This window comes from Aplidium turbinatum, chromosome 3 (genome assembly GCF_918807975.1).
Source record: "Aplidium turbinatum chromosome 3, kaAplTurb1.1, whole genome shotgun sequence".
In the NCBI taxonomy this organism is placed as follows: Eukaryota; Metazoa; Chordata; class Ascidiacea; order Aplousobranchia; family Polyclinidae; genus Aplidium; species Aplidium turbinatum.
In genome coordinates, this window is record NC_137474.1 from 23,693,049 (window position 1) to 23,981,406 (window position 288,358).

General features: G+C 37.6%; 3 protein-coding genes across 6 annotated transcripts; 1 reads left to right on the plus strand and 2 right to left on the minus strand.

Moving 5' to 3' along the window:
- Nucleotides 1-48,584: 48,584 nt before the first annotated feature.
- LOC145767516 (vam6/Vps39-like protein) lies at nucleotides 48,585-227,557 on the minus strand. 4 transcript variants are annotated; one of them, XM_082579352.1, is made up of 22 exons: nucleotides 227,455-227,557; nucleotides 212,368-212,450; nucleotides 192,224-192,439; nucleotides 162,643-162,753; nucleotides 152,468-152,600; nucleotides 150,108-150,251; nucleotides 144,167-144,287; nucleotides 123,168-123,285; nucleotides 102,155-102,287; nucleotides 98,533-98,675; nucleotides 98,183-98,308; nucleotides 95,658-95,799; nucleotides 89,361-89,447; nucleotides 89,200-89,273; nucleotides 67,385-67,483; nucleotides 63,295-63,406; nucleotides 54,159-54,269; nucleotides 53,726-53,874; nucleotides 52,478-52,585; nucleotides 49,829-49,963; nucleotides 49,449-49,540; nucleotides 48,585-48,867 (listed from the first exon to the last, which is right to left on the minus strand). In XM_082579352.1, exons 1-22 carry the CDS (start codon nucleotides 227,525-227,527, stop codon nucleotides 48,771-48,773), a joined length of 2,607 nt encoding a protein of 868 aa, XP_082435478.1. In that variant the 5' UTR covers nucleotides 227,528-227,557; the 3' UTR covers nucleotides 48,585-48,770. The 4 variants fall into 4 exon arrangements, with proteins under 4 accessions (XP_082435478.1, XP_082435479.1, XP_082435477.1 ...); XM_082579353.1 differs by having other exon boundaries at nucleotides 63,307-63,406; nucleotides 98,183-98,311; XM_082579351.1 differs by having other exon boundaries at nucleotides 98,183-98,311.
- A 36,274-nt stretch (nucleotides 227,558-263,831) lies between these two features.
- On the plus strand, nucleotides 263,832-264,632 carry LOC145766641 (uncharacterized). The gene has a single exon (XM_082578355.1). The coding sequence runs from the start codon at nucleotides 263,832-263,834 to the stop codon at nucleotides 264,630-264,632; it is 801 nt and encodes a 266-aa protein (XP_082434481.1).
- Nucleotides 264,633-276,804: 12,172 nt separating this feature from the next.
- LOC145766642 (uncharacterized) lies at nucleotides 276,805-277,392 on the minus strand. Its single transcript, XM_082578356.1, has one exon. The coding sequence runs from the start codon at nucleotides 277,390-277,392 to the stop codon at nucleotides 276,805-276,807; it is 588 nt and encodes a 195-aa protein (XP_082434482.1).
- Nucleotides 277,393-288,358: the final 10,966 nt, after the last annotated feature.

The window sequence follows — 288,358 nt, forward strand, 5'->3', positions numbered from 1 at the left end:
GTTTTTTTTAATCCTGAAAGTGAACATTATTGAAAAAAATTTTGTTTTCAAACAAATTTTTCTAAGACATTTCATACATTGAAAAATAATTTTTTTTGCGAAACTATATAATTTGTTTGGTTTGAAACTAAAGTCTTTAAAATTTGTCTAAGAAACTTTATTTACGTACTAAAAGTGAACATTATTGAAAAAAAATTTTGTTTTTAAAAAAAATTTTCTAAGACATTTCACACATTGAAAAATATTTTTTTTTGCGAAACTATCCAATTCGTTTTGTTTGAAACTAAAGTCATTAAAAATTGTCTAGGAAAGTTTTTTTTCGTACTAAAAGTGAACATTATTGAAAAAAAATTTTTGTTTTCAAAAAAATACATCTAAGACATTTCATACATTGAAAAATAATCTTTTTTGCGAAACTTTCCAATTCGTTTTGTTTGAAACTAAACTCATTAAAAATTGTCTAAGAAAGTTCTTTACGTACTAAAAGTGAACATTATTGAAAAAATATTTGTTTTCAAAAAAAGTTTTCAAAAATTTTTCTAAGACATTTCATACAGTGAAAAATAATTTTTTCTGCGAAAGTATCCAATTCGTTTTGTTTGAAACTAAAGTCATTAAAAATTGTCTAAGAAAGTTTTTTTACGTACTAAAAGTGAACATTATTGAAAAAAAATTGTCTTTTCAAAAAAATTTTTCTAAGACATTTCATACATTGAAAAACAATTTTTTTTGCAAAACTATCCAATTCGTTTTGTTTGAAACTAAAGTCATTAAAAATTGTCTAAGAAAGTTTTTTTACGTTTAAAAGTGAACATTATTGATAAAAATTGTCTTTTAAAAAAAATTTTTCGAAATTTTTCAAATACATTTTTTACTGTGACAAATATTTTTTTTTTTGCGAAACTATCCAATTCGTTTTGTTTGAAACTAAAGTCATTAAAAATTGTCTAAGAAAGTTTTTTTACGTACTAAAAGTGAACATTATTGAAGAAAAATTTTGTTTTCAAAAAAAATTTTCCAAGACATTTCAAACATTGAAAAATAATTTTTTTTTGCAAAACTATCCAACTCGTTTTGTTTGAAATTAACGTCATTAAAATTTGTTTAAGAAAGTTTTTTTACGTACTAAAAGTGAACATTATTGAAAAAAAACTATGTTTTTAAAAAGTTTTTCTAAGACATTTTATACATTCAAAAATAATTTTTTTTTTAAAAACTATCCAATTTGTTTTGTTTGAAACTAAAGTCATTAAACATGGTCTAAGAAAGTTTTTTACGTACTAAAAGTGAACATTATTGAAAAAAAATTGTCTTTTAAAAAAAATGTTTCAAAAATTTTTCCAAGAAGTGAACATTATTGAAAAAAGATTTTGTTTTCAAAAAATATTTTTTAAGACATTTCATACATTGAAAAATATTGTTTTTTTGCGAAACTATCCAATTCGTTTTGGTTTAAACTAACGTCATTAAAAATTGTCTAAAAAAGTTTTTTTACGCACTAAAAGTGAACATTATTGAAAAAAAATTGTCTTTTCAAAAACTTTTTTCCAAGACGTTTCATACATTAAAAATAAATTCTTTTTTACGAAAATATTCAATTCGTTTTGTTTGAAACAAAAGTCATTAAAAATGGTCTAAGAAAGTTTTTTTACGTACTAAAAGTGAACATTATTGAAAAAAAGTTAAGTTTTTAAAAAGTTTTTCTAAGACATTTCATACATTCAAAAATAATTTTTTTTTTAAAAACTATCCAATTTGTTTTGTTTGAAACTAAAGTCATTAAACATGGTCTAAGAAAGTTTTTTTACGTACTAAAAGTGAACATTATTGAAAAAAAATTGTCTTTTAAAAAAAATGTTTCAAAAATTTTTCCAAGAAGTGAACATTATTGAAAAAAAATTTTGTTTTCAAAAAAACTTTCTAAGACATTTCATACATTGAAAAATATTGTTTTTTTTCGAAACCATCCACTTCGTTTTGTTTGAAACAAAAGTCATTAAAAATTGTCTAAGAAAGTTTTTTTACGTACTAAAAGTGAACATCATTGAAAAAAACTTCTTTTTAAAAACTTTTTTCTAAGACATTTCATACATTTAAAAATATTTTTTTTTTGCGAAAATATTCAATTCGTTTTGTTTAATACTAAAGTCATTAAAAATTGTCTAAAAAAGTTTTTTTACGTAATAAAAGTGAACATTATTGAAAAAAAATTTTCTTTTTAAAAAAGTTATTTTAAGACATTTTATACATTGAAAAATAATTTTTTTTTGCAAAAATATCCAATTTGTTTTGTTTCAAACTAAAGTCATTAGAAATTGTCTAAGAAAGTTTTTTTACGTACTAAAAGTGAACATTGTAGAAAAAAAACTGTCTTTTCAAAAAAAATTTTCAAAATTTTTTTTAGGCATTTCATACATTGAAAAATAATTTTTTTTTCGAAAACTATCCAATTCGTTTTGTTTGAAATTAAAGTCATTAAAAATTGTCTAAGAAAGTTTTTTTTAGTCCTGAAAGTGAACATTATTGAAAAAAATTTTGTTTTCAAACAAATTTTTCTAAGACATTTCATACATTGAAAAATAATTTTTTTTGCGAAACTATATAATTTGTTTGGTTTGAAACTAAAGTCTTTAAAATTTGTCTAAGAAACTTTATTTACGTACTAAAAGTGAACATTATTGAAAAAAAATTTTGTTTTTAAAAAAAATTTTCTAAGACATTTCACACATTGAAAAATATTTTTTTTTGCGAAACTATCCAATTCGTTTTGTTTGAAACTAAAGTCATTAAAAATTGTCTAGGAAAGTTTTTTTTCGTACTAAAAGTGAACATTATTGAAAAAAAATTTTTGTTTTCAAAAAAATACATCTAAGACATTTCATACATTGAAAAATAATCTTTTTTGCGAAACTTTCCAATTCGTTTTGTTTGAAACTAAACTCATTAAAAATTGTCTAAGAAAGTTCTTTACGTACTAAAAGTGAACATTATTGAAAAAATATTTGTTTTCAAAAAAAGTTTTCAAAAATTTTTCTAAGACATTTCATACAGTGAAAAATAATTTTTTCTGCGAAAGTATCCAATTCGTTTTGTTTGAAACTAAAGTCATTAAAAATTGTCTAAGAAAGTTTTTTTACGTACTAAAAGTGAACATTATTGAAAAAAAATTGTCTTTTCAAAAAAATTTTTCTAAGACATTTCATACATTGAAAAACAATTTTTTTTGCAAAACTATCCAATTCGTTTTGTTTGAAACTAAAGTCATTAAAAATTGTCTAAGAAAGTTTTTTTACGTTTAAAAGTGAACATTATTGATAAAAATTGTCTTTTAAAAAAATTTTTTCGAAATTTTTCAAATACATTTTTTACTGTGACAAATATTTTTTTTTTTGCGAAACTATCCAATTCGTTTTGTTTGAAACTAAAGTCATTAAAAATTGTCTAAGAAAGTTTTTTTACGTACTAAAAGTGAACATTATTGAAGAAAAATTTTGTTTTCAAAAAAAATTTTCCAAGACATTTCAAACATTGAAAAATAATTTTTTTTTGCAAAACTATCCAACTCGTTTTGTTTGAAATTAACGTCATTAAAATTTGTTTAAGAAAGTTTTTTTACGTACTAAAAGTGAACATTATTGAAAAAAAACTATGTTTTTAAAAAGTTTTTCTAAGACATTTTATACATTCAAAAATAATTTTTTTTTTAAAAACTATCCAATTTGTTTTGTTTGAAACTAAAGTCATTAAACATGGTCTAAGAAAGTTTTTTACGTACTAAAAGTGAACATTATTGAAAAAAAATTGTCTTTTAAAAAAAATGTTTCAAAAATTTTTTCAAGAAGTGAACATTATTGAAAAAAAATTTTGTTTTCAAAAAATATTTTTTAAGACATTTCATACATTGAAAAATATTGTTTTTTTGCGAAACTATCCAATTCGTTTTGGTTTAAACTAACGTCATTAAAAATTGTCTAAAAAAGTTTTTTTACGCACTAAAAGTGAACATTATTGAAAAAAAATTGTCTTTTCAAAAACTTTTTTCCAAGACGTTTCATACATTAAAAATAAATTCTTTTTTACGAAAATATTCAATTCGTTTTGTTTGAAACAAAAGTCATTAAAAATGGTCTAAGAAAGTTTTTTTACGTACTAAAAGTGAACATTATTGAAAAAAAGTTAAGTTTTTAAAAAGTTTTTCTAAGACATTTCATACATTCAAAAATAATTTTTTTTTTAAAAACTATCCAATTTGTTTTGTTTGAAACTAAAGTCATTAAACATGGTCTAAGAAAGTTTTTTTACGTACTAAAAGTGAACATTATTGAAAAAAAATTGTCTTTTAAAAAAAATGTTTCAAAAATTTTTCCAAGAAGTGAACATTATTGAAAAAAAATTTTGTTTTCAAAAAAACTTTCTAAGACATTTCATACATTGAAAAATATTGTTTTTTTTCGAAACCATCCAATTCGTTTTGTTTGAAACAAAAGTCATTAAAAATTGTCTAAGAAAGTTTTTTTACGTACTAAAAGTGAACATCATTGAAAAAAACTTCTTTTTAAAAACTTTTTTCTAAGACATTTCATACATTTAAAAATATTTTTTTTTTGCGAAACTATTCAATTCGTTTTGTTTAATACTAAAGTCATTAAAAATTGTCTAAGAAAGTTTTTTTTAATCCTGAAAGTGAACATTATTGAAAAAAATTTTGTTTTCAAACAAATTTTTCTAAGACATTTCATACATTGAAAAATAATTTTTTTTGCGAAACTATATTATTTGTTTGGTTTGAAACTAAAGTCATTAAAATTTGTCTAAGAAACTTTATTTACGTACTAAAAGTGAACATTATTGAAAAAAAATTTTGTTTTTAAAAAAATTTTCTAAGACATTTCACACATTGAAAAATATTTTTTTTTGCGAAACTATCCAATTCGTTTTGTTTGAAACTAAAGTCATTAAAAATTGTCTAAGAAAGTTCTTTACGTACTAAAAGTGAACATTATTGAAATAAAATTTGTTTTCAAAAAAAGTTTTCAAAAATTTTTTTAAGACATTTCATACAGTGAAAAATAATTTTTTCTGCGAAAGTATCCAATTCGTTTTGTTTGAAACTAAAGTCATTAAAAATTGTCTAAGAAAGTTTTTTTACGTACTAAAAGTGAACATTATTGAAAAAAAATTGTCTTTTCAAAAAAATTTTTCTAAGACATTTCATACATTGAAAAACAATTTTTTTTGCAAAACTATCCAATTCGTTTTGTTTGAAACTAAAGTCATTAAAAATTGTCAAAGAAAGTTTTTTTACGTTTAAAAGTGAACATTATTGATCAAAATTGTCTTTTAAAAAAAATTTTTCGAAATTTTTCAAATACATTTTTTACTGTGACAAATATTTTTTTTTTTGCGAAACTATCCAATTCGTTTTGTTTGAAACTAAAGTCATTAAAAATTGTCTAAGAAAGTTTTTTTACGTACTAAAAGTGAACATTATTGAAGAAAAATTTTGTTTTCAAAAAAAATTTTCCAAGACATTTCAAACATTGAAAAATAATTTTTTTTTGCAAAACTATCCAATTCGTTTTGTTTGAAATTAACGTCATTAAAATTTGTTTAAGAAAGTTTTTTTACGTACTAAAAGTGAACATTATTGAAAAAAAACTATGTTTTTAAAAAGTTTTCTAAGACATTTTATACATTCAAAAATAATTTTTTTTTTAAAAACTATCCAATTTGTTTTGTTTGAAACTAAAGTCATTAAACATGGTCTAAGAAAGTTTTTTTACGTACTAAAAGTAAATATTATTGAAAAAAAATTGTCTTTTAAAAAAAATGTTTCCAAAATTTTTCCAAGAAGTGAACATTATTGAAAAAAAATTTTGTTTTCAAAAAATGTTTTTTAAGACATTTCATACATTGAAAAATATTGTTTTTTTGCGAAACTATCCAATTCGGTTTGGTTTAAACTAACGTCATTAAAAATTGTCTAAAAAAGTTTTTTTACATACTAAAAGTGAACATTATTGAAAAAAATTGTCTTTTCAAAAACTTTTTTCCAAGACGTTTCATACATGAAAAATAATTTTTTTTTGCAAAACTATCCAATTCGTTTTGTTTGAAACTAACGTCAATAAAATTTGTTTAAGAAAGTTTTTTTACGTACTAAAAGTGAACATTATTGAAAAAAAGTTAAGTTTTTAAAAAGTTTTTCTAAGACATTTCATACATTCAAAAATAATTTTTTTTTTAAAAACTATCCAATTTGTTTTGTTTGAAACTAAAGTCATTAAACATGGTCTAAGAAAGTTTTTTTACGTACTAAAAGTGAACATTATTGAAAAAAATTTTGTTTTAAAAAATGTTTTCAAAAATTTTTCTAAGACATTTCATGCAGTGAAAAATAATTTTTTTTGCGAAACTATCCAATTCGTTTTTTTGAAATTAAGTCATTAAAAATTGTCTAAGAAAGTTTTTTTACGTACTAAAAGTGAACATTATTGAAAAAAAATAGTCTTTTTAAAAAAAGTTTTCAAAATTGTTTTTAGGCATTTCATACATTGAAAAATAATTTTTTTTTGCGAAACTACCCAATTCGTTTTGTTTGAAATTAAAGTCATTAAAAATTGTCTAAGAAAGATTTTTTTAAGTCCTAAACGTGAACATTATTGAAAAAAATTTTGTTTTCAAACAAATTTTTCTAAGACATTTCATACATTGAAAAATAATTTTTTTTGCCAAACTATATAATTTGTTTGGTTTGAAACTAAAGTCATTAAAATTTGTCTAAGAAACTTTATTTACGTACTAAAAGTGAACATTATTGAAAAAAAATTTTGTTTTTAAAAAAAATTTTCTAAGACATTTCACACATTGAAAAATATTTTTTTTTGCGAAACTATCCAATAAATTTTGTTTGAAACTAAAGTCATTGAAAATTGTCTAGGAAAGTTTTTTTACGTACTAAAAGTGAACATTATTGAAAAAAAATTTTTGTTTTCAAAAAAATACATCTAAGACATTTCATACATTGAAAAATAATCTTTTTTTGCGAAACTTTCCAATTCGTTTTGTTTGAAACTAAACTCATTAAAAATTGTCTAAGAAAGTTTTTTACGTACTAAAAGTGAACATTATTGAAAAAAATTTTGTTTTCAAAAAAAGTTTTCAAAAATTTTTCCAAGACATTTCATACAGTGAAAAATAATTTTTTCTGCGAAACTATCCAATTCGTTTTGTTTAAAACTAAAGTCATTAAAAATTGTCTAAGAAAGTTTTTTACGTACTAAAAGTGAACATTATTGAAAAAAATTGGTTTTTAAAAAAAATTTTCTAAGACATTTCATAAATTGAAAAATGATTTTTTTTTGCGAAACTATCCAATTCGTTTTGTTTGAAACTAAAGTCATTAAACATTGTCTAAGAAAGTTTTTTTACGTACTAAAAGTGAACATTATTGACAAAAATTGTCTTTTCAAAAAGAATTTTCAAAAACTTTTCTAAGACATTTTAATCAGTGAAAAATAATTTATATCTGCGAAACTATCCAATTCGTTTTGTTTGAAACTAACGTCATTAAAAATTATCTAAGAAACTTTATTTACGTACCAAAAGTGAACATTATTAAAAAAAAATTGTCTTTTTAAAAACTTTTTTCTAAGACATTTCATACATAGAAAAATAATTTTTTTTGCAATATATTCAATTCGTTTTGTTTGATACTAAAGTCATTAAAAATTGTTTAAGAAAGTGTTTTTACGTACTAAAAGTGAACATTATTGAAAAAAATTGTATTTTCAAAAAATTTTTTCTAAGACATTTCATACCGTGAAAATAATTTTTTTTTGCAAAACTATCCAATTCATTTTGTTTGAAATTAACGTTATTAAAAGTTGTCTAAGAAGGATTTTTTACGTACTAAAGGTGAACATTATTGAAAAAAATTGTCGTATCAAAAAATTTTTCAAAAAAATTTCTAAGACATTTTATACAGTGAAAAATATTATTTTTTCGAAACTATCTAATTCGTTTTGTTTGAAACAAAAATCATTAAAAATTGTCTGAAAAGGTTTTTTACGTACTAAAAGTGAACATTATTGAAAAAAAAATTTGTTTATAAAAAATATTTTCTAAGACATTTCATACATTGAAAAATAATTTTTTTTGCGAAACTATCCAATTCGTTTTGTTTGAAACTAAAGTCATTAAAAATTGTCTAGGAAAGTTTTTTTTCGTACTAAAAGTGAACATTATTGAAAAAAAATTTTTGTTTTCAAAAAAATACATCTAAGACATTTCATACATTGAAAAATAATCTTTTTTGCGAAACTTTCCAATTCGTTTTGTTTGAAACTAAACTCATTAAAAATTGTCTAAGAAAGTTCTTTACGTACTAAAAGTGAACATTATTGAAAAAATATTTGTTTTCAAAAAAAGTTTTCAAAAATTTTTCTAAGACATTTCATACAGTGAAAAATAATTTTTTCTGCGAAAGTATCCAATTCGTTTTGTTTGAAACTAAAGTCATTAAAAATTGTCTAAGAAAGTTTTTTTACGTACTAAAAGTGAACATTATTGAAAAAAAATTGTCTTTTCAAAAAAATTTTTCTATGACATTTCATACATTGAAAAACAATTTTTTTTGCAAAACTATCCAATTCGTTTTGTTTGAAACTAAAGTCATTAAAAATTGTCTAAGAAAGTTTTTTTACGTTTAAAAGTGAACATTATTGATAAAAATTGTCTTTTAAAAAAAAATTTTCGAAATTTTTCAAATACATTTTTTACTGTGACAAATATTTTTTTTTTTGCGAAACTATCCAATTCGTTTTGTTTGAAACTAAAGTCATTAAAAATTGTCTAAGAAAGTTTTTTTACGTACTAAAAGTGAACATTATTGAAGAAAAATTGTCTTTTCAAAAAAAATTTTCCAAGACATTTCAAACATTGAAAAATAATTTTTTTTTGCAAAACTATCCAATTCGTTTTGTTTGAAATTAACGTCATTAAAATTTGTTTAAGAAAGTTTTTTTACGTACTAAAAGTGAACATTATTGAAAAAAAACTATGTTTTTAAAAAGTTTTTCTAAGACATTTTATACATTCAAAAATAATTTTTTTTTTAAAAACTATCCAATTTGTTTTGTTTGAAACTAAAGTCATTAAACATGGTCTAAGAAAGTTTTTTACGTACTAAAAGTGAACATTATTGAAAAAAAATTGTCTTTTAAAAAAAATGTTTCAAAAATTTTTCCAAGAAGTGAACATTATTGAAAAAAAATTTTGTTTTCAAAAAATGTTTTTTAAGACATTTCATACATTGAAAAATATTGTTTTTTTGCGAAACTATCCAATTCGTTTTGGTTTAAACTAACGTCATTAAAAATTGTCTAAAAAAGTTTTTTTACGCACTAAAAGTGAACATTATTGAAAAAAAATTGTCTTTTCAAAAACTTTTTTCCAAGACGTTTCATACATTAAAAATAAATTCTTTTTTACGAAAATATTCAATTCGTTTTGTTTGAAACAAAAGTCATTAAAAATGGTCTAAGAAAGTTTTTTTACGTACTAAAAGTGAACATTATTGAAAAAAAGTTAAGTTTTTAAAAAGTTTTTCTAAGACATTTCATACATTCAAAAATAATTTTTTTTTTAAAAACTATCCAATTTGTTTTTTTTGAAACTAAAGTCATTAAACATGGTCTAAGAAAGTTTTTTTACGTACTAAAAGTGAACATTATTGAAAAAAAATTGTCTTTTAAAAAAAATGTTTCAAAAATTTTTCCAAGAAGTGAACATTATTGAAAAAAAATTTTGTTTTCAAAAAAACTTTCTAAGACATTTCATACATTGAAAAATATTGTTTTTTTTCGAAACCATCCAATTCGTTTTGTTTGAAACAAAAGTCATTAAAAATTGTCTAAGAAAGTTTTTTTACGTACTAAAAGTGAACATCATTGAAAAAAACTTCTTTTTAAAAACTTTTTTCTAAGACATTTCATACATTTAAAAATATTTTTTTTTTGCGAAACTATTCAATTCGTTTTGTTTAATACTAAAGTCATTAAAAATTGTCTAAAAAAGTTTTTTTACGTAATAAAAGTGAACATTATTGAAAAAAAATTTTCTTTTTAAAAAAGTTATTTTAAGACATTTTATACATTGAAAAATAATTTTTTTTTGCAAAAATATCCAATTTGTTTTGTTTCAAACTAAAGTCATTAGAAATTGTCTAAGAAAGTTTTTTTACGTACTAAAAGTGAACATTGTAGAAAAAAAACTGTCTTTTCAAAAAAAATTTTCAAAATTTTTTTTAGGCATTTCATACATTGAAAAATAATTTTTTTTTCGAAAACTATCCAATTCGTTTTGTTTGAAATTAAAGTCATTAAAAATTGTCTAAGAAAGTTTTTTTTAATCCTGAAAGTGAACATTATTGAAAAAAATTTTGTTTTCAAACAAATTTTTCTAAGACATTTCATACATTGAAAAATAATTTTTTTTGCGAAACTATATAATTTGTTTGGTTTGAAACTAAAGTCTTTAAAATTTGTCTAAGAAACTTTATTTACGTACTAAAAGTGAACATTATTGAAAAAAATTTTGTTTTTAAAAGAAATTTTCTAAGACATTTCACACATTGAAAAATATTTTTTTTTGCGAAACTATCCAATTCGTTTTGTTTGAAACTAAAGTCATTAAAAATTGTCTAGGAAAGTTTTTTTTCGTACTAAAAGTGAACATTATTGAAAAAAAATTTTTGTTTTCAAATAAATACATCTAAGACATTTCATACATTGAAAAATAATCTTTTTTGCGAAACTTTCCAATTCGTTTTGTTTGAAACTAAACTCATTAAAAATTGTCTAAGAAAGTTCTTTACGTACTAAAAGTGAACATTATTGAAAAAATATTTGTTTTCAAAAAAAGTTTTCAAAAATTTTTCTAAGACATTTCATACAGTGAAAAATAATTTTTTCTGCGAAAGTATCCAATTCGTTTTGTTTGAAACTAAAGTCATTAAAAATTGTCTAAGAAAGTTTTTTTACGTACTAAAAGTGAACATTATTGAAAAAAAATTGTCTTTTCAAAAAAATTTTTCTAAGACATTTCATACATTGAAAAACAATTTTTTTTGCAAAACTATCCAATTCGTTTTGTTTGAAACTAAAGTCATTAAAAATTGTCTAAGAAAGTTTTTTTACGTTTAAAAGTGAACATTATTGATAAAAATTGTCTTTTAAAAAAAATTTTTCGAAATTTTTCAAATACATTTTTTACTGTGACAAATATTTTTTTTTTGCGAAACTATCCAATTCGTTTTGTTTGAAACTAAAGTCATTAAAAATTGTCTAAGAAAGTTTTTTTACGTACTAAAAGTGAACATTATTGAAGAAAAATTTTGTTTTCAAAAAAAATTTTCCAAGACATTTCAAACATTGAAAAATAATTTTTTTTTGCAAAACTATCCAATTCGTTTTGTTTGAAATTAACGTCATTAAAATTTGTTTAAGAAAGTTTTTTTACGTACTAAAAGTGAACATTATTGAAAAAAAACTATGTTTTTAAAAAGTTTTTCTAAGACATTTTATACATTCAAAAATAATTTTTTTTTTAAAAACTATCCAATTTGTTTTGTTTGAAACTAAAGTCATTAAACATGGTCTAAGAAAGTTTTTTACGTACTAAAAGTGAACATTATTGAAAAAAAATTGTCTTTTAAAAAAAATGTTTCAAAAATTTTTCCAAGAAGTGAACATTATTGAAAAAAAATTTTGTTTTCAAAAAATATTTTTTAAGACATTTCATACATTGAAAAATATTGTTTTTTTGCGAAACTATCCAATTCGTTTTGGTTTAAACTAACGTCATTAAAAATTGTCTAAAAAAGTTTTTTTACGCACTAAAAGTGAACATTATTGAAAAAAAATTGTCTTTTCAAAAACTTTTTTCCAAGACGTTTCATACATTAAAAATAAATTCTTTTTTACGAAAATATTCAATTCGTTTTGTTTGAAACAAAAGTCATTAAAAATGGTCTAAGAAAGTTTTTTTACGTACTAAAAGTGAACATTATTGAAAAAAAGTTAAGTTTTTAAAAAGTTTTTCTAAGACATTTCATACATTCAAAAATAATTTTTTTTTTAAAAACTATCCAATTTGTTTTGTTTGAAACTAAAGTCATTAAACATGGTCTAAGAAAGTTTTGTTACGTACTAAAAGTGAACATTATTGAAAAAAAATTGTCTTTTAAAAAAAATGTTTCAAAAATTTTTCCAAGAAGTGAACATTATTGAAAAAAAATTTTGTTTTCAAAAAAACTTTCTAAGACATTTCATACATTGAAAAATATTGTTTTTTTTCGAAACCATCCAATTCGTTTTGTTTGAAACAAAAGTCATTAAAAATTGTCTAAGAAAGTTTTTTTACGTACTAAAAGTGAACATCATTGAAAAAAACTTCTTTTTAAAAACTTTTTTCTAAGACATTTCATACATTTAAAAATATTTTTTTTTTGCGAAACTATTCAATTCGTTTTGTTTAATACTAAAGTCATTAAAAATTGTCTAAAAAAGTTTTTTTACGTAATAAAAGTGAACATTATTGAAAAAAAATTTTCTTTTTAAAAAAGTTATTTTAAGACATTTTATACATTGAAAAATAATTTTTTTTTGCAAAAATATCCAATTTGTTTTGTTTCAAACTAAAGTCATTAGAAATTGTCTAAGAAAGTTTTTTTACGTACTAAAAGTGAACATTGTAGAAAAAAAACTGTCTTTTCAAAAAAAATTTTCAAAATTTTTTTTAGGCATTTCATACATTGAAAAATAATTTTTTTTTCGAAAACTATCCAATTCGTTTTGTTTGAAATTAAAGTCATTAAAAATTGTCTAAGAAAGTTTTTTTTAATCCTGAAAGTGAACATTATTGAAAAAAATTTTGTTTTCAAACAAATTTTTCCAAGACATTTCATACATTGAAAAATAATTTTTTTTGCGAAACTATATAATTTGTTTGGTTTGAAACTAAAGTCTTTAAAATTTGTCTAAGAAACTTTATTTACGTACTAAAAGTGAACATTATTGAAAAAAAATTTTGTTTTTAAAAAAAATTTTCTAAGACATTTCACACATTGAAAAATATTTTTTTTTGCGAAACTATCCAATTCGTTTTGTTTGAAACTAAAGTCATTAAAAATTGTCTAGGAAAGTTTTTTTTCGTACTAAAAGTGAACATTATTGAAAAAAAATTTTTGTTTTCAAAAAAATACATCTAAGACATTTCATACATTGAAAAATAATCTTTTTTGCGAAACTTTCCAATTCGTTTTGTTTGAAACTAAACTCATTAAAAATTGTCTAAGAAAGTTCTTTACGTACTAAAAGTGAACATTATTGAAAAAATATTTGTTTTCAAAAAAAGTTTTCAAAAATTTTTCTAAGACATTTCATACAGTGAAAAATAATTTTTTCTGCGAAAGTATCCAATTCGTTTTGTTTGAAACTAAAGTCATTAAAAATTGTCTAAGAAAGTTTTTTTACGTACTAAAAGTGAACATTATTGAAAAAAAATTGTCTTTTCAAAAAAATTTTTCTAAGACATTTCATACATTGAAAAACAATTTTTTTTGCAAAACTATCCAATTCGTTTTGTTTGAAACTAAAGTCATTAAAAATTGTCTAAGAAAGTTTTTTTACGTTTAAAAGTGAACATTATTGATAAAAATTGTCTTTTAAAAAAAATTTTTCGAAATTTTTCAAATACATTTTTTACTGCGACAAATATTTTTTTTTTTGCGAAACTATCCAATTCGTTTTGTTTGAAACTAAAGTCATTAAAAATTGTCTAAGAAAGTTTTTTTACGTACTAAAAGTGAACATTATTGAAGAAAAATTTTGTTTTCAAAAAAAATTTTCCAAGACATTTCAAACATTGAAAAATAATTTTTTTTTGCAAAACTATCCAATTCGTTTTGTTTGAAATTAACGTCATTAAAATTTGTTTAAGAAAGTTTTTTTACGTACTAAAAGTGAACATTATTGAAAAAAAACTATGTTTTTAAAAAGTTTTTCTAAGACATTTTATACATTCAAAAATAATTTTTTTTTTAAAAACTATCCAATTTGTTTTGTTTGAAACTAAAGTCATTAAACATGGTCTAAGAAAGTTTTTTACGTACTAAAAGTGAACATTATTGAAAAAAAATTGTCTTTTAAAAAAAATGTTTCAAAAATTTTTTCAAGAAGTGAACATTATTGAAAAAAAATTTTGTTTTCAAAAAATATTTTTTAAGACATTTCATACATTGAAAAATATTGTTTTTTTGCGAAACTATCCAATTCGTTTTGGTTTAAACTAACGTCATTAAAAATTGTCTAAAAAAGTTTTTTTACGCACTAAAAGTGAACATTATTGAAAGAAAATTGTCTTTTCAAAAACTTTTTTCCAAGATGTTTCATACATTAAAAATAAATTCTTTTTTACGAAAATATTCAATTCGTTTTGTTTGAAACAAAAGTCATTAAAAATGGTCTAAGAAAGTTTTTTTACGTACTAAAAGTGAACATTATTGAAAAAAAGTTAAGCTTTTAAAAAGTTTTTCTAAGACATTTCATACATTCAAAAATAATTTTTTTTTTAAAAACTATCCAATTTGTTTTGTTTGAAACTAAAGTCATTAAACATGGTCTAAGAAAGTTTTTTTACGTACTAAAAGTGAACATTATTGAAAAAAAATTGTCTTTTAAAAAAAATGTTTCAAAAATTTTTCCAAGAAGTGAACATTATTGAAAAAAAATTTTGTTTTCAAAAAAACTTTCTAAGACATTTCATACATTGAAAAATATTGTTTTTTTTCGAAACCATCCAATTCGTTTTGTTTGAAACAAAAGTCATTAAAAATTGTCTAAGAAAGTTTTTTTACGTACTAAAAGTGAACATCATTGAAAAAAACTTCTTTTTAAAAACTTTTTTCTAAGACATTTCATACATTTAAAAATATTTTTTTTTTGCGAAACTATTCAATTCGTTTTGTTTAATACTAAAGTCATTAAAAATTGTCTAAAAAAGTTTTTTTACGTAATAAAAGTGAACATTATTGAAAAAAAATTTTCTTTTTAAAAAAATTTTCCAAGACATTTCAAACATTGAAAAATAATTTTTTTTTGCAAAACTATCCAATTCGTTTTGTTTGAAAAAATAACGTCATTAAAATTTGTTTAAGAAAGTTTTTTTATGTACTAAAGGTGAGCATTACTGAAAAAAAATTGTCTTTTAAAAAATTTTTTCTAAGACACTTTATACATTGAAAAATAATTTTTTTTGCGAAACTATTCAATTCGTTTGGTTTGAAACTAAAGCCATTAAAAATAGTCTAAGAAACTTTACTTACGTACTAAAATTGAACATTATTGAAAAAAAATTTTGTTTTCAAAAAAACTTTCTAAGACATTTCATACAGTGAAAAATAATTTTTTTCTGCGAAACTATCCAATTCGTTTTGTTTGAAACTAAAGTCATTAAAAATTGTTTAAGAAAGTTTTTTTACGTACTAAAAGCGAACATTATTAAAAAAAAATTGTCTTTTAAAAAAAATTTTTCAAGAATTTTTCTAAGACATTTCATACATTGAAAAATAAATATTTTTTCCGAAACTATCCAATTCGTTTTGTTTGAAACAAAAGTCATTAAAAATTGTCTAGGAAAATTATTTTTACGTACTAAAAGTGAACATTATTGAAAGAAATTGTTTTTTCAAAAAAATTTTTCAAAAGTTTTTCGAAGACATTTTATAAAATGAAAAATATTTTAAAATTGTCTAAGAAAGTTTTTTTACGTACTAAAAGTGAACATTACTAAAAAAAAATTGTCTTTTAAAAAAATTTTTCTAAAACATTTCAAACTATGAAAAATAATTTTTTTTGCGAAACCATCCAATTCGTTTGGTTTGAAACTAAAGTCATTAAAAATTGACTAAGACACTTCACTTACGTACTAAAAGTGAACATTGTTGAAAAAAATTTTGTTTTCAAAAAAACTTTCTAAGACATTTCATACATTGAAAAATTTTTTTTTTTGCGAAACCATCCAATTCGTTTTGTTTGAAACTAAAATCATTAAAAATTGTCTAAGAAAGTTTTTTTACGTAATAAAAGTGAACATTATTGAAAAAAAATTGTCTTTTCAAAAAAATTTTTCAAAAAGTTTTTTAGGCATTTCATACATTGAAAAATAATTTTTTTTTGCAAACTATCCAATTCGTTTTGTTTAAAACTAAAGTCATTAAAAATTGTCTAAGAAAGTTTTTTACGTCCTAAAAGTGAACATTATTGAAAAACATTGTCTTTTAAAAAAAATTTTTCGAAAATTTTTCTAAGACATTTTAGACATTGAAAAATAATTTTTTTTTGCGAAACTATTCAATTCGTTTTGTTTAATACTAAAGTCATTTAAAATTGTCTAAAAAATTTTGTTTACTTACTAAAAGTGAACATTATTGAAAAAAAAATTTGTTTTGGAAAAGAATTTTCTAAGACATTTCATAACATTGAAAAATATTTTTTTTTTGCGAAAGTATCCAATTTGTTTTGTTTCAAACTAACGTCATTAAAAATTGTCTAAAAAAGTTTTTTTACGTAATAAAAGTGAACATTATTGAAAAAAAATTTTCTTTTTAAAAAAGTTTTTTTAAGACATTTTATACATTGAAAAATAATTTTTTTTTGCAAAAATATCCAATTTGTTTTGTTTCAAACTAAAGTCATTAAAAATTGTCTAAGAAAGTTTTTTTACGTACTAAAAGTGAACATTATTGAAGAAAAATTGTCTTTAAAAAAAAACTTTTCTAAGACACTTTATAGATTGAAAAATCATTTTTTTTGCGAAACTATCCAGTTCGTTTTGTTTCAAACTAACGTCATTAAAAATTGTCTAAGAAAGTTATTTTACGTCCTAAAAGTGAACATTATTGAACAAGCTTGTCTTTTCAAAACAATTTTTCTAAGACATTTCATACTATGAAAAGTAGTTTTTTTGCAAAACTATTCAATTCGTTTGGTTTGAAACTAAAGCCATTAAAAATTGTCTAAGAAGCTTTACTTACGTACTAAAATTTAACATTATTGAAAAAAAATTTTGTTTTCAAAGAAGCTTTCTAAAACATTTCATACAGTGAAAAATAATTTTTTTCCGCGAAACTATCCAATTCGTTTTGTTTGAAACTAAAGTCATTAAAAATTGTCTAAGAAAATTTTTTTACGTACTAAAAGTGACCATTATTGAAAAAAATTTTGTTTTTAAAAAATTTTTTCTAAGACTTTTCATACATTGAAAAATATTTTTTTTTGCGAAACTAGCCAATTCGTTTTGTTTGAAACTAAAGTCATTAAAAATTGTCTAAGAAAGTCTTTTTACGTACTAAAAGTGAACATTATTAAAAAAAATTGTCTTTTCAAAAAAATTTTTCAAAAATTTTTCTAAAACATTTTATACTGTGAAAAATAAATTTTTTTTCCGAAACTATCCAATTCGTTTTGTTTGAAACTAAAGTTATTTTGAAAACTGTCTAAGAAAGTTTTTTTTACGTCCTAAAAGTGAACACTATTGAAAAAAATTGTCTATTAAAAAAAATTTTTCGAAAATTTTCTAAGACATTTTATACTGTAAAAAATAATTTTTTTTGCGAAACTATCCAATTCGTTTTGTTTGAAACTAAAGTCATTAAAAATTGTCTAAGAAAGTTTTTTTACGTACTAAAAGTGAACAATATTGAAAAAAAATTTCTTTTTTAAAAAAATTTTTGTAAAACATTTCATACATTGAAAAATATTTTTTTTTGCAAAACTATCCAATTTGTTTTTTTTTAAACTAAAGTCATTAAAAATTGTCTAAGAAAGTTTTTTTACGTACTAAAAGTGAACATTATTGAAAAAAAGTTTGTTTTCAAAAAAATTTTTCAAAAATTTTTCTAAGACATTTTATACATTGAAAAGTAATTTTTTTTTGCGAAACTATCCAATTCGTTTTGTTTGAAACTAAAGTTATTAAAAATTGTCTAAGAAAGTATTTTTACGTCCTAAAAGTTAACATTACTAAAAAAAAATTTTGTTTTCAAAAAGTTTTTTCTAAGACATTTCATACAGTGAAAAATAATTTTTTTTTGCAAAAGTATACAATTCGTTTTGTTTGAAACTAAAGTCATTAAAAATTGTTTAAGAAAGTTTTTTTACGTACTAAAAGTGAACATTATTAAAAAATATTGTGTTTTCAAATAATTTTTCAAAAATTTTTCTAAGACATTTCATACATTGAAAAATAATTTTGTTTTGCGAAACTGTCGAATTCGTTTTGTTTGAAGTTTTGTTTAATAAAGAAGTTTTGTTTGAAGTTTTGTTTAATAAAGTTTGAAGTTTTGTTTAATAAAGCGTAGGAGTTGCTGTTCTTGGAACCGAGGTCACAAGATCATAATCCAAATTGGTGTGACACGCGTTCTGAAATCTCATTACTGCATGTCATTGATGAAGCATTGTTCTTTTAGTGAAGGAGCGAGCTTTAATTTGAACGTGGGAAGAGTTATTATTTTGCTTGAAAAGTATAGATTCAAATTGAGATTATGTAAAAAAATTTAATCACAACATTGCAATGCATGTTCTTCATTACTCTACCAAAAAATAATGTGTAAACTAACGCTACAATTGCTTTAATCGCAAAATGATCCAAAAGTCATAAGTCACCTCAACATTTCAACGTCTATGAGCAGTTCTAAAATTCACATAGGTTTAATTTTCGGATATGCTCAGCGTAAATAATTTTACAAAGTGAATCCCAAAGTTTGAAACCGTACCTTAAAAAATAACAGAGATATCACTCCTAAAGCATAAGAAGAATCGACAGCCCCCCCCCCCAAACTAAGCAAGACTCCAGGGAGCCCAACCTCGTAAGGGTTAACTTGGGCTCAGGGTCTGCTCCAAATACTCCTGCAACAGAATCAACGCGCATAGCTTTCTTTTCTTGTTTTTTGCGTAAAGGGGTGCAGAAAAGTCCTCTGTGGCTCTACTTCCACTAAATCCACTTCAGTGTCGCTGCTACTCCCCTCTTCAGCAGAGCAGTTTGCTTCTTCGATTGCTACTGTAGAAGCATGTTCTATTTTATTTTGGTCATCAATTCAGCAGTGTCGCTTAATTGTCAGCCATTAAACACAGGTAAGTCTAAATCGTGGGTGGAATGCAGTCGCAAGCTGAAAGTCGCTGTCCTCGAACCAATGACCAAATCTGGTTTGTATTGCTTCCACAAAAACGTCCACCAACGGCAAGCAAACAGCAATGCTGTTTTTGGTTTTGATGTCAGACAATCTTTTTAGAGGCATTGCAAGCGTTACACTAAACTCAATAAATTTCAACTTCTTGAAAGTAACTAACTAACTGACTATAAGCATCAAGAAATTGCTTTTAATCGGTGCGTGTTAGTTAGTTACCTTCAAGAAGTTGAAATTTACTGCATTTTTATAAATATTTTTAGATTCTTGATGAGGGCTTAAGTTAAACCGAAAACGTTTGACTGTTAAACTACTTGTGAATATGTAAAATATATTGTTATAATGCTCAACCTGTTGTGATGTTGTGTCTTGCCTGTCTTTGGGACATATTGATTAACCGCCAAAAACAATTAATTGAGCCAAATCAGTTATCAAAAATCGCCAAAAAAGAGACAAATCATAAATATGAAGCTAAACGTCTTAAAAAATTGCCAGATTTCTGGATTTTGGCGGTAAATTTGCCAATATGGCAACCCTTCTCCACAAGACCACAAAACAAAAGTAGAACCGCACATGCGCAGTGCTGTGCCGATACAGCTGCGCCGAACAGCTTTATTGCGCAAAGCGCAGCAAACACGCACAAAGCAAAACACAAACACGTGCAGAGAAATAAACGGCAATTAGAAACTGAAATTTCAATGCAAAAGTAACTTGTAACTGTAACTGTTGAAAAAGTGCTAAAATAGGAACTAGTTACCGCGTTTCGTTACTTATAGAAAAGAGTAACGAAGTTACCGTTACTCAAAAAGTAACTAGTTACAGTAACTAGTTACTTTTGTAACTATAGTTAATCGGCCACCCCCACTAGTGGGGAACAAACCGACGATGGATTATGATGAGTTACTGCCCACTTTTGGATATATAGCAATTAAAATATATGTTATCACATCACACACGTGCACGCACACGTGACTTTGCCGCACTGTTTATGTTATCACATAAACAGTGCGGCAAGTCATCGCTCCTAGAGTACTTCACGCTTGATTGGTTTTCAACAATATGTGCTGCTTAGCACTTCTTTTAGTTATTAGTATGGAGGACTAGGCTTTGTCTGTGCAATTTTTATTAATCTTTGTTCGGTTTGTTTCACTGTTAGTAAATTTAAAGGAGCCTAGAAAAAATGTTTTTAGTCAATGTTAGGTTGATAGAAAAGTTGCAGGCTATTTTGTGTACTTGCCTTGTTGCTTAAAGTATGTAAACAAGCCAAAAAGTAAGACTAGTTTACGAAAGAACTTTAGTTTCATGAAGTTTTATAAAAATGGCGGAATTGAGGACAAATGAGAACAAGTGCCTGTGTTGTATTGAAAATCACTATCGAAAATTTTTTTTTGGGGGGCGGCACTTTTCTTATCTGCCTAGGGCAGCACTTAGGCTAAATCCGGCCCTGAGTCCAACCGCTTGTATGCTGCCGCATATATTTGGCAATCTAGTAATTCTACCCAAAACTTGCGCCAACCAGTAATGTCAGCCCCCGACACACGTGGTCCAAATCGGATACTCTTAACACAAGCCTCAGAATTAAAACCGCCGCGAACAGAAAATCTTAAAGACAAACGTTCCAATGCCATATTAGCACGCATTGCTTCGTTGTAACCTGGAGTGCTACTTATCACCAAGCTCATGTCTTGTGCAGCAGTTTTAATACACGCTGCTCTAATCAAGCTCAATCTCATATCCTCTTCCGGGCATTTTTCTAACGAAGCATTTATCTCGTTTCTAAAAACAATAAAGGGCATAGAAAACCCGTCATATTTTATGAGCGAGGCCATATCAAGATAGTCCTTCCTTGACGCTCTTTCGCACGCTCCGTCGTAGGCTAGGGGCGGTTGCTGTTCTCTCCTTGCCATTACGTCACCTTCATGCACGGGAAAGCTATGATACCCATCATGGACTGCACGACCCTTAGGGATATACCTCGTAGTATCAGTAAATCCTGGCGGAGGTCTAATAGGTCTCTCATAGACAGGTACATTTAAGCTAGGAGCCATTAACTTGTCTGCTTCGTTAGCAGCCTCCATATGGGCACAGAATTTAGACAACACTGAGTTAGGGGCTTTTTTGGTTTCTCGCTTTCCTTGAAATGGGGACCATCTTTCACCTGGGCGCTCGTCTTGGAATCCCGCGTGCGATAACCCCTCAAGCTATGTGTCTTCTCTGTAGCCTATAGCATTCCGACATGGCCATCTGCTTCTGCAAGCTTGCACGTACTTGTAACTCCCTGTGCTCTCCAGTGGCGTATATTCAGGGTGTTCAAGGTGTGCACTGAACACCCCAAGAAATCCAGAAAAAAAGAAAATTTCCATCGGTTGTCGATGTTCTTTACTTTCATAATATTCTAACATCTTGCTGCATGCTGATTGCTTTCTTTACAATTGCAAAACTCGTCCTCTTCTAATTTTAATACTCCAACGTTTGAGGTCATTGCCTTTAATTTTTTTCGGTCATTACCTTTAAGCTGGGTGTGCACTGACAGCTTGGCGAGTGCTATTTAAAATAAACAATTAAGAAAAATGACGTCACAAGGCAGCGAAAACAGCAATGGTTTTAGGTCAGCCAGGCTGTGCACTCGCTGATCTGAACACCTTGGCGCGTCATTGGGGGAATCCCAGGCAATAGCAAGTTTTAGCTTGTTGGATCAGAGTTTGAGATGATCAGAGTTGGAAACAAGATAAGATAAATGTTTTTTATGCACCAAGTGCCAGTAAATTAGGACTAGCTTGTCTGAATCTGCAACAAAGCTTATGGCAACAGCCAATATCATTGATGCACCATTCTAAAACAATACATCTAATCGTTTTGTAATTTCCACACATGGACAAGAAAGACTGAGCTTGCTCAGCTTGTTTTCAATAGAGAAGGAACTTTTGCTAGAACTGAAGCAAAAGCAAGCTTTCTACGTCGATGTAATTCAAACATTTATTGCACAAACAAGAAGAATCGAATTATGCTGTAGATGAATTTTCCTTCTGTAGTCGAGGTGTTAAACATTTTCGTTTTTACTAAGTAGTACGGCGGATAAAAGTACAGACGACCAACATAGCAATCGACTTTTTTTTCTTGTTTATTATCGAGTTGGTTTGCTATTGTTTTTTGTTTTAACTTTCACCTGTTTGTTTTTAATTCGCTTGTACATTTCTCAAGGTGTTGCGACCGTGCCTAATCCTTGCATGAAGTAATCATTTCCATCTCGAGCACGCTTTAACTTTCGCGTTTTTTCAGACTCCTGCTGTGTTATGGCAAGTAATATTGTTCGTTTTGATGGTCGGAAATAAAAACTGAACTGAAGTATGTGACTTTAGAAATGCAACTTAATGTTTGATATTATTAAGTCTTTCATTCAATAGGCGCTGTCAAATAAATATCTATTTTGTATTCTTCTCCATTCCAACAACATTATTTTTGTCAGTTCTGTTCATGTTCAGAATTTGTGCTGAAAATGCTCTCAGAACGCATCAAATTCAATGTTAATTTTAAAAATGTTTTGGGGGAGGCCCCCCAGACCCCCCGCTGTTGCTTTGCCGTCACTGAAAACCCTGTCAAAGTGGTCACGGTACGCCACTGAAGCTCTCTGGCCAGCTTACGCTCTTCTCGGACTTCTAGTTCTCGGGCCTCCTTTCGGTTCTCAATTTGTGTCTGTTCTAATTGAGTTTCTAGTTCAATCTGAGCTAAAATATGCGCAGACCTTCTGCTTTTCCCTGCAGATGAGGGAGGGACCCCAATTGTTATGTTTCGCAGGGAAGCTGAATTGACTGGGAGCGAGTCTGTTAGCTCCTCCCATCGTTCCTTACATCTCCTCACTAACATCTCAAACACGTGGGCGACTCGAGGTTCGGAGTCCTCTTTCTGCGTAATGGCACATAAGTCTCTAACCCTCCAATCTAGAGCCTTGACATGCTGTGATTCAAATTCTATGACTTGGTCTCTGGTTCTTAGTTCCCCAAGCTGTCTCGTGGTCGCACTGATGTCACTAAGTAGCTGACGCCTTCGTTGACAGGCTTCCCTGTCATTCTTTAGCCCTAACACTTCCTGGTGAACCTCCTCTCTACCGACCTCTGAGGGCAGTTGTGATTGTACTACTGGTCCACTCACCGGAGGCCGCCCTATGGTGGCCCCACTCTCCGCGACAGATCCACCTCGCCCCATCAAAGAGCGGCGGACCAGCCCCTGTACACTCCCCAGCCCGCCCGAGACCCACAGACAGTCCTCAAGGGAAGTGGCACTCATAGTTATTTCAGTAACTTCGTAAATAGATTAATGTACGGTAATCAAGAAATTAATCCTTCACTACCGAATATCAGTAGGCTACACAAATTTAATTCACTATAAAGCTTGATAATGTACACAAACAAATAATTAGCACACTGACCAGAGGCAGGAAATAGTCCTCGCACCACTGCCCTTTCGAGAAGCGTCGCACCCTTTGTCCACGTGGTTCAACTCGTGGACCAGTTTAAAGATGGCGTCGCGCGCTTCGTCTTGTGATTGGGGGAATGACAGTTGTGATTGTCAATGGATTGTTGGTCTGGTTGTAGTTACTTTTATTTTATTGTCAATGGATTGTTGGTCTGGTTGTAGTTATTTTTATTTTAGGTAACTTTTATATATGTGGTAATTATTTATTTAGGCCTATTGTTATTTAAGGCCTTATGTTTGTTTATAAGTTGAATTCAGATTTAGGCTGTCTGATCTGACTACAGTGCCTGATGAAAATTCTATTTACCTAAATTTATCTAATTTAGTTATCTGACTCCATGAACTAATTTCCACACAATTGTTTCCGGTACTCGAATTATAATTTTAAGTTATCAGAAGGTGTTCATATAATATTGTAGGTCTCTAACACAAATTGAATTTAAACATTACAAAATAGTGAAATTGCGGAACAGGGAAACATTATTACGAATTATTACATTTTTAACTAAACAATCAATTTAATGTATTCTGAGAGCTGAACTGGTCTAACTGAGCTCAGCTTGAGCTGGTCTGATTGAGCTTTTTGTCTAATTCAGCTCTCGTCAGTTCACTTTAGTAAAAGAAAGGGAAACATATATGACGAAATAATGGATCGCTACAGAGGCCCCCCCAAATTTGGGCTAAATTGGAACCAAGGGTACCAAGTTTAGTTCAAATTTAAGGAGTTAAAAACGTTATGGAATAAAATTGTAACAGATATAGTATAAACTAGGTATGTTTAGTGTTGGTGATAATAATGTGGTGCTGTGTTTGTGATATCGTGTCGCGAAGTGATTCTGCGTGGTTCCACCGCCTTCCGCAAAGGAATGTCTGAGTTTGTGTCATGTATTTGAGTCCGCTGCATGAAAAGTTTCATTGCTTTATGAGCGCCGTCGCAAGTCCTAGGAGGCATTCATTGTTTGTCTGACTCTTTTCGTTAAAGAACAGCCAAGGATTTGTCGAACGACGTCGTTTGGCGTCATCATAGCAAGACAGCTTTTGTATTCGTTCTATGGCTCTAGAGAGACGCTGCAGCATTGGCTCTGAAGGCACTTTGTTTCTTTCCGGCCGTGAGAGCGGCATAACACTCGCGTTTCTGATCTGAGTGGTTCATGATGGTTTCTGAGAAAAGGCAAAATAAATTCAATTACACGTCCGACTATAGAAATATTTGTCGACTTGGTTTGTTAGCCGACTTGCATGAAATGTGAAGGTACTATTTGTAATGCGAAAAAAATTAATATATAACAAAAGAATACACGCTTCGATAGGTCTAAATACCATTCACAAATTGGTAAATGTTCATTAGTCTGAACAGTCGTTCAGCAACTGCAAATAAAACACAGAAATAAAAAAGATACAGTACATGATTCAAAACCATGCTGTAGTTTCATGCAGTATGGTGAGTAATGTTTCGTGGGCATATGCATGCGTGCCCAGCATAGGTTAAATAGGTTAGTAACATGCCATGCCAACCGTTAGATACGCGCATTTGCATGCCACACTCTCAGTTGCAGTCATATTCAACCATACACAATAAAACAAAAACGTTGAGCAAACAACTTATACAGAGAGAAAGGTTGAAATTGACAACCACTAGGTCTGCATTGGAAAGAATGCAGACAGTTGGAGAAAAAGACAACGATTTCGTATTAATGCAATATTTGCATTTTTCCTGCGATGAAGTTATATATAACCTACAGTGTAGGCAATAACTTCTGAAAAGCAGATTGGCCAGCTTGTATTCTACAAGCGACTTGAAAAAGAATTGCCAATTGGCTGAGATGCATCTCGTTTCGAACTAGGCCTACTTGAGATGGCTATACTGGAAGACGCTGTACTTTCCTGTAAAACACTACATGGATTAAACACACGTATTTAGAACAAACAAAAATAACCTAAATTGCTGCACTGCAGACTGCAAAATAAACAACCGGACGAATGGTAGACTGGCCATTGTGGACAATCTTTAAAGTGATTCGTCGTAAAACAACAGCTTGGCGCTGTTAAAAATACACAAACACTACAGTAAAAAGTTGCATTAGTACAATATTAAGATAACGTAATGTAAACGCAAAGATTTGCAGCTTTTAATCACATGAGCTGTCCGTCGACTGTTCGGCGGATGACGTCACTGATTGATTGTGTTTTCGACCAGTTACAATTCCGGGGTCCGAGAGTTCATGCGATTGCTTTTCACAGCGTGTGACATCACTGGTGGTGATAATAGAACTGTTGAGAAAAAACGTTAAACAGCAACATAACTAAAACATCAAAAACTGTTCACGCAACGTAAACACAAGATTTGCAGTCAACCATGTGGGTTGTCGGGAAGATTTTCAGCGATATGCTACAATACGGTTATTAAACGTTGATCGGCCATATTTCGATACAAAATTACAAATGGAAGAAATTATATAGTGTCAGTTGAGTGGAGGCGAGTGATGTCATCAATGGATTGTTTTGCTGAGTAAAAGTTAAGTGTGATAGATAATGCTGTTTTGTCGATCTCAGCACCAGAACACGTGACAGCGATTCTGCCTTTTCAAGAGACAAAAGATATGGCCAAATGCCAAGCAAGCTTACACAAAAAGTTCCATTATCAGGGTAAAAAAAAATTGTGCATACACAGTAATGCAATGCAAACAAAAAACAGCGGCCAAAATGGCTAAACAAAGTTTCTTAAATCATGTTAGCTCCTAGAGTTATACAAACTGATTGCTTCAGCTGAAAACATAAAGGTAGCAAAGTTGTGAAGCAAAGTCTTCACAATGATTTCTCCTATTTGGAGATTCTCCTTGTCGGAGTAAAAAGACGCACAAACTCACAGATGGTTGCTTGGAAGCGACACCATAACGCTTTGCAGAGTTGTGCCTGCACGTGCACGTCTGTATAGAAATGAGATTGAGGCTGGAACCTCGCTATCTCCCATGCTGGTTGCATGTAGGTTAAGGCAAAAATAAAAAAAAATATTAAAATGAGCTGAGGATTTCAGTTACATTTGAAACTGCGATAATTCTAGAAAAAATTACATGATTACGTTTCCCTGCAAAGGCACCTTGTTGGCAATTAGCATATCTAAGCAACGTTTAAAAAACAATAAAATTGGCAAATGGCGCTTCAGCATAAAATGAAATGGTAGACATCGGCAGTTTAAATGGGATGTCTGCCGCTGAACAATTAGCTTCGTTACAGCGATTGATTGTACAACAACAACAAAAATCAGTCACGTTTGACGAGCAATAAATTGCCGGCATGGTGCTTTAAAAAGTAGGCTACAATGAACTGCAGAAAAATTGTTGGCAACCCAACGCGTGAAAGTTTGTTAACATGCTTTGAGAAGATAATTATGAGCTCGTGTTGTTGTCATTATTATTTTTTTTTTACATAGAAATAAAATTTTGTATAATATTGCACTTAGCCTACCAGATTCTTCACAGTTTGGTAATCTTGTTAAACTTACTTTTTATTTAAAAAAAAACTACTTACGTGCGGGGTAACCAATGTGGTAACGTTTATTTTACGCGTAAGAATGTTAAGCGATGGTTTAAAATGTTAATTTATAAGGTAATGTCTAATGAAATTCTGTTTGTCTCAAGGATATTCTAACTAATTTGTCCAATTTAGCTATCTGACTTCATGAACTAATTTCCACACAATTGTTACCGGTACTCGAATTATAATTTTAAGTTATCAGAAGGTGTTCATATAATATTGTAGGTCTCTAACACAAATTGAATTTAAACATTACAGAATAGTGAAATTGCAGAACAGGGAAACATTGTTACGAATTATTACATTTTTAACTAAACAATCAATTTAATGTTTTCTGAGAGCTGAACTGGTCTAACTGAGCTCAGCTTGAGCTGGTCTGAGTGAGCTTTTTGTTTAATTCAGCTCTCGTCAAATGCGAACAAATCGTTTTATATTATCAGTTCCCTTTTTCTTATTTCAACAGTTTAAATGGAAAATTACAGAAACACTAGGAAATAAATTTAAGTTAAAGTAGTTCACTTTAGTAAAAGAAAGGGAAACTTATATGACGAAATAATGGATCGCTACATGGTGACCCCAGTCGCTTCAGGCAGTATTAAGTCCGCGTGCTGATACTGCCACGAGTAGAAGGACAGCTCGACAATTGTGATTGTCAATGGATTGTTGGTCTGGTGACCGTTCCCCAGTCGCTTCAGGCAGTATTAAGTCCGCGTGCTGATACTGCCACGAGTAGAAGGACGGTTCGACAGTTGTGGTTGTCAATGGATTATTGGTCTGGTGACCGTTCCCCAGCCGCTTCAGGCAGTATAAAGTATCTGTATTTATGCTGCCCCACAGTAAAATTAGTGACTTCTCGACCTGGAGATCTGGTTTCGCTTTTTCGATTGCTCTTCTTGGCCGCTTCGGTTGACCAGCAATGTACGTTTCATGTAGCTAGAGCCTGACGATTGAAGTGACCAAAGCAACAATTGAAGATCGGTAACTACAGACTCACGATTGAAGTGACCAGAGCCACGCAATTGAAGATGTTCTTTCTTTCTGATAACAGCTATGTATGAACTGCTATCCAACCTGTCTTCTTCCTAACTTTCGACTCAAGTTCCACATGTGTTCAGTGAAGATTGATTGTAACTTATATTGTTAACAAGAGACGGGTTCAATTGTGATGAGGAATGGTCACTGCATAGTGCACACTCTCATTACGGCACGTCCGTCCAATAGATTCGCACATCGTAAAAAGAAGCCGAAACACATTTGGAAATACGAGTTAGAAAAATAGAGAAAGAATAACGAGAGATTGTCGCTCAAGCGTGACAGTGCATCGCAATGATGACGTCACGATTGCGCCACGTGAACAAGGGTATTCAACAAGTTAGCCTATAGGAAGTGCTAGTCCAGCCTAGGACACCTCAAAATCACTTGAAACTTGTATGCAACGACTAGGCTAGTCAAGACTAAGCTCAATACTGGTAAAGTTTGTCTCCAAAACAATACCGTTAGTTTTTTTTAAATACAGCTTAGGAATAGGCCTATCAACTTTTCAACCAAGTTTGAATGCATTTTTTCAAAATTTGGGGTAAAAACATGCTCAGAACGCATCAAATTCAATGTGATTTTTCTGGGGGAAGACCCCTAGCGAAATCGTTTGCCTTCGGCTTGCTCGGCGACGGTCTTTGCCCCCGGCAGGGGGGGGGGGGGGGGCGATGTCGTTGACATTCAGGCAAGTAATCAGCCCGGCATAAACAACGACGGGGGTCTCCCCTAGAAAATCTAGGTTGAATTTGGTGCGTTCTGAGAGCATTTCGAACACAAATTATGAGGAATTCTATAACTTAAAAACCCTCAACAATGCTGTTGTTTAACAAAGGGAGGGATGAAGAGTTGGTGTGCCCTTGCCATGCCAAGTTGAAGCCTGAACAACTTATAGCCGCATTTATAGTTGAGACTGAAGGTTTCACTCTTGATTGTTTCACAGCAATTTAAAAATTGACCACGGAAAAATAATAACAGGTAATTCTGTCTTCGTAATGTCGCAGCATAATATTGATACGGACATTGAGGTTGTTATAGAGTAGACTTAGTACTGTATATCTTCGAGGTTTTATTCCTCTGACAAGTTTTGAATTGTTAGAAAGAGCAATGAGGAAAGATTAAAACACTGGGTCATGCTCCACCCACCCGTAGAATCTCTACTAGCATAAAGGCTAGGCATCGATTGTAAATTTTTATTTTAGTCCAGCGAAACACTACAATTTGTACATTAAAACTATAGAATGGGGTAGGCACTTTAACATCACCCACTCGTCGAAGAGTGCCTGCTTTTCAATGTGAAATTGCTTTGTGTTTTGGTCACAATTTTCCTTATAAACTCCATTGATTGCAGTCATTAAGATCCTTCTTGCACTCAGTTCAGTTGCAGAAGAAAAAATAGTATTAGCAGAGGATGGAAATCGAACCCACGAAATCGAAATTACTACTCCTCTGCCCTAACCATTAGGCAACGCTGGTTGTAGCGAAGCATTCAGTTAAATTTCTTTGTATCAGAATTTTTCGATCAGAATATCACGTGTTGAGTCACATGACTGAAATCAGCTGAATCGCGAGTACGCTTTTCGACGAGTGGGTAATGTTAAAGTGCCTACCATAGAATGGCAGTTAAACATAGTGAAATGACGATCAAATGATAGGGAATTGTATTCCTTAAAACGTGTCATGCACGGTCGCTGCACCAGACAAAGAAACTAACAACTACAGAAACAACTATTTCTGTGGACTTCACAAATAAAACGAAAATAAAAAGGCTACTTTGCCGGTACGGGTAATACTAACAGGTGTCGTACATTTGACTAGGCTACAACACAAAGTCAAGTTTGCGGTTTCTACTGTTGGCAAATCGATTTATCAAGGAGTCTGTGTCAATTAAAAAGTCCCGATGCTGGTATAGCAAGGTCAATCCATTCAGTCTTTCCTCGCCGATGTTTTTCCTCAGCCAGGTTTTCAACGACCGAAGAGATGAAAAGCTTCTTTCGGCTGATGCTACGCTGACTGGCTGGGTTAATAGTATTTTTAGAAGAGAGTGTACGATTGTGTAGGCCTACACATCTTCATCACACTGTTGTAAAGCTTCTTCCGCAGTCATCGGTAAGACTGCAGCAGTCGCCGAAATAGTTACTCGTCCGGGTTCGTTCCTACGTGTTTCAAATAATTTTGCAAGATTATTAATTTTGTTATCTGCATCTCAAATGGTACATGCTCTGTTTTGCAGTTCGAGGCTTAGGCTATCGGTACTTCGGATAATTCTTGCAAGGATTCGTACATATCAAAGCCAAGTCCAACAAAAAATCCGTGGATGTTTTCTTCGACAAGAGTCCTTGATATTTCGCACGTTCCCGAGAATCTCTTATGTCGCTACTAGCTCCCTTTTTGGAATGTTCAACAAGTGTTGGAAAATCATTCCAGACGGCATTAACTGTGCAGAAACTCAAGACTACCAACGTGTGTCCAGTGCCTTTCCGATGTTCAACAACTGCACTTTAACAGCCGCTGCACATTCACCCAATTCCCTGCTATTGTTAGGAGAAGCGTGGTAAAGGCTATAGCGCTTGTCCATAAACATCGAAATCGATACGTATTACTGACTGATTTTACAACATCACGAACCGATAGTTCTAATCTATGGTTTGCACAATACCACACCACAATGTCTGAAAATTTATCACGAAGCAATTTTGCCACACCATTTCTGCGACCTAACATCACAGCCGCGCCATCACATACAACACCAATCAAACAAGAGAATAAAAATGTCGTAGACATGCCATATTATTTTAGGCAGCTCTTGATGAGTCGACCACGTTAAATCGCGTATCCACTCGGATAATATATCTTCGTACCAGTCTTGACGGAAGCGAACCTGTGAATGTATTTGTAGATCTTATTAAGCTCGCTAGTCTTACGGCGAATGGCATCTTTGATTCCCTGAACAGGGCAAAGCATAATAAGAGTAAAAAATATTTGAGCTTCCGGAACGCCGTTCCGGACAACTCAACTTTTTTATCGAGCTTTCGGAGCGGCGCTCCGGACCGTTCCGGCTGAAATCCAGCCCTGGTTATATTTGCCCACTTCTCCTTCCATAATTAGATTTCTGAACATTGAGCAGATTCCACACGATATATCTGACCATGACGTAACAAGCCGTTGTAGGCATTGCAAATGACTTTTGTCAATGCTATCGGGTCGATACTTGAGCAACTTCGTGGTAGCAATGATGTTAGGTGACAAGATGCTAAAGTTTCGGCTAGTTCCACATCTGTCCGCCAAAGTTGCCAATCACCTGCTCTGTCAACCAACTTATCTAGGCTAAGGGATTTATCGCTATGCTGTACAGTGCCGGCAAAAAGTTTATAAACTTTTTAAATTTTAGTAATTTCGTTCGGTAATTAGACTTTGTGAGGAAATAATAGCCTTATAGGCTACTATGTTATTATTATAGCCCACCTTAGCCTAACCTAATCTCAGAGGTGGGCAGTAGCGCGCTAATTTTGTAGCGCGTTACTAGCGTCGCTACTATTTTGGTAAAAGTAGCGGTAGCGGCGCTACTTTTTAGTTCGAGTAGCGGCTGCAGTAGCGGCTGCAGTAGCGGCGCTATTTTTTTCCAAAGTAGCGGTAGCGGGAGAGGCGCTACTTTTTTCAGTCGCACTCCTGCTACCCGCTACTTTTTAATTTATAGTAAAAATAATACTCGTTTTTTTCGCAACACTGGCGTGGTCAAGCATCAGTTATATTATATAGCCTATAGTCTTATATGATCGGTTTGGTTGCAAACTTTCGGTCTTTTGGGAATCTCGTTTTCTGGTGTGGAGCTGCGATGCTGCGATCAAGGTATGAAATCGATAATGTTCATGTTAATAATAGTCGAAGTATAGTTGTATATGGTTTATAGAATATAGACTACATGCAGTGAGCATTGCCTCATCAGTCATCACCTATGCTAAGATGTTCAAAAATAAGGTTTTATCGTATCGGTTAAAGTAAAACTGTTGACAAATGCCAATGGTTAGCTAACATAGGCGTAGCCAGGGGGGGCGAAAGGGGCCATACCCCCCCCAAATTTTCAAAGTTTGGACTCCGAAGTTGAGCCCTTTGTTGAAAATATAATAAAATTTGTAGAAATTTATAACGTTTTCAAAGACATCTGGCTATTAACACCCCAAGGACTTGTTTTAGACACACAGAAAGACACCAATAAATTTTGCAAATCGCGCAAAATTTACTCGATTTACGTTTCTTTTAACTAATCTGTGGAAGCAATTTCAGAATGGCTTGCTTTGTTGGGTTTTTGTGTAGCTGAGTTTTTGGTGTTCTCTAATTTTAGCCGCAGATTTTGCCCATTCGTGTGTAAGAGCTACCTTTAATAAGTTAATAGCTGTTTATCTGCTAATAAATTTCATACAAATATTACCCTAAAAGTGTTTCCAGAAAGCACTATAATCCATTATTTAAGTGTAATTTTGCAAAAATTTTTCGGGGGGGCACACCCCCGGACCTTGAATACGCGTGCCTTCGGCACGCTCTAACCCCCACCAGTTTCATTGCTTCCCCTTGCTCAAGCCACCAGGATACGCCACTGCACATCAGGTGGCGATGTCTTAAATCAAACACTTTGTCGTTCTCTTCAATTCATCAAATATTTGCCCCCCACCCAAATTTTTTTCCTGGCTACGCCACTGTTAGCTAGGATATTTGTTGCTGATAAAAAAATTTACACGATAGTTTTTGTTAAACGAAATCATTACAGGGCAATTTTGTGTGATTTCTTTTTCTTACAACTTTGAAGTTACAAGATAGTTTGTCTTATTTCTAAACAGCTAATTTATTTCTAGCTGACGTCAACTTCCTCGGCGAATATCTCCGTGTGATGAAGCCAATCTGCCAGGCTTTAGACATTCTCCAGGGCAAGTCCAAGGCGTATTACAGAGTCTTGCTTCCAAGTTCCAACCATTACAATTTGCGCGAAGAAGTTGATCGAGATCAGTGATCTTGTGAGCTGTAAGGAGTTGAGAGTGAAAATCCTTGAAGGGGTGAAGAAACGATTCAACAAGTGCTTCAACGACATGAAATGCGTTATAGCATCATGTCTTCATCCCTTCTTCAAGACGTCGTGGCTACAATTTCTGCACTACGTTTCCATGGATGATGCTGACGCACTGCGAGAAAAAGTCAAGACAGGTGTAATTCGACTGTTGCGGGAGACATCAAGCCAGGTTGATACTGAGAAAAGTGACACCAATACCAGTCACGACTCCGATGATGAATGTTTTGGTGTGTCGGCGCTATCCCGTGAAACGTCGATGCAGAAGGAAACAGCAATTGTGAACGCCTTTTTTTTTGGACAGGAGCAAGTCCTTGAGCTTTTCGAATACCGAGTTAAAACATCTGTTCATTAAATACAACACCCCCATTCCTTCCAGAGACTTTTCTCTGTTGGAAAAGATGTGCTTAAGCCAAAGCGGGCAGGACTAAGTGACTCTCATTTTGAAATGCTCGTGTTTTTGAAAGATGCGTAACAATACATTTCCCTTAGAATGTGTTTTCTATAACGACGTTAAAATGACAGTGTAAACCAATGATAACATTCGTTTTCCAGGTCATTTTTGCGTCACTAGGGTCTTGAAGAGTGTTTCCTAACTTAGTGCCCTTTTAGACAAAAGTAGCGGAAGAAATAGCGGTAACGTGCGCTACTTTGGTCCGAGTAGTGGTAGCGAGTAGCGCGCTACTTTTGTAAATTGGTAGCGGGTAGCGTGCGCTATTTTGGTCCAAGTAGCGGTAGCGCGCTACTTTGAAAGTAGCGGGTGCCCACCTCTGCCTAATCTTTGAACATGGCGAAAGACTTATTCAGCAGTGCTTTCGATATCAGTTCAGTTCAGTTCAGTTGTTTTTATTTCTGACCATCATATCAAAAACAATACACGTCAACATAGCAAAGGTCGAGAAAAAGGTAGAAGCGACAAAACGCGAACGTTAAAACGTGCTTGTGACCAAAGTAAGTTATTGAGTTGAAAAAAAATTTGGCACGGTCGCAACACCTTCAGAAAAATTTAAGATGTAAAGGGAAAATAAAAAAATAAAATGTTACAAAAAAATAAAATAAAAAACATAAATTTAGGCTATTGCTTTATTAGCCCACATAGCTTTAGCTGATATATTTAAGATTTGTATGGACAATTGCTATGAAGATCGGCCATGGTGCGTTATCAAGAGTGCTGATGGTCGTAAGGGGAACACGTCTTGATGCGTTTAGCTCATAGCAAATAAGAGCAAGGCAGGCAAAGAAAACCCCACAAAGAAATCCTACCACGGGCAAAGCCATTTCAAGCGCAACGCACCATGCCTTGCACGAATCACAAAATAGATAGGCTATAACTTGACGACATGAAAACAATGACAAACAAATAAAACAAACTAGCAAAAACAACATCGTCATTTTGCGGAAATCCAATTATACCCAGGAAAGTACTTATGTCTTGAAGATATCAAGCGTGCTTTGTTACAAAGTTGCGTTGATAAAGCGATAATTTTAGACCCCAGTCAGCTAAACTCGTCACCTCCACACCGATCCAACGTTAGCAAACGTTGAATTAATGCAAAAATGACAGGCATCGCTGGCGGGGATGTAGTAGTGGCATGTCACAGTAATATGCGAAATTTGGGTTAGGCCTACCGTATGCTTTACACGTTAAACCAAAATAAAAGTAAAAAAAAATCCAATTCGGCATATTACGTAGAAAAAAATTGCAGACAAACAGATAATAGCATGACGATCCAGTCCAAGACATTAATATAAAAGAAAACAACTGGTTGGAGCACATGGCCACCGCTTCACCGAAAGATGGCGATTGGTCGAAGAGGATGGAAAAACTTCTGCAGACTCTGTAGAACTTCTGTGGACAATAAACACAAGAACAAGAAAGCCAGTAGGAGTACCTACAACCTTACTATTTTGCTAATAAATCTACACACATTGGCCTATCATTGCCGGGCAAAGAAATATTAGTATGTTTGGTGTATGTAATACTTAGATAGGATTATTTCAAGGAAGATTTAGCTTGTTCATTTTTGATTTAAAGCCTTTTACAGTTTTACATTCATTTCTTATGGTAGTTGGAAGCTTGTTCCAAACTGTTGGCCCCATGTACCGTATTGATTGTTTGCAGGTGTCAATTCTGCAATATATAGGAATATATGGAGAGTTACTTCTTGTTGTTAGGCTATTTGATTGTTTACACATAATTATATCATTGAATGTTGTGGGAAGTAGCTTTTTTGAATATTTAAACATGAAAGTTGCAATCTCTGTATTTTTCATGTGGTAAATTGATTTTAAATTATTGAGTTCCATTACACCTTTTATGCTTTCTCTGCGGTCAATGTCAAATACAGTACGAAGAAAGTTATTGCATGTACGTTGTAGCTTTTGCAATGTAGTTTTGTTTCCATGACACCATGTTGAGATACAATATAATATCTGACTCTCAACTAGAGAATGGTAAATGGAGAAAAGTGCTTGTTTGTTTAGGAAAGGTTTAATTTTTTTTGTCACGCAGAGTGTTGATCTTATTTTTTGAAGCAAGACTTCCATATGAGATTTCCATGACAAATGCTCGTTTACAATTATTCCCAGAAACTTTATTGAGGCAACTTGTTCTATGTAGTTTTTTCGAATATTCAAGGGTGGGTTGCATGATAGTGACTTGCTACCTTGACTTGAAAATAATATATGTTTGGTTTTGGTGACATTTAGAGACAATCGATTTGTTGATAGCCATTGATCTATGCATACAAGCTCTTGGTTTGCCAGATCATATACAGTAGAAATGGTTTTATTTTTATATATATAATGGTGGTGTCATCTGCAAACATAATTGCAGTTCCGTGTTGAAGGCATTTACGAAAGTCATTTACATCAATCAGAAATAAAAGAGGGCCTAAGATAGACCCTTGTGGGACACCCAAAGATATGTTGTTAACATTAGAAGATAGTGTGCCATTGAAAACAACTCTTTGTTTTCTATTACTCAGGTAACTCATGAACCAATCATAGGCCACGCCTCTTGTTCCGAAATGATATAATTTAGCTAGCAATATTTTATGGTCAATGGTGTCAAATGCTTTAGATAAATCAAGAAAGATTCCTAATGCAAGATGGTTGTCATTGAGTATACTGGTGATACTTTCTATTAGCATTGAAGCAGCATGGCTTGTGGAATGATTTTTTCTGAAACCAAATTGATTGTTATAGAAAAAATTGTGTCTAATCAAAAATGAGTATAATCTGTTGTACATGATTCTTTCTAATATCTTTGAAAAAACAGGTAGTAGGCTGACTGGTCTGTAGTTGTTTGAATCTTTGCAGCTACCCTTTTTAAAGATAGGTATCACCTTCCCCAACTTAAATGAATTTATGAATTTTCCACTTGTTAAAGATAAGTTAAATATATGAGTTAAAGCATGCAGTATATTGTCTGGGGTTGACTTTACAACTATGGATGGTATTTCATCGATGCCACTGCTAGTTTTTGCTGGCATAGCATGAATAATATTGTTAATTTCATTCAAAGTAGTTTAATAAATATAAATTGTCTCAGAGGATGGAGAATCAAGATATGTTGAAAATATTGTATTTGATTTGGGAATTTTTTTTGCAAGGGAATGGGCAGCACAGGAAAAGTGATCATTGAAGTGATTTGCAATAGTTAATCTGTCAGTGACTGTACTATCATTTATTTTGATGCCATGGTTAGTCTTAGACTGGAATTTACCTAATAGATTGTTGATTGTTTGCCAAGTAGCTTTCATATTAAATTTTTGCTTTTCAAATTTAGATTTATAAAATTCCTTCTTTTTTTGTTGAACTGTATGAAAGTATAAGTTTCTTGCAGAGGTGTAGTTCTGTTTGGAGTGAATAGTTTTATTGGATATGTAGCCTACTTTTTAAACAAACGCTCTTTTCTTCGTAATAGATGTAGTAATTCTTTATCAAACCAAGAATTATTCTTTTTTAAAGGTGTTTTTTGTAAAGGAAAATGCTTATTAAATTGACTAGTATATTCTCCCAAGAATGACTCATAAGCTTCATCAGCATCAGTTTGATTTAAGCAACAAGTGATGTCCACATTTTCCAGAGCATTTGAGAAATTTTGTATGTTTGAGAGATTAAATAATCTGGTATATTGATGACATATCAATGTAGGCAATTTTACAGACTTAATGTTTTCAAGTTCTTTTTACCCACTAATTAATAAACCTACTAGAATTACTGACACCAGTGCAACAGTCTTAGATCAAATATGGTCCAATGTGCAAACAGGTAATGAAAGTCGGTGAGGAATTCTAATTAATGCAATCTCAGACCACTTCCCAGTAATGCATTGTACAAACATTGGAAAACCCTCAGTTACATGTCATCAATATACCAGATCATTTAATGTTGTTTTCCAAATCGTATACATATAACTGAAGAATAAATCCACTTTCTTAGGTTTTAGGGGGGGGGGGGGGGGCGATCGCCCCCCTGACTATTTATTGCAGCCCCACTGCTCACAAACACCACCAGCCGCCACTGGTAGAGGGAGCTGCAGCTCCCTTTAATGAGCCGCCACTTTCTTGTTGTGTGCTGACTGCTGATGCTAATTTCTTATGTCATGGTAAAAGCATTTACATCACTTTTGCGTTGATTGATTAAATCTTTATCATCGGACTAGGAAAGCTTCTTGCAGAGCTTAATCCTGGCAGTTTCGCATACTTGTAGAGGCTTTGAATCACTGACGCAGGCCCGGTCGCGAAATTTTTTTTCCCACGAGATTTTTGTCTCATTGATTCTAGTCACTCTAAAAGTAAGATTTTCCGAAAGTGTTTTGAGAGATTGGTTAATTCAGATTGCGAAATAACTATTTGCCAATGAAATTGTGCAATAATAATAAAATATAAGCTTTCCCTAACCCTACTTTTTTGAAAAGCTCTTGTGCACCGCAAAAATTAATTTAAAGAAAAAAAAAGCTTGACTACGACGGGCGTCGAACCCCCGTTCTCCCGATCAGTAGGCAGAGGATGAAACCACTGAAACAACCGTGCCAACGAGAAAAAGTTGCATTCACACGGTTTTAATACAAACTTTTACCAAAATATGTAAATGAGACAAAAATCTGGTGGGAAAAAAATTTCTCGACCCGGTCACCGAGATTGACAGATTGTTGCCGGGGAATTATTCCATCCATCAGATGCCGCTGAATGGAGAGCGATCCTTAACGTGTGTTGCTCAAGTGCACAATTCGAGAGTCGATCCAGGCCCCAGTTGGAGGTAATCTGTAGTGACCACATTGCCTCTTAATGAAGCTCTGCCAAGCGTGAACTATCACAAACGTTATGTTTTTTCTATTCGTCAAAAAACGGGAGAATCGAAACTAGCGTCATTGAACGCAGGCCTCGAAATTCGTTTTTGTTGACGGCGGACAAACTTGTCCGGTCTGAGCAGATATCTCGACGGACAAATTAAGTCTCACGGCGGACACACCAGTTTTAACGTCGATCGTTATGCTTAATCACTTTATCTTGATAACTATAGGCTAGTTATGGTTTAGAAACCTTTTTAAACTTTCAGCTAAGTCACTCTGAAAGGCTTTCATCTGACCAACGACGTGCGCTTGAAGAGTCAAAGCGCCGTGTAGCTGCTTAATGCGCCGTATAACTTCCACCGAACGAGGTCATGTGGCTTCTTGCGTCACAATGCTCTGGGCAGGAGTCGGAAAACTTCTACACTAACGCTACTATTTTCTGCTGTGCAAAGTATTATGTGAGCGAAAGTGAATTTTTCCTGGGCCTTTTCTTACTGTAATATCAAAGCTTAACAAATTTTGCTGCATCTTGCTGTAACAGCCTACTCGTATTTTCAATTTTGTAACCAACCTTTCCTTTCCAATAGTACTCGGAGATCAAAGCTAGACATTGTGACGTAAGACTTGAACTAAGTTGCGCGTGGTTAGTGTAGAAGTAGCCTACCGGTACTCCTATCGATTCTTAGCGAAGAATTCACCTTTGTTACAATGATTTAATGTCATCAATCGTTGAAGCAACATAAATCAAAAGTTTTCCTGCTTGAATGGAAGCTAAGGGATACAGTAGGCTACCGTATTCACATTTTCTAGAAGCGCGCTAAAAATTGTATTCTCGCAACAATTGTTCGTGCTATGCAATGACAATTTGTATCGCTAGTTCTTGTGTTATTTCTCGGCGGACAAATATGACCGATCTAGATGATAGCCTACTTCCCGCGGACATCACATGCTATGAATTTCGAGGCCTGGAACGGTGTTCTTGAATACGAACGTAGTTATGAATATACAGTGAAGCAATAGCCTACAATAAGCTCATTCATGGTCTGTTACGAGACTTATTGAGTTGTAGTCGAGATCTACGACAAGAATAGTTCGGTTATGCGTCTATTCAAAGCCGATAATTCAAAGTGGTAAATTCAAAGCCGATAATTCAAAGATAACAATTCAAAGCGGTCGATTGAAAGCCGATAATTCAAAGACGACAATTCCAAGCGGTCAATTGAAAGCCGGCAGTTCAAAGTTGACGATAATTAATCCGCTTGATTGGAAAAGTCAATAATTGAAATTAATTAATCTTATTGTGATGTGATAAGAGTGCGAGCTCGTACTTTGTTTGTTTATCTTTATCCTGCATTGCGAGAAAGCGGACTTGAGCGCTATGCATCGGTGTACGGCTTCCGACGTACACCTGACCCACGCTGCAGCCGACGGCAATGTCTGTTTCCGGTTGTCTACTCTATTTATGACTTAAATTTGGTACTACCCATTACTCGAAATCGATCACTGGGTAGAGGCAATTATCGTAAAGTTTCTTGCCCAAAGAAACAACAGCAAGTGCGGGTGGCTGGAGTCGAACATGCAGGCTCTCGACTGCGAGCCCAAAGCGCTAACCACTCGGCCATTGCTGTCGACTGTACTCAAAAGTCCATCGTTTTGCAATGCTGAAGTTAGTCAGAAGTCGAACAAGGAGTAGTATGGATGTTTCTTTCACGAAAACGGAAAGAGAAAGGAATAAAGCATGCCATGGCGGCTACTGCTATAATCACGACAGGGATAGTAAGCATGGTGAGGGGTTAAGCTTCTGGTTGTGTGAAGAGTATTGGAAGGAAAATAAGCGCAAAGCTAGAATGCATGTCTGCAATGAAAAGGCAGTGAAATTTGTTGGAGAACATAACCACGCTCCAAATGGTCAGTGTAAGCAGGTTTCGGACGTTTGTGCCCAGGTTAAGTTGCAAGCAGCGACGTCTTACGCTACAACTCAGCAAATCATTACGGCGGCAACAGCAGATTTGCATCCAAATGCAGCAGCTTAAATTCCTGAGGAACGTGTTTTGAAACGCAGCATTCAGCGAGCCAGAAGGCAAGTACAAAATATTCCTGTGGAGCCGTCAAATGCTGAAGAACTGGTAATTCCATTAGAATTCAAGAAATTGGATGATGGTACTGTGTTTCTGCTTTATGATTCTGGGCCTGGAAATGATCGCATATGCATCTTTAGTACCCAGCGTAACCTTGAACTTCTCTCTCAGAGTCAAAGCTATTTCTCTGATGGAACGTTTAGCACAGCTCCAAGCCATCTCTTTCAACAGCTATATACCATCCATGCTATTGAATTATGCACAATTGTACCTCTTGTCTATGCTCTTCTTCCGAACAAAGCTGCTCAAACCTATTGTCGACTTTTGCAGGCTATAAAAACCTTCGACCTCAAATAAATCCAATGTCCTGGATGACAGACTTTGAGAAGGCTGCAATCAATGCCATTCAAGACAATTTTCCCGCAATTTCACTGACGGGCTGCTTTTTCCATTTACAGCAATGTGTTTGGCGTAAAATACAGCAATTTGGATTGGTAGCAGCTTATAAAGAAGATGATGGAAAGTTTGCAATGAGTGCGCGGAGCCTGGCAGCACTAGCTTTTGTACCAGAACAAGACGTTGAGAACGCATTACAAGCCCTAGTGATAGATGAAGAATTTGATCACCGAATTCAACCTGTAGCTGATTACTTTGAGGACACTTGGATTGGTCGACCAACTTGCCACGGGCATCGAAGACCTGCTGTGTTCCCAAATGAACTTTGGAATGTTTATCCGCGCACTTTGCGTGGAGAGCATCGTACCAACAATAGCATTGAAGGGTGGCATAGATGTTTTCAATCAACTGTCGGTTGCTTTTGTCCGTCCATCTTTCGCTGCATCAACGCTCTTAAGAGCAAAAACATAACGAAGTCTTAATGGAACGTCTTGTGGCAGGCCACAATCCTCCATCTCGAAAAAGGAAATATGAACAACTAAATGAACGGATCCTTCGCATTGTGCAACAGTATGATGCTCGAACAACGTATCGTATCTGCGTGGAATTGCTCACAACTTTGGCATGTAGTTTTCTTGCGAACTATTTTTTGTTAGAATTGTCGGCTTTTGGTATGTAATTAAATTGAAACTGTTTTCTTATGAACTATTTTAGGTTTGAATTGTCGGCTTTTCTCTGTTTTGTTTTTTGTCGTTAATCTCAGCTTTGAATTATCGGCTTTTAATTGACGGCTTTGAATTTTCGTCTTTGAATAAACGCTTTGAATTGTCTGCTTTAAATTGTCGTGCTACCGAATAGTTTAACCAAGATTCCTACACATGTGGAAGTTAATCAGCTAAGTGGTTAGGCCCCACTTGAGATCTGGCTCGGATCTCGAGGTGTTAGCTTGAGCAACGCACTTTAGGAGTGCTATCCATTCAGCGGCACCTAGTGGTTGGAATAGTTATCCTGCAACAATAGGCTACTTCAACATCAGTTAATTGGGCCTGCGTCAATAGCCCAACACTTTTCTCAATTTTTTGCTTACATGCTGTCACATTAGCAAAAAAGGAAAGCATTTGTGCAACTCCGACAGGCCAGTTATACAGGGATTCATCCCTGGCCTCTTGATCTCAATCAGAATATTGCATTAGGCTAACCTAAAACCTGTCTACTTTTTTAGAACTGGTTGCGTTTCCCAAAATTTCACGTTATTAGCCAATGTGAAAATTTCTACAAATAAACTTACGTGTTTCACATTTTTCAATAAACGTGGTAGCATAGCCTACACTACGGTACATATTAAATTTTGAGGCTCCCTTAATCCCTAGGCTTCAGCCTTTCTAGTCCAAATTTTAGTCGTAAATCAAGCACTGGGTCATAGACGTAGCCAGGGGGGGAGGGGGCGAAAGGGGCCATGCCCCCGCCCAAATTTTCAAAGTTTGGATTCCGAAGTTGAACCCTTTGTTAAAAATGTAATATAATTTGTAGAAATTTATAACGTTTTCAAAGACATCTGGCTATTAACACCCCCTAGGACTTGTTTTAGACACAGAGAAAGACACATATAAATTTTGCAAATCGCGCAAAGTTTACGCGATTTACGCTTCTTTTAACTAATCTGTGGAAGCAATTTCAGAACCACTTAGCCTACTCTGTTGGGTTTTTGTGTAGCTGAGTTTTTGGTGTTCTCTAGGCTAATTTTAGCCGCAGTTTTTGCCCATTCGCGTGTAACAGCTACCTTTAATAAGTTAATAGCTGTTTATCTGCTAATAAATTTTATACAAATATTACCCTAAGGGAACGTTCAAACATTACATAACGCCTTCAAGGGGGAGGGGGGTTTATGCAAAGCGTTACGTTAGCGTCACATCGGGGGTTCAAGCAAAACGTTACGTAACGCTTTCGAGTACGGAATGGTAGTTTTTTGTGCTGAATTCGTAGTGAAAAAGCGTTACATGGGGGAGGGGGGGTCAAAAATTCGGGAAAAAAGCGTTACGTAATATTTGAACGTTCCCTAAAGTGTTTCCAGAAAGCGCTATAATCCATTAGGTTATTTGAGTGTAATTTTGCAAAAATATTCGGGGGAGCATGCCCCCGGACCCCCCTAGATTACGCGTGCCTTTGGCACGCTCTAACCCCCCACCAACTTTATTGCTTCCCTTGCTCAACCCACCAGGATACGCCACTGCACATCAGGTGGCGATGTCTTAAATCAAACACTTTGTCGTTCTCTTCAATTCATCAAATTAGGCTATTTGGCACCCCCAAATTTTCTTTTTGGCTACGTTACTGCACTGGGTTGCAGCAAATGTTAGCATTTTTAGTCTTCGTTTTCTTGGTGATTAAAGTTTAAATGAGGGTTGAAGGTAGCCATGAATATTATTTGGGAACGTTCATCTGTTTTAATATCTAGGCTATAGCATACGTTATAAAAGAACCAGCAGAGATTTTAGACTCATAAAAAGTTGCATTTTTGCCAATTAACATTTGAAGTCGAAACAAGAGTGCACTGCAAAAGTTGTCTTATGACGGTACTTAGTGAAAACTAGACTTGTGTTAAAAAAAGTTTGAAATTGACTCAAAACCTTTGAAAAGACTTGTAGTTTTGAACCTCTGATTTACAAAAGCACATAAAATCAAATAGAAATTGCGAAAGTCATGTTCAATAGGATGTTTGCTGTTGCTGAAAGCGAGGAAAGCCTTGAGCAATTTTTCGAATTCGAGTTGACTTCAGAGCCAATGTCGATGTTCAAGGAAGGCATGATGAGAGAGCCTGACAAACCCTCTCTTCGAAAAATTCTTTTGCCTGGTTCTTCGTCGCATGCCTCAGAGGAAATCAACTTCTATTATCGACGGTGGCGCATTAAAAGTTTGCTGGAAAAAAGGAATGAAGTTTTCGAAAGTTTGAAATTCGTATGTGAAATATATCCAAAACCATTATATCCATGCTGTTGTTGTGTTTGATGTCTATCATGACGAAAGTACTAAAAGTCACGAGCACTTGCGCCGAAATTCCGTTCCACAGAGCACGTTTGTGAAAATTAATCCGAGCAATTCACTTCCTTTTACTCAAAATCGCTACCTCAGCTGCACCGAAACCAAGGCTGAATTCATCAAGTTTGTTTCTACCCTTCTGAGACAATCCGAAGTTGAAGTTCACAACTGCTCTGATGATTTTACAATAACATCTACATTGAAAATAACTGATCTACACAATGAATATTGAAAAACGACATGCACAAGAATGAAACTGCAAAGCAGAGGAGAAAGGCACATCGCATGGCGGTTAATTACGCGAAGCAAAATGCTCTGATGATGCTGACGGTTCCATTGTAGCGAAATCCCTTGATTATGCTTCTCTTCGAAATGGTCCAGTAAATGTCATTGCTGATGATACTGATGTAGTTACTACGTTACTGCATCATTGGAAGACTGACACTCATGATGATATTTACTTCGACCAAGGAGCGCTTCGACAAAGCCTGGAGAATCAAAGAAGCTAGCCCAAGTATTAAAGAAGATCTTCTTTTCCTCCATGCATGGTCAGGATGCGACACAACGTCATCGATATTTGGAAAAGGGAAAAGAAGTTTGCGAAAATCAGAAACGTTGAAAGAGAATTCTGCAATTATCAGCAATGTCTGGAGTTCCCAAAACGAGGTCGGAGAAGCCTCTATAACTGCATTCCAGATCTGGTATTGTGGCAATGAAGATTCAACGCTTACTAAACTCAGGTATGTATTTTTACATAGGGATTATATAATAATGTTTACACTATTATGATATTGTCCAATTCTAGATACCCTGTATGTAATATTTATCTTTGTTTACTTTTAGACATAATTGCACCGGAAGAGCTACCACCGAGCCAAAGAGCAGCCTACTTCCATGGGTTACGTATTTAGAATTTAAATTCAATGTTTGTGAATGGGGATGGAGAAACAATAGCAACAACGAACTTGTCCCAATAATGACGGATATGCCCAGTGGCGTACGCAGGATTTTCTTAAGGGGGGGGCCATTGAGAGTAGCGTAGCCAGGAATTTTGAAAGGGGGGGCTTTGACGACGGCGTTTTCGCTTAAGACGACACCTAGCTGCGGGGGTCTGGGGGGCCTCCCCCAGAAAATTTTGAAAAATTACTTTGAATTTGGTGCATTCTGAGAGCATTTTCAGCAAAAATCTGGGTATGAATATTCCTGTGAAATGGTGCTGTCAGGTGGCATAGCAAAAGGATAAGATCATGTTTTCTTCGGCATTTTTCGGAAATAAAGCTAAGTCTCTATGTTTTCTTGTTGTTAATTCCTGGCTGAGATGTTTGAATGTTTGGTATTGGCAAAACTCGCTCTTTCAATGCAGTTTTGTTTAAAATTTGGCAATTTTTTTTTAGACTGAAAGCATCATTCTCAATATCGTGACGTCACACGCGTGCCAAAGTGGGGTTGTAACCCTCCCCCCTTGGCTACGCCACTGGCCATTGATATCCCAGACGTCTTCATGATATCCCAGTATGGTTTTAGTTTAGACTTTATCCATTTCTCTCTCACTAATCACTATAATAGGCTTACAGAACACTATTCTACATTGGCATACCTGGGGTGGGGTAGGTGGATTGGGTCATGTATTTCGTATTGGCTTAGTCTATAAAACAACATTGTTACAGTGATTGCTTTGACAGAGCAATGCAAAACATATTAAATGCCTTAATCTACGTCGTTAACTACTAAAACATTTTTAAGGGGGGGGGGGGGGGGCATGGCCCAATGGCCCCCCCTGCGTACGCCACTGGATATGCCTATAGCACCAGAAGCAATGACCAAAGTAATTACATGCAGATGTAAGAAATCAACGAAAAATCCATGTGGAACGAAAACTTGCACCTGTCGCAATTATGGAATGGCATGTGTTTCTTCGTGTGGTGAATGTCATGGTGTTGAATGTAGTAGTATAGTAGCCTGAGTATGCTTGAAATACAAAGATAGTTTCACATCTTTTTCGTATCTAAGTAATAATTTGTATGAACGACATATTCCAGAGACTAGACGAAAAACTTAAGAATGAAGACTTTTTTTTACTTTTGCATAACGTCGATGTTGGTACCGAAGAAAAGGAATTCTCGTACAATGAAGATATGAAACGGGACAAGACGAGGAGGAAAGCAACATGTTTGTCGTTTTTGATGATAGCTTTAATTTACGTTTCGCTTACTTTGTTTAATTTTTGTTGTAGAATATAGAAGAATAAGTCCAACAGTGACGAATAATTTCAAATTTGCCTGAAATTCACAGATTTATCCTTTTGCTTAATCGGTAATAACTCTTTTTCTGTATATTTTCAGGGTTCTTGTTAACAGAAAAAGTTGTCCCCCTTGAAAAATGATGTATAATACGTCCTATTTTGAAAAACTTGAAATTTTTATAAAGGGATTATGACGTCATTTGGAAAATGGGTCCAAAAGGGGGTTTTCCATCATCCCATTGATGGGGATTTTTTTCTGAGCCATCTGCATAACATGGGGAAGGTCTGAGAAAAGTATTAGCTTGATAAAAATTTTTTTCCACAAACACCACTTTTTAAGTTCCCACGACTGCACTATACATTGTATGCATTCATGTACAGTACCGGTAGGGTTTATAATAGCCTATAATCTACCGTAGGCTACTATTATAATGCAGTATTTTACCTCAGTAAACTTTTTTTACATGAGTACACCAAATAAATTTTTGAAAATAACAAAAGATATATCAAATATCATTGCCTTGATATTTTTAACGATACTGATAGGTAGGACCTTGTTTGCAGTACAAACTCCATTTTGCATGGGTAGCCTACCAATATCGGAACAGTTTTTAGTATATCCCCGAAACGAGGTACGTTTTAGACCGTCGCTTGAGCCCCACTTCATACACCTGCTGAGACACATTTCCGCGATTGGTTTTCTTGATCTGATTACTTAGGGAGCGTTCAAATATTACGCAACGCTGTTTTTCCAAATTTTTGACCTCCCTCCCCCATGTGACGCCAACGTAACGTTTTTGTCAAACCCCCCTCCCCCACGTGACGCTTTTTCATTGCAAAGCCCGTATATATCAAAATTATGACGCGGAAACACGTGCTGATAAAATATCTTGGTTTGTATGCACTTAAAGCTTACGTTTGAGACATGAAACTTTAGCTACATTCTTTTTTAGGAATTAAAACGTTATGTAGCCTACCTACTGAAAACGTTTAGTAGCCCACCCGGTTCAACTCAATAGAACCACCCTGTCCACAGCCAACACATTCTCTACATTAAATTATTAAACAGGAGTTCCTCGAGCTTTTGGAATGTTTCATTGGGTTCCGTTCCACCAAAAAGGTTGAAAACCACTGCTTTAAGTGATGATCATTGATACTTTCATTTGCAATTGATTTAAAATAATCTGGCCTTATTTGCATCAATTTTTTTTAAGCCAACTGCAATTTAAAAAGGACAGATTTTTGAAATTTGGCCTAAAAAAAGGCCATCTGGCAACCCTAATGTTGTTCACTCACATCAAAGCAAGCTTTGTGATGTAAGAATGCTGCCTTGCAATTTCGCAATGCGAGGTTTTGAGCACTTAGAACCTGTATGGAATTACAGTACCGTAGTTGATACTTGATGGAGATTTTGTTGGTGCTGTTGGATATGATTTCAGCTTAATTTAGTATCCAAACGACGATACCAGTCAGCACAAATAAACCACGGTACTCGTAAGCGTTACGTAACGTTTTGTTTGAACCCCTTCCCCCCGATGTGACGCTACCGTAACGCTTTTCATAAACCCTCCCCCTCGATAGCGTTACGTAATATTTGAACGGTCCCTTACCATTATTTTATTATTAAAATATGGGTTAGGAACAAGTTGTCGCAATCTGTGGCATGAAAACGATGTTAGGAAGTGAATTATTGTTATAGATCGCTTAATGCTGATGCAAAGCCGCGATTTACTTACTTTGGATACTTGATACTTCAATCTTGAAAAAATAAGTCATCGTATTAATTAGTCCGGTATGATTCCATATAATACCTCATAAAGGCAAGTTGGCCATGGTGGCCAACGTACCCACCCACGAAATGGGCCAACTTTCCTGCATGGCAGCCATATTGTAAAAACTCAAATTTATGTCAAAATATCGAGCTTCTAACAACGGCTTCATCGTCAAAGTGAGCCTTAATAACTAACCTAGTGATGCACTCACTAAATAATAACCTTTCTTATATACTGTAGTAAGAAAAAACTCACTCGACATCTAAAAAATTATAAAATCCAAAAAGTTTAAAAATCATAATTTTTCATACAAAAATCGTGCTCACATGTTTATATTGCTTGCTAGAGCCTCCTAACCTGGTGATAAAGTAGTTTCAACAGCACTTTCTCGGTATACGTATGATACGTCACAATAAGTATTGTACTTAAAAATTTATTTACAGTGGGCCAACTTATCTGAGTCTCCCATAGCCTACATACGAAATTTTATTCAGAAACTTGTCACCGATATTGATTCAATAGTCAGAAAAAAAAAATTATTGTTAGTAATATTCGTAACGTTGAATATAGCCCAGATCATCGGTTGCTTTGGTGCAAGTGACCTCATATTTGCTGTCTGCTGCCATCATGTGGTTGTAAGTTTCTTCCTTTGCTGCAAAAGTAGTGGACAATCGTGTCGTCTGGGTTCCTTGCGAACGCACTGTGCCGATCAATCAGTGGTTAGTTGTGAAAAACAAGTTTAATAATTTAAAACGTATCAAGCAGTGTTGGTACAATGAACTCTATTGAGCTTAAAGTGACCAGAAACGCGGCTACAAATGCACTTGGAAAGGACAAAGCCGTAGTTGGAATCGACTTGAAATCCCGTTCCGCACTGACGGGTTCGACTGTAGGAATGCATGTTGGGCAATTGTTTTATTTTTCTGCATGTAGCCTATTCTCCTTACTTGCTTATTTCCAAGTTGTCTTAGAATTATAGTTTTACTAAAGGTTAGAAATCGCTGATAATACTATTTATTTATAATTCTTCAAATGCACTTTGAACAATTCTAAGTTAGGCTATTAATGCTAAAATTCAAAGCTGAAAGTGCACAAACTAGAATTTAACAGGATAAAAGATTGCCTTTCCACAGAGTGCCATTAAAGTGTGCAACTGTACAAAACCAGTCTACAAAACAGGTGTTGTTGTATATTAGCACATATCAGACAAGCTCTGAGAGATGTAGGCAATTCAGTAGCTCGGAAACAAAACTTCAATCTACCATCGCTTCAGGAACTAACCTGACGCCAATTTTCTTCTTACATACTCGGCACACCCGTTCGTCGTTGATGACACATCGCGTGCTCTCATGGAATATCCGATGTTCATGCACCTACCAAGAGATTTGACATGATATTACTGCATTGTTGCATTTTAATTCACCATTTCTCTGGTTGACAACCTCTTCTAGAGAGCGTTGGTTCAGGAAAAATTAATTTTTGAGGTATGCACCTAATGGGTGTTTTAAAGGTGACTTGACTGTGGTCAGATTCAAAGCTTATTTGCCCATTTAGCTTGTGACTGCAAGCTCAAAGTGACAAGAAATTTTAACTCAAAAAGAAACAAAACATAAACCAACAGTTTGTGGCACATTTTTCATTTTGAAAATTTGTTTACTGACCTGCTGATTTTCAGACAGCAGTAGATTGTTAAGCAACCTCACTCGCTTGGATTTGACAGAGAATCTTTCCAGGACGTTGTGAAGGAAAAAATTGATTGTCGATACACTGACAACGTCAGGCAATGAAAGTAATGCCTGTGTAAAACTGAGTAATATTTACATACAGAGATGGGCATGATCTTGAACAACAATAAAAACAAGATCACTTTAAAATTGAAGTTCACTTACTAGACAGAGACATTTTTTTAGAACTCGTACTGTACAAAGTAATTAGTGGCAATGGTGACTACGGAACTGTGTTGACAACTAGTGCAAACTGCTATTACTACAGCGAACTCGAAGCATCAGGCTTCGAGTAAACAGCGAAACTCAATCTTATTGCAATTAGTGGCAATGACTAACATTAAGCCACTGTTAATATGATATTGATATGCGTCTAAGAAAAGACGATTCGAAATTTCCATCTAATTTGGTCAGTGTTGCCATTTCAAAATTTAATAAGCTTTCTGTGTTGGTCATAATAAATAAGTCAACTTCCGTATACACTTTATGTTGACGTATGATCAAAAATGATTCAACCTTGTTCATAGTTCTGTTTTCTAAATTCGAAAAAAAAAAATGTTTGCCTTCTTTGACTCAATTTGAGATGTTTAAAAAGTTTAGAATGACGGTGCTGAAAAAAAACTTGACTATAGCCGAGTTAGGTCATGTAAAGCGGTTTATTACAGTAAATTTACTGGATCAATAATTGTTTAGGGTCTGAGTATATAAACAAGTATATAAAATGCTGCCTCTTTTTTGCATAGCTTTTGTCATTTTATGTGGAGGGGTTTATCTGACCGCAGACCTCTGAACATTTTAAGAGCGCAGACAACAATATCAAGGCTGCCAAATGGGTAAACGGTGCAATAAATCAAAATAAAATCAAGTGAAAGTTAAAAATACTTACTAGCACGAATGAAAGCTACCCATATGAACCAGACAAAAATTTGGTAAAAGTGGTGCAGTTTAAAAGTGATTTTTTGTAAATAAAAAGCATCAGACCAATTGCAAATTTGGTAACTTTTTTTAGTACTGTAATTACCCTCGGCCATGGGTGTAATGTTGCGATTCTGCGCAAACTACGACAACCATTGAAAGGCCCGTGGCCACCTGTGGAGATGATTTGTCACATTTTGCAGATTCTGATTACCGCTACTGTTAGTGTCTGATTGAAATTTTCTGAGGTTTATTTACTTTTTGTTGACTCGCAATGATATAAAAGCTTTTTGTTACCTTTGGGAAACAATAAAAAATGAGACAAAGTAAGTTGAAAAACGTTCAGTGAAACTGTTAAAAAGCGATTAACAGTCTGACTGAAATTTTCGGAATCAAGTTGTATTTGCTTTTCAAAGTCTGATGATGTTCCAACCCACTGTGTTAACTGGCAGACAGTAAAGAAAACGTCAAAAAATAATCTGTAGAAAAATTCATACAGACAGTCACCAAAAGTTGACAAAATCTAGAAAATTTTGCCGAATGTGCCAAATCAGGCAGTATCTGTAGGTAGCCATGATAGGCGTAATAGAAACAGTCACTAACTACCTTTAACCAGGTTGCTTACAGTATTTTTTTTGCAACGTGGTTTCCAAGCGACGTTAAAACACTCGGCAAAACATTCAATGACATGCTCGAAGTAGGACACGACGGTCGGCTTATTTGCTGAATCCATTTAGTCTAAACTTTTAGCCTCCAGGCATAAGCTTGGACACGACATAATTAGTGAACTTGTAGTACAGTTGGTGATGCTGAGTGCATGCAGTCAATATGAATATTGCAGAGTAGACAGCACTGTGACACAAACGTAACGTGTAGCACAAACGTTCGTGTTTCAAACGGGAAAGCTTTGCAAGTATAGTCGCGTTACAAAAGAAATAGTATGTGGATATGTACGTGTTTCAGAGGGACATATTCTGTGCTGGTGTCAAATTTATCCACAACAGAACAATGTAGTGGCCAAACTTGAAGCTCCCGAACAGGTGAGTCATTTGTGTTCGTAAAGTTTTTAAAACTTTGGTGGAGAGGTTACATCAATATTTTACCATTAATCAGAAATTTATAGAAGTATCGGATGTTCAACTACCAGACAAGCAAATAGTGCGTTAAACAAAAGTGTTGCCAGATGTTTTTCAAACTTTTTGAAGCAATACCAAAACTTGTCCATAAAAAAACTATTTCAAAATTAATCTAAAGTAACTTTATTACCCACTTCTTGCCATTACAACGCTTGCAAAGTTAACCTCTCCTAAGCATAGAACTTACAACCTGAAAATAAATTATAGGCTTCAATACTTAAAAAAATAATTCTATATTTCTGAGGTGGATTTTAACTTTTTTGTTTTTATTAGTAATATATTTAATAAACGTGTAACTTCTTTTCAATTTTAGTTTTGTAAGCAATTTGCAATCTTATTGCAAGATAAACACACCCTTTTCTTGTCAGATACCGTGGCCGAGTTGTTCATCCCATAGTTCTATGAATTCTTGCCATAAACATACAAAACCAAGCAACACAAAACGAACCCGACTGCTGCTTGATGGCACACTGCTGGGGTTAAGTCAGCGGCCTGAGCACACAAACAAACATGAGAGCGACATCCAAAACGTTACCTCGTGAGCGTTCAGCTTGCTCGGATGGTGCTGCAGCAACAGGAGAGCGCGGCGAGGAGGATCGGACGGCGAACTTGCAATGTACTTATTCAGCAGATGCAGGAAAACCTGGGGAGGGGGGAGCGTCGACAAGCCGAAACGTTAGAAATGTTCTTTGATCGGATGAGATTTGGAAAAGAATTTACTGAATTTTTTTTATACCGTAGTTGTGCTGGAAGCTAATGTTGTATGTAAACGTACAAGTTAATTTTGAATCTGGAATATTTTCAACAAACAAGCTAATATACTTTTAGCAAAACCTTGAAAGCCGATTTTGTAATCTTGAAAATCTCCAAAGAGTGTTACGAGTGCTTAAGATAATTTTACAATCCCATTTTACACAATGGGTATTCAAACTAAAATAGACGACGCCATACTCGAGTTTCACCCTTGTTTGGGGATCATCAGCGGTGCATATTCATGTGCCTTGAGCGGGAATCAAACTTCCAACTTGATGTTCGATTCCACTCGTCAAGGACGTTCAAAATTCCCATCAAGTTGGAAGTTCGACTCCCGCTTAAGACACATGGACATTGGACAATTGGATATGCACCACTGATAATCCCAAACAAGGGTGAAATTCGAGTATGGCGTCGTCTATTTTCGTTCGATCGGCCTTCATGTCTTATTCACTTTCAGTATGACAAATGGATGCATAACGTAAGCAAGAACCTCAAAGAGACTCGACCATTGCACCACGCACCATCGTGGCGTGTGGACACAACCCGTTGCAAACATTGGAATCGACATGGCGTGACGTCCAACCCTCAAATCTAACCCAGTGCGATATCAAATATTGGCATCGAGCACTTGCCAACGTTTGGAGATCCGCACAATATCATGTTAAGCAATCCATAATAACAGAAATGAGGAACCGCTAAGTACAGATCCTTGTTGCAACCCGACCGTAACTTCGAACTCCTGAATGTTTTCTGCTCCCACACCTCACTTCCGCCCGACTTTCTTGGTACGTGTCTTGAATCAGACGGAAACTATCGTTAAAAGCTTAGTCATGAAAATACATGGGGTTCCCCATGGTGGCAGTGATCTCAAGGTGAGAATGATATTTGCATCGCTGCCATCTTTCCTTGAACGCTTCTGTTCTTTTATTAGATTGCAGGTATGCTGGTATAGCCATCGCAACGTTGTATTCATGTTTTTCTATCCTTGCTTTGCTGTAATCAGGTTGAATTCTAACGTAATACTTACGTGATTGTTTGCACTCGGATTGGTGGCAAACATTTTTGCACAAAATCTCTCTGCGCTGTCGTAGTCTTTAAGTGTGTTGACGTAAATGGCAATAGCTTGTTGGAAATCTCCCATTCTCCCAAGCAGAATGGCTCTTTCTCTGTACAGTTCTGTAGATCAAACGGATTATCACGGATAAACTGAGCTGTATTCTACTTTGTTGTACAACCAACATATGAATGTAATTAACACAACAGGATTTAACATTTTATATCTTCTTCAATTGTCACGGTTGAACCAGATATAGACAACCTCACATGAATATGTAGTCTAAATCACTCTTTTATAAGAGTTATGAATGATTGTTTTTCCTTTGCTATTGAATTTTCATTATTTTAATTGACACAGAAAAATGAAATATTTCACTTTTTGTTGAAGTAACCAAACAACTAACTATCTTGAGGAAAATCGTGCAAGATGCGCTCCGGGTCATAATGTTCGGATTGCTCAAGGAAATTCAAAAGCTTCATCTTTGTCTCCTCAACGTCGAGCTGCAACTGACCACCTGTGTACGACATGAGATGAATGCGGACACAACAACATCAGGGTAATTGCATTCTAGAGACAAATTGAAAATCAAAGACGTTAAAACTGGGTCCATAATTGAACATAGCTTAGTTGAGATCGGTGAACCATTTCAGTCATTAGCACTGACTTCTCATATGTGATGCTGGTAATTCAATGGTAGATATGCAAACAGATTCAGTGCTGTATACTACACCATGGAACTTTGTGTTGAGATTTGGTATGCTATAGAGCAGCGATTCTCAACCGGGGGTAAGCGGACCCCAAGGGGTCACAAAGCGTTTTCAGGGAGTCCCGGGAGCGAATTTTTGTCTCATTTGTATATTTCTGTAAGTGTAGCCATTACTGGTTACTGCACGGTGCGCGTAACTGTTTTTACCGATTCATTTTTTTCGCGCGGTTTTCAAAGTCAGCAGCTGATTTTTGCCTTCCAGGTCCATATCTAAACATTGAACGTGAAAAAAAAAACGTAGCCTGAAAACACACCTAGTCTAGTCAAGTTTAAAAAAGTTGAGAAAAGAAAATGATTCTGGTCACTCTAAAAGTAAGATTTTCCGAATTGATTAAGAATTAACCCTAACCCTACAAACTCTATGCGAAGTAACAAAAAGTTCGTGAGAAAAAAAATTCCGCGTCCCGGGAAGTTTTCAAATTTGCAATACGATTTATAAACAACATTTAAAAATTTGTTGTGCTTTATTTGTGCACACAATAGTACAGTATTACAGTGATTTTTAAACTTTTTGACATGACGGCCTGGTGCGTTGTTTGAAAACTCAAAGGGGTTGATTAATACTCAGGTTATTATTGATTAGTACTTAATTAAGAATAATAATAGTAATATTGTGGTTAGGCTAAGGTCTTCTAGCGACAGCACCATTTTAAATTTTATATCAGGTTTACGGTGTCATCACATTACTACCAAACTTATTCTCACTGCGCTATGCAAGAAAAAAATACAATTGGTACCATTTTTAAAGTCTTCGGTTTGACCCAACCTGGTATCGATCTCAGGTCTACCGGCGCCATAGCCGAAACCAGTCGGCCACTGAGCTGGTACTTAATTTATAAACGAAGAGTGTAATTTTAAAAGTAGTTAAGTCCAAGATTTCCAAGTTAAGTTTCAACTCCAATTGAACAAAATGTGACTTGGATACTTTAAAAATTACACTCTTCAAAATTTCAGGTTAGTAAGAAACGATCTACATACATTTCATCACTCTTAGTATATTTGAAATGCAAACGTGAGTCAAAGTTTATTAGCATTCACAGTTTTACAATGAAAGTAATTACAACAAAATGTTGATTACAAAAAAAGGATAAGTTCTTGGTAAAGGTCGCAAAATTCTATTTTTCTTCAGAACTTATGAAAGATTTGTTTCCGTTAAGAGACGCGATATACTAAAATTTCAGATAAAATTATTTAGGAGTCGGCAAGCGCTTTGAGGCACCAAAATGGGTCCGCCAAGACAAAAAGGTTGAAAACCACTGCTATAGACGGGGTTGCCATCGACATGGACCTAAAAATAAGGACAACCGAAAAATTAGATTAGCATTTAAAAAACGTTTTTGGACATACTTTGTATTTATACGAGCCGTGTCATATCACATTCCATACTTTTTGCAAGAAGCAGTCTGCTCCAGCAACTCCTTGTTATTAGAAATTGCTTCATGAATATCACCGCAGCTCAGATATGGGTTTATCTTTACTTGTAGCTGAGATTTGACTGTCATTTCAGTAAGTCTGTTCCTTTCCTTGGTCCACTGCGCCAAAACAAGAGAGAACACTCTTTCCACAAACGCATTGCTGACCGGTAGGGAAAAAATGATGCTAACCAGCATGTAGAGCAGCGGAAAAGAATTGTTTCCGGTAAAAATCTTCATCCACTTGGCAGGTTCATCCTTGCTGAACACATCATCTGGAATCTTCTTGAGCAGAGCGTTAACAGCCGAGACCTCATCGAACAGCTCATCTTTCATTGCCATTAGTGGATCAACTTGCTTCGCCAACCCCTTGACTTCCTCGTACTCGATTGCTTGATCTTTCAGCAGGGTCCAGTTGATGTGCGTTGGGTGCTTCTGAAGTCGATACCACTTGTTGATATACAGTATTCCAAAGTAATGGTGCTGAACTCCTGAAAGCTCGCTTTGAAAACCTTAGCATGCTCTTCATCGACTGATCTTAGTTTGTTTGTCTGTTGTTGCTCCGAAAAACCCTAAACACTGGCGTTGCAATATTTTGATCCTGAAAGATTCAATTATCTCTGCCAGTTCTGGAAACAATACAGTTGACTTTTGCAGGAGTCACAGTGGTTTATTGAAGAGCAAGAAAGCGCTGTGGAGGAATGATACGATGATTAGTGACTCTTCTGATTTAAAGAAATCCTCCAATATTCTTGGTGGATGTTTCAGCGAAAGAAAATGCGCTTTGAGTGGTTCCCAGAGATCGATCATTCGCTCCAGTACAGGATCAAGTGTGGTCCATCGAGTCGGCGTGTGAGTTGGCAGAGTCGAGTAGTTGCTATCAAGCTCCTCGCAGAAATGCTTGAGCCTCATCGTTCTACCAGTTTGGCTTTTGAAGTTGCAACCAATCTTCAGTACGATCGTTTCTATGTCAAGTGTGAGGTGCTCTGATCCCTTCTCTGCTGCATTATACAAAATATGAGCAGGGCAGCCGACTAGGATCAGATGCAATGTTTGCTTTTTGAGACGAGAGAAGACGTTGTTTTTTTCACTATGCTGTGATCCTCCAAAATTCACTGGTGCATTATTGGTACAAAAGGATGACAGCTGTTTCATGTCTAGGCCATTCTCTTGAATAGAGGAGAGAATAAAGTTCATGATCTGTGCCGAGGTCTCGCCTGGCATCAATCACAGGTCAAGAAGATGCACTCGCACTCCAACTTTGGCGTTGAAGAATCTGATGACTAGAGGAAACTAATTAGACTAATTTTAGACTTTTATGCAACACCGGATACCAGAGGAAAACGATTGAAGTTCTGTAATAGTTGAAAGTAAGACAAAACAAGGACGCAGGTCGAAAATAAGGACATTTCTTAGAAATAAGGACATTTAAATTTTCTAAGACCTGGCCCTTCAAAATAAGGACAAATCTTAGAAATAAGGACGGTATGGCAACCCTGGCTATAAAGTTTATCAACCGAAGCTGCTTGAAATCGAACTAGAACTGACAATACCATGACAGCTTTAGTTGTAGAACATATCGGTTTGTTTAATTTGAAAGAGTTAACCTATAACTCAATGCTCTTTAACCTTTTTTCTCGTGGTATACCTTTCATAATTCTTCAAAAATTTTGCATACCCCACAGGCCCACAAATGGAAACGTCAATTGCCCGTGGAAACAAACCCTTAAAAATGAAAACTAGCAATAGATGGCTCGTTAAATTATAAAAAAATGATATTGAACTAGCGAAACAAACTCGAGCAAATGCTATTTCAAATTGGTATTGTCAAAAATAGATTTTAAATCATTTGGACATCGGATTGTAGTTCTTCCACAGTGTTAATACACGAAAAAGAGCAGATTTAGAAAAAAAGCTTTTGGAGGATACCAGAGTTTTATCAAGACAAAATTTTTACGAGAAAATAGATTGATTGATTGGCGTTTATTTTTGTTGCGAGTATAAATACACACATTCAAAGCAAAGTCAAATAATACAAACGATCACAGAGAATGTGTGGATACTGGATATAGACAATATGAAAAGTGGAAGTCCTGAAAAGTAAGCCGATTGGCAGGAGGTATCGGGGCAACCCAGACATATTGATTTTGTTTTGGAATTTTTTTTGCGTATTTTGTGGCACTTAATGCTTTTTTCTTAATGTGCACATTTTGCATTTGACAAAATTCAAATTAAATCTACATTTGTGTAGACGTTAGAGTTGTGACAGAAAGATTTCCATCAATAAATAAAGAGCCCAAAATGTAGATACTAAACTCATGTTCAGCATATGTTTCGAAAACTATATGGTCTTCATCTTCAGTGATATAAATGTAAGCAATCCCTGATACCGCATAGTTTTATATATGCCTTATAGTCAAAAACTATACGGCATCAGGGATTGCTTACATTTATAGCACTGAAAATGAAGACAGTATAGGTTCCGAAACGTTTGCTGAGCATGAGTTTTGTGCCTACATTTTGGGCTCTCTATGTTTTGATTAGATTTCTATCACTTTTAGTTTTTAACATAGTTTGAATAACCTAGCCTTGTACAGAATTGTAGGATACAGTCCTCCATTGCAATTTGAATTTCTTCCAAGGTCTCCCCGATTTCCCCTATAAGCTTAGTAGGACATACAAGACGCATTTTACCTCTGACCTATATTATCACTGGAATAAGTTATAGTTTAACAGTTGATCGGTTTGAGCAAACATTGTCTCAACTTCGAAGTGTTGCACTATTTTCTCAGTTATTTACATAATATATAATTAAAGTTATTTACAATTTACATTTAAAGGGTATTTACATTAATCAATTTCTTGAATGACGACGCTACAGTCTACAGTGAATAAACAATTACATATCATTTACCTCATTTGATAAAAGTTATAGACTCTCTTGTTTTCTACTCTATTTCAGTTTATATGTTACGTTTCTTCATTAGTTATTAGTATTCGATTAAATCAAATATAGTTATCACTATGTGAAGCCTTTACAAATTGTTTCACCTAACGGATTATCAGAAGGTCTTATTCAAATAGAATCAAAATTCAAAATGAGTATTCGATTATATATTTTGTTTAATTGTTTCCATGGTGGCACAATATGCAATTGTTACGCCACAATACCTAAACTTGAAACTTTTGAAGAATTTTATTATTATCTTTGCTTTTGACATGATCAAACTGAGGATGCTGTGATGGCGCATTCGACTTATGATAATAAGTGAAGCTGGTAAACTGTTCGTTAAGTGATTAACAAGACTTACACTATACAGTATATGATAGGTTCGACGTCCGTTAGGAGCAGGAGACTATGTTTTGCTAGACCAGTGTTTCTCAACCCCGAGTCCGCGGACTCAAATGAGTCCGCGGAAGGGCCTGGATGAGTCCGCGAGCACTGTTGCTTTTGCTAGTAGTCAGTTCATATTGTATTACAAATAAAACGTAAAGCTCACAGCTCTTTAAAAGACACGAAACTTCGTCGGCACCTACAATCAAACCATGGAAATTTTGTTAACAAATCTCTTGAAGTATTTAAAGAAAAAGAGCATCAGGTGAAGCAAAGTCGCATTGATCGCCCAACTGCTTGGGGAGGAATAGTATATTCTCACAGTCATGCAGTGCGTGCTTCTTTTGCGGTTGCATGGAAAATCGCTTGTGCAAAAGCACCTCACACAGCTGGAGAAAATTTGATTAAACCAGCATCTGTTGAAATGGCCAGGATAATGTGTAGTGATGCTGTTGCTAACAAACTGGAAATGGTTCCTTTGTCAAACGACACCATGAAGCGGCGTATCGAAGAAATCTCAAGAAATGTTCTGCAACAAACAATCGCGCCATAAGATGCTGTGAAAGATTTAGTTTGCAACTGGATGAGACAGCCGATATCGGAAGTGATGCACAGCTCATGGTGTTTGTGCGATATTTTGACACAAATGATTTCGTTGAGCAGTTTCTGTTTTGCCGTCCACTTGCTAAAAATACCACAGGAGAAGAAATATTCAAGAAAGTGGATTACTTCTTTGAAGAACATCAGCTTGAGTGGTCTAATTGCATGTCTGTTTGTGCTGATGGTGCTCCAGCCATGATGGGAAGTAAGAAAGGCTTCATGAGTTTTGTGAAAAAGAAAAACAATAACATTTCGGTTGTTCATTGTCTTCTCCACAGAGAAAATTTGGCAACAAAGAAAATACAAGAAAATGTTGCCATAGTTTTCAAAGAGGTTGTATCTGTGGTAAATTATATTAAATCTCGTCCTTTGAACACTCGCATTTCGTGCTTTGTGTGACGAAATGGGAGCGGAACTCAGTGGGCTTATGTTCCATTCAACTGTTCGTTGGTTGTCACGAGGAAAGGTGCTTGAGAGAGTGGCTACTCTTAAAGAGGAAACCCATGCTTTTTTAAAAGAGCAAAATCATGAACTTGCTGATCGCTTTCGTGATGATGAATGGATTGTAAAGTTGCTATTTTTGGCCGATGTTTTCAGCCATGTAAACCAACTGAATGGTTCTATGCAAGGAAAAGAGAAACTATTTTTTGATGTTTTGGAAAGTATTGATGCATTCAAACGTAAAATAAAGCTGTGGATGCATCGAATGAAAAGTGGGAGGTTAGCTGCTTTCCCAGGATTGAACTTATTTGTGGAAGAGAAAGATATCAATTTGGGCGTCATTCTTCCCATCTTTCTTGAGCACCTCAACACATTTCTTTCTGAATTGGATCGTTATATTCCTTCCAACGATTATTGCAGGATCTTTAATTGGGTTCGGAATCCTTTTCAGGTGTCAGCGCTAGAACTTCATTCAGATATGGACTGCATTGCTGAACATTTGCTTGAATTGCAAAGCCGACAGATGTGGAAAGACAAGTTTAAAAAGGCTTCTTTGACTCAATTTTGGGCAAATGTGCAGTCGATGGAGCCTAGTCTTTCAGATGACATCAGATGTGCACTGACAACCATAATTCCGGAATTCGATAAACTTGTCAAGCAAGTTCAAGGACAAGGCTCTCATTGAGTATGTGTTGAGTGAAAAACAGTGCTTGCTTTTTTCGTTGATACCGTATTAAACTCTCTTGGATAGAAATCAAAAAAACTATTTTTTGTTAATATATAGCTTGAGTCCGCGGATATATAGGCGAGCTTGAGAATAGTCTGTGGGTCAATAAGGTTGAGAACCACTGTGCTAGACAATGGCTTCACTGCTTCATTTTCGAGGTAGGCGGTAAAAGAAATGTGATGAAGCGAGCAAAGCCACCAAATTTTTTTTGCAAAAAGCGGTGAAAAATAACTGTTCTTTCTCAATTTTGGTGATAGACATGACCAAGTGCTCCCCTTGGATCTGCTACTGTATACGAATATAAGCTTTAATAATCTTTTATAGTTATTCGTGTAGAAACTCAACGTCTGCATAATTGAAAAGGTGGTTGCTTGACTCGAAGACAATAATTGTTGATCTCTTCGCAACTTCTAGTTGCTCAATTTCATTCCATTTCTGTATTGACAATTATGTGCTTGTGGCTGTTATTCTATGCCTCTATGGGCTACTGCGCTCTGTATTTCGCCATCTATTCGATACATTTTTGTTTGTTTTTCATGAAACGAAATAAATCAAACGACTGCTACATATAATGTTAACACAATCAAACCTGAACCTGTTGCAGAATCTATGGGACCATGTCTAATGTCAAAAAAATGTAACAATAAAAAGTTATACCACAAAAGAATTTAACTTTTTCGTGGACCTTTGCAGTGCTGTTGATGTATTTTGCTATGGAAATTCTATCAGTGCACGCCTACGTAGACTTGAGTATCACAAACTTACAGCATCCACTGAAACTGCAAAATGTTCAGTTTTTCCATTGTTCCTAAACCATGATAAACTCGAAAACAGTTTTCCAAATTGGGAAAAATATGAGACATATTTAGTCTCTCGATGAGCATGACTAGAAGCTACAGATGGTGCCGAGCCTACGTAATGCTTGAGTCATTATCACTGAAGACCATCTGGTTATACATTAGATCCACCATAATTAGAGAAACCGGCAAAAATAAACAAAATCAGACAGAAATTTCAAATATTTGGTGCAAGATGACGGCAAAAAATTTACATATGAAATGAACTGGAATGTACAGTTTGTACACATTTCAGAAAGAGTAAAGAAATGCAAATTCCAATAAAAAAAGGATTAAAGACGGTCCAATACTTGATTCCAAGCTTCGAGGTTGAAAAGATAAGGCATTGAAGCCTTTGACACTAAAGTGGTCAGTTCATTTCTTTGAGGCACCTCTCCTTCAGAAACTATGCTATACGTGTACAAAAGCAGTGCAAGCATGACGCAACCAGTGTTGCCTCTAAGGCAGTGGTTCCCAACCTTTTTGTTGTCACGGACCCCTGTAGACAAATTATTAATTCTGCGGAACCCTATCTCAATTTTTGCCTGAAACTCAATTAACATACTATTGACTATTGTAATAATTATACTACCCAACTACTGTACTGTGTCACATTGCACTGCCGCCATGACTCCTGCGGCAAATATCAGGTTAAACAGTTGCTCAAATAAGAAAATGAATGAATTGTTTAAGAAATGTCAGCAGTATTTGAATATTAAGGTTACCCAAAGTGCCATGCCGAAACTTTTTCAACGTAAGCAAATTTAATGAGATGGCTGCTGTTGTTGCCTTTCCTGAACTAAACGACTGAGCTGAGGTTGAGTTTTTGACAATGCAACATGCATGTCATCTTCAACGTCCAGGCGATGCTTGAGCTTGACACATTTGCATTTAAAGAGAGAAATGAAAGTAAAATGATCGCTTTTCGTTTTTTTTTTCCAAAATTCATCAAGGTAATCACGGACCCCCAAATGCTCTCTCACGAAACCCCAAGGGGTTCGCCCACCCCAGGTTGGGAACCACTGCTCTAAGGTGTACAACAGTGCATTACCGCCGGACCATTTGTGCAGTGAAGCTTGATTCTTGCACACTTAATAACAATATAATTTATTTTGCACCAGTTAAAATAGCATTGAACAAAACTGTCCAAAATTGGAAATTTTCAGCCAATTGTTATAGTTCCTTTGGGTCATGTTCTGCAAGGGATTGAACTTTTCAAATAAAAGTTTGCAAGTTAATCAGTCTAGAGAATAGGAGAGTTTCATTATAAACTGAGTCATTAGATGTCGTATTCTATGTCTAACTAACTAAAGAAGTCAACTTGTGGTGACTTGTTGAAGTAGGGGCGTATATCCTACACCACCATGTGGAAAGTCATTGTTCAGTTCATGAGATTTTTCACTTCACCTATACCGATCCTCACCTGCATCCTTACCGGCCATGCCCACTGCAGCAACCACTTTGTCAAGATAGGCTTGAGCCAATGCATTGTGAAATTCATTTGTGTTGTCTTTCCATGTGAAAATGACGTGTTCCTGAGACATAAGAACTGAGCAGTCATAAAGTCATAGCCGTAGGAGAATAAAAAACATTTTGGGGAGGAAAAAACAAAATTTGCTCAAATTTTGTCGTCGCAAATATCTTTTTAAAAACGCAACATTTTTATAATTTCTTAAGTAGTATAGCCTAATAACTTTACAGCCATCAACTTGGCAGTGTACGAAACCACTGGCAACAAAACAGAAACAACAAGGCTGAATTAACTTTAAGTGATATTCATATATTTTTGTGGTACATAATATATATTATCTCGATTTAACAACAATTTGAAATGAGACTTTAACAATTACTTGCCAGCAGCAGCTAAATATCGATAGAGCCAGAATAGTTTGTACAGGGTCATCAGTATTTATCGTTACAACTTAAATTGGTTATATTTATGAAATGAAAGAAAATTTAGAATTTTTGCAAATGTATTTTTGTGGAAAAAGCAATAGAGAGTTAATACACAAAATATTATTCAATATGTCCTCCATCTGCGTCAATAACTAGTTGAAGACGTTTAGGAAAAGCCTTGCATGTGTCACGAATTACTTTCTGAGGGACTTTGGCCCACTCCTTCTGCAGTTTCTTCTTCAGAGCTTCCAAACTTTGATGGTGAGTGGCCGAGACCTTGCTCTCAAGGTATGACCAAGGAGATTCAGATCGGGGGAAGATGGGGGCCATTCCTCTTTGGGAATGAAGTGCGGGACATTCTCGGAAAGCCACTCCGGAGTCTTTTTAGCCACATGTGATGGTGTAGAGTCCTGCTGAAAAGACCAGGGACGTTTTTTGAAGTGCTTCTGGGCCCAGTGCAACAATGCGCCAATGAGAATGTCATCTCGATAGTTTTGCTGGTTCAATTTCACCCTCTGGTCAACAAAAAAGAGGGGTCTTTTACCGGACTCTGTCACAGCTGCCCAGACCATCACTGAGGCGGCACATTGTTTCCTTGTCACCACTCGAGATGCTTCATCCCCATCCCTCGACCAAACCCGATCGTTTTGGGTGTTAAAGTGATGTTCAACATCAAATTTCTTTTCATCACTGAAAACGAGATCAGTAGCATGCCATCCTGAATGCAGGAAAGAAGAATCTAGGATCTTTGGAGTTGTTTATCAACAACTTGAGCAGAAAGTTGCTGTTTCTTGGCATGCTTGAATGGAGACATCTTCAGGTCCTTTCGGAGTAAAGTTGACATGGTCCCATACGACACTCTCGACTCTTTAGCCAGAACCTCGATGGATGAAATAGATTGTAACGCTAAATATTGATGACCCTATAATTTCCAGCCTAATTGCCAAAAAAACAGACCAAAACTAGCTCAATCATTTCATTGTGAAGATAGTCAAAAAATAACTCAATATTATTAAATTTGCACAAAAATATTTATAAATAACTTATCAAACCAGTGACATTAATCAATCTATGCTACTCCAAACCTTTCAGCTTGCAAGAAACTGAAAGTCCATCATGCTATGTGCATCATATTTGCACATGTTTAACAAAAATACTTTTAAAATCATAAATACTTGATGTCATATGAAAAGTGCAAATAATTGATATTCTAGCTTTATGATGAATTATATACTGAAATCACAAGAATTGAACAAAAAGGACTGATGGGCAGAGTTTACATAATTATAATAATCGATATTGAGATATTTTGTTGTTGTGTAATTGCAATTTCAAAAAGATATGGGTCCACATTACAATTTGATTCACAATTACATTATGGGATAACTTCAATATCAAACCCATCAGAAAAACTTTTGTCTGTGGCTGGTAACTTTTATACCCAAAAAAAGGAAATTATTGGGTACAGACTATTTTGGAAACTTAATCTTTATCAACTACAATTTTACTGTTTTTGATATAATCATACTATAAAAACATATACACATTAGGCAAACCAAAAATAAAAAAGAGACATGATGGCTAGAATGAGTAGGTACAGAATGCCATTAAGAAAAATATTAATGTTGCGAAAAAATACTTCATAAAATTATTACATTTAGCCACAGAAGGCATGTTCCTGTACAACAATAGTTTGTTTCAACAGATAGATGGCGTCACCATGGGTTCCCCATTGGGCCCAACACTGGCAAACTTTTTGTTGGCACACATCGAAACCAAAATATTTGAATTTTATCGTGATTTTTATCCCAAACTGTATTTACGTTATGTTGATGATATTTTCGCCATTTTTGATGATGATGAATCGTGCTCAAAATTTTTGAACCTTTTAAATTCGCAACATAAAAATATCGAATTTACACTTGAAAAATCCAATGATACCATCGCTTTTTTAGATGTTGAAATTGAAATTAAAGGCTTTTGACACCTGGATTTGGCGGAAACCTACCAACACTGGCTTGCTTTTAAATTATAACGCTCTATGCCCTAGGAAATGGAAATCTGGTTTAATCTTGTGTCTGTTATCTCGTGCTCGTTTGGTGTGTTCTGATGATCAGTTGTTTCAGAAAGAAATCAAGAAATTAAAAAACATGTTTTATTTAAATGGATATCCTTTTCACTTTTTCAATAAAGTCTTAAACATCTTCATGGCTGATGAACCAAAAGACACGCCTGAAGAAGTAGATTTTAGTTATTTCATTAATATACCCTACCTAGGAAAAGATTCAACAATTTTTGCGAAAAACCTAGCTAAACTTATAAAAAAGAAATTTTCATGTGACATTTATCTTGTGTATAAAACATTTAAAGTGCACCAATATTTTCAATTGAAGTCGCCTACCCCCTTTGCTCTTTCTTCAAATGTTGTGTATAAGTGTAGTTGTTTGCGTGACGCAAACCAGACATACATTGTTATGTCAACCAGACATTTGTTGACAAGGGCCGGGGAGCACTTAAACCCAAACCTAACAACTAAAGGTGCAATTAAAGAGCACATCGGCTCTTGTGAAACGTGCACTGACAATGTCTCGATCGACCAATTTAAAATCATCTCTCGAGGCAGATCTGATTTTCAGACTAAGATCATGAAAGCCTTAAGAATCAAACGTAACAATCCATCTCTCAACCGGCAGTTATTCGCCTGTGGCTCGTCGTTCCTTTTGTGTGTGTTCTAATTGTTTTGTCCAATGCCTGTAGTCTACACCTCACGTGATCTGTTTCCTACCGCATAATTTACTCGCAATCATTCTCGTATCATTTGTTCAGTTTGTGCTTTCAGTCCAGAGTGTCGTTACAGTTACAGTGCATAGTCAAATTTATCTTACGATTTTTCATTTTATGTATTGCAGATTTAATTCCTGATGAGGACACACGTACGTGTCGAAAACGTTTGAGTTTATTTTATTTAATTGTGTTATATTTTGTGTGAAATAAAGTATGCTAAACCCGCTAAAGTTACTATGTTTTATTTCTCTATGGTTCAACAAAGCAAACTCTCTACCAAAGCTTGATCAACATGTTCTCCACATTTTCATCTCTTCTATGATCTATCAAGTAACTGAGAAGGTGTTGGGGTGTTTTGACTTCACTAAGTGCTGGAAGATATCAGTTGGTTTGCAAGCTGCAATTTGAACTGAAGCAATTAGTACAACAGCACAACACTGACTGGCGTGGTCCTTGAGCTGGAGGTAGACCATCTGAATTCAATAAGAAATTACTATTGGTAGTTTGGTACTGCCAGCAGACAGTGAGTCAGTACGCATTGAGAAAGTGTCAAAAGAAAAACCTGAAATATCACTCTGTGATTTTATCTAAGTATTGATGCAATTTAGATGGAAAACGTCATGAGATAACAGTTAAACAGCTGGCTAGTCACTATATTGCATAAGAAACTCCACAAACAACCCATTTAGAAGTTTTGGGGGTTTCCCCAGTTTTCCCCCGTTTTACTCAGTTTCCCCCAGTTTTACCCGGGGAAAACTGGGAAAAACCTCCCAGAGGTTTTACCCAACCAACCCTGCTTGTAAGCAATAGTATTCAACAACATTGTGACTAACCAAATATGCAACAACCAAACTCTTTGATATCCCCTCAAGAAAATGAAAAACTTTCTCTTTTGGAAAAGACTCGACCTCAGACGTATCGCCAGTAAAAATCTGAAAAACAAATTACTTTTATAAGAAAAATAACTTTACTTGCCAATCAGATTTTATAATAGTACGATATACAATAAGCTTACATCACAATAATAAACAGTTCATGAACATAGAGGAACGCATAAGTACGCTCAGTGTTAACAAATTCAATCTGATTAACCAGGAGCAGCGAAAGACCATTTGGTCATTTAGTCAGCTTCTCCCAACTGGTCATTAATGAAGATGGCATTAAACATTAAACAATAATGGCATTAAACAATAAACGGCAATAAGTCAGTGTTTGATATAATCAACTTAAACAGCGTAATTGTTTGTAGAGGTAGGCTAAGTTGCTTTTCATGTAAGGAACTGATTTGTCGTCGTTTTTATATAATGTAATTTCAGTTTATCACTGAAGGCTTTGACGTTGGAAAGTGTGCGTGTTTCGTGTGGGATTTCATTCCATACTTTTGGACCTTGCATTTTGAGGTTAGAGCTTGACTTCTTCGTTTCAACTCTTGGCAAAAAATAGTTATTCTGTTGAGAAGATCTTGTGTTATGGTAGTGTATTTTTCTTTGAGTTTGGAAGTATCCAGTAAAGATTGTTGGCAGATGTTCACTTTTGTACTTAAACATAATTTTTGCAATTTCATGTTTATAGATGAGGTTTACAGGTAGTAGGCTACACAACACTTCTGATGGAGCGGAGTTGCTGTAGTTGTTCGTTCGCTAAATGTTATGGCTCGTATGATTCTGTTTTGCAAGACCAATATTCGATTTAATTGTTATTTTGAAGCTGAACCCCAACTGACGATTCCATAACTAATAGTAGTATGGGCCATTGCAATGTAAAGGCTCAGTAACACTTTTCTGTTTAGGTATTTTCTTATTTTGAAAAAGGTTCCAGAAATTTTTGAAAGTCTTTGGCATATGTCATCAATATGCACTTTCCAATCTAAATTCTCGTCAATGTTAATTCCGAGGTAGTTTGCAGAAGTTGTTCTATAAATAATATCATTTGCGTTAACTTGTATTTTAAATTGTTCATAATCAAAGCTTTTTGTTTGATGCTCCTCTAATAGTAAGAATGATGACTTAGTGCAATTTAAAGTTATTTTGTTCGCTTTTAACCAATCGTTGATATGCAGCATTTCTTTGTTTACTTCCACTTGAACAGCTTCCAATGTTTTACCTGAAGTAAAAAGAACTGTGTCGTCTGCATACAGCCTAACACTCATTTTAGTACTGCAGGGCAAGTCGTTGATATACTGTACAGAAGAAAAAGAAGTGGGCCTAGCACCGAACCTTGTAGTATTCCGCAAGTAATATCTTTAAGGTCTGATGAAGTGTCTTCATATTTTATAAACTGCTTTCTTTGAGACAAATACGATGATAATAATTTATTCGTTTGTCCTCGAATGCCATAGTGTTCCAACTTGTTCAATACTATGTGGTGGTTTACAGTGTCGAAGGCTTTGGTTAAATCCAGGAAAATTATACACGCATTGTGTTCGCATTGTTTTTCTTCTAGCAGTTTGTCATAAAAGTCAGCAACAGTTAGGGTTGTGGTTCTTTCTAAATCCGAACTGTAGATCACTTATAGCATCATATTTGTTGAGAAAGTTGCTTAGCCTGGTATGAATAACTTTTTCGAACAGTTTGCCAGCTTGCGGGAGTAGAGAAATTGGCTGATAATTATTTGGATGTGTTTTACAGCCTTTTTTAAATACTGGCACAATCTTTACTAACTTCAGAATGTCCGGGAAAACACCTACTGAAAAAGACTGATTAAAAAATTGAGCAAGGACAGGTGCAATGATACACCTTGAGATTTTGAGTAGTTTTGCTGAGATGTTGTCATGTCCTGGTGCTTTACTAATATTTGTTTCACTTATAAGACTGCTGATTTCATTGCTATCTGTTTCAAATACAAAACAGGTTTCAGCGACTGACTTTTCCATGAATGACATAATAGCCTATGTGCATTGGTGCTTTGAGTTTTACTTGCTAGTCTTTCTCCTACAGTAGCGAAATGATCATTTAATTGATTACAGATGTCCATTTGGTTTTGGTATTCAGTATTTTCCAGTCAGTTGTCGCGGCAAAGTTACAGCTTTACATCTTTTTCCAGTAAGTTCCTTGATTATATTCCATGTTTCTTTTGTGTCTGTGCGGGAATTATCCACTCTTTGTTTGAAATAACTTTGTTTTGCTATGTTTCTAATGTGTGTGAGCATGTTTCAATACTTTTTATACTCTGCCGTTTTGATTCGGTTGTGTTTTTAGTAGCATTTGTTGAACAGCTTATTTTGATGTTTAATAGATACTAAGATACCTTTAGCAATCCAAAGTTTTTTATACAGTTTGGACTTTATTCTACTTAACATTCGATATAGGAAACGTTCTTCAATGGTTGCTCTCAAGATGTAGGTGAAGCTAGTAAAGTTTTCATTTGTATTAGTTGTTATTTCCAGTTTTTGCATGGATGTTGACAATTGGTCCAAGTACTTGGCCACATTTTCTTCATTTACATCTCTTCTTACATATCTTATTGTTAATTATCAAATATGTTGGAAGGTGATCGGATATGTCATAAGTTAAGATGTGTGGAATGGTTGATTCAGAGTTATTAGTGAAAACATGATCCAAGAGTGTTGATGAAGTTGCAGTAATTCTATTGGCTTTGTCGACGTTATTTTCACATCCAAGTTGCAGTATATTGATTAACATTTTTGTCGGTATCAGCAGCTTGTAGGTTGATGTTAAAGTCTCCAAATATGTAGTAGCATGCATTTTCCGCTTGTATATTGAGTTTGCAAACTTGTCTAAAAAGTCATCGTAACAATATGATGGATGTCGGTAAACTACTCCTATTACAGATTTGTTTGTTGTGCCTTTAAGTTTCATTTCTAGCCAAAGATTTTCACATCCAGCAATAGAGAAGTGAAGGTCATGTCTTTCAATATGTTCAATAGTTCTAAATTAGATGCAAAATCGGGTTTCTGGCAAATCAAACTATCAACGCAGTCAAAACTGTTGACAACGTTTATTACACCGTTCGGACGATTCTGCTTTAATCGTTTGCCATTCGGGATATCAAGTGCCCCAGAGTATTTCCAACGACGAATGTCCCAAATCGTTGGAGGTATTGAGGGAGTGGTTTGTGAAATGGACGATATTTTAGTTTTTGGAACTACCAAGAACAAACATGACGACAGGCTGCGCAAAACAATGAGTAGAATACAAAAGTGTGGATTAACATTAAACGAAAAATGCGAGTTTTGTAAAACGTCGATAAAGTTTCTAGGTCACGTCATCGACAGCGAAGGAATCCGTGCCGATCCAGACAAGGTGAAAGCCATACGCGATATGGGTGCTCCAAAGAACGTAAGCGAAGTTCGAAGATTCCTCGGTATGGTCAATCAATTAGGGAAGTTTTCCTCAGAAATTTCAGAAGCAGCTAAGCCGCTGAGAGAATTACTCACCAAGAATTCTGTGTGGGCTTGGAAAGAGGAGCAAGAGAAGTCCTTCGTTAAAGTGAAGCAGTTATGTTGTTCCACAAAAGTATTGTGTTTTTACGATCCAACAAGAGAAACAATTGTTTCAGCAGATGCTAGTTCATTTGGATTAGGGGCAGTTTTGCTTCAGAAACAACAGAATGGTGATTGGCGCCCTGTATGCTTTGCTTCGCGTTCTTTGAGTACCACAGAACAGAACTATGCTCAAATCGAAAAGGAGGCCCTAGGTGTCACTTGGGCATGTGAGAGGTTTTCTGATTACGTCATAGGACTGAAGTTTGTTGTCCAAACCGATCACAAGCCATTAGTTGCAATCTTAGAAGCAAAGTCGTTAGCAGAATTGACGCCACGACTGCAACGGTTTCGGATTCGCCTAATGCGTTTTTTTATTCTGTTTTGCACATTCCAGGAAAAAACCTAATCCTTGCAGACGCACTCTCTAGAGCTCCGGTAGAGCCACCTTCCAAAACAGACGAAGATGACTGTCAGCAGGTCCACGCTTTCGTCTGTTCTCTTGTTGAATCGCTGCCAGCCACGGAGAGTCGTCTACAACAAATCAAAGAACGTCTGGCTGATGACTCAGTGTGCTGTGAGATTATGCATTATTGCACAAATGAATGGCCGACCTTAAGTAAGTTAGGCCCAAAACTAAAAGTATTTTATCCCTTTAGAAGCGAATTGTCCGTAAACGATGGATTGCTACTTCGAGGAACAAGACTAGTGATTCCCGTTTCATTACGATTGGATATCCTGGAGAAAATCCACGAAGGCCACATGGGAATCGTCAAGTGTCGCCAACAAGCTCGCGATGCAATTTGGTGGCCAGGAATGAGTAAACAAGTCGAGGAAATGGTGAGGAGTTGTGTTTGTTGCGCGGAACATTCCCGCAATCGGTGTGAACCAATGCTGCCCTTGGAAAGACCGAGCAGACCATGGCAAAAAATAGCGAGTGATCTATTTGAGTTCAAAGGTAAGAAGTATCTTTTACTGATAGACTATTTTTCGAGATGGATCGAATTATCCTTGTTATCGAGTACAACATCTCCTTCCATCATTAATCACATGAAGTCTATGTTTTCTCGTTATGGCATTCCCGAGATACTAGTTTCTGACAACGGCCCGCAGTATAAAAGCCGAGACTTTTCAAACTTTGTAGAAAATTTTAGCATAACTCATGTTACGTCTAGTCCTAGATATCCACAATCTAATGGCGAAGCCGAAAGAGCCGTCAGAACCATGAAGACCTTTCTCGACAAATGCAAAGATCCGTACTTGGCAATGTTGGCTTATCGTTCGACGCCATTGAGGAATGGATTTTCTCCATCAGAGTTGATGATGGGCCGCAAGCTCCGGACAAACCTTCCATGTTTTCCCGACAACTTGCTGCCAAATTGGCCAGATTTTGCACTTGTCCGCAAGCTTGACCTTGAGGATCAAATCAAACAAAAAAAAGACTTTGACCGTCACCATGGAGCGAGACCGCTACTCACCCTCCATCCAGGTGATGAGGTGTTTGTTAGAGACAGCAGTGCCACGCAGAAGGGGTTCGTGAGAAACGAGTATGACGCCAAACGGTCATACATCATAGACACCAATCAAGGAACATCAGTTCGCAGAAACCGCAGAGCATTGGTAAAAATACCACAGGCTGGTGAATTTGATATAAGTAGTAGGCCTAGCGTGAAATGTGAAATTTCTCATTCCATTGACAATCACTTAGTTAACAACAAAGCAAATACAGAGACCAGCGACGTCCAATCTACAAGAACGAGATCCGGTAGGATCTCAAAACCACCTGAACGCTTGTCATATTAATTGCTTACGTCTTGTGTTTTTTTGGGAGGGAGATAATGTAGGACTATAGTTGTGTCTTACTAGTGCATATTGTTTTAATTTACCATATTTCCTTGAAAGTGTCTTACGATAGGAAAGTTGACAACGTTCCGCAAAGTTTCTTGATTGTTTGACTTGTATACATGAGACTGGCTCACAGAAGCTTAACTGATCTTATTTAATACCGTACCCTATTATCTTCCCATGAACCGTGTGAAAACTTATTCTGTTCATTGTACTGTATTTGCAATGTGTGGTTATACACCTGTTTCTGTGTGATGTCTTTACAGTACCTCGATGCTTGGGCGGAGATGTAGTGTAAAGGCATAATACATGTTATGCCCTGAGACGCCACGCAATGGTAATTACGCAGCACTGTGCGCGTACCTGCCGTTGGGCGACGCAAGGACTGCTACGTGAGCGATGACTGAGGTTTTTGTGGTCATTCGAGACTAACACAACAGGTTTCATATAGATTCCGACACCACCAGCATTGGCTGAAGAGTCTATTTGAAGAAATTCATAACCTTTTAGATTGATACTGTTTTCGTAACCTTTCAGTTTAGTCTCGCTGATGCAGATGATCTGTGGTTGAAGTTTTAGTTGCATAATCAATTCTTCTAGTTTGTATTGATTTTTTTAAACTTACTGTATTACAATGGAGAGTTGCAAATTCATGTTTTTTGGGTCCATTATGTTTTAGGTCCACGGAGTGAATGTTAATATAGTCATCAGTAATGTCAATGGGGGATGGATTAGTTTTTGGTAATTGAACTTTTTCTGTGTTATTGTTGCTTTTGAAGCTTATGTTCTTACACTGTTCCTTTCTACTGTTCAGATTCGATTCTTCACTATCATTGCCCAGGTAACTTTTTTCTACCTCTCTTGAATGTGTCGAAAATCCTGTATCTTTCCATTTCTGATCACAAGGTTTGCTTCTCCAGCTTCTTTTCTTCGATTTAATTCAATTTTCAGTCTTTCATATTGTTCTCTTTCTTCAGGTGACCGGTCAATTGAGACAAAATTTTTCAGTCTTTCTCCATTGATAGCCAGTCTCAGGTCTTGTAAATTTTTCAAAATTCTTGATCGAATTTCTTGATTGTTAAATTTGATGAGTAGAGGCCTTGTGCTATTTTCTTCCTTCTTTCCAAGTCAGTAAATGTTCTGTATATCCTTATCCTTACTTTGCACCTCAATGTCACATTTTTTTAGGGCATGAGGACAATTTTTGGAAATCTCCTTGATTTTGTTTTCAGTATTTTCTGACGCACTTTCTGGAATTCCATAAAAGACGAGATTGTTCTTTCTGAATTCATTTGTTCTTTCATCCTTTGTACTAGTTTTTTATCAATATTGTTTTCAATCATGTTAATTTTTTCTTCCATAGCTTTGAAGCTTGTGCTGAAGTCATTTTTCAAAGTATCTAATAATCTATTTCATGGGTCACTTGTGTGATGCGTTCAAGATTGCTGAGCATTTGTTTAACATCATTTCGGCAAAATTGGCAGTACCACATCAGTTCATCCTTGTTTTTTGTTAATTCCTGCATGAGATGGATGCTTGCTTGAGACAGCTTCGAGCAGGTTTGGTGAAAGTATTTCTGGCAAGCATCACAACTGATACCAAGCTCTTCTTCAACATTTTCGTCACACAAACCAAAAGGTACTTGTTTCTTCTTCTTTTGGCTTCCTCTTGTCATAGTCAATGACTCACAAGATTTCAGTTTAACTATTAATTCAACTACCAAATATTCAATCTACAACTTAACACCTTAGATACCTTATTCAAATACAATGAAATAAACATTTCTTTTCATATATAAAAGAAATAAACATTTCAAAACTCTTTCCAAACAAGCAAAAACTTTCTCCAAGCAAGCACTCTCTCCAAGCAAGCTAACACTTTCTCCGAGCAAGCCAAGCTTACTCTCTCCGAGCAAGCCAACACTTTCTCCAAGCAAGCCAACGCTTTCTGTAAGCAAACCAACACTTTCTCCAAGCAAGCCAAGATTTTCTCCAAGCAATCCAACACGCTCACAAAGCAAAAAGTTTGCAGTTGTACATACAAGCGATTATATTTTTATAAATATTGAAGGAAAATGTTCCAAAACTCAACAAAAAATTGTTTCGGAAAAGTTGTAATCCCATGAAACAATAAGAAAACAAAAATCAATCTAGTTTTCGTAGAACACTGTTCTATCCCTTTGAAGCTCAATACAAATAGGCCAATCGACCTGCTTAATTTTGTCTCAAATTTTCTGAAAATTGAGTTTTCAGATAAGCAAACTTGAATACTGTCCTTAGAGTTATTTCCATTTTAAGAAAGTTAACACCAGAATGTCGGATCGTTTTACTACCTAAAGTGCCCAAGGACTACGTTTCTTACTATAATTGAAGTAAACACAAACTTGCGTTATTTGCTTGGTTGTTAGCTAGCATATTTTCACTGCAATGCAAATCAACTGTTAACATGTTTATAGTAAAGTTTTGTTCACAAGTTAGTGCCACAAGTATTGTTAAAAAAAATAAGATTTTTAGGCCAACTACAATTTTCTATATTCAACGAGAAAATGTACGACGAGTCCAAACTACATCAAGTTAAAATGTTGCATATTGCGATTTTGGATATCAAATCCTAAACAGACTGAACTAAGACAAGAACTAAACAACTGAAAATTTTACTAAATTTGTTATAAAGTTGTACTGAGGAGAAATTGATATTTGAAATCGCGATATGCAACACAATAACTTGGTGTAATTTGGACTCGTCGTACATTTTCCTTGAATATAGAATTACCAGGCAGTGCATCACATGGATCTGCAAATAGGCTTCGCCACCAGCTTGCTGGGAGTGCAGTAGTTCTTTTTTGTTATATTGCCTATTTCATTATTTCTAAATAAGATTCATTGCTAAAAAATATTATGAAACTGCATAGAAATGAGACCTCGTTTAATACTGTGGAAAAACACTTTTTTTATGAAAAAAAATTAATGAAGAAGATTTTAAAACAAATTGATGGGTTTGAAGATGTCCATGGAGGGATTGGAGAGAGCAAAAGGAATTGTAATGGCAGGCGACTACTTGAGTTCTGTGAAGAAAAAGAGTTACATTGTTGCTACGTGTTGCAAATACCTGATTTAAAGAAGAGGAAAGAAAAGTGACTTTCAGAAAATCAAAAGCGTTCAAACATGGCTTTCTAAATTTTAATCGTTGGTATGGTGTTTTTTTATGTGGTTGCATGCAGCCCAACAGATGGCCAGTGTTTGGGTTTTACGGCTAATTGAGAGGATTCTATGCTGGTGCTGCAGTGTAGCTGGCTCAATATCCGTAAGTATAGGCAAACAGTCGGTTGCAATTAGTTGAAGGCATCCAATGACAGGTTGCAAGCAATTGCTTGTCAACATCAGGCCTCTAAGCTCCTAGTGGTCATCTCAGCCGAGAAGTTGTTAAATAGCCACCATGCCGGTAGGCCATTTTTGATCACTGGCTCCCACAAGCCAACATTTCTCCAATCCGTTGGTAATTCAATTTTTTTTTCGCATTTTAAGCTTTTATTTTCGCTGGTGTTTGAGCATGAAACCTTTTTCACAAACAAGGCTAAGTCTCTCACACGCCGACAAGAAATATTGCTGATAAAGTTTCACAAAAAGTCTGAACATCGACCTATAAAAATTTGTGGACTAGTTCTAAACTTACTTGGCAAGCAGTGCAATTAAATACAACTGAAATGTATTTCAGTGCCTTGGCCCTTAGTCTTACCTGAATGAACGCAAAAACATGATATTAACGGATGTTTGAAAAAACAATTTTTTAACAGACTTTTATTTTTGGCTGCCAAGCAAGAGCATTTCGTGCAAAAAAAAAAATTATACCGAACAGCTTAAAATATACTGTTGCATCCTAAAATCAGATCTTAAGTTAATACAAAAATTATCTCCTCCCCCCTAGTGTGAGTGCTCGGGACAGGATTACTGTCCTGATGGAGGAAATACCATCTGAACACATCTGGTGGTCCACATTGGGTAAAGCTTATGGTAGTGGAAGGCTCAAGATTGTGGAATGATGGAGAAGGAAAACTCATAAATCCAGGAACTCTTTAACAGCTATAAAATGTTAAAGTTGGCGTTAGGAAGGGCATCCAGCTGTGAATATCCGCTTCAAGTCTATGATTGCAAATCATGAATCAGAGTGGGCTACTTCCAGACCATCGCCTGACGATGACGAGGGTGTATCAGCAGCCCTGGACAGACATGACAGGGGCGATCAGGGGTTCATCCCAGCAGTCTTGGAGTTGGATACAACGAGTGATCAGAGGAATAATGTGGATAGGAAGACAACCAAAGTCCGTCTTGCCACAATTAATGTCGGCACTATGAGGGGTTGGTGAGGTTGCAGAAATGTTAACACATAAGGACATTGACATAAACGCTGCGCACAAAAAACCCAATCGAAAGGTGAATCTGCGAGAATGGTAACAGCGAAGAACAGAAAGTATAAGTGCTTTTTGAAGAGTGATAGTGATGGCTTTGGGGGTTTTGGTATTCTTATTGGTAAAAGTCTGGTTGACAAGATGCTATCGGTCTCACGAACAAGCAGTCGTATAATTAGGCTCAGAGTCTTAAATGATGAAGAAACAATCAATATTTTCAATGTCTATCCTTTTCAAGTTAGTCATTCGCAAGAAAAAATTTCTTTTTATCAAGCACTTTTAAGTAACCTCTCTGGTCTCTACTGTGCTTGACGGTGAAGTGCTATCAATTTATGGAGATTTCAATGGACATGTAGGTGAGTTTTTGTATGGCTTCGACAGTGTTCATAGTAACTATGGTTATGGTTCAAGAAACAATGAGGGAACGAGTTTGTTACACCTTTGTGTTGCTCTCGATCTTGCTGTCGTTAACACCTTCTTCATGAAATTGGCTTTCCGGTTGATCACCTACAGGCCTGGGTCTGCATTGACTCAAATAGAATAGTTGGTTTGAAGCTTGGACCTAAGGTTGGTGTACAATGCAGAATTCATCAATAACGAAGAATGTATCTCTCAACACAAACTGCTTGTCAGTGACATAAACATCATTGCTAGACCTCAGAAAAAGATAATTCTAGCTCCAACACTCTGTGTCCGGAAGTTAAAATCAACCGCAAATCGCAGTGCCTTTGAGTGTAATGTGGCTGAGCAACTCCATTCAGCCAGACAGTGCAATGATGTGAATGGGTTATGGGCAGTTTTAAGTCTGGCTTCAAAGAAGCTTGCAAGTAGGTCTGTGGTTACACCAAGGGCGGCCTGCCAAACATAAAGCGACCTGGTGGTGGAATGAAGCTGTTGTGACAGTAGTGAAGGAGAACAGTAAGCTCTGGAAAGCATGGAAAAAAAGAAGCCCACCTGGTAACAAAGGGAGCTGCAAAATCTGTAATATATAATGCCAAAAAGAAGGCTCAGCAAGAGAAGTTTAGCAATCTCAACCTGGCTGACATGAGAAATAATATTTTCAAGCCTACTCTTAAAATCAAAAAAGAAAATCAATCTATGTTGTAGGTGAAAAGTGTATCAAAGGGGACGATGGCAGCATTGCTTTCTCAGATGCTTATAAGCTAACTGGAAGGAAGAGCTACTGAGTCATTCCATTGTAATTCAACCAATGGTAAACACCCCCGACTCTCATATTTTATTTTTGAATATTCTGAAGATACAAAGAAATGATTAAGTATGCAATTGGAATCTCTTCTCCAACTTATTTGGTTTTGGAGTAATTGCGTATTGAAAATTTGCATTTTTACCAGTAGAAGAAATCGGCTTTAAATCTACATTTCTGACTTAATTTTTCTAAACAAAATATCTAATTGTATGTTTTTGGGGCAAAGGATTTCAAAAATGTGGTTAAAATCACCAAAAAGTGACTAGTTTTCTGTGCAAGTGGCCTTGAACAAAACTTGGGGCACCCAACTTCAAATGCCACAATTTGCTAATGATTCAACATCTTTTGTCGGGCAACTTGCAATAGGCTTATAAATTCCTAATCTCACTGGGAGTAAAGTGTCTTTTAAGAATGTTTTTACATAATGAGAAAATTAACTTCACAGATTACTCCTATTAACCGTAATTTTTTAATTCAACAAAGCTTAATTTATGTGCAAAATATTTCGATAACACTTTTTTTAACTAAAAAAGTCGCGAGAGCTTATGAATAGTTAATTAATCCATCAAAAAAGTATAATGCAGTGCATTGTAAACAGAAACCATTGCTCAAAAAAAGGTCACCCACTCAAGCAGCGCTGCATGGAAAACTTTCAATCGCCTTACAGGCCGTACCTCTAATCCTAAACGATGCCCTGTAACTACTAAAGCCATAGCACAACAGCTAATGGCAAATGTAAAGTGGCAAATAAGAAGGAATGCAAGGAATGCAACAGGTTCTGGAACGTCCTAAGTGCAGATGGCCATTTGTCAGCCCCCTTCAGCACCAGAGAACTTGCTTCTGTCATCAAACAAGTTTAAAGCGGGAAAGCACAAGGGCCCGATGATATCCCTCCAGAATTCTTAAGGCACTGAGGCCCCAAATGTCTGGCATGGTTGAAAAGCTTCTATTCTGCTTGCCTGACCCTCCAGGCCATACCTTAAATCTGGCGAAAAGCAACTATAGTGGCACTGGCTTAACCAAACAAGCCAGCTGATGATCCCAAGAGCTATCGCCCAATATCACTACTCTAAACTTGAGCCAGTTGTTGATCTACAGATACCAAAAGAACAAACTGGATTTCGACACGGACACTGTACGACTCATTAAGCTGACCGAGGACATTGAGGAAAGTTTTGAGAAGGGCAATAAAGCAGGAGCAATCTTGGTGGACCTCACTGCTGCCTATGGCACTGTGTGGCACCAAGGGCTTACCCTAAAGCTCTTCCGCATGATCCCAGACAAAAAGATAGTGCAATTTCTCACAAACATTCTGGAAAATCGGACCCTTTTGCTGAAGACGAGTGACGGGCACTGCAGTGCAGCCGGCCTCGCCGGTTAAGAAGCGGTGTTCTGCAATGATCATGCTCATCACCCCTACTATTTAACATTTACATCAGTGACATGCCAGAGACTACGTCACACCAATACGGCTATGCTGATGATCTTGCACTACTCCATTCTGACAAGTACTGGCAGGTAGAAGACTTACATGGACATGACCCAAATCGCAGACTACCTGAAGCTATGGATGCTGAAACTAAGCCTGACAAAAACCACTGTCACACCTTTTCAACATGGCATCTACACGCCAATTGTCAGTCTCTCTCAACGGAAACCCACTCCCACACAACCCGTGTCCCACTCACCCAAGAGTGAAGCTTGACCAACAATGAGCCTACAAACACCATGTTGAAGCCCTCCAATCCTCCATGCTAAGCTATCAGCACGCAACAACTTGCTGAGATGGCCAACTGGAACATCCTGGGGTGCTAGCACATCTACACTCCGTACAAGTGCTCTTGAACTTGTATACAGCACCTCCGAATACACCTCCCCCACTTGGTGCCGCAGCATACAAACTAGCAAAATTGACACTGCCCTCAACACCACCATGAGAATAATCACTGGTTGTCTGCTTCAAACTCCCACTGACTTTCTGCCGGTACTATTAGGTATCGCTCCAGGTAGACTTCGTAGGGAAAACCACGTACGCAGTCTGGTCCTACAACTATGTCAAGGACCTCCTCAACCAGATTGTCCTAAACTGTCACTCCCAGCGCTTGAAATCTCGACGTTCGTTTTCCCACATGCTGCAGCTATCTGGAACAGTGAATGGAGAGAGAGAAGTTGTGAGACCAACCCAACTTACAGTCCTTCCCAACACCAACATTGCACCCGGAGCAGAACTACCTCGAAAGAAATGGGTAAACCTCAATTGCCTGCGGTGGGCCGTTTCAACAGCAACATGTTCCAATGGGGCTTCGCCGACTCACCATCTTGTGCACGTGGCACAGATTATCGGACTGCACACCACATTATCTACCATTGTCCTGTATATCGACCCCAGGACAGATATGTGGACCTCACAATGCTCGATGAACACACAATCCATTGGCTGCTGCGCCTGGATGTAAAAACATGATCTGCGGCAGCCTCAAATGCAAGAAGGTCAGCTGCGATTCGCCAACCATAACGGTGTAGCTTCCACGCCAGCCATTCAGACCATCCAATCAACAATATGTTTCTCGGCAGCCGATTTGTAGCAAGAATTGACAGCGATAGACACGTGTTTCGCCCATGAGGCTGGGCTCATCAGTATCGCACCGTATTCTGCCACAAATTTATTCGACCACCGCTTTACCAGTCAGTTTAACTCTTATCTTTGTGGAAACAAAGAAAGAGCCAACAAAACCAGCAGGCGCCAGGGCAGAGGACATTGTGAAGAAAAGGGCGTTCTTCCCGGCTATCAGCACAAGGCTGAGCGCTCACTAGTACAGCGAGCAGCTGCGATTCGCCAACCATAACGGTGTAGCTTCCACGCCAGCCATTCAGACCATCCAATCAACGATATGTTTCACAGCAGCTGATTTGTAGCCAGCCCAGCCCAGCCTCATGGGTGAAACACGTGTCTATCGCTGTCAATTCTTGCTACAAATCGGCTGCCGAGAAACATATTGTTGATTGGATGGTCTGAATGGCTGGCGTGGAAGCTACACCGTTATGGTTGGCGAATCGCAGCTGCTCGCTGTACTAGTGAGCGCTCAGCCTTGTGCTGATAGCCGGGAAGAACGCCCCTTTCTTCACAAGGTCAGCTAAAGTGGCAAAATATTTAGAAGCAGTATCTTTACCAAGAGGTATCACAAATTTGTGATCTAGTTCCGAAGCAGCAAATTCTGGAAACTCGTTGAACATATCAAGCATTTTAAGATACAACAAATGTCACAGTTTCTTTCTATCTCTTACCAGGAAAGAGACTTGGAAAGGTTCAATGACGTAGTACATATTTACTGACATATTTGCATATTTACTGACATATTACATACATATTTAATGACATATTACCGAAAGGCAGTCAAAAAATTCTTGAAGGACTTTAACGAACGGCTTCTCAAATAACTCTAATTTCGATCAGCACCAATTCTCACCTACTTGTATTCAATTACTTCGACTCTCAATCAACAATAATCTCTGCTTCTATTACCCACTGCCACAACAACAGTCTCATAACACAACTCTCATAATAATAATTACACAAATTACACCACTACTTATAGAAGGTTGTTCGGTCTAGTAACTTCGAGAATGTTACGTAATGTTACATCATAAGAAACTCATTGTTCTGTCAAGTTGCACTAAACGTAAACAAGCAAGTTTAAAGAAGCTTCCAGATTGTCACGTAGGGTAGAAGATTCTAGAAAGTACGTTATATAATAAAGATTTTGCAATCCGAGGTTACTACAGATCAGTAACCGATAATAACATATTGCACAAGAATTCCACCAATAAAACAGCACGCTCGGTCAAGATACAAAGCAGCCCGTCACGAGACCTCGCACATTGATTGTGATTCCCAGGCGAAATGTCCGCGTCTACCGCATCTATAGCAAACTCCAAATGGTTGTCGCCTGCCTCCTCTCTTCCGTTCTTCGCGCTCGTAGTATCCGTGATCGTGAGATCGTCGCTGATTATCTGCAGAACAATCTCGAGCAAAGTGACCATTCTTGCCACAAGAATAACAAGTAACTTCAGAATTTCTCTCAGTAATATTTCCGATTATATGATCAACTAAAGGATTTTGTAAACATAACGCTTTCACAGTCCCACTACAATACGGAGTTTCGATGTATATCTTCGCTAACGGTCCTTGGATTGAAGTGTTATTAATCGACATCAAATGGCCATTTTTTCCCGTTAATTGACTTTCTTTAACCAAATCTCTCCTCACCATTATACCCGTAGAACCAGTATCACGTAAAACTTTTACCTTTTTGTTTCCAACTGTTCCATTCACTACTGGCAGGTAATCTTCAGGTATTACTTTTTCGCAAGCATCTTTTTTGTCTTCTTTCCCGTTTTCTTCTCCAACTGATTACCTTCATCCGGTCTCTTCTCAAGCTGTGGTTCATGGCTCATTATCGCACAACCGCCTCGATAAACGTCTGTGTTTATCCCGTTCTTCCCAGACTGATTGGATAGGGAAAACGACTTGTCCTTGCATTCCTTCGCTTCGTGTCCTTGCCTACTGCAGCGATTGCAGCACTTCCTTGCATCTTGATGAATTCTGTTAGTCTTACTCCGGCAGTTAACAGCCTTATGATCTAAGCCATTACAGTTAAAACAGTGTACTTCTCTTGGAACAGCATCTCCTTTAAAATTGTTTGTTTGCTCCTCGTCATTATCGCATGACATTGTCTCTTCGGTGGACAACTTCTCATCATGGGCAACTAAATACTGTTCCGCCACACTGGCTATATCTTCTAGACTACTAGAGTCTTTGGACTTCTCTCCATTAAATAAACAGAAAGATCTCTTGAACATGACTCTGTGAATTGCTCCTTAACAATAAGGTTTGCCAATCCATCTAGCGATTGTTCAGCCCTCGAAAGTTCAAACCATTTTAACAAAAGGTTCTTAAACGTTCAATAAATTGACCTGGGCTTTCATTTAGTTCAGGCTTTGCCTCGCGGAATCTTTGACGGTATCCATGCTCGGTAAAATTGTAACGTTTCAACAGAGCTAACTTCAATGTGTCGTAATCCATGGCATCTTCTAGTGAAAGTCTTGAATATACATCAAGAGCTTGTCCCGATAACAACATGCTTAACTGAGTAGCCCGCGTTGACTTCTCCAATTCGGCTATTGCAGCATATCTTTTAAATCTTAACAAATAACTATCTAAATCATCTTTTTCCTCAACAAATGATGGCAAATCTGGACGTCTAACTTGCGCCACATTAACATTTCGAACATTATCGTTAGTAGAATTAGATCGCTCACCAATGTCCAATTTTTGTCTTTCTAAATCAAGTCTTCACTTTTCCAATTCATATTGCGGTCGTCTTTCTTCAGCTTCTGCTTCACGCTACACCCGTTTCTCTTCGGCATCTGCTTCGCGTTGTGCTCGTTTCTCTTCAGCTTCGAGCTGTACTCGTTTCTCTTTAGCTTCACGCTCTGCTCTCTTCTCTTCAGCTTCTCGTTGTGCTCGTTTTTCTTCAGTTTCAAGTTCTGCTTTCCTTATTTCCCGAGCAGCTCTTCTTTCTTCTCTTTCGTCAGCTTCTTGCTGAGCTTTTTGGTCCATTATCTTGTGATACTCTTCCATCACAAACTGAGACTTCTCAGTGCCACTCAGCCCCATTCGTTCAGCCATGCTCCGTGAGTTTTCGATCATCTCATTTTTGACAGTATCCGCCATTTTGACAGGTTGTTGTTGATATATTGTTCTTTCGGTTTTATGTATTCCCGGACGAGCCCCCAGAATGTCACGGTTTCTTTCTATCTCTTACCAGGAAAGAGACTTGGAAAGGTTCAATGACGTAGTTTAATGACATATTACCGAAAGGCAGTCAATTAAATGTCGAATAGTTCTGCTGGTGAAATGATAATGAAAATTCTTGAAGGACTTTAACGAACGGCTTCTCAAATAACTCTAATTTCGATCACAATTTATATCAGCACCAATTCTCATCTACTTGTATTCAATTACTTCGACTCTCAATCAACAATAATCTCTGCTTCTATTACCCACTGCCACAACAACAATCTCATAACACAACTCTCATAATAATAATTACACAAATTACACCACTATTTATAGAAGGTTGTTCGGTCTAGTAACTTCGAGAAGGTTACGTAATGTTACATCATAAGAAACTCATTGTTCTGTCAAGTTGCACTAAACGTAAACAAGCAAGTTTAAAGAAGCTTCCAGATTGTCACGTAGGGTAGAAGGTTCTAGAAAGTACGTTATATAATAAAGATTTTGCAATCCGAGGTTACTACAGGTCAGTAACCGATAATAACATATTGCACTAGAATTCCACCAATAAAACAGCACGCTCGCCTCGGTCAAGATACAAAGCAGCCCGTCACGAGACCTCGCACATTGATTGTGACAACAAACTATTCTAAGACCTTTGATATAACTGCTTCCAACTTTTGATTCAAAAAAAGAAAAGTACTTTTAAGAAGAGCTATACTTAAATCAGGCAAAAATGGCCTCATGCTGTATTGCATTCCATCATTTTTTGTTTTCGACAAATAACAACGGCAAACAACGCGTAACAACCACACAGCATTTAACATAATATACTAACATGAAAGTAAACCAAAAATTACAAACGTTTTCGGCCATACTCATGTTAACCCTTATCAAGTAACCAACTGACTGATGTTCTGCATAATTGGAAATTACGGTACAAAACTGATCTAAATACGCAAAAAAAAATCGAAAAAAGAAACGCATAAGAATGAAACGACAAGGCAGAGGAGAGGCAAAATCACATGTCGCTTAATTGCGTAAGGAAAAACACGCAGCAATGACACAAAATTACATGAAAACATTTAGCAGATAAGAGGCGTCTGCAGCGATTAACTGCCTATTGAGACGAGGATAGCAGGATTTTATGAGCAAAGCCTCGTAGATTTTAGTATCAAATTCGATGAAGCATTAAAGCACAATTCTAAAAGACTTTGAACAGTGATGGTTCATTGTTTGAACAAATGTGGTAATCGAGTATATGATCTTTAATGGTACTTTTAATTTTGAGAGCAGTTAAACCCAAATGCTCCCTCACTGTCGTGGCCAAATGTTGCGTGGATATACCAATATATGAACAGTTCGCATCGTGCGAACAAGTGAGCTTGTACATGACATTTGAACACAAAAAGGAGAGAGTCACACACTTATGTTAAAAATAATTCAATTTAAATGTTTTATACATGGGAATAATATAACTGTTGAACTTCAATTCTATAAAACTAGACATATTCTTGAGAAAATGTTTGGATTCTTTACCAATAAACGGGACAGTGTGAAAGTTTTTTATTTTGTGTTCACTGGTTTGTCGTTTCATTCTTATGCGTTTCTTTTTCCATTTTTTTGTGTATGTAGATAGGTTTTGTAACTTCAATTTATGTAAAACATCAGTCAGTTGGTAACTTGATAAGGGTTAACATGAGTATAGCCGAAAACGTTTGTAATTTTTAGTTTATTTTCATGGTATTATATTATGTTAAATGCTGTGTAGTTGTTAGGTATTATTTGTATATAGTCCAAGAAAACTTGCTTGGGTTGGGCTGAGTTGAATCAGTAGGGTTGCTTGGATTGACTGAGAATGTTGATAAGTTGGCGAAGGTGAATGGAGTGAGGTGGTATGGGCATGTTTTGAGAAGGGATGAAAATGATGTGTTAAGAAGAGCGTTGGAGTTGTGAGTGGAGGGTCATAGGAAACAAGGAAGATCCAAGAAAACGTAGAATAGGCAAGTTAAGGAGAAAAGCAGCAAGGTCCAGTGATTCCCAGCCTTTTTCAGCATGGAGGTCAAATACAAAACCTAAATTTCGTAAAGGGCCGCAATAAAAGAAATGCAATTTAATGTGAAACTTGATGTAAGCTTTGACTTTTACTGAGTTTTCCAAAATGGAGGTAGGCTAGTATTGAAAGATGCAGTACTCAAAAGCTGGTGAAATAATATGGTTAGTTAACCAGTTGTGATATTTGGATTTAATACCAAGCATTTTGCTGAAAAGTGCTTCACAGATGTAAGTTGTGCTAAACCAAATGCAGGGGTATTTTTCAGTGTATTGGCTATTAAGTTAAGATACTTTCTCTCTGGACAGGGACTCGACTCCGAAAGTGAACGGCACAATTATGATGGTATTTGAATGCTTGTGTCAGCTTCACTTCTGATGGCAATCTAGCAGCTACTGCTGAAAATCATTGGGGGTGGTGGCTGCGTCTATTGCAGTGGTTCCCAACCTGGGGGTAAATTACCCCTGGGGGGTAATTTGCCAGTTTTCGGGGGGTAACGATACTCGATTTAAAAACAGCAAAGCAAGTGAAGGTTGTGATCTTTATAAAAGCGAAGGAATTGAACAACCGTCTCTTCAAGAAACTGTGCAAGAAGATGGGAGAAAGATACGAAGCATTACTGTACCACACAGAAGTACGATTGCTGTCTCGTGGCAAAGTGATAACCCACCTGGTCGAACTTCGTGAGGCTGTCCATGTGTTTCTGATAGAAAAGAAGTCCGACTTGGCTGAATACTTCTCTAACCAACAGTGGATTTCCCAGCTGTGCTATCTGGCTGATATCTTTGGTGAATTGAACAAAGGCAATCTTTTAATTCAAGGCAAGAATGTAAGTGTGATCGACACCAAAGTAGTTGTAGCAACATTTATCGTAAAGGTTAAATTGTAAAACAAGCGAGTTGGAAGAGGCACAGTTTCATACGCTTGACATGTACCTACCTCGAAGTCAATGGACTTAAGTTGACAGCGGCGTTGAAGGAGGACATAGCTGACCACTTAGGCCAGCTAGCCAAGAAGATTGACAACTACTTTCCGAATTTGAACACGACTAGTCTCCAATGGAACACTAAGCCCTTGACATGTGATGACAGCCAGGTGGATGATGACGAATTTCCGGCCAAAGAAGAATTTATCATTCTCCGAATGAACCAAGTGTTGAAACTTGATTTCAAGGGGAAAGGTAGGAACCCTTCTGGTTTAGCAGACTCCAGGACGCACCAACATTAATTAGCAACACGTGCATTAAATATCCTGACATCTTTTTCAACAACGCATCGCTGTGAACAAGGATTTTCAACTGTCTTAGGAATAAAGACAAAGAAGCGCAATCGCCTGGATGTTAAAAGCGATCCAAGAATCGTCCTCAGTACCACAAAGCCCAGAATCACAAAGCTGCCGGCTGAAGTCCAGGCCCAACCTTCGCATTGAATGTTTACCACGCATTTTTATCTTGTATTCAATATTGTATTACATTTTGATTGTCATAGTTAGCCCTTTGAAATACATAGCAATAAACACCTTTGTTTTTGAAAATTGATCGTGGGGGTAATTCGCTCACTTCAGGGTGGAGATTAGGGTAACAGCTAAAAAAAGGTTTGGGAACCACTGGTCTATTGCCACAGGTGTTGCATATATGTATTGTTAGGGACAGGAATGAATTAATACTGTTAATGCAACTTTTAAATTCATCAATCATATCGCTAATTAGCCTAGTGTGCTGGTGTACTTTCGAATGATCCATTGACTTGGTGCTCTGGCTTAACCACAACATGGCTTAACCAAACGACGGCAGTGAACATGAGCACATCCGCATAGTCACCTTCAATATTTGCCAGAAGTTGCTTAAACTTGGTTGGCCATGATCAAGCGCATTTGCACGAATTCAATTTACTGTTGATGTTACGATTTCTATCACATTAAAAATCCTCAGTGGCTTAACAATGATATTTTCTTGGTGTTAAATGCAGTGGTGCCACATTACAGGGGTGAAATTATCCTCTTCACGCCACCTGTCAACAAGTCCATGAAGACTTTGATTCATCCCTAACAAGGAAGGACGCTAATCTGTTGCACTGACCACAGCTTTGACGAGTCCAGATGTGCTTCTAGAAGACAAACAAAATTCATGAAACATAACTTCCCTTTTGTTGTGCCGTGAATGGAAGGCAAAGTGAGAATTCCTCGCAATTGTTAAAGTCTGGAATAACTCCCTTGATAAACACAACTAATTGCTCTGTATCCATAGTGAGGAGAAGGGTTATTATAAGGAATTTTCTTTGCTAGCACGTAAGTTATGTAACAGTCATATATTGTCACCATTTTGGGTAGTTTTTCTAGCACAAATAATAATTCTTTTGCTGCATCGATAAGGGCAGCGGTTGAGAATCAATGCTTTAGACAGATCGATGAGGAAGTAGGGTGCAAACTGTGAAGGCGATCACCGGTCGCGATACATGAATGATGGATCCAGTCACTTTCGGTAACATCACCGGATTAAAACTGGACTACTACAATGATAATGTGGTCATACCGATTTGTGCGCATGACTACACAGCACACGCAAGCATAAAAGTGTCACACAATTCAGACATTTTTGCATTAAAGAAATAGAGAGTAGGCAATCACACTAAATTCAGTGATAAAAAGGTATTGTGTAGCTTTTGCCACACAAGTATGGCTTTGTCAGTACATATCATTCTTATCAAAGGAAAACCTGAAACTTTCTTGTTTAATCCGATGGATATGTAGTTTCTGATGAAGTCACAGTTGTGTGGCGATTGGCGAATGGTCTACAATACAATTGATTTTATCAATTTATTCACTAACAGTCAAAAGTCATCTACTCTTAGTGGAGGTATTCTTTTTTTATAAACAAGTCACTTGTTAATCAGCTAGCAAACCTTGAGAGCGTTGATAGGGTTGAGTTTGAGGAGATGAGGAGCAAACTCAAAAACGACTTCAATATCTTCACCACCTGCACATAATTATCTAGATTAATGAATTGTTGAGCAGTTTGTGGCGTTATTGCAATCTAAACTAACCAAACAGATAGGCTACTCACTGATATGTTGGAGATATTCGATCATGTCCTCAATAATATCATCTTTGTTAGTGTGAACTTGTAAATCGGCAAGCAATTTATTCAAGGCTGTAACAATTTTGTAAATTTATCACTGACCAATTGACCATGAATAATTGAATACTATCGCTGCCACACAAATGACATATCAGTACAGCTGGTTTCCGTCAGAGGGTAAAAATATGATGAATTGTTCTCATATGGTACCTTAAATAAAATTCATCATTGGAAAACAGAACATTTCATCTCGAGAAAATTCCCTGGAGAAAAACAGGTCTGATCTGAAAGCTAAATTAATAAATATAATTCATCTGGCATTGTAAAACAGCACGACCAGCATAGTTTTAACATTTGGCATGTGCAGTTCAATGGCATACTTTATTCAGAACCCTGGTACCATACCTAGTCAGTGAACATTACAATACTTCTATTCTGAAGAAAACCTTTGCGCCGTCCACCTCAATGGTAAACGGGGACAATGTCAATTGTTTAGACTTAGAGAAGTGGTTTTCAACCATTTTTGTATTGTGACTGCCTCAGAGCAATCAATGTAGCCTCACAACCTCCAAAAATGTTTGTTCAATAAAAGCATATACCATGCAAAACTTAACCAAATTTGATTTTCACCGACATCCAGATATATCTCGTTTCAATGTTCCAATGTAAACTTCTGAAATCAAAAACGTCTTTTCGTGATGTTATCACTGCTTTTATTATATTTCCTATCGAGCTTGGCTAGATTATAAGAGACAAAATAATAAATAAAAGCTACATTTCCGCATTTTCACTGGTTGAATTTATAAACATCTTTTATGCAGTTATGGATTTATTGAAATCAGTTTCAGTGAGATGGTTGGTGCGGCATCTTTTTCACAAGCTTGTCAATGTGTGGAACTGAACGTCATTACGACGTCATCATTTTTATTGCTTTTTAACCTATGTTGGTCGTTTGCTGTTGGTTTTAGTTGGAGTGCCGGTTACTAAAACCATTTCACAATTCCCAAAAGTAGTTTCGTCATGATTGCATCTTTTATGACGTTATTATTACATTATCAAGACTAGACAACTAGAAATTCAGGAACCTAAGGTAAGTTTGTTCCGAAAACAGCGATCAAATACTATCATTATAAGTTTAGCAAATGCTTAAAATTTTGCAATTGCAAGCAATAACAATAATACCAGTAGGCTACATTATGACACAATAACGACGTCATCAAGGCTATAACCAGAAGAGAAGCCACCAGCGTTGAAATTCCCTTTTAGCCATGCCACTTTAAAATAATATGTAATTATGATCTACAAATCAAATTAATACACGACACCAGATTATGCAATGTCTGAGTCTTAACACTGTTAATTGAAGATGAAAAAACTAGTGGTTTTCGATGTTAAATTCCTAGCATACGTAATTTGATGTTAAAAAATTCATACAACAAGTTTTTTAAAGTTACAGCATAGAATTTAGTAAGTCAAAAGCATTTCTTAAATGATCAGTGTGGATTAGAGATGAAACGTCAATGTAGATTGAATATGAAACATCAGAGAGGATCGGAGATTCAGTGATTCCAACAATTATCAGATTCATCAGTGCCAGGTAGTCGCTGCCAAGTTTCATCTCCTGTGCCTGCACGCGTCAGATGGTCCACTCGAAATGTTCCATCCCCATTATCGTCGAGGTAAAACCCAGCGTATCATCTTTTGTTTTCTCCCACATCCCGTGATGACAAGTGATTGGTTTGGCTGGAACACCAGACCTTCCTTATCCTGACCCTCTGCCTCTTTACCTCTTCACAAGGGAAGACCACTGCTTCCTCAACTTGGAAATCATCTCCAAGGAGTACAGTGAGGTTCTCTATCATCACCTCTTGGGATACCTTGTTGACTTGGTAAAGATCGCTACTGACATCTGCATCATGTTGGTGGGTGACTCTCTGATAATCTGATATTGGATTTCTTGTCTTAAGAATGTCTTTAGCTCAGGTGGCTTTTTAGAAACAAGCGTTTTTACTTCATGGACAGATGTAAAAGGGGGTAGCACGACAATTCAAAGCCGACGATTCAAAGCCGTTTATTCAAAGCTGATGATTCAAAGACGAAAATTCAAAGCCGTTGATTCAAAGACGACAATTCAAAGACAAATATTCAAACCCGTCAATTAAAAGCCGATAATTCAAAGCTGATATTAGCAACAAAAAATAAAACAGAAAGGAAACAGAAAATTCAAACCTAAAATAGTTCACAAGAAAACAGTTTTAATTTAATTACATACCAAAAGCCGACAATTCTAACCGAAAATAGTTCACAAGAAAACTACATGCCAAAGTTGTGAGCAATTCCACGCAGATACTGAGCCGTTTTCTGAGCATCATACTGTTGCACAGCACGAAGAATCCATTTGTTTTGTTGTTCACATTTCCTTTTTCACGGTGGAGGATTGTGGCCTGCCACAAGACGTTCCATTCGGGCTTTGTTATGTTTTTGCTCTTTCTTAAGAGCGTTAATGCAGCGAAAGATGGACGGACAAAAGCAACCGACAGTTGATTGAAAACGTCTATGTCACCCTTCAATGCTATTGTTGGTGCGATGCTCTCCACGCAAAGTGCGCGGATAAACATTCCAAAGTTCATTTGAGAACACAGCAGGTCTTCGATGCCTGTGGCGAGTTGGTCGACCAATCCAAGTTGAATTCGGTGATCAAATTCTTCATCTATCACTATGGCTTGTAATGCATTCTCAACGTCTTGTTCTGGTACAAAAGCTAGTGCTGCCAGGCTCCGAGCACTCATTGCAAACTTTCCATCATCTTTATTATAAGCTGCTACCAATCCAAATTGCTGTATTTTATGCCAAACACATTGCTGTAAATGGAAAAAGCAGCCCGTCATTGAAGTTGCGGGAAAATTGTCTTGAATGGCATTGATTGCAGCCTTCTCAAAGTCTGTCATCCAGGACATTGGATTTATTTGAGGTCGAAGGTTTTTATAGCCTGCAAAAGTCGACAATAGGTTTGAGCAGCTTTGTTTGGAAGAAGAGCATAGACAAGAGGTACAATTGCGCCTAATTCAATAGCATGGATGGTATATAGCTGTTGAAAGAGATGGCTTGGAGCTGTGATAAACGTTCCATAAGAGAAATTGCTTTGACTCTGAGAGAGAAGTTCAAGGTTACGCCGGGTACTAAAGATGCATATGCGATCATTTCCAGGCCCAGAATCATAAAGCAGAAACACAGTACCATCATCCAATTTCTTGAATTCTAATGGAATTACCAGTTCTTCAGCATTTGACGGCTCCACAGGAATATTTTGTACTTGCCTTCTGGTTCGCTGAATGCTGCGTTTCAAAACACATTTCTCAGGAATTTGAGCTGCTGCATTTTGATTCAAATCTGCTGTTGCCTCTGTAATGATTTGCTGAGTTGTAGCGTAAGATGTTGCTGCCTGTAACTTAACCTGGGCACAAACGTCCAGAACCTGCTTACGCTGACCATTTGGAGCGTAATATGTTCTCCAACAAATTTCACTGCCTTTTCATTGCAGACATGCATTCTAGCTTTGCACTTTTTCTCTGTCCAATACTCTTTACACAACCAGAAGCTTAACCCTTCACCAAGCTTACTATCCCTGTCGTGATTATAGCAGTAGCCGCCATGTCAAACTTTATTCTTTCCTCTTTCCGTTTTCGTGAAAGAAACATCCATACCACTCATTGTTCGACTTCTGACTAACTTCAGCATTGCGAAACGATGGAATTTTGAGTACAGTACGTGCTCGTACTCTTATCATATCACAGTAAGAATAATGAATTTCAATATCGACTTTTCCAATCAAGCGGATTAATTATCGTCAACTTTGAATTGCCGGCTTTCAGTTGACCACTGTGAATTGTAGTCTTTGAATTATCGGCTTTCAATTGACCGCTTTGAATTATCAGCTTTGAATTGACGCATAACCGTAAAAGGGCCTCCATGTTTTTTACATTTCACAACGAGTTGGTCAATAAAATCACTGGCTCTCACCTTCTTTTGTAAATTATCTTTCAACCTTTGCTTTTTCTTCTCTTTCTGCTTGTTGCTTCAGGTCACCTCCATTAAATCTAGTTGTTTGAGAATAGTAGGCCTACTGGTTGACCGCTCAACTTCATTGATCTGTCTTTCTGATAGCATAAGGTCATATTTGATCCTCTTTGAGTGTTTTTGCCGATTGTGAAGCAAACTCAGCCAAGTACCTCTCTGCATTCAAGTTGTTTGTCGGCAGGTTTTTTTGTTGGTCTGATACCAGTGTATGGAGAGGAGTTGCTCGAGCAGCATTCAGATCAACACCCCAATACTAAAGCTTGCACTGCAGTTCTACTCCTTTTCCAGCCTGGAAGCACATCTCTCCAAGAAGAAAATGATCAAGATCGCTTTGTGGAGCATTGTCTTCCATTTTCACATGTCTCCATTCTACATGGTAGTCTGGAAGAGTGTGTGTCTTTTTTTCAGCAAGGTCACTGCAGAGCTGAGGAAGGATGTCAATTAACAAATCCTGGTCAGCTCATTCTACACAGTTAAGAAAGGGCATTGTCACTCAGCATGTAAAATTTGCAAGTGCTTTTAATCCTGCTACGATGAAATCATTCTCAAGGTAAATTTTACAAGCTCGAACAAGATTATTTAGCGGTGTCTTGGGAAGTAACTGCTTCATGTACGGAATGCAATCATAGACTGCATCTGCCTGACATCCAAGTCGTCGGGTAAAACATCGCTCTTTGTAGAAGCTAAATGACTTATATACTCCAGCTTTCTCTAAAATCAAATCAAACTGTTCTGCTAAAGTTGCTGTTTTGCCATCTCCCTCATGGGCTACCAGCTTTAAAAGAGCTGCCAGAGCAGTTTCAACCACAGATTTGTTTTGCCAGAGGTAGGCCTGCAATGCTAGCTCTCTCTTTACAATGAGTTTACAAAGACCAATTTTGTTTTCGAGAGCAGCCACAGCTTTGAGATTGTCTGTATCGAACCATTCACATGTGTGAAAGTTACAAAGAAAATGATATGGCACATACTTTGATGCAAGTTGTTCTGCAATACCTATCTCAATCTTGAGATTTTAGCTTGTGGCAGCTGTCATGAGGGCATCAATCTGCTCCCACAGACGTACTGCAGTCCAGCGAGGGTCATTGGCAGCTACCTGTAGTCTCTTCAGGTCGTCTCAACATAAAAGGGCAACTATTTAGTCTCTATCTTCAAATGCAAAGAAGAGAGGACGTAGAGAGATCATCTTAAATTCAGTTTAGTCATCATCGGCACGAAAATTTAACATGAGACAAGGCCAATCATTGTCTATCCTACTTCTCTGTGTAGTATCAAAGTGTAGAGTTACTTTTGTTGTGGGCTTCTTATTTACGCAGGCATTTGCAGCTGCTACTTCCTGACAGAGTGCCTTTGTGTGTTTGAAGTTGTTTATAGATTTAGCTGAAGGCAGAACAATTTCATACCGTTTGTAATCTGTTGATGATCAAAATAAAAACCACAAAATAAGTTTAAAAAAGTGGGTAATTTTGTCAAACTATATTATAACTCTACACGTAAAAGCTAAAGCCTACTTATTATTGCTTAAACAGATTGTCTGACCCCACAAACATAGGGTAAGACATCCCAACCAGGTAAAAATACCCCAAAATGACCAAGTTATGGCTAAAAACGTGATTTTTTGGGGAAAATGGCGGCCATTTTGAATTTTTGTCCTGCACACTTTTTTCTTGGAACTCAGACCAAAAATTTTGTCATTTTATGTTGAGATAGGCTAAATGGAACACAAAAAACTGTACCTAAAGCAAAACACAAAATTGCCCATTTATAGCCCACTGCTAATATTAAGTGAGTTATTGTCATTATTACTGTTTTGGCGGCCATCTTGAAAATGACAACTTTCCGGTGCTCTGATTCTCCTAGATTTTTAATATATCATTCTTGATGATAAATACTACAAAAAAACGTTGGAAAACCTTTTGTAGGAATTTTTTTGGGTCAAACCATATATTGACCTGACTAAATAGCCTTCCAGTGTAGTCCGGGAACACCGTGAATCTGGGGTGGTAAAAGGATAGACCCTCGGCCCCTGAGCCTCTCCCGACGACGACAACGATAAAAACAATAAAGGTAGACATAATAAGTGGTTCCCATGCCGTCTACTTAATCAAAATCTTCAATCCACAGACACAGCTTCGATATCAGTCAAACACTTAATCTGTATTGACTAGGAATGAAAAAGCAAAAAAAACTTCTTGCAACTTATTATACCTTTCGTGTGCATCTTCTTGCTTTTGTAGAACTCAATTAGTTCTCGTACTTTGTTAGATTTCACGAGGACTTCCTCCGCTTCAGCAATGATGCAGTTGTTGTCAGGAAGACGTAAGAGAGGCGCAACCAATGCATCATTTGTCTGCAAAATGATGATTTTTATGACTAGTGTATGTTTTAGGTTTGAAAACAATATGGTTACCATTGGACAACGTATGAATTATACACAAAGAAATACAAACAAGAAGCAGTTATGTTTAACAATCAAAATTAAAATATAAGCCTAACAATCAAAATTCAATCACAATCAGACTCTGAGGTTACAAACCACTTGTGCACCAACACAGACCACATGATTAATTTTAAAGAAGTTGAAATTTTAGGGAGAGGAGAGGACACAAGGAAATTAAAAATTTTAGAAACGTTATTCATCAAAGAAACATCTCTGCAATTGAACTTGGACTTGGCATCTGTGCCATTGTATTTATTTAACTGTTGAACTGATAGACCATAAAACACTTATTTAGATTTGTCTCACCCATCTCGTTGTCTGTAATTTGTTTTTCAAAAAGTCTTATCACAAAATAGCACATTTATGCCAATTAACCTTACTATATTTGTTCAAAATGCTATATTTGTTCTTGTTCACCATTCTATTAGGTAGTTGCGACCTTATATAATTTATTGATTTTCTGTGCATCGCGATTGATTTGGATTCATGTTAAAATATTTCCCATGTTAACTGCAATTATAGGTTATCGCTATAATTGAGATTGTAGCGATTCTTTCCATCTCTTACCAGGAAAGAGACTTAGATATGGTCGAATAGTTCTAATTGTGAAATGAAAATTCTTGAAGGACTTTAATAAACGAATCAACTCTTCCAGCAAATAATCAAATGAACAGCAATAGATTCCAACGCTTGTAACTATTAATCGACTTTAACATATTTCACCCACAGCTCTTCATATAAGTCTAATCTCGATCACAATTTATAATAGCACCAACTCTCATTCACTCGTATTCAATAACTTCAACTCTTAATCAACAATAATCTCACTATAATCTCTCCATCATCTACAACTACAATCTACAATAATTACGCAAATTACGCCATTATTCATAGCAGGTTTGATCGTCTAGTAACTTCGAGAAGGTACGAAAGTTTTACATCATAAGAACTCATTGTTCTGTCAAGTTTTACTACTGGTAAACATCTTTATGACGTCATAAATCCTTAGACCTGGTAAAATGTGAGAAGCAAGCTAAAGAAGCTTCCAGATTTGCATGTACGGTAGAATGTTCTGGAAATACGTCACATAATAAAAATTTCGCAATCAGAGGTTACTACAGGACAGTAATCGATAATAACATATAGTATAAGAATCGGTCAAGAATCAAGTCAAGTCAAGAATCAAGACTCGTCAACAAGAATCAAATCAAGTCAAGAATCAAGACTCGGTCACAACATAATGTAGCCTGTTGTGAGGCTTCGCATATTGATTGTGACAGAGATACTTTGCTTCATCAAACTCTTGACTTCTGTTACATATCATTTCATAAAAACTTGAGTTCTATTACGTTTTTTCACTCATAATAGCTTGTTGATTAGTCCTTGTGACATCAGGCGGAATTTAAAACTATAAGGCAGGGGTCACCAAACTTTTTTCTCTGAGGGCCGGATTGCTGCCGGATTAACAGCTGCGGCCGGATGCAAATTGTGAAAAGATATACAACTACTTAGAATCTTCATTGAGTACAATAAATAACAAAGTCAGCGGTGGAATAGCAAAGTTGTGATGAAAATCGAAAGGTTGCTGGAAAAGTTATCCCCTGCTGTGATACACTACAGGACATAGTGCTCTTGAAATAACATTACATCTTTCCAAATTTGACCTAGGCTGTCCCCATTTGTGGTGGCCTAATGATAAAAACAGAACACCAGCATGTAGGCTGCCTGGTGGAAAAATGTACAAATTCAACATACAACAATGAACTATAAGAACGAACAATTTTAACAAAGAAGTCTCTATTACATAAAAAAGCAAAGCAGCTGTTATTTCCGCAGCACGTGGTGAGCCGGATGAAATCAGTTCGCTGGCCGGTTCTGGCCCACGGGCCGTAGTTTGGTGACCCCTGCTATAAGGCATCCGGGATTTCTTACATTTATAGCACTGAAGATAAAGTATAGTTTTCGAAACGTTTGTTTGCTGAACATGAGTTTAATATCTACATTGTTGGCTCTTTATTTTTTGATTGGAAGTATTTTTTCAATAAATCTAGCCATTTTTTAAATAGATCTGTGGCCCACCTCAAAAGGTTTCCATTTCAATAGCATACCATGGCACTGATCAAGCAGTTAGGTAAAGAGAAAATTGATAATCTGCTGTTATTAGGACTGATCCTTCACTGCTTATTTTGCCACTCATTTGTGCTCTTGCACCGCATTATCTCAAACGGTACCAGCTACCAAAACAAATTTGATTGTTGTATCATAGTTACAAAATTACAGTCTTCAACTGTACTTTAAGGTAGCATTTGAGCAAGGTTGTGTCGATGATCTGCAAAAGAACTTCCCGTGATTCTTCAGTTGCTCCTCCCTTAACAATTGGAAAGTTTTTCACAGTCGCTAGCTTCAATGTTTCATTGCGCTTCTGGAGAAAATCAAACAATTAAAAAAATAATAGCACTATTTAGATCAGTAGTTTCAGTGTAAACATATTACACCTCAACAAAATTGCTCAATATCAAATGGTTCTTAAACTTAAAGTTAATGTAGTAAGCAGAAACAACTACGACAAATACCAAGACTTTTTCAAATGGAACATTTTTAACAAAAGCATCAATTTATAACAAAAAATGAGTGATCACTGACCTGAGTAAGGAATTCTACCAATGATTGTAAAGCATTTTCAAGCTCAAAATCAGTGATGACTGGAGGAGGAGATGGAAAACGAATTGATGTCTGGAAACGCTGGTGAAGGAGATCAGGATAAAGGCCGATGACGTGGATAGGATCTACGTGACAATCAACATACCTAGGTTGCAAGTTAGGTACTTTTGCATCTTGCCAAGTTAAGGGTGTTATATTCTATTTTTATGAGCAGCTTCATAACTGAACTTTCCCAACCAATGGTTATCAAGCTAAAAAGTTTTTGAATTGAGTAGAATGTTTCTCATAGCTCGAAACTGCACGTTTTCATCTGACTGTCTTCAGGAGCAACCGTCAAAATAAAATAAATTTCAGAAACAGTTAAGTGTGTTGATCCATTGATAGATAAATGTTTATTGACTGATGCAAAAAAGATGCACGTGATAAATCAAAGCACAACGTACAGTAAAACTGTTAAAAAGATTACAATTAAAAAAAGAAAATGATAATAGCATCACAGCAGCGGGAGGCTGTGATGAAACCATTCAAGGTCTTCAAGTCAAGCAGCCACCACTAAACTCATCAATGATTATTATAATTGGCTAATTGTGAAAAATAAAAATAAATAAATAACAGTGAACCTATCCAAGATGATAAGAAATTAAAATTTTAGGTAGGCCAACGTAGCCATTGTTACAATTGCAAGAAATAGCCCAAGTTTCATGTCATGCATGTATTGTAGAATTTGGATCTTGTGTCATTCGTGTCTTGCAGCGTTCAGCGCTTGCGTCATTTGTGTCATTCAAGACTTCCGTCATTCATGTCTTGTGGCATAGGGATCAAGCCATTCATGCTCGCAACATTAGGTCGTGTACCGATAAAATGGAGTCTGTCTGCAGTCTGGGCTAAGTTTAATGACTGTAACAATCTTTCATACTAGTGGTGCATTCATAATTACATGCTCTTGCTCATTTAGCTCTAAACATAAAATTTTAATCTCAAATTATGATAAAAAAAAGTTTTTTCCATGGTTTTAATGAGAGTTTTAATAATGTCTGTGGACTTATCGTTTGTATGCAGTTAATTTCACCAGTTCACTATGTCCTGTCAAGAGTACGAGTTCAAGGACAAGAGTTCGAGTTGGATCTGCTCTCTCAGACGAGTTTTCGGTGAAGGTGGGTGTACACCAGGGTTCTGTCATCTCTCCTCTAATCTTTGCCATTGTGATTGATGTGATTACCGAATGTTTAAGAGAAGATTTATTGATGGAGATACTATTGTATACGAGGATGATTTGGTTTTGCTGAGTGACACAATGGAAGATGTGAGAGAGAAACTTGAGAAGTGGAAGGAGCCACTTCAATGTAAATGTATGCAATGTGTGTCAACATTAAAAAGACAAAGGTTGTAATAAGTGGAACGGAAAGGGAAATCACAGTGAGCAAAATTGACCTATGTGGCATATGTGGAAGAAGAGTGATGGCAAATTCTGTTATGTTAACGAAATAGAGGAAGTGGGTGCATGGAAGATGTGCAAAGATGAAGAGAGTGACATGCAGATCCGGAGATGGTTTTGAATGTGAAAGATGCAAGAAGATTGAAGAAGGAATGGTTGGTCCTGTTGAAAATTTGAATGACGAAGTTGAATCAGTGAATGCCTTTTGCTATTTAGGAGATAGATTGAATGCCAGTGGTGGTTGTGAAGCGGCAGTGACTGCAAGAGTAAGGTTTGGTTGGGTGAAATTCAGAGAGTGTCGAGAGCTGTTATGTGGTAGAAGATTTCAGTTGAAAATGAGAGGAAGAATTTATACTAGGTGTGTGATATCTGCTCAGGATTTCATATGCTGATCACATCACAAATGCAGAAGTTTTAAACCAGGTACATCAAGATAAGGAACTATTGAACAACATAACTCAAAGGCAACTCAAATTTCTTGGTGACATCATCAGAAAAGAAGAATTCGAAAAATTTTGTCTAAGCGGTCACTTTCTCGGGAGACGTGCTCGTGGCAGGCAACGATCTAATTTTCAACGAAATACATCAATCCGCCAACCAAAAACACTTTGGGACACTGCACAACAAAGGGAACATTGGAATAATTTACGAGCTGAGCATCTAGTTCAGTGGTTCCCAACCTTTTGGTTGTCACGGACCCCTTTAGACAAATTATTAATTCTGCGGACCTCTACCTAAATTTTGCCTGAAACTCAATTAACATGCTATTGACTATTGTAATAATTATGCTACTCAACTACTGTACTGTGTCATATTGCATTGCCGTTATGACTCCTGCGGCAAATATCAGGTTAAATAGTTGCTCAATTAAGAAAATGAATGAATTGTTCAAGAAATGTCAGCAGTATTTGAGTATTAAGGTGACCCAAAGTGCCATGCCGAAACTTTTTCAACGTAAGCAAATTTATGAGAGGGCTGTTGTTGCCTTTCCTGAACTAAACGACTGAACTGTGGTTGAGTTTTTGGCAATGCAACACGCATGTGAACTTCAACGTCCAGGCGATTTTGATGTTTAGTTTTTATTGTAACAAGAGCTGAGAATCCTGCCTCGCAAAGGTAAGTGGTTATGAATGGTAACAAAACAATAATCGCTTGCTTTGCCAAGAATGGGTAGGTTTGCAGTTGTGAACACCAAAATTCTTCCACAGTTTTTGAATGAAATTCAATGGGTAATAACTCTTTTGATCTCTAATCATGAGAATGTAATTGACGTGCGTTGTGGTAGATGTAGTTTAAGGTCAATGTACACACTGTAGGCAGCAGCATACATTTATTTTAATACATACCGGTACTGTGGAGTGTGGCGATACAGTTTATTCTCGCGAGCTTGACACATTTGCATTTAAAGAGAAAAATAAAAGTAAAAAGATCGCTTTTCGTTTGTTTTTCAAAATTTATCAGGGTAATCACGGACCCCCAAATGTTTTCTCACGGACCCCCAAGGGGTCCGCGAACCCCAGGTTGGGAACCACTGATCTAGTTCATCAAAGGCCGCATCGGCTATGATACTGTAGTGGTAGTAGTGTGAGATCTGCAATGCTGTACGGAAGTGAGACATGGTGTTTACGAGAAAACGAATTGAGAGCAATGGTGAAACCAATGTGTGATGTGAAACTGATGGACAAAAGGAATACTGAAGAACTTATTAACTTGCTTGGGTTGAATGAGAATGTTGATGAGTTAGCGAAAGCGAATGGAGTGAGGTGGTATGGGCATGTTTTGAGAAGGGATGAATATGATGTTTTAAGCAGAGCGGCGGAGTTGCAAGTGGAGGATCGTAGAAAACAAGGAAGACCCAAGGAAGCGCAAACTGAGGAGGAAAGCAGCAAGGTGGGCTTGACAAGAAGGGACGCGTTAGACAGATCGATGTGGAGGCAGGGTGTGAAGGCAATTGCGTCACTTGGAGGTAAATCCGGCCACCCTCGGTAACGGGGACATCACCGGATTAAAACTGGACTACTACCATTATCTCATAAAACTTCATTGTGCAAAACTTGTCAGATAGGTACCTAATATTTGCCAATACCATATGTTAAATAAAATTTATTGATGTTAAACAAAAAAAAGTGTGGAGGTAATAGGAATAATAATAGTAGCAAAACAACAAACCTATTTGAAGTTCAGCGAAGTTATGCAGGGAATCATGGAAGCGTTTTTGGCAAAACCAATCAAACGCAAGTGAGGTTCGAATCTGACGAATTCTTTCTTCCTTCTCTACGTCATCAACATCGCTTGCCATGAGCTGAATCAAAACATTCATGATTGCAAAATGAGTGAAGGTGCAACACAAGCTTACACTTCTCTGCAATATGTCACCAATCATGCAGAGCATGAAAGAAGCCTTATTTGTCGTATCTAAGCTGACACCAAATAGTTGAAAATTTAGATTAAGTAGCCAGGAGGGCAAGAAAGCCCATGTTTGGGTAACCTTCCTTCAGGTATATATGTTTTCAAGTGCCCTGCCAAAAACGCAGCCAAATGCTCTTGAGCAGTGTCTAACTTTTCGAGTGCTGTGCCAGTGTTCTTACCACTTGACTCAAATGACAATGCCAGTGAATGAAAAATGTTTGTAAACATAATGAAAAAATATACACTTAAGAGATGATAGTGTACAAAAAGAAAACATAACATTAACAGCAATTTTCAAAGTTTTTGCATTGTTAAGCCAACAAGATTTAAAACAAAGAATCACATTACACATGATTACATAAAACAGAACTGCAAACAAACACGCAAAACAGTATTTGAACAAAGCTGTTGCTTAGTTTAATTTTTTTGTGCATTAACCACTGTGGCCGAGTCTCCACACTTGTACACAAGGTTGGGGGTGTTGATGCTTGCCTAACTTACAATGAGCGGTTACAACTTTAACCAGACAGAATGCTATTTATGTTAACAATTTTGTAACACAAATTATAAATGTTAGTTAGACTTAAACATGAGACATTGGGACATAAGTTGGAACGAAACTTTATCTAACAAAACTGAAAATGTACCGATAACTGTCAAATTTACTAGACGGTCAACCCAGGATCTGATCTTCAACACAAAACGCAAACTAAAAAGAACCAAGATGGCCATTACTAAATTATTAACCAAAAGAAGGCTGGAATTTCTGAATCAGGCCAAAGAGAAATAGGGAAAAAGTAATGTGTTCACATTCACCGAGAAATTTTACGTATAAGTCCAGGATAAAAAGCATTGGATTCAATCGGAAGATGATATAACAAAGATAAGCAATATTAATTTCAATTATTTAAATGATATTTTTCCATACCGGTACATTATGCTTCATAACTGTTCAGATTTGAAATGTTGAAACCTATTTTTAGATGCAGTACAGAAAAGTATTCCTTTTTTATTAGCATTTAACAAAGTCAGCATGGAGTATATTACAATAACTTTAAAGCCTCAAGTCAACCTCAACTTTAATGTGTAATTGTCTCGTTAAACTTTTTATTGATATGTTATCGTTATCTTCTTATGATAACTATTGATAATATAATTTTGGTTATTGTTCAATTTTTAGCATGCAGTTTTTTTCCTGCATATTGGTATACTCAGCAGTAGGCTGTATCTTAAACATCATATTTTGTTGACTTCTTCACAGCTAAGTCCATATTCTTTTTGCTTACACGCAACATCTGTGAGAAAGTTATTCGCAACAACCAGTAGTTCACCTCCTGCAGTAAGTGTAATTTGTTTAATCATCTTAAACGTAACTTACTGTATGTATGTAAACTTAACTCAGCCTGATAATTCTTTCTTCTGTACAAGCTGTTTGCATAACTCTTTACCATTTTTCAACTGTAAAAGTATTATATTTGTCTAACATTTTTCTAGGGACAGTGGAATACCGGGACGACTCACTGATTTTTCTTGCGAAATAGACAGCTGGAGGGTCACTAAGAAGTTCAAAAATTAGCAAAACTGCACAACGTTTTCTTTGCTTTTAGGTAAATTCATTCTCCTCAAATGAATTGCTATATTTGGTTAAAATTTTGAGTGCTAGAAAACCTGCAAAACCTTACTGCAGCAGTATGACGCTACCTACCGTTACCGGTGTTGCATGAAGTCTACCCCTGCATTATCATGACTTGAATACTATTAAATAAACACGATATCACATATTTCCTAGATTTATTTTGGCGATACACACTTTGTACACATGTGGGCAGGTCATATAGACTGCACCTGAGTATACGACATATGGCAGTAGACATCAAGCTGTAGTTGCATCAAATTTTGTCATAACATTATGACCCTCCAGTTGTCCACCTTACTTTTGAGTGAGCAATCCCCTACTTCTACCATCTCTACATTTTTCCTACAAAACAGCACAACTTCTCACTCAAAAGTCTACACTACAGTACTTACTGAACTTTTTTCATCTTCACTTGGAAATGAATTGTAAACACTGAAGGACTTGAACTTTTTTTTCATTGTAATGATGTGTATATATATATTCTAACAAAATACATTTTTGCTAACTGTCACAATCAAGATGCGTAGCTTGGGCGGCAGGCTGCATTCATGTTCTTGAATAGGTGAACTATTTTATTGTGTAATTCTGTTATGGTGTTTCGACGATTATTGACCGATAGTAACTGTATGAAATTTTAAACCCTTTATTTTTATTGTTATTTCTTAGTTGCGGTTACAACATTTTAGTTATTGTGGTCGTATTCTGCTACGTGACTTTTCGAAGTTGATAATGACAGGTTGTTTTTGCAAGCAAGTTAACTAGTGTTTTTCTGTACAGTTTTTTATTTAAAAACGTCAGCAGCCGATTAAAGGAAGGAAACTCTTTAGCTTTTAGTGAACATGTTGTGTGCACAGTAGTTTTGTAGTGAAATCCGTGTGCGTCTGATTTCAGTGCACTGTACAGTTTAGTCATTTTATATTCATATGTGTCAAGACAACTAGAATGTGAACAATTGTGATGGATGATTTTGTGAATTCTTGTGACATCAATATAATGAGAAACATGTGGAGCTCATAAAAGTTTGGTAAGTGCAGTTACATGTTTGGTGATAACCGCTAATTTCATTATTTTATGTTCTCTATATTATTATTCCACAGTAAACAATCCTGCAAAATTGCTGAGTGTGTCCAATGTTGTCAGGTCGTGTTTGCTTACCAAAGAATATTTTTTATCTGATTGTGAGCGTCACGTTCCACGGCCCTGTGCGCAAATCTGATAATGGTAACCTTTAGTGGTACCCGGTCAATTGGTCGACAGGACGTTTGGTTGACAGACATTTGGTCGACAAGACAATTGGTCGACAGACATTTGGTCGACAGGACGTTTGGTCGACAGACATTTGGTCGACAGGACATTTGGTCGACAAGACATTTGGTCAACAGGACATTTGGTCGACAGAACGATTCATTTTAGGGTTAGGGTTAACTAACCCTAACCCAACCCTAACCCAAATGTCCTGTCGACCAAATGTCTTGTCGACCAAATGTCTTGTCTACCAAATGTCCTGTCGACCAAATGTCTGTCGACCAATCGACCGGCCACCCCTTTAGTTATGCAACCTTTTATTGTGAAATCTTTTTCCAGAAGTTTTTGTGTATGTGAGAGTATGGAAACCTATTTGACTTGTTGACCAGAAGAATGAGTTTTTATGATGCAATGTTACCCGAGTCTCGGAAAGCTTCTGGTCCAAGCAAACCTGTTGTAAATAGCTGTATGATTTAATTTTTATGATTATTAGTTTTGTTGAGAGTTGTGGTTAGAATTGTGTATTATGGGAATTAGAAGTCCTAACGAAAGTATGTTGAAAATGATAGTAGAGTTCTAACCAATATTAAATAGATTGTGAAAGTTTTAAGTTATTGCCAATGGTACAGTAGCTGATGCATGTACTAGAGTATGTTTATTTTGAAATCGAAAAAGTTTATTGCTGTTCAGAATTTGATTTCTTTGTGTGCTGGATGTGATGAATTATTAGTCAGTTTAAGAATTTTCATCCATCATCTCACAAGTAGACCTATTTGACCATTTATTTGACTGTTTAACATTTGATATCCGAATGAACTACATCATCAATCTTTCCAAAGTTTCTTTACATAATACATATGTAAGAACTAGAAAGAATTGTGACATTCCGGGGGCACGTCTGGGATCAAACAAAGCATATTTTGATAGATAAATCAATAACAAGCAGTCAAAATGATAGATATTGTCAAAACTGAAATGATTGAAAACTTACAGAGCATGGCTGAACAAATGGGTCTGGATAAAAGAATATCGCAAGATTATGGATAAAAAGCTCAGCAAGAAGCTGATGAAAGAAAAGAAGAGCTACTCATAAAATAAGGAAAACTGTACCAAAGGCTGAAGACAAAAGAGTGCAACTACAAGCTGAAGAGAAGAGCTCAAAGTAAAGCTGAAAAGAAAAGAGCACAACTAGAACCTGAAGAGAAAAGAGCGTAGCTAAAAGATAAAAAAGCTCAACGTGAAGCTGAAGAGAAAAGAGCACAACTAGAAGCTAAAGAGAAAAAAGTCATTCGTCAATGAAACAGATGATTTAGAATTTAGATAGCTGTTTATTAAAGCTTAAACAATATGCATCCACTGGACTACGACAGATTGAAGCTAGCCCAGTTTAAGCGTTATAACTACACCAAGTAATGACAGAGATTTTGTGAAGCAAAGCCTAAACAACATGAAAAGCCCAGGTCAGTTTATTGAACATATATGAAACCTTTTGCTAGAATGATTTGATTTTTCGGGGACTGAACAATCACTAGGCGAATTGGCAAATCTTATAATTAAAGAGCAGTTTACAAAGTCATGATCGAAAGATCTGTTTGTCCATTAAATAAAGAGAAGGTCAAAAACGTTAGAAAATATGGTAAACTAAATTGAAACATGGATATCTCAAAAATTAGAGCCAATTTGAAAAAAACTAAATACCATACTCGGATTCAGCTCTCCAAAAGCATTGAAACAACTCCAGCAACAGATTTTTTTGTTGTTGGGCTAGGATTACATTCCTACATTATTATTATATATATTATAATAATTTCAATATCCTGTTTTTGTGTTTGTCATTCTTCTGTCCTAATATCTTTGTCAATCATTTGAAGCTCATTATAATGCAGCAGTATCCATACCTAGGATGCACTATATCTTCAGATGCCAAAATTGACAAGGAAGTAAGAGTGCAGACTTGCCAAATCAACCTATGCCTTTGGTAGGCTTCACAGACGAGTTTGGAACAATCATGACTTACAAAAGAGAACAAAGATCATGGTCAAAGTTCATTATAAAGCAGTTGTTTTAAGGTATCTTCTTTATGGCATTTATGATGGGATGGTGCAGCGCATAAGGTGTTAGCTTTCCAATCATGGAATCCTGGTTGGACTCTCGGCTTCAGCTGGTTGTTGAAAAACAACGCTCACCTCTACTCATGTGCAATAAATTGGGTTAGGGTTGTTAATGAAAAAAATGCGGCAGAGAGAAAGGAACTGGCCACCCTATTTTTGTTAGTGCCGACGGCTTAGTACAATGACAACCTCATCCCCCTATGGTTGGATCAAGTAAGAGACTCACTTTTACCTCTTTGGATCAGAATGCTGGGTGCTATATCGCCAGCATGTACGATTCTTGGAACGGTTTCACCAACGCTGCTTCAGCTTTATTCTGAACATTCACTGGCACAAACATGTCTCTGACACTGCATTGAATAATCTCTGTTAACTGTTAAAAAGACTACGTTGTGTCGGCCATGTTTCAAGATTAGAGAATCACAGACTCCTCAAGATCACCTTATTCAGAGAGCTCTCCACGAGCCACAGCAATGTTGCTGCCTCCAGGAAATGGTTCAAGGACACTCTAAAAAAATTACTGAAATTATGCAACTTAGACACTCGACATTGGATAAATCTTACTCTGCATGAGGCTGTCTCCAAGTATGAGGAAAAACCAGGGATAGTAGAAGTAGGGGATTGCTCACTCAAAAAGGAGGTGGACAACTGGAGGGTCATAGTATTATGACAAAATTTGGTGAAACTGCAGCTTAAGGTCTAATGCCATATGTCGCATACCCATTACCCAGGTGCAGAGTATGTGATCTGCCTGCATGTGTACAAAGTGTGTATTGCCAAAATAAATGCATGAAAATATGTGATATCATTTTTATGTAATGCTATAGTCATAATAATGCAGCAATAGATTTCATATTGCAGTACTGCAGTAGTAACAGTAGTTAGCCTCACACTGCAGTAGTAAGGTTCTGCCGATGTTCTAGCATCCTAAACCTCACGCAAAATACGGAAAAACGTATCACCATTCACCAAGCAAGAAGAAAAGCATCGCAATAGAAAAAAACGTTGGAACTCTCCATCATCACCGGTGGCAGGCTTTACATGCTATCGTTGCAGCCACACCTGCCAGTCACACATTGAACTTTTCAGCCATAGGAGGGCTTGTAAATAATGCGTTTTTTACAGTACTATCTTCGTTCCAAAGTACTGCCATACACAAGATAAACAGAATATCCTTGGACCAACTTATAAACAATTTATTAATAAAAAATAAATAAAATTTAATCAAAAAGGTATCACAATGAGAGCTTACAATACTAGAAATAAATTTATTTATTTCCTTTCAATGCGTATTTCTTTTCAAATTTTCAATTACAGTCGAAATCGGCTAGTCGCATATCGGTTAAGAGCATAAATCGCTTTAGAGCATAGCATTGCATAATCCCAAACCATTCCCATTCACTTGTGAAGAAAATTCAACGGTTAGTCGCATAATGATTAATCGCATAAATCGGCTAAGCGACTAGGAATTCTTGATAGATTTGTAGACTTTTATCACTTAACCGCATATTTCCTTTGGCAAAGCAAAGTTGCTCAAGATAACACCTCAAGACAGACAGTTAGCGCCTACATGATTTAAACAATAAAGTAAAACCGCACGAAAAAAGGCCTTCTCTTCTATGATTTGAGTACAGTGCTGTATGAATCACAAGACCACATTTCATTTATGGATTGTTACATCATAAACAAGTATCATTACGTCGCAGTACGAACTGTAGAACCACAAGACTAAGGAAAATCTAAATCGCATGATTAGTGAATTTTCTTTCTTGCTCGCTGAAGCGAATTCGTTTCGGTTGGGTGATCACGGCAGCTACCCGAAAGCCACGAGGAACGCGCGTGAACAGTTGTTGCTGCGTCACACTTCGCTGACCAACAGCCAAACAAAGTAGTACCGTTATTTGGAATTCGGTTGTACAGTACTATTCTAGAATATTCTGTAAATCTCCTAACACTCCGGGTTACGTATTAAGGCTCAATGCCTTCGTTCATCGAAAAAGTCCAGCGGTCGGTTTTCACGCTTTTGCGTTAGATAAACGTTCGGTATTGACGTATAGGATACTGTCAAACAATGTAAACGGTTAAGCGCATATACCGTTTAAGCGCATAAAAAAGCTTGACAAATTGACTATGCACTTAAACGATTTCGACTGTACCGTATTTTACGGACCATAAGGCGCACCGGACTATAAGGCGCACTGTCAATAAATCGCTTTGATTAGTTTTTTGTTCATACATAAGGCGCACCGGACCATATATAATAGTATATCGGTACTGGTTTTGAGTGTAGGCAATAAAGCACTACCGCATTTGATCCATACATAAGGCGCATCGGACCATAAGGCGCACGATCAATTTATGAGGAAAAAAAAGAATTTAAAGTGCGCCTTATGGTCCGTAAAATACGGTATTCCCTTCACTTGGATAACTCTCTCAATTCTTTGTCAGAAGTTTTCAACCGAGGCACAAAGCTCATCCTGGTGAATTATGGCTCATTCCCGAAGGAGCAATTGCCTCAGAGCATCACCAATTGGGTGAGCAATGGAATAGACCTTTGCCTCCAATAACGACAACACAAAACTTTATGGGATTTGATTTAAATCTGGCGATGAGGAGGCCACATTTCCTTGCTCCAGAATCTTGGAAGTTGACGTAAGCACCAGTCCTGAGTTTTTCTTGAGGTGTGGGATGGTGTAGCATCTTGTTGGAATGTGAAGGGATGATCTTTTTACTTTGATCTTTGAACTAAAATATCGTTGACGTAGCAATCTGAATTGATTAACCCTTGTTCCACGGAAATCAGAGGTGACTTCTAAGTTTTTGAGATAGTGGCCCACACCATGACAGCAAACAGTTTTTGAAAGCGGCAAACTGTTCTCACCGAATCTTTAATATCTGCTGAAGACTTTGCATACATTCTATCCTTCTGATTATTGAACTGAGTTTCAATTGTGAAGAGTTTTTCATAAAAAAAAATGATCTCTTGCCCAGCCATGCCTGCCTTTATTTCTCTGAGAAGAATCAGTGCTCTTTCAAGTCCCTTTTAGTTTTGAGAGGAGTAAGGAACTGCCGTTTTCTCATCTTGGAGGGAGACAACTGAAGATCCTTTTCCACAATAGTTCTCCTTGAAGTGTTGCTCACATTCATGTCGTTGGCCATTTGATGGATGGATCTGTTTGGGTTTCTCCTCACGCTTTCTCGCACAACGTTAGCCACTTTCTTTGTTTGACCATGTGGTGTGTTCCACTCCTACCACAATCTTCAGATGTACAAAGTTCCTTAAATCTATTCACAACATGGTAAAAAGTGGATTTGGCAATTTTTAGATTAATTATCTTAGAGTTGGTTTTCCTCGAGCGATAGAGGTGAATAATAGCGTCTCTTTGGCTCATTTTAGCCTTACAATTAAACCTAAGTTTTAGAAAGTTTGCAAGATATTTAGCATATTAAGAGGCATAGACGTGACATACAGCCATAGACTCCTTAAGTAAAGGACTGGAACCTCCCATGCTCAGGGTTTGTAACTTGAGTCCGAATGATTAACTTGAGTCCGGGCTTAAATGACTTCTAGAGAAGCTGAAAACACAATCTTGGATTCTATATTAGGGTTTTTGAGGATGGCGAGTTGAATAGTGTTACTTTCAACAATACCTAAGGTCATTTTCAAGGTCAAAATATCATATTTTAAGGTCAAATTACAGAATTTTGGTCATTTTTGCCCATTTTTGCATCTAAATCGTAAAGCAAAACTGTTTCAAAGAAGTCTGTGACAAAATATGATATTGTGCACCTACTGCATCTATTGTGTAAAATATTTTCTCTACACTGCGTAAGTTCTTTGAAGTTCTTTTTATTTATTTTCGGAAATATTTTGGTGATTTCATATGCCCTAGCAAAACATTGCGGTTCCAAGCCTTTGTGACGTAACAATTTATTGAAATCAAAGCTGTAATTTGCATGGCAAGACTGAAATACGTTGCCGGTTTCATTTTGCTGAGTTGTTAGCCTTAGTAGATGCACTTTTAGCTAGTAGTATGTACTACTTGTACTACTTTAGCTAACATTCAATTGAAAGCTTATGTCCTCAATGTAAGTGACAAAGAAAAGCCTTTGGGATGCCTCAGGGGGCAAGAAAAGCTTTCCAACTAGTGATAGACATTGTCTATTATAGTGTCATCTTGTTATGTATTGTCAATTTTTGTATTATATTGTAATCATTGACTCTTTTAGATAATAGCCATAGTGTTGAGAAATACATATGATGTTTATGTAATAGCATATTTCGTCACAGACTTCTTTCAAACAGTTTTTCTTTACGATTTAGATGCAAAATTGGGCAAAAATGAGCAAAATTTGACCTTAAAATATAATATTTTGACCTTGAAAATGACCTCAAACGGTGTTGAAAATAACACTATTGAACTCGCCATCCTCAAAAACCCTAATATGAAATCCAAGATAGTGTTTCTAGCTTCTCTAGAAGTCATTTAAGCCAGGACTCAAGTTAATCATTCAGACTCAAGTTAAAAACCCCGAGATCGTCAGTTTCGAGTCCTTTACTCAAGGAGTCTATGCATACAACAATAAATACTATTAATACTACAAAAAGTGCTCAATGCCAAGCAGAGCAAATTAAATCAAATATAGTTATTAGTTATTAATTTTTAAAACCTCTACAGCCTGTTTCAGCTTAAAAGAGGATCAGAAACTCCTAAAAAAGGCAAAAATAATAAATCTTATTTCTTGAATTTTGTACTGTCAGTAGGCTATATTGTTAATAATCGTGGCAGAACACTAGTTTAGATTTAGGCTTGCAACTTTTGATTTTAATTTTAATATTATGTAAACATCTCTTTAAAATAGAATTTTTATGCATGTTGATAATATTGGAATTCGCTTTATTTGTTCGTTATACGTATTTTTCAATTTTTCTTGTTTACATGTGCTAGCTTGAAGATGCTATTACTATAGCGAAATTGATTCTGAATAAATTACACTAAGAGGTTAAATTGTTGTGCAAATGCCAGCATTTGGTGAATGCAAAAATAAGGATAATATCTGAAAATATATTAAACCTTAATTAAATTTGCAAAAAAAACCCTCAGAATTACAAAGGACTACCTCCATCGGATGCCATAAAAACCTCAATTAAGACGTCCAAATGGAAACCAATCAGACTTAATAATATTTGTGACGTTATAAAGAAGCAAAATACGATAACCGTAGTAACCTGTATAGAAATCAGTTTTTTACATTAATTCATCATCTGCAGACGTTAAATCAATGAAAAAAGCGACTGCTTTGGTGTCTGGGTAACTATATTTCATTTAAGTGACATTCAATATTTTTTAACACTTACCATTAGGATTTATAATATTATGACGAAATAGCCCATCAATGGAGCACAAAAAGTGATCAGGAAATCGTATTGGGTCTTGGAGACTTTAATGGGCAGGTGGGCAAACAAATTGATGGGTTTGAAGGTGTTCATGGAGGGTTTGGCGTAGGAGAAAGGAACCACAATGGAAGGTGATTACTTGAGTTCTGTGACGAAAAGGACCAGTGTGTTGCTAATGCCTGGTTTAATAAAGAGGAAGGAAGAAAAGTAACTTTCTGTGCAGGTGGAAATGAAACTGAAATTTACTTTGGGTTGGTATGCAGGAAAAACAGAAAACTGATCAAAGATATGAAAGCGATACCATGCGAACTTCAGCATAGATTGGTGTAGAGATGTACTGATACCAATATTTTGCCGATACCGATATCACTTTTTTAGGCCGATACCGATATTTTGGCCGATACTTTAGTGTTACAAAAAGAAGCAATTTTGGTATTTGCAAGTAATTATATCAAATGCTAAGTTTTACCTTATTTGCATAAAACTATTAAAAAAAACTTTGAATTGGCATACTATGCCAATTCAAAGCTTTTTTTAATAGTTTTATGCAAATAAGGTAAAACTTAAAACACAAGAGCACAAGATCAAAAGTAAAACCACAAGATCTTGTGCTAAAACATAAGTCGTGGCACCACCGGCCCACCGCGGCTGACACAGTGACAAATTAGTCTAAAACCAAAAAATCCCTAAATTCAAAATTAGTTGTGTTCAAGTTTGGCGCTTACAATAAATAAATTCCAAAATACGCCACAAAACCAACCAACTTTGGAAATTTATAGAGCAGCAAGGGGAACTTCAAATGGGCAACATTAGGTGTCAAAGGGGCAATATTACGTCATTATGAGTGACAATGGACGGATTTGGAAGTCCTTGGCACTTGAAAATTCAAGAATCCAATCCCAACTGAATGTTGTGTCATAATAGTAGGTTTTAGAAATGAAAGGCCACCGTGATTGAGGACTGGGGTATAAGGGAAGAAACATTACATCATAATTGGGGTTTCTGAAAAATTAATGAAGGGTTTGCGCAAACTCTCCAAATAAGCAATCATAATTGATAAGATGTAAAATGTAAACCAAGTCATTTGTGTAGTCGTAAAAAAACTATTCGACAAGTAATGTGCAACCTAAGAGCGGTAGGCACTTTAACATACTGATATCCCATTGAACCATGAACCATCAACCAATCAGAAGCTACGCTGTTCATGACGTCATCAAGGTTGCGTTTCTCGGAACAAAGGAAAAATGCAACTTCCCACCACTGCTATTGCTCTTGTTTGTTGTGTAATTACCAAAAAAAGTTTAAAGTAATAATTAACTCTCTGGCTGAATGCTGAAATGGTCACAATTGGAGGGACAACCTAACATCTGATGGTTCGTGGTTCGTTCAATTGGATATCAGTATGTTTAAGTTCCTACCCCTAAGGGCGCTTGTCGTTTGGTTGAGAAAATTTTGCCAGGCCAAGACTACCCAGGTAACAAAAATGTATAATTTTGCATCGTTTTTACGTTGCTAAACGTTTAAAAAACCCATGTAACTTGGTTGTTTTTAGTAAGCTGGTTCTATCAGTTTGTGATTTAATTTCCACCTTCCGTTGTAATAAACTCATCAAGCTTAAATAATGTCAGAGTAAGTAGGCTGCGCATTGCGCAACAAACTCCCACAGCCACAGTTATCACCACTTGCTGCTGACAAGTCAAATAAAACATCTATGTCTTTTGATGTTGCCTATTTGCGTCACATGTTTGTGTTTTTTTTTATAGTGATACTTGCTCTTGCTATTTCTGTTACGTTTAGATGATGTCACGTCATTATGCCGATTTGAGATATAATTTAATTCATGACGTTGTATGGATGAAAAACTTTTACAAGTTTTATAGGCCTACTCTGTTGAGAGTAAAAAAGAAACACAAATGATAAATATTGGAGAAATTGAGTCTCCTTACACAACTTAAGAATCGAACAACGCAAAACTGCTGAAACAAAACGTTTGTTTAAGTGAAAGAATCACTGTAAGCAACCAATGTTAAAACGTGCGCGCAAGAAGTCATGGGAGTGTGACGTATCAAAACTTTGAACAGGTTGCTATTTTTCTACATCAATGTGACGTTAGTTACTACTTTAAAAAAAATTATACCTTTGTTTCTGTAGAAAATCCGCAGCAAACGCCTTTTTTTACGTGTTTAGTATCGGCCACAGTATCGGCCAAATTTTGCCGATACCGATACTCAAAAAATGGCCGATATCACCGATACCGATATATCGGTACATCTCTAAATTGGTGGTTATCGACTTGGACAAGAAAGGTCTGAGGAAAACTGTTAATACAAAAAGAGTGACCAAAAGAAAAGTTTGGAAGTTAGAAGATGACGACACAAGAGAAAGGTTTAAAAAGAGAGTTAAAAGTCTTGTTCACAACCATGTGACTGATCTATGGGAATCCTTCAAGAATGGAGTTGGGAAGACAAAAGACAGGATGGATAGAGGAGATACGTGGTGGTGGAATGAAGAGGTGAGGGAATTGGGGAGAAAAGGTTGCATACCAGGATTGGTGCAGAAATAGATCAGAAGAAACTAAGCTAAAGTACAATCAATTGAAAAATCGGGCAAAAAGAATAGTTGCAAAAGTTATGAAGAAGCTGAGCAGGAATTGAACAAATTAAAAAACAGTCCCAACGAAGTATACAAGTTTATGAAGGTTCTGAAGCGGGATGGAAAAGATGTGGATGGTGGACGATGTATGAAAGGAAGAGATGGATAACTTGGTTTCAGTGAGAAAGATCATGGAAGAATTTGGAAAGAACATATGGAGGTGATAATGAACGAGGAAAACGATTGGGATCAAAATGTGGAAGCCGATGTGGTAGCAGGTTCATTAAAGAGAGTAACTAGAGAGGAGGTGACGCAAGCAATGAAGAAAATGAAATCAGGGAAGGCTCCTGGACGACCTGAAGTCACTGTGGAAATGATATGCACAAGTGGAGCAATGATTGAAAGGATTGCATTGAAAGCAATGGAGGAAATCAGCTAACGTGTGTTAGATGAAAAAGGAATGCCAAATAAATGGAAGATGACTGATGATACCCATCTTTAAGGGAAAGGGTGATGTAATCGATTGTGGGTCATATAGGGAAATAAAATTGTTGGAGCATGCAACGAAGGTAGTGGAAAGGGTGTTGGAGAGTAGAATAAGATCTGTGGTGAAGCTGGATGAGATACAGTGTGTATGATCATCTACCCAGGTGCTAATTTTATTTGGAAAAGGTTGCAAGAGGAATATCGGGACAAGGGAAAGAACTTGTACATGTGCTTTGTGGACATGGAAAAGGCGTTTGGTAGAGTTCCAAGAAGAGTGATGGAATGGGCAACGAGAAAAAACAAATACCAGCTAGGCATTCGTGCAAGCAATAATGAGTCTGACGGTGCAAGGACAAGAGTTCGAGTTGGATCTGCTCTCTCAGACGAGTTTTTGGTGAAGGTGGGTGTACACCAAGGTTTCTGTTATCTCTCCTCTCATTTTTGCCATTGTGATTGAAGTGAATACCGAATGTGTAGGAGAAGAATCATGGATGGAGATACTATGCGCAGATGATTTGGTTTTGCTGAGTGACACAATGGAAGATCTGAGAGAGAAATTTGAGAAGTGGAAGGAGTCACTTCAATGTAAAGGTATGTGTGTTAACATCAAAATGACAAAGGTTGTAATAAATGGAACGGAAAGGGAAATCACAATGAGCAAAATTGACCCCCAAGTGGCGATGTGGCGTATGTGGAAGAAGAGTGATGGCAAATTTTGTTATGTGTACAAAATGCAGGAAGTGGGTGGATGGAAGATGTGCAAAGATGAAGAGAGACATGCAGATCCGGAGATGGTTTTGAATGTGAAAGATGCAAGAAGATTGAAGAAGGAATGGTTGGTCCTGTTGAAAAGCTGAATGACGAAGTTGAATCAGTGAATGCCTTTTGCCATCTAGGAGATAGATTGAATGCCAGTGGTGATTGTGAAGCGGCAGTGACTGCAAGAATAAGGTTTGGTCGGGTGAAATTCAGAGAGTGTCAAGAGTTGTTATGTGGTAGAAGATTTCCGTTGAAAATAAGAGGAAGAATTTATATTAGTTGCGTGAGATCTGCAATGCTGTACGGAAGTGAGACATGGTGCTTACGGGAAAACGAATTGGTGATTTTAAGAAGAACTGAGAGAGCGATGGTGAAAGCAATGTGTGGTGTGAAGCTGAAGGACAAAAGGAATACCGAAATACTTATGAACTTGCTTGGGTTGAATGAGAATGTTGATAAGTTGGAGAAAGTGAATGGAATGAGGTGGTATGGGCATGTTTTGAGAAGGGATGAAGATGATGTTTTGAGAAGAGCAGTGGAGTTGCAAGTTGAGGGTCGTAAAAAACAAGGAAGACTCAAAAGACGTGGAAAAGGCAGATTGAGAAGGAAGGAAGCAAGATGGGTTGACAAGAAAGGATGCGTTAGACCAGGGGTCACCAAATAGTGACCCGCCAAGCTGTTATGTGCGGCCCGCGGAAGGTATCAGCGTACAAGTATAACCAAAAATACTTTTCTTGAGGAGTGAGCATGAAGGTAAAACATACTTTCCGGGAAGCATATTTTCGCTTTGCATACAATTCCACCGACTGACCAATCAGATTGTAGTTCTAGGTGGGGGTCGCCTAAAGTTATTTCAATGCGATGTCCAGCCACACTGTCCCAGTGATTGATTGAAACGTCTGTTTTCGAATTTCGAAATTGTCTGTGAGCATAGGGTTGCTTATTTTAAGTTTGTAAATGTCATGTAAACACTAGTGTGCGCTTCGCCGTTATTGTGTTTCACGAGCAGTGTTTCTTCATGCAAGTTTTTGTTGGCAAAATAGGTCGGTGTGCCAATTCAATTCATAATAAATTAGCAAATATTATATATAAATTTAAAGACTTTTTCTAGTTGTATTAAGAAAATGAATTATTTTTTGACAGGTGTTGGTTGTATTACTTCTGGTTGTATTGTGATTGTATTTTCATAAAACAACTTAGTTCTTGTTGTATTATGAAAATATTTAGTTTGGTACTGCAAAATGTTGTTAATCAACAATTCTTGCCATGCTGATAAGCACCGCAAGTGACAGTTGTCTAATTATTATCAAAGAAAGATGGTTTTATAGACTCTCACAAAAAGGATAAAAAACCCACTCATTGCTTTTTTAAAGGGAACACTGTTCATGAGTTACGATAAAAACTTTTTTTTTTTGGTGATTTCTACAGCGTTTGTTTCATGGTGCCTGGTTTTATTCTCCCTGTTATTGGAGCCTATTTTTCGCTGATATGTTTGCAGGTCACTATCATTGCCTGTATTGCGATGTGTCAAACATTTCTTTGGTTAATACTGAAATTGTTAATTGCAAGATATCTTTTGTGCAGTGAAGTGACAACATCACTCTTGCTTGGCGATGAATATTCGGATAAAACCGTTCGCTTCGCTATAAGTGCACAAAACAAGTGGCCTCGTTTATTAGGCATTGTTAAAGAAGTCAAAAGTGTTGCTAAAGAAGCTTGGCCTGGCAGTAGCGTTGTTCAACTAATTTTGTTGCTGCGGTATTCTAAGATAAATATTAACACCATGTAACGCTACATACTGGGTACGAAATGCGTTCTTTTGTAGCATAAGAATCAACCTAACTAACATTTTATTAGTGCGACCGCCACAGCTCTCCTTAGTGCCCCGCATGAAAAAAAGGTTGGTGACCCCTGCGTTAGACAGATCGATGTGGAGGAAGGATGTGAAGGCGATTGCGGCACTTGGAGGTGAATCCGGCCACCCTCAGTAACGGGGACATCACTGGATTAAAACTGGACTACTACGGTACTACTCAATATGTTTAATCATATAATGATAAAAAGTCCAAGGACTTTCTGTTCACCCTGCAAATAATAATTAACAATATTAAAATCAGTCCTCGAAATTAGCGGCGGCACACGGCAATTGCCGTGGTAAATGCCGCCGCAAACGTCATAATGGCCATTCTGCTACGGCAATAAAAATGCCGTCGCAAAATAAGAATTTAATTCGGACAAAAATTGTTCAAAATTTCTTCCTGTTTGATTTACTCGCAGTGTGAGTTTAATCAGCAGAAACATCGCACCAAGACCTCACCTCGGACTATTTTACTTGCTGTGAGCACTCACGCAATCTTCAAAATTAGGATATTTTTACTTTGCAAAAACGTTGACGAGGCCAAACGGCTAAAGTTGAACTTGCCTCGGCAATTGCTGTGAGCGTTTATTTGTACCAAAACAATTTATTTGTACCGAAAAAATTGTACCAAAACATGTAAAACGAGAAGAGAAAAAAAATATTCGAATAGTCTATCACGACCGCACTGTTTGATTTGTTGTGATGTAATAATACCAAAAGTAGCGATAAAGCGAACAACGCGATACGCACTCTGTTACGGTGATTCACGTTAAATAAGTCACGGAGGGGAGGAAGTAAGTTAATTTTGGGTTGGTTCAACGTTCGAGTCGGCACAAATCGATTTAATTTTGCCGGTGGGTTATAATGCGTAACAACAATGCCCAATAAGAAATTACGTTTGTTTTACATTAATTCGACATCTAGCGACGTTGTAAGCCAGTATTTGTAAGGTTGCAAACTTTTTACAGTTCACAAGAGCATTGTCAGCGCATAAAATACAGTAGCTTGCGTAATACTCTGGGCTACCGCCGTGTGACACGATGAAGTGCATGAAATTTTGTTTGATTAAAGCATACGGCAATTGCCGCCGCAATTCAAGGTTTGTTGATTTGGCGACGGCAATGTTTTTGCCGTCGTAGATGGAAGCTAATTTCGAGGGCTGTAAAATTGTGTGTTGACTTTCTACGTTGATCAATTTCATAGTACAGATACAACACCTGGAGCCTGGGCATTGAACAAACAAACACAAAATTATTTAAATGTTGTAAAAACGTGGCTCGTACGTGAAACGTATCAAATCTCCTATTTTAGTTACAAAACAAATTAAGGTACAGTGGTTCAGGCTCATCTCATCACCACCATATAAACAGCATCATAAAAAACGAGCAAGTTTTTGGGCACACCATGCTAAAAAAACTAAAAGATTCTGCTGCTTTTTGTGGCAAGTCCAGCAAAAACGTATAAAGCTACATTTCAGTTCCGATTCACAACAACCTCCATATCACCTTCATGTAACAACCAAGACAATTTTCAATGTCGTACTATTCAAAACAGAAAAAAAGATGGACAGTATACTTAAGCCTTGCACAGGCATGGCACCGGTACATAAACAGTCTACTTAGTTAACTTGTGCTATTACTTTTGAGATCCATGAACCAGACTTCAATAGTATAACAATATTCAAGAGATGTTTTGAGTCATAAGTTCACCACATGGCTAGGATTGTTCAAAACCTTTTGTATGACCCAACTAGGATAATGGATATGGACCCAGGTCCACCAGCACTAAAACCAGAGCACATGTTTTAGGTGCAGGCAAGTGTCTGCTAAATAGGTGCGCGCATTGTGGCGTTCAGTCATTTAGGTGCTATTCTCAGTAAAGTCTATATCATTACTCATTAGCTTAATGGTGATACTGCAGACAGTGGCGTATGCACGATTTTCTCGAAGAGAGGGGCATTTGAAATGCTTTTCGAATCGAAATAATATCAAAACAAATTCAAAAAAAGCCCATTTGCTAATTATAAATTAGCAAGTTAGAGTATATTGTATAAGATTAGCCTAACATACTCATTTTGCATTGACGATATTTTATTAGTTTGCAACAGCTAGGTTAATCATTTGGATGGATTTTGTATTTAAAACAAAGTAGACTATTGGCTGTGCTTGCAAAGGCCCTGCATACTGATAAGTTTCAAACTGAAATTCACTTTGTACGGTAACACAGCAGGGAGAACTGTCACATAATCTAGCATTCTAATAAATGATCGAGCCTAATTCGACACCACATAGCAATTAAATGACCGGCGCCACAACAGACCATGCATGCATTGCACCTTATTTGGCAGGCACCCACTGTCTGCGCCGAAACGCCACTAAAACTAACTAATCACTAGGGTGGCTCTTATTTGGCAAAAAATGAAAAAAATTTGAATTTTGTGTGGGACACCCTTTGAAAAGGTGAGGTTGTCAGAAAAAATAACTCCTGCAAAAAATGTTTGACTTTGAAATTGATTTAGAGGTGGCCCTCCCCCCCTAAAGTTTTGCGCCCTCCTCCCAAATACCAAATCTGCATATCTCAAAAACTGCTTGAGCTAGAGATACGGTTTTTGTGTCAAAAGATGCAGAAAGCATGATTTCCTATGTGCTTTCTGAACAGTGATTGCGTCTATCTTGAGTAGAAAAGCAGTTATTTAGAAAAAACCTGTTTTCGGTATTCTAGCACAAAACAGTGCTAAACAAGTATTGTGGCCCAAGCTATTCAATAAACAAAGTTCATAAACTAACCTGTAAAACTGGTAAAGTAATAAACGAAATAAGTATTCCTAAACTTTTATGCATTCATGCATAGCTAAAATGCCCGTTTTTTGTCATATTCCTTGGAGAAACTCCTGAGGGTGGAATCCGCTTTCAAGCTTCAGGTGCTATGCATCGCACTTGTTGGATGGCGAAGGCGATTTATGCAAAAGCTTGGTCTGCATTTATGGTATCTGTCTGAAGAAATGGTTGAACTAGCCTTGTTTGACTCTCGATTGTCTGTGGAAAGTAAAAAGCTAATGGTGGCAACCATGTTAAATGAAACAGCAGAACGTCCACCAAGGAGACGAAGCATCAAAGTAGATGCGTTTCTTAGCAATAAGGGTCTAGAACAGTATTGCACCTCTAATTCAAAATGGCTTCAGCTGTTGGGTGAAGATGAAGCAATAATTAGACTTTCAAAGGATCCTGCTCATTGGACTGAAGATGGTGCATTTATTCAAGGTTTACACATGGCGAAGGGACTTTCAGTAGTCAATGACAAAGCAGAGAGAGGAGTTGCTCTCAGTCTAATCCCGGATTTTAACAAACTCTCAACTGAAGATGAGTACCAACTTCAGTTTCTTTTGCAAGTTGTTACTGAACACAGGAAACTGTTGAATCCAAATTCCAACAAGAACAATATTGTCGATTCTTCTTCGTTTAAACCTTCTTTGTTACTCCAGGGGTCAAGGGGCTCTATCTTTTACCACCCTTGGGCAGTGCCGATGTGGTTTAGATGCTTGAGCAGGTGTCGAGTAGCAATTGCATTGATTCGTCATCCAGTTCAAGCAGACCACGCACACCATTTGGCGCAGTTACAGATGGTGTGGTCAGTGGTTTGTTCCTCTATGCCACACTCACAGATTGCGGATGGAGCCATCCCCAATTTGTGCATATTTGAGCGGAATAGTCTGACTCCAGTAGCCCAGTACGCAGGCGGTTGTGCCACACCCAGGCCTTCCTTGGCAAATTATGCATTCTGGTTGGATGGGGGCTGGTGTCGAAGATAAAACTTTAGAGCCTTGAGGAGTTCTTCTTCCTCTCTGAGCTCCATTTGTTGTCCTCCCAGGTAGCCGCGCTGATGGATTGGTTTTCAGCGGTTTTCATCAGGAGTTGTGCGTCACATACAAATGGGTGTCTCGATTTCAGTTGGCGAGGATTCTCGATTGCTCGCTCACAGACTTGTAGAGACTTGAGTGGAGCAAGTGGTTGGGGTTCGTAATGCCGAGAAAGAGACAGGATGGCTTCTTCGCGACAAAACTCAGCTGGTTGGTTGCCTGCAAGGACAGGGAAATTGTCCGATTGTGTAGGTCGCAGACATCCTGTCACGATACGCAAGGCAATATGTAAAATATTGTCGATAATATCGCTTCTTGCAGTACTGACCAGAATTACATTTTGAAATGAATATCGTTACCAGTGTTCCCTCTAAGGTGCAAAAATTAAGAAAAAAAACGAAATTTTATAGACGGTTTCGTGGTCACAAAAAAGGTTGTAAAATCAAGATTTGGTCAAATGCGTTTTTTCTAAATAACTGCTTTTCTACTCAAGATAGATGCATTCAATGTTCAGAAAGCAGATAGAAAACCATGTTTTTTGCATCTTTTAAAACAAAAACCGTATCTCTAGCTCAAGTGGTTTTCGAGATACGCAGATTTGGTATTTCGAGGGAGGGCACGGAACTTTAGGGGGGGAGGGCCACCTCTAAATCAACTTCAAATTAAAAAAAAATTTGCAAGAGTTATTTTTTCTGACAACCTCACCATTTGAAAGGGTGTCCCATGCAAAATTCAAAAACTCAATTTTAAGAGCCACCCTACTAATCACCAGAACAAATCATTCAATTAATGAGCTGTTTACAGAAAGATGTTGAAGTTGAATGAAACTTACTGCAAGCTTCAAAGCAAGTTCAAATTCCCGAGCTTGGACAAGTTGTTCTATCTGCGATGATAATGATCGCTGACGGATCATTGAAACATTTTGTGAGGACGAGACAAACAACCAGCCTCTGTTAACAAACAAAAAGGTTGGAAAGTAAAGAAAATAAATTTGACAAACATGTATGTTTCAAAATAAGGCAACAGTTCAGTTCAGCAGGCAATTGGTATTGAACGTTGAACGAGGGCTCTCACCACTCAGCTATGTAGCCGATATGTCATCCAGGCAATAGTTATCTTTAACTACCTCTGCAATGGCAAGTAGATATAATTCTAGATTAATAATAGAGTGGAGTAAAAAAAATCAAATTCACTAATTCAAAAAAAGTCCCCACTCAATAGTTGCCTTTGGTCACAAAACTAAGTTAAAAAATGGTTTTGTAAAGTTGCCTCGAATACTTAGGTGACAACCCTGACGTAAAGGTCATGTATGGGTCAAATCTCATAAAAATGCCATAACTATGTGACCGGTGGTGTTAGAGAGCTAATTTTGATGCCAAAAGAAGCAGAACATGCACTTTCCTATCTGTCCTAAAAAAACTATTTGTCCTAATATTATTGTTATATGTTATAAACATTGTTGGTGCTGGTATCAGTCTGGTTACTAAAACATGATTTTGATGAAACTTACTAACCCATGTTAGTCCGGAAACTGGAACAGGACTTCAAATTGCAAATTCAATTTAACAGGCCCTGAAAGACACAGAGCTTGAACAAACATTGAATATCATTGGATCCGATGGGACAGCATCGATGACGGGATCAAGGAAGGGCTGTATAGCTTCACTGGAATCACTTTAGAGGTCTTTGCAAAGGGTCATCTGCCTCCTCCATTGCAAAAAAACTTCCTTTACACCATATTTTTAGGTACCCGGATGGAACCACAAAAAGTCCAGATTCATTCTCAGGGGTTATTGGCAGAAAACTGATTGGGCCTGTGTTAGAATGGGATGTGTTTCATTTAAGCCCATTTGGAATAAAATTTTCCCATTCTGCCAAACAACACAAATAGTACAGGCCTTCAGGGGAATCTTTAGGCTAAACGTGTTACACGTTGTTTTTTTGCATATTTTTGCAGTTGGTCAACCCAGCTTTGATTTTAGTGGGTGCCGCAACTTTTTGGGTCACGTGATCACCCCCAAATCGGGGATTTCCCCAGAAATCACGTTTCAGCTCTTTTTACGGCATTTTTGTGCAATTACATATTTGATTTTTGCATATGTTTACTTAAAAAGCACACACAAATAAGTGAGATAAAACAAACACAAAATGATTTGACTGATGACGTCATCATTTTTTTTGTTTTTTTAACCGATTTCGGTCGTTTGCTGTTGGTTTTAGTTGGAGTACCGGTTACTAGAACCATTTCACAATTCCCAAAAGTAGTTTCGTCATGATTGCATCTTTTATGGCATTATCATTACATTATTAAGACAAGACAACTTGAAATTCAGGAACCAAACGTAAGTTTCTTCCGAAAAAAGCGATCAACTACTATCATTATAAGTTTTGCAAATGCTTAAAATTTAAAAAATTGCAAGCAAAAACAATAATACCAGTACAGTATGATGCAATAATGACATCATCAAGGGTATAACCAGAAAAGCAACTACCAGGGGTGAATTTCCCTTTTAGCCATGCCACTTCAAAATTTAAAATAATATGTAATTATGATCTACAAATCAAATGAATAGGCCTACACAACACCAGATTATGCAATGTCTGAATCTTAACACTGTCAATTCAAGATGAAAAAACTAGTGGTTTTCTTCCTCTTTCGTGATCACACGAGGAAATCTCAGACATGTCCAATGTTTGATTGCTAAGAGCTGTATCTAACGATGTAACAACAATCGTAGACAAGTTTGGATCGACTAAAGTTATCACAGCTTGTTGAACCAGTTGATATAACACAGTTTTGTTGCTGTCATTTTTCAAAAACTCAGACCAGTTGAGAGGAAGACGAGTATTACTTGTGACAGCCACGTAACATCCAGATCATTGCTTGTTAGTTGCAGATGATTTGAAGTTATTTTTCAGATATAGGCTACTCCTACATCGTAGACAATGTCAACACGATTGTACTTTGTTGCCTTGCCAGTAACGTAAGGGATAACGATTTAAAAAATGTATTCTTCAAATGTTTTAACATTACCTCTGGGTTTTATTATTTGCATGAGTGCTGAACTGTCTATAACATAGACGTTGCAACTTGGTACAGTACATTGTGGACATCCAAAACGTTTTAAAACTGTGAGGAGAGCCGATTTTGTTGTAGATCTCAAAGAACCGTTCGCAGATAATGCTAAGATAGGGTACAATAATACTTCGTGCTTGAACAGGACAGCAAGCATCTTCGCCACGAACATAGCTTGAATTGAAACTCTATGAAGAAGGGATGATTTATATTTGACTATGGGTTGTGTGTTCTTCTTTGGTGTTCGCGTTTTGCCGAACAAGTCTAACGATACTTTGGTTATTGGTTCTCCAAAATTTTTATCTTCAAAAAAACTGGAAGATCCAAACGATTCAAATTTTGTTTTCCCAAAGTTATGAAAGTTTAGAAGCTGTTGCACACCTTCATCATTGGACGCTTGCCTTGAGCACATTGTCAAAAGTTTTCCAGACGAGTCGGTGAAAGGGTTGCCAAGCTCTTCAAACGTTTGTACTAAACAAATCAATTCTTCACGAAACCTCTCGTGATAGCCTTTACTTTCTTCGTGATGTAGCCATTGGAGTTTTTTGTCACTAAAGCCAATTTCGTCATGAAATTTTGTCACCGTTTCTACAATCATTGGTTGAGAAATCATTCATCATTTTAAAGCTTCTTCGTTTTGAAACAAATCTATAGTACCTCCTTTACCTTTAACAACGGCATTGCACTGCTCATGATTCTAGTCAAGTGCCATTGCAGAAAACCTCTTACCGGATTTTGTAATCACAAACTTCCCTTCAGCAAAATGTGTCTTCAAAGTGGAATCAATTTGCTCAAATCAAGACGGACTATATAGAGGCCATGACAACGTACAATGGGATTGTTAAAACTGGGGGCAGATAGTGACGTCATAGTGCCATTGTCTTCAATTGAACCGACATTGAACCGTACGTTAGGCTAATATTGATAACACTGAAACGAAAGCTGTGGCACTGTCTGGCAGCTTTAAAAAACTAATATGTTGTTACAGAACGGTAGCCTACTGAAAATTGAAATAAATCACCAAGTACGCTGTTCGCCTTGTAAACAATTTATATATTTTTTAATCTCGTATCAAACGGGCCCACCACAAACTTGTAAAAGGAAAAATACAATTAAATCGTTCATTTGATATTGTACCACACCAACCTTGAAAATTGCGATGGATCAGCCATGATAACACTGAGATATTTAAAAAAGTGGTAACTTCACTAGCAAAAAGTATCTAAAAAAAACAATGCACCAGCTACTCGTAGCCAAGACTCGCTTAGTTAAAAGATTAATACTTTGTTGATGAGATAATTCCATATAATGCAAGAATCTCACAGCTTCTTGAATTTGTGACCATCTGGAACATTTACTTGCTGATAGAGACGTTATAGAGCATTTTACTCCAGAATGAAATGCTTCAAAGCTCAGATTGTCATCGATTGTCAACACAAACTTGGGTATGTCGGAATCTTGCATAAATTCCTTGCATTGAAAAACAAGCGTCTGATGAGCCCGAAATACAACATCATCACCTGCTAAAAAAGGAAATTGGACACTAAAAGCATTAGCCAGGACATTTTTCATTTTCATTTTCAATTCAGGGGAAGCCAAGAAAATATAATTTGCTTCAAATCAAAATGAATTGATAAAAAAAAACACTACGGAAAAGGCAAAAGTAAATTATTCGTTTTCTACCTCACAGAAACTGACAGGCCTATTTGAGATTCTCAAACTAGTAGCCTAGTCTAGTAGTTTTGTATGGCAGTTTCATACACTCAGCTGGTGATCTCAAGAACTGCTGACTTGTAGCCTAGGAGACTCTCTCATTCATATAGACGTCAGACGTGTTGGGTCAAATTTAGTCCGGCAGCTTATTAGGCCTACGTTCTGAGATTCTCCAGTCTTTCACAATCGTTTCAAACGCATAACCAAATGAAATTGCTTGGATTTTGAAACGATTAAAAAAACATATTTTGAAATACCAAAACAAATCAAAGTAGGCTATTTCTATTTCAAATATCGATCTATCTCATCCTTATGCTGATGTAGGACACCGACAAATCACATTCCTACCAAGTTTTGAGTTGTAACTTAAGTAGGCTACTGTACCGGTACTCATTAAAGTAAAATAATTCCTGACTACCCTGAACTAAACGCACTGCAAAATGGAAGCATCTGTAGAGAAATTCAATTGAAGACAATGGCACTATGACGTCACTATCTGCCCCCAGTTTTAACAATCCCATTGTACGTTGTCATGGCCTCTATATAGTCCGTCTTGGCTCAAATGCTTCAATATCACGAATGTGATATGATGTCCAATGAGCATTCAAGCAACCACTACCTTCAAAGCAGCGGCTGAAATCAAGACACCCCTTTGTGCCTGCCACACAACAACTACTTAAGAACACAGAAGAACTTGGTTTAAGTGCGAACACTGGACGAACCACATGAGGAACACAGAGTGGCAAAACCACACCTCCTCGCTCCGTGACTTTATACCCGACGCCGATCCTCGTCCACCGGGGATGTCCCTCGCAAAGCTTGCACGGGTTAAGCTTAACCGCCTGCAAACTAGCGTCGGCCGTTTTTGTTCGGACATGCACAAGTGGGGCCTGGCTCCTTCACCAGAATGCAAGTGTGGTGCCACTGAACAGACCACAGACCATGTCATCCACCACTGCCTAACCCACCAGCCTCCACACGGTGCGCATGGTCTGAGGGTCCTGGACGACGAGAGTGTTGGGTGGCTGATGATTTCCTGCCCTCCGATCTAGCCTGGAAAGATATGCTCATACGCCGATGATGAGTAGTTTTTTTGGTAATTACATTCATGATAGGCCTATCACTAATCAACCTGTATAAAATACTGGTCATTGTCTACCAACTATAGTAACCTATACGAAAAACATCTGAAAAAAAAATCATAAAACAAAATTATGATGTCATTCATGATGCACTGATGACGTCATATTTGAAGAGGGAATTATTTTAGCATTGGTAACTTATTGTAACCAAAAAAGTAACACCAACAACAAACAAGCGACTACAATAAGAAAAAAAAGAAAAAAATTAATGTTATGATGTCACAATGACCTCATTAATAACATAATTTTGGGTGATTTTTATCTCGTGTATTTTGTAGTGGCAGTCAGTCCAAATAAAAAAAATAAAATAAAGTATCTAATTGCAAAAAAATGCTGTGAAAAGAGCTCAAAATTGATTTGGGGAAAATCCCCGATTTGGGAGTGATTACGTGGCCCAATAAGTTGCGGCACCCACTAAAATTGAAGTTAGATTCATCAACTACAAAAAAATGCAAAAAACCAACGTGTAACACGTTTAGCCTAAAGATGCTCATTTTTGCCCCTAAAGGCCTGCACTAAAACGATAAGCTCAAGCTCAGCATTGACCAATATTATGACTACAGAATCTGCATGGCCACAATGTTGGGCACTGTTGATGAAGATCTCGAGCTTCTCGAAGTTGGAGGACTTTCCCATGCAAGGTGGCTGACTTTCGCTTTCTGACAACGACCAACCACCACCTGGGTTTTTTTTTTTCGGTCATTTATCGGTCATTGACCGATTTTTTAGCAAAATGTCCGAAAAAAATATATTCAATTCGGTCAAAATGTCCGAAAAAATATGTACGCGCTCAAATCGATTTCAGTGATTGCAAAGAAGCTTCTTGCGCCACTGTACGATTTCTTGTCAATCGGAAATACAAGACGTAGACTTAGTGTTTAAACGTTGATCCAATGTCTTATTATATGTGATAACACAAATACAGAAGTCAGCCTTCGAAATTAGCGTGGGCAATCGGCACTTGCCGAGGTGATTGCCGACGATTTTATTTGGGTTACTTCCTACTTCGCCGGCGCTTAGACACGTGCCCAGCTGAGAGAATTGAGTCTTTCATAAAAATATTATCCTATTTGCATTGATTCAACGATGGTAGACATCAAATTAGTCTAAGCATCTACTCCTTATCGCGCCTCGCGACTTTGTGTTGCTCGCAGTATCTCAATTGTGCCGAAATTATGTTAGTGTAAACGTAAATCGAGGCAATCTTTTCGCAGGGAGCTATTAATTTGTTACTGGTACCTGGTTAAGCAATTAACGTTATTTTATGATAATTCAACGCCACTAGATGTCGAATTCATGTAAAACAAACGTAAATTTCTTATTGGGTACTGTTGTTACGCAATATAACCCGGCGGGAAAATTAAATCGATTTGTGTTGCCTCGAACATTGAATCAACCCAAAATTAACTTACTTTCCCCCCGTCAGTTATATAGGCTAACGTTTATTACTTAACAGCCGCAAAATGTTCGGATAGGTGACTGCTGACTGTGTGGTTATTTTATTTATTTATCGGTTATTTTATTGTCATGTTCATTATGATGTCATATTCCCTTACCCTGACTCGGAACTGATGTTTGATTGTGAAGTAACGAAAGTGAGACCATTCAGAAAAAAGATCAAACGTGGCTTTCTCTACCAGGAATTGCCAGCGTGTGGCAGTTGCCGTAGCAACAACAATGCAGTGACTCCAGTCAGTCTCGGATTAACCAAGTGCGGGGCCTGTAGCAGATTGATTTGATGTACAGATAATGACTGGAAAGTAATTGAATATTTTATAGATTTGATATTTTTTTAATATAGTGTAGCCGCTCTTGCCCCATCGTGTTTCGCAGATAGGCTAGCTTTTAATCAACCTCAATTTTGAAAATAATCTCTCTCCCCTCCAGTACAATCAGTTACCATCATACATAGATAAATGCGTAACAAATTGTCAATGTTAGGAAACATGGTGTCAATATTGTTTTCTTTAATCGAAGTGAAATAGTTGAGTTCTGGAGAGGAGCAATCAATAGCAATGTGCTTTACGAATTGGTGTATGCCTTGCGATGTTGCTCCAGCACAGATTGTAGGCTGTCCAATACTGCAAGGAAAACTTCCACCGGGAATTTGTCTTTAGTTGATATCCATTGCATCTGAAACTCAACGGCCACTGCCTACATTCTCATCGTGCGTTCGATTTTGGACAATTCTTCTTGTGCTTGTTGGTCGGTAATCTGGCACTTGAGTCAACTTCTGCGCCTCTGACTCAAACTTAGCAAATTGTTCTCTAAAAGCCGGTCTAAAAGTCTGTAGGGATCCTGCCAAAGAGGCACACAATGCTGAAGCAATGTCGAGATTTTGCCGCTTTGTTTGAAGAGAGGCTTGACTTGCCTGAAAGCGATCGGGTAAGCTATTTCAAAAAACCACTAAGATTTCAATTTTGAGCAACTCCATTTTCTCGAGGAGTCCATTTGCCTGCTGTCGACATTCTGCCTTTTGCTTTTGGTCATTTGCAAGTTTCTTCAGTGCCTCCTTAATGAAAGGAAAACGTTCTTTAATAACCTTAATGGCATCAGCTCTTGCGGACCATCGTGTTTCAGAGAGCTTCTTTAGCACTCCACCACCTGAACACTCCTGAACGGACCACCGGTGTGTTGAAGCAGCAAAGAATAGCCTACATAGATATTTTCAACAAAGTCAAAAAACTGAACTGTTTCTGGACACGATTGTGCAGCGCATACACCAACTAAATTCAACGAATGAGCATAGCATGGAACATATTCTGCAACAGCACCAGATTTTCTTTGAGAAGTGCCTGTAGGCCTATCCGTTATATTTCCCACTCATGTTGGACGCGTTGTAATAGCAAGATTGATACTCTTCTCACTGGTGTACAGTACAGTCGAATAATCTTTCAAACAACTAGTATCATGGGCTCGTGGCACTCGATCAAGCAGTTGCCTCCAGCGGAAATTACCGGTTTTTAAAATTTACAATAATCAGGAAGGGATAACACGTTGGGACTAAGTAACTTAATCCTACAACTATAATATTCTTCCATACCATTCCAGTTGGCAACCCAAAAATTACTTATCAACAATGTTTGACACTTTTTTTTTTGCAAAAAAAAATGTTTTGCTCACCAAGCGCGGGGCCTTGTGAAGCGCGAGGCCCGTAGCAGCTGCTACATCTGCTACTATAGTTAAGCCGGCACTGACTCCAGTGAGTACCGAAAATGGTTTGCAGATGCTGATTTTTGTTTCTAACCGCGACGATATTTAATATGTAAATAGAGGAAACGTAGGCTACGACATGTTCTTTTAGAAGAGAGAAGTGCGGTAAATGCGCGCATCCCATTTAGCGTTTCAAGTACAGACACACTTGTCAGCGCAATTTCGATTACCACGAAAAGTTAGGCCACGAGGATTCTAATTGTCTTGGCTTTCTGCTCTAGACAGGTTTTCAACGTGCGACATCCCAAGAGAGACAGAGAGATATGAATTCGGCGGTTTTACAGTGTATTGGCTTGATATCAAATCGTGCCCAAACGCCACTTTTTCAACGCAGCGTTGTTGCGGAATTGCTTTGTTCTGTCAGTTACCTATCGAGAGACATAGCGTAAAACAAGAACTTGCGCTGCAGTTGATTGGATAATTCAGCGTTTAACAAAAACGGAAATAATTGTAAACACTTCATAAAAGCAATCTTTTCCGATGGAAGATGACTCCTGACCCAATGTGTGATTGCGGCCTAGACAATCAGACAATGAAGCACATCCTCACCAACTGCCCCCTTAGCCCTTCATGTGATGACAACGACCTCAAAAACATCACAAACAATGCTCTTACCTGGCTCCGACACTGGCGTGACAAGCTATGAATGAATAAGTGTCATGAAAACAGGGTGGGCGAAACATATTTTGCCTACCCTCGTTTCACGGCAGGGTGGGCGGCTGGGCGCTGCCCACCCGGCCCACCCTATTTCGACGCCTATGCAAGAATCAGGGATATCTAGAACAACGGGATTGCTGACTCTGTTTTGAAGTGGACAATAGGAGGGTTACTGCATCATTACTGCACAAACTAAAATGTGGATTTCTCAACATACAAGCCATTTCTTGTTTTTAAAATGATGCTTGAAGATGAAATAATTTAAAAAAAGCAAAAAAAAATTTTGAAAATGTGGCCGTTTTTTCCCAAAACCGGTGAAAAATACACAAATTTTAAACACAAATATTTTTAATACCACTTACTGGATTTGAATCAAATTTTAACAGAATGTTTATAAGTATCAAGACTGAAGCTCTATGGAAGGAAATGAAGATATTTTGAGACAATAAAAAGTTATTCGACAGCCGACAGCATCATGGACAAATTTTCAAAATTCTTTGACCAGAGGCTTTGCATGTTTACTCTGTCTGATAGTGTTAAAAATTTGAAAGCGGTTGGCAAATAAATGAAAGAGATATTTGGGATTAAAATTTGGTACTTGGTCAAAAATCACATTTTACAAAAAATAACAATAAACATTTTCAACACCTTAAAGCCTCCTTTATCATAAGTAGACTCTTTTTTGCCTCTGCTTGGGTTTGTAATTTTTTCTTAAGTGCTTTTAATGTTTTTCTCCTGGCCTTGGATGTGTCAAAGCTTCTTTTTCTTGATTTGTCAAGTCAAAACTTGTCGAGTATTTGGCAGATTTCTGAATATGCAGAGATTTTGCCACTGTCTTGTTTTCCTAATTTTTTTTGCTGATGTAGAAGGTTGGCAAAAAGGGCTTTGATCTTCTGTTGTTGGATGGATTTCTGGTGTTACAGGAAAGGTTACACTTGTGTTACAGTAACAGTTCATCAAGTCTACCACCATTGTTAGACTTACAACCAACCTTATCCAACTTTCTTTGTTTAGCAATACCACGAAATTGAATTTTCTTACTTCTTTTCATGTTTTTTTTTTTATTTCCTATTTTTGATGACTAAAACTTGCCCAAAAGTGATGCAATAATCAATTAAATATGAAAACTAAAGCTGTGTTCAATACTCAATAGTCTTGGATGACTAACAGCAAAAGTTAGCTTTAAAATGATGATCTTAAGTTATAGACAAGGCCAGCCATTAGTTGTTGCTATGGGCGTTGCTAGGGAAGATGCCTAGGAGTGCCCACTTTCAAGACCTTATTTTAGCTTCACAGCAGGGATATCTAGAAAAGGCGACTTCTCAACAGCGTAATTGACACGCGCTTTCGCCTTTTTCATTTTCGGGCGTTAACAGCGCTGACCCTTCTAGTGTCCATCGCTTTATCGAAATTTGCAAAGTCAGCAATCCCGTTGTTCTAGATATCCCTGGCAAGAAAATAGCCAGAAAATTGATCCAAGATCTTGATACGACCACTAAATGTTGACTTAATCGTACAACTAACTATCCAAATCAAAACGTTTCGAAATGAATCATTTGGAACGTTAATTCAGGCAGTAATGAACATTTTCCAGCTGCTACAATAAATAACCCAACCCAATGTAGTAAATTTTTGTCTTTAATGCCATTTGCTTCATGTCTCTAATCAATTATTGTAACTGTTCATTCATAAACAGAAATTGTTTGTGTAAATGTAATAGGTCGTTTCTTTATTCTTCATTGTCACTGCTGTCGCTTTCACTTTCTTCGTCTTCTTCTTCAGATTCATACAATTCTCCTGTTATATACAGAGAAAAGAAATAAAGACTGTACGAAACATTTGCTATTACGCACTACAGATATGCGAAACATACAATAGTAATTTTATTGTCATTTACAGACGTCTATTTTTCTTCGAATAATGCAATATTGCAACTTACTATTAATTGGAAAAAGTGTTATTTTTTCAACATTTATTAATTCTTCAGTGCACCTAGGCATTTCTCTCAAGATTGCAAAAACTATTGGTTACAGGTTCATAAAACGAAACTTTACAGCCAGTTATTGGCTAATGTTTACAGTCCAGAAAGTAAATGACGGAAAAACCAGGAGAAAATTTTATATTTATAAAGGGTAACCCAAGCGACATCCAATGCTGTTTACCTTCTTGACTTTCTTGGATGGGATCAGATTCCATGCAGACATCTAAAGATGTAGGTGAAGCTTCACCTTCAAACCACACCACTTTATAACAACCTTCTTCTTCTTTCCAGCCATACTCTAGTGGCGATGTTGCTGCTTGTTCAGTGTTCACTTCTAGTTGAAGATAACCACCGTCTTGCGATAAGATGTGTGCGCCTTTTCTTCTGGAGAAGTACTCGTGAACAAGGTGGTAGAGTACTACTATCTAGCTCCTGTACCTATGCATGATATATTTTCATTTTCTTTTTTGGGTTTGTAGCTGTCTAAAAACATTTGTAAACGGACTTCGTTGACATAATTAATTTTCTTGTTTTTGTTCATGTTACACACAAAGTTATTGCGATGATAGTGTCTTCACTAATTTCTTTGTCTTGTCCGAGTTGGCTAAAAGCTGCCTGCGCTTTGTGGTTTCCTTGGAGTAATTTCAGCGGCCGCACTTTCCCTTTCCTGCTAAATGACGAGGTGTAATCAGAATCTGTAAAGGCATGATATGCAGGTAAACACTTGCAAATCGTCACTCCAAGTGCGGTAGGCCTGTGCAGCTGGTTGATGTTGATGTACCGCTGCGTGTTATTGCTTTGCAACCCAGCTTCTATCCATATCTTTAATGAAGGATCAAAAGTTTCATAGCAACCTAGGCCAATTACAAGACAGTCAGTGTCAGACGTGTGGATAACCACATTGCTTGGGGCTGGTACATTTACTACATGGTAAAACATCCTACTGTCCGCTTCTTCATGGTCATTACACAGTGTAGCTTCTACATTTTTTACAACTTTACCATCTATTACTTTATAACAGTAGCACGTATCACCAGCATTAGCAAAGAGCGTTTTGTGTTGCAACAAATGAGCAAAGTTGTCATCTTCCCAGCTGCTAACAAGAAACTCGATTAAAGACTCTTTAAAACTGTTGTGTTTGAATGCTTGAATCCAGTTACTTGGACGTTTCGGAGCTGGCCCAGTGATATGACATGCTGCCGATAATGAAGCTCTTGAATCTCTTTTGCAATCTTTAATCGAGGGCTATTTGTTAGCGACAAAATGAATAGTATCGCCATCTGATAGTAGAATCTTCTGTAGAAGAAAGCGAGCTATTGCGCCAAAAATAGCTGTTCATCTGCAAATGCAGAAAAAAGGAAGCATCAATAATGGTTGCATTTAATGTTTCAGGAGGGGTTGTTGAAACTAGTGACTCTAAATAATTCATCATTGCAGCTTTGGGAGTCTGTTGCATTGTTCCGTCCACATGTCTGAGAGACAATGGAATAGGCGTCAGTGGGTATTTCAGTACTTCTGCCATATCTATATGCTTCTTACAGGCCTCGAAATTCACGGCGGACATCCGTCACAGCATGTGATGTCCGCGGGAAGCACCATCTAGATCGGTCATATTTGTCCGCCGAGAAATAACACATGACCTGGCGATACAAATCGTCATTGCATAGCACAAACAATTGTTGCGAGATGATATTTTACCGCGCATTCTAGCATGCATCTAGAAAATGTGAATACTGTTCTGTATCATATAGATCTCTTAGTTTCCATTCAAGCAGGAAAACTTTCGATTTTTACGTTGCTTCGATTGATGACATTGAATCAGCGTAACAAATGTTAAATCTTCGCCAAGAATCAATGGAGTACGGTACTTCTACACTAATCACGCGCAGCTTAGTTCAAGTTTTACATCACAATGTCTGGCTTTGATCTCCGAGTAATATTCATGAGGCAAAGTTGGTTACAAAATTTGTTAAGCTTTGGTATTGCAGTAAGAAAGAAAAGGCCCAGAGAAAATTCACTTTCGCTCACATGACACGCAAATATAAACCTAAAGAAAAAAGCCTAATGAAACTTTGCACAGCAGAAAATAGTAGCATTAGTGTATAAGTTTTCCGACTCGTGCCCAGAGCATTGCGACGCAAGAAGCCGCACGACCTCGTTCGATTGAAGTTAATCAGTTACGTGGCGTATTAAGCAGCTACACGGCGCTTTGACTCTTCAAGCGCACGTCGTTGGTCTGATGAAAGCCTTTCAGAGTGACTTCACTGAAATTTTAAAAAGCCTTCTAAACCGTAGCTATAGTTCTCAAATGGTGAAAAATTATCAAGATAAAGTGATTAGGCATGACGATCGACGCTAAAACTGGCGTGTCCGCCGTGAGACTTAATTTGTCCGCCGAGATAGCTGCTTAGACCGGACACGTTTGTCCGCCGTCAACAAAAACGAATTTCAAGGCCTGCTTCTTATGTACTTTCTGTTTTTGGTGTTGCAAAGCCATGTATTGTCATGTCCTGTTGCCTTTTTTCGATTGACTGAATATCATTTGTACAAAAACTTTTTGTAAAATATGGTTCCATTTCATGCATCATGGGAGAGCTTGTGAATGTATTTCACCAAAATCTATATAAAAATATTGTTAGATTTAATCCATTGGTACTGTCCTGGCATAGCACTTCCGTTACACCAAGATTGGTTCGAGTAAGGGATGAAGTAAATTAAACCAGCAGGAGATTCACTTTTGGGTAGGTCTTTTATCACCTTCCCAACTGAAAGTATTGTTAGATTTGATATTTTGTGGTGTCCTATAAGACTTCGTTTTGACCACGTTTGGTCCATGTTCGCTATGGGGTGAAATAAACCCTCTGGGGGGTCACTTTGATGACATCTTATATCACCTTTCCACCCAAAAATATTGTTAGATTTGATATTTTTGTTATGCCCTGACTTAAGACTTTGTTTTGACCAACTTTGGTCTATGTACCTTATGGGGTGAAATTAACCCCTTGGGGGTCACTTTGGGGGTCTTACACCATCTTTCCACCCGAAAATATTGTTAGATTTGATATTTTTGTGATGTCCTGACATAAGACTTCGTTTTGACCAGGTTTGGTCCATGCACTTTATGGCGTAAAATAAATCTTTTGAGGGGGTCACATTAAAGGGGGTCACTTTGATGACATCTTACATAGCCTTTCTACCTGAAAATATTGTTAGATTTGATATTTTTGTTATGCCCTGACATAAGACTTCGTTTTGACCAACTTTAGTCCATGTACCTTATGGGGTGAAATTAACCCCCTGGGGGTCACTTTGGGGGTCTTACATCATCTTTCCACCCGAAAATATTGTTAGATTTGATATTTTTGTGATGTCCTGACATAAGACTTCGTTTTGACCAAGTTTGGTCCATGTACTTCATGGGGTGAAATAAACCTTCCGAAGGGGTCACATTAACCACTTACGCTCGGCAAGCGGCTATCGACGCGCGCGCGTTTAGTTTGCGCCACCGGCAAGCGTTTATAGACGCAAATTTTTGTTGCTTAACTTTGGAACAACGTTTACGGTCATATACAACTTGTATCGCTTCGGTGAATTCCTTAAAGCTTCTGTTATCTATCAGAAATAGTTTGGCTTCAATAAATCATCGTTATGGTTTTGCTTCGTAAGGAAAAAGCTGGTCTGTTGGCAAGCAGGTTTGAGAAATTCAGTTCAAACTGGCTATTCAATGAGTCTTTTCACGTTGATTCAAGGACTGGACACGTTGAATTCATGTAGAAACTGCTGATTACTCCACGCCGAATGAATTGCCAAAGTTGAATAGGTTTCGCATGAGTTGACTTGCCTTGAAGGAGTTTCAAAACCAGGCAAACCCTTGTTTCGTCACAAGGATTTTTAAACAAGTCATTTTACATTTATTGAATACCTGAATACGTTGAATCTATGTAAAAGAAGCTGATTTACGGTTTGAAGAAGAAGATATGCCATTTGGAGTAGTTTAAATGAGTTAACATGCCCATATTACAGCCGAAACGCCGGCGAAAAATTTTGCAAAAAAAAAAAAAAAAACGCTGTTCAGATGGCACCATGACTTAAGCGAAAACGCCGATACTAAGTGGTTAAGGGGGGTCACTTTGAAGGCATCTTACATCACCTTTCCACCCAAAAATATTGTTAGATTTGATATTTTTGTGATGTCCTGATATTAGAGTGCATTAGTTGCCCCGATGCTGGAATTTTTGATCGGCCCTTGGTAATTTTGTTCCAAATAATGAAAAAACACAGGATGTGAAATATTTTGTCAATCGGAGTTGGTTGAGGGGGTCAACATCCAAGTTAAAGTTTGATGTTTAAAGCTATTTTGTGAATATCTGTCGGTCACGTTATGGAGTTTTCCTGCAATCTGGCCTATTGTACGTCACAATGTTTTATTGTCTTTGAACAATCAACAAGCTAGTCGTTGTATAATATGCAGTTGAAATAACCGTTGTTTCATAATTTGATTCGTTTGCTGTTTAGTTAGAGTTATGCTTGCTTAATGGTTTCTCGAAGCTAGCTAGATAGAAGATAGATAGAAGCTTGAAGATAGATAACAGCAACCTAAATTAACTTTTATAAGACAGTCTTAACTTTTACATCGATTCAGTTGAGAGAAGTGACCATAGTTGCACAAATTCAACGTTCGACAATGTTGAATCGTTGTAAAAATGATGAATTTGGTATATAACTACGTTGGTGTGAACTTTTAAGTTTGCTTTGAAATATGTGCATGTCTGAGCTTAGTTAAGGACTTTACCTGGAGCATAGTCAGTAGTCAAGTGCTTCACTGACGTCCAATTCTCTAAGTTTAATGACATCACTTCAACATTTCCACCTCTTATATTTTGTTATATGTACACACTGATTTACGATTTACACAACCTGAGAAGCTGCTATGACACATAACCATAATACGGAAGTTACAGTGTAACTGTGTATTTATACCACTTTTCTTTCCTTACTTTGCTGTACATACTGTGATAACGGATGCGTTAATTTTCCAAAATTTCGAGTTCACTGTTGACCCCTTTAATGAAGTTCAAATTCAATAAAACTTTGGCTATGACGTTATTTGGTGAATGGGAACAAAACTACTAAGGGCCGAGTGTTGAATTTCCAATTTTTCAAAAATAAAGGGGCAACTGATGCACTCTACCTGACATAAGACTTCCTTTTGACCAACTTTGGTCCATGTACTTTATGGGGTGAAATTAACCCCCTGGGGGGTCACTTTGGGGTGGTCTTACATCACATTTCCACCCGAAAATATTGTTAGATTTAATATTTTTGTGATGTCCTGACATAGAACTTCGTTTTGATCAAGTTTGATCCATGTACCCTATGAGGTAAAATAACCCCCCTTTTGGGGCTTTTTAGAGGGCTCTAGGGTCCAGACCCACCCGGTGGGGTCAATCCTCCATACTTTTTGAGAGTGACATGGTTGACCCCAGTAACTTCAAGGGGTCAAACCTTTTGTACCTTATGGGGTGAAATCTTCTGTCGCAGGCTCTCGGTCTATGAACATATTCTTAACAAAATTTCAAATACAGTATATTGCAGCAATCTGCCCGAAAGCGTCATAAAAGCGTGGGAAGTAACATTGCAAAAATTCCAAATGTTTGCGGAGGTACAAAAACATCCACAAATAAATAATAATAACAAAGACATTAGCGACAAACTGCTCAATCACTGGAATGGGCCACACATAAGCAAGTGTAATAGCATCGTGAAACAGGCTCTTAATCTACATTTCAATAGAAAACCATGGCATTTTAGTACTAATGAAGTTCGCTTGAAAATGTACAAAGTGTCTGTGGTGGTAGATAGACGAAACAACAAGAAATCGTCACTATCTTTTATGTCCTGGTAGTGTATTTGTAGTAGTTTCGTTTAGGCAAAACTTGCTTGCGGTTTCTTTGATTTACAAAAACAGCTGTTTTAGCGTCGTAATTTTGATTTTGTTGTCAAGTTAATAAATGCATTTCGTTATTCTTCGTGTAGCGGACTGGTTGTTTTGTAGGTTACAGGAGTAATTTTCGCAATGTCTGGTGTTCTCAGTCAGCGAAACATGTTGTGCATTCATTTGTTCAGTCCTCTGGCCGTTTTTTGTGCAATATGCCTATATCGCTTTTAACAATTGGTTATGCTGTTCATGCACATGCTATCAACCCGTTCGAGCATGAAATGTTGTTATTGTCAACTTGTCAAGTACTGTACGTAACAAGCGGCTTGTGATGTCGTATTGCTTCATGACATTCACACGGTGGTCGGTGAGTCAGTGAATCTAATTTGTAAGCGTGCGGCGTCTAATTTATTAAGCCTATTGTTGTTCCAATTTATTCCGATCAAAGTGAGCACATCAGGGACAAACAGTGCACTGTGCCTACTAGTACTTACGAAAAAAATACGATACCAAGACTGTTTATTGGAACTATGAAGCTGCAGATGGCCGTCTATGATATCCTGTTTGTGTGAAGCCTTTTGCCAGAAAACGTGTAAATGGTGTAGTTATGACGTCATTATCGTGATTGTAAGCCGCGGGAAATTTTTTCGCTAAAAATCAGATTCCAAAAGCTAAGCATTTTTTCCAGCCTTGATGATGAGACAGTTCGTTATTAAGCTGTGAACAAAATTCTTAATTTGAGATGGGTTATTGAACAATTTTCAATGGCAAATGAAGTCCCTGAAAGCGAAGCAGCACTAGTCCAGAAAGAGCTATCCGATGGGGAAGGATCTGTAGCTTCTGTCCATGTGAGAAAATTCAATGTTCCTGTTATCAACATTCATGCTAAATATTACTACAAACTTATGAGTTGTGAACTTTAATTCTGACCAAACCACCAGCAACGCCAACCTCAACATCGAAAAAAATCAGAGAAGAAAAACTCATTATGCGCCACCCATGCCACAATCAAGCTGTGGAGCGCCACATAAAGCTTGTAACCGAAGCTTTATCAGCAGTAGCTGGCTTCAACAGTGTATATTATATACACTCTTCAAAAAAGTTTGTATAAGCTTTAACCTCACAAAAATAAATTCGATTGTCAAGATATTTACACAGTCAATAAACATTGACCTTGGCCATATTCTCTAAAAATTTTGTCTTATTTTGATATAAACTGAAGAAATGAGAGCAAAAAAGAAAAAAATGTCTAATAGGTCCTGCATCTCCCCTACTACAAAAAATAGTAAAATTGAGTTTTTTGCTTATAAATATTTTTCAAGTAGTCCTAGAATAAAAAGTGTTCTTAGAGCAGATATAAACATGCCACTTCTGCAGCTTTTGATGTAACGTTTATCTTTTTATCTTCAGTGGTTTTCGAAATATGACAATTTTTATGAAAATGAGCCATAGAAACGCCCAGCGCGACCGTGTGACGTCATTAATTTCAATTTTTTTTTCACGTTTGTGTTTGTAAAAGTCCACTACAAATTTTCAGAAAGTTAAGGAAAAATCCATGAACCTCGCCATTTTTTGGCACAGCCTACTGTACATTGACCTTAAACTACATCTACCACAGCGCATATTGATTACAGTCAAATCAGGATTGGTTCGTCTATTACGTAATATAAGTATACCGGTAAGCATATAGGTAAGTGATTCGTTAGATCTTGTTACAGCTCTTAAGCTCAGCTCTTGTTACAATAAAAACTAAACATCAAAATCGCCTGGACGTTAAAGATGACATGCGTGTTGCATTGTCAAAAACTCAACCACAGTTCAGTCGTTTAGTTCAGGAAAGGCAACAACTTACAGCCCTCTCATTAAATTTGCTTACGTTGAAAAAGTTTCGGCATGGCACTTTGGGTAACCTTAATATTCAAATACTGCTGACATTTCTTGAACAATTCATTCATTTTTTTATTTGAGCATCTGTTTAACCTGATATTTGCCGCAGGAGTCATAGCGGCAATGCAATATGACACAGTACAGTAGTTGAGTAGCATAATTATTACAATAATCAATAGTATGTTAATTGAGTTTCAGGCAAAATTGAGATAGGGGTCCGCAGAATTAATAATTTGTCTAAAGGGGTCCGTGACAACAAAAAGGTTGGGAACCACTGCCCTAGGTAGAGGTGAGCGGTATTTTTAAAAACCAACTTAGCCGAGAGTCAAACCACGTTTACATAATTGGAAACCTAACGCATTATCCGTTGCGCCTTCTCAGCCCTTCCTTGATCCTGTCATCGATGCTGTCTTATCGGATCCAATGATATTCAATGTTTGTTCAAGCTCTGTGTCTTTCAGGGCCTGTTAAATTGAATCTGCGATTTGAAGTCCTGTTCCACTTTCCGGACTAACAAGTCTTATCAAAATAATATGTTTTAGTAACCAGACTGATACTAGCACCAACAATGTTTATAAATAACATATATGATAACAACAATATTAGGACAAATAGTCTTTTTAGGACAGATAGGAAAGTGCACATTAACTTTATATTTTGTATATCTGATTTTATTTACAAAAAAAAATTCCTGAAGCCTATTCTTATTGTTACGTAACTATTCTTGTTGTTTCGTATAATTACGATCTTCAAAATACATGTCAATTGTCAACAAGGAGCTCAGTTACTTTGACAAGTCTTACAACGCTGTGGGACGGTGGGCGTTAATTCTGTCAAATGATTGCTCTTGATAGATATCATCTACTGTTTTATAGTTTAAGCTACAAATAGCGTTGAATAATGCTAGTTGTAAGCTAAAAGTAGATCGAAATAAAATATTCAATAACAGTTACAACGAATGTTCTCCAATAAACTTCTGGCTCAGTATGGCCTCATCATATTCAACGCTAGCTTCCTATGCTGTTTCACAGCTGGTGATTTCCCTTCCACGTGGGAATGCGAGCAGGGATTTTCAGTCATGATGAACATCAAGTCATAAAAATCGAAACCGACTACTTAGGTGCGCTAGGAAATGACTTTTGATGTGCTGTTAGCAAATTTACACCGCCCATCGACCAATTGGTGGACACACTGGACAGTGAACAAAAGCAAAAGCCTCATTAAATTTAGTTGTGGTACTTTAGTGTTATTTTAGTACGCCAATATTATTCTTCTGAATAAAATATGATTCGATCAAACTAGTTGGTCTGCAAGAAGTGGTACGCTTGGTAGTGCAGAGCGTTCAAGTGGTACGAGATCGTAAAAAGGTTGGGAACCCCTGCTCTAGCACCACCGGTCACAGAATTATGGCATTTTTATGGGATTTGACGCATACATGACCTTTACGTCAGGGTTGTCATGTACATTTTTGAACATGTAATTTATTTAGTGTATTCTAAAGTTGTTGTTGAATGTCAAATTTAGTCTCAGAATTTTAAACACAAGTATATAAAGTCGCACATTTTGTATATGTAGACCAGTTAGTATAATTCGTAATATTACAGACACATGAGATTATAAACAGACTATGGAATAATTATTAAACTTAATTTTTCTTGCAATATACCATGGCACTGTATGTGTATTGTATTTTTTACTTCACCGTATCATATCTGTATCAATATCATATCCTTTCGAAACATTAAATTAGGGGCAAACGACAAAACTTTGAACCCCGGTAGCAACCTCTAAATATCAACCAAGCTTTATAAAAACTCACATATGTCATTTTCTCATCAATGGTAACAATATTTTACGGTGAGACATTAACATTTGCAGAAAAAAAATTCTTGGACCACCCTACAGCAGAGGCCAATGTAATTTAGATTTTAATCTAGGCTAAATGTACTTGTTGTCTCCTTAAATTGTAGTTTTATGAATCCAAACTACCACAGTTTAATAGCTGAATCTCCCCTAGCTGTAAATTCATTTGTTTCACTTCACAAAATGTTTCTGAGTTACCAGTGCCTACCTGAGGTGGAAAAAGATAGATGTTCGACCGCAACCAACGATTACATTGGATCTGCTAAGCTAGAGCAGAAGTTTCAATAAACTTGCAAACTATTGGGTTTTTAGGGTTAGCAATGCTTTTATCAACGTAACTCTGTCTTATGACACAAATTACCTGCAGCTTGCTAGAATCCGTGGTTTCACAAAATCCATGCTTTGAATCAATAACCTTGGCTCTGCTGTGCGAATTTCAATGTAGTTAGAAAGAACAGCAACAAGATATGGGGGTTGCGACTCTACAAAGAAACAACAATAAATTGTTATACTGTATACACAAGTCACCAATAAATATATCAGGAAAAAAATCAAAAGCAGCAAACTTGCTTTCAAATCACAACAAGCAACCTAACATAAAAACCATGAAAACAAATCAAAATATTATCTGTATAACTCTTGAAATATTGTTTAAAGCCGAACACGAACAGCATAGGTCAGTACTAAGCCCTCTACTAGTACTCATCATCTTTCTAGAGCAGTGGTTTTCAACTGGGGGTCCGCGGACCCCTTGGGGTCCGCGAAGCAATTTCAGGGGGTCCGTGAAAACTTGCGAGTTTGCAGCATGATTGATAAATTACGAAATGTAAAAATTGGTTGGTTGTGCTTTATTTGTGTATTAGGCTACCGTAATTTTCAAACTGTACTTCCCAACGAACCAGTGCGATGTCCTTTGAAAGTTCAAAGGTTTGGTTTCTAACCAAAAAAATATCATATAAATGAATTAATTTTTTAATAAGGCTATGTTCAACTTAATTTTTTTGAGACAGTAGTCCATTGGTCAATGCTTAACTTAGAAATACAAACGTTGGTCAGCAGTCTATCACCACTCACAGTTTTGCGATGACAAAGATTATAACGAATTAATATTGATTAGAAACGAAAAAAGGAAGAAATTGTTTGTAACGGTCGCAAAATTCTATTGGTTTTTGATAAAATTTATAGAAAAACATCAAATCAACATAATTATAGATTATATAGCCTACTGATGTTTGATGTGCCAACATAAAGCTCATAACATAATTTCTCTAATGTCATCAATAGTCATAAGTGTGTCGTTTCGAAACTCATAAAACATTTGATTCCATTATAATTATAGGAAAAGCAATATACCAAAATTTCAGATAACATTTTTTTGGGGGTCCGCGACCGCTTCGAAGGTACCAAAAGGGGTCCGCCAAAACAAAAAGGTTGAGAACCACTGTTCTAGAGGCTCTGCAACAAAAGTTTTGAGCCGGTGCTCTGTATGCAGACTACTTAGGCTAATCATTATAGCCGACGACCTAGAAAAATGTGTAGAGAGGCTCATAACTTGGAAAGAAGCATTGGAAAAGGCTTGGGAGTGAACACTGATATATACGGTATGTGGTATAAAACTGCAAGAACTACACGATTCAGGCAATTTTCCTTGCATAGTCTGTCGCAAAAGTGTAAGTTACAACAGAATTCACTGCAACAGATACCAGCACTGGGTACATGAGAGATGCAGTCAATTCTAAGATCAGTGGTTCCCAATGCATGGGTCGCGACCCAAAGTTGGGTCGCCTGATTATTTTTTTGGGTCACTTGCTTTTCAAGCATGTTGTATTTTGGGCAAAAAAATAACAATAAAAAAAATTAAAATGTTAAGAGATCCATCACAAAACTGGAAAATATAAACACAAGTCATAAAGCTTTTCATGTCGAGACATCGGAAAGCTTTGTGGCATGTTTGACTGTTTGTAGTGCAAGAACTTTTAGCAGTTTTTGTTTTTATTATTGTTATTATTAAATGTAAACCGAACAAAAATTTCAGTCTCAAACATGAATTAACTTGCCAAAATTATGGGATATGCATTGCAAAGTGCACTATATGTCACGAACACTATGTAGGACAAACTATGAAAGTTTTTCACACGTTGAGCCACACATAGGTTAGTGTGGTAAAACGCATCAAAGACAAAGCCCCAAGTTCTGTATGGACTCATTGCGTTCTCCACAGAGAGGCCCTTGCTGCAACAAAGTTGTCTCAAGAGCTGCACGAAGTGTTGAATGATGTTGTGAAGTGTGTAAACTTCATCAAAGCAAGGCCACTAAATGAACGTTTGTTTTCGCATTTGTGCACTGACATGGATTCTGATTATCAAGCATTGCTGCTGCACACGGAAGTGCGGTGGTTATCATGAGGTCGTGTCCTGAAGCGAGTTTGTGATTTGCGGGAGGAGAGTGCTATCGTCCTGAGGCAACAGAACTGTGTGGGATTAGCCGAGCAGTTTTTGCAAAGGGATTTAAACGCAAAAGTTGCTTACCTTGCCGATTTATTTGACTCTCTGAATTCTCTAAATTTATCAATGCAAGGCAATGGTTTTACGGTGATTGATCACACCGCAAAAGTTTCTGCTTACCGCAAAAACTCTTACCCTGGAAAACTTATGTCACCAGAGATGAGTACGATATGTTTCCTCAGCTAACACAACATATTTGTGGTAAGGAAGTTGATATTAAGCAAACCATAATTGAACACCAGGAACAGTTTGCCAAAAAGTTTGTGCACTATTATGGAGAATCTCTAAAAACCTAATAACCAAAATGATTGGATAATAATTATTATTATAATTGATCCATTTGTTGCAAAAGATCTGCCTCAACTTCCCATCCATGTTGCAGAACAGTTTATGGACATAACAACAGAAGCAGCAAATCGTATTTCTTTTGTGTCCTTCAAAGACAAATACCCCAAAAGTTCTGCAAAGATCCACTTTTGGGCTTCCAAGTACAAAGGGTATCCCACAGTTTCAAAATTAGTGATTCGAAAACTGATTCCATTTGCAACAACTTGGCTTTGTGAAACTGGATTTAGCGCCATGTGTGCATTGAAAACTAAACAGTGAAATCGACTGGAAGTTAAAGCTGACATGCGGCTATGCCTTAGCAAAATAACGCCTCGATTTCAAAAACTCATTGACAGCAAGTGAGCACAGCTACCGGTATCTCATTAGTGATTTCATAAACATATTATTTTCGGAAAAAGTTACCGCTTTTGTAGTACTGTTTGTTTGCAATGCAATCTTGTATGGCTTTTAACATACTACAACAATTTGCTTGGGTTGCAAGCTTTTACCGAACAGAATTTTTTTTAAGTGGGTTGCCTTAAAAACGTGTTGGGAACCACTGAATTAGATGCAAACTTTTTATATGAGCGGGCCAAAGGAAGTGGTGATAATGCAAAGGAGGGCCGCAATAATCCTTATTTAATAACATAAGACTAGGTGAACTTCACTTCAAGTTTGAATGCTTTTGCGGCCCCACAAAAGCTGCACACAAGCCGGGTCTAGCCCATGGGTCATATGTTGTCCAATGTCCACCTTTGCTTTAAATGCTTGCGATGTCTAGAAACAGCCCAGATGATCAATGGAAGAATGCAAACAGATGTCTAAAAAAACTGCATGTTATAAGCTCTTTTTGTTATCTTGGAGAATGGAGATGTACTAGAAGAGTTCCGCAGCAGGATGAAGCAATTACACAAAAACGTCGCAATAACAGCAGCTGGGAAAGCATTCAGAAAACTGTTGCCGGTCTTTAAATCACACCACAAGATGAATAGGAGAGTGTACTACTGTACAACACTTGTGTGCGAAGTGCAAAGCTCTATGCCAGGGGTGTACAAACTTGCAGCACTGCTGGGCCAAACACACATATGGTAACCAGCTTGGTCCGCAGGCCACAATTCTAAATATATTATGACGAACGTGCACACAATAAAGGACGTTCCAGGTACCTCACGTCTAGCTAGTCCAAAGGCGCTTTCAGACAGAGCGCGAATAGCAAGAACCACAACGACTTGCTTAGTGAATATATGTAGTAGGGTATAGCCATGGCCACCTCGAGATGCGGCCTGATTTGTCACATTTTGCAGATTTTAATTACAGCTACTGTGAGTGTTTGACTGATATTTTCTGAGATGTTTTTACTTTTTGCTGTTTCTTAATGATATAAAAGCTTTTTGTTGTCTTGGGGAAGCAATAGCAAATGAGAAAAAGTAAGTTGAAAAACGTTGAATTAGACTGTTATTGAAAAATTAACAGTCTGACTAAAATCTTCGAAATAAAATTGTCTTTGTTTTTCAACATGTGAAGATGTTAAAACCTATTGTGTCATCTGGGGAAAACAGTACAAAAAGCGTCAAAATACAATTTTTACAAATATTTATTTAAACATTTGCCCTAAGTTAGCAAAATCTGGAAATTTCTGCAAAATGTGACAAATCAGGCCGTATCTTTAAATAGCCATGTTATAGCATACCAGTAGGTTATTCACCGCAAAACAGCAGCGGATTTTCTATCTGATTTTTCAGCATGTTCATGACTTAAAGTTAGTTAAAATTTTGCTCTGTGTGCGAGCGAATATAATTAGGCTACCACAAATAAAATGCAACTGCAATTAAAACTACAAGGCATGTAGATTGTTAGAAATTCGACTTCCTTTCTTAAATAATTTAATTTGCTTCATGCTGGATCGATTACGACTACACGTTGTTTCGCTTTTGCTGGTTCCTTTGTCTTTTTGCTTCGTCTACTTGAAGCTTGAAGGTAAGAGCTGCTATTTTTATTGTAATTGTTTCTCATAGCATGTGTATGTGGCTTATTGTGTCTTTAGTTGGGTCAATATTTTTGCAATTTTTGACAACGATCAGTCTTATTCCCAATTTTTACACCTCTTAAATGCTCACCATTAAATTTACGGTTGAAAAATCTGACAACACTATTGCCTTATTAGATGTTGAAGTAAAAATAAATCGTTGATGTTGAAATAAAAAAAAAAGTTGAAGTAAAAATAAATCATGATTTGTTTGACACACAGATCTGGCAAAAACTCACCAACACTAGCCTACTTTAAATTACAACGCTTTTTGCCCAATAAGTGGAAATCTGGATTAAATTTATGGCTTTTATCTCGTGTCGCTTTGGTTTGTTCAACAGACTTATTGTTCCACAATGAACGTAATAAGTTAAAAAATATGCTGCATTTAAATGGATATCCATCATTTTTTTTTTTGACAAAGTATTGAAATGTATTAACTCCAGTTGTGTGAGGACTGTCATGCTCTATTGCTCTATGGCTCTGAAACCTGGGCTACTATAGCAAGCACCGTCAAGCGCCTACAACATAATGACAGAGCGATGGTAAGATGGACCTGCCTAGTCAATCCTGAAGACAACATCCAGTTTGAGCTCAAAATAAAAGACATCAGTGAAGTACTCCAATTAGGCAGATTCAGATGGCTTGGTCAAGTTGAGCGCAGCTCAAGCTGGATCTCACAGGTCAGATGTGTCAACATCGCAGCACAGCGGGGTCAAAGTAGACCAAAACTTTCTTGGGAAGAACTTGTAAAACGTGACCTTGTAGCCCTGAACATGGACTCTGCCAACCCAATAAATCGCGAGGTGTGGAGGGGAAGACTTCGTTCTCGACAGACAGGCCACACCCTCGACATGAGGATTAAGTCATGGCCTGTATAATCAAAATTGGTTGATGATGATGATTGAAAGCTTTTTTGGATACAAAACCGAAAGATATATCCAAAGAAGACGATTTTAGCATTTTTTTTTGATGCACCATTATTGGGAAAAGATTCGGTAAGATTTTCAAAACATCTAGCAAAAATTGTTAAAAAGAAATTCGATTGTAACAATTACCCTGTATATAGAACGTTCAAAGTTGGCAAATATTTCCAGATAAAGTCGCCCACGCCCTTTGCTCTATCTTCTAGTGTTGTGTATAAATTCAGTTGTTTGCGTGATGCAAACTGACATACATCGTTATGTCAACAAGACATTTATCGACTAGAGCTGGGGAACACCTGAATTTGAATTCTATACATCACTCCTTACCATTCAATCCTGCCCAGGAGTGTCACCGTCCTACTGACGGCTATGTATGGGCAGGCATGCTCATCAGCAGCGTCGGCTACACGTTCATAACTATTTGCTAATTGTTTACAACAATATTTTGGCATCTCTATGACATGAAGGATGTAAACTGAATTAATTGTCCAAAATAAATTATAGAATTGTCCCCCTTACCCACAGCTAAAGGGTTGTCTGACCAAGCGAAGGATGGCTTGTGGGTTGGCTCTCCTTTGTGGTCAATGAAGACACTTGAGTTATCCTTCATCAGCACAAGCTGATCTGTGCCAAGTCGTCCCATTACTGGCTCAGCATTTTTACCTGAAAATGGGCAAAACTGTTACTCCTTACACTCTTACAGGATGCTGATGTACCTTGCGTATGGTTCACTAAGTAAACCATAAGCAATGTGCACGGGAGAACGGCCTTTTGTAATAAATTGTTTTGTGAACATTGCGCAACGCATTTCAAAATTGCTCTCTATCCAGCGACATCTAGTGGTTGGAGTAATTCCCTGGCAACAACACTTCAACAATTAACAGAAACTCTGTCAATCTCCAATAAAACCTTTCTGTTTCTGTGAACCTACCCAGCAAATTGTACACTTGAAGCGGTTGACAGTCTCGTATATCATTAGTATAAGCCATGTTACTCATGCAACAACATTTCAGCAGCTTCATTTTTTTAATCATGAACCGGTTTCACCATACTGTTACAGCATTGCCAGTCCAAAAACGTCAAGAGTCTATCAATAGTCATCAATGGTTCACCGGGCCTGCATCAGTGGTTTAAAGCTTCTAAACGTTGCGATCGTGCCATATTTTAAACTGACTGTCCTACTTTGGTATCATGTACGTTATAACGTCGCTTCTACATTTTTCTAGACCTCTGCTATGTTTGTTTTTTGTTGTGATGGTTGAAAAACTGCCATGATTAAGCTCTCAAAGCCTTCCCAGTCCAAGAATAAAAAAAAGATCAAATCAATCAACATCCATAATATACACTTTTTCCAATAACTTTCATTCCTACAGTATGCTAAAAATCAGAAATCTATCATCTACCTACAATAAATGTGTCTTCATGTCTTCATTTAGCAAACACATACTTTCTAATTTTTTCTATGAAACAGTATTTGATAACTGCTAGTTTTGTATAAATTAAATTGTTTCTTTAATTTAGGTTATTCTATGTCAACATGACTAGTTGTTCACTTAAAGTTGTTTTCAAAACGCCTCTTCTAAAATTTGTTCATAAAATTTTGATTGAGAAGCAACATGGTCAACAAATTAGTCTTGTAGAATTTAAATCAATGTCAACATATATTGATTGGCTGACTGAGAAATATTGAATTTTGGTGGTTGTTGAGTAGTACTGGTAAATGCAGGGATATCTAAAGAAAGGGATACGAAGGCTTTTATTACGTCTGACAATAGAAGGGCTTTTGTTTATTGTAAATAATCTGTGTTTATTGTAAAATGACAATTGGCACCGATCCGATGGTAGTTTAATAAATCTTGTTATGATAACTTGCATTGCGCTATTAGCACCAGGCCTGGATATTCACAGCATGTTCAATGTTCATGGTTGCTTAATTCAACTACCCATATACTTGCTTTACATCTAGCCTACTGCAAAGGCTTTGTTAAAAACACAGCTTACTGGTAACTTTCAACTGTCTTTGTAAACAAGTATTCTTTAAATATGCTCTACGTAACATTTGCTACCTGTCTTCTATAGGTCATTGTACCCGCTGCACTACAAACTTTCTACCATTTAAAAAAAACGGATGTTTAAAGCACTACAAACTACCGCCCTGGTAGTGTCATGAGAATAAGGCAATCGCTGCGAGCCTTCATATCCCCTTCTCTAGATATTCCTGGGTAGATGCTATCTAATTTCAGAAAAAAAGTTATGATTAAAAATTGTATATTTTCTAATCTTGCATGTTTGAAACCAAATAAAACCAATGTCTGTTAATTTTCGTTACTTTCACATCATATTTTCTTAAAATTTGAAGTAGTTTCAAAATTTTCGAAAAAAAATTACCACTTGAAGCTAATCTAGTGTTGGGCAACTATGACTCCATACCTAAAAAAGTTGTGCTTACATGGTATTGCAGAGTCAGTGCTAAATGCTAATTGACATAATATTGCACAGTTGCTTGCAGTTGAATTACTAATCTTTAGCTATCCAGCTAAACACTGTTTGTCCACTAAACGATACTGATATGGCCTGCAGGTCAAATTTTTGGCCAGTGAATTTAAAAGTTTGCTCACCCCTGCTCTAGGTATTAAAGCAACAAAGATGACAATCCAATTCCATCTATCTCAAATTCTTTTGTAATGCTATAAAACCTTTGTACTTCCAGGTTCTAAAATTTTTCATAAAACTAAGTGGTTATCCACAAAAAACAAACATCACTTTTAAAGGTGTGGTACAGAAAAGCAAATGTGTAACTAAAGTAGAACCTGTGCAATGTGCATACAATGGGTGAACGAACATGTTTTAAAAGTGGGGATGCTCAATATGAGCCATACCTGTAGTATATAGTTCTTTAACTGATTTTCCTTCATTGAGTTTCACCAGTGAATAGTCCCGCTTAAACCCCAAGACAACAGAATCCTTGCACCAGGACATACACTTGGGGGCTTCAACAATTTGGACATCATCCTAAAAAAAGTAATTTTCATGACTTGCCAATAACAAATTTGGGTGAGATTCCCATATTTTGATTTCAAAAGAATACAAAAAGTCCTCTTCGGCGTACAACAAATGAAAGAGGACTTCTGGCCTAAGAAGATTTAGCCACTGGAAGTAGAAGGGACTAATCTATGTAAACAACCAAAAAAGAGATTGTCCGATAAAGTGCGGAGCAACCTCCGAAAGGGTAACCTTGTGGCAGTCAATGTTCAAAATAAGAGTATGTGGAAAGCCGCCATCAAGCTGATTCGAAACATGCAGCTTGTATTGTTAGTTCAAGCTCATTACACCTTACAAAAAGAATTAAAGTAAAAGTGAATAAATCAATACAAATAGTTTTTTCACTTAAATGTTGTCAAATAATTTTTTGCATAAATAGGTCGGGGCTTATTTGGAAAAAAAATAAATTTAACTTAGCCCTGACTTTTGGATACAACAGGATATTCTAAATCTAAGACATAAGTCACTGACTCTCAACCTTTTTTGGCCTATGGACCATATTTTTAAAAAAAAATATCCGATGGACCACTTTGTTATGTTGACGCCTCATGAACACCACTGGTCGAAACTGTATTGCACAATGCACATAGGTCAGAAAACTCAAATGCGTGTTCAATCTTAGTCCTTAATAGAAAGAGGACTTCTGGCCTAAGAACTAAATACGTAATTAACTAATTAAGCAAGCTCTCTTAAGTTGCACACTCAACCTTAACTACTTGAATACACGTAACTATATTTTCAAATTTTATTCTAACAGAACACCATGCACATATTGTTTTAATAAAATGGTAATGTCTCATTGTCAGTTTTGCTTTCTCAGCAACAGGAGCTTTCTCAGCAACAGGAGCTTCTGACATTTTGTTAATTTAAAAGCACTGCAGAATACAGTAGGCTACTTAATTTAGCGTGTGAAAAAATATAACATGTGACATTCATAAAATAATTTATAGTACATTCAGTGAAACAGCGAATAGCTCTATTCTCCTAAAAGAAACTTTGTACCGTGAAGAAGCGCAATCTTCGTGCACTGACAACACCACAACAATTACAACAACATGATTTATTGATTAGGCCTGTCAGCTCTTCACTTAAGCTTTGAACAGTTCGATAGCCTACTCGTCAACTAGTAAAATAAGTTTAAAAACTGCTGAGCTTCTGCTTATCTAGCATTTCCAGAAAAATCGAACAAAAATCATGAAGTAAACGTGATTATTACATCACGCTGACATACAATCATACATGCTGCTACATAATTTTCTTACACCTGTATGCAGTCTTTACATAATTTACTGTAGTAGATGATACAATTTTGAAGAACGTTTTATAAAGGACTTATAGAACTCTCTGTGGACCAACAGAAATTCCTGGTGGACCACCAGTGGTCCACCAGGACCACGTTGAGAATCACTGACCTAAGTGACATAATTTTTTTCAGATTTCCAAAGGAAAGATTTCACGTGTTATCAAAAGCAACACAGCTATCACATTGATCTTTCTTCGGTTTGTGAAATTTCAGATTGAATTGTTGGGTTAACACTTGGTAATACGTGGAATAATTTTCTGGTTGAAACTTACGTTCACTGCACCATTCAATATACATTCTGGGCATCTCTGGAATATATAAGTCTCTGGCAAGTATTCACAATTTGATTCGTTTTTGATGTAAAGGGATTCAACAGTTTTGAACATCAGAATATGCTATTTTAGAGTGTTGATTCTGCTTTCTTCTATCTTGTTGTGATCCGATGTTTGACCACGCAAGTCTCCTACAATAGCTCCACTCTTTGATGTTTTCTGGAAAACTGTTCTCACCATTTTTTCTGAAATATTAAATGTATTGAGAAAGAAACTTTGGCATACTGGTACTGATGTACTTGTGTCTGAGCTTATGGGTTTCATCAAGGAGTACAGTACATTCTTGTGAACTGTCGATTACGTCTCTTTCCTTTCGGGTTCTTTCGTTTCCTTTCTCTCTTCTTAATTGACACATTGACTAATTTATTTAAAAATGTGCGCTTTACTTCAAAAATGTGCCCTCGTATGTCTATATTAGATATATAATCCCTAAAAGTCGTCATGGATAAGCTTTCTTTCTTCTGTAATGTTTTCTGCACATTTCTTTTTATGGTTGCTTTACTGCTCTAGCAGATTTCACGAAATCTTGACCACATTTTGATTTATAACTGTATTACTTTCCTGCTTGTCTCTTCTTTTTTGAAACATTCTTCTCCCACTCTGCTTCATTCCGTTTAAACTTTTTTTTTTCTGCCATGGAGTCGGAGGTCTTCCCTCAACTCCATACTTCAAATCACCTTTTGAAACAGTGTTGTCATTCCAAAGTATTGCACTTCCCTTGCAGTGTACATCCTCATTAAAACATTCCCACAAATATGCACCATTTAGCACTTCTGTAATGAAATATCGCCTTTCAAAGGACTGAACTTGTATCCCGTGAACGGCGTGAACTGTACCACAATCTCTTTCATCTATATTAGCTTTAAATAAAAGTTGTCCACTTGTACAAATAAACACTTCCTTTTCTTCTGTGTTGATATTGTCAGTAATTTCTACATCAGTAACAGCATGATTATGGGGCTCTGAAGGTGGCACAAAAGTAGGATCCATATCTGAATCATCATCATGAAGTTTAAATTTACATCGCATGCATGACTGCACGTTTTAAACTTCTTTGGTTTTGCCGCCGTTTCCTTTTGTTGGTTTTGTTCCCATAAACTATTGGTAACTTTATCATTGCTGTTGTTTTCTGAAAAATAAAAATAAATTGAATTGAATCATTGTCAATATCACTTGATTCTTATTGCTCAGTTGATGTTTTTGGAAGAATAAATCTTTGTTGTTGGTCACCAAGTCTTTGTTCTGTTATAGCATATTCTTTGTTGATGGATGTAATAACAGCATTATCAATAAGAAATTTTACCCTCAGTGTGTTATTATATATCACTCAACGCAATTCCTTTGAGGAGATCCTTTTCTCTATACAATACGCCATCTGTATACTTTGGTCCTACATCTCTTTTGTTGAATAAATCAGCTTGAACAAACAAACAATCATTCACTTGTATTTTCTCTGTGCTTGGCATCCAACTTCTTGTACCTGCACCTTTTGAGCATTCTGCATTTTCCATTTTCACTGCCCTAAGTTATTATCTTACCATACTCTAAAATACTACAACCTATTTAAAAAAACACATTATTATATTTGCAATCATCAGCATAATTCAGGTATGTACTGTAAATACCATGACCATAGGCGCCGACTTTTCAAAAAACCTTGGGGGGCGAAAAAGGTGATGACGTCATAACCATAACGCTATTTTACTCAATTAAAATAGTCTTTGATTAAGCTTACTGTCTTGTTTATATTGACACCTAGGTCGCAAATCGAATTTATTAGAACCGCTGCTTGAAATGATCAGTTTTACGCATGCAGTGCGCCTAGTCGTAAAAGTTTTGATTTTGTTAGCTCATCATTGGATTTGGAACAGTTGCAAAACAAGTCGATTCATTTCCTTTTCGTGCGAGTGTGAATATAACAACGATTAAGATACCAGACCCTGAAGTTATCGAAATAAAATGCAAAAAATCATGATCTCAAGCAGAGTGGAAACCAGCTATCAGTTTTATTAACCTCGTTTCGCTCGTTTTGCTAATTACTTACCTTCAAAGCGTTAACAACGGTGAAATTTTTTCTCTTCTGTTTTTATCGAAAGTCTTTATATAGTCTTTTATCAAATACCGTATAGAGTATAGGTCGAGATTTTCGCTAGTGATTTTCACCTCAAAAAGACAGGTTCAACTTATGCACGGGACTACAAGCTGTTGTCTCCAGCTCAGCAGTTTTCAAAATAAACGCATTTTTACTGCGGCAAAATCATTGCCGACGTAGATTACGTAGTGTGAAATGGCATAGGCCGAAGTAAAAGTTTTGAATACGTTTATTTGCATTGATTCAAATTTGATTTCCAAATTTAATGATTTCTTGTCAATTCTAAACTGTGTGCACTTGTTGAGCAATATGCAAAGCTCACGAGACAAAACAGCAGAAAAAGCTGTTTTAAGGGATAATTTTTTGTTTTTGCGTGTAGGATATAATCGTTCTTATTACGTAACATCCCATGATCATTGAAGTCAGTGTCAGCTATTCAACTTATACACGAGAGAAGGAAATATCACCGATTTTCAGCTCAAAAGTAAGGGTTCGACTTATACATGAGATCGACCTATATTCGAGTAAATTATATACCGTAGTGCAGTAGTGTATATAGATGAGTGTATATTGATGAGTATATGAGATGTAGCATATATATTTTCACAATATATACAATACATCAATACAGTGCTTATTGCAGTAAAACACGGATGACGGTTTTGAAATACGCATTTTTTCTTTAAGCTATATTCATGCAATTGTTGGTTGTGTCAGAGTTTCAACTCGATAGAGTTTGCTAAAATCGATTTCATGTTTAAAGTCACAAAAAATCTAACGGACGTTTGGATAACTCTTAAAATTAGACAAAACGTTCAACCTCGCATTTGCTTTTTCACAACCACACGTTTTGACTTTGAAGTTTCTCCTCGTCCGCGGGAAGATGTGTGTGACTGTGAGCGTGCGTGCCGTGCGCAACTGCGCATCTCAGTAGAATTTCACGTTCCAGAGAAAACTATGTGATCAGCTGCTGTTTTGCAGGCAAGAGCAACGTAGGCTGTTTTTCGCTTTCGGCCTTCTTCAAGTCCGTTTAAATGATCTAAATCTCTTTCGCGAAGTATTTCATCTTTGAAACACCATTTGTAATAGCCATTTTTGTTGCCCCTCAACCATAAGCTCTTCCGGAAGTCGGCGCATATGACCATGACCATAGAGGTAGGCTATAAGTAGAAATGATTGTTCAAAAAATGTTCAAGATGTTACACACAAACAAAGGACTGATTCATTCCTGTGCTGTCATGAAAGAGCGTTTCCTCGTTAGGAGGTATAGCCAACAATCTTTGTGATGCTGTATTGGTATAAAATATCTTTTACCTAAGAGATCATGGCAATACTGTGTGGTTTCTATTCATATCTTACGTACAGGTGTACATGACATATTGCAGTAATCTGAAAGTTACATAAAGCCCCAACTGCATGAATACAATGTGCATACGACTTTTCAATTAAACTGCACTTGCCATGCTGCCAGTTGAAGTGCAGGCCAGTGATTGTTATTATTATGATACATTTATTCAGTTCTATTAAGAATAGGGAATCTCCTGATTAAGAAGCAGCAGGCCAGCGATTCTCCATCGAGCATTAATTCAGTATATTTTTATTATTAAAAATGTATGGAGAATAGGGTACCGTATACCATTTTGCAAAAAGTTTTAAGAAATTAGTGCGGCTATGTATTACGGGTTTCCACCTTTGGTAAAAAGTATTTTGGTGGAGTTTCAGAATTTTCCTGCCAAAACTGTGGTTCTACCGCCATTTTGAAAAAATGGTGGCCAGATAAGATATCATGAAAATCTTCAGCCTTAAACTGGCGTATAATTGTGATTATACATAGGCCCCCCCGTGAATTTAGCTCGGGGGGGCTGCCCCCCTGCAAATTATTTAAAAAAAATCCTAAATCAAATGTTTCTACGTTCAGATTTGCGTTAGTTTGACTTTCATTGCGGATCGATCTCAATTAAAAGATCTACTTGTTGCAACAAGAGCGCTGCTCCTAAGATAACAAAAGAAACAGAAGTACGGTAGCTGATAAACGTCATCATGGTGCCGTTGAAGCATAGTAACAATGATTGAAAAACCTTTTTCTTGATTTCTTCTGCTTTGTTTTTTCTTGGGAGTGTCAATAACAAGGTGCGGTTTGCTCAGTTTAGTATCCACACGTATTAAGAGCTAAAGTTCAAAGTGACCAGCGTATAATTTGAAGTAGCCTACAGGCCTCGAAATTCGTTTTTGTTCAGACCTTTCATCAGACCAACGACTTGCGCTTGAAGAGTCAAAGCGCCGTGTAACTGGTCAATACGTCACATAACTGATTAACTTCCTCCAAATGAGGCCGTGTGGCTTATTGCGTCACAATGCTCTGGGCAGGAAATTTCTGCACTAACGCTACTATTTTCTGCTGTGCAAAGTTTCACAGGCTTTATTCTTTAAGTTTATTTTTGCGTGTCATGTAAGCGAAAGTGAATTTTCCTTGGGTCTTTTCTTTCATACTGTAATACCAAAACTTAACAAATTTTGTTGCATCTTGCTGTAATAGCCTACTGGTATAATCTAATTTAGTAACCAACCTTGCCGTATCATTATTACTCGGAGATCAAAGCCAGACATTGTGACGTAAAACTTGAACTAAATTGCGCGTGATTAAAGTAGAAGTACCTGTACTCCTATCGATTCTTAGCGAAGAATTCACCTTTGTTACGCTGATTCAATGTCATCAATCGTTGAAGCAATGTAAAAATCGAAAGTTTTCCTCTTTGAATGGAAGCTACGGTAAGGGATACAGTATTCACATTTTAAGATGCACGTTAGAACGAGCTGGAAAATATATTATCGCAACAATTGTTCGTGCTATGCAATGACGATTTGTATCGCTAGTTCCTATGTTATTTCTCGGCGGACAAATATGACCGATCTAGATGGCACTTCCCGCGGACATCACATGCTGTGACGGCGGACATGTCCGCCGGGAATTTCGAGGCCTGAGCCTACATTATAAAGCTTGGCGATATACAATGGCAGATAGACGCAAACAAACATCAATGCTGACATACAAACATCAGCATTTTGAATGTAAGCAATCAGTCGGCTAGAAAGTTTGCCCCCCCGGCAATTTTCAAAACCCGGCGCCTATGATCATATAATAATATGTCAATTACGGGATTTTTGGGGTTGCAGAACACAAATTTGGAGTCAAAAACGCTCTACGGCAACAATTTTGTGAAGTGAATTTGGCATATAGATGTGACCACACTGTTTTGGACTGCGGATTTACATGAAAAGAGCATCTTATTGTCATTTTAACCTTGAAATGCATGCAGGGGAAAATGAACATGTACTTTCTCGTGTACTTCAGATCCGATGAAAACCTACTAACTAGTCTACAGTAGCCTGTACTTAGTTACTAACCTATAGGCCTACCTACTTACTAACTAATGGACGGCAACAGAGTACCCCACGGCAGATCAAAAGGTTCGAAAAACAAAAGTAAACTCTCCCAACTGGGTAAATACCTTACTTCTACACGAAGAAGATCATCAATTAGCTACAGTGACTCGAAGAGTAGCTAGTGATCCTACATGCCACTGAATGAGACGGCCGGTGAAGCACACTGGTCATTGGCACAAAGACCAAAAAGAAAGTACTTCCTCATTGGGAACACAAGCAAAGACTTTGTGTTTCTAAGCTTCCTAAAAGCTCTGACGTTCTAGCTAGGCTGTTGTTCCTTAAAGACGAAAGAAGGGAGGAAATTTGCCAGGTATGGAAATATCATTTTGGCATGGGTTTGGTATTTGGTAAGAAGAACGAGAAACAATCTGGAACAGAGAAGGAATCGTGTTAGGTTATTGTTGGAAATGCGGATATAGACCGGCATCTGAGGAACTTGTATAAAACTTGGTATCAACTGGAACTTGATTCCAGGAGTGAGAGGAATAACAGTGATTCATTTAAAAACGTTTGCGTTAGGCTACATGGAAGAAAAGCTCTAGGATTCTCTGAATATATGTAAGACTACCTCGCGGTCAATTCTCATGCATTCTAGTATCATTGACTGGGAGACAGATATGCAACATCTGAAAAATCAGTTCCAGCGAGATCAAGTAGGTTGTGCATTGGGCATAAAGATGCTATGCAGAAGAGACGGGAATTAGCTAGAGAAAAACGACACAGTGCAGCTGGTGAATAGAAACAGAAAGAGGATGTTGCTGACATTCTTAAAACAGATGAAGTTGGACTTCAGTACGGATGAAGAAACAGAAAAATACAGTGACAACTGGAGAACTTCTGAAAGGAAGAGAAAGAAAATGAATATTATGTCGCCTACGCCCTACAGCTTTAACATCTGATCGACTTTGATTGAGCTATCGCCAAAGAACAATGTTTGTGGCTGCTGTGGCTCAAGCATCCGGCATACAAGTCGAAGATACTAATATCTCAGTCACAACAGCTCATAGACTGGCTAATAAGACTAGGTCCTCTCACTCCCAAATTATCAGAGATGAGTTCCAGGCCCCTGATTTGGCAATAATTCACTGGGACGGTAAGATTCTGAAAATGAGAGGAAATGTTTCATCAGAACGGTGCTGTATATAATTCGTCACTAATAAGCTGAACTATCGTAACTCCAAAAATGCAGTTTTGAGAAAATTGAATTTTAAAGTTCACGCTGTGTTTGCTGTACATTCATTTACGATAGTTCATCGTTCTGTATCATCAAAACTAAAGTAGATAGAGTTATGATGCTTTAACAAAATAAACTGTAGTCTATAAAGATACCAAATGAATCAAAAACGCAATTTTGAAAAATTTGGACTTACGATAGTTCAGCTTATTAGAGACAATATGTGTCTGGCGTTAGTTTTGATGATCAAAGTAATGCAGAAAGGAAGCAGCTGCTGAGAGTGCCTGAGATACCAGATGGCACCAGATCATCTCAGGAACAGGCCGTAATAAAATTGGTGGACGACTGGAGAGTGAAAGGTACCATTGGTGGTATGGTGTTTGATACGACTGCAGCCAATTCAAGGAGGTGGCAAGATGCTTGTACATTACTGGAGGTAACAATTGGGAAAGCAATTTGGAACTTACTGAGCAAGAGTGGCTACAAATGCCAGTATCAGAATGGAAAAGTTTCAAAAATTCATAAGAAACTAAACAAATTCGCTTTGAATGTATAAGGGTGTTCTGACGAGAGCCACCGGAAAGCTCTCTTGTTGTGCAAAGGCACAGAGAACAGTTCTCAGCTTACAAAAAAGCTACCTTAGCCAGACTCAATTGTTAAAGAAATTCGTCAAGAATTTAGTGAATTGGGTGTTTGCATAACTCTAGTATTGTATTGATGAAATACTAGGAATTGAAATCAATTGGAATAAAACTGAAACTGAAGCATAAGGAATAGCATGCAGAAGAAACAGGGATGGATCATGTCCGAGAGTGATTAATTCAATTTGTTTGTAAATGAATTGTGTTGTTATTTCAAAAGTTTGACAATAGTTCAGGATTAATCATTCTGGGGTGAGGTATTCTTGGTCAGGTTGTTTCCATGTCTGTAAAATTTCACCATAAATTTCAAGTGGTAAAAGTTCACTTTGCAAAATTGTTGTCGTAGAGCGTTTTTGACTTCAGATTCGTGTTTTGTGACCCCAAAAACCCCGTAATCGACATATTCTATGATCACATTGCGCCAGTTAAGGGCTGTAGATTTCAATGATACTTATCTGGCCATCATTTTTTCAAAATGGCAGCAGAACCACATTTTAGCGGGAAAATTCTGAAACTCCACCAAAATACTTTTTAATAAAAGTGTAAACCCGTAATACATAGCCGCACTAGCTTCTAAAAAACTTTTTGCAAATTACACCCTAATGAAGAATCAGCAAAGCCTTATTTATGGTATATGCATTTCGCTCTACTAGTGTAGAGCATCATTAGTGCCTAAAAAGCAACACACGAAAGCATTTATTCTTGGAATATGTCTTTATGTTATATATAAAGGAACATTCTTCCTGGCAGTCAGCACAAGGTTCAGTATACTACTCACAAGAACAGCAAGCAATTGCGCTTAGCGCACGGTAATGATGTAAGGATACATATTTGATGTAGCATCTATGGAAAGACTATCCAATTAACTAAGTGTTTCTCGGTAGCCAATTGTAGCGAGAATTGACAAGCAATAGACAGGTATTTTGTCCATGAGGTTGAGCTTATCGGTATAGCACTATTAATTAATGCCACTTGCTACAATCGGCTGTCAAGAAACATATGTCTTTTTGTGCTGTTATAACTCACATGAAGTTTGATAAAATCTCTGTTCTTCCAAAAAAAAAACTGCAACTTTCGCCTTGTTGCAATACACAGCTTGAGTGCATGTGCCACCTCTCCAGTCGATGAAGTCTGCTCCTAAACGATAATTTTACCCAGTTAATAAAAATGTGAAGTGTTCAACAGCTTCTTGGAAATTGTCAATGAAAGTTAATCACAGTATTATACAACGATACAATGATAATACAAAAATACAATCATAAACATTAAAAACAAAAATTAGTTTGAATTATGCACTTTGCATAATAGACTTACAGCTTGACATCAATAAACAAGTTGTTGAGACTGAAAACATTGAAAAAAGTGAGAAACGAGATCAAAAATAAAGTTGACAAGTAGAACAAAAAAAGTTATAGAGACAAGATTAAGGTGGCATGAACAAATGACAATTAACAAATAGCAAAAATATTTGCTGAGGGGAGAAGAGAATTACGTCAACCAGTGGTTCTCAACATGGGATGAAGCAAAAAAACATAACTTGGATGACATGTTAATGCTCTGGTAGCTAGAAATGAATTTCATAACATGATGAAATAAGAGCCAAATTAGTCAGCCAAAAATACACTCTAGAAACTAAATTCAAGAAAAAAAACTTCAATTAGATAGATAGTTGTTTATTGGCCGCTGCGAAAAAGATGTACAATAAATCAAACACAATGTACAGTAAAACTATTGAAAAAATTACAATAAAAAAAACGAATACAAATGGTGATAGCATCACAGAGGCGGGAGGCTGCGAAGTGACCGTTCAAGGTCTTCAAGTCAAGCAGCCACCCTTAACTCATCAATGATAATTACAATTGGATAATTGAGACAAAAAAATAATAATAAATAAATAACAGTGAAGCTGTCCAAGATGATAAGAAATTTAAAAAAACAGTTTAGGTAGGCCAACCTAGCCTATGATACAATTGCAAGTCTGATTAGTAGATTAATTTAGCATTTGCCTAATATGAGTCAATAATTTTCTTTTTGTACATTCTTTTAAAGTTGTGAAGGAGGATTTGCGAATTCCACTGATATCCTTTTCCAAATTTTTGCACCAGAGTATGTTATAGAGCGTTGTAATTTAGTGGTTGTGTATCGATAATAATAGTAATCTAGGTTGGTCGAGTTCCGAGTAGTAAAGTTGTGAAATTCGTAGCATTTTTTAAAGTAGTTTTGAAAAGTGCCGGGTAATAAATTGGTACATAAAACTGCTAAAACTGCTAAACTGGTACATAAAATTAGCAATTTCAAAGTTGTACAGATCTTTTAACTTTAAGATATTGAGTTGTTTATAAAAGGGTGTGACATGGTCAGCCCATTTGCTTTTCGCAACAGCATTGACTGCCTTATTTTGCAAAACACCAAGCTTTCCAATATGTGTTTTGTATGACGACCCCAAATAGTCAGTCCGTATACTAGGTAAGGATGCACCAGAGGATAGTACAGCTGAAGCATAGCTTTGGTTGATAAACAATGCTTCAATTTAGAGAGTATGCCAACAGATTTGGAGAGTTTGGAAGATAGAGCATCAATATGAGGAAGAAAAGAAAGATTCTTGTCAATGCAGATACCAAGGTATTTAGCAGTGTCAACGTTTTTTAGTTGGGTATTGCCGTAAAATACTTCTACATTAGTAGATATTTGGTTGGTCTTGGGTGCAATTATTAAAAAGTTAGACTTAGAACTAGAAGCATTTATGGTGAGTGAATTGGCAGTGATCCAACGTTGGATTCCTTTCAGTTCAAGATTAATTAAACTTTGAAGACTAAATAAATTATCTGCTTTAATGACAAGACAAGTGTTATCAGCAAATAATACACAGTTAGATAGATCATTTATGTATAGGAAAAAGAGAAGCGGTCCTAATATGTTTACCCTTGAGGGACACCAAATTTTATTTCTTTAAATGTAGAATTTCCAAGTCCTATAGACACAAATTGTTTACGGTTTTTTAAGTAGGAAGTAAGTAAGGTATTGGCAAATCCTCGAATGCCATAATGATCGAGTTTGTGCAAGAGTTTTTTATGATGAATTGTGTCAAAGGCGTTTTTAAGATCTAGTAAAACAAGTCTAGTCAATTCATTGTTCTGCATTTGCTCATATGAGGAGGTAATAAAGACAAGAGCAGCATGACTCATTGAATGGTTAGTACAAAAACCATATTGAGTAGGAGTTAAGATCGAATGCTTATTTATAAATGATGTCAATCGTTTGAACATTAACTTTTCTAGAATCTTTGAAAAGCATGAGAGTACAGAGTATGTCCTCTAGCATGAGAGAAGAGAGTATGTCCGCTAACATGAAACAAGATTATCCATCGTCAACTGAGCTAAAAACAAATTTAAGCAACCACATGCTCTCTTTGACGCTTCACCATTCTGAACCACATCATAACATGCTTATCAAAATAACAGAAAAAAGGAAACGTGCAAGCTTTAGGGCCGCTAGACAAGACACCACCGTATCAAATAAAAATAAGGACTTTAACTCAACATGATGTTTGAAGCATGTATAAACACACGCTTGACCTAATTTTTGGTTACACAAACAGCAGGCCTCGAAATTCACGGCAGACATGCAACACGTGATGTCCGCGGAAAGTACCATCTAGATCGGGCATATTTGTCTACCGAAAAACAACACAAGAACTAAAAATACAAATCATCATTGCATAGCACTAACAATTGTTGCGAGAATATACTTCCCCATGCATTCTAGGGCACATCTAGAAAATGTTCATGCTGTATTCCTTAGCTTCCATTCAAGCAGGAAAACTTACAATTTTTACAATGTTTCAACGATGGATGATATTGAATCAGCGTTAACTATGGCCACCTGGAGATGCGGCCTGATTTGTCACATTTTGCAGATTTTGATTACAGCTACTGCTAGTGTCTGACTGACATTTTCTGAGATGTCTCTACTTTTTGTCGTCTCTTAATGATATAAAAGCTTTTTGTCGCCTTGGGGAAGCATTAGCAAATGAGAAAAAGTAAACTGAAAAACACTCAATCAGACTGTTATTGAAAAATTAACAGTCTGACTAAAATCTTTGAAATCAAATTATCTTTGTTTTTTAACACCTGAGGACGTTAAACCTTTTATGTCATCTGGGTAAAACAGTAAGGAAAGCGTAAGAATTTAATTTTTAGGAAAATTCATTTAAACATTTGTCCAAAGTTGGCAAAATCTGGAAATTTCTGCACAATGTGACAAATCAGGCCGTATCTTTAGGTAGCCATGGCGTAACAAAGGTGAATTCTTCGCTAAGAATCGATGGGAGTATGGTAGTTGTACACTAATCATGCGTAACTTGGCTCAAGTCTTACATCACAATGTCTGGTATTGATCTCCGAGTAATATTAATAGGGCAAGCTTGGTTACAAAATTAGATTATACGAGTAGGCTATTACGGCAAGATGTAGCAAAATTTGTTAAGTTTTGGTATTACAGTAACAATAAAAAGGACCAGGAAAAAGTGAGAATGAGGACGATGAACCTACTTGCTCTTCGTCACTTTTGCTCACAAGACACACAAAAATAAACCTAAAGAAAAAAGCTTAGTGAAACTTGGCACAGCAGAAAATAACAGCGTTGGTGTAGAGGTTTTTCAACTCTGCCCGAGCGTTGTGAAGCCACACAAAGTTAATTAGTTATGCAAAGCCTCTTAGAGTGACTTCGCTGAAATTTTAAAAATCCTTCTAAACAACAGCTATAGTTCCCAAATGACGAAAAATTATCGTTAAACAATCGACGTTAAAACTGGTGTGTCCGCCATAAGACTTAAATAATTGTCCGCTGAGATAGCTGCTCAGACCGGACAGGCAGACACGTTTGTCCACCGTCAACAACAACGAATTTTGAGGCCTGCAACATGGTGGTCATTTAAAACACTTTGTAGAATTTTGTTGGTGCCAGGTGTTTAAAGTGTTCCATTTGTTGGTGAAAAAAATTTTATGCAAAACATTTTTCAAAAATTTTCTTGTTTGGACGTAGCTCAAGCCCCCTTATTTTGTTGCAAGGGGGCAAATGGCTCCAACGTCCAGATATCAAGAATCGCAAATAGTAGAAGCTTGATTTAATACAAACAAATTTATTTTCACACAAGTCAGTTCAATCATAAACAGCTAAAAATCGATTTCGACAAGCTAGCAGCTAGATCATCTTCAGTTAAGCTGAAAGCAAACAGCACAAATAATCAAAGTGCAAAAAAATGAAAAACGTTTCACTCTTGCTACGTTAAAGAATAGATGGAAAAGACTAGCAACCAAAAGACAAATAAAATGAAAAATGGCACAAAAGAGTATTGCATAAAATTGTACCATCAGCCTAACTAGGAAACAAACAACACGCAAAATTTTGTTTATATTGACAAAAAGGATGAAGTTTGCGCTTTAACCAGTCACTATTTAGCGTTGCAACGTTAAGTCACTAAGGAGGCATGCTGCCAAACCTTGTGTTCAACAATGAGAAGAAATTTGATGTCCAGCATCATTTTAACAGTCAGAACAATCGTGTTTGGTTAAGAGATGGTGACCCAGGTAGACAAGAGGCAGCATCAGTGATGGTGTGGGCCACAGTCACGAATCAGGAAGGAGTCCATTGACTTTTGTGCCAGACCAAGGAGAGAAATTGAAATAAGAAAACTACCGAAATGATATTCTTGAGGGTTTATTGTTGCCTTGGTCAAAGAAACACTTCAAAAAACGTACTTGGTGATTCCAATAACCTGTTTTTCCTAAATATCTATTAATTTGACAACAATAACATAGGTCAACAAAAAATTTTTTTTATAAAGGCGCGACATGTGAGGGTCATTTTAGGTTATTTCGAGGACCCTGATTCCGAAAATGCACTTGTTTTTTTTTTCATGACTGTTATGTATTTTAGTTTATTTGCATTGAAACGATGTACTTTGTTTTCGTTTCCCTCAGGTCTTCTCTTTTGCTTAGTATTCATCCGCCTGCTTTTGTTAATTGGCACTTCTCGCTTTGGGCTTACTTTGCAGGTTTCACACTATATCTTGGTTGTGCAATTTTATAATAAAACAGAATTCCAGTATGACTCTGATTGAATGAGCTAAGAACACAACAGAGTTATTTGGCGACGAGGATGGGATGCTGAACGTCTGAACGAGAAACTTACAGTGGTACGCAGAAGTGTTCAGTTTTAGTCCCTACGAGTTTTACTTTCTACAAGTTCTAGTTTTTTTAAAATTATTTACAATATGGACAAGGTGGTTGAATTAATGCAGTCGCAGCTAGAACATATGCGACAACAAATGCAGCAACAAGAAGAACAGGCGCGACAACAAAGGCAGCAACAAGAAGAACAGGCGCGACAACAAAGGCAACAGCAAGAAGAACAGGCACGACAACAAATGCAACAGCAAGAACGTCATCATGAAGAACAATTGAAGGAGTTAATTTCAGCCCTCAAAATTCCATGCGAATCAGAAAACCAAAATCGATTATTTCAAGCCATTCCAAAATTTTGTGAGTTTGATTCAACTTTAGAACTTTGGACTGATTATTGGTCACGTTTTTGCACATTTGTAAAAGCACAGTCCGTTCCTGATGATAAGAAGGCTCAAGTTTTCCTCACTAACCAGTCAGCCAGCATCTACAAGATGATCCTCAATCTGGCCGCACAAGAGTCTACAGCAAAGCCAATCAATGAACTTACAATGGAGGAAATTTCGAATTACATGAAGGCACAGTTCGATCCTAAGCGCTTCGTTATTCGTGAACGATTTCGCTTCTGGAGCAACTTGAAGCGGAAACCAGGTGAGACTGTTCCAGAATTGGGTGCACGAATAAGGCAAGCCGCTGCCACGTGCGACTTTTCTTCTATTACTAATTCTTTAGATGAAGCTTTGCGTACTTGTTTTATGTGCTCGGTAGGAAACGAAGCAGTTCTTAAAGCTCTCTTTAAAATTAAACCTGACAATCTTACTTTTTCACGTGCTCTTGAAATAGCCATAGAAACTGAAGACGCTGCAAAAGTGGCTAAGGAGACGGTGTTTGGTACTGAACCGTCGGTGGTACATAAAGTTAAAGGCACCGATAGACGATATTCTTTCAAGAAAGCTACAGTGGCCAGTGCTAATGCGAACAAGCAAAGTAAGTGCTATCGATGTGGTAAATCTAATCACCTTGCTAACAACTGCAGATTTAAAAATGCGGTCTGTCATTTCTGTAAACTTACAGGGCATGTACAATCCGCATGTCGTAAAAAAGCCGCACAAGTTCATTCTTCTAAGGTCAACTGCATACAGGAGGTAAATACTGTTCATAATTCGTAGAGTAAAGTTCCTAAACTCGAGGTTCAAATTTTTATTAAGTCTTTTCCCGTCTTAATGGAACTTGATACAGCTACAGGGGGAAATTTCATCTCTTCTGAAGTTTGGTCGCAGCTAGGCAAACCTATCCTGCAGACTCCGCAGCTACATTTTCAGTCGGCAAGTAAGCACTCGATGCCTATTATTGGATCTTTCACTGCCGAGGTGAGCTGCAACAAATCGGGAAAGACGACCACAGTTCAATTTATGGTATGTGAAATCCCTAATCTTAACTTATTAGGGCGTGATGCTATTCAAGCACTAGATATTTCGGTAGATAAGTTCTTTTCTTCATCTTTACATGCTATTCATCGTCACAACGACATAGATTTTGACTTGCAAAAATCATGTTCCGAGTTATGTGACCAATACGAAGACTTATTTAAACCTGAGTTAGGTTGTCTTCAGGATTACGAATTAGAGATTGAGTTTAACTCTGATTGTAAACCAGTGTTTTCAAAGCCCAGACCAGTGCCTTTCGCCATTCAAGAAGACTTAGCTCTTGCCTATGACGCCGGCATAGAAAAAGGTATCTGGACACCTGTACAATTTCGCGACTGGGGAACTCCTGTAGTACCAGTTCGCAAGGCTTCTACCGAAGGTAAGAAATCCAAATTAAGGGTTTGTGGTGACTATTCTTCGACGGTTAATCCACAACTTAAAACTCACAGGCACCCTTTGCCTCTTCCAGAGGACTTAATGCGTAAACTAGGGGGTGGCCACGGATTCACTAAGATTGACCTGGCAGATGCTTATAACCAGATTAGGTTAGGTCCAAAGAGTCGAAAAATATTGGCATTAAGTACCCATAGAGGGGTTTTATTGCAAAATGTTATGCCGTTTGGCATCTCTTCTGCCCCAGGCCATTTCCAAAAGATAATGGATGATTTAACCAGTGACCTTCCAGGTGTAGCAGTCTACCTGGATGACATTTTGATAAGTGGAGCTACAGCGGAAGAGCATTTCCAGAACCTTAAACGACTACTCGATCGTTTATCTTCGAAAGGTCTTAGATGTAGGAAGGAAAAATGTAGATTTGCCCAGGCAAATGTCGAGTACTTAGGTCATGTTCTTTCTAAACAGGGGATTTCAAAGGGTCCTAAAGTCGATGCAGTACTGAACATGCCTGCTCCTTCCAATGCTGGTACCTTACGTTCTTTTCTGGGGTCGGTTCAATTTTATTCTAAGTTTATGCCCCCAGAATTTTCTACGGTAGCGCAACCGTTATATCATTTAACCAAGAGTGGTGTTCCTTGGAGCTGGGAACACAAAGAAAAATGCGCTTTTGCAAAATTAAAAACGTTTTTTTCCGCAGAAGATGTTCTCGTACACTTTAACCCGTTGCTTCCTTTAGGAATTGCGTGCGACGCATCAAGCGTGGGCATTGGCGCCACACTGTTTCACCGCTCCCCGGACGGAAGCGAGAGGCCAATAGCAAATGTGTCGAAAATCTTGACGAAGGCTCAAAGAAACTACAGCCAAATCCAAAAGGAGGCTTTGTCCATCATCTTCGCTTTGAAGAAATTTTATCAGTACCTCTACGGTAGGAATTTTATTTTGGTAACGGACCATAAGCCTTTACTTTCACTTTTTGGTCCAGATAAACCTACCCCTTTGCTGGCGGCTAACCGGTTAGCACGCTGGGCGTTGTTTTTGAGTCAATTTAGTTATACTATAGAGTATCGCAAAACAACGCATCACCAAAATGCTGACGCCTTGAGCCGTCTTCCGTCCAACGATGACACAATTTTTGATGGGGAGGAAAGTGCAGATGATGTTGATATTGTCTGCGCAATTGATACGTTGGATTCGCAGGTTAGTCATTCCGATTCTTCTACTTTGCGCAAGGAAACTTCCAAGGATCCAGTCTTGTCTAAAATCATTCGCTTTACACAAGAAGGATGGCCTGCGAAATCAAACTCTAACGATCCAATCGAACAGTTTAGAAGAGTTGCTGATTCTCTAACAACATGTTATGGTTGTTTATTATATGGTTCTAGAGTAGTTATTCCTTTTAAACTCCGCAATGATATTCTTTCTCTTTTACACGAAGGTCATTTCGGCATGCAGCGAATGAAACAACTGGCCAGGACAGCAGTCTACTGGCCCAATATCGATGCGGACATTGTCGACCTCTGCCGAACATGTAGCCTACTAGGCTACATGTGGTGAGCATCAAGCTGCACCAAGCAAGGCTCCTATCCACCCATGGATAGCTCCAGAGAAGCCTTGGAGTCGAATTCATGTCGATCACGTTATTAATTTTTTAGGTCATAATTGGCTTATTGTTACCGATGCTTATAGTAAGTATCCTTCTATTCACCCAACTTCTTCCGTATCGACGTCTGTTACTATTGATCTTTTAGAGCAGGATTTTGCCCATTTTGGATACCCCCACTCCATTGTCTCAGACAATGCGACTACGTTTTCTTCAGAAGACTTCAAGAATTATTGTAAAGCTAGGGGTATAGTCCACATCACTGGGGCACCATACCATCCAGCTACGAATGGTGCTGCCGAGCGTTTGGTGCGCACTTTCAAGCAGGCGTTGAGAAAATCGTCGTTACCGCCTAAAAGTGCCACCACTCAATTCTTGATGCAGTTTCGCCGTACGCCTAATGCCAGTGGTTACTCTCCCAGTGAGTTATTAAACCACCGACAACTACGTACTAAATTAGATATTTTACTTCCTTCCTCAGCTCAGATCACGAAACCATCGACGAGTCCTTCGCCTCGGAAACAAAACCGGAAAACAATTAACTTCGATGTTGGTGATCCTTGTTATGCTTTATACTTTGGTTCCAGGCAAAGCCGAAGCCCTCGGTGGGTTCCTGCCGTCGTGGTGAAGCGACACGGGAGTCGTAGTTTGCAGGTTCGAGTGGACCCTCCTCGAGGTCCAATATGGAGACGCCATATCAACCAGCTACGTCCGCGTTACATCTCGCCGGAAGACGGGGACCCAGGGGAGACTACTTTCACGTCGTCATCGACAGCTGACGAGTTTCCAGTTCCATCGACGCCGATTGCGACCGAGGATTCATCGACGCCGACAGCGACCGAGGATTCATCGACGCCGATTGCGACCGAGGATTCATCGACGCCGATTGCGACCGAGGATTCATCGACGCCGATAGCGACCGACGATTCATCGACGCCGACAGCGACCGAGGATTCATCGACGCCGATTGCGACCGAGGATTCATCGACGCCGATAGCGACCGACGATCCATCATCGTCATCGCATCAAGAACAAACATTAAGGCGATCAAAGAGAAGACGCCAACCACCTCTTCGTTATGGGTGGTCATAAATTTTATTGGGGAGGTGTTATGTATTTTAGTTTATTTGCATTGAAACGATGTACTTTGTTTTCGTTTCCCTCAGGTCTTCTCTTTTGCTTAGTATTCATCCGCCTGCTTTTGTTAATTGGCACTTCTCGCTTTGGGCTTACTTTGCAGGTTTCACACTATATCTTGGTTGTGCAATTTTATAATAAAACAGAATTCCAGTATGACTCTGATTGAATGAGCTAAGAACACAACAATGACCAAGCTGATTCTGCGGTTGATCAATGTAGGAACCAGTTCAACATTCCGACGCTCGTCGGTTGGAAACCTTAAGCTTTTTTCAAGTCCTTGCAAATTTCCGAATTTAGTTATTAGTCCCTTTGTACTGCACCATAAAGCTTTCAAAAATCAGTACATCGTTACTGTTCCCAGTCTTTGAAATGTGTGGAGCTGACCTTGAAGATGTCACGGTTATTATATGGCTCCACGAAAGAATATGATACCTTCTCTAGAATGTCTGGTTATAAATATAAGATTTGGTCTGGTTTTATAATTAGTAATTTTCTCAACGCCTAAAAGAAAAGAAAAAGTGTTGATTAATATGTTCCTTTGTACTATACATTGGGAGGGCAAATTTAGGTTCCATTAACAATATGCACAGTTACAGATGCAAAATCATCAGATACAGTGAAAGTTTTTTTATATTCATCATAATATATACAATCCTAACAGAAAATCAGTTTTTTCTCGAAATCTGAATTACAGACCACTTTGGGGGAGTAAAATTTGGAACAGCATTTTTTTTTACATTTTTTTGACCACATTTGTCTTTGACCTGTGGTACAAGGTGTGAAAAAGAATAGTGTTAAAGTTATGTTTGAAAAAAAGCTTATATATTACCCTATTCAGAACACTGTCATTTTATCTGAGTTTCAAACAACTTAAACATGTAACTGGAGCTTTTATCTTTTTTTGAAAAATGGGCAAAGTTACACCAGTGGGCAAAGTATTCCCATGTTATGGGTTGTTGTGCGGCAGGTACAAAGGGGTGTCTTGATTTCAGTCGCTGCTTTATAGGTAGTGGTCGCTTGAATGTTGCATAGAGGGGATGGTCGGGGTCAAGAATGCGGCGAGCGAGAGAAATTGAGGCTCCTTTATGTCGTAGCTCAGTGGGTTGGATGCCTGCTAGGATGGGTAGGTAGTCCGTCGTAGTGGGACGTAGGCATCCAATCACAGTATGCAGTGCGTCGTTGATGGCGGTATCAATGTGGTGGGTGTGAGAACTATGACACCAGACTGGTGCGCAGTTCTCAGCAGTGGAAGGAACAAGGGCTAGGATAGCTGTACGAAGAGTTTTGGCACCAGCTCCCCAGCCGGAACCCGCCAATCTCCTCAAAAGTGCTACGTGTGTAGATAGTTTTTTTGCGCAGAGACTCCTGGTGCAGACAGTATGTGAGTGACCTGTCCAGGGTTCGTCGTCATCGTCGTGTGAGACTCTGGGGCCGAGGGTCTATTCTTTTACCACCAAAGATTCACGATGTTCCCGGACTACACTGGAAGGCTACTGGAGAGCAGCCAGTCTTTGGTTTCATCATCCATGACACGCAGACCTTCCACTCCATTAGGTGGCTTGAAGATGGTACAGTCATTGATGATGATGCGGTCTGTTCCTTGGCACCACATTCACAAGAGGAGGAAGAGGCCATTCCCCATTGGCGCATGGTTGAGCGGAAAAGCCCGGCGCTCGTACAGAAACGGTTGAGGCGCACTCATGTCTGTCTTGGTAGTGTTAGACAGATGGGGCGTGTGTCGGTGATGAACGAATAAAGCCTGGTGGCGGTTGACTTCCATTCAGAACTCCATTTGTGGTTCGCCCAAGCAGCCGCAGAAATGTTCGTACATCAGCTTTGTTGATAAGAAGTTGAGCGGCTGGCACGAATGAGTGTCTTGATTTCAGTCGACGAGGGTGTTTGTTTGGGAGAGCAGATATCTTGTGGTGGAGAAGGTGGTTAGGCTCCAGTGCCCGTCGAACGAGGGACAGAGTGGCTTCTTCGCGATGAAGCTCAGCAGGTAAGATGCCAGCAAGAATGGGGAGATTGTCCAATGGTGTGGGACGCAGGCATCCGGTCACTGTGCGCAGGGCGCTGTTTATGGCAGTAAGCACTGCGGCACCAAACAGGTGCACAGTACTCTGCTGAAGAGTAGACAAGGGCTAAGGCTGCTATACGCAAAGTGTCAGCCCTCGCCCCCCAGCTAGAGCCTGCAAGGCGCTTGAGTAGCGTAGCGCGGGATGTGAGTTTCTTGCGCAGTGACACCAAATGGTGGCGGTATGTGAGTGATCTGTCCAGTGTTACCCCAAGATATCTTGGTTCGGGGCAGAAGGACAGAGATTTTCCGTTGTTCTGGACATGTAGCTCACAATCAGCTTTCCGATTATGGTGGAAAGCTGCTGCCACAGTTTTGGTTTCGCTGAGTTTCAGTCGCCAGTTCTGGAGATAGGCTGAGATAGTTTCCATGTCCTGGCTCAATAGTCCGGTTGCCAAATCCAATTTTTTGGCTGAACCTGGAAATTTTATGCAAAGCTTTTTTTTTATTGATTTTGGTAGCCTAGAGTCTACTCTTTCAGAATCTGCCGGGTGCACTCCGCGCATCCTTAAGCGTTTTGAGAAATTCAAGATGGCGTCCAAAATGGCTGCCGTTTCAGATAACTCCCTATAACTCAGTTAGTATTTGACCTAGGATGATAATTTTGGTGTCTAACCATATGTTTTGAGGGGCAAGGAATACATTGAAACTATTTATTTGACTAGTTGGGGATTGCATCATGTAGAAATGCAATAATGCCGCCAATAGGGCTGCCATATTACAAAATTCAAACAAAAACAAACAAATTCACTTGTATTTGGTCTAGAATGATAATTTTGGTGTCTATCCATATGTTTCGTTGACAGGGAATCCATTTAAGGGATTAAAACATTTGCATATAAATTATATCACAGCGAAATCCAAAATGGCTGCTGATATATTTGCTGAATACTTACTGTAAATTTCTTAATCTCGAACTCCCACTATGTTATGTAGTCACTTTGCTTTCTGACTGATAAGCGCAAACTTGCGTCTCAGCAGGCTTGTAAGAAATGTCGTAAAATAAGTATAAAGAAATAAGTATAAGAAAAGTAAGTAGACAAGAAAGTGTTCTTATAACGAGGTATTACGCTTTAAGCGTTCAGCTGTGAAAGCTGCAACAATGGAACGATCCTGTCTTGGCATATCTGATGCATCAGACGGTTTGGTACAAGTAGTTGTCGATACTTTTGATGCTGAAATCTCGTCGCAAAATGGAAAACTTGCCACCCACTCGTTAGCTGTTCTGGTTACACATCCTGAATCACCATCTGATGCTGATCGATACCATAGAGAGACAATCCCACGAATTTCAAAGGAGGAGATGTCGGAGGCAATAGAATGTGATGTCACTATACAGAGATACAATGGTTCCAAGAAACCAAAAATGCCCGAGAGTGTTGCTGTTTGAACAGTTCTCTCACTTAAGTTACTTGAGCAACAGGCTACTCTAAAACAAAGAGCGAACGAAACTGACCTCGCCTTCTTTCAGGATGTTCAGAAACAGAACTGTCCCAAGTACAATGGCTAAAACACAGCTCTTACACGCAATCAAGGCCTAACAGAACAACCTAAAACTAAGACGGCATACCTGCCTTTGATTGATCCTGTGCCATCCCACCCAGATACAATAATGACAGCAATGGTGGAAGCTCAAAAGGTGACACATAATGCTGACCAAAAGTTTGTGTTATTTACCTGTGACTTACAACTATATAAAGTTGCATTACATGTGAAGTGGGCTTACCCAGAAAGGTTTTCAGATGTCATCCCGCGCTTGGGTGGTGTGCACTTTTTGATGAGTTTCATATACTGCATCGGGGCTCTGATGGAAAACAGTGGACTGGAGGAAGTTCTGAGTGATGTGTTTGGAGGAGTCGCAAAAATGTTGACTGGAAAAAATTTCTGCAGAACGTTCGAGCATTGAGAATGCTGGCTGAAGAAGTTCTTCGAGGAGTACTTGATTGAAATACACTTGAGTCAAAGGAGGATTTCGTGGAGGTCTTGGAGAACATAGCCAAAAGGAATAAGACTGCCAAACTATGGGTGGACATGTTGATCAAACCAGTGTTCCTTATCACGAGGTTTGTCCGAGCTGAGCGGGAGGCTGATCGGCTGTTGCATCTTGAGGCATGCAAACAAATGCTTCCCTATTTCTTTGCCGCTGGTCATGTGCATTATGCATGTTATAGGATGTGCTACCTAAGGGCAATGGAAGCTCTCCCAGAAGAGGTACTAGTCCGGTTCATGAAAGGGGAGCATGTGATGAGGCACCTGCGTGGACTATGGAATGGCCTATGGAGTAGGGTGGCTCGTTTTTGAACTTTTTTTTTTTAATTCTCTCGAGGTAGTGGGGAAATGGTGCCAATGAGTGAGAAAACGCTCATGACAAAGTTTGAGATTCGTAACAAATTGTCTTTAGCCTCCTCATGGGGCTCAAAAATCGAAAAATGGGGTCAAAAACGCAATTTTTCAAAAAATTAAAAAAAATATTTTGCAAAAATATTTTTAGTTTGGGTAGATACAATATTGTTTAGATATATCTAATTAACCTAAGAAAAAAAATTGGAGTCATTTGAACTATTCCTTCAGCTTCCTCACAGCTTCTGAAAATTTCGCATTTTGCTGAAAATTTCGCATTTTTGTGTGTGGTTACATAATTGCGTTAGACATTTTGCCTACTATAAAACGTCATTGCATATCTCTTTATAGACCTGCCCGGAGCTGTTGCGTCATTTTTTAATAAAATTGGGTTAATTTGGTAGGAAAAAGTGACGTCTTCTAATGAATTTACTTCACTGACGAAGCCATGGCTGTCACAACGAAAGCTTAGACAAAAAATTGAAATAATTACTATCAGTGGCACTTACTAACTAAAGGTTACAATAGCACACCACAACAGCATCACAATCAACCTATTGCTTACTTTGTTAGCTAATATGGCGTGACTTTTTGTAAAAACACATATTGTTGACGTTGACCCAGTTCTTCTTGTTTGAGCAGGAAGAGTAGGTTAGTTAGTAGGTTGGCTACTAACTAACTAACTAACTTAGTTATTTTACTGGTTCAACTGACTGCAAAACAGTTATAGTTGTACTAACGTTTCAAAATATGAATTCTTATGTGTTTGCAGTTTGCTATGTGTATAAAGGCCTACGCTTGGTTCTTGTAAAAATTTTAAAATGATGAGCAAATTAACCAAGAAAAGTACTGAGTGTCCTGTATTTGGACAGCCAAACTCTTTGCCAGCTACTGTATTGCCAAACTACGAAGATGTCATTAAAGCATGCCAGTTTCAAAAAATGTCTTTTCTGGAATCGTCATCTAAAAAACCGGCCTTCTCAGGAATTTCTGAAATAGTCACTAACTCAGTAATGAAAATATGGGAGTCAGCTTCTATCCCCATTGTTTCAAAAAACCGTGTCAAGGATATGTTAAATACTTACCATGCACAGCTCAAGAAATTCCAGAAAAATTATCCATTCAGAGCAGAAACTCCTTTGTACCAAGACAAACTACAAAATATTCAAAATCAAGGAAAGAAGCTTTTTGATATTGCTGCATGTAAATGTTTGGATTTTACATTTTGCACATGTTCTGCTTCTAAAAAAGTGCCCTGCAAGGAGCAGGACTTCTTGATTGACCAGCGCACGAATAGAAAAATGATTATTTTTGGTATTGACAAACTTGAAACTATCAGAGTTAGAAAAATGAATCAGCAGAAAAACAAACGGAAACAGTGCCAAGCAGCACAGACAAATCAATACGTTGAACGCAGGATTGAACTGGCTTCATCATCGTCTGAATGTGACACAGACAGACACATCAGTAACATGTGAAGATAGTGATGGATTAACTTGTGAAGAAGAGCTTGCTCACTCTGAGAATATTTTCGATAAAAGCAACCAAAGGAGGAATCAAAGTCTCTCATCTGTAGCTCAAGTGTGCGACAGAGCAGGACAGCAGGTGTGTCTGATAGAACAGCTGCCTTTATTGCAGGCTCATTGTTGCTGGACATTGGGGTGATAAGTGAAAATGATGACAGCTCTGTTATAGATCGACATAAAATTTGTCGAGAAAGAAAAAAGGTCCGCAGAGAAGCACAAAGCTCCAGTGATGCAGATTTTGTTTCCCCATTTGCCATTTATTTTGATGGGCGCATTGATGAAACACTTACAAATGTAAGAAAAAGCAACAAGTTTTCAAAATCACTGGTTAAAGAAGAACATATATGTATGTTGCAAGAGCCTGGATCAAAGTTCATTAGCCATGTCACTCCGGAATCTGGTTCTTCAAAAAACATTTTGAGAGCTATTATAAAATTCTTTAATTCCAACACATCCAATCTAGATTTAACATACTTGAGAGCAATTGGTTGCGACGGAACAAATGTAAATACAGGCACAGAAAATGGAGCTGTTGCACTGTTGGAAAGATCGGTTAGCAGGCCATTACAGTGGTTAATTTGCCAACTTCATTGGAATGAATTGCCTTTAAGACATTTAATTCAAAAACCTGATGGGAAAACAAGTGGATCAGGTGGATTCACGGGAGAAATTGGCCATTCCAAGCATTGGGAAATTGCGAACAAGTTGCTGTTAACGTTAAATTTCGCGCAATTGTAACAGAAACTATTGAAGTGGATTTTGATGACCTAAGTACTGACCAAAAGTATCTATATGAAATCCAACGAGCAGTATCAAAAGCCACTGTGAATGATCCTGTATTTCAACGTAATCCTGGAACAATATGTCATTCACGCTGGCTGACGACAGCAAACAGAATTTTTCGTCTCTATGTGACGAAATCCAACCCATCTAGCACTTAAATTCTTTTGGTGGAATTTATTATGAAAGTATATACAGTATACACCAATGTGGTTCAAAATAAAATGCAATCCATCTGCTACACATGGTGCTAAGCACATGTACGAAACAATTATGAGAACACGCTGCCTGCCAATAGAAGTCAAACAAATCGTTCTTCCAGTGATGCAAAAAAATGGATAAAATGCCCATCTAGAAAGTGTTTTGTTATCCGTGGTTGCTGACGACAGTAAAATTATCCGGGAACTTGGATTGAGAAGAGTTTTGCGTGCCCGAAAACTGATTGCAAAACGAAATAGCATTGTGAGAGGTTTTAAAATTCCAATCATAAATTTTAACGCGACGGCATTTCATAAATTAATTGACTGGCAAAACGTTGATCTCACACCACCACCTTTGCTGCAAGATGTAACAGATGACGTAATATGCAAAGCAATCAGTCAAGGAACTCCACTACCGGTGCCAAGTGAGCTCTTCAAAATTCCCTGTCACACACAAGCAGTGGAAAGAATGATAAAGTTGGTAACGGCAGCATACAGCAAAGTTTGTGGTCAAGAAAACAGAGACGGTTTCATTAGAACAACGTTACTGAGCCGAAAGATAACGCCGAAATTTGACAATAAAAAGCAATTTAACATTTGAACAGAAAATTTAGCACTAGGCTACTGTGTTCAACATTGCTGTAGCCTAAGTTTTTGTTGATTTTGTTGAATGCGTTGATTGCGTTGTTGTTGAATTCGTTGATTGTGTTTTTGTTGAAAACCTTCCTTGTGATGTTGATTATAATTTCGCTGGTTTGAATCGCTTTCAGAAGCCTTGCTGTTTGCTATTGTAACCTTTAGTAACTGCTGTTGCTACTGTGTATTATCGTTCGTCAGGACATTACCGAAATATTCATTTGAAACATCATGTGTTAATAAGAAAAAGTTACTTTTACCTTAAAACAGCAACAGAAACATGTATTGTTTAAATTCTTTCATTTTTTTGTCAAAGCTTTCGTTGTGACAACCATGGCTTCGTCAGTTACGCAAATTCAATAGAAGACATCACTATATTCTACCAAATTAACCCAATTTCATTAAAAAATGACGCAACAGCTCCGGGCAGGTCTATAAAGAGAAATGCAATGACGTTTTGTGGTTATGTAACCACACACAAAAATGCGAAATTTTAAGCAAAAAGCAAAATTTTCAAAAGCTGTGAGGAAGCTGAAGGAATAGTTCAAATGACTCCAATTTTTTTTCTTAGGTTAATTAGATATATCTAAACAATATTGTATCTACCCAAACTAAAAATATTTTTGCAAAATATTTTTTTTATTTTTTAGAAAAATTGCGTTTTTGACCCTATTTTTCGATTTTTGAGCCCCATGAGGAGGCTAAAGACAATCTGTTACGAATCTCAAATTTTGTCATGAGCGTTTTCTCACTCATTGGCACCATTTCCCCACTACCCCGAGAGAATTAAAAAAAAAAGTTCAAAAACGAGCCACCTTACTATGGAGTGATATGTTTATAGAAACTACTTCCATGAGATATGGCTATGCCCCAAATGGCATCATAGGAATAACCTTGAAGCCGGATACGCTCAAGATCTGGGCATTGAGTCTTCATACATATAGTACTGTGGAGGCTGCTCTGGGCGAAATGCTTGGAAATTCTGGAGACCAGGGAAGTGGGCATAAGGAAGAAAAGAAGGCACGGATAAAGAATGACAACAAGGACCGAGAAGCCATAAGGACGAAGCTTCAAAATGTATGGATCCACTTGATCCCGAGAAACATCCAGAGGATCTAGTGAACATTGCAACTGGTCAACATGGAACCCCGGCAGTGAATGTGCGCAGGAGGCTGTGCAGAAAGGATTCAAACAGATGTGCAAATTTGGAGAGAATTTACCTGATGGTTTACATGAAACAATTCACAAGACCGTGACTACCATGGTGGCTACAAAGAAACATGTGAATGTGGGAGGTAGTAAAGCGTACGATATGAATGTCATCTACTCCAGGGTCATAGGCCAACAGGCTAGTGGGCTTGATGTTGACATAAAAGATGTCCTATCCTACGAAGTGGCCCCAGTACCAACGTCTATGTTTGACCCCACAGAAGAAATGAGAGCTGCAACATCAAAGTCTTCCTTAAAGCGACAGCTTCAGGTTGAGGTATCTGCTCGGACAACAGCAAGTGACACTTCAGTAGTTGTGATTGATGGTTCAGCCCTACTCTGGGTGATTTCTTGGCCTGCAGAGAGCACCACTACAGACTACGCAAACAACTTGAAACACGCCATTGCCAAGAGACTAAAAGTTGGGGACGTTCACTTAGTGTTCGATCAGTACTACGATTACAGTACTAAGAGTGTCACCAGAAGTGCTAGGGCCACTGGAGTTAGCCGAGTCCACGAGCTGCAGTTGAACACCAAGTCTCCACCTCAAAAGACTGTATTGACGGTGACCGAAAACAAGAAGCAGTTGATAAACCTGATTGTCAAACTTCTGATTGAAGACGAGTCATTCCATGAATACACCCAAACTCACAAGTTGATAGTGATTGTTGAGGACGTTGCTCCATTTGAGATCAGCCATGGTGGTGTAGTGATCAGAAGGGCGGACCTTTCAAGTAGTCATGAGGAAGCGGACAATATCATTGTCCAACATTTTCATTCTCTTGCTTCATTATTATCACGTTGGAAGCATGAAAAATCGTATCACCATGGAATCACCAATTAAGGAACGAACAGTCATTGACATTGGAAAAACCGTAGAGAAGCATGTGTCTTTTGTGAATGAACGCCTGCCAGCCCATGCTCTTACTGGGTGTGATACGGTAGCATGCTGCTATGGGGTTGGCAAAGGTACTTCATAGAAGGTTCTGAAAGATGGTCACTCACTGTCACTTTTAGGGGTCATTGATTCTCCCATAGAATCAGTGATTGCGCAGGCAACCACATTCATGTCAGCCTGTTACGGTCAATATACTACAAGCAAATCAATGTCCGAAGCAAGCTGGAAGATATGGGCATCCAAAACGGGTCGGGCCTCCGTGGTACCATCAAAGCTTTGTTCCCTTCCTCCTACAAGTGAGGCCTTTAAAGAGAATGTAAGAAGGGCCCATCACCAAGCCATTGTGTGGCGTTCACTGGAAGACAACAATCCGCCTAAACTTAATGCAGAAATGTACGGATGGGTGAAAGACTCGAAACTTAAAACGCTACAACCGGTCCTCCTTCCCGCAAATGTTGAACTCACCCCAGAAACTGTCATGATCAGATGTGGATGCAAGAGTGACAACCCCTGCAAAACGCTTTCTTGCAGCAGCACAAGGGATGGTTTGAAATGTGCAGCATTATGTGCGTGTTATGCTGCAGGTTTCAGCCAGACTCTTACTTAGCATTTTAATTCAATTGGACAACATCACAGATTTACGGACTAGGTGACTTAATGACGAGATGATAACCATAACTGACTGTCTAGTGACTGTGAGAGAGGCTTGTACATTACTAATGGTAACATTTGTGATAACTAACGGTTACATTTGTGAGTGATGTTATATGTTAGATGGTATTTCACAAGCAAAAGTCGCAGAAACAATGATTTTCTATAAGCATTCAGCAAATATATCAGCAGCCATTTTGGATTTTCCTGCGATGTAATTCATATGCAACTGTTTTAATCCCTTAAATGGATTCCTTGTCAACGAAACACACGGATAAACACCAAAATTATCATTCTATACCAAATACAAGTGAATTTGTTTGTTTTTGTTTGAATTTTGTAATATGGCAGCCCTATTGGCGGCATCATTGCATTTCTACATGATGCAATCCCCAACCAGTCAAATAAATAGTTTTAATGTATTCCTTGACCCCCAAAACATATGGTTAGACACCAAAATTATCATCCTAGGTGACATACTAACTGAGTTATAGGGAGTTATCTGAAACGGCAGCCATTTTGCACGCCATCTTGAATTTCTCAAAACGCTCAAGGGTGCGCGGAGTGCACCCGGCAGTTTCTGAAAGAGTAGACTCTAGGCTACCAAAATCAATAAAAAAAAAACTTTGCATAAAATTTCCAGGTTCAGTCGTACTTCTGCCGGACTACAAGGTGTCTTCTACATTTTCCCACAACTGTGTAGAGTGAAGAATTGCCAGGTCGTCCGCATAAGCGTATTTTGCGGAGACCGTAGTTGGCAGGTCGTGGGTGTAGATGTTGAAAATAAGTGGAGCCAGGATTAGGGATGGGCAAAATAGAATACCGAATATAGAATAACCGGTTGTGAAGCCTAACCGGTTTCAAAATCCATATGAAATCGAATAATTGAAACCGCTTTAACGATCGACTTTGTACCGCTCCGTCTGGTCGCAACGAATTCGCTGCAGCGAAAGTAAAATTGTTTATCGATTTAGTGCAGTGGTTCTCAACGGGGGCGGTAGGGGGCGTTTTGGTTTTTCAGGGGGGCCGTATGATTACTTCGGATTAAGGGGGGCATTTTGATTATTAGGGTGCATTCTGGTTGAACCCATCTACCGCCCAGCGTAACAATTTCGTCAAAGAGCTCGTATTGTCGTGGTAGCATTTCCTACTTCATACCTAGTGGAAAAGGGATTCAGCTGTGTTTTTCTGCTACATACCAACCCACTTGACATATCCATAAGAGGTGATCTTCCAATGTTTCTCACTGGCTTTACACCGGATGTGGAGAAACCGGCACTTTCTCACCAAACCCAAGGTTCACACTGACTACCAGTAGGCCTATAGTCCTACTGTTTTCATGCTCGCAAATATATATTTGCTTTTTATCAAATATAGTCACTAGTCTCTAAAACCCTTACAGCCTGTTTCACCCTAAAATGGAATCATCAAAAGGTCCTTATTCTAATAGAAATAGAATTCTATCTGAATAAGGACCTTCTGATGGTCCCCTTTTTAGGGTAAAACAGGCTGTAAGGGTTTTAGAGACTGGTAACTAGCCTATATTTGATGTAATTCGCTTTGCTTGGCTTTTTGCTTGGCATAGAGCACTTTTTGTAGTATTAATAGCATTTTTTGTTTTATATTCGCTTTTCATAATTAATCGTTGTTGTTGGGGGGGCGGTAAAATTTTGCCAATTCATAAAGGGGGCGTTGGGCCAAAAAAGATTGAGAAACACTGATTTAGTGCAATGCGGCATAAGAAAACGCACGAGTTTCGTTCGCAGACCTCGAAATTCACGACGGACATCAAGCCTTAAAGCAGCCGGCGGAGTGCTTGAATGACCGCCGGTGTTAGCTCCTCAGTCGGCCAATTTGGCCGCCAGTTTCTTCTAGCTAATTATTTAATTTTGCAATAGAATGATAGTGGATTAGCTGTCTAAAATATCTAGTATCAAAGAGTGACGCAGAATTAGGTCAGCGCGTCATAATCGCCACTGTTGTATTGTGCGGGAACATTTGCTATTGTATGGAAAATATCTAGCTGCGATCACCAGCTCTAAGTTTTGTTTGTAATTCCCAACGTTTATTTTAACAAAATGTTAATCTGAAGTGCTAATTTACATCGCCTGGCAATATTGTCGTTTTTATGTAGATTCAATGTTGTCGGACATTGAATCGTTGTTAAAAAGGAGAACTACCCAGACAACAAAATTCGTCATTTTTACCCTGATTTAACGACTGCAAACATAGAATCAATGTAAAAATGACGGATTTTGTTGTCTGGGTAGGTTAGTTGACATCCGAGGGGAAAACACGTGTCTTCAGAGTTGAGAAATGTTTCCCATGTGGGTTAATGACTTCATTTCATACCCTAAATGGTGACATCATAACGGAATAAATGGTCAGGTTTTATGAAAGGCGGTGTGTGTGTGAAATGAGGTACGTGTGTGGCACAAGTAGCACCTTTGAACCCTGGGCAGTCGCCATGGCTAAAACTTGTTAGAAATCCTGCTGCCTTGCAGGAAATACTTTTTTAAGTAAAGGCTAGGCCCACCGCCAATAACTGTGGTTAGCGTCAGGAAGGGCATCCGGCTGGAAAATCTATGCTCCAAAATATTATTTAAATGCAGCAAAAGCTAAAAATGGCCCCTAGTCCCCAGCAGCCCTTAGATGGGCAAGGGGTGCGAAGAATCTCTGGGTTCCGAGAAAACAAAAAAACATTGAAAAAAGATTATGGTGTTAGAATCGGATGCTGGAATGTGGGAAGTTTGTGTGGTAAAGGAACTGAAATATGTGAAGAACTAAGAAAAAGAAGGGTGGATATATGTGGCCTAGAGGAAGTAAGATGGAGGGGACAGTCAGCGCGATTTTTAGGTGCCAATGGGAGGAGATATAAGTTATGGTGGTCAGGAAATAACACAGGAATCGGTGGTGTTGGTTTCTTGGTAAAAGAGGAATTATGTGAGAAAGTAATAGAAGTTAGAAGAAGGAGTGACAGAGTGATGACAATGGTACTTGCTTTTGAAGAGGAGGTAGTGAGGCTAATCTGTGCATATGCACCTCAAAGTGGTAGGGATTACTTAGAAAAGGAAAGTTTTTATGATGTTTTGGCAGAGGAATGGGATTTACGGAGTTCAAAAGAGTTGGTATCTGGATTAGGAGATTTTAATGGGCATGTTGGAAAACAAGCAAATGGGTTCGAGGGCATTCATGGAGGGTATGGTTTTGGGGAGAGAAACATGGAAGGAGGAATGCTACTTGAATTTTGTGATGAAAGGAAACTTTGTATTGCCAACACATGGTTTAAAAAGAAAGAGAAAAGGAAGGTGACTTACAGCTCAGGAAGACATGAGTCGAAAATTGATTTTATTGTGGTTAGGCAGGAACAGAGAAAGTACTTGAAGAATGTGAAAGTAATTCCGTGGGAGTTGCAGCATAGACTAGTAGTAGGAGACTTAAATATGAAAAAAGTGAAGAAAATTGTGAAGAAAGAACGAGTTTTTGTGAGAAATGTGTGGAAACCGGAAGAAAAAGAAACGAGAATTAAGTTTGTGAAAAGAGCAAAAGAGCTGGTAAACATGAGTGCGCAGGACTTGTGGGCTTCATTTCAGAAAGGTGTCCTAGCAGCATGTGATGAAGTATGTGGGAAAAAGAAAGTGAGGAGGGATCGTGGAGACACATGGTGGTGGGATGAGGAGGTGAAGCATGCGATTTCACAGAAAAGAGATGCATACAAGCAGTGGCGCAAAAATGGGTCAGAAGAGAATAAAAAGAAGTATAAAAGTATGAAAAAGAAGGCAAAGAGGGTTGTTGCAAGAGCTATGAAGAATGGTGCTGAGGAGGAACTTAATAAAATGGGGGAAAGCCAAAACAAAGTATTCAGACTCATAAAGCAAATGAAAAAGGATGGGAAAGATATTGTAGGGGGAAGATGTATAAGGAGTGGAGATGGGAAGTTGCATTTCAGGCCGGAAAGCAGAGGAGAAGTGTGGAAGGAACATATGGAAAATGTTATGAATAAGGAGAATGTATGGAATCATATGACAGAGGTTGATCTGGTGGAGGGTCCAGTGGAAAAGGTTACTCGTGATGAAGTGGTGGAGGCAATGGGACAAATGAAACTGCATAAAGCAGCTGGTCCATCAGAAGTGAGCGTAGAGATGATAAAAGCAAGTGGAGAGTTGGGAATTGAAGTAATGCTACAACTTAGCCAAAGGGTATTAGATGGAGAGCGAATGCCGGAGGAGTGGAAGCATAGTATTGTTGTTCCACTGTTCAAGAGAAAAGGGGATGTGAGAAGTTGCAGTGCATATAGAGGTGTAAAACTACTAGAGCATGGAATGAAAATTGTAGAGCGAATACTAGAAAAGAGGTTGAGAACATTGGTGAAATTAAATGATATGCAGTTTGGATTTATGCCAGGAAAAGGTACAGTGGATGCTCTGTTTATATTAAGAATGCAGGAGGAATACCGAGAGAAGCAGAGAAAACTATATATGTGTTTCGTCGACTTAGAAAAGGCATTTGACAGAGTACCAAGGAAAGTGATGGAATGGGCAATGAAGAAAAGAGGTATACCGGAGGAATTAGTGAGAGCTGTGATGTCTATGTATGAGGATGCAAAAACAAAAGTGAGAGTTGGATCAAATTATTCAAACGAGTTTTCTGTGAAGGTTGGTGTACACCAGGGATCAGTTTTGTCACCTCTGATATTTGCTATTGTGGTTGACGTTGTAACTGAAGGAGTGAGGGAGGGCTTATTGAGTGAAATTTTGTATGCAGACGACCTGGTCTTGACAAGTAATAGTATGGAGGAAATGGAGAGAAAGTTTGAGAAATGGAAAGAAGCATTTGAAACCAAGGGTATGAAGGTGAATCTTGAAAAAACAAAAGTGATGGTGAGTGGAGCAGAAGGAACAGTTGTTGAGAGCAAAGTAGATCCCTGTGGAATATGTGGCAAGAGAGTGATGAGAAATTCAATGCAATGCAAGGAATGTGGAAAGTGGGTACATGCAAGATGTGCTAATGTCAAGAGAGCCGCAACAAGATTGGCGAAGTGTTTTGTTTGTGGGAAATGCAGTAAAGGAAGGAATGAAGTGGAAGGCCATGATGATGAGTTCTGCCATGGCATCGAAACAGTGACAGACTTCTGTTATCTGGGTGATCGGATAAATGGAAGTGGTGGATGTGAAGCAGCGGTGACAACAAGGGCAAGATTGAGCTGGGCAAAGTTCAGGGAATGTGGGGAAATGTTGTATGGCAGAAAATTTTCACTAAGGATGAAAGGAAAAGTATATCGGAGCTGTGTGCAGCCTGCAATGCTATATGGTAGCGAGACATGGGTATTGAGAGAGAGTGAACTGGCAATACTGAGAAGAACGAAAAGGTCAATGGTGAGAGCAATGTGTGGGGTGAAAACGAGAAGGGAAAAAAGGACTGAAGAATTGTTGGATATGCTAGAGATGAGACCATAGACCAACTGGCAAGGGCAAATGGAGTAAGATGGTATGGACATGTGATAAGAAGGGAGAAAGGAAGTTTTCTTAGAAAGGCACTAGATCTAAAGGTGGATGGGAAGAGGAAACGCGGTCGTCCAAGAAGAACGTGGAAACAACAAGTGAAGGATGAGTTTAAAAAAGTCGGACTGAAGGAGGAAGATGCAAGGGACAGGGTGAAATGGAAAAAGGGGATTAAGACAATTGCTGCGCGGAAACAATCGGCCACCCCCACTAGTGGGGAACAAACCGACGATGGATTATGATGATGATGATGATGGTATGCAGTTGAAACAATTTAGTGTCGTTGGATGGTCCCGCAATACCGGATTACAATCCCGATAAGGCCCGTTATTGCGTGGTACAACGATTCTACAGCAAGACGTCGCCCAGACTTCAACAACGCTACAGTGATCATTTTGGCATTGTTGCAAGTTTAATTCTATTTACGTGTGCTATTGTTATTTGTATTTTGGCCTCCAAGCACGCAGATTTGGCCGCCGAGAAGGAGCTCTCAGTAGGCCACGATGGCTGCCGGAAAAAAACACGAGTTTTAAGGCCTGGACATGTCCGCCATCACAGCATTGTGATGTCCGCGGGAAATACTATCTAGATCGGTCATATTTGTCCGCCAAGAAATAACGCAGAAACTAGCGCTACAAATCGTCATTGCATAACACAAACAATTGTTGCGAGAATATAATTTCCCACGCATTCTAGCGCTCATCTAGAAAAAGTTAATACTGTATCCCTTAGCTTCCATTCAAGCAGGAAAACTTTCGATTTTTACATTGCTTCAACGATTGATGACTTTGAATCAGCGTAACAAAGGTGAAGTCTTCGCTAAGAATCGATGGGAGTACCGGTGCTTCTACACTAATCATGCGCAGTCGCGCAACGTAGTTCAAGCCTTATGCGCACGTCTTTGAAGATCAATACTATTGAAGCTCTCATGCGCATATGCCTGGACGGCCCGGACTGCGCTGATTATAACCCCGAGCCTGCCGTGATCTTGTGGAATACTGATACTATTAGCAGCTACTGCCAGTGTTGTCAGATTGGGCGATTTATCTGCAATTGGGCTACTTTTAGTTGGGCTTGGCGCCAAAAAATGTTGGTTTGCGACTTGCGCTTTTTTGGGCTACTTTCAGTTTCTTATTTGGGGCGATACGGCGCTTCAATTTGGCAGAATTCTAAATTGTTTGGTAGTGAATTTTGAGTTGGCAGAGTTGAATAATTGGTAGAATCCGATAAACCTTTGAAAATGTTGGTAAAGTTTCGGTTTATTACGGAAAAAATGACGTTATTTTTTTGATTCGGAATGAGGATTGATTTTACCGTTGACCATTAACAGCTTTGACTTGTTACAGCAACGCTGTATTCATTTTCATCCGGGAAAACGGAAGGACTGACTGGCGAAAGCGAAATTGCACTTGTATCGAATATCGGAAATTATAGTTATGATCTTGGTTTGGTGCCATAATTTTTGAAGCATTTATTGGTGTCTAAGCTATAAATTAAAGTGGAAAAAATTGAATGTCAGTGGAGAAATTTACTGAATGTAAACTGGTCTTCCTTGTATGATGAAAAATAATAGATTGTTGTACTTTTTGTACTAAGGTGTACGAGTTTAGAAATGCTGCAGGGGAGTATAAATTTAGAGAAGTTGCTCAATTGACACTAGCAATGTATACCAATCAGCAATGCATTGGTTGAGCGAGCCTTTTTCGAGAGTTTCTGCAATCAAAACCAAACTGCGAAATCGTATGGGACCTCAGCTTTTGTCAGCGATTTTGTGGATCAGAACTTTGCTGCAACAATTGGAAAAATGCTGTTGGTCATATGATCACCGGTCATCAATGATGAAGTATGAAGCTCTATTTATGAATATGAATCTTCAGCAGTTGATGATAGAATTTTGTCGGGTCTTGGTTCTTGGTGCGGTACGGTAGTTCATCTGAGTTGACAGGCTTATGCTATGCGTTAGCAACTTAGCATCTACTATGGAACCATTTGTATCTTGAATTTGAAAATAGGAATTTGTATGAAGTCTGTATAGCATTGTCCTGTCTAAGTTTTTTTTTCTACTGAACAATGCTTGATTCAATATTGAACATTCTACTTCTTGTATGTTGTAACAGTGTATGCATTTTGTATCCATACAATCAGCATGATGGACAAAAATGTTGCTTTGTCCATGACTCCTGGGGGCATGCCCCAAAACCCTCCTAGAAAGTTTGCGCCTTTGTCGCTCAACCGTCGACGTCGCGACGGTAAATTGGGCTACTTTTAAATTGCTTTGGCGCATTTTTGGGCTCTTTTTTTAAAAAAATCCTGGCAACACTGGCTACTGCTACAGGGCACTTTGAGTCTTCAAGCGCACGTCGTTGGTCTGATGAAAGCCTTTGAGAGTAACTTCCCTGAAGTTTTAAAAAGCCTTCTAAACCGTAGTTATAGTTCTCAAATGGTGAAAAATTATCAAGATAAAGTGATTAAACATGACGATCGACGTTAAAAGTGGTGTGTCCAACGTGAGACTTAATTTGTCCGCCGAGATAGCTGCTTAGACCGGACACGTTTGTATGCGGTCAACAAAAGAAATCTTTCATCTGCTTCTTCAGAGAGATGTTTTTCAAGTGCACGTTTAACTGCCACCAAGTTGAGATCCCGTTTGACTGGTGAACATTTAGAAAGCCTAAATTTGTTACACTGCAATTTTAAGCAATTTTTGTGATGTTCATTGTCTTTATAAACTCATAAAAATCATTAAAATGTGTCAATGGTAAAAACTATCAATTATTCTAGAATAGATATCTGTATTCTATATTCGGTTTCAGTATTCTAGAATATTCTAGAATAGCTAAATATTCTATTTTGCCCATCCCTAGCCAGGATCGATCCCTGTGGGACGCCGTTTTTCAGGCGTCTCAGTCTGCTTCGCCGTAAGTTGCCGGTGGTGAGGGTGAAGCTTCGATTCCTGACAAGTTCCATAATCATATGAACCATATGTCAGTCAGGAAGCAGGCGAAGCAGCTTGCAAGTAAGACCGCGATGCCATACAGTGTCATAGGCAGCTGTAAAATCTAGAAAGACAGCGCAGGCCTTCTTTTTTGCCTCAAAGCAATCCTCGATGTCTTCGGTTAAGAGTGTGACCTGATCTACGGTGGATTTTTTGCGCCGAGGCCCAGCTTGCTCTTTTGGAAGGAGCGGGTCGATGATTGGGTTGACGCAGGCATAGATCCGTCTTTCGACGATCTTGAAAGGAACACAGAGGAGGGATATCGGACGATAACTCTTTGGGTCCTTTGGTGGCTTGTGAGGCTTAGGGATCGCAACTTCTAAAGCTCTTCTCCAGATTTTTAGGATTGTGAGGTGGTGCAGGCAGGAAGAGAGGAATCTACGTAACCAGGACTTTAGGGCATGGCCAGCATGGAGCACAAGCTCAGGGCAGATCTTATCCGGCCCTGGAGACTTGTGTGGTTTCACTAGGCAGAGGATGGTGGCAAAGTCCTCTGGAGTGAAATCTCCAGAGATTGTTTCTTCTTGTGGTGTTACCACTCGCCACAGGGCAGACACTTCCTTGGCGACAAGGCAGATACAGGGTTATGCCGAGGTAAGTAGTTTCGGCACAGTAGGGCAGGCGTTCCCCATCAATGTTGATGTTTATCTCACGCTGTGCCTCCCGGTTGTTACGGTGGAAGGCCGGATTGCATTACTGAAATCTTGTGAGTTGTTAACTAATTCCGGTGGGTGTTCCAAATTTTTTAAACGGACAGTAGTGCTGCTATAACTACCGGTACTGCTTTTGTAAATGACTACTTGTTTAATGTCTAGCATGTTAGAACACAGAACCATGCTGCCACAAAACAAACAAACACAAGACATGAATTTATTTAACAAACAAAATTAATTTCATTCTGTATTATGTCATGCTAGACAAGTAGTCATTACCTGATCAAGTCCTAAAGCATAAGAATCAATGCGAAGTGTCACCTGAAACACTTTATCTAAGTTTAGTTTTAGTCATACTGTTAGCAATAATTAATCAATAATTTACAATTGGCATCTCACTTCCAGGTCAGCACAAAACAGTGCAGCCCCTCTGGACATGCTAGTGATCAACTGGAAAGTAGAAAGGTCATAAACCGAAACCACATTGTCCGATAGACTAATCAGTATCTTTAAGGTAAACGAGGCATACAACTGCAGAATAGGCCTCTTGGAAAAGGAACGATTAGACTTTTCCAATGTCACATCTGGCTTGTTTGATCCAAGGTTGCACTTGACCTGTTCAAATAATATTAATCGATTGAAATGAATGCAAAGTTTAAACATGTATTATATTAATTATCACACATATAAACCAGGGTTGTCGGTATTTTACCCGACTCAAAAAACCCGAGTGTTTTTTTTTTAAAAAACCCACTTAAAACAACCAAAAAAAACCAGAGCATCATATTTGTCCAATTTTTAACAGAAAATTGAAAAAATGAACCAAAGTACTACAAGGTACTTAAAGGGCGGGGAAACTCAAATTCACTTTTTGCGAGTTTTTTGTTTCAGCGTGATGTCATTGTGTACAACATGCGTTTTAGCAAAAAAAAAATCCAAATTTTGTTTCCCTCGTCTCGCTAAGGCCGCTTTTGTTTGATACCCGTTTGCGAGGTCTCGCGCGCATCAAGCTGTGATTCTGTTCGCTGTGACGTCACAAGGTACATATAGTTGTGGCCAAAACTTTAAGACCAGACTTGATTTATGACAATTTTTGCATTACTTCAAAATACTGCATCATATATTATTTCAGTTGCATCATCTTTATGCATCATCTTATATCTGATGCAGTATTTTGAAGTAATGCAAAATCGTCATAAATCAAGTCTGGTCTTAAACTTTTGGCCACAACTATATGTACCTTGTGACGTCACAGCGAACAGAATCACAGCTTGATGCGCAACGAGACCTCGCAAACGGGTATCAAACAAAAGCGGCCCTAGCGAGACGAGGGCGACAAAATTTGGATTTTTTTATTGCTAAAACGCATGTTGTACACAATGACATCACGCTGAAACAAAAAACTCGCAAAGTTAATTTGGGTTTCCCCGCCCTTTAAAACAAACTTCAAATTAGAACTTAAGGATGTGATTGTGAAGGAAATTTCCAAGAATAAATTGAAAACACAGTGGATATTTCTGTACACAAAAATCAAGTAATGCCACTTTGTACTACACTAAAACTCATTTATGCAAGAAGGCCTCATAGTTAAACAGCCCTAGTGCATTATTTTATTGAGTTATGCCAGCATGTACTGTAAGTGAGTAAAAAGTAGTATTTGAGGTGAAATAAGCATAAATCTACCTTTTTTGCATCTTTTTTAAATAAAACCCAAAAAAACCCGGGTTTTTAAAAAAAAAAACATGCAGGTTGGGCTTTTTTAAAAAAACCCGGTTTTTTCTCAACCCTGATATAAACCAATTAACAAGCATTGTACAAATAACACTTGCCTTAACAATACCAAAATAGCAGTGATAGCTGATTAATTCACAAAAACGCTGATACCAGACCATTCAACTTATTCAACATTAAAACACATGAACAACTTGTTTATAAGAAATCTTGGCTATGGATTTTTGCCATGTCAATAGTTATTGGGATAGTCTGGCTTTCAACTGGTAGGTAATCGATGAGATGTTCCAAGTCTCAGTCAAATTGAATGTTGAAGAGCATCCCATTGTATTCCAGACATTGTTTTTCCTTTGCTTCTTGGTTATTACCATTTCACCTACATCATTCCTTTGTCTCCAACAACATCATTTTTCTTTTTACATCTGTTTCACAAGTCCACACACACGCCTGATGATTCAGCATCAACATTAGCATAAATGTTCCCATCCGTTTCATAGCGAGCATGATGAACTAGTCTTGATGTTCGTTTATCAAACTCCGCATGGTCTCATTTTTTCTCTTATGTACCCTTCCCAGACTTCTATGCCCTACATGTCAGCTGTATTGCCGAGTGGTGAGAAATCTTCAGTCGGAAGGATAAACTTATGCCTTGCCTTAGATGATATTTCATCAACATATCGCAAATAAAAAGCTATTGGTACAGTGCAACTTCTTTGCCAGGAATTACCTTCACATCTCTGACAAGTTTGTGTAAGGATTTATAAAATAAGATAAAATTAATTTGTGTAGCTGCAGTTCCAGATTTGTAAATTAGTACCGGTATATGACTGTTGCATTTTTTAAAGCAAGTGTTGCCAACAAGTACATAAAAAGTAAGCGCATACTTGAGAATCCTTTCACTTTTTGTATCAGGTTCTGGATTACCTTACTCTAAAACCTAAGCCTCTAAGATTACTCTAAAACCTAAGCCTCTAAGCCCCTGATGGCCATTGCAGATATTGCCTAGGTTTTTGTGGTCATTGACCAAATTTTTTACCAAAATGTCAGAAAAAAATTCGGTTTTGCAATGTTCAAATGATAGTCAATTTTTATACAAAAAATGCACTCTGGTCATAGTTTTCTTGATCGAGCAGTTGCTTTGAAGCAGATGTAGTCACTAGTAAGGTGATTTGAAACAAAAATATTTCAAAACTTTGAATACAGATGAAATCGGTTAATCGTATCACCTATTCACCAGACCTTTTGATACGATTATACGATTGATTCGTTTAACCAATTTGCTAAAAAAAAGGTTTATTGTGAATGGGTGTAATTATTGAAAAGACGTCTGTGCTGACTAGGCTGCAACGCACATTGCAACTGATACTTCCTACAACTGTTTACAATTCTGGTTAAACTTTAAAGAGTTCTGGAAGTTAAAGAATTTTCCCCAAACAAGGTTCCATTTTTTATTAGGGTTGCCAAATAATGAATGTTATGTATCCTCAATTTAGCAAAATTAAAAAAAACTTTAATGTCATTGGGAAAATCATTAGATCGTTTCATGAAGATGCTAAATTAAATTTGGAGGTACACTACAGTCAAACTTACACTTTTACCGATATGCCAACCGATATGTCGACCCACGATTTAAGTTCATTTTGTTTGATAAAGAGAGGATCACCAACATGTCCAAAAACACATTTAAAACTGCATCACAATGTGGAAGGACATCGATCGAACAAATATAGCAAAGTTCAGGAAACGGAAACAATTGCTGCAGGGTGGGGATTTTTAGAAGAGAAAAAAAAAATGCTTGTTCAGAAAAAGTGCCAGCAGGCGATTTCAAAAGCAAATTACAATGCTTGTGGAAACGCGAGTGGAATACACGAAACACAAAGTCGATTGTCAGCCTTATTTTTTCTAAAATAACCAATCAGTGTAAAATAAATTTTATTTAAAGTCTGATCTATGATGTAATAATGACAGTCTGAGCTTTCATGAGGTCATTTCCTCATTTTCTAAAAAAAATGTGAAGTAATAAAAATTCCTTAGAACTAAGCAATAAGCATAATACACAAGGCAAAGCCAAAGTCTCTCACTTGCCGACAAAAAAATATTGCTGATAAAAGTTTTGCAATAATTTTGAACATTGACCTATAAAAAACTGAAAACTACGGTAATTCTAAAGTTACTTGGGAAGCAGTGCATTTAAATACAACTGCAAATATACTTCAAGGATTTGTTTACGTTGTTCTTACCTGAGTGCAGGGCTGCAATTTTTGCCTTTTTCGGTGACGAGGTCACTCGACACGCGCCATCACTATTTGACAAACGCCGCGCCTTACGGAAAAAAAAAAAATGGAAAACAAAAAGGAAAAAAAACTGAGAGAGGACTAAACGTCGTCAGGTCGAGGAACAATCGGACAATCGGGGGGGGGGGGCATCACGTGATGCAATCATAAGAGTGCTGACTTACGTAAACTTTCTTGCGCCAGGTACTTCAAAGCAAGGTCTAAAAGCGACGCTTCACACGAGAAACTCCCAAGGCGTCAGCGCCGTCATTTTGAACACTGCAAGAGAATGCTTTGATCGAAGTTCCAACGCCTGGCATCAAACATTTCGCAACACACTTTTCGTGCTATTCGACACAATGGGTTTCTTTTATAGATGAAATAACCTAGGCTACGTTAAGTTGTCAACGTCTATGCCAGTTTGTATTTCGCCGTTTGAGCCAATTAACAATATTGCTCTGGTAAAATGACTGTTGGATACTTGCTATGAAAGTTTTTCACATGTAGAAAACAGCCTAGTTTCCGACCAGATGTTCAGAAATACAGATGAAAAAAGCCGCTATTTTTATGGAAAGAAGTTCTCTTTCAGAACATTTTGAACACTGTGGGAAAATGCTTTGATCGAAGTTCTAACGCCTGCCATCAAACATTTCGCCACACACGTTTCGTGCTATTCGACACAACCGGTTTCTTTTATAGATAAAATAACCGAAGTAGGCTACTTTTAGTTGTCAACGTGTTTGCATTTATGTCTGACTCATGCACTTGTTGTTCCAAGATTGCAGAAATGTTTTGCAATGTGAATAAAGAATAGTAGACAGATAAACACGGTTGCAACTCGACTTCCTTCCACTAAAAGAGTTTCTGTGATTACGTAATAGGCAATTTTACACATTTACAAAAGCACACAACCCAGCTACCAAACCCGTCGTTTTTACATTGATTCAACGTCTGCAGACGTTGAGTCACAATGCATGACATGTATAAACAAGTTTGCTGGATGGGAAGTCTGGACATCTGCAGGTAATTTGTCTCGCACCAGGCGAGATGCCATCCTTTGAAAGATTAAAACAATGATGGATTTATGTAGCCAGTGCATGATGATGAAAACAAATTTAAGATTTCCTTTCTGTTATATAACTTAAAGCAGGCGATTGATACAGGAGAAAATAATCGCAGAAGCACACAATAAAAGAACACAATAAAGCCTACTTATTACGCAAGTTTTTTACATCAAGAAAATAGCCTAGTTTCCGACCAGATGTTCAGAATCAGAAACACAGATAAGAAAGGTCGCTATATTAAGAGTTCGCTTCTAGAAGAATAGTAGGTAGTCACTGGGAGTGGACAAGGCAAGGTAATAGGCAAGTTGTAAAAACAGCATAGCTTTGCCCAATGCCCAACTACAGATAGGATAGTCTTCAGTTAGTCAGTATCCTATAATGACTAAAAAACGAAAGAATCCTCCGACAACACGGATTATAAAAGCTTCGGTCGGTCTTACCGAGAAGCGATTAAGGTTCAGCAAACAGCGAGTGAAGTGCGGGATCTGTTTGAAGGAGCTATCGAGAGAAGCATTGCCACGTCACTTTGGAACTTATCATTTAGGTAAACTTCCGGCTAATAGCGTTTAGTAGCAAAGCATTCTCAATTTTGAACATGTTTAATTTAATAGTGGTAAGCAAAAGCATGCTTAGTAAAATGCGCCTATTACGTTTTCACTTTTCAACAATAAAATTTTATAGATAAACCCGTTCAAGTGCACAAGAAACAACGCATCGATAGCCTACATTCTTTTCTCGACGAGACAGTGATGACGTTTCTGAGTTTGCACAAGCAGTTCGGTTGGTGAGCTACCATCTGCAAATACAAGGTCAGGCCCTGGCGATAGCACGGCTTCACTAGATGTTCAAGCTCATCAGGAAGTTGAAACAACCTCTCATGTTGAAGTACCACCAACAATCGAAAGATCAGGGTTTCGGTCTAAAGTTGCAATGTTGTACGAATGGGCTTGTTTGCCATCTCGGCACACCTTAAATGCTGTAACATTACGCCATTGTTTTGTATTATCGTAGTATTGTTGCGTTTTCTTTTATCTGCAGTTCATTTTTCGCTATATCTTTGCTGTGTTTCTTGGTAACTTGCATATTTCGCTCCTAACTGTGTTTGCGTGCGGGTACGTGCCTAACCATTTACGTACCAAGCGAGACTAAAGAGATGCCAAAGAAAAAATTCTCACAGTAGGCTACGCTAGGTGTATAGCCTAAGGGATTTTTTATTTTGCGATCCTCAGTTTTGCGTTTACTACAGTTCTCCATGGAGCAAAACAAATAATATACATGTCCGGTAGGTACATAACTTAGCGCTTGACACTCCTTTGCAATCACTCAACCAGCGTGCGATTGAAAACTTAAGTAAGAGACTCTGATACCACACAACTTGTGTGGTAATACGCATAAAATCTGACTCTTATGACGTCATATTACTATTCGACAAACAAACGCAGAATTTTTGGTCGTTCGACAAGAAAGAAAAAATCGCAGCCCTGCCTGAATGAACACAGAAACACGATAAGAATTAAACATGACAATAATTTTTAAAAATGGCAGCCAGGCGTAAGAGTTTGGCCGCTAGTAAAAAGCTCTGGTAGGCCATCCTTGGTTGCCGAAAAAATAAAGGGGCTTAGAAGCCTGAAGACCACCATGCACTTTTCTAAAACTGCTCCACTGCTACAAACATGGCCATTCCCAGTCTACATGGGAAATTAATCCATCAGATGCAGGGATTTTGATGGTCATAGTACGTAGTTAGTCATAAAAATAATCTTTCTGCACATCACTGAGACCACTTTGAGGAACTTAGACAGCCCCCCAGAGTCCAGACATCATACTAAGTGCACACTCGCCAACTATCAGCTTCACTAAGATAATCCTGCCAACACACACTGCACATCAAACACACATTCAATTTCTCCACCACAAACACTCCAACCCCAGCCGTGCCATGGTCATTTTGAGACGAGAAAAGTTTGTAGATGGAATCCTTCCCTTTCACAGTATGGCGCTGAATAGCTTGTCTCTTGCATGCAGCATGCATCTATTCTTCTACAAGTGAATGTCTCCACCACCTTGCATATTCTTTTTCTTAATGTATTCACGTTGAGACTGCATATCCTAAACGCTTGCAGATGCTTGATGAGAGAGGGACCAAGTATATCTCTATTACTGTGATTTTCTGCAATAACATTTGGTTTGGAAACATGTTTTTTGCTTATCCTGGCTGCCATCGCAACTCACATCTTTAGGACATCTTGAGTTTTCCTGAGAGTTTATATGTAGCCAAGAACTATTCTCAGACGCTCTAATACAGACAGCCTTCTCCCGACAGCCGACAGATAAAGGATTTTGGATCTTTCTGGTTATACTGCACCATAAACTCGCAGTCCTCTTGCCTGTTAACATTACCCAGGTGCTAACATGAGGAGGTACAGGCTCGGACTGGGAGCTTCGTCTTTTTGTAAACCTTTTAATACTACCAGGCTACATGGGCTCACTTAACACTTAAGTAAACAATCCATTTCATTACACAAAAATCCAAGTAGTATCGAAATTAACCAAATTTATCTGTTTACTTTGGTGAGGCACATCATCAACCAGCACAATGGCCTGATGGTTTGTATGCTCGCTGGATGGTTTCAGTGGTTTAATTGCCCGTCGAAGGCCACATACTATGCTGTTTACATCAACACGCATATTCGGCAATCTTAAGCTGTTTGTGTTAAAATACTTTTTCCGGTAGCTTTGTGCATCTACTTTGAAACACAAAGATTTTAATTTTAGCAAAATATTTTCCAAACAGTTAAAATTTCTTTAAAACAATTGCTCGAGTAAAAAAATGACTCAAGTGTTTTTGATATAAAAAATCTTTGTGTTTGTCTTTGTAAATTTTGTTCCTGAATATGCAAAAGTTTGCATAGGAACAAAAAATATCATCCACTTACAAGATATAGTGATAATATAGCTGTGTAGCCGGGTGGGGAGAATGTCATGATAGACGTCGGTTCAACACCGCCCCAAAATAAGCAGCGGTGCCTCATATATCATCATTCCGTTGGTTTTTGTTTGGTTTTGAACTTTCTATCTTTCATACTTGGACGCTTTCAATCTTTTATACTCGGACTGACAAAGCCTTTGATAAGTTATTCCTGGTAGTTTCATATACCTGTAGAGACTTTTGATGCAGAGGTCGTTTACGAGACTGGTACAAGTTTCCGACTGTTGAAATGCTGTTGCCGAGGAATTATTTCATCCATTAGGAGCCTGTTGTATGGAGGGCAGTTCTGAAATGCGTTGCTCAAGCGCACAACTCTAGAGCCAAACCAGCGCCAAGTAATCTTGAACCTGGCGCTTAACCACGGAAGCTTGCGGATTACATGTCCGTCGCTGCTTTCTGTTGTGTTGCATTTGTGGTGTAGAGTGACTGTGTGCTATCGCAAAGAGCCAAAAATATTATTATTGCTACAATACATTTAAAACAACAACTGTGAATTACAACTATTTATTACTTAGGGATGGGGAATTCAGAGGACCGAATCTAGAAGGATTCGGTTCTTAAATTATCCGAATCCAAAATGGCAATAAAACCTGGTAATAAGATTCGGTTTTTTAAAGATATGCATAAGTCTTTCAACTTTGCAAACTGTCAACTTGAGACACTGAACTGAAAAAAAGTAAAAGTGTGGTTTACTCACTTTTTTCTTTCCACTGACACCATCTGCACTTTCAAAAACTTTTTACACACACGGCGCATGGATCTCTTTTCCTTAGGTCACTCGCTCCCATGAGCAATTAAAAAACTAAGCGCGATTTTTTCTTCATTTATTTCATTCATTTAAATGCTTTTTTTCAATCCACGTACGTATGCGACAGCTTGACTGGTGGCGTAACAACATTGAGCAGATGCCACTGCTAAAGGAGTTGGCTCAAAAATATTTCGGTATACCTACCACATCAGCATCTTCCGAGCGACGCTTTTCCCGTGCGGGCTTGATGGCAACTAAGCTGCGCTCTCGTTTGACTGGCAGTCATTTAGAATGCCTTAATGTGTTGCACTGCAACAAACATCTACTTTGATTGTGCCGCTTTTGTGTCCAAAATTGCAAATAAACATTGCATGAATTTTTTTACTTTTTGCGTTGCTGGAGCCTGGAAATTAATAGGATTCGGTATTCTGGATTCGATTTAGTATTCTGGAATAGTGAATTATTCTGATATGCCCAATACCCATCACTATTATCACTACTCTATTTATTTAGAGTGTCACGATTTCTTTCTATCTCTTACCAGGAAAAAAACTTGGAAAGGTTCAATGACGTAGTTTAATGGGTCAAACCGAAAAGCAGTCAATTAAATGTCGAATGGTTCTACTAGTGAAATGATAATCTAACTTCTTGAAGAACTTTAACGAACGGCTTCTCAAATAACTCTAATTTCGAACACAATTTATATCAGCACCAATTCTCATCTACTTGTATTCGATTACTTCAACTCTCAATCAACAATAATTTCTGCACCAACTACCAATCCACAACCCATAACACAACTCTCATAATCAACTCATAATAATCATCATCAATAATAATCACGCAAATTACACCACTATTTATAGAAGGTTGTTTCGATCTAGTAACATCGAGAAGGTTACGTAATGTCACATTGTTCTGTCAAGTTGCAATAAATGTCAACAAGCAGAAGCTTAAAGAAGACTCTAGATCTGCAGGTAGCAATTGAATGACCTAGAATACAGGTTACATAATTCAGATTTCGTAATCAGAGGTTACTTCAGGATAATGACCGATGATAACCTATAGCATAAGAATTTTACAATCAAAACAGCACGCTCGATCAAGATACAAGCAGCCCGTCGCAAGACCTCGCACATTGATTGTGACATATAGATATGCTAATTCATCATCATCATCATAATCTATCGTCGGTTTGTTCCCCACTAGGTTTGTGGCCGATTGTTTGCGCGCAGCAATTGTTTTTATCCCTTTTCTCCATTTCACCCTGTCCCTTGCATCTTCCTCCTTCAGTCCGATTTTTTTAAATTCATCCTTTACTTGTTGTTTCCACGTTCTTCTTGGACGACCGCGTTTCCTCTTCTCATCCACCTTTAGATCTAGTGCCTTTCTAAGAAAACTTCCTTCCTCCCTTCTTATCACATGTCCATACCATCTTACTCCATTTGCCCTTGCCATTTGGTCTATGGTCTCTCTCATCTCTAGCATATCCAACAATTCTTCAGTCCTTTTTTCCCTTCTCGTTTTCACCCCACACATTGCTCTCACCATTGACCTTTTCGTTCTTCTCAGGATTGCCAGTTCACTCTCTCTCAATACCCATGTCTCGCTACCATATAGCATTGCAGGCCGCACACAGCTCCGATATACTTTTCCTTTCATCCTCAGTGAAAATTTTCTGCCATACAACATTTCCCCACATTCCCTGAACTTTGCCCAGCTCAATCTTGCCCTTGTTGTCACCGCTGCTTCACATCCACCACTTCCATCCATCCGATCACCCAGATAACAGAAGTCTGTCACTGTTTCGATGCCATGGCAGAACTCATCATCATGGCCTTCCACTTCATTCCTTCCTTTACTGCATTTCCCACAAACAAAACACTTCGCCAATCTTGTTGCGGCTCTCTTGACATTAGCACATCTTGCATGTACCCACTTTCCACATTCCTTGCATTGCATTGAATTTCTCATCACTCTCTTGCCACATATTCCACAGGGATCTACTTTGCTCTCAACAACTGTTCCTTCTGCTCCACTCACCATCACTTTTGTTTTTTCAAGATTCACCTTCATACCCTTGGTTTCAAATGCTTCTTTCCATTTCTCAAACTTTCTCTCCAGTCCCTCCATACTATTACTTGTCAAGACCAGGTCGTCTGCATACAAAATTTCACTTTCAATTTTCAATTTCAATTTTCAATTTCAATTTCAATTCACATTTCAATTTCAATTTACAAAATTTCACTCAAAAAGCCCTCCCTCACTCCTTCAGTTACAATGTCAACCACAATAGCAAATATCAGAGGTGACAAAACTGATCCTTGGTGTACACCAACCTTCACAAAAAACTCGTACCTAATTGCCATCACAATACTATTAGTGGTAAATAACCTATTCAAGAACAATCATGCTCTTGACAAACTTAAACGTATTGTACAAATTTGCAGTTGTTTTTAACGTGCTTAGTTATGTAATAAGTTATAGCAGCCATAAGCAGAAAAAATGTTTCGAAGATGGTTTTCGAAAGAAATAGATGTAGCTGGCTGAGACTTGTCGATCAAAACTATAAATTTCTAACTTCTCTACTTATTTCTCATATTTCTACATCATAATATCTTTCACCATGAATAAACAGGTCATGAAATGCAACTACAAACATACTCATAAGGGTCATTCCATGTTAATTTGCATGATGTGTGTAATCTAATGTTTCAGAATTTCTTTGTTTTCATGTTGTATTAGCCTTGCAAAAAAAAAAAATTTGGTATCTTATAGTTCTTGAGATATAACTGGGTTAAAAATTGGCCACTAGGTGGAGATTTGCTGTGAAAGCGCTCATTTATTTGTTCACTGACGAATGCATAATTTGTATCTCCATAACAACTCGAAATATGTTTACAAAAATTGGTTTTTGGGTATTTTCAGGGTCAAGAAATCCAAACCTTTTGTCTAAATATCAAAAAAGCAACTACTGTATTTCTTAAAGAAAACTAATATTAAAAAAATTAACAGTTTTTTTAAGTTTTGAACTTTGACCTCATTGTTTGAGCTGTTGACGCAAAGTTACAAACTAATTTTATCTTCTATAATTTTTATACTTTGCATTGACTTAGGTTTGGTATTTTTTTTTTAAGCTTCACAAAAAATTGTGGCAGAAGGTTAACTTGGTGGTTTTGTAGCAACATAGCAAAAAAAAAATTATAGTGGACAAAGCAATTGTTGGGGAAGACGTTAGTGCAATGGTATCAAGACATTGTAAAGGTAATAAAATATGTTTTTTGAGGTCAGATGATTTCATTGGGGTGGCAATTGTTCCCCCCGTGGCTGCGTCCCTGGGTATTTGTATTTTGTTGATATTGCACAACTATGATTGATGGCAATTAGCAGCAACAATGAAGTGTAACAATGAAGCTTTTCACCACCTCTATGCTATTTTGAATTATGATAGTGGTCAGTTATTGCCAGATTTTCCTTGAAGCATAATTTCATTGGAAATTCAATGTGCTTGTTCTATAAACATCAAAGCAGTTGGACTGAGAGGTAAACATGCATCGGATGTGCTTTCAGCAGAATTCACTAAAATCGGTAACCAATAAGAATCCCCCAACCCTAATCCCAACCCCTACCCCCAACCCCTAACTCCAACTCCTAACCCCAACTCCTAACCTCTAACCCAGTGGTTCTCAACCTTTTTGACTCACGGACTATTCTCAAGCTCGCCTATATATCCGCGGACTCAAGCTATATATTAACGAAAAATAGTTTTTTTGATTTCTATCCAAGAGAGTTTAATACGGTATTAACGAAAAAAGCAAGCACTGTTTATCACTCAACACACACTCAATGAGAGCCTTGTCCTTGAACTTGCTTGACAAGTTTATCGAATTCCGGAATTATGGTTGTCAGTGCACATCTAATGTCATCTTCCGGTTGAAGTTTATTGCGATAGTTCGTTTTGATCATCGTCAGAGTTGAAAAGCCAGATTCACACAGGTATGTGGTTGGAAATGGCAAAAGAGCTGTTGCAGCTTGCTTGCAAAGATCTGAAAGACTAGGCTCCATCGACTGCACATTTGCCCAAAATTGAGTCAAAGAAGCCTTTTTAAACTTGTCTTTCCACATCTGTCGGCTTTGCAATTCAAGCAACTGTTCAGCAATACAGTCCATATCTGAGTGAAGTTCTAGCGCTGACACCTGAAAAGGATTCCGAACCCAATTAAAGATCCTGCAATAATTGTTGGAAGGAATATAACGATCCAATTCAGAAAAAAATGTGTTGAGGTGCTCAAGAAAGATGGGAAGAATGACGCCCAAATTGATATCTTTCTCTTCCACAAATAAGTTCAATCCTGGGAAAGCAGCTAACCTCCCACTTTTCATTCAATGCATCCACATTCCACAGCTTTATTTTATGTTTGAATGCATCAATACTTTCCAAAACATCAAAACATAGTTTCTCTTTTCCTTACATAGAACTATTCAGTTGGTTTACATGGCTGAAAACATCGGCCAAAAATAGCAACTTTGCAATCCATTCATCATCACGAAAGCGATCAGCAAGTTCATGATTTTGCTCTTTTAAAAAAGCATGGGTTTCCTCTTTAAGAGTAGCCACTCTCTCAAGCACCTTTCCTCGTGACAACCAACGAACAGTTGAAAGGAACATAAGCCCACTGAGTTCCGCTCCCATTTCATCACACAAAGCACGAAATAAGCGAGTGTTCAAAGGACGAGATTTAATATAATTCACCACAGATACAACCTCTTTGAAAACTATGGCAAGATTTTCTTGTATTTCTTTTGTTACCAAATTTTCTCTGTGGAGAAGACAATGAACAACCGAAATGTTATTGTTTTTCTTTTTCACAAAACTCATGAAGCCTTTCTTACTTCCCATCATGGCTGGAGCACCATCAGCACAAACAGACACGCAATTAGACCACTCAAGCTGATGTTCTTCAAAGAAGTAATCCACTTTCTTGAATATTTCTTCTCCTGTGGTATTTTTAGCAAGTGGACGGCAAAACAGAAACTGCTCAACGAAATCATTTGTGTCAAAATATCGCACAAACACCATGAGCTGTGCATCACTTCCGATATCGGTTGTCTCATCCAGTTGCAAACTAAATCTTTCACAGCATCTTATGGCAGCGATTGTTTGTTGCAGAACATTTCTTGAGAGTTCTTCGATACGCCGCTTCATGGTGTCGTTTGACAAAGGAACCATTTCCAGTTTGTTAGCAACAGCATCACCACACATTATCCTGGCCATTTCAACAGATGCTGGTTTAATCAAATTTTCTCCAGCTGTGTGAGGTGCTTTTGCACAAGCGATTTTCCATGCAACCGCAAAAGAAGCACGCACTGCATGACTGTGAGAATATACTATTCCTCCCCAAGCAGTTGGGCGATCAATGCGACTTCGCTTCACCTGATGCTCTTTTTCTTTAAATACCGTACTTCAAGAGATTTGTTAAGTTAACAACATTTCCATGGTTTGATTCTAGGTGCCGACAAAGTTTTGTGTCCTTTAAAGAGCTGTGAGCTAAGACTGTTAAGCACAACACACACTGCGGCCTCACTTCGCCATTCACTTCAATCAAAGTAAATCCAAGCTTCAAGTATTCATCATTATATGCAAAAACTTGTTTTCTTTTAGCCATTTTAAGTAATTCTGTCTGAGACTAATCTATCTAATCTAATCTAATCAGGCATCTAATCTAAAACTGACTGTGTTCTCACCGGTAAAACACAGTCAGTTTTAGAATTTTAGCCCATTTATTACGACATCACAAAGATAAAGTTGGTGAAATAGGAGCATTTTACGTTTTATTTGTAATGCAATATGAACTGACTACTAGCAAAAGCAACTGTGCTCGCGAACTCAAAACGGCAATGCCAATTAGGCTACGGTATCCAATAATTAAAAAAAAAAATTCAAAAAATTGCCGAATAGGGAACTCGTCGAAAAGGACTCTCGCCGAATAGGGCACACGCCGAATCGGACTAGCCGAATCGGACTCGCCGAATCGGACTCGCCAAATCGGACTCGCCGAAACAGGCCATTCCGACAAATTCTACAGGCAAATCCTAAACCACCGAGCAAAAACCTGGATATAACAAACAAAATAGTCATCCATACTGACAGCATTTTTTTAAATAAGTTCCATAAAGTTTCAAACAAGGATAAATAGCTTTTATTCTATTTCGTGCTTATTTTTGTCCCTTTTCTAAAGTGAGTTATTGCCTAGCTTTTATACTTTTATGTGAATTCCAAATGTATAACATTTGTGCACTCTCTTTTGGGGTTGTATTCCAGATAACATTTTTTGTACTGTAAACAAACCGTCTGGATAGATTTCTTTTAATTTTGAAGGTTACATCTTCATAGAATTAGCTTTTGATCCGTTTTAGAAAATGTGCTTTTTTGCTTCAATGCAAAAGTTCTAGAATAGGAGTTTTTGTGGCATATAGTAGTGAGAACAGTGTCAATACTACAAGGTGTTATTTCAGTCATGATCTTATTCAAATGTTACCAATTAGAAGACGCTGATATACAATGATTAAAGCACCAAAGACACTACTGTGCAGTATACTATTAGTTGCTGATATAACAATGTATAATATATGTTATTCAAGAGGTGGTAGCTACTTAAAAGCCCTAGTTAAATTAAAGTGTGTCACGCAGACGCAGAGCCTTCTAATCACGACACACATATTGCAAAGCAGTAGATGCGCAAGCGAAAACGACGCAAATAATGCAATATGGAAAGGCGATCAAGCACAGTGCATCCTAAAGGTTATGAAAGTAGGCAAGGAAAGAACTATAAGCCTGCGGTATTATGCAGATTCTAGAATTTTAAAACAAAGCAAGAATGAGCTACATCAGAAAATGTGGAACGTGGAGATATGAGCTTATTGAATTTCCTATGGAAATTATATGTGCTTTAAGGAAAAGCTAATAATACCTGACCACTAACTTCAAAATAGCAAAAAGTGACTGAATAACTCATTCTTGCAATACACTTCACGGTTGCTGTTAATTGCCATCAGTCATAGTTGTGCGATATCAACAAAATGCACAAACCCAGGAACGCAGCCACAAGGGGACGCCATCGCTCCTCCAATAAAATTATCTGCTCCTTAGTAGTTTCAATACAGTTCTTTTACAACATTTTAATACATTTGTAATTCATATTGAATGACACTTGCTCCTCTAACAATTGCATTTTGCACCCAAAAATTTTCTTTCTACAGTAGCTACGTCACTGCAAAAACAAAAGTCAAACTTCTGCCACATTTTTTTCATGAATCTCAAAAAACATATTATACCATCTGTAGTGTACTCAAATATAAATTAACCTCATGCTGTGTATAAGACCTATAGGTCGACCCCTACTTTATCACTGAAAAGCGGTGCTATTTTTATTCTTTCGTGTATAAGTCGAGTAGCTTATTCCCAGCACTGCCATTGGGTGGGTCATCTAACCATTGGCATTGACATACAATGAGCACTATGAGTCTATGACATACTAGAACACCAACAGCCGATAAATAAAAAGCACAAAACAGGAACATCACAGTTGGCTACTGGTAAAGATGAACTGGAATAGTCGCCGTCGTTAAATCAATGCAATAAAGGTTTGGTTTACTGACTGGTTCTTGTAATCAACACATGTTAAAATTTGTGTAAAATTTTTTTGTGCTTTCTTTATTTGATCACTTCAACAAGTCAACAGAAAAGATTCAATTGATATTAGACTCATTCTCAGCTAGCAAAAGTTGACGGTTTTGCATTGTTTCAATGTCGAACAAAGTTGACTTTTGCTAGATGTGTAAGAATTGAAGTACAGTAGAACTTGGATAACTCGTCACTCTAGGGGGAACAGAAAAAGTGATGACTTACGCGAACTGACGACCAATGCAAACAGCCAAATTTTGCCATTTTTTCGTGTTGCATTAATTTCATGGTGCTCCACGACCTAATTAAATGCGATAGTGGTATTCTCCTTTTTGAGGTGCTATTCTTACCAGATTCATAATCCGCAATAATTTTTTCTGAATTTTTTAGGAGGGTGTTCAACGTCTTCCTTGGTAGGTCTTGTTCTTCAGAAAATTTAGTCTTGTTCCTAATTTCGCCTTCTTTGAATTTTGTTACAATTTCATACTTAGCTTGTAAGTTTAAGCACTTTACCTTTCTCTTCGTCATCCTGCGTTGCTGCAACTTTTGTTTACACGAAACGGTATTGTCGCAAATGAATCACGCACGTGGTGAACAGCGCTTCTCTTATCGGCAACAGAGCACGTGCGCGGTGCTCGCACACCCGCAATCGACCAGACCTACATACTCCACGCATGTGCGTCTGGCTCGATAGAGTGTGTGCGTGCACACGTCTTAGCGCAGTAATTTCTTCTCGAAAGAGTCTGTAAATGCCACGCCAGCATCTGGGTGGATGACAACTTAGACGAATTTTACGTCCCAGGGGAAGAAAAACAGTGACGACTTAATCGAATTGACGAATTATGCGATGACCACTTAACCGAACTTGATTGTGTAGAAAAGATAGGCTTTCTGCCGGGACCTGGCAATCATTGACGACTTGGGCAAACTGACGAGTTTTCCGAAGACGAGTTATCCAAGTTCTACTGTAATTCCATTAATTTACACATGAAAATTAGCATATGGCTTCTCTATCTGCATGTTGTATGCTTAATAAGACCAAAAGCGAAGGGTAAGAAGTCCTGCACCCAAATGGAGACAAATTCTTTGTCTCATGTTCAACGTGTTCAAGTCAACTCCTTTTTTTTGAGATGAAAATCATTTCTTTAAAATCTTGATCTATATAATATATGAGTATATACAGCAATTACCAAACCTACATAGCAGAAGATAAAAAAACTAATTTTTAAGTTTGTGTCAACAGCTCAAAAAATGAGGTCAAAGTTCAGAACTTAAAAACCTGTTAAAAATAATTAATTAATGTTATTTTTCTTCAAGAACTAGTAGCTATTTAAACAAAAGATTTGGATTCCTTAACTCTGAAAATATCCAAAAACCAATCTTTCTGAACCTGTGAATTTGCAATGGTAATAAGTAAAAAATGACTAGTCACACAACACAACAAATCTCAACGGGTGGCAACAATGTCGTCCCCTGCCGATGTCGTACCCCCGATGTCGTCCCCTCATACATCGGGACACGCAAGCATTTACGCAGCCAAAAAAAGCTTCATATGCGACGGGTTGTTGAATTTCAGGTTGAGCGTCAATGCCCATGTGGTCCCCGATGAGTGATTATGAATAACGTTGTCGAATAGACTTCATGTGCGGCTGTTGCATTTCAGCTCGAGCGTCAATGCGTGTGTCGTTCCCAGTGAGTGATTATGAATAACGCTGCCGAAAAGACTTGATATTCGCTGGGAATACGCTTTTTTGCTGAAGCTTAGGCTACAAAAGCAGAATTGCGAAAGTAGGCTATTAGGCTACATTTTCAATATTTATTGTGGTGTTTGTTACGTTATTCTTTCAGTTTGGTACAACTTGTGGAATTAGTTGATGAACAAGCAAAATAAACAATCAATTTGGTAAACCACCTAGAACTCGAAACTGAAGACGGCCATCGCCGATTACCCTACAAAAACCGACATTTTGTCGGCCAGGTCTCGCCGTTCCGTCGGCCGCATTAGTCTGCCATGAAGTTCCGAGAGAAAATTTACGCAGGCGGCCTTGTGAATAAAGTACTTTGCCATTTATAATCACAAAGGATTAGAAAGCTGTCAATGCCCCGATAAATCACAATACACACTGTTCAGTGTCCAGCTTGAATTGTTAACATTATTGATTGACCAAGCAGCCGATGTCTGATGATAAGCAGGATGCAAGTGACATCACAATACACTTTATTGATGCGCGTCGAAGTTCCGATGGTCGCCATATGCTTGGCCGCAGAACAGGGTGCTTCAGTGGGACATGTACATTTTGCTGCCGGAAAAAATTGTTTCGAGGCCTGCTGCTACCATTTTTAAAAGTCTCTGATTCTATTCGATTACATTTAAAAAATAAAAAGTAATTTCTAGGCTAGTTGTTTTTTTCCAGATATTCGCTAAAAAAAAGAAAAGGTGGCAAAAATTTTGTTTCAACTTGAAAAAGTTTGTTTCAAACAACCCTAATTTCTACCTACATTCAAATAGATAAAAAAAATGAACATCTGGCAACACTTCTTTCAAGAGACGACATCGACGTGGGACGGCATCGAGGAGACGACATGTTCAGGGGACAACATCGGTGGCATCCAATCTCAACCTAGCGACCAATTTTTTACATGGTCACATTTTAAGGACCACTCAAGAAATCAATTTTTTTTTTTTTTGTAAAGACGATTTTTTCTATGAATTTGATGTGGAATGACTCATAAATCTTTCCTGCTTTGGTACCCTAAAACTGCAATGAAGTCAAGTTAGCATGCTTGGATCTAGCTTAACTTCACATGTGCAAAATCTTCGTAAATGTTACGAATGGTCTTGACCATTTGTGAATAGCCACCAACAAAATCTCCTTTTTACAAAGATTATTCAAAATTTTGACTTACAAAATAGTTCTTGTATGAATTAAAAAAACTATTAGTATGAAGAAAAATATCTCTGTAGGAATATTCTTAAGTTTTGTTTGTAGCGAAAACCATAGTATATATACCAAATTGCAGTGCTAACTACTGATATATAGCCTACGCCTACTACATAATTTTTCATTCAGGCACGTTTTAAACCTTTCAAGGTTTTGCCACCTTTTCCCGTTCGTTAACGTGCTGGTAGGTTTATATCGATTTTTGTAGTTAGTATCTTTTTCGTCCCGGACGCGTTAATGACGAAAAATAAAATGATTGAATGATTGATTGATAGAATTGCGAATATTCGTGTTCGTATGAAAAGCATAGTATGCGGCACCAGTTAATACTAAAGACCTTTTGAAAATGGTGGGAAACTTCATTCCTGTTTGGCACTCAGCAGAGAAATGGCTTAAGAGACAAGAGTATTAGTGTTTTTTCCCCATGTCATTTGCAACCACAGAGCATTTTGCTCTTGTTGTTAGAGGATAAGTTCAGACAACTTCCGATATAGCACATGACTAGGGAACTGTGTTCTGAAAGCTAGTGCATACCGCTATTACCACAGCAAACTAGCAGCATCAAGCTAAAGCAGGTCGTTTTTATCTACATTTGTGAGGTGAAGAATGAATTGCGTTTGGACAATAAGGACATTAGTAACATTTCAACATTAGTAATGGGAAAAAACCCCAATTGCTAAATTAACAAACAGCAAGCAAAATCATCAGAATCATAACAGTGTATTTGTCATATAACACAAACATCAAAATAATAAAAAAATATGCTATAAACTGTTGTGTACCATATAACAAGAGGACTGCGAAAAGACCAGCTGGTCATCGAGTCAGCAGCCACTTCAGATTGAATGATGAAACAACATACACAATACATATCATACGGTATTGTATATAAACATTAAACATACGGTACACAAAAAATCAAGCATTTGCTGATACAGATACATGTTTCCATTGCATGAAAATAACACAGTGAAAGGTACAGTAGTTCCACTAGAATTGCTGCTCTCCACAAACCTGTCAGTGAAATTGAGATAAACACTAATGCTTTGTGGGTAGTAAATTATAATTCTCCATTCAAAAACCTCAAGATAAAAAATAAAAAGTAGCTTTACTTTGTACACCAACAGATGTCCTGGCTTAGTTCCAACCAACAGGGTTACGTCATCCCTAACTGCTTGTCTTTTGCTCGGTTGTTCTAAATTTGAACATGATAGTTAGTAATAGGCTAATTTGACTACAGATGTACATATCACTGTCGGCCAATTTTCAAGTATTGATATGGGCAAACTTGGTCAATACTACCACCAAACATCATCATCATCATGTTCCTTCCTCGCATTGAGGGTTGGATACAATACACCATTGTACATACGCGCCGACTTCCAGGGGGGCCGGGGGGCGGCGCCCCCCATAAATTTATGGTTGAGGGGCAACAAAAATGGTTATTACAAGTGGTGTTTCAAAGATAAAACACTTCGCGAAAGAGATTTAGATCATTTAAACAGACTTAAAGAATGCCGAAAGCGAAATATAGCCTACGTTGCTCTTGCCCGCAAAACAGCAGCTGATCGCATGGCTTTCTCATACGGTATGAAAATTTCAAAGTAGAAGGTAGAGTAACTTACGCTGCTGGAATAGTCACGTAACTATTCACTGCAATATTAAGTAAACCAGCTAAATTAGACGCGCAATTTTCAATGAGGTCTTCCCGCTGTGAGATCAATTAATTATGATTCAACAGAACACATTGTTTTTTTCACGATGTGTGAGAATTAAATCGAAAACCGATAAAAGAAACGGTGTTTAACTTGGTCACAGATATTGCTTGCATTAACAACGTCTCTTACCGCTATTATCACCTAACTAACCTGACCTCATTGTTTTATGCAGCCGCCAAGGTTTAACATCGACTTCCACGATCATGGAATGTTACGTAATTAGAACGATTATATATATCCTACACGCAAAAATAAAAAAAATCGATTTCTTAAAGCAGCTCTTTCTGTTTTGTCTTGTGAGCTTTGCATATTGCTCAACAAGTGCATAACGTTTAAAATTGATAGAAATCATTAGATTTGAAAATTAAGTTTGAGTCACTGCAAATAATCGTATTCAAAACTTTTAATTTCACCGACGCCATTGCACACTCAGTAATCTACGTTGGCAATGATTTTGCCACAGCAAAAATGTGTTCATTTTGAAAACTGCCGAGCTTGTCCCGTGTATAAGTTGAACCTGTCTTTTTAAAATGAAAATCACTTGTGAACATCTCGACCTATACTCGAGTATATACGGGATTCGATAAAAGACTATAAAAACTTTAGATAAAAAACATAAGAGAAAACACTTCGCCATTGTTAACGCTTTGAAGGTAAGTAATTAGCAAAACGAAGCTAATAAAACTCATAGCGGGTTTCCACTCTGCTTGAGATCATGATTTTTTTGCGTTTTATTTCGTAATATATAACTTCACTGTCTTGTTATTCACTCCCACGAAAAGGAAATGAATCGGCTTGTTTTCCAACTGTTCCAATTATGAGCTAACATAATCAAAATTGTTACTAGACGTAGGCTACTGCATGCGTAAAACTAATCGTTTCAAGCAGCAGTTCTAATAAATTCGGCTTGCGACCTAGGTTTCAATATAAACAAGACAGTAAGCTTAATCAATGACTATTTTAATTGAGCAAAATAGCATTATGGTTATGACGCATAGGCGCCGAGTTTTCAAAATAGCTGGGCGGGCGAACACATACTGTCACGTCATAAAGGTTATTTTGTGCGTTTTTCAAAAGGGTGATTTTGCTAGGTTGTTGGGCTAGCCTAGTTTTACATTTAAGTCTATGTCTCCTCTAACACGATTTGGAAACAAGTAATAAATATAATTGGTACGTAACAACGTCTGGTCCTGGTAATTCAGTTCCGCATATTTTTTGTGATTGGTATGTGCGGGTTGCGGGACGAAAACTGCAATACTGCACTAGTTCCATAATTACATTACTATTGTTGATACAACACGATAACACACACACAATACATCGGTGGGTTCATACGATAAGTCGCTCCTAGCGGGCGCGCAGATAAGAAACAAGATGCTGTAATGCAACGCAGAAGCGATTTTACGGCAATTCAGCTCCCGAGAAGCTCATAGTGGGGAAAAGAACAAAAGGTATAAAACACTTTTTTACAAACGGCGCTCCATAGCATAGTTAAACAAAAAATGTGTTTTTCCGAACAGTGCTTTCGGAGATAAACTGCGCAATTATCTTGTCTTTGTCAAGTACATCAACTTCTTCTTTGTGAGCGGTCATGATGCAGGCATAGTTGGTTAAGACGTTTCTGCGTCATGTTCGTTCGCAAGTAGGTTTTCACTCTTCGCAGTGTGCTAAAAGATCGCTCCGCCTCGCATGAAGTGCACGGCAAGGTCAAATACAGCTTGGCAAGTTTAGTGATGTTCGGATAAACTAGCTGCTTTTCTTCTTTGCTTAAATACGAACACAAATCGATTGATAACGTCGTTTGAGAGAAAATTACTCCTTTGAAGAACAATGCTACAGTTTTTACACCGATTTAACATCTGGCGATGTTAAAACGATGTAAAAGCAGTGGAAATTCAGGCCTTAAAACTCGTGTTTTTTTCCGGCAGCCATCGTGGCTTACCGAGAGCTCCTTCTCGGCGGCCAAATCTGCGTGCTTGGAGGCCAAAATACAATAACGATAGCACAAGAAAATAGCATTAAAGTTGCAACAATGTTAAAATGATCACTTAGCGTTGTTGAAGTCTGGGCGACGTCCTGCAATAGAATCGTTGTACCACGCATTAAAAGCTTTATCGGGATTGTAATCCGGTATTGCGGGACCATCTAACGACCCTAAATTGTTTTAACTGCTCGCAACTCAGTAAATTGTTTCAACTGCATACCGCCCTTCATAAAACCTGACCATTTATTCCGTTGTGATGTCACCATTGAGGGTGTGAAGTCACTAACCCACAGCGTTCTCAACTATGAAGACACGTGTTTTACCCAGGGATGTCAACTAACCTAGTTCTCCTTTTTAACAACGATTCAATGTCCGACAACATTGAATCGATATAAAAACGACAATCTTGCCAGCTGATGTAAATTAGCACTTCGGATTAACACTTCGTTAAAATAAACAACGGGAATTGCAAACAAGACTTACAGCGCTGGTGATCGCAGCTGGATATATTCAATACAACAGTAGTGACTAAGATGCGCTGACCTGATTCTGCGTCACTCTTTGATACTACATATTTTCGACATTTAATCCACGATCATTCTATTGCGAAATTAAATAATTGGCTAGAAGAAACCGGCGGCCAAACTTGGCCGACGGAGGAGGTAGCACTGGCGGTCATTCAAGCACTACTTAGCGGCCATGGCCGCCGGCTGCTTTAAGGCTTGAAATTGCTGTCAGACTTTTGCCGCGAATGAAGTTCCTCACAGGTTTGCGCAGACAAACAGCGCGGCTGGACAATTTTGCTCGTTTAACGGCGAATCAACGTTGTTTAACGTTGCATGAATGTAGCAATGGCAATAATTGACGAAAATTAATCGCTTAATTAGTAGGTCTAGTAGGGCCTATGATATGGCGACAAAACCCTGCGAATAAGGTAAGTAGGCTAGTATCAGAAGGTGGCAGATGGTTACAGAAATTTTGGGACTTAAAATTGCATTAATTTTTTTTTAACTCCTGAAATGTCCGGCGGGCGCGGCCCGCCCGCCCGGGACTCGGCGCCGGTGTTATGACGTCATCACCTTTCTCGCCCCCCAAGGTTTTTTGAAAAGTCGGCGCCTATGCCATTGTATCACCATTACTTATAAGATTTATCAAATGAAATTTGTTAAAACATTTAGGAATTATATACTGTGTATTTTTGATATTCAACGATGAGAAAAACATGTATTTTTTGAAGTAGTGACATCACTGTGATTTCGGAAACTACAAGTTGCACAGCTATAAAAATAGATCCTCTTTACATTGATTCAATGCCTCCAATTATTTTCGCTTGGTAGGCAATTTTAGGAAAAAATGACACAGTTAAGATGCCACAGCAAAATATACCACACAAAGAGAAAAGAGGAAAAAAACTGGCACAATGAGAATTACTTGCTGAAATTGGAGTTCAATTCAAGGAGACAGCTCATTGTTTTATGACTTTAATAAAAAAAAAAAGAATATTAAGCAGCAAAGAAACTCAATTAAAACAAAAAACTGCACAACTTGATGACAAACATTGTTTTGTGACTTGTCATCTGAGAAGTGACGCACCTAAAAATAGAGATCAAGGAGACCCCTCATTGTTTTGTGACTTTAAAGGGGACCTGAAATAAAGATTTAAAATTTTTTGGTGATTCTTTAGTGTTTAAGTATTATATTTTTCGAAAAAATTTTTTGATATATTATACCTTTTTGTTTGGGAGATATAACCAAATAAAAATCAGCCACCTGATGACGCTATGTGTATTGTGACATCATCGGCGGGCAGCCAAGTAAACAGCTTCACGCATTTGCCTTAGAAACGTCACATAGGTCATTGTATATTAAGTAATCAGAGGTGGGCACTCGCTACTTTTAAAGTAGTGCGCTACCCGCTACCGCTACTTGGGCCAAAGTAGTGTGCGCTACCGCTTCCTGCTACCAATTTATAAAAGTAGAGCGCTACCTGCTACCGCTACTCGGGCCAAAGTAGCGCGCGCTACCGCTACTTCTTCCGCTACTTTTGTCTAAAATGACACTAGGAAACACTCAAGTACCTAGTGACGCAAAAATGACCTTGAAAACGAATGTTATCATTCGTTTACCTGTCATTTTAACGTCGTTATAGAAAACACATTCTAAGGAAAATTTATTGTTACGCATCTTTCAAAAACACGAGCATTTCAAAATGAGAGTCACTAAGTCCTGCCCGCTTTTGCTTAAGCACATCTTTTCCAACAGAGAAAAGTCTCTCCACCGCAGCACTGGAAGGAATGGGGGTGTTGTATTTAATGAACAGATGTTTTAACTCGGTATTTGAAAAGCTCAAGGACTTGCTCTTGTCCGAAAAAAAGGCATCCACAATTGCTGCTTCCTTCTGCACCGACATTTCACAGGATGGTGCAAACACTCCAAAAAATACATCCTCGGAGTCATGACTGGTATTGGTGTCACTCTTCTCAGTATCAACCTGGCTTGATGTCTCCGCAACAGTCGAATTACATCTGTCTTGACTTTTTCTCGCAGTGCGTCAGCATCATCCGTGGAAACGTAGTGCAGAAATTTTAGCCATGACGTCTTGAAAGAGGGATGAAGAGATTTGAACCGGGGTTCAAAGTTTTGTCATTTGTCCCTATTTTAACATTTCAAAAGGATACCGTATGATACGGTACAGTGCCATGGTATATTGCAAGAAAAATACAATTTAATAATTACTCTATAGTCTGTTTATAAACTCGTGTGTCTGTATTAGGAATTATACTAACTGGTCCACATATACAAGTTGTGCGACTTTGTATTATATAAGGTAAAGGTGAGTCCCATACTTGAATCCAAGCATCGGGGGATGAGAAGATAAAGTTCTCATTATACTAAGCCTTTGGCACTAATGAGAGTAGGGTGACCAGTTCCTTTCTCTTGGCCGTCTTTACTTCAGCAACTACGCCCACCCAATATACACCCTGGGTAGAGGTGGGCGGTGTTTGTCAACAACCAGCATAAGCCGGGAGTCGAACCAGAATTGCACAATTAGAAAAAGCGAGCGCCTTACCCACTGCGCTATCCCACAGCTGCCACTTTGTATACTTGTGTTTAAAATTCAGAGACTAGATTTGACATTCAATAACAACTTTAGAAGACAGTAAATAAAGTTCATGTACAAATGTATTGTACATGATGTAAACTAATATACATAGTACATACATACAGGAATTATTGCGCAAGGGTCTTTCTACTACAGTTTGGATATCGCTGATGGCAATCGGCGACGACACGCAAAAGATACTGTTTTTGTTCTTCGTCACATGTGTGTAATGTGTTGTATTCCGTGATCAACGCCACTCTGCGCTCGGCAATGTCATTTACAACCTTCATTTAACTCACAATTGCTCTCGTTCTTTGATACGCGTCATTGGTCTCCCAGTTGTCTGGGTCTATCACCAAAAATGATGAAGACAAATTCAGAGCCTTAAAAAGTCGGTTTGTATTTGATGTAACAAAATCTTCCAAACTTTTGTCTGCAATTTCTTTGTGGCAAATTACAGCTTTTTTACTCGGCTCTACTTCTTTGTCACATGTCTTTATTGCAGTCAACATCTTCCGTTTAGTCAAACTTTAGTGTCTGTATTATAACTCACCTTTACCTTATAATTATATTATAACAATATATTTTACAGTTTGATTGTTAAACTACTTGTAAATATGTAAAATATATTGCAATAATGCTCAACCCTGCTGTATTGTTGTGTCTTGCCTGTCTTTATTTCACAATGTTATCTAAACTTTTTACATTGCAAAATACTGTACTAGCGTATCCTACTTGTTTAGCGATTTAAAACAAAGGCCTTTTGAAGACTTATTTAAAACTCACTTTCCAAGCCTTAAGCCTGTCTAAATCAAACAGGTCAACTAATGACAAAAACCAATCAATATTCATTCCAAAGCAAAAACATAGCTAACGCTGCGTCAAGAACCTTGCGGAAGACTTACTTTTCTTGCGATTGCGCGCTAGATAAAGACGAGCGATGAAACGAGACTACTAATGTCACTTTTCTCTTCTGATAGAAAAAGCTTTCTCGTCCGCGTACTCTATTGGTCTGTGGTAAAATAGCATTATGGTTATGACGTCCATACGCGCCGACTCCCGGGGGGGCCGAGGGGCGGCGCCCCCCGTAAATTTATGGTTGAGGGGCAACAAAAATAGCTATTACAAGTGGTGTTTCAAAGATAAAATACTTCACGAGAGATTTAGATCATTTAAACGGACTTAGAGAATGCCGAAAGCGACGCTATTGCCCGCAAAACAGCAGCTGATCACATGGCTTTCTCTGGAACGTGAATTACTACTGACATGCACACCGCACGCACGCTCACAGTCACACACTGCTTATCTTCCCGCGCGTGAGGAGCAGCTTCAAAGTCAAAACGCGTGGTAGCGAAAAAGCGAATGCGAGGTTGAATAATTAGTCTCATTTCACGAGATATCCAAACGTCCGTTAGATTTTTTGTGACTTCAAACATGAAATCGATTTTAGCAAACTTTATTGAGTTGCAACTACGACACACCGAACAATTACGTGAATACAGATTGGAAATCATACCGTATGGAAATTTCAAAGTAGAGCGTAGAGTAACTTACGCTGCTGGAATAGTCACGTAACTGTTCACTGCAGTATTACGTAAACCAGCTAAATTAGACGAGCTATTTTCAACGAGGTCTTCCCGCTGTGAGATCAATTATGATTCAACAGAACGCATTGTTTTGTTCGCAATGTGTGAGAATTATATCGAAAACCGATAAAAGAAAGGGTGTTTAATGGTCTTGGTCGCAGATATTGCTTGCATTAACGACGTCTCTTACCGCTATTATCACCTAGCCAACCTGACATCATTGTTTTATGCGGCCGCTAAGGTTTGACATCGACTTCAACGATCATGGAATGTTACGTAATAAGAACGATTATATCCTACACGCAAAAATAAAAAAATTGATCTCTAGAACAGCTCTTTTTGCTGTTTTGTCTCGTGAGCTTTGTATATTGCTCAACAAGTGAATAAAGTTTAGAATTGACAAGGAATCATTAAATTTGAAAATTAAGTTTGAATCTTTGCAAATAAACGTATTCAAAACTTTTACTTCGGCCGACGCCATTTCACACTTCGTAATCTACGTCGGCAATGATTTTGCCGCAGCAAAAATGCGTTAATTTTGAAAACTGCCGAGCTGGGGACAACAGCTTGTCCCGTGTATAAGTTGAACCTGTCTTTTTGAGGTGAAAATCACTTGCGATATACGGTATTCGATAAAAGACTGACTTTCGATAAAAAGCATAAGAGAAAACACTTCGCCGTTGTTAACGCTTTGAAGGTAAGTAATTAGCAAAACGTGCGATACGAGGTTAATAAAACTGATAGCGGGTTTCCACTCTGCTTGAGATCATGATTTTTTGCGTTTTATTTCGATAACTTCACTGTCTTGGTCGTTGTTATTCACTCGCACGAAAAGGAAATGAATCGGCTTGTTTTCCAACTGTTCCAATTATGAGCTAATAATATCAAAATTATTACGACTAGGCGTACTGTATGCGTAAAACTAATCGTTTCAAGCAGCGGTTCTAATAAATTCGGTTTGCGACCTAGGTGTCAATATAAACAAGACGGTAACTCGGTAAGCTTAATCAAAGATTATTTTAATCCAGTAAAATAGCATTATGGTTATGACGTCATCACCTTTCTCGCCCCCCAAGGTTTTTTGAAAAGTCGGCGCCTATGATGACGTCATCACCTTTCTCACCCCCCCAAGGTTTTTTGAAAAGTCGGCGCCTATGATAGTGCCATAAAGATAAAAAAAAGAGCAAGGAACAACTATATATATCAATGGTACCGTAAAGATAACCACTTCCTTATTTTTATACCGTACTGTTTGAATGCAAGCCACATAGTTAGCGTAAAAAGGTAAAACTTGTACAAGTTGTGATAACATTATTGATAAATGGGTCATTCCATGCCAAATGAGCAAATGGGTTACACCACATGTCATAGATTTTATCGAAATTTGGCATACTTGTAGACGCCAAAGAAATATTAAGAATGCAAAAAAAATTTTTGGAAAATTTTAAATATTAGTAGAGTTATGGTCATTAGAAAAATCACCATTTTTGCCTGTTCCGCTTCAGTGATTTTGCCCAATTTCTTATTATCTTTCTAATTTCTTAACCTGTGATCAAACAAAATGGCTGAAAATTGCTAAACATACATTTGAAGACCCAAGGAATCCAAAAATGTAAATTAAAACGTTGACAGAGAACTTCTTGATATGATTATAAAGGTTTCAATTTGATACATGCATTTTTTGGAGGCCAAACTTTGGGGGCCTATAAAAAAAATGGGTATAAAAATTAAGAACTGAAATTCACATATTTTATACTTATATCAATACTCTTTCATTTCAAATAAAAAATATGAATTAATTTTTATAACTACTATGATAAAAGCTAAATTTTCTGACTTGCAAATTTTGTACTTTTTTATACTCATTGTTCAAGATTTTTGTCTATGACATCACAATTTACATTATTGCTTGTTGATGACATCACAATTTACATATTGTTTGTCATGACAATTGTTATGTAGCTCATGAATGAATTAAATGCTAGTAATGCATTTAGGTTTAGTGTTCAATTTTAGGTTGTCCTATTAGCACTACATTAGTTTTACTTCTACAATAACACAATTATTCATCACAGCAATGCGGCATTGCAAAAAAATGGAGAAATTGTGCCATAAAATTCACTTTGCTAGAAGCAGTGGGTTTGTGGGCATAGGCGCCTAACCCGTGGGGGCGTGGGGGCCCGGCCCCCACGCATATTTCTCCGTGGGGGCAACTTTTATGCTGTATTGGTACATAAAACAATAGATAAACTAGCGATCGGCAGCAGGAAAACATTTTTTAAATGCACACCACAACAGCTTCGCGATAAATAATCACCAGAACGAGCAGCGATGCTACAATCTCACACCAGACAACAAAATCTGTCATTTTACATTGATTTAACGTCTGCAGACGCACCCAAAAACAACACAATTTGCTACGTAGACACGGAGCGTGCGTTTAGCTTTATGCACTTGCAAACAGACTCGATGTCGCTTTCGAAAGTCGAAACCTCTGCAGTGAATCGCTCGCTGTGAAAATGAACTCGAAGTGTCGGCCCGAGGTAACCACTAACATTAACCAACGCAACAAGGGCTGGTACAAACCGCATTGCGCACACACGACCGTTGCCATAGAAACCCGATCAAAGGCGGGAATATGTGCATCTTTTGTTTCATCTACAACACGAAAACCGGCGTTTGACAGCGAATTGAAAGCAGGTCAGTCATAAGTTGCGACATTGTAGTGAAAAGAGAGAAATGTCAAGCGGAAAACTTAATCAAACGTCTCTCCGTAACTATTTTCAAGGGCTGTTTACGGATGTCAGCCACTTCTAAATTTATTCAAGGTGACGTGCTGTTGAATTGATGTAAACATGAATGATTTTACTTTCAACAGGTATATTTTCAAGCGTATGATCAAGTTAGTATTTGCATTCCATTTTCAAAACATTGTCATTCCATTAATACAGTATATTATACCTTTTAGTAAACCTTTCCGGCCTCGAAACAACTTTTTTTTCCGGCAGCCAAACGTGTCCGACTGAAGCAAGCTGTTCGGCGGCCAATCACAAGCACATGGCGGCCATCGGAACTTCGACACGCATCAACATACAGTCTTCGAAATTAGCACATTTTTAATTTGGCAGAAGCGAAAAATATACTAGAGTAGTCTATCACGACCGCACTGTTTGATTTGTTGTGATGTAATAATGCCAAAACTAGCGATAAAGCGAGCAACAAGATACGCACGTCGCACGCTGTTACAGTCATTCACGATAACTCACGGGCGGAAAAGTAAGTTAATTTCGGGATGATTCAACGTTTGAGTCAGCACAAATCGATTTAATTTTCCCGGCGGGTTATATTGCGTAACAACAATGCCCAATAAGAAAGTTACGTTTGTTTTGCATTAATTCGACATCTAGCAACGTTGAATTATCATAAAATAACGTCAATTGCTCAACCAGGTACCAGTAACAAATTAATAGCTCCCTGCGAGAAGATTGCCTAGATTTACGTATACACTAACATAATTTCGGCACAATTGGGATACTGCGAACAACACAAAGTCTGTTTGATAAAGAACTAGCTGTCAGAATCGGAATCATCAGATGCTGTATCGGAGCACGAGGTTGTCGCGTCATCACGTCTTTGCCGTTCGCAATGAAGCGTCCACGTTTTGCGGCTTTCGTGCTTTGATACCAATCCACACGCCTCTTCCTTTTTCATAGAGATCCATCAGGGTGTTGACTAAGGAACAAATCTATGGCTGTGCCATAACGACTCGGAGGAATGTCTATTGTCTAATCCTAACCTTACAAGCGCTCGTGTAACCTTGGCATTTTTATTGCCGACGCTAATTTCGAAGACTGAATAGTCGCATCAATAAAGTGTATTGTGATGTCACTTGCATCCTGCGGATGTCAGACATCAGCTGCTTGGTCAATCAATAATGTTAACAACTCAAGCATAGACAGTGTGTATTGTGATTTATCGGGTACTTTGACTGCTTTCTAATTCTTTGTGATTATAAGTGGCAAGGTACTTTATTCACAAGGCTGCTTGCGTAAAATCGTCTCGGAACGTCATGGCGGACAAATGCGGCCGACGGAAGGGTGAGACCCGGTGGACAAAATGTCGATTTTTGTAGGTTAATCGCGGCCATGGCCACGATGGCCGCCTTCAGTTTCGAGGCTTGCCTTTTCGTCTCGTGTTTCATGCTAATAAATCTAGTTCGTTGCTGAACTTTATGTTGTGCTTAGCTTAAAGAGTCGCAGTCCATCAACCTCTAGCAGACGCATGGCATGTGTTTGCTTAACCGAAGTGATCGAGTTTTGTTTATAATAAATTAACGATAGGTCGAACGTAGCGATAACTCCGAGTGTGGCAATAAAAGCAATCTTAGTGTGACGGCATAATTACGTCATCGATCTGCGTGACATTTTGCTGAATTTACGTTGCTGCTGATGAAACACGCTTTCGCCCCCACGGTCAAAAAAATAGTTAGGCGCCTATGTTTGTGGGCATTGGTGGACTTGCAGAAACAGATGAACATGTTTATTATGAACATTAACATTTCTCTGCTTCAAGCAGATAGATGGGCTTTGAACACTTGAACAGTGGAAAAAGTATATTTCCTGGTTGCAAGATCTGTCGAGTATGTTAGGAATAATACATTACTAATCATCAACAGTGTCATAGCCGATGCGGCCTTTGATGAACTAGATGCTCAGTTTGTAAATTTTTCCAGTGTTCCCTTTGTCGCGCAGTGTCCCAAAGTGTTCTTGGTTGGCTAATTGATGTATTGAAATTGGATATAAATGTTGTTCGTTGTCTGCCACGAGCACGTTTCCCGAGAAGGCGGCCGCTTAGACAGAGATTTTCGAAATCTTCTTTTCTGATAATGTGACCGAGAAATTTGAGTTGCCTTTGAGTTATGTTGTTCAATAGTTCCTTGTCTTGATGTACCTGGTTTAAAACTTCTGCATTTGTGATGTGATCAGTATATGAAATCCTGAGCATTCTCCTGTAAAACCACATTTCAGCTGCTTCAATGTTATGCCTAGTTTCTGTGTTGAAGGTCCATGTTTCACAACCATACTGGAGAACAGACCACACTAACACTTTGAGAAGTCGCACCTTCAGAAGAATAGAAAGCTTGCGATCCAATAGAATAGGTCGTAGTCTATTAAAAGCGTCTTTAGCTAGGCCTATTCTTCTTCGTATCTCTCTCTTACATCGTGCGTCCGCTGTCAAGAGAGAACCAAGGTAGTTGAAAGAAGACACTTGTTCAATTGTGTTGCCTCCCTGGTGAAGTACAAAGTGGGGTTCAGGACTTTGTTTGGAAATAGTCATGCATTTTGTTTTTTTGTCATTAATTTCAATTCCATATTTTGCACTGATGTCTGAAGTTTTGTTAATTAGTGTTTGTAAACCGTCCGGGGATGTCGCTATGAGCACAGTGTCATCAGCATAGCGAATATTGTTTAATGAGATGCCGTTCACCAAAACTCCCTCATCAATTCCTTCTATTTCTCTGAGAATTATTTCACTATACAAGTTAAACAGATCTGGTGACATCACACAGCCTTGTCTGACCCCACGTTGAATTTCAAAATATCTAGACAGACCTTCTGGTAGGCGAACTGCAGCTTGTTGTTGGTAATAAACATTCTTAATTATGCGCAGGTCCTTGTGATCAACGTTAATGTTGTTCAGCATCTCAAAAAGCTGTTCGTGACGAACTTTATCGAAGGCTTTTTTAAAATCTACAAATGCTAGATATAGGTCTTGTTGGACTTCGATTGCTCTTTCACCAAGCATTCTCATCGTAAAGATTGCGTTGGTTGTTCCCCTGTATTTCATGAAGCCAATTGATTGCCCCCTATTTCTGGAAGCAATTGCCTTCTTAAGCGTTGGAGGATGATCTTTAGCAGCTATTTCACAGTGTGTGAGATCAGACTAATAGTGCGATGTTTGTCACAATCAAGTGTTCCTGGAACTTTGGGTAGTGCAACGAATACTGATTTTAACATGTCCTCAGGAATCACACCACTTTCATATATTCTGTCTAACAGCTTCCATATGATGTCTATTCCTTCTTCGTCCAGGGCTTTAAGCATTTCCACACAGATTTCATCTGGCCCAGCTGCTTTTCCTGTTTTCATTTGATGCAGAGCCCACTTAACTTCGGCTTTCATGATCGGTAGACCTGTCACATCTCGAGATGCATCTTCAGTAAGCTTGCTTCTGCTCGCATCCCGAAAGAGGTCCTGTATATATTCCTCCCATCTCTGAGTTACATCTTTTGGGTCATGAAGGATGTCTCTATTTGCCGCTCTGATACATTTCGATGTTGGTGCTGATTTTTTGCCTACAAGCTCGTTTATCTTTTTGAACATGTTTTTCCCATCAAGTCGAAGTTTCTCAATTTCTAGACATTTTTCTTCAAGCCATTTTTCTTTAGCTGTATGACATTCTTTTTTAATTTCACGGTTTACTAAACGATATTGTATTGGATCTTGTTTCAATTTACGACGTTTGTCCATTAAATTTCTTATTTCAGAATTGAACCAATAAGTTGAAGTTTTCTTGCTCTGGTCCATCTTAGGAATATTAGTGTATGCGGCTTCCTTGATAACAGTCGAATATACATTATACATTCCAGAAAGTTTTGGCGTCTTGCGGCAAAGTATCTGGCAAATACATTACTAATAGGACAACCTAAAATTGAAATCACAATTAAAAGAGTACGGTAATTAACTCTACAAGTTACCACTAATATTACTATGGTGCATGGCCTACAACACTAAACCTAAGTGCATTATATACCAGTATTCAATTCATTGATGAGCTACATAACAATTGTCATGACAAACAATATGTAAATTGTGATGTCATCAACAAACAATAATGTAAATTGTGATGTCATAAACAAAAATCTTGTACAATGAGTGTAAAAAAGTACAAAATTTGCAAGTCAGAAAATTTAGCTTTTATCATAATAGTTATAAAAATTAATTCAATTTTTTTATTTGACATGAAAGAGTATTGGTATAAGTATAAAATATGTGAATTTCAGTTCTTAATTTTTATACCCATTTTTTTTATAGGCCCCCAAACTTTGGCCTCCGAAAAATGCATGTATCAAATTGAAACCTTTATAATCATATCAAGCATTTCTCTGACGACTTTTCAATCTATATTTTTGGATTCCTTGGGTCTTAAAATGTATGTCTAGCAATTTTCAGCCATATTGGATGATTGTAGGTTAAGAAATTACAAATATGACAAGAAATTGGACAAAATCACTGAAGCAGAACAGGCAAAAATGGTGATTTTTCTAACGACCATAACTCCACCAATGTTTAAAATTTTTCAAAAATTTTTTTTGCATTCTTAATATTTCTTTGACATCTACAAGTATGCCAAATTTCAATAAAATCTATGACATGTGGTGTAATTTTTCAAAAAAATTTGCTCATTTGGCATGGAATGACCCAAATACAATGTTGAATTTTTTTCTGTTAAATTATTTTCAATTGCAAAATATTTAGAAATTTGTGAAGTGGACGTCGAAGGTTGCAAATACACACATGGACACTAAGAATGCAATTGAAGCTGAGACTATTCTCATGTTAAACTAAACCAAGGGTCCATGTGCTAATTTGTGACCATTGACGCAACTGCGTCCACTCCACAAATATATTGCAATTGAAAATAAATTGACAGAAAAAATGACAAATGGCAGCCAAATTTTGGTTTGAAGACAACACATGATGATAATGATGATGGGTAAACTGTATAATATGGATAGTTGCACTTACCATAACATGCCAGGCATTCTATGACAAGTGGCAATCGCTCCAGTACAGGCAGAACTTCATAAGCATCATGCATACTTCTACTAATTCAACTGAACATAAGTCTACAAAACATTATTGTAGTTTAGATTAAAGCTTCTTAATATAGAGGGGAGGGGGTTAATTTTAATTTTAGCCCTGATGTTTAGGATACAATAGAATATAGTGTACATTCTATTCGAGATTTGACCCTTGCTCAGGGTAGTCACCTGAGTATTTGAGGCAACTTCCCAAAACCATTTTTAAACTTAGTTTTTGGACCAAAGGCATGACGATCTCTACAACAAGCCAGGACACGCAGAGCCGGATTAAGGGTACTGTACTGTAGGCCTAAGGCTGTTTACAAGAGAAGGGTCTAATCTTGGAAACCAAGCTACAAAAAGCAATAAAAATACATATGGTACATGAAAATTTATAATTATTTACTGCAAAATAACATAAACATAACAGAAAAATGGCTAATGATGGTGCATAATTGGTTTTGGAAACAAACACAATTTTTGTTTTCAAATTTGAAGCAGATGGAAAAGATTTTGGAAAGAAAGAAATGGATAATAGGCACCTATGGTAGGGTGCAACCTAATTCGTACCATGAACAATTCGTACCGTCAGTTTGTACCTTGAAAAGATCGAGAGAAAAAATTAAAAAAAGCCGAAGTTGCTGATTCCTCTAGGGTAATACTTTACCTAATGACACTCTAAACCAGGTTACCAGGGGTTTTCGGTACTGCTAATGCTAAAGTGTAGAATCAACGGGTAGAATCGTCACCACCGTAACGGAAGGGTCAAACAAAGCTCAAATGAAGCAGAAACACAAAGTTTCTATCTGTCCTAAGAGATGTTTTTATCATAGTTGCACTACAAATTATGTTATTTCAAAAAAAACGCTTTTTATGGTAAACTTGAGGGGCAAAATCACAGAAACTGTAAATTACTAAGTATATCAGTACTGCGGAATTGATTCCTGTGCCGATTCAGATCAGAGCAGAAATACGAAATAATGAGGAAAAGTTCTTTGAACTCGTTAATGGGGTGTACACTAGGGCAGGTCGATTTTAAAATTTGATATGGAATAAAGTACCGGTAGTTGCCAATAAGTGAAAAACATCTTTCGCAAGTAAAAAAAATAAGTAAAGTGCAACGATCGCTTGCGGAAATACAATTAAATTCTTAAAAGTTGCTCCCCGCGTTTCTTTTTAAAAGCGTGAATATGTAGCGCTGTTAGCGGAAGTCGTCATAACAGCCGCAAACGCGCGATGACTTTCTCCTTACTTTATAGATGATGTAGGCCTACCTAATCACAGTAAGTTAGCGGAATTTTATAAGAATAGGAGACCTGAACAGTGAAAAAGTTGTTAATTAGCTCGAATTGGAATTAAGCACTTAATTCAGTGGTAGACTGTAGGCCTAGTGCTTGTTATAACCCTGACGCGTCTCTATATACTTAGGCTATCCATTAGATTGAGTAGCCTGATCAACTTATCATTAGCCTACAGCATTGGAGATGTGCTTCTTCGATCGTTTTGAGCAATGATTTGACAAGCCAGTGAATCAGTTGATCTAAATAAAGTTTTTTTTAAATCTTATTTAATTTCAGCTAGTAGGCTATGTGATAAACTTTCTTGTTTACAAACTCTTATTGAAACATGCCAAAGAAAAACCGCGATTAACACGACAAAGTGAACAGCATTATGGAGGAGGCCCTTGCGAGCTTGCCAAAACGGAACCTAGCACTTATAAACAACTAATTCAATATTATTACCACCTTAACAATGCTAATATTAAAAGAAATATTTGGGGTATTGTTTTGCGCATCAGCGAGGATTTAATTAGTATCTGGCAGGCATTAAGCTAAATCCTCGCCTACGTTTGATTTCTGACAAAGCCATCAACAGAAAAATTAAAGATTTATTGAAATTGGTTAAGAATATAAACTGCATACACGCAAAAGGCCGAGAAAAAGCTAATCTGGGCATGTATTTGTTCGCTGGAAGTTGTGGCATGCAGGAATACTCGAGTCAACAGCAAGCTCTTGGATTGCAAGAAAGAACACATTCTCTGTGTATTCTCTGCAAATGCCAAAAATCCATTGGAAGAAAGAGCTTATCTGGTGGATCAAAGGCTAAAAATTGGTCCTAAAGGTATCTTTCAAATGTTATTGGTTGATCGATCAGCAGTTTCAAAAGCACAAAATAATGAAAAACGGCTACGAAAACTTCCCCATGACTTCCACGAGGAAGGCGACATACCCGGACCATCAGAATTACCCGAATGGATAAGTAGCTCAACTGCTCAAGCACGTCAAGTTCGGCGTCAGACAAGGTAAGCACGATTTATTTAGTCAATTGAAAGTGATAGGCTACATATGAATTGGTACCACAATGAAAAAATCAACACGTGCATCATATTGATGTTATTAAGCTCAGTGCACAAAGAGTATAAGTAACCTAAAAATTTATATACCGAAACTCTTTTACCTTTGTTTGCCATAAATCTCTGATGTTTGAATGTTTATAATTTAGGCCGGTAACATTTGATTTGTATCACAGATTTATTATTACCGTAAGTTACTTTTTTTTAATGTCATCATGTTTTATTTTAGGACAAGCAAGGGTGCCAGCCTGCGAATACAGCACCGTAAAATTTCCTTTTTTTTCGTTTAGAGCTTGTGAGGAGTGACTGTATCATCACTTGGCAATGCATTATTACATATAAAACATCTTTTGAGGCCGGAAATTGATCTCCGTTACATAATTATGAATAAGTCCAAACTGGATCGAGCCAAAGCAAAAACCAAAGTTATCGGCGAAAAATTACAGACAGTAGCAAAATGTGAACTGTTTTTTTCTTGGCGTCGATAGTAAAAATTTTAGCAGTCGTTAACTTATTTTTGTATTTTTCTAGCGAGCACAGGGCAGCAAAAAAGATTCCATTAGTCAACTGGAATGCAAACGAGTGGCAAGAGTTAGTGGATATCAGCGATCTTGAAAGCCCAAACCCACCACTGACATAGGAAGTTTCAAATTAGGACCTTCAATCATTCGTTGACAACGATCGGAAACTGAACATTTCTGATGTACCTTTACATTCGCAAAGTGTGGAGAGATGCGTAAAACTGGTTTCGGAAGCTTCCCAAATTTCCTACGGTTTCGAAAATCGTCACAAAACAATTGTTGCCAAAGCTCTCAGTAGAAATATGCGCCGGCCGTTTCCGCCTAAACATCATTATCGCCACTATTACGACGAATTGCAGTCCGAGCTGTGGCTCAGCTAACCAACTTTCACTTACTGTAGTTCGCGTATACTGAATATTTGTTTCATTTTTATTAATTTTTTACTTCGAAGAGTACGCCTGAACATAAAAGTTTTCATTTTGAGTTCCCGAAGGATTGAGTCAAAGCAGTTTAAATGAAAAATAAGCAGCTATTTTCGAAGTTGGTTTTGCGCCATCTAGCGGTATTGCAATTTTCTTTCAAATATCGAAAAAAATTCAAATCAATTTCCGCAAGCCGTTTCTCATCCGGTATGGCTGATTTTACACAGAAGTGAGTTTTTCAGCTAAATCTAACTACCGGTACATTATTCACTTTAATATTCCGAAAAAAGTATAAAATCGACCTGCCCTAGTGTACACTGTACATCGATGGCAGAAAGGATGCCACACTCTCACTTCTTGAAGCAGATAATGGCAGGCACTATCAAGCCACTGTCTTGGAAGAACATTATGTAGTTGTTGGTGAACCAGACTGGTTTTACTTACCGTAACACCTGAAAATGGAAAAGGAAAAGCTATTGCAAATTGTGTATATGAAGCTATGGAAGGCACTGCATTGAAAACAAAACTTGCAATGGTAGGAACAGATGGCACTCCTGCAATGACTGGACCCCATTTTGGATACATAAGATGCCTGGGAGACTGGGAGTACTTCTAAAGAGACCTTTGCAGTGGTGTGCCTTTTACATGCAAATGAACTCCCTCTGCGCCATGTCTTTGCAACTCTCGATGGCATTACCAATAGTCCAGATAGTTTTACTTGGCCTATTGGAAAAGCCATTGACTCATGTGTTTCCGATTGGCCTGTGGTCACTTGTGATCTCAGTGCAGATCAAAATGGCCTGTGCCTGTGATCTCAGTGCAGATCAAAATTACGCTTACAAAATTTGTCTAGCAGTGATGGTTGGATCTGTTGACATAGACTTGAAGCTGATCGAGGTTGGTCCAATTGTGCACTCAAGGTGGCTAACTCTGGCTTGTCGCATCCTACGTTTTTACACTGCAACAAAAAATCCCTCAACCAATTTGGTGTTGCCAGCAAAATTTTGCATGCTGATATATTTTCCATCATGGTTTGAAATAAAGCAAAATCACAAAATTACACATGGATCAAAAAACTTCTATAATATGCTACAAAGGATCATAAAATTTCCAAACAAAAAATTGCTGATATTGCCTTTGAAGTTGTGCAAAGAAATGGCTCTTTTGCACATCCTGAACAAGTTATTTTGGAGATGCTCGGACAGGGTCCACGTCTTTTAGGCGCAGACAGTTAGGCGCCGGCCAAATAGGCGCACACACTGTGGCGTCTGGATATTTAGGTGCGGAGCACTGTGGCGCCCGTTCATTTAGGTGCTACTCCTAGTAAAGTCTGCAGATTGTATCAGCTTTGCAGGTAGGGCAATGCTTTTCACACAAAATGTTATATTGGACAGAAAATATGTTGTTCTGTTAATGCGCGTGTGGAGATGAGGTGCGAGACAACACTCCACTAATCTTGATATTAGCACATCTCCACAGCACATTTGCTATGCATCCTGAACACAGGTTGCAGCCAGATGGAATCTTGCTTAATCTGTTATCTTTCGCAATTGCTTCTACTCGCGATGGATTGGTCGTGTGGCGAGCACGCATGAGACAACGCTCTACTACATGAATACATTTCTATAGGGCATATGAACCCTGGCTACAAGTTGCAAGCATAATGGTGCGACTTTGCTCGTTATTACACTTAGTCGGAGTTTTGACGGAAAACTAAGTTGCTCTTCACTGAAGCCTACCAACCGCTTGAATATAGGCTACGGTATATTTTTTACTGATTATTTGACTCACTAAAAGCGGACCCAGTCATGTTTGGAAACTTGAATAATTAATTTATTGATAAAGCTCTCGCCGACGCAAACCTGGACTAACAACAAATAAATGCCGAACACGCGCATTAAAATACAATATATTTTTCTGTTCAATACAACATTTTGTGTGAAAAGCATTGCCAGTTTAAGCAGCTTCACTCACGGAAGCCATGACATATTTTTCTGTTCAATATAACATTTTGTGTGAAAAGCATTGCCCTACCTGCCAAGCTGATACAATCTGCAGACTTTACTAGGAATAGCACCTAAATGAACGGTCGCCACAGTGCTCCGCACCTAAATATCCAGACGCCACAGTGTGCGCACCTATTTGCAGTGATGTACGCGCATACAAAAAATATTGACGCCGTCAGCGCAAACGCAAACGTTCGAAAAACTATACGCCGCATGCGTCAACGCAACTTGTAAAAAAAGTTGGTGGCGTCAGCGTTAGCGCATACTCTAGCGCAAACTCATTTTGTTTGCTAGGTGCCAAACATTCACACGGTATAAACCACTTGAAACAACACACTTTTCAAGCCACTTCGCGATTTCTCGTTACAAGAAATTATCTTTTTGGCCGAAAGGCACATCTGGCATTGAAAATATAAGTTTTTGCCTTTCGAAGAAGAGAGCTTAAAATACTTTTCCATGATTGTAGGGCCATGGATTTGTATTATCATGCTCCATTTCACTTGGAGATTAGTATTACCGTAAGTTATTCCCTGAATACAATAGTGTAGTATAAGAAACTGTACCATATGCCTATCAAGAAAATTCTAGTATTATACTAACTGTCGCTCCTAGTAATATACTAACTGTCGCTCCCTAAAAATCCATTATAAAAAACACTATTTTTAAAATGATTCCGTTTGAATAAGACTAATGTTGCTTGTAATGCCATAATTCTCTCAGTAAGCTCTATGCTTTTTTTGATATGATTTTTAAAAAGTGGGTTAATGGAAGACAAAACTGCCAGACACAAGCAAGTTTAGATTCTGAACTGCACAACTCTTTGTTATTAGCATTCAGGGATAGTTAGCATTACTAGTGTTATTAGCAGTAGGCTACTCAAAAGCCTCTCACAATTGGCCCCTGGATGCATGTTTTGCTAAACTGCTCATCAAGTTACAAAACATATATAATTACATACTTACGCAACAGAATGTATAAATTGTCAAGTAAAAATTACCTTAGCTTGATAGCCTACTGTATGTAGGCCTACACATTACTACGCTACATAGCCTACAACAAGAATGACCGGCAAAGACAAAGTAATGTACTACATATAACATACAGAGTACAACATCATGCAAGCAATCACTGTCGGAGACCAAATATTTGAGTTTGTTTAGATACATAGGCTGCACTGCTCATTGCCTGAGAAGTTTCTGATTTGCCCCAAAATGCAAGACTTAACTAATATAAATTAAAGTGCTCAAGTGCTCACAATTGCTTACAAACGCCTTCAACACTGCTTGACTAAAAAAACTTCACACTACGAAGCCAAGTCATTGTTTACATTTTACATGGAGCGACATTACCAACCTACCTACTTGCTTGCTTACATTACATTCCTGTTCTGACCCGTAATTTACTAAGTAATTTCGCAGTAGGCCTAAGTTGTTTTAACTAATTCTTTCTTTTTTTCTGCAAGACTTCAGTCTCCACGTGGGACTCTAGCGTCAAAGGCAGTAGTGCGATATACAAACAAACTCCAGCTGACTGAACAATAAATGACACTGTGACACAACACTAGAACAATGGGCAATTGCAAGACGTCAACATTTCGCAGTTTGACAAAAAAAATAAATTGCAAACAACAACTAAGACATTAAAAAGTATGCGTTGACGCTATGCGCTAAAAAACCGCGAAAACTTTACGGCGCATCCTCAAGCGCAAACTATCCAAAAAAATGTGGCCGCAAGCGTTAGCGCAAACAAAAAGTCTACGCCGCATGTATGCGGCGTAGAATTTGCGGCGCATACGTACATCTCTGCCTATTTGATCGGCGCCTAACTGTCTGCGCCTAAAAGACTTGCTCCCCTTGGACACGAGGATGAAAGTATCCGCAGGCAAGCTTTAAACAAAATGTTGTCCCTGCGTGGAAGGATCCCTGAATTCAAATTAGGCAACCACAACTTTGAAGGAGGGTTTCTGGAACTAGAAGATCAACCAGGCAGAGCCAGAGGGCAACAAGTTCAGTTCGTAAGTTTTTACTTCCGAAAATCAGTATGAAAGCAAAGGCATTTCACAAAATGGTGCACCTGGATTTTCCTTGCCTGCAAGAACCTCCTCTTAACAAAGACATCTCAGTGATAGTGAAATTGAACAAATCAGACAAAGTCCATTGCAACTTGAACATCCTTGCCATAACCAAACTGTGGAAAGACATGTCAAACTTGTATCTGAAGCATCCAGTTCAGTTGCAACATTTGAAAGAAAAGATGGGATGATACGACAAAGAATACGTTCATGAAAACTGATGAAAATGTTTGACAAAAAAACAATTCACCATGTGAATTAACAACAGATTGAATAATATTTATCTATTCTATATAATAGATATGTGATGCAGGATTGAAATGTGCTGATGCAAGGTGCAGTTAAATGCGGTTCATACAACATACATACGCCCATGAGTTGGGATGCATGCAATTAAGTAGTCAACGTGCCCCATAAATTATTGACGGCTATCATAAATGAACTTACTAATTTCAGAGAAAAACGGAAATGTATATTATGCTATGTTTTTTTGCTAATTTGTGTCCAATTTTCTCACTAGTTGCAGAAAGTATGATATATTATAGTTGTTCCCCATTAGGCTACTCATAATTTGATGATAGCAAAAATCATGTCAAATCACTCGACTTTGCAAGTACGTAACTGAAAAGGCAATGCTGGATTAATTGTATAATTGATGACTTTGTACTTGTAACACATTACAGGAGAAAATAACTGCTTCAAATTCTGGGTCTGCTACTATTCGGCTAGTCTGATTCGGCTATTACCCTATTCAGCTACAGCCCGATTCGGCTAGTCCGATTTGGCTAGTCCGATTGGGCTAGTTCCCTATTTGACTACAGTCTTTATCAGTTAGTTCCCTATTCGGCAATTTTTTGAAAATCCAACGATAATCCTTCTGTAATCCGACAAAATCCTTCTGTAAATCCAACGACGCCTTCTGTTTATTTAGAGAATTTTGTATTTTATTCCACAATAAGCTATCGTTTCTTTTGCATTCTTGCATTTTATCCAGTGTTTACCTTTGAGTGCCTTCCCAGACGGCAAAATCAGTCATTTTTACATTGATTCAACGTCTGCAGACGTTAAATCAATGTAAAAATGGCAGATTTTACTGTCTGGGTTAGCCATGTGATAAATTAAAGCCTTCGGTTGCGTCATAATGAATTGCGTGTAATTACCACCCCTTGACGGAGGAGCAAGACTACGCGCGCCGGCATTTAAAAGAGAATAGCTGAGAAAAAAGTGGGAAGCGAGGTAAAGTTGTTTACCATAGAAATGCTTGTCACAAAGCAATATCAAGTCGAAAACTTAATCAAACGTCTCTCCGTAACTATTTTTCAAGGGCTGCTTACGGATGTCAGCAACTTTTATATTTATTCAAGGTGACGTGCTGCTGAATTGATGTTAACATGAATTGTTGTGTTCTTACTGTAGCTCATTCAATCAGAGTCATACTGGAATTCTGTTTTATTATAAAATTGCACAACCAAGATATAGTGTGAAACCTGCAAAGTAAGCCCAAAACGAGAAGTGCCAATTAATAAGTACCATGTACATGCCAATTAATAAGTAAAGTACTATATTTACAATATGGAAAAAGTCGTGGAATTAATGCAGTCGCAGCTGGAACACATGCGACAACAGATGCAACAGCAAGAAGAACAGGCGCGACAACAAAGGCAGCAGCAAGAAGAACAGGCGCGACAACAAATGCAACAGCAAGAAGAACAGGCACGACAACAAATGCAACAGCAAGAAGAACAGGCACGACAACAAATGCAACAGCAAGAAGAACAGGCACGACAACAAATGCAACAGCAAGAACGTCATCATGAAGAACAACTGAAGGAGTTGATTTCAGCCCTCAAAATTCCATGCGAATCAAAAAACCAAAATCGATTATCTCAAGCCATTCCAAAATTTTGTGAGTTTGATTCAGCTTTAGAACTTTGGACTGATTATTGGTCACGTTTTTGCACATTTGTAAAAGCACAGTCCGTTCCTGATGATAAGAAGGCTCAAGTTTTCCTCACTAACCAGTCAGCCAGCATCTACAAGATGATCCTCAATCTGGCCGCACAAGAGTCTACAGCAAAGCCAATGAATGAACTTACAATGGAGGAAATTTCTAATTACATGAAGGCACAGTTCGATCCTAAGCGCTTCGTTATTTGTGAACGATTTCGCTTCTGGAGCAACTTGAAGCGGAAACCAGGTGAGACTGTTCCAGAATTGGGTGCACGAATAAGGCAAGCCGCTGCCACGTGCGACTTTTCTTCTATTACTAATCCTTTAGATGAAGCTTTGCGTACTTGTTTTATGTGCTCGGTAGGAAACGAAACAGTTCTTAAAGCTCTCTTTAAAATTAAACCTGATGATCTTACTTTTTCACGTGCTCTTGAAATAGCCATAGAAACTGAAGACGCTGCCAAAGTGGCTAAGGAGACGGTGTTTGGCGCTGAACCGTCGGTGGTACATAAAGTTAAAGGCACCGATAGACGATATTCTTTCAAGAAAGCTACAGTGGCCAGTGCTAATGCGAACAAGCAAAGTAAGTGCTATCGATGTGGTAACTCTAATCACCTTGCTAACAACTGCAGATTTAAAAATGCGGTCTGTCATTTCTGTAAACTTACAGGGCATGTACAATCCGCATGTCGTAAAAAAGCCGCTCAAGTTCATTCTTCTAAGGTCAACTGCATACAGGAGGTAAATACTGTTCATAATTCGTAGAGTAAAGTTCCTAAACTCGAGGTTCGAATTTTTATTAAGTCTTTTTCCGTCTTAATGGAACTTGATACAGCTACAGGGGGAAATTTCATCTCTTCTGAAGTTTGGTCGCAGCTAGGCAAACCTATCCTGCAGACTCCGCAGCTACATTTTCAGTCGGCAAGTAAGCACTCGATGCCTATTATTGGATCTTTCACTGCCGAGGTGAGCTGCAACAAATCAGGAAAGACGACCACAGTTCAATTTATGGTATGTGAAATCCCTAATCTCAACTTATTAGGGCGTGATGCTATTCAAGCACTAGATATTTCGGTAGATAAGTTCTTTTCTTCATCTTTACATGCTATTCATCGTCACAACGACATAGATTTTAACTTGCAAAAATCATGTTCCGAGTTATGTGATCAATACGAAGACTTATTTAAACCTGAATTAGGTTGTCTTCAGGATTACGAATTAGAGATTGAGTTTAACTCTGATTGTAAACCAGTGTTTTCAAAGCCCAGACCAGTGCCTTTCGCCATTCAAGAAGACTTAGCTCTTGCCTATGACGCCGGCATAGAAAAAGGTATCTGGACACCTGTACAATTTTGCGACTGGGGAACTCCTGTAGTACCAGTTCGCAAGGCTTCTACCGAAGGTAAGAAATCCAAATTAAGAGTTTGTGGTGACTATTCCTCGACGGTTAATCCACAACTTAAAACTCACAGGCACCCTTTGCCTCTTCCAGAGGATTTAATACGTAAACTAGGGGGTGGCCACGAATTCACTAAGATTGACCTGGCAGATGCTTATAACCAGATTAGGTTAGGTCCAAAGAGTCGAAAAATATTGGCATTAAGTACCCATAGAGGGGTTTTACTGCAAAATGTTATGCCATTTGGCATCTCTTCTGCCCCAGGCCATTTCCAAAAGATAATGGATGATTTAACTAGTGACCTTCCAGGTGTAGCAGTGTACCTGGATGACATTTTGATAAGTGGAGCTACAGCGGAAGAGCATTTCCAGAACCTTAAACGACTACTCGATCGTTTATCTTCGAAAGGTCTTAGATGTAGGAAGGAAAAATGTAGATTTGCCCAGGCAAATGTCGAGTACTTAGGTCATGTTCTTTCTAAACAGGGGATTTCAAAGGGTCCTAAAGTCGATGCTGTACTGAACATGCCTGCTCCTTCCAATGTTGGAACATTACGTTCTTTTCTGGGGTCGGTTCAATTTTATTCTAAGTTTATGCCCCCAGAATTTTCTACGGTAGCGCAACCATTATATCATTTAACCAAGAGTGGTGTTCCTTGGAGCTGGGAACACAAAGAAAAATGCGCTTTTGCAAAATTAAAAACGTTTCTTTCCGCAGAAGATGTTCTCGTACACTTTAACCCGTTGCTTCCTTTAGGAATTGCATGCGACGCATCAAGCGTGGGCATTGGCGCCACACTGTTTCACCGCTCCCCGGACGGAAGCGAGAGGCCAATAGCCAATGTGTCGAAAATCTTGACAAAGGCTCAAAGAAACTACAGCCAAATCCAAAAGGAGGCTTTGTCCATCATCTTCGCTTTAAAGAAATTTTATCAATACCTCTACGGTAGGAATTTTATTTTGGTAACGGATCATAAGCCTTTACTTTCACTTTTTGGTCCAGATAAACCTACCCCTTCGCTGGCGGCTAACCGGTTAGCACGCTGGGCGTTGTTTTTGAGTCAATTTAGTTATACTATAGAGTCAGGGATATCTAGAGAAGGGGATATGAAGGCTTGCAGCAATTGCCTTGTTCTCATGACACTACCAGGGCGGTAGTTTGTAGTGCTTTAAACATGTGGTTCTTTTTAAAATCATAGAAAGTTTTGTAGTGCAGCTGGTACAATGAGCTACAGAAGACAGTTAGCAAATTTTACGTAGAGTAGAGTATATTTAAAGAATACTTGTTCACAAAGACAGTTGAAAAGTTACCAGTAGGCTAAGCTGTTTAACAAAGCCTTTGCAGGAGGCTAGACATAAAGCAAGTATATGGGTAGTTGAATTAACAAGCAACCACGAGCATGCTGTGAATATCCAGGCCTGATGTTAATAGCGCAATGCAAGTTATCATAACAAGATTTATTAAACTACTATCGGTCCCAATTGTCATTTTACGATAAACACAGATTATTTACGATAAACAAAAGCCCTTCTATTGTCAGACGTAATAAAAGCCTTCGTATCCCCTTCTTTAGATATCCCTGTATAGAGTATCGCAAAACAACGCATCACCAAAATGCTGACGCCTTGAGCCGTCTTCCGTCCAACGATGACACAATTTTTGATGGGGAGGAAAGTGCAGATGATGTTGATATTGTCTGTGCAATTGATACGTTGGATTCGCAGGTTAGTCATTCCGATTCTTCTACTTTGCGCAAGGAAACTTCCAAGGATCCAGTCTTGTCTAAAATCATTCGCTTTACACAAGAAGGATGGCCTGCGAAATCAAACTCTAACGATCCAATCGAACAGTTTAGAAGAGTTGCTGATTCTCTAACAACATGTTATGGTTGTTTATTATATGGTTCTAGAGTAGTTATTCCTTTTAAACTCCGCAATGATATTCTTTCTCTTTTACACGAAGGTCATTTCGGCATGCAGCGAATGAAACAACTGGCCAGGACAGCAGTCTACTGGCCCAATATCGATGCGGACATTGTCGACCTCTGCCGAACATGTAGCCTACTAGGCTACATGTGGTGAGCATCAAGCTGCACCAAGCAAGGCTCCTATCCACCCATGGATAGCTCCAGAGAAGCCTTGGAGTCGAATTCATGTCGATCACGTTATTAATTTTTTAGGTCATAATTGGCTTATTGTTACCGATGCTTATAGTAAGTATCCTTCTATTCACCCAACTTCTTCCGTATCGACGTCTGTTACTATTGATCTTTTAGAGCAGGATTTTGCCCATTTTGGATACCCCCACTCCATTGTCTCAGACAATGCGACTACGTTTTCTTCAGAAGACTTCAAGAATTATTGTAAAGCTAGGGGTATAGTCCACATCACTGGAGCACCATACCATCCAGCTACGAATGGTGCTGCCGAGCGTTTGGTGCGCACTTTCAAACAGGCGTTGAGAAAATCGTCGTTACCGCCTAAAAGTGCGACCACTCAATTCTTAATGCAGTTTCGCCGTACGCCTAATGCCAGTGGTTACTCTCCCAGTGAGTTATTAAACCACCGACAACCAGAGGTGGGCAAAAAGTAGCGCTTCTCCCGCTACCGCTACTTTGGAAAAAAAGTAGCGCCGCTACTGCAGACATTATTCCAACTAAAAAGTAGCGCCGCTACCGCTACTTTTACCAAAAAAGTAGCGGTAGCGGGAGAGGCGCTACTTTTTGCCCACCTCTGCCGACAACTACGTACTAAATTAGATATTTTACTTCCTTCCTCAGCTCAGATCACGAAACCATCGACGAGTCCTTCGCCTCGGAAACAAAACCGGAAAACAATTAACTTCGATGTTGGTGATCCTTGTTATGCTTTATACTTTGGTTCCAGGCAAAGCCGAAGCCCTCGGTGGGTTCCTGCCGTCGTGGTGAAGCGACACGGGAGTCGTAGTTTGCAGGTTCGAGTGGACCCTCGAGGTCCAATATGGAGACGCCATATCAACCAGCTACGTCCGCGTTACATCTCGCCGGAAGACGGGGACCCAGGAGAGACTACTTTCACGTCGTCATCGACAGCTGACGAGTTTCCGGTTCCATCGACGCCGATTGCGACCGAGGATTCATCGACGCCGACAGCGACCGAGGATTCATCGACGCCGATTGCGACCGAGGATTCATCGACGCCGATAGCGACCGACGATCCATCATCGTCATCGCATCAAGAACAAACATTAAGGCGATCAAAGAGAAGACGCCAACCACCTCTTCGTTATGGGTGGTCATAAATTTTATTGGGGAGGTGTTATGTATTTTAGTTTATTTGCATTGAAACGATGTACTTTGTTTTCGTTTCCCTCAGGTCTTCTCTTTTGCTTAGTATTCATCCGCCTGCTTTTGTTAATTGGCACTTCTCGTTTTGGGCTTACTTTGCAGGTTTCACACTATATCTTGGTTGTGCAATTTTATAATAAAACAGAATTCCAGTATGACTCTGATTGAATGAGCTAAGAACACAACAGAGTTATTTATTGTAAATAATTTAAAAAAAAACTAAAACTTGTAGAAAGTAAAACTCGTAGGGACTAAAACTGAACACTTCTGCGTACCACTGTAAGTTTCTCGTTCAGACGTTCAGCATCCCATCCTCGTCGCCAAATAACTCTGTTGTGTTCTTAGCTCATTCAATCAGAGTCATACTGGAATTCTGTTTTATTATAAAATTGCACAACCAAGATATAGTGTGAAACCTGCAAAGTAAGCCCAAAACGAGAAGTGCCAATTAACAAAAGCAGGCGGATGAATACTAAGCAAAAGAGAAGACCTGAGGGAAACGAAAACAAAGTACATCGTTTCAATGCAAATAAACTAAAATACATAACATGAATGATTTTACTTTCCACAGGTATATTTTCAAGCATATGATCAAGTTAGTATTTGCATTCTACTTTCAAAACATTGTCATTCCATTTACAGTGTATCTTTTAGTAAACCTTTTCGTCTCTTGTTTAATGCTAATAAATCTAGTTCGTTGCTAAACTTTATGTTGTGCTTAGCTTAAAAAGTCGCAGTCCATCAACCGCTAGCTAATGCAGACGCATGTCATGTGTTTGCTTAACCGAAGTGGTCGAGTTTTGTTTATAATAATTAACGGGAGGTCGAACGTAGCGATAACTCCGAGTGTGGCAATAAAAGCAATCCTAGTGTGACGACATGATTACGTCATCCATCTGCGTGACATTTGCTGAATTTACGTTGCTACTGATGAAACACGCTTTCGCCCCCACGGCCAAAAAAATAGGGTGCTGGTTTAGGATCGGCCGCCTTGGTTAGTGACGTAACAAAAATCTGTGACGTCATGCAAAAAAACGCAACTACTTGTAGGAAGGGTGCAAAAACGCGGAATAGAAGTAAAAGCGGAAAGCCTATTGATTTTTAAATATTTGTAGGCATTATTATTGATCTAGCGCTAACTTAAACTGTTACTATTTTGTACCAATTTGAATTTTTACAATAAAAATACTTGCTTTATTAACGTAACAACTTTCACGTTTATATGTTATCTACATAACGAGCAATCGTGGTTCAGTATAAGCCGCCCACAGTTTGCTGTGATCGATGAATACTGCCTCCACCAAATATGCTGTAGCTTTTTCATTTCTGCTCGGATTCTAACAATTTTATTATCGTTGGATGGCATTATGATTCATCTACTCGAATGGATTAATTGCCAGTCTAAAGTAGGCATTACATTTATGTAGCGCTAACTTAAACTTTACTATTTTGTACCAATTCTCAGCAATTCATTTTTTACAATAAAAATACCAAACCAACACAAATTAAAAGAGTATGTCTTGGTTTATTCATATGTTAACTTTCACATTTATATCTAATCCACAAAACGAGCAACCGTTGTTCAAACGTGACCGCTCGACGAAGCTTTTTACCAAAACAATGCAAACACAAAGCGATCAGTTTCGAATGTTCAATACAAGCCGCCCACAGTTTGATGCGATCGGTGAATAGTGCCTCCACCAAATATGCTGTAGCTTTCTCATTTCTGCTCGGATTTTAACAATTTTCTTATCGTTGGATGGCATTATGCTTCATCTACCCGAATGGATTAATTGCCAATCTAAAGTAGGCATTATATTTCTGTAGCGCTAACTTAAACTTTACTATTTTGTACCAATTCTCAGCAATACAATTTTTACAATAAAAATATCAAACCAACACAAATTAAAAGAGTATGTCTTGGTTTATTCATATGTTAACTTTCACATTTATATCTAATCCACAAAACGAACAATCGTTGTTCAAACGTAACCGCTCGACGAAGCTTTTTTCCAATGCATTTTTCAAGGCGATTCGATCGTGGTTCAGTATAAGCCGCCCACAGTTTCATGTGATCGATCAATACTGCCTCCACCAAATATGCTGTAGCTTTCTCATTTCTGCTCGGATTTTAACAATTTTACTATCGTTGGATGGCATTATGCTTCATCTACCCGAATGGATTAATTGCCAATCTAAAGTAGACACTATATTTATGTAGCGCTAACTTAAACTTTACTATTTTGTACCAATTCTCAGCAATTCAATTTTTACAATAAAAATACCAAACCAACACAAATTAAAAGAGTATGTCTTGGTTTATTCATATGTTAACTTTCACATTTATATCTAATCCACAAAACGAGCAATCGTTGTTCAAACGTAACCGCTCGACGAAGCTTTTTTCCAATGCATTTTTCAAGGCGATTCGATCGTGGTTCAGTATAAGCCGCCCACAGTTTCATGTGATCGATGAATACTGCCTCCACCAAATATGCTGTAGCTTTCTCATTTCTGCTCGGATTTTAACAATTTTCCTATCGTTGGATGGCATTATGTTGCATCTACCCGAATGGATTAATTGCCAGTCTAAAGTATGCATTATATTTATGTAGCGCTAACTTAAACTTTACTATTTTGTACCAATTCTCAGCAATTCATTTTTTACAATAAAAATACCAAACCAACACAAATTAAAAGAGTAGCCTATGTCTTGCTTTATTCAAATGTTAACTTTCACATTTATATCTAATCCACAAAACGAGAAATCGTTGTTCAAACGTAGCCGCTCGATGAAGCTTTTTTGACAATTTTACTGATGTTGGAAAGCACGATACTGCATCTACCCGAATCAATTGGTTGCATGTCCATTGTCCAAGGCAGTAGCGTGTTTAGGGGGGAGGATAAAGGGCGATGGCCTCCCCCTAATGATCAGGTAAAAAAATAAAATACAAATTTTGCAAAAAAAAAAAAAGTTGTAGCGCAATAATTGCTTGGATGATTCATCCTAGCGCCGGGGGCGGGGTATACTTTTTGCAATGTAATTTATCAACAGTTTTTCTTCCTTTTCTTGACAATTGCATGGCACAAATTCACGATATATTCAATGAGCACTGCTCAGCTTTTAAAGTCAGCACATTTCTGCCTTCATTGATTCATGAAGATGAGGACTGCACGATCGACGAGATTTTCGGCTTCTACCATGGAATGCTGGATGTTGAACCAAGCAATTGCTTTGCAGCTACTATTGAATTGCGAAGATGGAGAGCGAATTGGCTTGCAGTTTCTGTGGATAAACGACCTGCGACTCTTGTGGATGCGTATCAAGCGGCTGAACAACTCGGCACTTATCCGATTATCCATAAATTATTACTTCGAATCTTTGCTACGCTTCCAGTTACAACTGCCTCCAATGAGCGATGTTTCAGTTCACTAAAGTAACTGAAAAATTATTACCGCACGACCATGACCGAGCCACGTTTGGATGGTCTAGCTCAGATGTATTTAAATAAGGATATTGTACTCGAGCATGATGCAGTCATTGATATATTTGCCAAGCACAGCCATCGTATTAAACTGTAAATTGTCATTGCGAATCGCAGAGAATGTTCAAAAGGTATTCGAGGTCGGGAGGACTAACTTATTGTTTATGTTCTGAAGTGTTTCATATCTTTTGTTGGTTCATTGATCGGAACAGTAACTTACTTCTGCGGATTCGCTCTTGATTTTGGACCTTCTCTCCCCTTATGTGACAGTTTCAGCTAACCCCCTCCCCCCGTTCTGACGCACCATATGACATTTTGATATACCCCACCCCTATTTAAAGGCTCAAACAAGTCTAATTTCAACCCAAGTAGAATAAATTTAAACCAATTAACTGCCATTTTCATCAAGTTTGAGCTTTCTGTGTACTACCGTTGACTACCCCGTGTGTACTACCCCCAGACCCCCAGACCCCCATTGTACTCCAGCCGCCGATTCAGCCGCTGCACGGCTGACTGACTGTAGATGAAGCCTAATGCCATCCAACGATAGTAAAATTGTTAGAATCCGAGCAGAAATGAGAAAGCTACAGCATATTTGGTGAAGGCAGTATTCATCGATCACAGCAAACTGTGGGCGGCTTATACTGAACCACGATCGAATCGCCTTGAAAAATGCATTGGAAAAAAGCTTCGTCGAGCGGTTACGTTTGAACAACGATTTCTCGTTTTGTGGAAAACATATAAACGTGAAAGTTGTTAGGTTAATAAAACAAGACATACTCTTTTAATTTGTGTTAGTTTGGTATTTTTATTGTAAAAATTGAATTGCTGAGAATTGGTACAAAATAGTAAAGTTTAAGTTAGCGCTACATAAATATAGTGCCTACTTTAGATTGGCAATTAATCCATTCGGGTAGATGAAGCATAATGCCATCCAACGATAGAAAAATTGTTAAAATCCGAGCAGAAATGAGAAAGCTACAGCATATTTGGTGGAGGCACTATTCACCGATCGCATCAAACTGTGGGCGGCTTGTAATGAACACTCGAAACTGATCGCTTTGTGTTTGCATTGTTTTGGTAAAAAGCTTCGTCGAGCGGTTACGTTTGAACAACGATTGCTCGTTTTGTGGATTAGATATAAATGTGAAAGTTAACATATGAATAAAGCAAGACATACTCTTTTAATTTGTGTTGGTTTGGTATTTTTATTGTAAAAAATGAATTGCTGAGAATTGGTACAAAATAGTAAAGTTTAAACCATCAGTTAATGGCTCCAGTGTTCATTTGTGAATTAGGGTTAACTGATTCGTATAGATGAAGCATAATGCCATCCAACGATAGTAAAATTGTTAGAATCCGAGCAGAAATGAGAAAGCTACAGCACATTTGGTGGAGGCACTATTCACCGATCACATCAAACTGTGGGCGGCTTATACTGGACCACGATCGAATCGCCTTGAAAAATGCATTGGAAAAAAGCTTAGTCGAGCGGTTACGTTTGAACAACGATTGTTCGTTTTGTGGATTAGATATAAATGTGAAAGTTAACATATGAATAAACCAAGACATACTCTTTTAATTTGTGTTGGTTTGGTATTTTTATTGTAAAAATTGAATTGCTGAGAATTGGTACAAAATAGTAAAGTTTAAGTTACCCGCTACATAAATATAATGCCTACTTTAGATTGGCAATTAATCCATTCGGGTAGATGAAGCATAATGCCATCCAACGATAGGAAAATTGTTAAAATCCGAGCAGAAATGAGAAAGCTACAGCATATTTGGTGGAGGCACTATTCACCGATCGCATCAAACTGTGGGCGGCTTGTATTGAACACTCGAAACTGATCGCTTTGTGTTTGCATTGTTTTGGTAAAAAGCTTCGTCGAGCGGTTACGTTTGAACAACGATTGCTCGTTTTGTGGATTAGATATAAATGTGAAAGTTAACATTTAAATAAACCAAGACATACTCTTTTAATTTGTGTTAGTTTGGTATTTTTATTGTAATAAATGAATTGCTGAGAGTTGGTACAAAATAGTAAAGTTTAAGTTAGCGCTACATAAATGTAATGCCTACTTTAGATTGGCAATTAATCCATTCGAGTAGATGAAGCATAATGCCATCCAACGATAGTAAAATTGTTAGAATCCGAGCAGAAATGAGAAAGCTACAGCATATTTGGTGGAGGCAGTATTCATCGATCACAGCAAACTGTGGGCGGCTTATACTGAACCACGATCGAATCGCCTTGAAAAATGCATTGGAAAAAAGCTTCGTCGAGCGGTTACGTTTGAACAACGATTTCTCGTTTTGTGGATAACATATAAACGTGAAAGTTGTTAGGTTAATAAAACAAGACATACTCTTTTAATTTGTGTTGGTTTGGTATTTTTATTGTAAAAATTGAATTGCTGAGAATTGGTACAAAATAGTAAAGTTTAAGTTAGCGCTACATAAATATAGTGCCTACTTTAGATTGGCAATTAATCCATTCCGGTAGATGAAGCATAATGCCATCCAACGATAGTAAAATTGTTAAAATCCGAGCAGAAATGAGAAAGCTACAGCATATTTGGTGGAGTAAGCTGCGCCCTTTTGGGGCAAATTTTTAATTTCAATTGGGGGGATATCTAAATATCTGTGTATGCCTGAAAAATGAAGGCATGCAAAAAAAAAATTTTTTTGGTCAATGTTTAGACCCTGCTGTCGGCCCCGGAACATTTGCAGGTTACCGGAATTTTGAAATCCTCATAAAATTTTAATCTTTTGTGCTAGGTATGGCATGTTGGTATTCATTTCTATTGTTTTTGGATAATTAATCCATTTATTAAGTTTACAGACAAATTTAGACATGTTTTAAAATTTTAATTTTTTCAACGATGTCATATTTTCTTGCATTTTATGTAAATTTCTGTGGTTTCTGAAGGTTATGATGGTAACAAGTTGGATTTACTGGTTCACATTCTGAAGCAGTATAAATAGACTCATTAGTTAAACATTTTAACCAAAAACAATAGCTAAGGAAGTCCAGATGAAAAGTAGTATTATAATTCTTATTTGTGTAACAAATTACATCACAGGCATGTAAGTATGTATGCTGCTTCTCCATCCATTAACTTGATTCCGATTTTACCTTCCAGAATACTACGAAATATACCTACCTGACTTATTCTATTGAATGTATTGTATTATATTAGCTGAGTGTAAGAATGGCATAACGATCTTCAATAAAGGATGATCCTTTAGAAATAGGAAAGTATGAGCCAATGAAAACATCCCAACTTCTGCTTCGTTTGAATGTACTCAGACATTTTCTCTATCACCGTACATTTCAATTTATGAATTCCACAACATCAACAACTGCACAATCAACTCTACGAAGACATCATCAACATATATTCATCTGCATCTATAGCAGCCAGAAAGTGCAAGAAGACCATCATGGACCAAATAAAAGAGATTGAAACCAAAAGAAAGACTGTGAACAAAAACAAGAATAAGCAGCAGATTCTTAGGTTCAATAAGTTTTTTTTGGAGGTCTTCACTTTAAAATTTGTATTCTACAGGAAAATGTGTTACTGAAGGAAGGTGTCGTGGATCATCTAACCTCAATGGAAATTAACATATCTAACAATATATCATATGTGCTATTGGAGGAGATGGTACAAACTCTAATACTGGCTTAAAGAATGGTTCAATAGCCCACATCGAAAGAAATATAGGAAGACCTTGTCAGCGTGTAGTTTGCTTACTTCACCACTGCGAGTTACCACTTCGCAAACTTTTTAAACACATTGATGGATCAACTTCAGGGCCAAACAGTTTTAATGGTCCAGTTGGAAAAATGCTTGCCAAAAATATATGGGAAATGGAGCCTACTTGAACTATTTGAACCACTAAATAATAAATATACCAAAATATCCTGAAATTTCGGTTCAACTTGAGCAGAATACCTCAAATGATGCAAAGCACCTGCATAAGCTGCAAGGCGACAGTGGAAATCTTCCAGAAAGTTTGATTAAGAAAAAAATTGGCCCACTGTGACACTCGCGTTGCTTAACTCTAACTTATTGAACCTAAGAATCTGCTGCTTATTCTTGTTTTTGTTCACAGTCTTTCTTTTGGTTTCAATCTCTTTTATTTGGTCTATGATGGTCTTCTTGCACTTTCTGGCTGCTATAGATGCAGATAAATATATGTTGATGATGTCTTCGTAGAGTTGATTGTGCAGTTGTTGATGTTGTGGAATTCATAAATTGAAATGTACGGTGATAGAGAAAATGTCTGAGTACATTCAAACGAAGCAGAAGTTGGGATGTTTTCATTGGCTCATACTTTCCTATTTCTAAAGGATCATCCTTTATTGAAGATCGTTATGCCATTCTTACACTCAGCTAATATAATACAATACATTCAATAGAATAAGTCAGGTAGGTATATTTTGTAGTATTCTGGAAGGTAAAATCGGAATCAAGTTAATGGATGGAGAAACAGCATACATACATACTTGACTTTACATGCTTGTGATGTAATTTGTTACACAAATAAGAATTATATATAATACTATTTTTTCATCTGGACTTCCTTAGCTATTGTTTTTGGTTAAAATGTTTAACTAATGAGTCTATTTATACTGCTTCAGAATGTGAACCAGTAAATCCAACTTGCTACTATCATAACCTTCACTAACCACAAAAATTTACATAAAATGCAAGAAAATATGTCATCACTGCTAAAATTAAAATTTTAAAACATGTCTAAATTTGTCTGTAAACTTAATAAATGGATTAATTATCCAAAAACAATAGAAATGAATACCAACATGCTATACCTAGCACAAAAGATTAAGATTTTATGAGGATTTTAAAATTCCGGTAACCTGCAAATGTTCCGGGGCCGACAGCAGGGTCTAAACATTGACCAAAAAAATTTTTTTTTTGCATGCCTTCATTTTTCAGGCATACACAGATATTTAGATATCCCCCCAATTGAAATTAAAAATTTGCCGCAAAAGGGCGCAGCTTATTGGTGGAGGCACTATTCACCGATCGCATCAAACTGTGGGCGGCTTACAATGAACACTCGAAATTGATCGCTTTGTGTTTGCATTGTTTTGGTAAAAAGCTTCGTCGAGCGGTTACGTTTGAACAACGATTTCTCGTTTTTTAGATAACATATAAACGTGAAAGTTGTTAGGTTAATAAAACAAGACATACTCTATTAATTTGTGTTGGTTTGGTATTTTTATTGTAAAAATTGAATTGCTGAGAATTGGTACAAAATAGTAAAGTTTAAGTTAGCGCTACATAAATATAGTGCCTACTTTAGATTGGCAATTAATCCATTCCGGTAGATGAAGCATAATGCCATCCAACGATAGGAAAATTGTTAAAATCCGAGCAGAAATGAGAAAGCTACAGCATATTTGGTGGAGGCACTATTCACCGATCGCATGAAACTGTGGGCGGCTTACAATGAACACTCGAAATTGATCGCTTTGTGTTTGCATTGTTTTGGTAAAAAGCTTCGTCGAGCGGTTACGTTTGAACAACGATTTCTCGTTTTTTAGATAACATATAAACGTGAAAGTTGTTAGGTGAATAAACCAAGACATACTCTTTTAATTTGTGTTGATTTGGTATTTTTATTGTAAAAAATGAATTGCTGAGAATTGGTACAAAATAGTAAAGTTTAAGTTAGCGCTACATAAATGTAATGCCTACTTTAGACTGGCAATTAATCCATTCGGGTAGGTGAGGCATCATGCTTTCCAACGATAGGAAAATTGTTAAAATCCGAGCAGAAATGAGAAAGCTACAGCATATTTGGTGGAGGCAGTATTGATCGATCACATGAAACTGTGGGCGGCTTATACTGAACCACGATCGAATCGCCTTGAAAAATGCATTGGAAAAAAGCTTCGTCGAGCGGTTACGTTTGAACAACGATTGTTCGTTTTGTGGATTAGATATAAATGTGAAAGTTAACATATGAATAAACCAAGACATACTCTTTTAATTTGTGTTGGTTTGATATTTTTATTGTAAAAAATGAATTGCTGAGAATTGGTACAAAATAGTAAAGTTTAAGTTAGCGCTACATAAATGTAATGCCTACTTTAGACTGGCAATTAATCCATTCGGGTAGGTGAGGCATCATGCTTTCCAACGATAGGAAAATTGTTAAAATCCGAGCAGAAATGAGAAAGCTACAGCATATTTGGTGGAGGCAGTATTGATCGATCACATGAAACTGTGGGCGGCTTATACTGAACCACGATCGAATCGCCTTGAAAAATGCATTGGAAAAAAGCTTAGTCGAGCGGTTACGTTTGAACAACGTTTGTTCGTTTTGTGGATTAGATATAAATGTGAAAGTTAACATATGAATAAACCAAGACATACTCTTTTAATTTGTGTTGGTTTGGTATTTTTATTGTAAAAATTGAATTGCTGAGAATTGGTACAAAATAGTAAAGTTTAAGTTACCCGCTACATAAATATAATGCCTACTTTAGATTGGCAATTAATCCATTCGGGTAGATGAAGCATAATGCCATCCAACGATAGGAAAATTGTTAGAATCCGAGCAGAAATGAGAAAGCTACAGCATATTTGGTGGAGGCACTATTCACCGATCGCATCAAACTGTGGGCGGCTTGTAATTGTATTGAACACTCGAAACTGATCGCTTTGTGTTTGCATTGTTTTGGTAAAAAGCTTCGTCGAGCGGTTACGTTTGAACAACGATTGCTCGTTTTGTGGATTAGATATAAATGTGAAAGTTAACATATGAATAAACCAAGACATACTCTTTTAATTTGTGTTGGTTTGGTATTTTTATTGTAAAAAATGAATTGCTGAGAATTGGTACAAAATAGTAAAGTTTAAGTTAGCGCTACATAAATGTAATGCCTACTTTAGACTGGCAATTAATCCATTCGAGTAGATGAATCATAATGCCATCCAACGATAGTAAAATTGTTAGAATCCGAGCAGAAATGAAAAAGCTACAGCATATTTGGTGGCAGTGGCGTAGCCAAGGGGGGGGGTTTTGGGGGTTACAACCCCCCCCTTTGGCACGCGTGTGACGTCACGATAATGAGAATGATGCTTTCATTCTAAAAAAAAATTGCCTAATTTTATACAAAACTGCATCAAAAGAGCGAGTTTTGCCAATACCAAACATTCAAACATCTCAGCCAGGAATTAGCAACAAGAAAACATAGAGACTTAGCTTTATTTCCGAAAAATTTCCAAGAAAACATGATCTTATCCTTTTGCTATGCTACCGGACAGCACCATTTTACAGGAATATTCATACCCACATTTTTGTTGAAAATGCTCTCAGAATGCACCAAATTTAAAGTAATTTTTCAAAATTTTCTGGGGGAGGCCCCCCAGACCCCCCGCCGCTGGGTGGTCAAAACCCCCCCCCTTTTAAAATTCCTGGCTACGCTACTGTTTGGTGGAGGCAGTATTCATCGATCACAGCAAACTGTGGGCGGCTTATACTGAACCACGATTGCTCGTTTTGTAGATAACATATAAACGTGAAAGTTGTTACGTTAATAAAGCAAGTATTTTTATTGTAAAAATGAATTGCTGAGAATTGGTACAAAATAGTAACAGTTTAAGTTAGCGCTAGATCAATAATAATGCCTACAAATATTTAAAAATCAATAGGCATTCCGCTTTTACTTCTATTCCGCGTTTTTGCACCCTTCCTACAAGTAGTTGCGTTTTTTTGCATGACGTCACAGATTTTTGTGACGTCACTAACCAAGGCGGCCGATTCTAAACCAGCACCAAAAATAGTTAGGCGCCTATGATTTTGAACAATAACACACTCGAACAACTAACAAAACACTTCTGTTTATCTCATTAACCTGTATTGTTAATCATGAAAAATGTTGTTTTAATGTAAAAAACATGTTTTGAACGAACCCAGACAACAAAAATGACATTTTGCCGTCTGGGAGGGCACTCAAAAGTAAACACTGGATAAAATGCAAGAATGCAAAAGAAACGATAGCCTATTGTGGAATAAAATACAAAATTCTCTAAATAAACAGAAGGCGTCATTGGATTTACAGAAAGATTTTGTTGCATTACAGAAGGATTATCGTTGGATTTTCAAAAAATTGCCGAATAGGGAACTAACTGATAAAGACTGTAGCCAAATAGGGAACTAGCCCAATCGGACTAGCCAAATCGGACTAGCCGAATCGAGCTGTAGCCGAATAGGGTAATAGGGTCATTCATAGGCGTCATTTCAGGGGTGCGAAGGGTGCTTGAGCACCAAAAAATGAAAATCTGAGGTAACAACATAAATGCGAGAGCACCCCTGGGTCCTGGTTTGCATACAAAATACACCGATTCAAATGGAAATTTGCATTGCTAAATAACGTTTTTTTTTCTTTCTTGAAAGTCGTTTCACCAAAGCGCAATATTTTCAGTGTTTTACATTTGTGTGTGGCACGCAGCGCCACACATATCAAGGGCAGACATGATTGTACTATTGCGTAACAATTAAGCACAAACACGCGCACTGCGTCAAGAAGTGCCGTTCGAGAGAAAACAATTTGTCTGGCTCGAAGAAAATTGCTGTTTTCTACTCAAACGTCTACAAAAACATTCTGCAAACGGCGCCAGATGCAATCGTTAGCCGTTTCCCTTGTTCATCATACCGAATGGCAGACTTGCTACGAGAGCTGCTAGAGAATCCCACAATGAAAGACGACGAAATTGCTGTTTTCTACTCAAACGTCTACAAAAACATTCTGCAAACGGCGTCAGATGCAATCGTTAGCCGTTTCCCTTGTTCATCATACCGAATGGCAGACTTGCTACGAGAGCTGCTAGAGAATCCCACAATGAAAGAAGCCGATGTTACGAAAGTAAGCCAATTTTATGATGGTGATTGGGAACGCAAGGATTTGCTGCGTGAACGCAAACAGTGGTTCGCTTGTTGCAAACGTGACGGTGATGTTGTGACAGTGAATACGCTACGTCAGAAATTCATTGCACAGCCGTCAATGGTCGATATAATGCCAAATATATATGCAGCTTTGGTAACTTACATTGTTATGCCGACTTCTTCCTGTGAAGCCGAACGTTCCTTTTCGTTATTACGACGCTTGAAGACCTACCTTCGCAGCACTCAAACGCAACAACGACTGAACAATTTGGCCGTTATAGGTAGTTATCGTGAATTGGCGAAGAAATTAAACATGGAAGAACTTGTCACGGAGTTTGTTTCCAAGACAACGACCCGCAGAAACAAATTTGGATGTGATTAATTTATAGCAAGCCGCATTATAAGGCAGACGTGAACAAATTAAAGTCGAATATATTTCAATATTCAATGTAAGATCACTTTCGCCTCGCATGTAATACTTGTTTTCATTTCTATCTGATCGTTTGACACACCGCTGCAGTCTATTCGATTACACATACGACAAAATTATCTTTTATGTTGATTCGACGTTTCATGAAATGGCCCTTTTTTACTCCTATGTTTAGAGCCCCAAATGACCGTGTTGGCATTTTATGGTCATGCTGAAATTTATACCAGACAAACACATACATTTATTCTTTCATTTCATGAAATAAAATCTTTGAGTATCAAACTCCTTCACTATGAATTTTATGTTTTTAAAATGTAACATTTTGGTCATTTTTGGCAAATAATCTCAATCCTTATGTAGGTCAGAGAAAATTCAACAATGATTTATCATGAAAACAGTGAAAATAAGTAGGTACTATGCTTGGTGATCATAAATATTGGAATGCTGACATTGTTGACCATTAATTTATGTTCAAAATGATGCTTTCATCTCTTCTCACCCATGAAAAAGAACCCACCTGCAATCAATAAGCTATGATGTGGAGATAAAACTGTAGGAAAATGATCAAGTCGTGTTCAAAAATTAAATTGTTTCATTTTACACTATATGTAAAATGCATAGCTCAAATCAGCTCAGTTGAGTTTGAATATCATCTATTGTCTAAGTCTTCTAAGAAACTGTGGAAGTAACGTCAGAACATTTTCATAATCTTTTTGGTTAAGTCTGTATTTTCGAGCACTGTGTCCGTAGGTTTCTGGTACACCAACACAACAAATTATGGGTCTGCTACTATTCGGTGAGTCCGATTCGGTGAGTTCCTAACCTCTAACCCCTAATAACTCCTAACCCTAAAACGGCAATGATAATTAGGCTATGGTACCCGAAAATTTAAAAAAAAAAATTTTAATTACTGAATAGGGATCGGACTCTCCAAATCGGACTCACCGAAACAGGCCATTCCGACAAATTATATGTTGGAATGGCAGCTCAAAATGCGGCCACATCAAAATGTTGTCTACACGCTTCATGAATTTTAAGAAAACATCACCATGTTTATCTGAACGTTCAATAATATTTCCAATGAACAAATTCGGTTAATCCGGATCTTCGCCTAATTCGGATAAAACTGGCAGTACAAATGATTTGTAATCTTTTTCTTGAGAAACAGCTTTGGATTATCCGGATTATTTAATCCGGATCTACGCCTATTCCGGACAAAAGTTGCGCTTTCTCTATCGCTTTATCCGGATTTGACCGACAGTTTTGCCATTTTATGCTAAAACGCAATAACGGATTTCTAAAAAAAAAATTACGGATTCCTTCCGTTGATGAACAGTATTCCCTCCTAACGCAAAATTCGTGCGCAAATGCCCAAACTCGTACTGTAACTTGAAAAGATGTTGTTCCCGACAATTATTCACCAAATGAAACGTCATATAAAAACCGTTATGGTCTACTTAACCTAGCTGGCATCTTACGTCATGGAAATTGCTAGAAAATGTCCAAATATTGCACCATCGGTCGTAAGACCTGATGAAATATTGCATTAGCCGCTTGAACACCTGTTTGAATGACTTCATAATTGTCTTTCATTATTGCGTCACAGTTACTGTGTACGTGCATTTGAGATATCGCAAATTATTCTAGTCATTCGTAAAATTGTTTGTTGGAAGTCAGTCGCAAGTTTAACTGTTTGCTTGGTGCTTGCTAGCTGGACAAATTTTCCGTCTTTTATCCAAGTAATCTGTTCTGTAGTGACAGTTTTAGAGGCGTACGGTGTTGCGTCTCATTTTCGATAGCCGCGGGCTAATTTTACAGGAATACACTTTTGAAAAGACGTTTCGAAAGAGTGTTTATTTTTCGGTCATTACATGCAGACGAACGGATTTGGGAATCTTATGTTACAATTTTCCCACGAAGAGATTATGGTTTACCGCTGTGACCATAAAAAATAAAAGACGTCGCTTGTTAGCTGGTAGGCCAAGAAGAACTTGAAGCAAGAAATAATAAAAGACTTTACTCTGTCTAGTGTTTGGTACTGAAGCAAAATAATTAAAGAAGATCTTGTTGGTTGGTAGTCTACAGAAGCAAAGAAAATTAAAGACATTTCTTGTCAGTTGGTACTGAAGAACTTTACGCTAAAAAGTAAAGGCGTTTCTTTGTTGGTACTGAAGAAAAAATAACTTCGACATTCATTGGCAAGAAAGAAGATTAAAGACAATCCATCTGTGCTTGAAGATTCAAGTGAACGAATCCAAGCAAGTTTTGTGGACTTTAGGACTTCATATACCCGTACAACTACGGTATCGTGCATTTAAATTATTTTTGTATTTTACGGTCTTTGGAGTTAAGTTTCTTATAACTTAATTTTGTGTGTTTGTGTAACGTAATTTTTTTAATTGTTAAATTTAGCCCCAACATTTAATATGTCTACACTCGGTGGCGACAGGGAATCGACCGCCGTCGACTCGACTGAGTTTAACCCTGATGATGTTCTTTGCGGTCGGGCAGGCCATTCTGGAGAGGGACCCAGTAACGATGAGGCTAAGTCAGTTCGAGAGGCCCGGCATCTTAGACGGGATAATTTGACTCAAATTGGGGAACTTTCTGTAGCCCTAGGTTCTTTGAGTGATAAGCAGGAACTGTTAATTTTTAGATCTAAGTTCTCTACTTTAGAAGAGGAATTACGGCATTTCCATTCTCTTTTGACTAAAATTTTTAACTCTGCAATCTTGGCAGAACTTCGTGATAGGGTAGATCCCGAATTTAACTCGTTGAAAAATAACTTCGAACAAAAAGAAAGTGAGTTCTCAGATATGTTAGATGCTGACATACATCCTAAGGATAGCGCCTCAAATGTAAGCACTAGGATGTCAAGGAGCTCGTCACGAATAATTGCACAAATTAACCTACAGCTAAGACGAGAGGAGCTCCAGATACAAGCCGAGGCCGAAGCGAGAGCTGCTAAGGCCGCCGCGAGAGCTGAAGCCATTCGAGCTGAGGCTGCCGCGAGAGCTGAGGTCGAAGCGAGAGCTGCTGAGGCCGCCGCGAGAGCTGAAGCCATTCGAGCTGAGGCTGCTGCGAGAGCTGAGGCCGAATCGAAAGCTGCTGAGTTCGCACTCAAAGACGCTCAGTTGAGGGCTGAACAATGTAAAGAGGTAGTTTTAGCTGAATATCGTTCAGAGTAGGGCTCCCGGCGTAGCTCTAAGAAGGGATCTTCTAGGCATTCCAGAAGTGAACATCAATCACAGTTTAATTTACATAACCTTTTCCAGACGCCTGTTCAATCTGTAAGTGGACCAGTGCAATCCACACGTTTTCAAGCTGTTTCAGGAGGTCTCGGGGCCGCATCTAAGGGTGTTCCGAAGGCTGTAGAGCCAAGGCCTGTGAATTATAACCGAACTCCTCCCCCAGAGCGTGCAGGTCACGGGGCCACCATTAGCAGTAATGCTTTGCTAGTTTTTGATCGCCCATAGCTACACGTAATTTGCGTGATTGTGAGAGGCGTAACGCGTCTCCTGATTTTAACGTTTGTGAGGATCGTGATCGGGCTGTGCATGTGACTGAGCCCCCTCAACCCCTCAAGGGGTATAGCTTGTCTTCTCCCGCTAAATCGAGTTCTCAACAACAGGATTGTTTTTTTGAATACCAAAATAGTAGGACGTTTTTCGATAAGGCGGCCTTGATTGATTACGATGGTAACAATATGCCATTTATCTTCTTTAAAAATCGTGTTACGGCCTTAATGGCAGCTTCACCGTTTAAAGGAACTCGTTTAACTTTGTTACAAGCAGCTTGTGTTAAAACAGCTGCGCAAACGATTGCTAATTTGGTTTCCGACACTCCTGGCTTGTCAGAAGAAGACAGGATAGAAATGTCGTTAGCTCGCTTGTCCCAGCGTTTTTGGGGTTCGTGGAGGTCTTTTCGCCGAACCGGAAATTAGAAAGTATCGCTATGGTAGCAAATTGACTTCGACCTCTTCCAGTGATCTGAAAGAGTTTAAAGATGAATTGTCGCAGTGTATGCTTTACGCGCAAGCTTATGGTCAGCGTGACAAATTGGAAGGACGTTTTGTTTTGGATTTGGCTAAGCGACTCCCGTTTGACGCTAAGCAGCGTTATCTTGACTTTTTAGGTGATCAGTATGATGGTACTGATGAGCCTACTTTTCAGAGTTTGTTTGAACTTGTAGTACGGGAGGAAACACGCAAGTCGACTGATTTTAGCATTATGCTAATGGGCGATTCTGGTGAGTCGCAGCATTTTAAAAAGTTTGGCAAAGGAAAATTGCCTTCATGTCCGGTTAGGCAGACGTCGGGAAAACCCCATGATAATGTGATTTCAGGGAGTTCGCAGTACTCGACTGCTGTTGGCGCACCGCGCGGTGGTGTGGCCAGACGTAGAGACATACCGGCATGTTTTTATTGTTCGTCACGTGGTCAAGTTGAATATCATTTTTTGTCTAATTGTAAAGAATTTTTGCGCTTGACACCTAAAGGTCGGAGAGATGTCATTGTGAAAGCTGGCAAATGCTTGAATTGTTTGCGCCAGCATATGGTTAGGAATTGCGTTCATGTAAACAACTGTCGTAAGTGTTGCTCTAACAACGATAGGAAACACTATTTTCTTCTGCATGATTTCTATGTGACGTCACGTGATTCTCTGGATTCGGTCGGTAAAGATGATGCTGGTGCCAGAGTTCCTGTGCGTAATGTTAAGATTGGAAATGTTAAAGCAGCCTTTAACCGCATTACTGCTGCTCGTGTTTTGAATCCAATGACTGGCAAATCGAAGTTGGTGTATTGTCAGCATGATCCTGGTTCGCAGTTGACTTTTGTTTCGAGTGATTTGATGTGCGAACTTGGTTTTAAACCGTACGATAAAGCGTCGTTTAAAATGGATACTCTGGTTGGTCAGAAACCTACTTGTGCTGACCTTGTTAAACTCAACATTCAGTCGTTAGAGACGAATGAACTGTTTTGTGATATAACTTCGGTGGTTAACCCAGCTTGGGCTGACGATGTTAAAACTTTACCACATAAGCAGGATTTAAGTAGTTTCCGTCATTTTCATGACGTGAATATGTTTCATTTGAATGATTGTAGTACTGTAGATGTACTGATTGGAAACGACAACGCTTATTTGATGTGTGCTAAAGAAGAGCGTGTTGGTGAGAATCGTAGTGAACCACATGCTTTGCTCACTCCTCTCGGTTGGTTGGCTTGTGGTGGTAAGTCACCCTTAGATGAAAGCGTTGCTAATGTGTGCAGAGTGCAGACGTCTTCAGAGTCGGATGTCATCTCTGGCTTTCAGCGTAAAATTGAGTCTCGTGATATGGAAATAGCAGACCTGAATAAAGTCATTCAGGATTTGACGTTGCAAAATGAAACCTGTGAATTGTCTCGCAATGATAATTTGGCTAGAGAACTTGTTGAACCGAATATTGAGTTGAAAGATGGTCGATTTGAGATACCTGTACCGTTGAAGGAAGATATTGATTTACCTAACAATTTTGTGTTGGCGTCAGATAGAGCTGCTGCTTTAAGGAAGAAGGCTTTAAAACAACCTGAACTTTGTGATTTCTATACTGACACCATGAAGGATCTTAAATCTAATGGCTATATTGAGCGTGCTGGTGAAGCAGGAAATGTCAAGGGATTTGAATGGTATTTACCATACTTTGTTACGTCACAATTAAAAAAGCTTATTGTTTACGATGGCAAGTCTGAATTTCGAGGAACTTGTGTTAATGATGTATTGTTTTCGTGTCTTGATTTGTTAAACACTCTGGCAGATCTCTTGGCTAGATTTCGGCTGAGTAGATTTGGTTTCGTGGCCGATATGACCAAGTACTTTTTTCACATTTTAGACTCTTCAATACGTAAGCCCAACTTTATTGAACTGCTTACGTACACAGGCAGTGCTGTTCGGATCGTGAACGAACGCCCTTTGGTACCTTTGAGTGACGACCCTAGGGATTTTACTGTCATCACCCCTGCCTCACTTTTGACCCCATACTTAGACCCATACTGTGCTGTTGGGCAACCACATGATCGTGACCAACTAAGAAGGGATTATCGGTTCAATTTGTCACTTTCTCAGCAGTTTTGGAGTAAATGGATCGATTTTTACTTGCCAGGGCTTCAGGGCCGGAAAAAATGGTTAAAAATGGCCGAGAATTTGGAGCCTGGTCAATTTGTAGTGGTAGGTTCTCTCCAAGACATTGGTAAACGTGGGAAGTATCAACTTGGAAGGGTGCATGAGGTGGTCCCACAAATTAGGAAAGGGAAGCCTGTGGTTCGTAGAGCTAAAGTTGCCATCTGCAACTATGATGAGAGTACGGGGAAAGTGAAAGTAGACTACGTGTTGAGGGATATTTTGTGCCTCGCCCCCGTAAAGAACACCTAAGTGTTAGGGTTTGAGCCTGGTTTTGTCTGCGGTGGCCGACCCTTGTCTGAGCCCGGAACAGTCGGTTATTATCGCAACCATTGTATATAGCGTCATTTTAGCATGTACCTATGGTACCAATTTCATGTATCGTCGTGTATTATCTCGTATTGTTGTTCATTCTTTGCATGCCCTTTGTATTTGCGTATTAACTTAAACGTGAGTGATTCAAACAATTTGTTTATCGTGTGTTTTTATTCATTGGCTCACAATTGTCGTCAATTCTTTTTTAGTTATGCCATGTCAGACTGTCATAACTAGGGGCCGCTATGTTCCCGACAATTATTCACCAAATGAAACGTCATATAAAAACCGTTATGGTCTACTTAACCTAGCTGGCATCTTACGTCATGGAAATTGCTAGAAAATGTCCAAATATTGCACCATCGGTCGTAAGACCTGATGAAATATTGCATTAGCCGCTTGAACACCTGTTTGAATGACTTCATAATTGTCTTTCATTATTGCGTCACAGTTACTGTGTACGTGCATTTGAGATATCGCAAATTATTCTAGTCATTCGTAAAATTGTTTGTTGGAAGTCAGTCGCAAGTTTAACTGTTTGCTTGGTGCTTGCTAGCTGGACAAATTTTCCGTCTTTTATCCAAGTAATCTGTTCTGTAGTGACAGTTTTAGAGGCGTACGGTGTTGCGTCTCATTTTCGATAGCCGCGGGCTAATTTTACAGGAATACACTTTTGAAAAGACGTTTCGAAAGAGTGTTTATTTTTCGGTCATTACATGCAGACGAACGGATTTGGGAATCTTATGTTACAATTTTCCCACGAAGAGATTATGGTTTACCGCTGTGACCAGATGTCAGTGGAATTTTCGGTCGTAATGTCGGTGACGTTTTTCCAATCGAAGACTTTGTTCGACCATGATTTTTTGTAAGTTTTCCATAGAAACTCGTCTTCGCCTTTTCGGTAACTGTTTTCAAAAGTTTTGAGTGACTACAGATTATTCCGACACGCATGTCTGAAGATGTAACTTTTGCCAGTGTGTTTTTGCGTTAGACGCAGAGTCTACCAATACCTTCATTTTACATGCATACCGCATTTCAAAAGAGCTCTATCACTGGGTCGCTAATGTGGTGATTGCGCGTCTCAGAATTGGCAGATGACCACACTAATGCGTTCAATTTCGGTGATTTTTACCGATACCCTTCTATCTAGGTAACCTCAGGCTTGATAGAACCTTCATCGGTTAATCCGGATCTTCGCCTAATCCGGATGGAATCGCCGGTCAAATCGAATCCGGATTAACCGAGTTTTACTGTATATTCCTGGTTGGAACAGAGTTGAAATTTTTGATTCATCTGAAAGCAAAAGTTCTTCATCCAAATGTTTTGCATCACAGATTTGTTTTGCACTGATGTCAGTGAATATTGAATCTTGTGACATTCTTTTGATTCGTAGGCTACTACATTGATGGAAATTGGAATAAAGCAATGGTGTGAACGTGTTCCTCTAAATAGTTTTTGTCGAGGCATAACGTTTCTCCAATTCATACTCTTCATTTTTTTTAACATCTTTTGCACTAATGAAGAAGAACTGAATGTTTTTGATATTTGTTGTTGCCCATTCAAACAGCTGCAATGGTGTCAAAATATGGTTTGCATCGGGAGCCTGAAGACTTGCACGTGCTGTAAGACGCTTGACAGTGCCTCCAACTCCGTCACATGGCTTGTTCCATGCAAAGTGGCAAAAAAGTGCCATTCAGCCGAAATGCCAAAGTCATGTTTGTGAGAGCACAGGGTGAAGTTCTTATAATTTTTATATTGTGAAGCTGCACCATCGCTAAAATAGATTACTTTGTGCAGATTCGGGATAAATTGTTTTAGATGAGGTAACAAGCGTGATAGAGAACAATGTACTGCAGTTGTGTCATGCTTAAGGCAATCTGAAATTACGGACAGGCTGAGGCAGTTTAGTTTCTGTGCATCTTTGTAGTACACCACAAATGGATGAAGGGTTGCTTGGCTGTTATTGTGATCACCTTGATGACCTTGTGATGACCAGTGATGACCTTGCACAGCATCTTGGACAATAAAACTATAGCTCTCTGAAAAGTCCAAGAGAACAATTTCCGTAGCAGGTGCAACTTCTTCCTTCAGTGATCTCAGAAAAGACGCCAGTGCTTTCATAATGAAATGATGTTGTCGCAAAGGATCAAATAATGAACACACTATTTCTATAAATTCCTGGACTGAATTTTGCATCGACACAAGTGTTGTCCTGTCAGTGTGCACCCATTGTTTGTAAGAAATGGTATTGTGGCGTTCCCCTTTACAATTCTGCCTGCGTCTGAATAGTTCTGTCCGCTAGGGGCGCCAAGGCTGGAACGTGGCTCGCGCCGCGGATGAATACTAAACAGAGACTTTTGAAAACAACAACTCAGCGATCGGACGTGAAGGAAAGCAATGCACAAAAGACAATAAAGAAATGATATTCGGAAATCGGAACATGGCTACAAGGTTGAACCTGAACTATTGATTAAGGACATTTATTCTATTAAGTAATATTACTGTGTGTGTAACCTGGTCTGCCCTGGTGACCTTCATTTGTATTAGCTTCTACCATAATTGTTAATTAATGTTAAATTGTGTGTACTTTGAATTATTATACTACTTCTACAATGCTTGCTTTTGTGTGGTATTAATAGACAGTGCACTCTAGAAGAGATAAGGTTAGAACATCGCCCCTTCTGAGCTAGGAGTCGCATGTCGGTAGTGCTTAGCGTACACTATTCGACCACCTACAACCCATACGCCAAACTGGTGACCCCCGACAAAGCCTTCTTCTAGCAGTGCATTGCCTGTTAGTGTTTTGTGTAAATTTATATACCATAATGTGTGTAGACTAACTTAATCTTTTTTTTCTAATCATTTTTTGTTATCATTGTGGCTACACACACCTACAATACACGCCACCAATCACGCATCACACAAAATAACTCTTATATCTCACCAAACATTAGTAACAGCGTGATGACAGAGCACAACCCAACAACTTCCATTTTAAAACCGGGTAAACGAGTCACCCAAGAATTTTGCAAATCTGCCCCTAAGGCATGGTTTGCTAATTTCAATAGAGTGTGCCAGAAGTGGAGCATAGTTGAGGATTCAGACAAGATTGAAGCTTTAATGTCTTGTCTGGATTCATCAACTATGATTGCAGTGCAACCACTTTTGGCAAGACAAAAGCAATTCCCGGACATCCAAAGCTTTCTGATAAGCAAATTCACAGAACCCTTATGCGACCAAATTCAAAAGTTAGTTTCTGTCAAGCAGTTAGGTGATGTGAAACCTTCGGAATTTGTGGCTAACATGAGAATAAATATCTCGGAGTCAGACATGTCCGACTCTGTGGTGAAGTCCATATTGGTCGACAAACTTCCACAAGAGGTTAAAATTGCATTGGCACCACTTCATGAGGCTTCACTAGAGGAGTATGCAATAGCAGCAGACCATGCTATGAAGCATACTGCCCCTTTATCTTTTGTGGGTGCTGTAAACAAAGAGCCCCAGCAGTCTGAAATGGTTAGAGTAAATTTACAGCTGGAGTCATTGACCAAGTCAGTGCAAGAATTAATGAGGACTCTTCCAAGCCAAGCTTTTTCCCAGAACACAGGTCCATCACATGCTAGGTTTGCACCAAAACCACAAGCTCCACCCTCAAATTACTCTCGCGTGGCTAGAACACACAATACAATGTGTTTCTATCACCAACGGTTTGGTGCAAATGCTCACAAATGTAACCCTCCTTGCTCTTTCCAGGGAAACTGGTAGGTTGCACTGCGAGATCGACTGTGCCCAGTGCAACAAAACTTCCATTTCATAAAGTCACAGTCCACTTCTTCACATTAGGGATCACAAGTCAGGTTTATGCTTCATGATAGACAGTGGTGCTGAAATAAGCTTGGTTAGGTCGTATAAGTCTGAAAAACATTTAAAAACACATAGTCATTCTTTAGTGGGGGTGAATGGAACTTCCATTTCCACTTTTGGACAGCGAACTATGAACTTGCAGTTTGGTGATAAAACTTCAAGGTTTCGGTGGATTTTTGTAGTGGCCGAAGTATTTCAAAATATTCTTGGTGCTGATTTTCTCAAACATTTTAATTTATGCGTCGACTTCAGTCAATCTTGTCTGAGAAGTGTCAACCAGTCGATTGCATGGCCACTTTACCCAAAAATGGTAGCACATGTAGGTGCACCCAAAGCATTTGTAGCCACCAATTCCTTCTTACAAATTTTAGAAAAATATCCTGATTTAACGCGTCCACCAAACAAAAACAAACCAATCAAGCACAATATCACCCACACTAGTGAAACCACTGGCTATCCTTGTTCTGCACGCGTTCGCCCTTTGTCACCTGAAAAATTAAAAGCGGCCAAAGAAGAAATTGACATGCTCCTGGAAGCAGGCATAATTAGTAGGTCCAACTCTAACTTTTCCTCAGCCCTGCATATGGTACCTAAAGGAAACTCTGGTGTTTTTCGTCTGTGTGGAGACTATCGTTCCTTAAACGTCCAAACAGTGCCTGATATGTATCCTACACCTTTGATCAATCAGTTGTTGCACAGATTGCAAGGTTCTTCTATCTTCAGTAAAATAGACTTAGTTCGAGCTTACCACCAAATCCCTTTGTCGTCCGAGTCAAGACATAAGACTGCCATCACATGTCCTTTAGGTCTGTTTGAATATAATTTTATGCCTTTCGGATTAAGAAATGCTTCCAGCACCTTTCAACGCTTCATTGATCATGTCTGTCATGGTTTAACCAACGTAATGGCATATGTAGATGACATAATTATATTTTCTGAAAATGAGGAAGACCACAAAATGCATTTACATAAGTTATTCCGCAGGCTGGATGAGTATGGAATAATCATCAATCCTACAAAATCTGAATTTGGTAAGAGTGAATTACTGTTTTTAGGGCATCTGGTGTCTAAGGATGGTGTGCGACCCACCCCTGACAAGGTCAAGGCAATTTCTGAAATCCCCTTGCCTGAAACAACAAAACAATTAAGACGATATCTGGGCATGATAAACTACTACCACAGATTCATACCACATGCAGCTCAATGCTTAGCACCTCTCAATGACTTGATTGCTGGTAAAACACGTGCTGATAAAAAGATTGTGTGGACTAAATTTGCAGAAAAAGCTTTTTTCGACAGCAAAGTAGTTTTGGCTGAAGCATCAATTTTGGTGTATCCACTGGAAAATGCTCCTTTAAGTATGATGGTTGATGCCAGTGACACAGCAATAGGTGGTGTGTTGCAAGTGAAAATTGATGGGTCCTGGTCTCCTGTAGCTTTCTTTTCGAGACGACTGGATAAGACACAAAAATCTTATTCTGCCTTTGATAGGGAGTTATTAGCGGCCTACAGTACTCTTAAACATTTCTATCATTATGTAGAAGGAAAGGATTTTACTCTTTTCACTGATCACAAGCCTTTAGTAAGTGCATTCCTTTCCAAATCTAATCAATCTATCTTGAGGCGAGTCAGACAGATGAGCTACATCACAGAATTTACTTCAAACATCAAACACATTCAAGGGTCTGCAAATTTTACTGCTGATGCTCTTTCTCGAATTGAAATTAATGGTGTGCTACATGTGCAAAGTGGCATTAATTTCTCCGAAGTGGCTGCAGCCCAAGAGTGTGATGAAGCTGTTCAGAGCATGCTCAACAATCCACAGGCATCTGGGCTGTTCTTAGACCAGTATGCTATTCCAGGTGTTCAAGATAAACTCATATGGTGTGACACTTCAACTGCTGTGGTTCGACCGGTAATTCCATTAAAATATAGAAAGATGGTCTTTGACCAGTTGCATTCATTAAGTCACCCTGGAGTAAGGGCTACTCATGATCTTATTTCGCGGCGTTTTGTGTGGCCAGGCATGCGAAAAGAGATTGCCAGCTGGGTAAAAGAGTGTCAGTCTTGTCAACGAAGCAAAGTCATTCGCCACAACATTGCTCCATTAAAGGATTTCAAAATGCCTCAGTCACGGTTTAAACACATTCACATTGACTTGGTAGGTCCCTTACCGGAATCAAGCGGCTATAAATACCTATTTACAGCAGTAGATCGTTTTACTCGTTGGCCAGTGGCAGTGCCCTTGAAGAACATTTCTACAGAATCCGTAATAGATGCCTTTATGTATGGTTTTGTTTCACAGATGGGAGTGCCTAAAACTGTCACTTCTGACAGAGGAGCTCAGTTTGAATCAAATTTGTGGGGTCAGCTCATGAATTTTATTGGTTGTCGTCGAAATAGAACTACTAGCTACTATCCGCAATGCAATGGCCTAGTAGAGAACATGCATAGACGACTGAAAGATGCTCTACGTAGTTGTAACAACCCAGGTGATTGGTACCATAATCTACCCCTTGTGCTACTCTCTATGCGCAATACAGTCAAACAAGAGTTGAAATGTTCTCCAGCAGAGCTTCTTTATGGTGCCTCCGTGGCCATGCCAGGAGATTTTCAGGTTGAAGGAACTGCTGCTGCTGTTCCTCAGCATGAGTTTGTAAAGACGCTGAAAAATAATTTTAAAGACATTCAGCCTTCACCAACTCGACCCCACCCACAACACAAAAGCCATATTGACCCAGAGCTTATGTTATGTGAGTATGTGTGGATTAGAAGAGATGCAACTGCATGTCCTCTGCAATCACGTTACACAGGTCCTTACCGGGTGATCTCTAGAAATGAAAAATATTTTACTTTAGACATTAAAGACAATAGGAAAACTGTATCCATTGATCGCTTAAAAGCTGCACATATGCCAGAGGTGAACAATCAGCCTACACCTAAATCTTCACCACCTCTGACTTCAGTGACACCGACCGCAACTACTGTTCGTCGCACGAGGTGTGGTCGTAATGTAACTCTTCCTGCACACCTCAATGATTATGTGCAAGTGTAAAGTCTGTCCTCTCACTGTATGTTCTTACATACCATAGTTTCTTTGCTTGTAGTAGGAACTAGATTAGGACCAGTGCGAGGAAATATATCAGCTCTTTTCTTTTCAGGCAGTTGTAGATTCTCTTTCAGCAGGTATTTATTCTGGATGACCAATTCTCTAAAGACTCAACATGTGTTGTATATAACAGGACTGCATACACAGTTCACTTGTTTTATATACACTTTGTGTCTGATAGCTGCATGTTATTTCTAGTTTTCTTTGCAGAAGGTTGTGGCCAACCCAGCCATGACATCTGTCTGTGGGCTAAGTCAAGCATGTAACTTTCCTAAACCCTTTAACGGTGCACACAATGCATTCAACCATTCGTAGTGATGATATCATTATGTCCTCTGTTGTACTCACTCATGTACTTGAGCATAATTGTACCACTCTGCATGTCTGTGGTGTTGTTTGGTACATCCGGAGTACCATTCGACGTTTGGAGAGTACTAAGATCCTCAATAGGCATCAAGTTCTCCCTTCCACATTGTTTTCTTCCATTTTTTTTTCGTATACAAGCCATAATCCATTTTGACGATTGTTACAGAACCGTTCATCCAGAAGTATCTTGACTGAGTAACCTCATCTTGACAGAATCTTGCCTTGTTTTTCTTTTGTCTATTCGCACGTACAATTACCGAATCATTGTACACATACTACATTTCATTGACATGGAACACACACTGTCACGCATCATGTTGTAGCAGTTGATTCGTTTATTTTTTTGTATGTTCGCAACACTTCTGTGTTGGAGTAGTTTTCACTCTAAGCAACCGCAATTATTGTTAACCCAGCAGCCGTCATGCTGTTATGTTTTGAGTAAGTTTGTGAGCATCATTTTTATTATTGTATGATAAGTCATTGTTTTATGTTTGAACCATTCGAAGTTAACTACAACGTCATACCAGGGTAGACTTGGGCAGCAACCCCGTCGATGATTGCATTTGTTTACCTATCTTGTGCAAATTTAATGATCAACCGACAACACATAGTTTTGGCCGCATAATTTGAAAGAAAACTAGTGCTACAAACAAGACTGTTATAAAGATTCCTGCAAACGCATCAGTCCGAGCCACCAGCATCTTCATCGAGAAGTCACGCCAAGAAGCATGTCGATGTTTGATCATTTCATCAACTCATGATCTAATCATCTGGCGCCAAGTGATGTGGCGTTCCCCTTTACAATTCTGCCTGCGTCTGAATAGTTCTGTCCGCTAGAGGTCGCCAAGGCTGGAACGTGGCTCGCGCCGCGGATGAATACTAAACAGAGACTTTTGAAAACAACAACTCAGCGATCGGACGTGAAGGAAAGCGATGCACAAAAGACAATAAAGAAATGACATTCGGAAATCGGAACATGGCTACAAGGTTGAACCCGGACTATTGATTAAGGACATTTATTCTATTAAGTAATATTACTGTGTGTGTAACCTGGTCTGCCCTGGTGACCTTCATTTGTATTAGCTTCTACCATTGTTAATTAATGTTAAATTGTGTGTACTTTGAATTATTATACTACTTCTACAATGCTTGCTTTTGTGTGGTATTAATAGACAGTGCACTCTAGAAGAGATAAGGTTAGAACATCGCCCCTTCTGAGCTAGGAGTCGCATGTCAGTAGTGCTTAGCGTACACTATTCGACCACCTACAACCTATACGCCAAAGTATCATCAACATTAAAGTCATTTTTTTCAAATATATCGTTTTAAAGTAAGCTTGCAGTCCTTCCTTTCCTGGGCATGAGTCACAAAGATGGATCATGCATTCCCTTTTATTTGTGCTGCAGACCAATTGTTGCAATAACTCCTTGTAATTTTCTTGAATTGGAATAGCTTGGATGAGTAATTTAGCATTTTGATGTGACTCACACACACAAACAGAATGCATACTTGAACTGTTCACTGGTAGACACCACTTTGGCCGAAGTTCACAAAACTAGGAGAAATTAATTTGTTCATTTGTGTGGTGCTTAAAAACTACATACAATTCCCTTAAGTTGACGAGAAAAAGCTTCTTTTGCATTTGTACCTTTAACATTAGATCAAGTATGACAAAAAAAAAATCATTAATATCTTAAAAACAATACAAAATCAGGTGAATAGATAATTTTGCCAAATTTGAAAATCTACCCAAAAAATTACTCCTAAATGGACCCATCTACAGGACCCTAAGCATTGTTCACTTCTTGGTGAGAGTGGTGTACCAACAACTGCACAATTGGAATATTGATTTGAGCTAAGCATTTTACATAATGCAGAATTATAGTGCAAACTGAAAACAATTTATTTTTTGAAAACGGATAGATCATTTTTCTACAATTTTATCTCTACATAATAGCTTATTGATTGTAGGTGGGTACTTTTTCATGGGTGAGAAGAGGTGAAGGTGAAAGCATCATTTTGAACATAAATTAATGGTCAACAGTGTCAGCATTCCAATGTTTATGATCACCAAGCATAGTACCTACTTATTTTCACTGTTTTCATGATAAATCATTGTTGAATTTTTTCTGACCTACATTAAGGACTTGAGATTATTTGCCAAAAATGACCAAAATGTTACGTTTTAAAAACATAAAATTCATAGTGAAGGAGTTTGATACTCAAAGATTTTATTTCATGAAATGAAAGAATAAATGCATGTGTTTGTCTGGTATAAATCTCAGCATGACCATAAAATGCCAACAAGGTCATTTGGGGCTCTAAACATAGGGGTAAAAAAGGACCATTTCTGCCTGATAGGGTTTTCAGACCCCCTTAAGATCTCTATTAATGGCACCACAACTCCCAAATTCAAGTTGGCAGAAGAAAAGTTTCCAAATATTACAAATAATTAGGTTTTAGAGAAATATTTTAATTGTTTTGGGTGTTAAAAGCATTTGAAAATTGAAAAAATCACTTATACGAGGCAAAAAAACAGGAGTTTGATGACTCACCTAACACTTATGCATCAAGAGATGTTGTTTTTTCTTGTTATGGGGCTCTGAAAATGGTTGAAATTGCTATTCGCTAACCCCCCCCCCCCCAAGTCAAAAACTAGGGTAGCGCCAGAAATTCAAATGGCCGCCATGAAAAAACCGTTTGAGATATTGATCTAAAACTTAGGATTATTTCGTTTAGTAGCCTAAGGTATAGTATGACAACTTTTCAGCAAAATCTGAGAGGTGCCATATACAGTACATGGGTGGCTGAGTTGATATGGAATGACCCAATAGCCGAATCGGACTAGCCCAATCGGACTAGCCTAATCGGACTAGCCGAAACGGGCCATTCCGTCAAAATCTATGTTGTTTTTGCATGCTTTGCAAAATATTATATACATTCATCATCATCATCGGCCATGCCTGAATAAGGCGTCGGCTACCGTGAGTCTCCACAACGATCGATTGTCCATACTTCTAATTAGGTTTTCAAAATTTTGGTTTGTCCATGTTGAAAGATTTTTGAAGATTTCCAAACGTGGACGTCCCCGGTGCCTCTGACCAGGAAATTGCCCCATCATTGCCGAGTGTTCAATTCCGCGTTTGCGGTAGACATGCCCGATAAATGTCATTTGCCTTTTTTTGATGGTTGTGATGAGGACGCCAGGGGTGCACCCAGAGCGTCTCCACACTTCTTCGTTAGTGATTTTATCCATCCAGTTAATTCCCATCATTCTACGAATGAACCAAATTTCAGCACTGTTGATCTTCTTCTCTATCTTCGGGCATACAGTCCAGGATTCACAGCCATATAGCAGAACTGACCAAATGTACACATGTAAAATTCTTATTCTAGTGTTTAGAGAGATTGAATTAGATTTCAGTATTTTGTCCATTTTGATGAAAGCTTGTTTGGATTGTGCAATTCTCGATTTTACGTCGCTCCAGCATCGACCATTCAAAGTGATTTTAGAACCCATTTGGCGTATGGGTTGTAGGTGGTCGAATAGTGTACGCTAAGCACTACCGACATGCGACTCCTAGCTCAGAAGGGGCGATGTTCTAACCTTATCTCTTCTAGAGTGCACTGTCTATTAATACCACACTAAAGTAAGCATTGTAGAAGTAGTATAATAATTCAAAGTAAACGCAATAACATTAATTAACAATGGTAGAAGCTAATACAAATGAAGGTCACCAGGGCAGACCAGGTTACACACACAGTAATATTACTTAATAGAATAATGTCCTTAATCAATAGTCCAGGTTCAACCTTGTAGCCATGTTCCGATTTCCGAATATCATTTCTTTATTGTCTTTTGTGTATCGCTTTCCTTCACGTCCGATCGCTGAGTTGTTGTTTTCAAAAGTCTCTGTTTAGTATTCATCCGCGGCGCGAGCCACGTTCCAGCCTTGGCGACCTCTAGCGGACAGAACTATTCAGACGCAGGCAGAATTGTAAAGGGGAACGCCACATCACTTGGCGCCAGATGATTAGATCATGAGTTGATGAAATGATCAAACATCGACATGCTTCTTGGCGTGACTTCTCGATGAAGATGCTGGTGGCTCGGACTGATGCGTTTGCAGGAATCTTTATAACAGTCTTGTTTGTAGCACTAGTTTTCTTTCAAATTATGCGGCCAAAACTATGTGTTGTCGGTTGATCATTAAACGTGCACAAGATAGGTAAACAAATGCAATTATCGACGGGGTTGCTGCCCAAGTCTACCCTGGTATGACGTTGTAGTTAACTTGGAATGGTTCAAACATAAAACAATGACTTATCATACAATAATAAAAATGATGCTCACAAACTTACTCAAAACATAACAGCATGACGGCTGCTGGGTTAACAATAATTGCGGTTGCTTAGAGTGAAAACTACTCCAACACAGAAATGTTGCTAACAATTGCAAACATACAAAAAAATAAACGAATCAACTGCTACAACATGATGCGTGACAGTGTGTGTTCCATGTCAGTGAAATGTAGTATGTGTACAATGATTCGGTAATTGTACGTGCGAATAGACAAAAGAAAAACAAGGCAAGATTTTGTCAAGATGAGGTTACTCAGTCAAGATACTTCTGGATGAACGGTTCTCAAACAATCGTCAAAATGGATTATGGCTTGTATACGAAAAAAAAATGGAAGAAAACAATGTGGAAGGGAGAACTTGATGTCTATTGCAGATCTTAGTACTCTCCAAACGTCGAATGGTACTCCGGATGTACCAAACAACACCACAGACATGCAGAGTGGTACAATTATGCTCAAGTACATGAGTGAGTACAACAGAGGACATAATGATATCATCACTACGAATGGTTGAATGCATTGTGTGCACCGTTAAAGGGTTTAGGAAAGTTACATGCTTGACTTAGCCCACAGACAGATGTCATGGCTGGGTTGGCCACAACCTTCTGCAAAGAAAACTAGAAATAACATGCAGCTATCAGACACAAAGTGTATATAAAACAAGTGAACTGTGTATGCAGTCCTGTTATATACAACACATGTTGAGTCTTTAAAGAATTGGTCATCCAGAATAAATACCTGCTGAAAGAGAATCTACAACTGCCTGAAAAGAAAAGAGCTGATATATTTCCTCGCACTGGTCCTAATCTAGTTCCTACTACAAGCAAAGAAACTATGGTATGTAAGAACATACAGTGAGAGGACAGACTTTACACTTGCACATAATCATTGAGGTGTGCAGGAAGACTTACATTACGACCACACCTTGTGCGACGAACTGTCGTTGCAGTCGGTGTCACTGGAGTCAGAGGTGGTGAAGATTTAGGTGTAGGCTGATTTTTCAGCTCTGGCATATGTGCAGCTTTTAAGCAATCAATGGATACAGTTTTCCTATTGTCTTTAATGTCTAAAGTAAAATATTTTTCATTTCTAGAGATCACCCGGTAAGGACCTGTGTAACGTGATTGCAGAGGACATGCAGTTGCATCTCTTCTAATCCACACATACTCACATAATATAAGCTCTGGGTCAATATGGCTTTTGTGTTGTGGGTGGGGTCGAGTTGGTGAAGGCTGAATGTCTTTAAAATGATTTTTCAGCGTCTTTACAAACTCATGCTGAGGAACAGCAGCAGCAGTCCCTTCAACCTGAAAATCTCCTGGCATGGCCACGGAGGCACCATAAAGAAGCTCTGCTGGAGAACATTTCAACTCTTGTTTGACTGTATTGCGCATAGAGAGTAGCACAAGGGGTAGATTATGGTACCAATCATCTGGGTTGTTACAACTACGTAGAGCATCTTTCAGTCGTCTATGCATGTTCTCTACTAGGCCATTGCATTGCGGATGGTAGCTAGTAGTTCTATTTCGACGACAACCAATAAAATTCATGAGCTGACCCCACAAATTTGATTCAAACTGAGCTCCTCTGTCAGAAGTGACAGTTTTGGGCACTCCCATCTGTGAAACAAAACCATACATAAAGGCATCTATTACGGATTTTGTAGAAATGTTCTTCAAAGGTACTGCCACTGGCCAACGAGTAAAACGATCTACTGCTGTAAATAGGTATTTATAGCCGCTTGATTCCGGTAAGGGACCTACCAAGTCAATGTGAATGTGTTCAAACCGTGACTGAGGCATTTTGAAATCCTTTAATGGAGCAATGTTGTGGCGATTGACTTTGCTTCGTTGACAAGACTGACACTCTTTTACCCAGCTGGCAATCTCTTTTCGCATGCCTGGCCACACAAAACGCCGCGAAATAAGATCATGAGTAGCCCTTACTCCAGGGTGACTTAATGAATGCAACTGGTCAAAGACCATCTTTCTATACTTTAGTGGAATTACCGGTCGAACCACAGCAGTTGAAGTGTCACACCATATGAGTTTATCTTGAACACCTGGAATAGCATACTGGTCTAAGAACAGCCCAGATGCCTGTGGATTGTTGAGCATGCTCTGAACAGCTTCATCACACTCTTGGGCTGCAGCCACTTCGGAGAAATTAATGCCACTTTGCACATGTAGCACACCATTAATTTCAATTCGAGAAAAAGCATCAGCAGTAAAATTTGCAGACCCTTGAATGTGTTTGATGTTTGAAGTAAATTCTGTGATGTAGCTCATCTGTCTGACTCGCCTCAAGATAGATTGATTAGATTTGGAAAGGAATGCACCTACTAAAGGTTTGTGATCAGTGAAAAGAGTAAAATCCTTTCCTTCTACATAATGATAGAAATGTTTAAGAGTACTGTAGGCCGCTAATAACTCCCTATCAAAGGCAGAATAAGATTTCTGTGTCTTATCCAGTCGTCTCGAAAAGAAAGCTACAGGAGACCAGGACCCATCAATTTTCACTTGCAACACACCACCTATTGCTGTGTCACTGGCATCAACCATCATACTTAAAGGAGCATTTTCCAGTGGATACACCAAAATTAATGCTTCAGCCAAAACTACTTTGCTGTCGAAAAAAGCTTTTTCTGCACATTTAGTCCAAACAATCTTTTTATCCGCACGTGTTTTACCAGAAATCAAGTCATTGAGGGGTGCTAAGCATTGAGCTGCATGTGGTATGAATCTATGGTAGTAGTTTACCATGCCCAGATAACGTCTTAATTGTTTTGTTGTTTCAGGCAAGGGAAATTCAGAAATTGCCTTGACCTTGTCAGGGGTGGGTCGCACACCATCCTTAGACACCAGATGCCCTAAAAACAGTAATTCACTCTTACCAAATTCAGATTTTGTAGGATTGATGATTATTCCATACTCATCCAGCCTGCGGAATAACTTATGTAAATGCATTTTGTGGTCTTCCTCATTTTCAGAAAATATAATTATGTCATCTACATATGCCATTACGTTGGTTAAACCATGACAGACATGATCAATGAAGCGTTGAAAGGTGCTGGAAGCATTTCTTAATCCGAAAGGCATAAAATTATATTCAAACAGACCTAAAGGACATGTGATGGCAGTCTTATGTCTTGACTCGGACGACAAAGGGATTTGGTGGTAAGCTCGAACTAAGTATATTTTACTGAAGATAGAAGAACCTTGCAATCTGTGCAACAACTGATTGATCGAAGGCGTAGGATACATATCAGGCACTGTTTGGACGTTTAAGGAACGATAGTCTCCACACAGACGAAAAACACCAGAGTTTCCTTTAGGTACCATATGCAGGGCTGAGGAAAAGTTAGAGTTGGACCTACTAATTATGCCTGCTTCCAGGAGCATGTCAATTTCTTCTTTGGCCGCTTTAAATTTTTCAGGTGACAAAGGGCGAACGCGTGCAGAACAAGGATAGCCAGTGGTTTCAATAGTGTGGGTGATATTGTGCTTGATTGGTTTGTTTTTGTTTGGTGGACGCGTTAAATCAGGATATTTTTCTAAAATTTGTAAGAAGGAATTGGAGGCTACAAATGCTTTGGGTGCACCTACATGTGCTACCATTTTTGGGTAAAGTGGCCATGCAATCGACTGGTTGACACTTCTCAGACAAGATTGACTGAAGTCGACGCATAAATTAAAATGTTTGAGAAAATCAGCACCAAGAATATTTTGAGACACTTCGGCCACTACAAAAATCCACCGAAACCTTGAAGTTTTATCACCAAACTGCAAGTTCATGGTTCGATGTCCAAAAGTGGCAATGGAAGTTCCATTCACCCCCACTAAAGAATGACTATGTGTTTTTAAATGTTTTTCAGACTTATACGGCCTAACCAAGCTTATTTCAGCACCACTGTCTATCATGAAGCATAAACCTGACTTGTGATCCCTAATGTGAAGAAGTGGACTGTGACTTTTATGAAATAGAAGTTTTGTTGCACTGGGCACAGTCGATCTCGCAGTGCAACCTACCAGTTTCCCTGGAAAGAGCAAGGAGGGTTACATTTGCGAGCATTTGCACCAAACCGTTGGTGATAGAAACACATTGTATTGTGTGTTCTAGCCACGCGAGAGTAATTTGAGTGTGAAGCTTGTGGTTTTGGTGCATAGTGAGCAGGTGGAGGACCGGCTCTCTGGGAAGAAACTTGGCTTGGAATAGTCCTCATTAATTTTTGCACTGACTAAGTCAATGACTCCAGCTGTAAATTTACCCTAACCATTTCAGACTGCTGGGGCTCTTTGTTTACAGCACCCACAAAAGATAAAGGGGCAGTATACTTCATAGCATGGTCTGCTGCTATTGCATACTCCTCTAGTGAAGCCTCATGAAGTGGTGCCAATGCAATTTTAACCTCTTGTGGAAGTTTGTCGACCAATATGGACTTCACCACAGAGTCGGACATGTCTGACTCCGAGATATTTATTCTCATGTTAGCCACAAATTCCGAAGGTTTCACATCACCTAACTGCTTGACAGAAACTAACTTTTGAATTTGGTCGCATAAGGGTTCTGTGAATTTGCTTATCAGAAAGCTTTGGATGTCCGGGAATTGCTTTTGTCTTGCCAAAAGTGGTTGCACTGCAATCATAGTTGATGAATCCAGACAAGACATTAAGGCTTCAATCTTGTCTGAATCCTCAACTATGCTCCACTTCTGGCACACTCTATTGAAATTAGCAAACCATGCCTTAGGGGCAGATTTGCAAAATTCTTGGGTGACTCGTTTACCCGGTTTTAAAATGGAAGTTGTTGGGTTGTGCTCTGTCATCACGCTGTTACTAATGTTTGGTGAGATATAAGAGTTATTTTGTGTGATGCGTGATTGGTGGCGTGTATTGTAGGTGTGTGTAGCCACAATGATAACAAAAAATGATTAGAAAAAAAAGATTAAGTTAGTCTACACACATTATGGTATATAAATTTACACAAAACACTAACAGGCAATGCACTGCTAGAAGAAGGCTTTGTCGGGGGTCACCAGTTTGGCGTATGGGTTGTAGGTGGTCGAATAGTGTACGCTAAGCACTACCGACATGCGACTCCTAGCTCAGAAGGGGCGATGTTCTAACCTTATCTCTTCTAGAGTGCACTGTCTATTAATACCACACTAAAGTAAGCATTGTAGAAGTAGTATAATAATTCAAAGTAAACGCAATAACATTAATTAACAATGGTAGAAGCTAATAGGCTACAAATGAAGGTCACCAGGGCAGACCAGGTTACACACACAGTAATATTACTTAATAGAATAATGTCCTTAATCAATAGTCCAGGTTCAACCTTGTAGCCATGTTCCGATTTCCGAATATCATTTCTTTATTGTCTTTTGTGTATCGCTTCACTTCACGTCCGATCGCTGAGTTGTTGTTTTCAAAAGTCTCTGTTTAGTATTCATCCGCGGCGCGAGCCACGTTCCAGCCTTGGCGACCTCTAGCGGGCAGAACTATTCAGACGCAGGCAGAATTGTAAAGGGGAACGCCACACCCAGATAGTTGAAACTATTTACTTGTGAGACTGTTGTATTTTGTATTTTGATAGTGCATAGCCTACTGGAGTTATTTCTTTTGATGAGATGGTCATGCAGAAGGTTTTTGTTGCGTTCAAATTAAGTCCAAGGTTCTCACTTTGCTTAATGACTATGTTGAGTAAATTTTGTAAACTGGAGTTTGATGTGGCGATTAGTACTGTGTCGTCTGCGTATCTGATGTTGTTGAAGTGTTGTCCGCCAACAGAGACGCCTTCTTCGTCATCTAGATGTCGTAAGATCATTTCGCCGTAGAGTGAGAAAAGATCAGGTGAAACTACGCACCCTTGTCTAACACCTCTCCGAATTTGTGTCCACTTGCTCAGCCCGCCATCTATCCGGACTGCTGCTGATTGATCCCAGTAGAGATTTCTGAGAAGTCGAAGGTCTTTACCATCTGTGTCTAAGCTGTCAAGCATCTCCATTAGTGGCTCATGTCTAACGCGGTCGAAAGCTTTGCTGTAGTCCATAAAGCAGAGGTACAGGTCTTCTCTGTGTTCTATCGACCTCTCAGCAAGTGTTCTGATTAGGAATGTGGCGTTTCTAGTTCCTTTGTCTTTCACAAATCCGCACTGCACATCTGAGATTTCGGGATTGATGCATCTGCGTAGTCGATGGAGTAAAACGGTCAGAAAACTTTTGGTGATATGACTCATTAGACTGATTGTGCGGTGTAGTTCGCAATCAATCGCCCCGGGTTTCTTCGGTAATGTGATGACGATCGATTGTAATAGGTCCTCCGGAATTTTTCCGCTGTCATAAATCTCATTCGCGATTTCAGTCAACTTTTTTATTCCAAAATTGTCTAAAACCTTAAGGGTTTCTGTATGCACAGCGTCAGGACCTGGAGCTTTTTTCAATTTAGCTTTCTTTATAGCGTGACGTATTTCACTTTCTAGAATCGGTGGTCCATCCATCTCTTTCGATATCGCAGGTTTTTTTCCACGAGCATCGTCGAACAAGTCTCTGATATATTCAGCCCATCTCTCGAAAATTTCATCCTTCTCTAGCAAGGTGTTACCGTTCTTGGCTTTGATGCAGCCTGTGCAGGAGTGCACAGAGTTCTTTTGCATCTTCTTCACTTGGGTGTGAGCAATGGATGGTCTACGCTCAATTTCGTCACACTGTTGGTTCCACCATCGTTCTTTCAGTTGCTTACATCGAGTATCGAGTTACATATACATTACATGTCAAGTAAAACACCATCGTCATTCTGGTAGAATAATTCTGCGCGATCCGCCTAAAAAAATGATCCGTAAAAATTTGCGCGATAAACAATGCGATGAAAGTAGCAACACTCGGAAGCTGATAAAATCACTTCTCGTTACCACATCAAAGCAAATCTTATATTTTTTCCATAGCCAAATGAGCAGTGAACACAGAAATTTAAATAAAAAACTCGACTTGTCAAAGATGAAGCAACTGCAATTGCGAAAAGTAAGACATAAAATCGTATCTATTGAGACTTCTATATGTGATATGGCAAGAAAAATAAGCATCACAAAAACGTCTATAAAAATATTTTCCCGAAATATTTTTTGGAATTTTATTTTTGAATCATGTTCAGAATTAAATTTCCTTTCCAGGGGTGGCAAGCTCGTGGTGGGGCAGACAAAGGAAACGCGAGCAGATAGGTTTAAAAATGGGGTAAATGTTTTACGTATTTAAAAATAAATAGAGATTTTAACGTTTATAGACGCCTTCAATTAGGCGTCTATAAAATATTTTCCCGAAATATTTTTCGGAATTTTATTTTTGAACCGTGTGTAGAATTAAATTTCCTTTCCAGGGGTGGCAAGCTCGTGGTGGGGTAGACGAAGGAAACGCAGGAAACGTCACAATAGCGCAATTGGCCTTGTTATCTCTGGTAACGCCTAGAACATCACACGCCCAGGGCGAAAAAAAAATTGAATTGAGTCCTGTCTTTGTCATGAGTTACCATGGGGGGTGGGGGGGACAGGTCATACCTGGGACTGGTATATAAGTCCCCCCCCCCTACCTCCCTTGGTAACTCATGACAAAGACAGGACTCAATTCAATTTTGGCAGTGGCCATTTGACCGGCGCCGGTCTTTGAATCTGAAACGCTATTTGACTGGTCATGACGTCACTATATAGGCATTTCTTTATTTTTCTCTTTCAAAGCAAAAGACGAGAAGAGTGCCTATATAAGTTCTAAATTCGACTATTATGTTCAACTCATTGGGTGGCGCGTGGGATACGTCTCGGTTGGTGTTCCAGAGGGAATGACTTCGATACTGCTCGGAAGAGTTTTTTTTTTTTTTTTTAAGTTTCAACTAAATTTTGACCCGAAGTGACTCAATCGTTAGGCTGCTGCATTTTTGTGGTCAATTTTTAATTTCAGAAGCCTACACCCCAATTTTTTATGTCTTTTCAACTATGAGTAATAAAGTCAGAGTTTTTAATTTTCTTGAATTTGAGAATTTCTCTGGATAATTTTCCGTTCGTCATAAGAGGATGTGAACGTGTTTGCCGAACGACGCAAAAATGTAATGCGTCGTTCGGCAAACACGGTCATCCGCTTGTGTGCATCATTCTACAAGAGGCTGGCTTGACTGGTCCCAGGTTAGGATGCAGGTCAGCTTGACTGACCCTCTTTCTTGTTGTTAGAATTTAAACACGCCTTTGAATAGTTTTAATGTCATCTGCTTGTAAAGAGTATGTCTTGCTTTATGCACCTGAAATGTTTCAGGTTTATATCCTATCTACAAAACGAGCAATCGTCGTTCAAACTTAATCGCCTGGCGAAGCTTTTTTCCAATAGGCCTACATTGTAAAGGCGAATCGATCATTCTTCGGTATAGCCTAACCCTTAGCCCCACCTTGTTTGCTGTGATCGATAAATAGTCCTTCCCCTGAAAGTGCTGTGGCTTTCTCATTTCGGGTCGGATTTTAACAATTTTGCCATCGTTGGAAATCACGATTATATATCTACACGAATCAATTAAACACAAGCACAAAGTAAGTAGGCTACTAGCTTTATCTTGTGATAACTTAAACTTCACCAACTTGTACCGATTCTCAGCAATTGAATTTTTACAACAAAATCATTAAATTTGTGCAAACTAAAGGAATATGTCTTGCTTTATGCACCTGGAAAGTTTCAGGTTGATATCTTATCTACAAAACGGGCAATCGTCGTTCAAACGTAGCCCCTCGGTGACAATTTTTTTTCCAATGCATTGTAAGTAAAGGCGTGTCGATCCTTATTCAGTACAAGCCACCCCTTGTTTGCTGTGATTGGTAAATAGTCCTTCCACTAAACTTGCTGCAGTTTCTTCGTTTCTGCTCGGATTTTAACAACTTTGCCATCGTTGGAAAGCACGATTACTTATCTACCCGAATAAATTAAAAACAAGCATAAAGTAAATACCGGTACTAGCTTTATCTTGTGATAACTTAAACTTCACCAACTTGTACCGATTGTCAGCAATTTAACTTTTACAATAAAATCATTAAATTTGTGCAAACTAAATGAATGTGTCTTGCTTTATGCACCTGAAAAGTTTCAGGTTGATATCCTATCTACAAAACAAGCAATCGTCGTTCAAACTTACTCGCCTGGCGAAGCTTTTTTCCAATGCATTGTAAAGACGAATCGATCCTTATTCAGTATAAGCCACCCCTTGTTTGCTTTGATCGGTAAATAGTCCTTCCATTTAAAGTGCTGTAGGTTTCTCATTTCTGCTCGGATTTTAACAACTTTGCCATCGTTGGAAAGCACGATCATATATCTACCCGAATAAATTAAGCACAAGCGCAAAGTAAGTACTAGCTTTATCTTGTGATAACTTAAAATTCACCAACTTGTACCGATTCTCAGCAATTTAATTTTCATAATATAATCCTTTGCAAACTAAAAGAATATGTCTTGCTTTATGCACCTGAAAAGTTTCAGGTTTATATCCTATCTACAAAACGAGCAATTGTCGTTCAAACTTACTCACCTATCGAAGTTTTTTTCCAATGCATTGTAAAGGCGAATCGATCCTTATTCAGTATAAGCCACCCCTTGTTTGCTGTGATCGATAAATAGTGCTTCCACTAAACTTGCTGCAGTTTTCTCGTTTCTGCTGGGATTTTAACAACTTTTCCATCGTTCGAAAGCACAATCATACATCTACCTGAATCAATTGGCTACAAATCCAAAACAAGTACTATTTTTATCTTGTGATAACCAAAACTTCACCAACTTGTACCAATTCTCAGCAATTTAATTTTTACAATAAAATTATTATTTTTTTGCAAACGTAAAGAGTATGTCTTGCTTTATGCACCTGAAAAGTTTCAGGTTTATATCCTATCTACAAAACGAGCAATCGTTTTTTAAACTTAATCGCCTGGCGAAGCTTTTTTCCAATAGGCCTACATTGTAAAGGCGAAGCAATCATTCTTCGGTATAGCCTAACCCTAAGCCCCACCTTGTTTGCTGTGATCGATAAATAGTCCTTCCACTGAAAGTGCTGTGGCTTTTTCATTTCGGGTCGGATTTTAACAACTTTGCCATCGTTGGAAATCACGATTATATACCTACACGAATCAATTAAACACAAGCACAAAGTAAGTAGGCTACTAGCTTTATCTTGTGATAACTTAAACTTCACCAACTTGTACCGATTCTCAGCAATTGAATTTTTACAACAAAATCATTAAATTTGTGCAAACTAAAGGAATATGTCTTGCTTTATGCACCTGGAAAGTTTCAGGTTTATATCTTATCTACAAAACGGGCAATCGTCGTTCAAACGTAGCCCCTCGGTGACACTTTTTTTTTTTAATGCATTGTAAGTAAAGGCGAATCGATCCTTATTCAGTACAAGCCACCCCTTGTTTGCTGTGATTGGTAAATAGTCCTTCCACTAAACTTGCTGCAGTTTTCTTGTTTCTGCTCGGATTTTAACAATTTTGCCATGGTTGGAAAGCACGATTATATATCTACCCGAATCAATTAAACACAAGCACAAAGTAAATACCGTACTAGCTTTATCTTGTGATAACTTACACTTCACCAACTTGTACCGATTCTCAACAATTTAATTTTTACAATAAAATCATTAATCCTTTGCAAACTAAAAGAATATGTCTTGCTTTATGCACCTGAAAAGTTTCAGGTTTATATCCTATCTACAAAACGAGCAATCGTCGTTCAAACGTAGCCGCTCGGCGACACTTTTTTTCTAATGCATTGTAAAGGCGAATCGATCCTTATTCAGAATAAGCCACCCTTGTTTGCTGTGATCGGTAAATAGTGCTTCACTTAAAGTGCTGTAGCTTTCTCATTTCGGGTCGGATTTTAACAATTTTGCCATCGTTGGAAAGCACGATTATTTATATACCCGAATCAATTAAACGCAAGCACAAAGTAAGTACTAGCTTTATCTTGTGATAACTTAAACTTATGTACTGATTCTCAGCAATTTAATTTTTACAATAAAATCATTAAAACTTTGCAAACTAAAAGAATATGTCTTGCTTTATGTACCTGAAAAGTTATAGGCTCATAGCCTTCCTACCCAAACAAACAAAACATATTTGTCTGTTAATGGCTATGGAAGCTTTATAGTGTTTAAATTTTAAATTGATCGCAGAACATAGACTACTCTTTTTGTTGTTGAGTATCCCTGAAAAGGACTGTTTCGGTAGCCCTAACAAGGACTATTTGTGTAGCCCTACAAAGAGCTTTTAAATATATGAGCGCTGGGGATACTACAGCAGCGGGTATGATTCCGCTATGGCTCGAATAGCTTCTGGAAAATACTGTTCCCGCGCGAATTGGTGTCTCCACATGAATTCATCCAAATAACCAGGAATCATATCCCTACTGGTAACCCCATTCTTTTAAGCTTCCTTTTGCTGTTCAGCCACAGGTTTTCTATGTGATTGGTGTGAGCCCCTGTGGCTGATATATACCGATAACGATGATTCCCCGTTTGGTGCAGATAACCAATATATCTAAAAAATGCAAAATAAAGTGCTGTATAATAAATTTCTAAATTATCCCTTTTTCCTGTGACATTTTTTGGCCAGTTGATCTGCGGACGGGGGGAGGGCGGTTCGACACTAGCACTTTGAGCTCGTGTAACTCAAAAACTACGCAAGATAGATCAATCAAATTTTCACATGATGCAGATAATTTATCTGACAACACAGAATCGAAACTCTTTTGCAATTTGTTCAACAGCACAACTTGAAAAATCAAATAATTTGATGGTTGGTCATATTTTTTTATTTAATTAAAGAAATCGTTTCTTAATTAACTTATATTTGAGTGTGACGGGTTAATTCCATTGTGTACGATTTTAATCTTTTACGCGGAGACGTCGTCCACGCTTCAATGAAATCGTAATTGGTGTCCGACTTGCGTTTGCTTGTTGTTTTGCCGGAGGCATTGTAAAAATGTTTTGCTTTGTTTCAACATTTGCAGAGAATGAGACAAAATCACTGCAAAAAAAACTATTTCAAGTTCTTTTTGAGCCACATGTTTATAGTCTACACTTTTTCAAACGTACTGTCATTACTTGATATTAGAACTAAATCAAGCATTTTTTTTCACATTCACAGTGTCGAATTTGGTTATGCTTGACCAAAAAACACTTTGTATTTCACAGCACATCTCAGGGAGCTATTTATTCGTTTTTAACATTGTTTCAACGTCTAGAGACGTTGAATCGATGTAAAAAGTGTGTTCCTGTTTGCTGTCTGGGTGGTGGTTGAATACAGAAAAGTAAGGTAGCCTAATGGTGTCACGTGGTATTTGGACAACAACCTATCCAAAGGTAGTGACGTGCTTCGATAGGAGCTCGTTCCATTTTAGGCCATCATGCACTCCAAAAACAAAGAGCGTCTAAAATTCCTGACTGATAAACTATGTCACGATGCATTACAAAAGTGATATGTTTCAATACTTACCAACAATGATCACTTTGAATGAAACAATTTTGCAAACAGTTGTAATAAAATGTAGTGGTAATAATCGTTTAGTCAAATCGTGTTGGTAGGCAATAGAAGAGGTCGTTTGCACATTGCCAAATGGAACTCCCGTTCTGCGTAACAAACTCAAAGTCGTGGCATAACGATACGAAAAATGGATGCATTTAGCAAGATATCAAATTTTGCAAAAAAAACTTTTTCAGGCTGAGTGCTATTGTCGTACAAAAACAAAAAATCTCTAAAGTTTTTACTTTTTCTTTGGGCAAAATTGAAAGTTATTGATATTTTAAAAATGCATTTTTGTGTCCAAATGATTGAAATGTTTTTTTTCATGTTGTTAACTAGATTTGCAAGATAACGTTTTCTACATTTTTTTTCTAATTTGTTGGACATGCATTTTGTGTCAAGTTATTTATTACGCATTAGAAGATTTCTTTCTTTTCAAGTTTTGAAATAGCATTTTTGATGCAGTTTGCGGTTGATGGCGTTACTGCAAAAGCCATCTTTTGTAATTGACACACACCCAAAAACAAAAGGCGCATAAGCTACTGCTGGCTGATAGACAACGTCACAATACATCATAATGATGTTTTTCCGAACCAAAGACCCAGAAAACCAACTTTGTTGTATGTTAGTTTAGACGTTGAAAGCGCAGACGTTGAACCAATGACAAAAAGTGATTTGCTGATTTCAAACAAAGTGACTGCTGTTCCCAATGTGCAAACATTTTGATAAAAAGTAATCAAGTTTTGGCCACAGCTTTCTGGTCCATTTAGGCTGATATGGTCAATCAACTCACGTTGCAAATAACTTATCGAGTCGGCATTCCTGGGTAGGCTCACACTGAAGTTGTTTTGTGTAAAGTTGTACCGACTGCTGTCTCGTATTCGTCACCAGCCATTATTCTGCAGTGCAGTCCAACGTTCTCATAATTCCATAATTCTACTGTTTGGCCTACGTTCAAGTTTTATTAATTCATTACCATTGCGTCTGGCAGCACTCGCCAAGGGTGACTGATTTCGCCTATAAAACAGACTGGTGTGGTAATCGTCTCCTTTTTCAATCAACACACTTCTGATGGAATGACGTGACTTTTCTGAATCCGCCTTGATCGCTTCAACACGTGGCGTAATACAAGATGTACTTCCTGATCTCAACAATCTAGTGTCGTTGTCACTTGTCAGCCACCCTTAGTCAGAAGCAATCAACCAGCCACCCCAGGAATGTTACAATGGTGCCTCTGAGTAAATTTTTTGAACTCACGACCTGAAAAAAAGACATCAACGCCACCTGGTAATGTACCCCGTTTTTGCAAATTTTTTTTTAACTTCTGTAATTACCTCCTACTGTAGTCAAAATGCATAGTTTTTAACTTCTATTTTTATGTACCTTATCCTTGTGGTTGCCATAAAAACCACCGCATGCTAAATTTTTTTAACTTTTGTAATTATCTCCTACTGTAGTCTATATGCATAGTTTCTAACTTCTATTCTCAAGGTACCTTATCCTTTAGTCTGGGAGCCTACGACAGAAGATTTCACCCCATAAGGTACAAAAGGTTTGACCCCTTGAAGTTACTGGGGTCAACCATGTCACTCACAAAAAGTATGGAAGATTGACCGCGCCGGGTGGATCTGGTCCCTAGAGCCCCCTAAAAAGCCCAAAAAGGGGGTTAATTTCACCCCATAAGGTACATGGACCAAACTTGGTGAATACGAAGTTCTATGTCAGGACATCACAAAAATATCAAATCTAACAATATTTTCGAGTGGAAAGGTGATGTAAGACCCCCCCGAAAGTGACCCCCCGGGGGGTTAATTTCACCCCATAAGGTACATGGACCAAAGTTGGTCAAAACGAAGTCTTATGTCAGGACATCACAAAAATATCAAATCTAACAATATTTTCGGGTGGAAAGGTGATGTAAGATGCCTTCAAAGTGACTTCCCTTAATGTGACCCCCTCGGAAGGTTTATTTCACCCCATAAAGTACATGGACCAAACTTGGTCAAAATGAAGTCTTATGTCAGGACATCACAAAAATATCAAATCTAACAATATTTTCGGGTGGAAAGGTGATGTAAGATGACTTCAAAGTGACTTCTCTTAATGTGACCCCCTCGGAAGGTGTATTTCACCCCATAAAGTACATGGACCAAACTTGGTCAAAACGAAGTCTTATGTCAGGACATCACAAAAATATCAAATCTAACAATAGTTTTGGGAGGAAAGATGATGTAAGACTCCCCTAAAGTGACCCCCCAGGGGATTAATTGCACCCCATAAGGTAGGCTACATGGACTAAAGTAGGTTAAATCGAAGTCTTATTTCACGGCATAACAAAAATATAAAATCTAACAATATTTTCGGGTGGAAAGGTGATGTAAGATGTCATCAAAGTAACCCTAAGAGGGTTTATTTCACCATAGAGTAGGCCTACATGGACCAAACGTGGTCAAAACGAAGTCTTATAGGTCACCACAAAATATCAAATCTAATAATACTTTCAGTTGGGAAGATGATAAAAGACCTACCCAAAAGTGAATCTCCTCCTATAATTTAATTTACTTCATCCCTTACTCGAACCAACCTTGGTGTAACGGAAGTGCTATGCCAGGACAGTACCAATGGATTAAATCTAAAAATATTTTTATTTAGGTTTTGGTGAAATACATTCACAAGCTTTCCCATGATGCATGAAATGGAACTATAGCCTACTTTACAAAAAGTTTTTGTATAAATCATGTTCAGTCAATCGAAAAAAGGCAACAGTACATGACAATACATGGCTTTGTAACACCAAAAACAGAAAGTACATAAGAAGCATATAGGCTACAGTCATGGGCGCCGATCGCTCTCTAAGATTGGTGGGGACATTTACTAGAAAAGAAAGGGCAGACGAGCAAAGCGAGCTGAAAGATTGGGGTCTGTTCAACAAACAAACAAATAGGCCTACAGTAGATAGGCTACAAGTCTAATGCGATGTATTTTAATTGTCAGTGTCAGCATTGGACAGCAGAAGTCCAAACACTGCAACTCGGCAACGAGTCTCCGGCGAATTAAAAACGAAGTCCTTGGTTGATCCTTGGCTTGTAATGAAGGTTGATCGGATTCAAAACTTTATTGTGCACATAGCAGACCATTGCATGATTTGGCCGTTTCTGTGTCATGGTAGATCGTAACAAAGTTTTGATACGTCGCAAAGTTGAAAATGAGCGTTCAGCTGAACACGAGCGGGCTGGTGATATGAGCAAAAGTTC

Excerpts from the sequence above, each read along its gene's own strand:
- LOC145767516 (XM_082579351.1), bottom strand. The coding sequence starts at position 227,527 with ATGCATGATGCTTATGAAGTTCTGCCTGTACTGGAGCGATTGCCACTT. Across the intron at positions 162,754-192,223 it reads TGTTTTGTGCTGACCTGGAA|GAGCAGACTTCATCGACTGG; the intron begins GTGAGATGCCAA and ends ATTATCGTTTAG. Across the intron at positions 123,286-144,166 it reads CGGATTCTAGCAAGCTGCAG|AGGCTGGTTGTTTGTCTCGT; the intron begins GTAATTTGTGTC and ends GTTTGTTAACAG.
- LOC145766641 (XM_082578355.1), top strand. The coding sequence starts at position 263,832 with ATGACAGAGCACAACCCAACAACTTCCATTTTAAAACCGGGTAAACGA.
- LOC145766642 (XM_082578356.1), bottom strand. The coding sequence starts at position 277,392 with ATGACAGAGCACAACCCAACAACTTCCATTTTAAAACCGGGTAAACGA.